Source organism: Cylas formicarius, unplaced genomic scaffold, assembly GCF_029955315.1.
Source record: "Cylas formicarius isolate icCylForm1 unplaced genomic scaffold, icCylForm1.1 PGA_scaffold_6__28_contigs__length_40554024, whole genome shotgun sequence".
In the NCBI taxonomy this organism is placed as follows: domain Eukaryota; kingdom Metazoa; phylum Arthropoda; class Insecta; order Coleoptera; family Brentidae; genus Cylas; species Cylas formicarius.
Window position 1 is genome coordinate 6,887,094 of NW_026844347.1, and position 257,277 is coordinate 7,144,370.

Consider the following 257,277-nt stretch of genomic DNA (forward strand, 5'->3'; position numbering starts at 1 on the left):
ATTTTGGAAATATTTCAGTGAAGTGTAATGACCTCATTGCGCTATATGAAGGGAGTAGTTAGGATAACACTGTACAATTGAAGTTCTCCCTCCCTCCACAGTATTAAACCATTGCTTGTGGTACAAGTGGAGTAACTGCATCAATGCTGAAGTTTTGTAGCCCGTTTATTGATCCCTATATCACTAGTATAATATCCTGTATTCAACCAAACTACTTTCCTCAAAGCTGGAAGACTAGAATCAGAATTCCCATCCCCAAAATACCAATAGTTCTAAACGATTTGCGCATTATAGCCAAATCTTATATTCTCAAATATATACTTGTAGTTTAATTGGAACAAAATTATTTCAGTGGTCCAGAACGGCTTACGGGATGGATTTAGCCTATCTGCAGCCCTTGTTGAATTATGGTGGATAATGTTTTTTCGAAGTCCAGTAATATGCTTACTGGGCTATGCCAAGGCTCTTGGGGTCCTCTATTTTGTATAATCAACACTTCAGACGTTTAAATGTACTACTCTATGCAACGTGCAAGCTTTTGCTTTATTATCAATTTCCTTGCGCTGATTTTAATACTTATGCAGAGGCCTGGATCCCAATTTATTATTTTTTATTTAAATTATTATTCATTTTCTAAGTACCAAAATGAAAGTTACATTGTGGGAGAAATTATACTTTCTCACTTTAATTTCTGTAAACTTTATCTACGATAATATCGAGTAATAACGAACAATATCGCATTCAAACGGTGCAGAATAGTTGCTGTGTCTTGATATTTAATTTAAGAAAATTCAATCATATATCAGATAAAATTAACGAACTTCAGTGGTTAAACATGTTTTATACAACAACTTATGATTTGAGATGTTTTTTTTTTATTTTAGGAAACCTTAAAAATAAATTTAAGCTGAATTCTGATATGCATAATTGACATACCAGAAATAAATCAAAATTGTTAATATCTAATCACAGAACAGCTGCATTCAAATAAAAAGTTTTACCTATAACAGAGTCCAGCTTTATAATCCTTTAGTACATGATTTAATAAATCATAATGTTGAAAAATTCACAGCCAGTTTCAAAATTAATTTATTTAACTAGCAGATAGAGTCTTAACAATTTTATTATTATTTTTATTGCATTGTGTAGGGTAGATAATGTTTTTAGGTATATAATTTATCTTAATTGGTATTTGTATAAGTTTTGGCGGTATCTACATAAAATAGGTTGTAGGAAGGTAGAAGACTATTCGGTTTACCGCCTGGTAAGTTTGAATAGCCCTAAACCAGAATTCGCCGTATATATTTACTTATTTCTTTATTATCGTGAATAAAGTCGATTATGATCATTTTTACTACTGTAATACTTTTTACAAAACTCCTGGATTCCTACTGCGTCGGTTTTTGTTGAATCGAACTTTCTGGCGTTTCGCCAATCATTATGTTGGCTTCTTCAGAGCTTGACTGAAACTGTTTTTCAGTTTAAAAGGATTATTATCATTAATAATAATAATTAAACATTAAAATATTATATATATTAAAACGTTGTTTTATCCTCATTCACCTATATTTGTTATTATGAACGTCATGCAACCAGATGTATCGCGCCCTTAATGTGACGTTGGTGTTGATAAAATCCATATTATTAATATGTGCTGAGTTTAAGAGTCCATCAACAGATGACATATTAGCGGGAATATCATTTCCACACACAAACAACAAAATACATAATAGAAAGAACAATTTTATTGAAACAAAAAATACACTACACTATAGCCAGCGCTTCCAAAGCGATGTGCTTTTTGTTGCGGTCAACGTCCAAAACTTTAGTTTCCACTTTATCGCCGATATTTAAAACCAACCCGTTCATTTTAGTCACGTGTATCAATCCATTACTACCGACTCCGACATCTACGAAAGCGCCGAAATGAGTGACGTTAGTTATCCTCCCTGTAAGGACGAGTCCTAAGGATAAACTTTCGAAACACGTCACTTCTTGTTTAAACAGAGGCGTGGTTCCAATTTTCTGGCGCAGATCGTAATTTAGTCTCTGCGACAGTGAGTCGAGGATCAACTGAACAATATCTTTACTAGTCCCCAACTCCTGAGACAGAGTGTTCGCATCGACACAGCTATATTTTTGTTTGATGGTTTTAATGAAACTTTCGGATCCGATATCGGATTCTTGCAGGCCTATTCTCGAGATGATTCTTTTGGCGACTTCATACGATTCGGGGTGTATGATTGTTCGATCCAATGGGGTGGTTTCCTTGCTTTTGTAGAAATGCTTGTCCTCGCCGTCTGTTGGACCGACGTAGAGGAATCCTGCGCATTGTTGAAAAGTTTTCTCGCCTATGGTCGAAACGTCCCGAAGTTCCGAACGGCTAGTGAACGCCCCGTTTTGCTCGCGATGACGTATTATCAGTTTCGCCTTTTTCTCCGTGAGTCCAGCGACGTGTCTGTAAGACCATTTGGGAAATGAATAGGTATATTATACAGGGTAGCCTTTTATATTTCCACAATCGCTTAGTTAATCAATGAATGCAAACTTAACTAATAAAATAAAAATTAAACAAATGATTCAATAATAAAGTTGTCGATTTTCAAATTTAAATTTACGAATTTCACTCGTAAATGTACTTATTGTATTTATCAGTCTTACTTTAAGACACAGTTTGGTTCAGGAATAATATTGGAGAAGTAAAGACATAACCCAACACTGACATGAACCTAGACCACAATCTATTCTGCGCTACGGAAAAAGTAAAACTTAAAAAGTTAAAAGTGTCGCCGAGCTCAACAAGATTACCCTTCGAATCATTAAAATAAAAAAAAATAAAAGAAATTACAAAAATAAGAAAAAGGAGGGATATCTGAAGATCCATAATAAAATTAAATAGTAAAATTAAAAATAGCACAGGAAGAATGGCTCAGAAAATCATGTAAAGGTTGAGTACTGAGGAAAACATTGATGAGGAGATTTTAACAAGAACGTAAAACATTCACATCCTGGAAACCACTCTTATGTAGTAAGAGTGCTTGTATGCTATATATAGTGGGTTTTGCTCTACGGGTGTGAGAGATGGACAGTGAAAGGTACTGTGATCAATAAGCTGGAGGCTTTTGAACTATGCTGCTACCATCGAATGCTGAAAATAACCTTGAAGTCGCACACTTTGAATGAGGATGTACTTAGAATGATGAACTCAGAAAGAGAACTGTTAAACATTGAAAAAGTAAGAAAACCAAAACACTTTGGCGCATCAGCGCCCATCTGCTCGAAACATACAAAAAAATACTGGTGCGTAAACGAACCACTAGGAAAAAACATTAAATAATGTTTAGGGGCACATCAGATGTAACCTATAATTTATACATAAATATACCAAAGAAAGTTCAAATTCGTCAGAAAACAACTAAAATTAGATTGCTTTCCAAATAGAACCTCATTTGATACAAAATAATACAAAAAATAATAACTAATATTTATTTAAGATTAATTTATCTACTACCAAAATTTTACAACCAATTATATATCCGTAAGTCTGTAAGTGTAAGTGATGTAAAATTTAATTCAACATCTCGTTATTACATATTTTCTACCAAACCCCATTGTTCTTGCTACTGCGCATTGATTTTAAATATTTTTATTTTTGTTTTAATCGAAGGAGAATCTGGAGGTAGTCCCCATTTTTAGCGGTTGATAAACGCTTGTGCCATATATGAAAGTAATAAGAATAGCAATTAACAATTTAGCAATTACGTTGTTTACATTGTCTTCAAAGTTTTTTTTCCTTTTTTTCAGACATCCTGTATATTACATGTGCTCAGATTCAGAATAATTCTGCATTCAATGGCAGAGACTGAAAGATAATTTTGTTTCAAAAGACAAAGACAAGACATTAAAAATACAAAATGAAGGTAAACGAAATCATTACAATAATTCAATAATTGTTTCCTATGACATTTTTGTTCAAAACGTTTAAACTCTGGGATTATTCGTTTAATGAACTTTCCAGGAACGTTTTGATTTAAAGTAGTAAAGTAATCGGTAAACACAATACAAATAGTAGTTATTTTACGTACCTACGTAGTGGAAAATCCAAGGGCTATAAATCGAGTGATCTAGATGTCCATCTCTAGGGTTAAGTAACCCCTTTGACGTAAATAAAACCAAAATCATATCAAACTTTATCAAAATTAATGCTAGCTAGAAATACCTTCCTAGAAACACCTTGGGTATATGAAATAAGAAGATAACTGTTGGAAATAGGTATAGGGAAAGGCAGAGCCAATTTATGTAGAATTAAGTTTTGCATCAAATTTTGGAAAGCTTGTAATAGATAAATGTGAATTTCAAAAGTAAGATTCTTGTGTTTCCGTTTCTCATAAATTTGATAACAGCAATTATTTTAATTGTATACCGCACATCGATACCATGTTTTGCATTTAAAATTTTTCGATAAAACAAATTTAAGGAGATAGCCTGTATAACATATAGGATGTCCAACGAACTTCGCCGATCTGTTATGGGAAAACTATAACTATGAAAAACTTGAAAATTTTGAATTGAACTACTTGGTTTTTTAGATTCCCCGGAAAAATCCAGACATATTTCATGTGCAACACCCGATACCAAAATTTCGCTCTTTCTGAAAGATTTCACATTTTATGACAAAAATGACATTTGCTGACTGAAAAATATCTATACATTTTTCCTATATGGAAGCTTTTAAAAATTTTTCCATTCCCTTACCTTGGAAAATAGTCCGTTAACCAAACTTGGTTAGTAATTTTGTTTACTAATAATACAAAATGTTTAAAAAACTATCAATTAAACCAGATTTGAAAAAAATAGCGAAAATCACTTTTTTCAAATACAAACCATTTATTTTTATAATCCTATCATATTTAATTTTAAAAATTAGGACTACTGCTATACTTATAGTGTTCGAAATATGGCCGTTTAATTTATTTTGCTTGGTCCACTCTTAATGCACAATGTTAATCATAACGACCTGTGGGACTGGGGCGGAATATTAATAACCATTAAAACTGTTGTAACCAGAACATGTACCTTTGCTTAAGATTACCCTGCAAAGGCAGAAACAAACCATCGCCATATGCAGTTAAGAAGATTACAAAAAACACTCAAAAAAGTGAAACTCCAAAATCTACAGCACATGTAGAACATTGTTTGAAATTATTTACGTTATTCACTTTTAAATTTTGAATAAACAATAAATTTAATTCTACTTCAGTGAATGCAATCAATGGACTGTCAAACTTTTATTTCTCCGAATGTCCGTTGAGCAATAATTTACTGCTATAAAAAAATAAATTTTACTTTTCTGAAAAATGATGATATACGCCATCATCCGATACGTCATTTAAATTAAAAAAAAATAAAAAAAATATGGTGCATTTCAAAAAGAAATGAAAATACTGTTAAAAAAAAGTAATTTTAATAATGGACTAATCCTAAGATCATGTTTGGCGTATTTTGGGTTTTATGGACAAAAATAGAAAATCGACATTTTCAGATTATTTTGAATTCTCAGAAATGATTCACGCTGAAATCATTTTGCAGGCAGATTTAAGTTTCACATAAAATTCTTTAAAAATTTCCTTATTTAGCCGAGTCTGTATCTATGTACCCCTATAGTGGACTGACTGTACTTTATATGATACGGTTATTATATTGGAAAAAAAATAGAAAATATATTTTAAAAAAATGTTCTCTTATGTACCCTGTAAGGAGAATCCTAGAAATTTAAAAAAAAAAGTAAATCGGTAAAGAGAAAACAGTGCAAATTATTTTCGAGTTTCTAAAAGTTTAAAACAGTTTCTACAAAAATTTCTATCACTAACAGTTATTTTAATTGCTGCATCCGTGAAGATTAATTCTTACCTTAAGAGGGATACAGAGGTGGTGTTCAAATCGACACCGACGAAGCTTACGCATTCTGAGACCACTTCGCCGAGAGCGGTGGCGAGTTCCTTTTTCTTTAAGTCATGCTGATACATGCCGATTCCCAAATGGGCGGGATCGACTTTCACCAGTTCCGCCATTGGATCTTGCACTCGTCTAGCCAAAGAAACTGAAATAGTAAATGCGATTTATAGGCTACCAGCAAGTCTTTCAAATGAGCAGCCCAATATTGAAGTGTAACCAAATTCGTAGAAGTATGATTTGAGAACACTAAAAAAAAGACATAACTAATATTTTCCGCAGCTTAAGGTTATAGGGCAAGTGCTATTTATAAGGAGTTTATAGAAAACTTTAACTTTTACAACAGTTTTATAGTTTTATAAAAAGTTGCATGTTTTGTAAAACAACCAATAAATATTACTTTTAGGTTTTATAATATTGCATTCAGTATATATCAAACCTGTAGTGTTAGTTACTTGATGCTTTTTAAAAAGATTTTACAGCATTTTTAACAAGCTTATTATAAACATTTTACTCTTGGGGTTTTATAGCTTCCACAAAACCCTTATAAATCTTAAAGCACCTAATAAATATTCTACAGAAGCCTATAGAATGTTATCAGACTTATAGCCTAGTAATAAACCTTTTCATTTATAAGGTTACGATGTTTAATAATTGTTATCTTAACCCATATTATCCCAAACATAAAAAAATAAAAAAAAAACACTTTTTTGCTATGAAATTATTTATTTAGTTGTACTTAACAATACATTACAAGTGTCAAAAAAATAAATAAAAACTGAAATATACAAAAAAATACTGGTGCGTAAATGAATCACTAGGAAAAAACATTAAATAATGTTTTGGGGCACATAAGATGTAACATATAATTTATACATAAATATACAAAAGAAAGTTCAAATTCGTCAGAAAACAACTAAAAGTAGATTGCTTTCCAAGTAGAACCTGATTAGATATAAAAAAACGCATAATATTTTATGGTGCGTGAACGCACCATTACACTTATTACAAACGTAAATTGTGTGGCTGTGGCAGATTCTACAACTCCTTAGGGCTTTATTAACATGAACAATCATGAGGTGCCCTTGACTATCATAACGCACTTCATCTATGGCAGGTGCAAGATTTCTTTGAGTAATTGTTTTATCAGTTTTTAAAAGTCGCAAAGCAATTAAGATTTAAAATCCAATCACTTCGTCATCAAAAAACATAAAAAATATTTCAAGCGGAGTTTTTCCAGAAAACCTATTTTTTAGTTCCTCGCGATCTAAATTCATTGGATATAGGTGTGTGAGTGTACTCAATCTGACCTTTATTCCATTTGAGAGTAGAAGCAAGCCTGTCGTTTGCAGAAAGCATACGTCTTCTTTGGAATTCCAGGGTTTTATCAACTGATGAGTCCCATTCTGGTTCAGTAGTTGATGAATTGCAGGACTGTTGAAGGACAGCTGTATCATTTGGTGTATGTAACTCGAAAGTTCCAACTACATCATATTTTTTCACGTTATTTTTAGCATAAATTTACAAGGAATGGAATGTTACAATATATAAGAATACATAAATCCAAGCAATACTTACGACTTTCATTCTCATCCATCACGATCTCCTCCATAGCCGCCTCTAATTCCTTTTGAGGCAAATACCTCGGAAATGCCATATTTTACGAACTGTAACATTCACTGCACACGGAACAAACTAATACTAAAGAATACGCTAATTGTTGGATGTTTATTCTACAGTGCTGACTTGTCTAGACTTGCAATAACAAAGTTTTGTTTCACAGATAAAACCAGTGATGCATTCACGCATCAGTAAATATTTTCGAAAAATAAAGCATAATCAATATAGTATTTCCAATGTGTGTTTTCTACAAGCTATAGACTTAACAAAAATGGCAATACAAATCCAAAATATTTTTTACTATTTTTTATTTACTTGAAAATGTGATACAAATTTATTTACTGCTTTTGTTAACTTTTGAAGTCATATATAAGATCTTTCCTTTACACATAAATTAGCGATTTCTACGGTTTTATGTCCTTTAGTAGTGATAATAATAAAATTTCGAAATGGATGTGAAAAAATATTTCCTGGATGTGATAAAAAAAATAATAGAATAGGTGGTGCTTTAACACACCACTGGGACAATATGGGTTAAGGACGCTACAAGCTAAAAAAAATTGGCAAAAAATTAACGATAATAGCATCTTTTATACAAAGTGTATCGGCAGTGGATCAATTTGTTCCGTTTTTTAACTCTTTTCGAGGAATAAAACAGTACCCTGGCACTCCGCTTGGTTGCCGTCAAGGGTTGAATAGTTTTAAAAGTCATTTTTAGTATAATTCTAAAGTTTATCTAGATATATATAAAAAAGTAAGCACAATTCGTTCACTAACAAATAAGTAAACTAAAAAGTAAGGTTATGACTGCATAATTGACATTCAACATTTTGGCATAAACTTTTCTGTTGGATTTGCGGGTGCTTCCTTTTTTGTAAATATAAATATTCCAAAATCATCTTAGATTTTATGGTAAGAGTAGTAGACCTATAAAACACCTAGGGAAGTATTATAAAAGTTATTTGAAAGCCCATATAAAAGTATAGTGTTAATAATGTTGAAATGAAAATGTTGAAAAACTGTTTTGAGGAATAATTTTTAGTAGTAACTGCTTGATGTGATCTTACTCTATTTTAGTTATGGATTCTTTTAATTCAATTCTTAATTCCATCTTCCCTCTTGTATTGTATAATAAACTATTTATTTATTATTTCGTTGGATTATACAATATACAGTTTATATATCATTTCAATTGATACTCGAAAACGATAAAAGCTAGAAGGTAGGTCCAATTAGTTGTCTTTTTCGGTGTTTGATCGATTCTGCCTTTTCGATTCATAGTTTAAATTCAAAGGTTTTACAATTTTCTAAACTAAAAAGAATATGGCAACACGGTTAACTAGTGTTGCATCAGGAAAGACAAAAACAAGACTTCTAGAATTTATATTCTTCACTTACTTCGTTTAGGGGTTATTGCATTTATTTCAATTTGTATATTCAGATGTTAATCCTACATGTTTGAGAATTTTCAGCTTGCTATACTTTGGATTTTTTTTAAATGAAAGGTAGGATATTTACAATAATATAAAAAACATAACAGTACTTGCGCTAATAATGTTCGGGTCCATATTTGGAAATTCTTTTGCTGCTTCCGTACTGCAACTATATATCGAAGCACCGTCTTCGCAGATAATAGTGTACCTCACGTTCAAATTACCGAAACTATGTGTTTTTATCAGATCCGAAATGAATATTTCCGCATCTCGACAACCGTGACCGTTTCCTAATGCGATTAATTCACACCTAAAATTATATATAAAATAAAAATAAATAATTTGAAAACTTAACAAGGGTAGGACTAACCAAAACTAACGAAAAGTAAAACAATATAAAACAAGGGCAACGAGATACGGTGTTAAGGAGATGAACGATCCTAGAAATTTGAAACAAAAATTAAGTAAGTGATTGTGCAAAAGAGAAAGTGGTGGAAATTATCTTCGAAGTGTCTGAAATGTCCACCAGGGAGCTTAATTGTCATCTTGAATTTCAAAATTGGGTTTTTAAAATAATTTCTAATGTTAACCATGGCTAAAATGCGTAGTATTTTAAAGCTGAGACAAATTTAAATCTCTGAAAATGGTGGGCGGTGTTCGAATATTTGCTTAAATAAATGTCCATATCGTCCTAAAGGCATTTTAATAAACTCGGAGTGGTTAAAAAGGGCATTTCCCAGGTTATCATTAGTGTTACTTGGCCACCCAGTGGATTTTCCTGAGATAATAGTAAAAAATTAATTTTCAGAAAAAAAGAATAAATGTAAAGATATGAGTTTTTTTATATACTTAAATAGTCATATAAGGCCTAAAAACTGAAAACCGCATCTAAAAATATGAATAAAAGGGTTCAACTCTTTTATTCATATTAAATATTTATGATGATGATAATGATATTTAAAACCAAAATAAAATGTTATTTTTCATATTTATTAGTTTTCTTTTAATTTCTTCGCACACCAAATTACCCCGTAATTTTTTAATATTTTCCCTTAAAAATTAAGCATTATCAATAATTGGGTCCATAATTAATTGTTAGAGACTAACTAATTTTATTAACTATTGATGTACTTAAGTGGAATATGGAGAACCATTCAAAAAATGAGTAAAACATCTCGCTTGATAGGAATAATCCAGTTATAATGTTATCAAGATTCAAATGAAAACAAATTTTGGTGTAATTAACTAAATGTTTGTGAAAGTCTCTGGACTGCCTACCGTTTTAATTAATTTCAATTTGTTAAAAAGAAAAATACTGATGATTTCAATGCACATTTGAGTAATAATTCAATAATTAATAAAATTGGTTTGTCTTTCGCCTGTGGTATGCGGTGGGTGAACCGAGTAACCCAACCATTGCCGGTCCCAAGCCCGGATAAAGGAGCGATCTGGATCTGGCGGAGCTGGTACTTTGCAAAATGAGATTGGGGATCTCCAAGGCCCCAAAACCTAAACGCCTCATAATTAGTAAATTCGACGTCGAATCGATGGAGGACAAGTATACAAAACCTATATGAAAACAGATTAAACCAAAAAATAATACACAAATCGATCAATGTTCAAGATTGTATAGACCAACGATGGACAACAATAAAAAGACGGGTAAATGTCAACACAATCAATAAAACACCCTGGTTTACTCCGGAAGTAAAGGAACTAGCACAACAAAATAAAAAAGAGTACATTAAATATATATGAAACAAAACAGCAGAACACTGGAACAACTATCGAAGAAAACGAAACGAGGTAAATGCAAGAATAAAAGAACTAAAAGAAAATCACTGGGAAAAATTCACAAAAGAAATGGAGGCCAAAGAAAAATATGGGGAAAAAATATATTTTAAAAATCTATATAAGGAAGAGGAAGAGCTAGAACAAACTCAAGTCCCTAAAAAATAGGAAAAGCCCTGGACCAGACGAGATCACCAATAAAATGCTTAAATACGGAGGGAAAAAAACCACAAAATGAAATACTAATCTTATTTAAAAACATCATAGATGAACTGAAGATACCGAACGATTGGAAGAACAGCACAACAATACCCATCTTCAAAAAATTTTCGAAGAATAAGAAATCGAATCCGGAAAACTATCAAAGAATAACACTTCTTAAGAGCATCTTCAAAGCATTCACAAAAATTATACTGGGAGAAGTCACCAAAGCCACAAGTATACGAGAAGAACAACAATGTTTTCGAAGGAACAGATCCACCATTGACGCAATATTTATTGTCAAACAAATATGCGAAAAATCCTTAGAATTCAATAAACCTGGGTATATGTGTTTTGTCGATATGACCAAGGCTTTCGATAGAGTGCGTTTGAAGGATGTCCTAGAAATCATGAGAACGGAAGGTTTAAACTGATTAACCTAATACACGATATAAACACCCATTGCAGAACAACTGCATATACAACTGCATATGACAACTGAAGATATACAAACACAGGAATTAGAAAAGGCGATTTACTCAGCGCATATATATATATATATATATATATATATATATATATATATATATATATACACTGGGTTCGAAGTGTTTTCGGAGCGCGAGCATTGAAGATGCCAAGTGAGATTTTGGCGAAACGTCTGCAGGATTCCAGTCGGATGCAAGATTTGCAGGATTCCAGTCGGATGCAGGATTCCAGTCGGAGTTCAACGAGCGAACGGATGATATCCCGGAATATAGTGTCATCACATTTTTCCATCCGTGAATCAATACGTGAGAATATCATACACCTTTACGGGAAGGAGATCTTTACAGCCACCAGTGTTCGAAGTGTTTTCGGAGCGCGAGCATTGAAGATGCCAAGTGAGATTTTGGCGAAACGTCTGCAGGATTCCAGTCGGATGCAAGATTTGCAGGATTCCAGTCGGATGCAGGATTCCAGTCGGAGTTCAACGAGCGAACGGATGATATCCCGGAATATAGTGTCATCACATTTTTCCATCCGTGAATCAATACGTGAGAATATATATATATATATATATATATATATATATATATATATATATATAAATTTATATTTATATATATATATATATATATATATATATATATATATATATATATATATATATATATATATACAATTTACTGATGGATAAAATAATAGAAAACCTTCCCAGAACAGCTGGATTTAAAATGGGAAACACATTCTTCCATGTTGTCTGCTACGCAGACGATGCTGTTCTTATTACATATTCTGAAGATAATCTCCAAAGACTACTACACTCTTTTAACACTAAAGCAAAAGAATTAAACTGGTGCCTTTCAAATGTATTGTATCATATCATTTGGAACCCTATACAATAAATCAGCGTTTTATTTTATACATTCGGAATATTTACATATTAATAATAATACGTAAAGTGGAACATTTTCCCGTAGTCCAACTTCTTTTTGAGCATGAAGTTCTCCTATTCGTTTTTTAGGTTAGGATAAAGATATTGAGATGTGGCTTTCACTGGATTGTTGGACCCTTATTTGATATTTTGATTCAGAATATTTTTTCACGATTATGGCCGAAAATCCATCTGGTGGCAAGGGAAGCGCGTCAAGTATAGCATGATTTACAGCCTAGGAAAGCCCCTTTTAACGAGTCCAAGTTTATTATTAAGCCTTTTTCGAGACATTTATTTAAGAAAATTCACTTTGCTTGTGGAGATAGAGCATAAAGCACTAAAATTGATTTTTTCTCAGCTTTAATATAGTATCAACTGGAACTATAGTAAAAATTAGATATTTTTGCAGAAACTGAGATACAATTACGTCCCTGATGGCTATTACAGAGAAAATTATTTCGATTATTTTGTCATGGCCGATTTATTTAATTTTTGAACCCGAATTGGGCCTACACGAGAACAGCCATCTAGCGACGAAGAAAGCATTCGACTCAGCATACGATAAAAAAACCGCAAAATATTGGTTAAATACTCGTTCATACGAATGCTTCAAGCCGGATCTTCGAAAATTTCAAAATTCGAATTTTTCTTGGCAGGCAGTATTGAAAACTTTATAGCTCTTGTTGCTCAAAAATTTTCTTTAAACTATAATTTGTTCGACAAAAACGTAGCTATGCATACAAACATCATGAAAATTAAACATTCTCGTATCAATTCGACAGATTTTTAACTCAAAATTAATAAAATGAGTAACAATAGACTTGGAGGACTAATTATAAAATTAGATTAGTTTTTTACAAAGAATTTAAAAATATATAAAAATATAGGTTATTCTCTTTTAGAATTTCAATGTTTGTAGTAGTAGTTCAAAATTGAGACGCCCTGTACAAAACAACTAAATTTTAAACACCTTAACCACCATTATTACAATAGGAAAAAATTGACAATTTAATATTTTCCCATTGCAATAATGGTATACTACGTCTGTTAAGTTGTTCAAAAATCAGCTGTTTTGTACAGGGTGTCTCAATTTTAAACTATTACTAAAAGAAAAACAAACAAAACCAAAACTATAAATCACCGGAATAGACAACTTTATACAAAGTCATCTTAATTTATAAGGCCCATTCGGATAAAACTGTTCATACGTTTTATATAATTTAATTTTTGTCCTATTGTATATCCCCCCCCCTTCTTTAAGGCATCAATCCAAAAATAGAAAACGGTTTAACTTAAATAATAGGACATTATACACAAAAATGAAGTAACACACAAGAAGAAAGCTGGTATTTTCTATTTGACTCCTTTTTCTATTGTTTGTAGCTTCTGAGTTAGGGGCCTAGGGAACCCAATTTCTGACATTCTGTACAGTTAAATTTCTATGTTATTAAACTACTTACTCATATTTTAGGAGCATTTGTTTCAAAATTGTTTCCGCCTCCGACTTATTGCGATGAACGTAGATTACGTTATACTCCAACAGAGTGCCGGTGGCAGATATCAAGGCGAGTTTGCATCCGTTGCGAAAACCGGGATCTACGCCTAAGATAATTTTCCCTTTTAGGGGCGGCGTCAATAGCAACTGTTTTAAGTTAACGCTGAAAACGTCGTAGGACGCTCTATGGGCCTGTCTCGTCAGTTCGGATCGAATGTGCCTCGTAACGTGCGGTTTAACTGAAAATTAAATATAAACAATTTTTGCGCAAATTTTGTTAAAACAATTTAATCAGATTAAAACTCGATCGTATTTATTATTCCTAGTGGCGTTTTTGCACTTCAAGGAGCCTCCCGAAAAGTAACTGTCGTATAAAAAAACTTACAGCCACTCATAGAAAATTGATTATTAAGTTTCTAGGAGGTTAATCCCATCCTTGAATTTTAAATTCCTTTTTTTGAAATATTATTTTATATTACAGATAGATAACAGATAGATTTGCCCTGCTGTAAAACTGGGATAAATTCGATTCTTTTTCGTTAAACGGTTTTTGCTCTATCGTTTAAGAGAAAATAGTTGGCTGAATGCACTTTGTCAAACTTGAGCAGACTGTTAAATTGCTTATATAGCCGCAAGAGGGCGCATTGCAGCATCACTATAAATAAAATTTATTTTCTCAAAATATTAAAAGCAACGATATAACTTTTATTGCAATATAAAATAGCCAATTAACATACACTACACTAAATGCAAATGATCCTTTTTTTAGCAAAAAATATAAAAAAAATTCTGTTAAAATACAAAAAATATGACTGAATATTATATATAAATTAAAAAAAATTATAATCCGCGTGTGCGTGCGAGCGTGAACCTGCAGGAGGTATGTTTCGGGTTTATTTTCAAAACGTTGAAGACATAACTGCTTTTCTAAGATTCTACGCGATGGAGTATTCTGCATTAAAATGCAAAAGTCTTAGTATTTTATCTGTGTTGTATTTCATTATTCTAATATATCAGTAATGTATCAATAATTACGAATATTTCATTCATATAGGGGTGAGTATTAATTATTATTGACACATCAGCTCTATAAATCGATTGAACTGTTAAATGACATTTTGAGAATTGCCTGGGTAAAAGCAAAATATTTCGTCAAGAACTTTATGAAGAAATGCAGCAATTGATTCATAAAATTATTGTCAGTTTAAAAGTATTATAACAAACGTTAAAGTATACACGGCACCTCAAGCTATCATGCTAAACCGATGACTGGTAAAAAATAAAATACGCTATACAATATGACTAGAAAACTGGTTGGAAGTCCCTAGTAATATTTCTTGTTTTTAAAATATTTAATATTTTCTGTACAAATAGACAATCAATTTTTTAAGTTTTGATCCGGTTTTGGTTACCTAAACGCGCTAAATACTTAAGGTAAAGTGGAGTGTCACGTAAACTTACAAAATTTGTTATATGCCTGGTCAATTGCTTTATTGATAATGTTCTGTCGCAAATAATCTGACGAGGACGAATGAAACCATTTTTTTAGACATAAATTTTTGAACTGCTTCGCGAAAAACTCTGGGAACTTCACTTTAACGCTGAGGCACTTTTGCAATTCGCCTCTATTTATAGCCAGAATCTAAAAGAAGTAAGTATTTTAAGATCTAAAGGTGGACCTCAAACTACTCCACAGTTCAAAAACCACATAATCGTTAATAACAATTCCATTATCCACTAACTACTAACTTTTTTTTTACGACGCTTTTATTGGAATTAATGTCAATTAACTCAACCTAACTTCGAAGAGATGTATATTAATGAAAAAGGAATTAACGAATCAGTAGTTAATGTTCTTACATACTTGGTGTGGTTTTAAAAGATCCATCCGAAACTCTTTGCCAATATACAAGTCGTATTTCTTTTCCCCTTTTCCCGCTGCCACTTTTTGAGATTTTTCATTTTTCGTTTCTCTTTTTTGCCTCTCAGATACTTTTAAATAAAAAATTTGCTTTGATCTCCTAAAACCAAGATAAAGCCATAAAAGAAACTTAGGCTAAATGCTCGACAGCAAAACTTTTATTTTAACCACTGAAAAATACCTTAAAGATCTGATTCTCATCGTAGTTGGGTACCTACTTACATTTCCCTAATAAACTTCAAGACATCAGGATCCAACACAATGTCCGTAGAAATAATGTCTACAACTCCCATTTCAATTTCTTCTACTGACTTTAAACCATCTATGGCGCAGTTTACGTAAGAAGTAATGTCGACTGCATTGGAGTTATTAAGTAATTGATGAGCCAGTCCTTCTAAACCCAATTTTCTAGCTTTGTTCGCTTTTGTATCTCTACATTCGGATTTAAATGGAGCACACTAAAACAGTGGAATAAAAAGACGAACTATTTTGTTTTATTATTTTTTTAGAGAAACTTTTATAGGCAACTGTAATACTATTTATTTACAAATCTTCTAGATTTCGCCTGTGTCGGTTGTCGATAAATCAAACTTGCTAACGTTTCGTCAATCATCCTGTTGGCGTCTTCAGAGATAACTGAAACAGGTTTGTATTTTACTCTGTACCTGCTTAGATAGAGAGGGGCGGAGCTAAAGGAGAGACATGAACATTGTCTCTGATGTTGGATTAGTATTGTTTCTCTAATGTGTGCTATAAACTTTTGGTGTTTCAAACGAAATTTTGTCCTTTGGTGAATTGAAGATGAGACATTTGGGTAAATGGTGTTAAAATTATATTTCTTAAAAACTAGAATAAGTGCAGTGTTAAGGGTTGTGGTGAAGTGTATTTTGTGATGGAACACTTAATATCGCTAATGTGGAAATTATTAGAGAGAAGAGTAGATGTTAGATGTTTTAATTTTGGGTTTAGTGATTCAGGGTGGTATATTTTTACGACTCTGTAAACAACATAATTGAAAATCAATAACGCTGGCGACTTTTCGCCAACCGTCCTGTTGACTTCTTCAGTGCTTAACTGAAACTGGTTTGTAAAAACCTGAGTCAGGTCCATGTTACGCCGCTCCATTAGCACCACTTCCCTTCAAACAATATATAAGCAGGTACAGATTAGAATGCAAAGCAGTTTTAGTTAAGCTCAAAACAAGTCAACCGGATGATTGGAGAAGCAAGTTCGACACAGGAGGAATCCAGAAGATTTGTAAATAGCATTTTGCTTTATAAAAAACATATAGACAAAATCAGTCAGAATGAAGAAACAAAAAATATATCGAGAAAGTTTAAGACGTTAATATAAATGGGAGGAGGACTATCATTTTTCTTTTCCTGTTTTTGGTCTGACCTTATTATTGTGTCAAAGCAGCAAAGTATTTATCTAAATACATTTTTGCAGGAATTCTCTGTTAAAAATCTCGGATAGAAAATTTTCATCAGACAAGTCATTTCCAAGAAATCAAGGAAAGCAAAAAGAAAAGAAATAGATAAGAATTAGTCGATATTAACAATATAAGAAACATAAGAAAAAAGAAATAATTTCCATTCGTAAAACACCATAATTGTTATTCTTAAAATTATTTTTACTTATTCTATTGATGATATAATAATTTTCGATGATGCTGAATACCAGCTTGATCCATTGAGGGGAAAAAACTGGATGAGACACGAAATAAACAAGATTGCTTTCGAAAAATCGTCGCTGGGAGATCAGATTCTTATTTTAAAAAGAAGCCAATTGCAGGACTTTGAGGGGCATAATGTTTTTCTATCGTGCTCCTGCGGACCACTATGGAACTTTCACAAAATCGATGTAATTTAATTGTGCACGAACCCTGTATAAAGTGTTTTTCACATCTCGTCGAACTTTGTACTGGTAATTGCGATTTAAAATAATATTTCTTTCAAATATGTCACGCACCCTGTGTTATAGACGAACACTGGATCTTTATTTCGACACAGTTTACGATACTGTTCAAATCAAATTATCCCATCTCTAACAGTTATTCATTAATCGCTAATAATTTAACCGCAAAAACGGAAATTTTTAGGATATTTTAGATTTTTTGTCTACAAACGACATACCCTGTATATAATTCAAACAATGCTCGAATTGGAGGTTATAGCCCTGGATTTCCTACGTTTCCCGGTATATGAATTTTTTCAATAGAGTAAATAGTTTTAGAGAAAATAGTTGTTTTTTAAAACTATGAAGTCGTCGTAACAGTAAATGACGTCATCGCGTCTAAATTGAAGGCGAGAAATGGTGATTTCCGTGTGGATTTTTTCAATTATCTCGAACAGAGGATGTAATAGACAAAAACCGTGCATACAAAAATTGTTGATCTCGATGTGACCTATAGTAGTTCTTAAACCAATTTTTAGAATTTTGATTTACGGCTGCTAATTTACTCTGGAAACGGAAAATTTTCTGGGTCTTTTGAATTTTTGTCCATAACTGAAAAACCCTGAATGCTTAAAATAAAAGTTATAGATCTTCCGCGTCTGTTGGTTAAAGAATTTTAAAGATCGGAATAATGGTTTTGGAGAAAATATTTTTTTTCTGGAAACCAAAATAACTAAAAACAACTTTAAGGTTTAAATGTGGATCTGAACTTCTGCTTCTCTGCTAATCTGAAGTCGATAGCTGTAAATTTAGGGCACCTATTACGTTTTATAATATTGCACGGTATATCGCGAACATCCTGTACAATAGATAAAAACCTCAAATGCAAAAGTCTTAGCTGGCTACACGAGCTATATTTTGGTGTAAAACAAAATTGACTTCTGAATCGCATTCTTTTAGTTATGGTAAATTTTCATCAAAGGAGAAACCCCATTTTTAGTTTTGTCACACCCTGTAAATTTTTAAAAATTGTCAAGAATAAAAGTTTATAGCATTGGATCTTGCGGATCTCTTGATATACAATGATTTTTTTTTAGATTCATGCACACGCGGTTTTAATTGTTTAAAAATACCTCCCGATCCCCCAGTCCCCAATTTCAACGCAAAAATTTCTGATTGCAGTCATTTCCTATGGGCTTATATCTCTCATGGAAAGTTTAAAAGGAGCAAAACTTCACCTCACTCAAATCTGTCGGAAGTTATTCGCGTTTTTATGGAACGTCGACAGAGAACAGAGAACGGAGAACAGACAAAAAATTAAAACGTTTATTTTTTGACGCCGTTTCCGAGATATGAGTTTCATTGCCAAGCGCGTATACGTATACTTTCGAAAAATTGGATTTTATCAATTTTTCGAAAGTAACAAGGATTTTATTTTTTCTTCAAGTTCAATAGTAAATAACTTTTTTTAAAATAACTTTATAAAAAAAATACTAAGAGATCTGTTTTGTAGAGCATTAAATTTTCTTTAAAAATGATTATTGTTTTTTTTTGTATGTTGAATTGTTTGTTAGCTACAAAATTCCAAACTGAAAAAGTGAAATCAAAAAATCTTAATTAAAATTAATGTTTAAGGCTTGATTTCTTGGAAACTGCTTGTCTGATGAAAATTTTCAATCTGACCTATTTTATAGAGAATTCAACTTTCTACAAAAATTTTTAATTCATTAATGAGATCAGAATAAAAAAAAAGAAAATTATAGATCTCTTTCCATTAATATATATATATATATATATATATATATATATATATATATATATATATATATATATATATATATATATATATATATATATATATATATACCTCTGTTCTTCTCTCTAATAATTTCCACATTAAAGATATTAAGCGTTCCATCAAAAAATACACTTCACCACAACCTTCCGATAGCAATGATGCCGAAAACAATCCTACACTTGCCACGGTGGTCCTTCCTTACATTCAAAATATTACTGACCACATATCAAAACTAATCAAAACCAGATTTACCACTTGTCCAAAAATCTCTCAACATCTTCGGTCCGTCAAAGATAAAATTCCATTTGAGATGCCAGGAATTTACAACATTCCATGCATTGGACATTGGAGAAACCGGACGAAAAATATCATCTAGGCTCAAAGAACACAAAAGAGCCTTACGACTAAGACAAATAAATTCATCAGCTGTTGCCGAACACAATCAGGAAACCGGACATAAAATTTTATTCGAATCAAATCAATTCTTCTACCAACGGAAAATCCAAGAGTCTAGTCTATAAACACCTTAACAATCTTAACCGCGACTCAGGTATCTACCTGTCACCAATCATTCAGGAATCAGCCATCAGAGACGGTGTTTATGCCCCTCATTTAGCTCCGTCCCACTCAAACAATATATAAGCAGGTACAGAGTAAACTGCGAACTAGTTTCAGTTAAGCTCTGAAGAAGCTAACAGGATGATTGGCGAAACGTCAGCAACTTCGACTCAGCAAAAACCGACGAAAGAGGAATGCAAAAGTTTTGTAAAAAGTACTTTACAATATCATTGTTTGTAGCAAGTCATACAGAAAAAAGCAAGTAAATGAAAATTAATATTAACACATAATAATTACATAGCATATGAGTATAACATGATAAAAAATTGGCTATGTAGGAAAATAAATGTAGACACACAAATGAATAGAACATCACATTACTTAGTAATCCAAAAGAAAAAAATTGAATCATATGTGCAGTGCGTCTATTTTTGGATAGTTTTACGGGGTATCTCGCAGCGGACAGATCGTCAATAAATTTGGATGCGGCATTTATACGGCAGTATTTTCTCAAAATTTGCCTGGATCTCGTTAAATGTTTTGGATGAACGAGTTGAGTGTATGGAAATCGTTGTTTAGCAATAAAATCTGCACCATTTAGTGGGTTAATCTAGAGACATGCGCGGAAAATCATTACATTATGTACGCCTGCGGCGCATCAATTTTTACCGTAGTAGGGTCACTATATTGTCTAATAGCATTATGGGTTTTCCCAACACCGTGCTTCTTTTTCGAGAAACAACAGATGCCTGAAACGGAATTTTCGTAGCCCTTTTGATTTTTCATATTTGATATTTCTCAAAGCTTTGCATTTAAAAACCAGTCGCAATCTCGTCGCTATGCGACTTTGTATTTCAAAGAAACATCTTCGTAGCTTCTTGTCTTACACATACATCCTAACGAATTGTCGAAGGGCTAAAAAAGCAAAATCAGTATTTTTTTTAAATCCATAACACTGCAATAACGTTTAAAAGTATTTTTTTCCTAAAACTTGAACATCTTGTAGCTCAAAAATTAAATGATTTAGGACATTATATATTGACATTACCTTTACTCCACGGCTTTAGTTATTTGCCCTCAATTAATAAACACCTTGTATTTTGGGAAATCAGCTAGCTAAGGGTTGAATATCAGGGCATCTAAACTAAGCTCAAAATATCAACCAATTTTGAATAGTTTCTAAAACTCCATGGAAAATTTTTTATAATTCAGTTGAATATAAATTTTGCTTTTTCAAAAAAGTTATTTTTTCTTGGCTTGATAACTTTTGTTTTTTCTTTTAGAGCTCCGAATTTTCTTAACTTTTAAAGATAAAAATAATAATAACATAATAACGAATCACAGAGTTGAAGTACTTATGAAGAACTCCGTCTTGGAACCCCTACTTTTTATTATATACATAAATGATATTTGTCTGTATATAATACTGAAATTGTGCTGTGTGCTGAGTAAAAGTGAAAAGGCGCTTTATCTAAAGCTAACGAAGGTTTATTTATTTATTATAGCAACGATGCTTTGAGATGGCGGGCTAAGAAAAAATATTTCAAATACTCTATTTCTCTTGCGACAACCTGGTAGAATGGTGAATTTAGAAGTATAAAAATCTACTTAGTTTGGTTTATTTCATTAGCATACAAGTTACGCTACTATCTTATGGGGTAACTCTCATTATGCCATTAAAATATTTATAATGTAATAAAAGGGAGTACAGATAATCACAAATACGAATTTTAATGAACATTGTAAGTCATTGTTTCTTAAACACATAATGACGGATCCTTGTATATTTCTTTTTCAAACACTTGTTGCGATACATTCCAAGACAACGGGTAAACTGTGTTATGTGCATTATATTTACCAAAATTTGACATGGCTTTGGGGATTAGCGAGCACTTATTTAAAAGATTCCTTATACAGGGTGCAAGCACAATACGATTCAATTTATTTTGCGAATATCAGTAGTGGTCCGCAGGAGCACAATATAAAAAAGTGGGACTTCCAAAGACAAGAAGCTACGAAGATGTTTCTTTGAAATACAAAGTCGCATAGCGACTAGATTGCGACTGGTTTTTAAATGCAAAGCTTTGAGAAATATCAAATATGAAAAATCAAAAGGGCTACGAAAATTCCGTTTCAGGCATCTGTTGTTTCTCGAAAAAGAAGCACGGTGTTGGGAAAACCCATAATGCTATTAGACAATATAGTGACCCTACTACGGTAAAAATTGATGCGCCGCAGGCGTACATAATGTAATGATTTTCCGCGCATGTCTCTAGATTAACCCACTAAATGGTGCAGATTTTATTGCCAAACAACGATTTCCATACACTCAACTCGTTCATCCAAAACATTTAACGAGATCCAGGCAAATTTTGAGAAAATACTGCCGTATAAATGCCGCATCCAAATTTATTGACGATCTGTCCGCTGCGAGATACCCCGTAAAACTATCCAAAAATAGACGCACTGCACATATGATTCAATTTTTTTCTTTTGGATTACTAAGTAATGTGATGTTCTATTCATTTGTGTGTCTACATTTATTTTCCTACATAGCCAATTTTTTATCATGTTATACTCATATGCTATGTAATTATTATGTGTTAATATTAATTTTCATTTACTTACTTTTTTCTGTATGACTTGCTACAAACAATGATATTGTAAAGTACTTTTTACAAAACTTTTGCATTCCTCTTTCGTCGGTTTTTGCTGAGTCGAAGTTGCTGACGTTTCGCCAATCATCCTGTTGGCTTCTTCAGAGCTTAACTGAAACTAGCTCGCATTTTACTCAGTACCTGCTTATATATTGTTTGAGTGGGACGGAGCTAAATGAGGGGCATAAACACCGTCTCTGATGGCTGATTCCTGAATGATTGGTGACAGGTAGATACCTGAGTCGCGGTTAAGATTGTTAAGGTGTTTATAGACTAGACTCTTGGATTTTCCGTTGGTAGAAGAATTGATTTGATGCAAGAATTTTAGTTTTATCGAATAAAATTTTATGTCCGGTTTCCTGATTGTGTTCGGCAACAGCTGATGAATTTATTTGTCTTAGTCGTAAGGCTCTTTTGTGTTCTTTGAGCCTAGATGATATTTTTCGTCCGGTTTCTCCAATGTCCAATGCATGGAATGTTGTAAATTCCTGGCATCTCTGGTTTTGATTAGTTTTGATATGTGGTCAGTAATATTTTGAATGTAAGGAAGGACCACCGTGGCAAGTGTAGGATTGTTTTCGGCATCATTGCTATCGGAAGGTTGTGGTGAAGTGTATTTTTTGATGGAACGCTTAATATCTTTAATGTGGAAATTATTAGAGAGAAGAACAGAGGTAAGGTTTTTAATTCTGGGTTGGGTGACTCGCGCTGAGATAATTTTACGGCTCTGTAAACAAGAGAGTTGATAACCGATTTTTTTTGAGCATCTTCCAATAGCAATGAGGCCGAAAGCAACCTTACAGTTGCCACTGTAGTCCTTCCTTACATTCAAAATATCACTGATCACATATCAAAAGTTCTAAAGAAGTATGACGTAAAACCAGATGCCAAAAATCTCTCAACATCTTCAGTCCGCCAAAGATAAAATTCCATTTGAGATGCTATCAACTAGGTTTAAAGAACACGAAAGAGCCTTACGACTAAGACAAATAAACTCATCAGCTGTTGCCGAACAAAATCACGAAACCGGACATAAAATTTTATTCAATAAAACTAAAATTCTTACATTTTTCTACCAACGAAAACTCCAAGAGTCTATGGAAATCTATAAACAAATTTGACTCATCAACAACCAACGCCGGAGGAATCCAGAAGTGTTGTACAAAGTAATACAGTAGCCTGTGGAAGGTTCTTTGAAAAAAAAGATATTGTAAAATAGTCAATAAACTACCCATGCAATACTACTAAATCTTTCAAGGAGTCATGCGTTCATTATTTCGTAACTTCTAAACAACAAAGATGAAATTAATAATGCAAACATGTAACTCACTATAAACTCCAACTCTTCAAAGTTCTTCACGCGACTGATTTGTTGTCGTATCTGGTCAGTGAACTTTCCTGCTCGTTGAATAGTCTTTGCCGCCGCAGATATCTTGTCCCTCAAATTACTTATATCATCATATGATTTCTTAACCTCCCTCAACGCATCGGGCGACATGTTTTGTGTAACGCTTTTCCTGTATCTCGCAATAAACGGTATGCTGACGCCCTCATCGAACAGTTTAATTAAATTCTTGGCCGTTTGGGGAGATATATCGTTCCGATCGGTCAAAATTTCATAATCTTCCCAAACCGGATTAATTTTCTTGCTTTCGTCAACGTTTTCGTCTACAACTCGTTTTGATGTTTTAGCAGTCAATGGCTTCGATGTCTCAACTCTCTTCCTTGACAAGCACTTCTGCTGCTTGGTTATATTTTTACCAGATTCTGTGATTTTGGATTTCTTTGGTGGTGTTGAGGGTGGGTCGGCATGGCCAAGAGCTCTTTTCTAGAAGTAGAACATATATAACAATAAACAATAAAGAACAATAAATTTAAACTAAAGAGGTTGGCGAAGACAAAATATGCAGATTTATTTTTCTAGATTTTTATTTTTTCTCCGGTGACAGTCCATTAAAAGTTTTAGGAAAAAAAAAATATTCTTGTGAAACTTGGTACATAGTCATAATTGCCACTAACGTACAATTTAAAAATATTTTCCCTCTTGCAATGTTGCCGGTTCTACCAGAAATAGATGTTGTTTTATTGCATTTTCGAATAGGAGATAAAACAATTTCCACTAATTGTACCTATACTTATCTGCCATCTTGTTTGAAAAAAAAAATGTTTTTTTTAACATTTCTTGCATAAATTGTGATATTTTTGGCGTAACACTTGCATAGGTGATAGCTAAATATTTAAACGCACTTTTGAAAGAAATATAGTAATAATGAAGTCTTTTTTTTAATGCATACCTACGTGCATATGCATATGCAGACGACCTTGTGATAATGACACAGGGGAAGGATGCAGGCCCTCCTGAACGGGGCATTAGCAAGATTCTCACAATGGTGCCGGGACAGCAAGTTAGCTGTCAATCCTGGCAAGGTGGAGATGGTCATCTTCACCAGGAAAAGGAAGGTGCAGCGTAACCTTAACCGTACCCTTGGGAGTATGGTTGGACTCCAAGTTGACCTTATAAGATCAAGGATCAGCTCGGCATTGTGGGCGTGCCGGAGAGCGGTAGGGGGCACTTGGGGCCTGGGACTGAAGATCATGCAGTGGACCTACGCAATTATGGTGGTGCCTATGCTCACGCATGGGGCAGTGACATGGTGGCCGGGCAGGCGGCCAGGACGGCTGTCGCGCTAGCGAGCTGCGGTCTCTGGAGAGAGGGAACCTTCAATCGGGGCCCGTACGACATTTTAGAGGGCTGGCCCTGGGATCGCGGTGTCATGGGCATGGCGGGTGACGTCATGATCCCCGAGATGACAAATGGACCTTTCTCTTCCCATCAAGGGAAGAGTGAAGAGAGGGCAGAGTTGGCTCCTGGGATGGACTTGTCTGGTACACGGCCGGTCCCGAATGGGAGATTTGGCCGGAGCTGGAGCGTACTGCAAGACAACAGGATCTAGCTTGTCGGTCCCTCTGGGTCGGTACTGCACGGTGTTTTAGGCGGAAATTTTCGCTATATTGATGGCAGTCAGAGAGGTGCTTCGGCTCAACCACGGAAGCAGGAGAGTATTCTTCTGCTCTGATAGTAGGGCTGCACTTATGGCGCTTTGCGCTCCTTGTTGATAAAGGAGTGCAAAGGGGTACTGAGGAAAGTGACCGAGGCGAGGAATGTCACGTTGGTCTAAGGCCCGGGTCACACCGGGATCCGGGGCAATGAGGCAGCGGACACCTTAGCCAGGGAGGGCTCCTCGCACAGGCCTATGGGACCAGAGCCCCGCTTGGGTGAGAGAACGGGCCGCGATGGGCTGGACGGTTGATTCGGGAATGAGGCAGGCGAGGCTTATGATGGATAGGGCCGTCCTCCCTCGGACCAGGGAACTGCTTAGACTGATCACAACGGAGTGTAGAGCACTGACAGGGGCCTACACAGGACATTGTAGGCTTAGGAGGTATCTTTGCTTGCTACGCATTGGAGATGACCCGGAATGCAGGTGGTGCGTGGAAGGGGAGGAGACCCTGTATCATCTGCTCACCGAGTGCCCTGCTTTGATATGGGCAAGATTTGGAATCTTCGGAACGGCCCTGATCGATCCGAACTCACACGACGGTATGGGGCTAAAGGAGTTGCTGACCTTCTATAGGAATGGACGCCTTCTAGCGCGGTCTAGGGACACAACGGGCCCATCTGGTGACCTAAGTGCTTGAACGCCGGCAGGGGCGCCCCCCGTTAATACCAATATCTACGTGTTTTTCAATTCCATTGACTAGGCCAATAAATTATACGTGTCTCTATACCGTTTTTTTTAAGAAATGAAAAACATTTTTATTGTGTCTTTTAAGGCGCCTACAGATAGTCGCACATGTATTAAGACATGAACGCGCGTCGATGTACGTGCGGTGATGTTCGCCAGTGTGAAGACAAATTTTTGAAGAAAACACCAATGCACATGTTTTCTGTTCTTGCTTGAATTCAAACCTGATCAGGCTTGTACGCGCGTACATGCATGCCTGTGTGTAGACAAACTTTTCTATATTGAAAGACTTTTGCCACTGTCGCGACTATAATTTTTTTTTCTCTTTATTCAAGTATTTTTTGTGAACATTTAAGATTCAAGAAGTTTAACAACAGTTTTTCTCACAGAGTTGAATTGTACAAATCCCATCCCTGTTTATGAAAAATAAAATCCAAGGAATATATAGATAGAAACAAGAAAAATGAATTCTACAATGTGTTAATGGTGAAACTTCAAGAAGTAGAGAAAAAGGCGACTAAAGAAATGGTTAGAACCAAAATTAACAGCCTTCGATCTAGTTTCTGAAGAGAAACAAAAAAAAAGATGGAGTCGAGAAGATCAGGTGCTGAAGCAGAAGAAAAATATGTATCACATTTATGGTATTATGACCTACTTCTATTTGTAAAAGATCAACTCTTAGACAGTCTGTCAGTAACATCAAAGACAATGGAAACAACGGTGAAAATGAGAGCCACAGGTCAATAAGACAAACTGAGGATTACCTAGAATTGGAAGAAAGGTTAAATCTATCTTTTATGTTTTAACGACATTACTAATCTTTATACACATTATAAGTTTGATTAAAAAGTATATTAAAATTATTAAAATATCGGAAAAGTTTCTTTAGCCCATCAACTTTACAAGTGTGATAGAATATTTTTAACAAGACAAAAAGTATGTCACTGACTTCTTAATTAAATTTTAATAATTTTTTTAATTAAGCAACTAAAAATACAAGTTTTCTATCTCCCGAATTATTGTATCTAGCTTTAATAAGTTATTATTATTTTTTAAATTATTTTTACCCAATGTTTAATTTTTTTTCTATATAATAAAATTTTGTTTTTTTTTCTCATAAAACTAAGTATGATACGAAAATCAGTGGCGTTCATGTTTTATGAACAATATAAATTGTAATACCCTGGATCTTGGAAATGATAGATATGCGGACTATGTTTTTTTTAAGTTGACCTAAGGAATCGCCCTGTATAATAATATAAACAACCTTTTTACAGGAAACTAGAAGTGATATATATGAAAGTGACGGCAGTGAGCTTAGTTCAATACAAAGTCCATCAACATCTAGCCGATGTAGCAGTCATGAAGTGCGAGCAAATAAAATACAGTTCATCAAATTCTCGCCCACCTTCCAGTGAAGGAAATAATGCACTGCAGCCTGCAGTTAAAAAACAAAAAAAAAAAGAAACGCAAAACAAATCCGAGGAACAAACAGACGAAGTGTTTGCTCTACTAGGAGAAGGGTTACGTTTCAGTTCCAATAAGGACGATCATTTCACTATTTTTGGAAAAAACATCGCAGCAAAATTGAAAGTACTTCTTAAAGAAACCAGATTATACCCTGAGAAACTCATAAATGACCTACTGTTTGAAGCTGGAATGGGTAACATTACAAAAGATACTAGTATTATTTCATTAGCAGATGATTCATGGAAGCCGAACAATTTCCAGAATCATGACGTTGCCTGTGCTTACTATACTAGCCATCATAACTACAATTTAGGTCATCACCAGCAGCAACGTCAAGAGCAGAATAATTATTTATTAAATTCAAATATATCAGGCAAGAAAATAATGGGGGAAAAAAAGATTATATTTTACTATGTTAATATAGATAATGTAGTACCTTTATATAATCATCCCTTAGCACTTCATAAATAGCACTGCATGTCTGTGGAATTATGTTACACAATGACTGTGGAGAAATGATGATAGAAAATTTCAAATCCTCGTAATTTCTTCCAGAAGCTAAATATCGCAATTGGCCGTACCGTCCTGCTTTTTGATGATTAGTGTAACCAACTCAAGGAATGTTACATAACTATCTTCATCCATGCGGAGATAGTTGCGCCAATCGTCAGGTTGTAACTGTAGCTCTTCAAGTAAATTAATATGAAAATATTGATTTCATTTCAATAGCCAATCTTTAACCCATTTCCTTCGTAGACAGCGTTTTATTTTTTCAGTTGATTTTCCTTTCTCTTTCTAACGCAAACGCATGCCAATGTTACTAAATCACTCATAGAGATAAAAATAGTCAACCTACATCAATGTACGGAACATCGACGCGCGTTCATGTCTTAATACATGTGCGACTCTCTGTAGGTCCCTTTTGACGCGCTTATGAAGATTATAGGAGGTTGGTCATGGCTGGCTTTTATTCCAACCTGACATGCAGAAACGTTTTGTCCGGTGGTAAGGTGAAACAGTTGAAGGTGCTTGATGTGTATTTGTTAGTAACAAAAGTGTAAAACAAACACCTCATTGAAAGTAACAATTAATACAAATGTTTAATATGTGGCAGACATAGACCTTGTAGCCACTCTAATTTAGCTGGATTTAATGAGTCGAAAGTTCTGACAATTCGTCAACATTATTTATGGGAGTTGAAATGGGGCCAATCCCACGGCCCTAGTCGCCTGATCCACTAGTCCTCAAACGTGGCATAAAGATGCTGATCAATTTATAAGTGCAGTGAGGTGAGGCTCCATCTAGCTGGTACCAACAATCTCTAACAATTAGAGGTGAATCATTTAGAAAATTTGCTAACACAGTACACAAAATGTTCCGATACTCCTGTGAATCAAGAGAGTGAGACGTGATATCGAACATGATTGGTCATCATTAAACAAAAACATTTACATAAAAAGTGGTCTGAAAATTTCATTTCTAATTGCTTGAGGATTTTCTGTTGTCCAGAGATGTTGATTGTATCTATTAAAAATACCTTCTTCCGTAAATTTGGACTTATCAGCCCAAATTATTTTACGCAAGAAATCTGGGTCCTCTGCGGTATGAAATATCAAGTTTCACAACAATATCTATTTTGTTTCCTATTAAACTTCTAATGGACGGTAACCTTGGAAAGCTGGCATTTCCAGTAGAGCTGCCATTATTAGAATAAAAATTTTCGTTCTTTTAGCAAAAAATATATAAAATTACTGTTAATTATTTTTCCAAACAACAACTATTATTAAGGGCGTTTGGCCGCCCATACAACCAAACGAACAGATTCCTTCTGGTCTCAGAGTATTGAAAGACGAGTTTTGCTAAACTAAGGATATTTGACTTACTGTGCCTAATTTTGCATTTTTGATATTATCTTCCTCATCGCTGGTTATTATTTCAACTAAATTCTCACATCCTCGATTTTTCCCTTGCTTAGTTAAGTGATCCCTGCTTGTATCTTCATCACTGGAAACTAACGAAATTTCACCCAACCATTTTGATCGTTTAGCCTAAAAAATAAAATTAAACAAAACCAATCTGACTGGATAAATTGACGAACTTTGCGCTTCAGTATTTTTCCAGAGTTTTTGAGGACATTTGTATTCATATCCATTTCGCCAATTGATCGATTGGACTATTTGTAAACAATTGGCGCCATGGCACAGACTATTACAACGTCTATGTACTCTGTGACCATAATATTTATATATATATATATATATATATATATATATATATATATATATATATATATATATATATATATATATATTTTTAATATTTATATAAATTGTTGAGTAGTAAATTATTGAGGTCATTCGCTCATTATATTATATTATGCAACAAGTGTGGTAAACAGCATTTGAGTCACGAGTTTATTTGACACGAGCGGAGCGCAGCGCAGCGAGTTTTTAATAAACGAGTGAGTTAGTGAGTTAAAAAGTTTACCGAACGTTACCGAATGAGTACAGAAGGGGATTGGGATCTTTAATTTGCGATCCTTCATCCATGATTAAAATAGTTGTCTGCAACAACAATGAATCTTTTACGAAGGAATATATTACTTAAGAGGTTTCCTTTTTAAATTTACTGGTTAATTTGGCCCTGCACAGGCAATTTGGCCAGTTTAGAAAAATTGGCAAAGAAAGGGTCTCGACTGTTCCATCATTCGCCAGTTTTATTAACATATTATTAGAGAGAAATAAACTTCTAGATAATTAGTCACAATTCAGATTCATCCTATTTAGTCTGGATACCAGCGTGAATATAAGACATCCGGAAACAAAGCAATACCCCATATAAATCCATAGACACCCACACGAAACAAGAACTAATTCCCAAAACTATAGACACTACGCCTTTAACAATTCAATTAAGAGATGTACTAAACAATTTTTTTTCAAACGACGCCATATTCCAACTGATTTCTAACTTTTTTGGAACCGGACTGGAACAAACGTCCATCATGTGCAATGGTTCCCTTCTGTTCGAACTCAAAAGGTTTTCTTTTTACGCTCATTATGAATCGGATAACAAATACTTGATAAATGTGAACTGTGATTTTAGGAATTTCTATATTCCATCCAAAACGTGTGGGAGATGTCAACTTTAATTTAATCTGTGACTTTTCCATTCTATGGTGGTAATGGGGTAATGTCAGTGTCAGTGCGTCAGTATCTCAAAAAAGAACGAAGAAAAGTTGATACAAATGTTGTGTTTTACACAATTAACAGTTTAATTATTTATTTACTGTGCTGTGAGTTATTTTAATTTAGGAAAAATGTCCGCTGAACGAGAGATACCAGCCGAAGACAGTATTAAAGTAGTGTGTAGATTTCGACCCCTAAACGATTCGGAAGAAAAAGCTGGATCGAAATTTGTTGTGAAATTTCCATCCGGAGGGGAAGATAATTGTATTTCGATAGGGGTGAGCGCGTACTATTCTCGTCTGATTTCATCTTATTGAGTGTACTGTAAAATTCCGTGGGATGTCATATATATTAATTCCCGTTTACGTCACAAAGCCAGGGAGTTGAAGGCGGTCTCGCACCACCGAACTTCCTCCTTGAGCGCTATTTTATGTAGTTTACTTTCATTATTTCGTTCGTTTCTTTCACAATCTTCCGAATAACAATTAAAGGTGTTGCTCGACGGAATTTTAATTGGGTCATTGCCAATAATGCCTCGAATTTGTTATTATTTTTGTAAATTGTGCTACCATTTTTTTGTAAGCGAGTTACAAACCTTTTGCTTGATTCCTGCGGCATTCTTTTAAAATGGTCTCACCCAATCACCCACTCAAAAATATTTAATTTCTATTAATTACTTTTAAGTAGAACTGAGTGATCCATTTTAATGTTCTTCAGAAAAAAAAACAATTTTCCCCTTATGACAACATTGTACTTTGTACTTTCAAATGGAACACCATATATTTTATTGCAGATTACTATGTAAATAAAGTTGAGTTATTTAGGTATAAAAAAATTGGTGAAAATATTATATTTTAAATCCATCATGGTGCTTCTGATATACAAATAGTTAATTCTTTCTTTTAAGAATACCAACTAAAATCTAGATATTTCCCTATATTTCCTCGTATTACCCAAATGTATGTTTCCTAAATATTTCCCTATTTCCTTTGCTATATTTTTGTATGAAGAAACTCACCTATAACATATTTAAACGTTTGATCTAAAATTCTGTTGTTTTTCTTTTCTCAATAATATCTGAATGATTTGCAGAAAAACTTATATATGGCGTAATAATAATACGATAATACCCACACCATTCACAAAACATAAAAATAAAAAAAAAAAAATGAAATTATGGTACACATATTCACGTCTCTATATCTCAATTGGTAAAGACTAGTAGAGTTTTTTGCCGATGGAGGCTTCGTCGTTTATTTGTACAGTTCTATTTTCCGTTTTTTTATAACACCTTTTAAAAATAAATGTATTTAGCTAATCAGTAATATAAATTGAAAAAAATTTTTTTCACTGTATTTTCCATATATTAATACACATTTCCTAATTTTCCCCATATTTCCTTAGTATTTCCCCATTTTTTCTTCGTATTTCTATATAGATATAGATATATAGAAAGCTAAATATTTGTAAATATTCCAACATTACTTGCCATAGTGCCCTATATGTCTTAAGGAGGTGCGTTATGGTGGTAGCGGTGGTAGTTTAATTTTATAGAAATTGTTATTTAGCTTTGAGAAAAGACTAAAATACCAAGTACTTAAGAAAAATTCTGTATTGATTTTGAGGACATTGATAAGATTTTTAACAAAATCAAACCAATTTTTTATTTTTTATCCATACATGTCTTGCGGATTTTGCATTAAAAAAATTAAGCATGTATTTAATTTAACTATAATTTAATTTTTAAAATTCAACTGAAGGAAAAATCTTTTTCACTAAGCAACAACGTACAAAATTCGGGACTTTTCATTGATATGAGGCTGCAATGACACTGGAAAACTCTAATTGCTCACACATGAGCATGTGTTCTGTTCTTCAGCTAATGATTTTTTTTTTAAATTTGTCATATGACTTTTTTGCTAAGATTACCTAAGCAAACATGTAGAGGATTGAGTTAATCTTCCTTATTGCTGAAACATTTTTGCAGGGTAAAGTTTACCTTTTTGACAAAGTATTTAAGCCCAATGCAACTCAAGAAAAGGTCTACAATGAAGCAGCTAAGAGTATTGTGTCTGACGTGCTGGCTGGTTACAATGGTACCATTTTTGCTTATGGTCAAACTTCCTCCGGTAAAACGCATACTATGGAAGGGGTAATAGGTATGTAGAGGTCTGGAGAGGCATGTTAATAGTTAGCTGATAATGATGGTAATTTTTAGGGGATCCACACAAGCAGGGCATCATCCCACGTATAGTGAACGATATTTTTAATCATATTTATGCAATGGAAGAGAACTTAGAATTTCATATCAAAGTCTCATACTTTGAAATTTACATGGACAAAATCAGAGATTTGCTTGATGGTAAGTTTTAGACTCGAAACCCCACTTGTCATTACTTTTAATCTGAGTAACAGACTATACTGATTGGACGTTGCACATAGTTGAAGGGGGTTTACAACATTTTTTTCTCAGAACATGCTATTGTCAAACTTTAATTGAAAAATTAATTCTATCAAGTTCTTCCTAACATGTTAAAACCATGCCACGAGAGGTGTACCTCCCTTGAGTTTGATCTCAATATGTAAACCAAAACACCTCAGTTTCACTCGTCCTATTCCACCATTTTTGAGGTTTGTGAGTGACTTAAGTGATGTCACAAGTTGATCTTTTTAAAAATATACCGGTTGATTAATTGGTAACATTAGTATTTTAAATACCATACCTTATATTTTATTTATTTATTTATCAGTACGTTAAAAATAAAACTAGGTCATATATAAACTAGATTGAATTAAAGAACTAAAACAAAATAAAATTCAGGTCAATAACCCAATTGTAAAAATAAAAATAATAAAAATGAGTTCATTAGACAGGTGATCTGGAAATAAAAGTATTCAACGCATAGTTAGTATGTTGGATTGGGTGGTGAAAACTGCCATTGCTCTAGTACTTCTAGGCGGAACTTGAATGCAGGTTTTTTTGAAAAATGTCTGGAGTTGAAACTCTCCTCTGCAAAATATACAGGAAGAAAATACAGAAGAAATATAAGAAGTAGTTCCGCGTGATTATAATTATCAAGAATATTCGGTTTATAATCTATTAGTATGAAAAACTTGTGTTCAACCCGCTGCAAAGGAACAGTTGTAGTCTGGAGTACTCCTCCTAATGAACCCAAGCATCTGGAATACTTTTTTAACAGCAGTATTTATATGCTTTTTATAAAACTTCTGGATTCCTCCTGCGTCAGTTTTTGGTGAGTCTAAATGAGGTATATAAACGAAAATAGCATAATAAATACGGATCGGAAAGAATACGAAAAGCTGAAAATTACAGCCTTAAACTTCAACTGTAAACTAAAATTTCTCCTAAAAAGAAATTTTGATAATATTGATAATGTAATAAAAAAACATTTATGAAATTCTTAAAACCGATATAACACGAGTTATACAATTTAAAAATCACAACAGATAATTTGAGATTCGACAAATGTATAGAAATCCATAGAATTCGCGACAACAGCACGTAAAGGAGAATCAACAAATCTGTCGTGACAGGTGTTCAAAAATGACAAATTCTAAATTGCTGCAAAGAGAATTAAATAAATCCACTGTAAATATGACTGTCAAGGAAAATCCAATAAAGAAGAAAGAAGTAGATTTAAAGCATTCAGCTGATTCCAGAGGTTGATAAGAATCAAATATACAATTTAAATGAGTAAAACAAAACTAATGAATTGAGCAGAGTAACATATCGAAAAGAAACAATATCAGAACTTGTAAGTAGATGGTGTTAAGTCACTTTAATTTTTAATGCCAAATCAGATAAAATTATAAAAACGTGGAGTTTTTATTTGAAAAAAAAAAAGACTTTATGTTTTCTATAATTTAATTTTGACCTCTTATGATTATATGACCATATGCTTCCTTTCACAACGAATGCAACTAAAATTAAATAATAAATGTTTTTTTTAACATAAAATTCAGGATCTGTGGAAAACAAGTTAGACTTAGGTATAAGATATCCCTAGGAACCCAGAAATGCAATATTATATAGAGCGTTCTATTTAAAATAAGAAGGAACACCGTATATATATATGAAAAAATCTAGATGAAATTATGCAACTTTTATATTTACATTTTTTTCAGTAAATTTAAAATCACAAGTTTCACTCATTGATAGTGGATAATTGTTGCAACTTCTATTATATCTTATATCCTCATACTACTGTTGATGTGTTAAACTAAAAAAATATATTCATTAATGCACTACTGTAAGTACTTTTAATGACTGTGTCATTAAAGTGTCGTCGTTAATTTCTCTTTATTCCATTATAAAGGAATAATCAGGTGACATGGCAAGTGGTAAAAAATGACAACCATGTCCATTTATTTGAAATGGGGCGGAAAAAACCTATAGTTTTAAGTAAATTTTAATATAACATCATTAAAATTGAAACTTTAAATAATAATTCTATTTTTAACCATATGTTATTGCGATTATTTTTAAAATCTCATTTTCAAGCAAATTGTATTTACCTTTAAGAATTTTGCCAAATTTGCAGATTTAAAAAACTGAAAAACATATTTTTTATAATTTTAGACGATCCTGTTTAATAGCCGTTAAAAGGAAATTTTAATAGTCACTTCGTGGAAACAAAAATTATTAAATTTTAAATCATCACTGATCATCAGTGTCCTGTGTATAGGCGGGCTTGCTGATTCTTTAGTGTTGCAATTCACTAAATTTACTTGGAACAATATTATTTATTTTTCTTCAGTTTCGAAGGTGAACTTGAGCGTACACGAAGATAAAAATAGGGTGCCTTACGTGAAAGGAGCAACGGAGAGATTCGTGTCGAGTCCCGAAGAAGTGTTCGAATCCATTGAGGAAGGGAAATCGAATAGGCACATAGCGGTAACAAGTAAGGCGCTTTAATATTTTCGGTACTAGTATAACTATAACTGACGCTCCAATCTAACTCTATTTAGACATGAACGAGCACTCGTCGAGGTCGCATTCAGTGTTCCTCATCAATGTTAAACAAGAAAATTTGGAAAACCAAAAGAAACTGTCGGGAAAACTCTACCTCGTCGATTTGGCCGGCTCAGAAAAAGTTTCTAAAACCGGTGCCGAAGGTAGGTGTCGTTTTACAGTGTTAACGAAACATATCACTGTCTTCCAGTGGGAGAATGAGGTATGGTATAAGGGCAAGACACTAGAGAATCCTAAAAATTTGAAGTAAATCGGCAAGAGAAAATGCTGAAAATTATTTTCGAGTTTATGATAAACCATTAAGTAATGACCAAGTGTAAGAAGCTCAATCCTTTGGATATCAGATATAGCTTGAACCGCCGGTTGTTAAATTGTCCATTGCCAGACATAAAAAATATGTTTTATATTTTTGTGTGGTCCTTTCAGCGGGATCATATTCATTTCTTGCAAGTCCCATGTAATATTTTTTTAAATATTCGCGTAAAGTCACACTATACGTCACTTCATTAGTTTGCTGTTTCGCACATTTACAGGATGATGATGTTTTTTTTTTCTTCATATGATTTGAGATGTAAAAAGAAAGTAAAAGGGTGAATTTATGTTGTACATCAATAAAAACATTTGACTTCAACTAGTTCTTTATTTGGAAAATAAGTTTGTATATTCTCAACACTTCAACTGCGCGCTGTATGATTGAATGATTTTTCTGAAAAGGTACCGTGCTAGACGAGGCGAAAAACATTAACAAGTCCCTGTCGGCTCTCGGCAACGTGATCAGTGCCCTGGCCGACGGAAACAAGACCCACATCCCCTACAGGGATTCGAAATTAACGCGGATCCTTCAGGAGTCCCTTGGAGGAAACGCCCGCACGACCATCGTGATTTGTTGCTCTCCCGCCAGTTTTAATGAATCCGAGACCAAATCCACTTTGGAATTCGGCAAAAGGGCCAAGACGGTGAAGAACGTTGTCACCGTCAATGAGGAATTGACCGCAGAAGAATGGAAGAGGAGGTAAATTATTGATTGGAACGTGATATAGTGCTTTCGCAGATAAACGGTTTTGGCTTATTAAGGGCGACAAAACTTCCTGGGGTAGCGTAATTCACTATGAATAATTTGCTCTGAAAATTGGTTACTTAGGTTTTTGGACTTGTTCAATCGATCTATACATATTTAAAAACCGATATTTTCATTGATTGAGTGACTTTTGAGTTTAAACAGTTAAACCTACCAGCCGATGGAATTTTGCTGGGTCAACTTTTCATAATCTTTTCCTTTGGTTTAACCAGAAGTTAATAAAGCGACAACCCTGAAATTATTTTAGGTCCATAGAGCATGTCAGGAAACAGACCACTTAATTTTCAGAACAATTCTCTGTCCAGCAAAATTTTTATTTTTTTAAAGAAACTTCCACAGGCTACTATAATACTATTTAGAAATCTTCTTGCCATCTTAAGCCAAAACTATAGATATGCTACGTTTGTGATGCTTTTGTTATTTGGTCTCATGGTTCAGAATACATTCTAACATCTGTTTTATCATTAAATTAGAAGCTAATAATAATTCTAGATATTCTTAGATATTCTTATTTATAGAAAATCAGATCTAACATTGGGTCTCATTTAGTTGACAGAAAATCACTGTAAACAACTCTCTTGTTTACAGAGCCGGAAAATTATTCCAACCCGAATCACTGAACCCAGAATTAAAATAAATAACTTCTGCTTTTCTCTCAAATTATTTCCACATTAGAGATATCAAGCGTTCCATCACAAAATACACTTGACCGCAACTCAAAAACAACCCCACACTTGCTAATGTGGTCCTTCCCTTATTCGATTAAACAAAAATTCTTGTAATGATTTCTTCTATCGAGAATCCATACAAATATCTAAACAACTAAAGAATCTCAGGTTTTTACCTTTCACCATTATGGGAATCAGTCATTCGAGACAATGTTATTGGCTCTGGCCAATCAATCTGTATCTGTATATAACAGAGTAGAATGATGATCGACGAAACGTCAGCAATTTCGATTTATCGACGACGATTTATTAACGACGCAAGATGAATCCAGACGATTGGTAAATAGCATATATTTTATTTTATATTTATTAAAAATTATGCAAAGAGCCTTAAAAATGTTATATGTTGTTAACATTCAATTTTTGAAATAAAAATAAAATTTTGATTCCGTTTTCTTCAGAGACATGTTTGTCTTCAAATTAACTTTAAAAAGTAAAACTTTCATATTTTCAAGACTACAAAATGAAAAAAAAACAACAAGGTCGTAAACTTTAACATATGACAAAACTGTTCGTTACTCTGTCAAGTAGACGCAACATACGCGAGAACAAAATCTTGAATTTTGGCAGCTGATTCTGTATTAATCCATTAGATAGATTTATTTATTTAGGCGCTCTCTGGACCAGTGTTCTCATCTCAACTTGATATAGATATAAAGGTAATAAGATACCAATATTCAGTCTAGAAAATTTAAAAATCTCGAGAAATAAATAGCTTGTACACTTTACACTGTTACACTTTCAATACGACAAAAATTGGTTTCATCAATTGGTAAGTTGAAACACACCACAAAGAATGTTATTATGATATAATAATGCCTTATCGTCGCTTTGCAAGTCAAATCGAAGATTAAATTTGCGAATAAACACGCTGTATAAAGCATAGGTTTATTTTCACTCACGCGCTATTTAGGTACTTTCTTTACATATTTGGAGATCTTATGATTGTGTTCGTTTAGTTCGATTATTTTTTATTAATAAACATTAATACATCCCTTACTTTGTCCTCTGTCGAGCAACGTTTTCCCAGTTGTCGTGCGAAGTACCATTTCTGTTTGTAGGAAATTTCAGTTTTTATAAATCAGGCGAGTCATTTCCACGAAATCAAACATTAATACGTTTTTTCTTAAGCTTTTTCATTTTGGATTTTTGTGGCTAACCAAAAACTGCGTATACAAAAAAGAACAATATTTAATATGTTTTTACAAAAAAGGGTTCTCAATATTTTTTTTGAAAAGTTATGCACTTTAACTGTAAGAAATTCTTGTGTTTACATTTTTCGACCCCATTTTTACACTCAATCTGTCAAATCCGTATTTTATTCTATTCTATATTCATTTTACAATATTTTACATCTAGACAGAAATTCGTCTGTTTATAACTTTCCTCATTGGGCGAAAACAATTTATCTATGAAGGCACTATACATTAATATTTCATATTCTGCTTTTGTTTAGAATTAGAATTAGAAGTTACAGAGCTGTTATTCTTAGGATTAAATTATATCTGCGTATAACTGTATGTTAGAATTAGAAGTAATTTATAATGGGGAAAACCTCATGTAAATTACTGCGCTGAAAGGATACACCCGCTGTATATGGGATGCAACAGTGTAATTTTTAATTTCTCAGGTACGAGAAGGAAAAAGAAAAGGTCGCTCGTCTCAAGGGCAAAGTCGAAAAGTTGGAAGAAGAATTGAACAGGTGGAGGGCCGGAGAGACGGTCAAGGCCGAAGAACAAGTCAACCTGAACGATATCAACGAGGTGGTTACTCCGGTGTCGGGCTTGGAGGAAAGTGTGGTGGAACCGACTGGACCCATGCCCGCCACCCCCGCTTTGATGATCGGCTCGACTTTAGGAATTGAAGAAAGACAGAAACTGGAACTTGAAAGGTAGGACTCTATCTTGTTACTCGAAACAAGGTGTTTAAAGTTATTTTTTAGGGAGCGACTTTACCAGCAGTTGGACGAAAAAGACGAAGAAATTAACCAGCAGAGCCAATATGTCGAGAAGCTCAAGGAGCAGATGTTGGAACAGGACGAGCTTATCGCGAGCACTCGTAGAGATTATGAGGCGCTGCAGAGTGAGATGAATAGAATACAGCAAGAAAACGAGAGCGCCAAGGAGGAGGTTAAAGAGGTACGAGCGAATATTTCATGTTAATTTAAAAGAGAGTACCTTAATGCTGACACTTGATGCTTTCATTTAGGTACTTCAAGCTCTGGAAGAGTTGGCGGTTAATTACGATCAGAAATCTCAAGAGGTTGACGCGAAAAACAAAGAAATGGAATCTTTGTCTGAGGAGGTGATGGTAAAACAGACGTTGCTGAACAACACCACGGCGGAATTGCAGCAGACGCGAGATTTGAGTAACCACCAAAAGAAGAGGATTGCCGAAATGTTGACCAACCTGCTGAAGGAATTGGGAGAAATAGGTTTGTAGTTTTCATTCGTCCTTTTTATTACACCATGTACTTTAACCAGAGTTGGAGTTGCTCTCTCTGAGTAGCAAAGCAAAGCAATTTTGTTTCGTGAACGGGTTTTTTCGATCGTTAGTTCAAGTTAATAAAATTTATTTTTGCTCTTGCCATTTAGGTGAAAAGTGACCCACATTTTTGGTGTTGCGTGCTGACGTGAAAATTTGCAGCTTACCAGTATATTGAGCATAGTTCAGTTATTATTTATATGTAGAGATTACTATGAAAGGAGATCGATTGAGCTTGGAGAAAACATGTTCTTAAATCTTTATAATTTTTTGAAATTGATAAAATATTTACTCTCGTAGTTTATTTCTGAAATTCAAATTAGCCTGATGCCTCCCCTATTTTGCTCGACAAGTGCACGAGTATTTAAACACGTCATTTCTCGGACACTGAATTTGTGGAGTGGGGATTATTAGGATGGCGTGCAAGATTTTCAGATATTACTCCATTGGATTTTAAAAATCAAAAGTGTATAAGTAGAAATCGTGGGGGCAAATGTAATCCCATTCTTTTTATTCCAGGTACTATTTTGGGCAGCGAAGGAAGCGAACTAAAAATATCCAATGACTCGGGTAAACTGGAGGAAGAATTCACCGTCGCCCGTCTTTACATTTCTCGTATGAAAAGCGAGGTGACCAACCTGACGCAGCGATTGCAGGACATCGAATGCAAAGAGCAGGACAGCAACAAAAAGGTGACAGAGTACGAGAAAGAGTTGGCGGAATGCAAGTTGCTGATCTCGCAGCACGAAGCGAGAATGAAGAGTCTGCAGGAGTCAATGCGCGAGGCCGAAAACAAGAAGCGGATGTTGGAGGAGAGCATCGACGCTTTAAGGGAGGAGTGCGCGAAACTCAAGGCTGCCGAACAGGTACATAAAGCGGTTTGTGGACAAAATACAAGGTTTTCAAAAAGTTTTACTATTTTGGAAGTGTAAAGCTTTATTGTGGTCTTCTTCTTCTTTTTTAGCGTTTTCTAAGTCCATTTTTGAATGTCAAGGTCCTTCATCTATTTTCTTCTGTTATAGGCTGTTTGTTTCCAATTTTGGCCGGGGATTAGTTTTAAATCATCCATCCATCTCATTCGTGGTCTTCCCCTGGATCTTCAAAATTCATATGGTCTCCAAATCAGGACTGATTTTTGCCATTTGTTAGTTTCTTCACTAGCAACATGTCCTCGTATTCCCATTTTAGTCTTAGGGCTTTGTGCACTATGTTGGTTACCCTTGTTCTTTGTCTTATCCATGGATTTTTAAGAGATATTCCCAGGATTGGTAAGATGCATTCGTCAAAAACTTTAGTTCTTAGATGTAGGTGAATTTGTTGGTTTTTCAGTATATAGCTTAGTTTTCCAAACGCTGAACAAGCTAGTGTTCGGTTTCTTTTTACTTTTGCCATTCGGATATCTCTATTACAAACAATTTTTTGGTCCAGGTTTATACATTCAGTGACCCTATATCCCTGTTGTCTACCTTTGTGACATTTTCTTCCATGTACCTTGGTTAGTTTTGATTAGTTTGTCGGAGTTGGTGTGCAACTCTGTTAGCATTTCTTTCAATTCACTTACATTATTAGCTATTACAATTATTTCTATTGTGGTATCTTTTGAAAATTATTATGCAGGTTGCTAGTTGAGTGTTGAAAGTATGAAAGTTGTATTTTTTGAAGGGAACTTACTGTATACTAAAGCATTCGTTTATTCTGAAAATAAGTGAAAGTTTCAATAACGTTTATGGTTCTTAAATCTTAAATCTCAAATTAATGTCAAACATCAAAATTAATTTGTTATATTAAATAATTGGAATTTTGTCTAAACAAACAAATTAATGTTAAAATGAATTTCTCTAATATATAGAAAGTATTTGAGTTATGCACGCAAAATATACAGTAGAGTGTAACCATAGACTCCATATTTTATAACCATTGACCATATGTTATACATGAATTGTAAAGGCTTCCCATCTTATTTGACTAATTGAAGTAGACACTTATCAGGAAATGTAACTTTTTACTTTAGCATCAATTGGTGTGATAGTATTCTATGGCTAATTCTTCGCATTTTTGTAGAATTTGATAGATAATTGGAAAGTGCATGCCTTAATAAGATAAAAAATATGGTGTTCCATTTAAATTAACCCACTTAAGATACTGAAAGTTGTCATTAGGTTATAAAGGTTTGAACTGGAATATAAAACATGTTTATTTGAGAAAATAAAAGTACATTACATTTTCAGCAAACTCAAGTTATTTGAAAAATCTCCAAATTATTTCAAAAATCACACGTTGAATTTTGATAGTAGAATTCAAAAATACTACAATGTGAATTTTAAAAAATACAACTTTGATACTTGTAACATTTTTGAGAAAATCTATAACCAGTACGAAAGGTATTTTACCATAATATGACATATCCCAAAAGTAATATCTTTTGAAAACCTTTTGGTGACAACATTCCATGCCCCATAGCGTGAATAGCCTTGATAGTAAAACCTGGAGGGCTTGTGGTGTAATTTGTTTAATTTGTTGTTTTTTTTTTTTCAAAGGGTAAGTGAGTAAGAATGATATTCAGATTGCGAGGGTTAGCAATTAATTGGTTTGTCGGTCAATGCGACCCAAAAGCCCCCTCCATGGTTTTGGTTAGTGTCATTCAGTGTTTTCCTCCACTCACATTGTATATCTATTGGTCTTCATTTTATAGCTTAGCGGGTCTGCTACAAAGAGCCCAACAAGGAATATATGGGAATTTAATAAAATTTTAATATGTTATGAATTATAAATTGCTGTATATAAAACTGCTTTATTGTCTCTGTTGCGACAATTGTAGACCATATATTTTTATAAACATCTGACAAAACAAGCAGTTTTCAACATTATTATTATTTTGACATAATTTAAAATACAGGCATAGAATATGTTGATATTTACGTAAATAATAGATCATTTTTATAGAATTCTATTGGTCACATATAATAAAAATTAACTTAGTTATTTTTTATAAATTATAAAAAAAAACGAAACTTTTTTTAATAGCGTGTTTTTTTCAATGCACTTCGTAGTAAAAATAAAATTAACACAAAACAATTACTAGGTTTTATAATTTTTTATTTGAAAAATGAAACAAAACAATCAAAAATGTTTGTAGAAATCATGTAGGTGAGAAAAAATACAAAAGTTAAAAATTCGTACTTGAAAAAGTAGAAACAAAAAACGAACACATTTCGCTTACATCATCTAGAATGGATGAAAACCCACTAAAAACTCGAAAAATTAAAATTATAATTATAACACAAAGTGAAATATACATTATTAAATATTGACAATTCCTTTAACACAGACTCACTTATTTATTTCGCGGTCTGTGCTAAAGTCCTTATTCCCGAAACTCTCAAAATTATTTCAGATATATTAAAATCCTAGAATTGAACAGAGGTGGCTTTTACTTGATTAAATTCTATTTAACAATATAAATAAGAACTAAAAGTTCAGATTTTCATGAAATTATATATTTTCACATGACAATTATTTCGACAACATAGACATTTGATAAAGGCACGGTGTTGTCACTATAATTATCATGTGAAAATATATAATTTCGTGAAAATCTAAAATCCGAGAATCTGGAATAAAATCATATCATCTTAATTGAAAAATGTTTGTCCAGAACATATTTAGATTGTAACAGCCAAATTTCTGAACAAATATCGGGAACACCTATGGGTTCTACATTATCATAATCCCTAATATGTTTGTCAAAAGTATGATTTACCAAAAGTATGGAAATACAGACACAAATCTACTGTTATCAGCTCTGAATTCAGAATTATAACATCTAATATCTGCTCTTCGCTCAAATAATTTCCATATCACAGATCTTAAGCGTTCCATGACAAAATACACTTCAACGCAACCTTCAAGTCCGATCACATATCAAAAGTTCTTATGAAATAAAATGTTAAAACCAGATTTATCACTTGTCCAAAAATCTCTCAACATCGGAGAGACAGACGGACTAATATCATTAATCATCAAAATTGCAGAATCCATAAAAGTATCTAAAGGACTAAACAATTTTAGCTCTGACTCAGTCCTTTACTTGTCACCAATGTGGGAATCAGTCATCCGGGACAATTAACGAGTCCCTCCTTTAACTCCGCCCTTATAAACAGTATATAAACAGGTACCATTTAGCTGCTTGAGATGCCTATGCTGATCATACAGAAACCTTTGAAGCAACCATGTTATTATGTTACCATGTTACTAGAATAACATTGGATATTGCTTTTTTATAAATTCTATAAAAACATAAACATCTGATTCGAAAGTCGATGATACTTCTGACGTCTATGACTCAGAAGATGTTCTTCTTTTATTGATAAAGTCCAAATAGAGTATAAAAGGGAAGTTGAATGCAGTCTAAATCCATAATCGCTGATATGATATGATATCAAATATCTCGCTGCATCAACAAATGTAGAAACTGAAACGTTTTCATATGAAATCATAAAGATGACTGTCGAAATATTCTCTCTACATTTATGTTATCTGCCCGCAGTGGTGGCATTTGCCACGAGTTCCTTGTTTCTTTAAGTGAGTACCAAATTGAAAAAAAATTGTATAAAGCTATCTCGGATACTAATAAACAATATACAATATGTAATTTTTTGGTTTAATCCTCAATTTTTTTTATATCTATAATAATAAAAATTACAAGGTCCATATCCTTTATCATTGCTAAAATTTTCTGCAGGTGTCGGGTGCGAGTGAGAGCGAGAAAAAAGAAGCGAACGACCTGCGTATGGCGCTCGAACAGCAAATGGACCAGCTCAGAGTTGCCCATCAAAAACAAGTCGCCGCGTTGCGCGACGAAATTGCCGAGAAACAACAGCTGATCAACGACATTAAGGAGTGAGTATATTTATGAGTTTTATTAGTCGTACCTAGAGATTGATAAAATTAAGAAGATAAATCCTAATCATAGTGGGCCTGGAATGTATGAGTTCTAAGCTAGATGTAAAATGGAATTGGATTTCGGTATATGAAGGCGCATTTTAGTCACTATAGCTGCGTTTTTGATTTATTATATTTTTTATAAGTGGGGTGATAAACCCGACGCTACACACAACAATTTCAACCTCATAATTGAAACTCTTTTGCCAAAGTCGATAGTTTATCATATTAATTTATTACAACTTATGGTATATTGTATGTTCCATTTAAAATAACCAAGTTTAATACCTTGAGATATCCCCTACAATAACTATTTTCATCGCATGCAGAACATTGAAACAAACAACTTTTGTATTTGAAATTGCTCAATAAAAGAAACTGTTTTGGATATATAAAACTTTCTAGCAATAGTAAGCTATCCTGCAAGTTTAATACCTTGAGATATCCCCTACGATAACTATTTTCATCGCATGCAAAACATTGAAACAAACAAGTTTTTTATTTGAAATTGCTCAATAAAAGAAACTGCTATGGGTATATAAAACCATCTAGCAAAATCCATTAAATTGATTTAAAAATGTTAAACAAACATCTTGTCATAAAACATACGAATGACGTTCTTAAGTCACTAAAAATCTAGCGTCAGATTCTTTGTGGCAATATATTTCCTTATAGTCATTTGGCAACTTCTAATGACGTTTGTCGTTTTGTTCTTGGTTACTAATGTTTTCTATGTTACAATTATCATACTTTTAACTGGCCGAAATATTAATACTTTGATTTTAGTTAATTAATATTGTGATATTTTGATCATCCCTAAGTTTATATTTTAATATATCCAGGATTTGGAATAATTTCTCACAGTGGTTCACGAGAAAGTAAGAATGCGGAAACTATATAGATGATACTCTACCATACTTTACATCTGAAACTGTAATTAGTGCCATTTCTAAAGCAATTAAATTTTTTAGATCATTAGCCCTATTATATGGAACTGAGCGACATATATTTATTCTTTTCAGCACAAATCAGAAATTGACCCTGGCTCAACAGCAACTTCAGAGCGACTACGAGAAGATCAAGTCAGAGGAAACAGACAAGTCTCACAAGCTGCAGGAATTAATGTCAGTATCAGTTGATAATAAGGCTCATTATCGCAAGTCAACCGATCAACATGCCAATATAAACTTGCCTAATAAGAAAAAGTTGTATTTAAATGATTCCCGTTCGAGTTTGTGGGAGGATTTTTTACCGTACAAAGAAAAAACGCGTAACAAACCCAATATTACCAAGGGCGAAAAAAACCTCGTCAACGTAGAAACCAAATTGGGCGCGCACAAAACGCTTTGCAATAAAATCTCGATTTTCCACATTCACACGTTGCATTTGCACCTGATTGTTTCCCTGACGTTGTTGCTCGTCACCCATAGATGTCCTCAGCTATTGTTCGTGTAAAAAGGGTTTGGTTATGTTGTTAATAATGCGAGCACTCGACGCAGTAGGCGATTTTAAATCAGTGAATACTTTTGTCTCAGATTCACACATCAGGATGACCCCCTCGACCTATTGTTAGTACCATTGGTTCTTCAACCAATTATCCGGCAAAATATCTAACTCTAGCTTCTACGTTGATACTCTTTACAACTAAAACCGATAATTTCTTACTGAAAACTATCGACACTATTTCAAATGCATTAAAATCCGAGAGTCTAGAATCAAATCTTCTCATCTTAATTGAAAAATGCTTATCTGAGCATATTTTTCTTATTACTCTCAAATTGATGAACAAATATTAACAGCAGAACAGCTATAGATTCTACATTATCCCCAGTCATTGCAAACCCTACTTTGATAATACTTTTGGCCTCATGATCAAGAAGCTTTCGTAAGATTTTTGTAACCATACATTGCACCATTGAATTAGAAACTAATAATCAGAAAAATCAGACCTAACATTTGGTCATTTAATTTACAGGAAACTTCCCCACATAGGTCGATGTCTTATTGCATTGTCACATCACCATAAAGTATAAAAATCATCGGTTATTGACTCTCTTGTTTACAGATCCATAAAGCTATCTCAACCTGAATCACTGGACTCAAGATTAAAACACCTAACATCTGTTCTCTCAAATAATTTCCACAATAGAGATATTAAGCGTTTTATTACAATTACATTTCACAACAACTTTCTGAAGAAAATAAACCAGAATACAACCCCACACTTGCCATTGTGGTCCTTCCATATATTCAAAACATAGCTGGCCACCACATATCAAAAGATGTTAAGAAATATATTAAAACAATATTTACCACTTGTCCAAAAATATCTCAACTTTGGTCCATCAAAAACAAAATTCCATTTGAGACACTAAAAGTTTATAGCATTCCATGCATATGTGGCCAAAATATCAACTAGGCTAAAACAATATGAAAGAGCTTTAAGACTGCGACAAATAAACTTATCAGTAGTTGCTGAACGTAATCATCTTATTTGACCAAACTAAAATTCTTGCATGTAATCAATTCTTCTACTAAAGAAAAATCTCAGGTCTTTACTTTCCACCAATATAGGATTCAGTCATCCCAGACAATGTTCACGTCCCTGCTTTAACTCCGCCCCCTCTAACAAGTACAGAGTAGAATGCAAACCATTTTCAGTTAAGCTCTGAAAAAGTCAACAAGAGGATTGGTGAAACGTCAGCAAGTTTCGTTTATCAGCAACCAACGCAGGACAACGAAAGACTCATAAAACTGGTATGGGAGGAGTCCCAACGGGCAAAAGACCATTTACAAATTTTTTGGATTCTGCCTACGTCGGTTGTTGATGAATCGAACTTGCTTACATTTCATCAATCATCCTGTTGGCTTCTTCAGAACTTAACTGAAACAGTTTCAGTTTAAGCTCTGAAGAAGCCAACAGGATGATTGGCGAAACGTCAGCAAGTTCAATTGATCAGCAACCGCCGCAGGAGCAATCCAGAAGATTTGTGGAAGCACTATAACTCCAATAATCTCAGATTAATTTGACATTTCTTTACCTTGCCCATACCGAAATGCTTAATCATGAATGGCATGTCTTGTTCAAGACTACGTCTTCTCTGACGTCATTCTTCCTCATTTGGATAGTATTCAGATGTATTCAAGACGAAGTCACTGACTTAAATTCGAATATTATTTGTTTCATTTGATTCAGAGACTCTATTTTTGCACGTATGTTTGTATGTGTGTGAGTATGTTCGTTAGAGTTTTTGTAGAGCAGTGGTTTTGATGGGAACTCAGTTGCTGAGGTTTTTTTTTTGTTGTTTGAACGTTAACTAAAGAGGTGTTGTCGAAACAATTGTCATGTCATAATATATAATTTCGTGAAAATCTGAACTTTTAATTCTTATTTATTTTAAATAGATTTTGTCATGTGGTATTTCAAATAGGAGCGGAACTAATTAAATTAGATGTCAGAGATCAATAATTAGTAATTAAAATGTTAATTCTAATAATAATATTTTTTTTCAATATCGTGGGTGTATTGGGGTAGCCAATTTTTCAATATGATTCTATGGGTAAAGCCATTAAAAGTACAGCCTCCGGTAAAGAGCATAAAAGTTGTATATTTAGATAAAAATGTTCTGAAGCAACCAAAATTAGAAATATTTCAGGGAAAACCCAAAATTTTAGTATTTCCTCCGTAGCATTTCAAACTTTATAAACAAACAAGTTCTACAAAAGTTGTAATGTGGGTTTCTTCAGAATTCACTTATAAACGATTTTGAACAATTTTGAACTATTAGTACCAACATTGAAATTTTAAATAGAATGTATTTTTGTGCGAATTTTTAGATTTTTATAAAACGAAAACTAACGAAATTTTATTAATAGTATTTCATGTCTAATTGATGTAATAACTAAATGGTCCGAAGGAAATGCAGCTATGAAGTACAGGCTGCCCAGCGCCTTTAATTAAGAAACTATTAGGAATAAAAAAAAGTAAATAGAAAAGTTGCATGGTTTCATCTAGGGTAGATAAATAGCTTTCTTATTTTAATTAAAACCCCCTGTATGTTATCGTCCCTGTTAAATTCTTGTGTCCTATACCCGAGTCTAATCGTTTTCGACAAATCTCGAATTTTATGTCAAAAATGACGTTTGCAGACCCTAAAATAATTAACGATTTTTCCTATAAATTGGAAATATTTAAATTTAAGAATTTAGTTTTTATAAAATATTTGTTAGTTTGATGATTTATTTTTGGTAGCTTCAGGACATTATGCATCTAAATTTATACCTTTTAACCCGCTTAACCGACCCCGTATTTTTAAGGGTTAAAATGTTACCCATACGACCATTAAAAAAATGGTCACTCAGTATATTTATCCGTTTATTCTGCGAATTCGATTTACATTTACAATAGTATTATCGAAAAGAATATAACTATTTTTTTATAAAAATATAAGATGATACAAATGATTCACCAGGTAGACAATACTCTTATTATGTAAGTAAGTGATAGAGACACTGGGCAATTAGATATTTTAATGTTTTGGTTGGTCGTAGTACATGTGTCTTGGTTGCCCTATTCCATAGGCGTGATAAGCACTGTGATTGTGTTGTGTTATTTATATTTGAATTTAATTTTTAGAAGATGTAAGATACCATTAAATCGTAGTAAGTTAAAATTATATAGCACTTTAACTAATAATACAAGGCTTTTCACAATTCAATACAAATATTTTAAGTTCATATTTATCAGCAAAAAATAAGTTTTTTTTTAGAAAAAAATCGTTTTCTTTAATTAATTACAAAAACGTTTCAGCTAATTTTAAAAGCTTCCTACGCTTATTTGTCGTCATTTGTCATGTGTAATTAAAATTAAATTATTAATTTTAGTGTCGTCGTATAGGGCGATCTAACTGATATTTAAAGTAAAATCTAGGTAAGCTCCTTGTTCTTTCCTTTTTTTTCGTATCTATCTTTTTCAAGGTAAATTGGACTTTCGGAAAAAGTCTATTTTTTTTTCATGACTCAAAAAAAACTCCCAAAACTGGACGTGCTTATCAATTTTGACACCCTGTATCTTGGAAAACTAAGCAACCTATGTCGAATATGAAAAAACAAACGTGTTCTTGACTGATAAATATACCCTTAAAATTGTCTTATGGAATTCTGCCGTTGAAAAATTCTCCCACAATAGTATGTGTAAAGATTAAATACGACCAAAGTTATCGTTATGATTTTGCTGTGATTTTTTTTTGGATTTTGAGTTTTTATTTATTTATTAATTTATTTATTTGTGTTCTTGACGCGTCGTCACATCACACGCACCGCATCGTTATAATTATTGACCGCGAGCAAGCTATTAAAACGTTTGATTACTGGCAAGCAGTTTCACTTTATGAAGTACGTCACTTATACAAAAGTCCGATCTTCGATAGAACTGCAGTGCACGTTCATGTTTAGTGAACATTTTTTTGAACTGTTATTTGTCCAATGTAAAAGGGCACTTAAAAGTAACATACACTCTGAATGTGGTCAATAAAATTCAGATCCGGGTTCTTGGATATATTCGAAAAAATGTTTTTGCTATTTTTATTTTTTTTATTATTCCAACCTTTTTTAGCTCTAAAACCAATTTTCAATTCCGCGACTGCATTTTTAAGGCATATTGTTAGTCAGTTTTTATAAAGAAGTTAACAATATAGCTCATATACATTTATAGTTTCATTTTTGTTAAGATACTATGTTAGTTTGAAAAAGTTAGGTGGTATCAAAACATTTCAGATATTTTCATTAGGGGACATAAATGAAATAAAAAACGAATTCAATACAAGTATTTATTTAATGCTTTGAGATTGAGTTATAACTACTTAAATATTAGTTACACTGTGGCTTAGTATTATAGTGTGGGGAATTATTCTATATCTGAATAATATAGAGTTAGTTATGTGCAGGGTGACAAAAGAAAGTGGAAAGCTATTAAACAGTTCAAGATGGCGATTTGCAGTTCCAAATTTTAACCGATTATTAAACTTTTCAATCATAAATTGCTACCTGAAACCGAGAAGGACAAGTTCAGCACCCGTCACCGGTATTTGTATGATACAATTTTACAAATTGTAAAATATATAAAACACTCCATATAAATCAAAACTTTTCAAAATATTTGCCACCGTATATTTTACAAGTTGATTACATTAATTCATTCATTTATAATGAAAATTTTCATTTATTAATGAGTGTATACAACCTTGGAGTAGAGCGAAAAAAGTGACAATGGAAAAAAAGTGCCTGTTTTACTTCCCTTTAAATGACTTAAAAAAATATGATACTTTTTCTAGTTTGACCATAATTGACTGCATGTCTGAACACCTCGCATTTTTTTTTTCGTTCCTATTTGTTGAAAAACTGATTGATTCTCATGTTTATAGCTAGCAGTTTAATGAAAGATCGGACTTTTTTTTCATGTACGGCCATTATGAGATTAGAGCACATTCGTTTAGTATTTAAATTCATATCAGGACGGATTCTATATAATTGGTAGATATTTTGCAAATGTTCCTACTGTCAGTATATTTTTCTTGGTGTTTATGAAATTGATGTAACCTTTAATATTTTTATATAATGTTTCGTTGTGGATACGGTATGAAAATTGTAATTGTTTTCCCTTTATTTTGGTCGCTTACCACCCTCGTCTGAAATCAATTTTGGAAAATTCTCACACGTCGTCAACCAAACTTTTGCTTTCCGTGTTTTATTCCAGCAGCACTTTCATTGTTAATGATGTCATTTGGAACAATGAGACAAATAAGATGTGATGTAAATATGGGTGTAAATAATAATAAGCGCATCCGGTTTATTATTTTTTCTATTCGGTTTTCAGTTTTCAGTCTGTTTTAAAATTCAAACCGTGTTGTATTAAAATCGAAAAATATAGTTTAATATAACTAGAAGTCCACAAAAAAGTTAACAAAAAAAAGGTACCTATCAAAAAATACTCTAATTAAGTATTTTTCTCTTTAAACATTTCCTATCAATGCAAAACTAAGCATATTGTATATATGATATTTCGCAAAGTGATGTTATAATACTAGCACAGTTCCCTTAAAGATTTGAATAACATTTTAATACATCTAAGTGGTTAGCGTACTGGGTGACCAATTAAGGACACTCTCGAAAAGTAATTGTCGCAAAGACTGGAAATAATTTTTGTGGTTCTATTTTGTGATTACGCCAGGGGTCGTAATCATATTCATGAATTTAAATTCTCGTTTTTTGAGAAATAATTTTATATTACAGATAGTTAAAATGGACACCGTTTTAAAGATGGGATAAATTGGATTGTTTTTCGTTAAATAGTTTTTGCTCTAAAATAATGTCAATAATGTCAGAATGGCTGAATGGATTTTGGCAAACTTGCTCGCTACCACGAGCGGATTAATTTCGATTGCTTGCATCGCAGCTAAATGGCGTTTTGCGGCATCATTACAATTAGCATTTATTTTCTGAAAAAAAAAGTTCTTTATTTATTGCAACAAAGTATAGTTAAATAATGCCCTAACATTCTATATATATATATATATATATATATATATATATATATATATATATATATATATATATATATATATATATATATATATATATATATATATATATATATATATATATATATATATATATATATATATATATCTTATGAATATTTTCATGATGGCTTACCATTATTAAAACAGTGTTCATTTTAGTAATATATTTTCCAAAAAAACGGGATTTAAAATTCAAGAATGCAGTTACGACCCCCTAGCCCCCATTGGAGAAATTTAAAAATAAATTCTAGCCACTTTAGTCTTAAATTTTTTCACCGCAAGTCTTTACGTCTCTTTTTAATTGATCATCTAGTACATGTTGACGAGTCTCTGCTGGTATTTCCCCTTTGGTTGATGTTAATATGAGTTAAGTAATGGAATAAGCTCGTAAAATGGCAGTAATATTTTTGGTATTGATCTAATCCATACAATTTCGACGAATGAAAGGCTAAATTTCAAAAACCTAACGGATTATTTTGTCTTGCTCGCTTGTGTGGTGTGGCTTCGCAAGTTCATTCTGCCCTTCTGGCCTAAATCAACTGACGAAGATGTTAAATTGTGCAGAGCTACGAACGAAAGAAGAGAGCAAGCTCGAAAAGACCTCAAAGGATTGGAGGATACTGTCGCCAAGGAATTGCAAACCCTGCATAACCTCAGAAAGCTGTTCGTCCAGGATTTACAGGTCAGCATTCGTTTGCTTTTTAGTATTTATTAAGTTTTCGGGTCGTATTATATAAAAAGGGTTTTTTTATTTCGGTATGTTACAGGAAAACACGTTAGGGCTTCATTTGTGAAATACAAGGTGTTGTGAATTCATTTTTACTTCTGTTGTTTCTAAATATATAAGCATTACCTGCAAGTGAATAAAAATGAGTTCATAATATCCAGTAAGTACATTATTTATTTTTATTTTTCTCTCTAAAAATACTTAACGAATTGCCGTGGGAAATATTGGACACTTATTTAAAAAACCCTTTATATTATACGGGGTGACCCAACGAGGTACAGTTTTGAGGAAACGGACGATTCTATAAATTGAGAAAAAAATTACTAAGTGAATCGACCAAAAGTACTGGGAATTATTTTCCAGTTTCTTAAATGGCCATCGGGGGGCGTAATTGTTATCTTGAAATTTTAAACCCTGTTTCTACAAAAATTTTTCGTATTAAGCATAGATAAAGTGAGTAGAATAATGTTTTATAGCAAAGACACATTCAAATGATGTTTGTTTAATGGTGTTTGCTCTATCTCTGAGGGGTGTTCGAACATTTACTTAAATCAATGTCGATATCTCCAAAAAGGCTTTACGCATTTTAACAAATTTGGGCACACGAAAAAGGCTAGATCCTTATATAAGTTACGCGATTGTGATTGTTTACTTTGCCACCGAGTGGCGTTTACTAACAATAAAAAAAATAATAGTGAATACATGTAAAGATATGTGTTATTAAATGGTCAAATAATTGAAAACAGGATTATTACGTCCCCTGGTGGTTATTTCAGAAATTCGAAAATAGTTTCCAGCATTTCATGGTCAATTTACTTTAAAATAATAAGAATAATAATAATACTGAAAACTTGAACAAACAAATGTTACTTTTTTTCATAATTTTTTGTTTTCGTATTTCACTCAATATCTTTATTATCTTATATTTATAGCAAGTCTCGTTAAATTAATTGGAAGTGGTTTATATTAACAACAATAATAATGATAGAATCAATTAATTAATTAGTGTAATGATAAAGTATTATAATTAATTGTAGGAGTCCTCGGCGGATCGATGAAATAATGGACGACTTTTCTCAATTAATGGACAGACATAATACTTAAGAAAACATAACGTATTCTCCATCTCTTCTACTCCAGACGATAGTAATAGCGAGACATAACCATAACATAATCGAAACTTCATAAACAAAGAATAAAGACAGTCTTAACCCTCCCACCAACATAATATTTTTTTAAATCCAACATATTAAATAAATTAATTAATTAATATAATTTAATTGAATTTAGTTATTAATTAATTATTATTGTTATTAATATAGACCACTTTCTTCGGCAATGTGACCCATTGCTCTGATTTTTGAGTCTAGTTTTTCTCTAAATGGTTACCCTGCGTCAATTACTTGGCATTAGTTGATTGCCTTATCTCTAATTAAATTTTTGCAACCAACCCTTGCTTGTTTTGAAATTGCCACGCAAATTAAGCACTTTCTCACATATAGGGGAAGGAATGAAAAAATAAATGAATTTGGAACAAAACAAACGTACAAGGCTTTTTTCATTGCCGCATGTGTACACTGTATTTCGATCTTTTAAAACTACACTTACAAATGAATTATGTTGTACTATTTACAAAATTTCTGGATTCCTCCTACGTCAGTTGTTGTTGAGTCGAACTTGCTAACGTTGGAACAACAACCAACACAGGAGGAATCCAGAAGTTTTGTAAATAGTATTGCAGTAGCCTGTGGGAGTTTCTTTAAAAAATGCATTACGTTGTAAAACGTGCATTTTTCATCTCAAACTCTTTTTTATCATTATTATATTTAATTTTCATTTGTAAGACAAAGTTTTCGTGTATTTTTGTAGGATCTTCCAGGCCATAATTTCCAAATTGAATTATTGTCATTTTGTTGTAGATCAGTGAAGAAGGAATAATATATTTAGAAGCGTCGCCAAATTGTAATCTGGATTTTGTTGCCTGCAAGATCTAATCAAAACTAAAATTTAAAAAAAAAAAAGAAATTGATGAAAGTTTTTCATTAACAGCCTTGTGATGTACGTCGTTTTTTCTTCTAGGCCCGCATGAAAAAAAATATGTTGTCCGAGGACAACGAAGAAGATGGCGGTTCTCTCGCCCAGAAACAAAAGATATCGTTCCTCGAGAATAACTTGGATCAGTTGACTAAAGTGCACAAACAGCTCGTTAGAGATAACGCAGATTTGCGTTGCGAACTTCCGAAATTAGAGAAGAGACTCCGCGTGACGATGGAGAGGGTGAAAGCCCTGGAGACCGCGTTGAGGGAGGCCAAGGAGGGGGCCATGCGGGACCGAAAGAGGTAAAAATGTTGTTAGGAACTTCGTCGATCTATTCAAGGAAAACTATAAGTAGCAAAAATTAAAAAATTTGGAATTAAACCAATGTCATTTCTTCTGGACTATTTAATTCTGGGGAATAAATAGAATTACCTATATTACCTTACAGATAGTAATCTACTCAATCAATATTAAGTTACCTGTGGGACACATTGTATATATAAGTACCCTTTTATTTTCTAATTTTTTGTCTTTTACTGTCCCGTCCATAGATTTGGTATAAAATGCTTGTCGCGCCACTGGACCTTTCGGATCGGTGAAATAATGACGGCGATAAAGCCAGGCAATAAGGTTTACCATGATGCTCGGTTGCCAACTTGTGCAACTCCGTGTTTAATAAGCTCAGATATTAAAAAAAAAACTGTTTTAACGCACATTTTCTTGTGTATTAATACTACAATTTTGTTAATCTCATAAATTTAAACCCCAACAATAATTGGTGTACGCTTTGTTTCTTAATGCGAGAAAATTATGTTATTATTGAACTGTGAAAGGTTATCTTAGCCCTAATCCATAATCCATAGGCGTAGTATTGCACTTGCCGACAAGAAGTTGATCTACCTGTGTCTTAGTGTTTAAATTTAGAATTATAATTACTTTCCCACAAGTTGCTGGAAAAGTTCTTTCTTGAAAATGGGTAGAATTTCTGAGAAATAATTTCTAAAAATAATATACAAAATAATGTTTGAAATGCAAAAGAATGATTTTATTTCACCCATGGGTAAGAAGAAATTCGAAACGAAAATCTCAAAACAGAAAATCACTTTTATTAGAGGAGTAAATGCGTCGAACATTGGAATCGAAGAAATAATGTGGGAAGCTGATAACATTTTTATTATTTCTGGAACACATAATAAAGAATAAGAATTAGCATATCTTGTTTATCGTCCAACCTGATAACCATCCAAGATACCTGATGCTTGTTACTAATAATTTGAAATCGGTACAGTGCGATAAACGGCAAGTTTACCATCGAAGTGAACATGAAATATTTGACGCGAACATCATTGGACCACATTGGGTTGCTTGATAGGTATCGCAATTTGGATTTAACAAAATATCGATTCAGTATCATGGTGGGGTTTGATTTCATAGATTAGATAATTTCATTTCAATAACACCCTGTGTAGCATCTTCTATCCTCTTTTCCTCTCATGTTTACTTCAAATTATAATCACTTTTCAAGTTTCAATTGACATACAATTATATACTATATATTTTCCGAAGGTACCAATATGAGGTGGATCGAATTAAGGAAGCAGTGAGACAGAAAAATCTGGCAAGGCGTGGACCCGCAGCGACCATCGCCAAGCCAATCAGATCCGGACAACATCACGCTATCATTGGCGGGGTCATAAAACCTGGCGGCCTGACGTCCATTCCGATCGACGATGCTCAGAAACGCAAGTCCATCATCGTTGGGGGTAAAGGTGAGAACGAGTGATCTATTATGAATGTCACTCCCCCTCTATCTTTTTTATTTTACATTTTGGAAAAAAAAATTAATACAAAAGTCGTATAATGTTTAGATTTAATATTATATACTTATGTCCACAGATGAAGTAGACAAGAAGACAAATAGACTAAAAAGTCAAAATTTATAAAAGTTTTTGTTTACTCACAGATTTTCAAGCAAAAGTTCTATTTGTCCTCTTTTTTATTCCATCCGTGGACATACTGTATCGGTTTGGAAAATAAAATTAAAGTTACATTTTTTTAATTATTTTTTTTATTCCATAAAAAAGGCTTTTTCTTCGCTGATTTCCAGAGTACATATATAACATGTTTTAGTTATTTTTTACATAAAGGTCAGAATTAGCCGGAAGTAAAATCGTAATTGGCCATGCCACCCCAAACTTACTTATTTTGTTTAATTATGACAATTATTAATTAATTAATTATATCATGAATATTGTTATTGTTAAAAAATGGATAAAAGAATAATGTTTTCAATTTACAAAAAATCTGAATTGTCGTAAATAAAAAAATGACAAAAATGGAAATATATAGAGAATATTTTAGAAAACCCCAAATTTAATGAGTTAGCGGAAGTTATATGGTTATATTCCTTTGAGGGTTCAAAAGTCACTAAATATATGAATCAAATCAGAAAACACAGAGGCTACCAAAATGTTGTGGTATTAGTAACAATATTAAATATTAAAGATTTTGAACCTCATCTATTGGAAAATATCCACTTTTCGTCTAAAAATACCACCTTTGTAAATTCTGATTTTGGTATATCCACTATATTTCTTTTAAAACTAAATACGCTGACATGGCTGTTCACATAAAAAATCAATTCAAGTTCCAAAATACTAGGGTTTTTAAATTTTTTTTCAAAATTGGAAGAGTTGCATTGGTTTTTGAGCTATCAAATCATAAAACCACGATCTTCCATTTTCCCATCTTATCTCAAATCTTCAGTCTTTGGCTTTCTTCGTTCATACTTTTTAGCCTTCTTTGATATTGTACTGTTTTTCTTTCATGCACAATTTTCTGCACAGTCAATCAACTGATTCCCAGTGCTTTCGCTGCTATTTCCTGGACATTCGTTGGCGATTTTCCACTTTTCACAAGTTTGTTACATTAAAATTATCAAATTAAAAACCTGTTTTTGCTTGGGGAAGTAAAAAACTAGGAAATTATTTTGCCACTTAAAATTGTTCTAGTCTCAAAACTGACAGTTGTAAATCGCCACTGTTTAAAACCGTTTAACATTTTTGTTTTTCATGTGAAGGTTGTGAACGTCTGCTTTGTTTGCGAATTTTATTTGGAGAGTACAATTAAACAAGGTAGACGAAAAGCAAACGTGAAAATTTGTTGTTGATATATCGTAAAACCCGCACGATAAGACCAAGACCGGTTTTTGCTATATTCGTAATGTTTTCGGTATGGCAACTGACACCTTCCAAGTATCGATGACACTTTTTTGTTTTTTTAAGCTCGTCCCGTCGGTCGTCATGATTAATTGAAGACCAGAACAAATAAAAAAGAAACTAAACAGCTATATCTCGAAAACCTAATTTTTAATTCTTTATAGAATAGGATTATAAAAATATGTGATTCCATTAAAAAAAATCTACAGTTTTTTCAATTTCATTTCAACTGACATTTTTCATTATTATTATTAATTATTTAATGATTATTAAGTTTGTTGTCTTTTCCATTTACATTTTCTCAGTTTCTATAGAGTAAGTTAATAGAGTAAAATTTGAAAGGATTCCCTATGGAAAAAATGTGCAGATATTGCATTGTTTGGTCTGCAAACGCCATTTTTGACATACATAAATTTAGGTATAGGGTACACGAAATATGTCGATAATTTTCCGGGGAATCGAAAACATGAAATAACATACTCGGTGGCCTACTCGCTGGATGTCAAGGTGAATATTCAGAATTTTGGGATTTGTATACTATATGAGTAGCTGTTAGTGACACCTTTTAAAAATATTTTCAAATATGTCATGTAGCCGTGGTGAATATCAGCTTTGCTGTTCCATTTTTGGATTCCAAATAAAATTCTGAACAACTTTTATTGAAGGTACCCCATATTTAAAACAACAGTTTCTGAGATATTTGATATTTTCTGTAAAAAATGTTTGTTTAAAATGAAATTTTTCAATATGTACAAACAACTTAGAAGCAAGATTTATTGATGAATAACTTCGACCACGGAGCTGTCCAAAAAGCACCAAAAAAAGGTAACTTTTTGATAAGTTTGTTTTAGTAAGTTCGAAATGTAATTCTGAGTAACAAATATTAACTTATCCTATACGCATTTTTAGCCATTTTTTAGATATATGTGCAGAGAATAATCACCGTTTTGATTTAAATTAGTCCAGTAGCCTGGGACGAAACAATGCCAGGCTATTGACGAGTATGCCATAGTAATTCTCTTTGTCAGTCGTGCGACAAAATGGCTGGAATTGAAAATAATTACACTTTTTCGCCAAGTTGTAATTTAATTAAGGCCTGTGCCATAAAATTTGTCGCGAATTTAACAAAAAATATACACGGAAAAAACTGTTAATATTATTATTAATGTTTGAAGTTAGTGTTTTTTTAATTTCTTTACATTAAGAAAAGCCGCTGATATACTTTTGTATTATTTTGAACAGATGTAAAGGAAGTTAAGGTTTGTAACGCTTTTTTTGCGATAAAGGATTTGTGGTTGGAAATAAGTATCGAAACTTTTCATAATTATTCAGTCTTAATTCTAAAGTGTTAATGTTGTGTAAAAACAGTTATTTATCATACTCAGTCGTCATTACTTTTCACCTGATTTTAGACAAAAAAATGATGGTGTATTTAAAATGAGGAAAAAGTTGGTAATTGCACATTTTTTAGATATTTCTAAAAGTGCTGTAACAAAAACATAAAATGATGAAATAAAAAAAAATGAGAATATGAAAACGTGGTTGTTAGGGCTCCTTTAAGTTTTCTGTTTACTCCCTTCTAGGTGTTATTTTTTTTCAATCAGTCACAGGTCATCGACATTTCGATAGCTCGTGAATCGGGTCGCGGACAGGGCCGGACGCAGGCCTTAAAACTTTCGTTTTATTTTTGCAGATTGAACGCGATACGTCACACCGCAATAGGTCAACGCCAGGGGGTGCTGTAATCCTTATATAGAATACAATACGCAAATACAATACCAAAAATATTGCTGTAAACATCCATATCCCAGTACGTGGTGATGTCAAAAAAATATCACCACAAACCAGTTCTATGCTTACCGCTTATTTAATTTTAGACTTAAGATGCACATATTTGAGATTAATGCCCAAAACATTTCCTGCGGCTTTTTATACTGGAAATCTCGTCGCCCGGACCTCTAAATATAATTTAACGCAGGTCGTACTTATAACTTGTGAAATTATATATAGAGTTTTTTCTGACTACGGCTAGTAATAAAATTATTTTTATCGGTGTATGTTTAGCAATTTTAAGACACCTAGAGTTGTGTATTAAAAACTAGTTGCTTTAACTGTTGACTAAACCACGTAATTTATTGCTTCGATATATCTCTAATTTAAAAAAAAAAAACTAGAAAACGTTCCCTTCCCGTTTGGAGTGTACAGAAAAGAGTAAGTTCAGTGCGATAAATTAAATTATTTCCTATTGTTCTGTATAGTTGTATTTTTTGTATTATTGTTTTTTTTTTGGTGTTTTTTTTTTCATTGTTTCCGCATATTCGATTTTTATACACGTAGTTTTATCGTTTGGAGTGCTGGCTTGTCTGGATGCAAGTTCGAAGCTACTCTAGGAAACGAATTGAGAGATCAAGCAAAACGACTATTTAGTTTAAATTGCAGATTTTATAAAATTAATAATATGAGATCAATTTTTTGTATGTACAGGGTAACAGCAAAATATATGAATTAGATAACTAAATGAAATTGTATGTATATCCGCACTGTCGTGAAATATCTTGCTAAATTTATAGCTTCGTCTATTGGGTTTTAACGTTCGTACGATACAATTGCCCTATCCTTACAATAGTTTTTCATGATGTAACAGCAAATAATTAAATATTTTAAAATTAATCCAGGAGTTTCATTGCTTTTCATGTTTCGTATTCCCGTCAAAAAGATTGCAATTCTTAAAGTGTATTGCAAATAGAAATATCTATTTTTTAATTTTAGGCAACAATTATTATTTATTGGCGCCAAATATAGACCGTGTTTACACAAGTCAAAAATAAAATTATCTACGTAATGATTTCCTTTAGTTTTATTTTATTTTGAGCACTAATCCCACAGTATAACCTTATCAGATGTTAAAAAACCCTATTCACTGAAAAATAAGGAAAATAAGCTTTAGATCATTAACTTCATAGAAAACTGAAAAATAAAGTTTACTTGAAAGTGTGTGAATAACCTGACTGATAGTTATCTTGCCATCACTGCATGATTTAATCTCTTACAAATGTATAGTAAAGAATTACCCAAGACTTTTTCCTATTCAAATTCAAAGCCCTTTCAAGTTTGATTCATGACAGCTGAAAATCTACATTTATCTTCTATCCAAAAGCACACTTTGGCAAAAGGTTCCAACTTCGTCCATGCACCACATATCATTCAAAAACAAGAGGTTTTTTTCACCTCAAGCCTTTATGATAATTGGCTTTCGTGATAGGGCCCAAATGCCCCTAATTGCCTACTCGGTGTAAGCAAAGTATTAGTTATAACTATTGGCATTTTTAAAAACTAATAAGTATTAAAAAAGAGGGCTTATATTACTTATCACTTAATTTCAAATCAGCCCATCATACACTTTTGTGAAACAAAAACAATAATCATCAATTTGAATTTTATTTTATCAATTACTACAGAAACAGAATAAAGAGTCACCCAGTCCAACAACCAGGCAAATCTTTTAGAACACCCTTTTAGTACTTAATATTATGTGATACATCGTTTAGTTGTTACGAATTCCCAGTGCCTGTTCCAACTCGGCCCGTTTCTGCTGGACTTTAGTATAAAAGTAACGACACACGGCCTCTTGAGCCCAGGGTTGATAAAAGAAATCAGATCTGCGTTCCTCCTCTGGGTTGCCTACGACATCTGTCATTGTCTGAAATGAATAAAACAAATTCCAATCTAATGGAAATTCACATGTAAACAATTATTAATATGGAATGGGATCATGCTTGTCTCCTTTTTTGAGCGAGGTATATATGTGCCATTTTTTATGATAACCTTATTTCCGACAACATTTTAAGCTCTAAAATTGAATTCACCTGGGAACTAGAGAATAATAACTGTTTTCCTTTTTTTGGATCTGTAATTAATCAGTAATAAGATCAAAATTGAATTCGAAATTTATGGAAAATCTACAATACCCAATGAATTTGACACAAACACTCTTAAGCAATAAATTCGCTAGCTTCCGCCCTCTTCTTCACAGGCTTTTTAATATACCTTTGTCTAGAAAAGCTTATAATACACAATTATTTACCATCAATTTACTGTCGTTAATTTATGAATACTACACTATAACAAAGTGTATTACAGATATAAATTGTCCCATAATGTATTCCATATGAATAGCGTGTTCATTTAAGACAAGATTTGAAAGCTCTCGTTAAGACTAAGGCCAGCTGGTATTGTATTGTATTGCTGCCTTCTGGTAAATAATATAATAATAATAAAATGTGCAGAATGTCCAGCAGTAAAGCAGAAAAATTTAGCAAAGGAACAAAGAACACAAACATCAATTCTTAAAACACAACAGTAACACAGTCAACTTTTGCCAATCACTTACCTTCATACTATTTACAAATCTCATGGACTGCGTCCTGTTGGCTTCGTCAGAGCATTGGCATTCTACCCTGTACTTGCTTTATACTGTTTGAGAGGAGCAAAGATAAAGGAGGGACATGGATGTTGTCCCTGATGACTGATTCCCATATTGGTGAAATGTAAAGGCCTGAGTCGCAGTTAAAATTGTATGATTGTTGAGAAATTTATTACATGTATTAATTTTAGTTTGGTGAAATAAGATTTGATGTTTGGCAGATGAGTTTATTTGTCAAAGTCTTTAAGGGTCTTTGAGCCTAGTTGATATTTTTCGTCCGATCTCACCAATGCATTCTTTACCGCATATGCATGGAATGCTGTAAACTCCTGGAGTCTCAAATGGAATTTTGTCTTTGATGGACAGAAGATGATATGTGGTCAGCAATGTTTTGGAAGGCACACAGTGGCAAGACACGGAAAATTGGAAATTTGTGGTGAAGTGTATTTTGTGATGGAACACTTAATATAATTATTATCAGCTCTTATGTTAGGTGTTCTAATTCTGGGTTCAGTGATTCGGATTCAGATAGTCTTACGGCTCCAATGTTAGGTCTGATTTTCTATTAATAAGAATATCTGAGAATGGGAGATTAGTATTGGTTTCTAATTTAATGGTAAAACGTTTGTTAGGGTGAATAGAGTTTAAATGGTGAATAAAATCTCAGAGAAATTCTTAATCATGAGTTCAAGTATTATCAATGTAGAGCTTCTATAATTTTGGTTTTAGAGGGAGGATGTCGACGGCCTTATTCTCAAAAGCTTGCAGTCTCAGGAACTTGGTGTGATGATAAATTTACCAGTGTTTAGTAGTTGATAAAAAGTTTGATGGTTTTACTTGTTATGAGGTTAGTGTTTCGAACTTTTGAATGTTATTCTTGGTAGAAAATAAACATAGATTTTCCATGAATCATATTTGGAAGGGTGTTGAATACAAATGTGGACAAGATGGAACAAATTTCAAGATGCAGAGGTAGAAGAGTCTTACTGATTTGATCTAGTTTTTATATTATGGGGTATTTTATGAAAACTAGCAATAACGTAATAGAAAAGTCAGTAATTTTACTATTTTCAGTCAGTGATCTTGTAACTTTCTGCTTCGATTCATCAACAACCGACGCCAACCAATAGATTTGTAAATAGTATTACAGTGAAAAAAAAAGCAATCGCCAACCAATAGATTTGTAAATAGTATTACAGTGGAAAAAAAGCAATTACTATCAGAGAACCACTTGTTCCCATCAGATACCATAAGCGTTCTGCAAACATGTGACAAGCTCGATCTTTTACAAACGTTGGAAACCAGTAAAGTGCTGAAAAACCAAGATGCCATATGCTTTAATGACCTGCAACTCCTCAACTCCCATTTTACTTTTAACAATATGAGATAGTTTGCAACATATTTAAATAGATGACTGATCTTTTTTTAAAATTTATAAGTGATTTTTGCTAATTTTTCCCTTTTTCAATATATGTTTATTCCGATTAATTTTGAATAGTTGTTATACATGTGTGTGGTATGATATGGATTTATGGTTGATATTTCATACTTTCATAGATCTGATGATGCCAGGCGAAATGTCACCCTTTTTTTTAAATAAAATTTTTGTTTTGGTTAGTTCAGAATAATACTGTAAATTCTGTTTTTGTTTCTTGTTATATCAATATCTTAGTAATATATTTGGCTCTCTCAACATCGATCTCTAGCCATTTTAAATGCTACACTTTGAAAGATATTCCAAATAATAGGAACAAGATGGCCCTGAAACATTTCAAAGCTAAAAAAATGGTTATTTGGTATTTTAACTTACTGGTGCCACCCTCGGATTCGTTCATTATTGTTCTCGAAAAAATAAAAACGGTTAATTCTCACCTTCAAGTCGCGAGTTTGGGACACGATCCACTTGTGAATAAATTGTTGGGGATCCTTTGCGAAACTAAGGAAGAACTCGCGGTTCGTCTTCAGCTGATTAATGGTGTCCACCGTTTCGTGGATTTTCGAATCCAGACCTTGGATTTCCTGCTGGCTGGCCGTGCTCAACAGGAAATTGTTCATCTGCGTTTTTAGCGTATCATCGACCTAAAAGTGTACGTAATTTATCAAAGAATAATGTTAACTTGTCTTCAATACTGTATTTAAAAGTATCTGTCCTTTTCCTTCTATGATCTAGTTAATAACTGATATGGTATTGCATTACGATAACATCCATTTTTATAACATTTAAAGTGTAATGTCGCAGCCAGTGTTTTTTATTTATTTATTTACTTTTCTAGCAACATTAAAACCTAATTGTTATTTAATATTTCCCGGAATCGCGAACTATACCAAACGAACTATTTTTTTAAAACAATACCAACATAAAAAATACAATGCAATCTCATATAAAAATAACGCAACCATTCCCAATTTTACTTGCAAACTATAGTAATTTTTTTATGTGAAATCACCAATAAAGAATAAAGAAATACAAGGAAAACAGTATCTATGCTAGTATAAAAATAGGCTGTTTCTAAATTTTCTGCTTTTGGCTTTTATATTGAGCAATTTCAAACAGCGGCGTCCATCTTTTTTTCGGGAAAATTTCAAGCTATGGATTTGAAATTTGGGGGAGGGGGGTAAGGGCGCGTTTTTAAAAACGCAAAGCCACATTTATAAAAGTGCAAAGAAAACAATTTCAAAATTTTCCGAGAATGGTTGAACACCGTCACCACTTTCCCTTAAAAGATAAAACACAAAACGAGATTAAAATTCAAGCATGCGATTGCGCCACCTGGCGAACATTCTAGAAACTTAAAATTAGTTTCTAGCATTTTTCTCTTGACCGCTGTAGTAATACATATTTTCACCCCAAGTCTTCACTTTTTAATGACCATTAAAGGGGCGAGAAGATTTTTACACTATAAACTTACATAGCGCGCTAGAGAACATTACCCAACCAATCAATTTATTTGATAAAATTTTACCTGTGGATAGAACAGAAAACAGTGATAATGAAAATGACGATGGACAAGATTGTATTAAACAGGTTAGTAGGTAGTTTATAATTTGTTTATTTTCTAACTCCGTCGAAAGGAATTATTATTGAATTCTTTTATTGTAGAATACCGACGGAAATATTCAACTACATATTGAGCCAAATACTATAGACGATTATTATCTCACCGTAAGTATGTTAAAAATGTTTGTGATGCTAGTCTGTTTTTTTTTTCAATGATATTTAATTACAAGTTAATCTTATAGAATAAGAACTCTGGTGAACTCGGGAAGATTCTTCCAAGTGATATCAATACTAAAAAACTTAAAACTCGAAGTGATAAAACATGAAACGATACAGACAAAGATGCTGCAGATGAAAATGTTGTGGTTCATACCCAAAATGGTGACAATACATTCAATACATCAAACAGAAAGTCACCAGCAGGCAATGAAAAAAATGGACACAAACGCTTGCAAAAAGAAATAAACACAACAAATTATAAAAAAGTAAAGGTAAAAAACATACTTTAACGTTATAAAGAGAAAATTTTAATACAATTTAAAAAAAGTAGGGTCTTTCAGAGCCTAGTTTCATTTTTTATTTTAATTAGGTTTTATAATAAAATTTATTTATTAGGAATTTGATGTTTACTGTTCACCATGGTTGAACAAATATAAAAAAACAACATGCAAATTCTGTGATGCAAATATAGTATCAAAACACTTTGGGCGACACCTCGAGAGAATACATTCCACTGAACGGGAGGTAAAGGAGTTCCTAGAATTAGGTAAAGGAACCTCACAACGAAAACATTTACTTGTTCTGTTGAGAAATCAGTGAAATATTGAATCTTCATTGAGGGGGAATATAAATCCGAAAAAGTGAGTGATAACCAAAAGTAACGCTTTTTTAACAAAATCCTATTTAAGCCGGCATATTAGAAGATGTTTCGCAAATCCTAATCAAGACTCGAAAAAATTTACTCGACATTTGAGTGAATCAATTGCTTATGCTGCTTCCAAAAAAACGTATGGCAAATATTTAACCAAGATGTCAGTAACAAAGGAAATATTTAGCAAAATGATTTCAGACGATATAACAAACACAGCCATTAATGACATTCTGATAGCGCACTATTGAGAAGATCTTCTCAAAAAAAATAGGGGGCGGCGCAGTTTGTATCACATCTCTAATAAACTGCGAGAATGTGCAAGATTTTTGTTAGAAATTAAAAAGCTCGGTGATTATACCGATATGCTTTCAACATTAAAACCAGAAAGCTTCTATGATATAGTTGAAGCAGTCAAAGCCATATCTCGATACGATGCAGATACTAAAACGTTTGGGGCTGCTTCTTTAGCGTTGCATTTTGGAACTACTATTAAAAACATAACCGCTCTTGCTATGAAACTACTGATGCGGAAAAAAAATATGATCCCAACAAAATGCTGTGTTGAAAAAGTTCTGAAGAATTTAGAACGTTTTAAAACTTTGGTTGAGTCGCAATGGACCATCGAAGTTGGAAGTTTGGCAACCAAAAATTTAAACGCATCCACCGCCTTAAAACCAAAACTATTGCCACTAACAGAAAGCGTTATGATTTTGCGTAAGTTTGTAGAGGAAAAAGGTCATGAAGCAGTTGCAAAACTAGAGTTAATAAAAAACCAGGCAGACTACAAAATATTAGCTGAAACAGCGCTCATACAGACAATTCTTCATAATAGGAAGAGAGTAGGTGATATACAATACCTAGATCTAAATTCTAATAGAGAACAAATAGAAAACGAGGTTGATCTGTCAACTCAAAACGAAATGACAATGGCTCTCTCTGAAAATGGAAAATTGCTGACTAGACATTATAAAGGTATTACTGCTATAGGAAAGGGAAGAAGGCCTGTAACTATTATGTTACCGAAAACATTGCAACAGTTTTATCAAACTATTTACAAGATCAGAACAAATATTCCTGAATGGTTTGATTCTCAAAATACATATTTTTTTACATTTCCAAATTCATCAAGATGGATAGATGGGTGTACTGCTATACGAAAATACGGAAACTGAGTGGGGTACAAAACCCCCAACTACTAAAGTCTTCTAGACTAAGAAAACACATCACAAATGTCACACAAGTCCTTAATTTAAGAGGAAATGAAGTAGATCAATTAGCGAAATTTATGGGACACACCACCAAAACTCATGAACAGTTTTATAAGTAAGTTTTCAATCGTACGTTTTTCCAGAACATTAGAGTTTTGTAAAAATAAAACCAATAATGTTATTTTCAGGCTTCTACAAGATGTTTACCAAATTGCCAAAGTAACTAAAATTCTTCAACTAATGGAGCAAAAAAACATGGATAAGTTTAAGAATTACAACTTGGATGAAATTGAAATTGACATGATAGATGTCCCAGACGCCAATTTAGACGCAGACAAGGAGAATGTACCCTCAACATCGGGCACACAAAGTTGCTTTAATGATGAAGGTATGAATGGTTTTCATGTAGGTATTTTCAGTACCCAAAGTTCAACGCAATATTTTGTCCCTTTCTCCATAATAAAGAACATTGACCTCGAAAAAATTATCCTTGTAGTTATCAACTTTCGGATTTATCTGAGATCATTTATTTCTTCATTTCGTCTAAAAAGATTGCCAACATTTTTTTAGAGGAAGTACAAAACTCCGACAATTTCGATAGCACCTATAAGGTGTCGGATACAGAAATTGACTCAGATGAGGAAATAGCTACTGCAAAAATTATTTCTATGAGAAGAAACTTTAAGAAGAATTCTGGTTTGTCAAAAACAATTTGTTAGATGATTTCAGCCTTAAAATAATTTTTAGGAAATAATTGTGTTGTTGGCGATAGTAAAATATCGGATTCAGATACGGAATTGGTGGAGGAAGTGGAGCAAAATAAGAAAGCTGGGTGTAAGTCTAGAAAAGGATCAAAGCTATTCTACTTACTTTATTAAAAAAATCTCTTTTTAGCACAAAGACAAAAAAAATGAAAAAACATTTTAGGAATGCTATTGACAATAAAAAAGCTCCGAGAAAGCAGGAATGCGAAATATTTATTAAAAAACATAATTCTTTCGAAGGTGTTAATTGGGTTCGTGTTAAAACATTCGTATTTAATACTTACCGCTATGTTAAAAAATAGTGTTAGGTAATAGTAACTTTATTTTCATACTTATATGTTGTAATGAAATGCCTGTATTTAAGAGTTTTAAATACCTGTATCTAAAAAATAAGACCTAAATGGAGTGAATATTTACTTTCCCTTTTAGCTAAAACTAAGCCCGATTAAAAAAAGTTAACTGTAAAGAATTTTTATTTCAATCGCTTTGGTGTCAAAATATAACAATTAGGAAACCTAATAATTTATGTCGGTCTCTATCCTCTTAAAAAGTTTGTAAAATAATCACGGAAATGAATTCATTCATTTTCAAAGATACGCTCAGCGACAGAGCGCGAAATTGTGTAAGCTAATACAGAAATTAGCTTGAAATATGGCAATACTGTTGGGTGCTAGAGAAATGTAGTTTTACTGCAAATGTATATGTAAATATATGCCACATAGTCACCATTTGTACAAGTGCCAGAAGGGCAATATATATACACACTTACTTCAACATCGATATCGTAACAGGCGGTTTGCTTGCTCTCTGCCCCTCCTTCCACCGAAATCACGTGATTGATGACTATTGGATCTGGCGGGTGAAGCAACGGATTCAATCTTTGGGGAATTTCGGCGAATTTCATTTTCGAGCAGTTAAAAATTTGCTCCAAGTACTTATCGCACAGGATGTACTCCCTCTCGTGCGTATCTTGCAGTCTGAAAAGTCAAAGTCCGCGCGATATAATCTTTAGCTTAAGGAATGCGACTCACTTATGGGTCTTGATGTATTGCCACAATGCGGAAATTATAACGGGACGAGTTTGAGTGTGTACGCCTAATAAACGGGCCAGCCTGGGATCCAGCTTGAACTGGAGCGGCTGATAGTCGAGAAGAAGCAGTATTGTGCATCGAACGTTTTTATCTCCCGGTCTTTTAACCTGGAATGCACTTTAATTAAAAGTATATTATGCAAAAATTGCGGTAAACGGCATTTGAGTCAGGAGTGTTTAATAAATGGGTCACTGAAAAAGTCACGGAAAAAAAAATATGGATGTGTGTGAGCAGTTTTCTCGAAATTCAATACCTGATTTTTAAATGAATTTGTTTCATATGTTAGCGTTCACTGTGTAAATATAAAAATAGGATTAAACAACGAAGGGATACCCGGATCAGCACCCATACACATACTTCCTTCCATCTGTGAAAAATATAGAAATATATGAATATGATGATTCCATCCAATTAGGAAAATTCTTAATTTGTTTTCATTATTTGTATGACATGATATTCCTTAATTACTGATTTAGTTGTCAAAAAAAAAAATAAATGTACATATTTAAGTAAATATGTGTAATATAAAACTATTTTGAAATAATACTACGGAAAAAATACATACTGCTATTTTCTGATCAATAAATATTTTTAAAACATTAAAAAAAAGAAGATAATACTTAAAGGAAAATATTGTTTAATAATATAACCCTTAATCGCCTAACGGCCTGTCCATTAGCTGTAAATTCCATTGTGGGACGAAAATTACCAGTAGATCGCCCTTAGTCAACTTTGAACACTTAAACGTAAGAAATGTTTGACCCAAGTAAAGCAAGTACAAATCGACTATTTTGTTTTATGACAATTATATCTATAATATCTTTAATATTAATGACAAGAGGTAAATTGCATTTTCAATTTTTTTGTTATGATCTCATTATTGAGTCAAAACTGCCAAACGATTGAGGTAAAAATGTTTATCTGAATATATTTTTGTAGGAAATGGAATCCTCAATTCATAAGCTCTGATCAAAAACTTTCATCAGACGAGCCCTTTCCAAAAAATCATTAAACATTAATAAGCTTTTTGATACGACTTTTTAATTTAGGAATTTTGTAACTAACAACTCAATATACAAAAAAAAACAATATTGGTTTATAAAGAGAATTTAATGATATAGTTGAACTTTAAGAAGAAATAAACTCCATGTTGTTTAAGAGATTATTATATCATTAATACAATCATTAAAATTTTTAAAAATAAGTATTAGGCTGTTTCATTATGGAAAATTTTTTAATTAATTAATTATCTAATTAAAACTTTCCTCCTTTGTAATTTCTATTTTTAAAACAATGCAGAGTGAAAAATAACTAGAGTGGAGATTAACATAAGGACTTTGCTTTTGGCTTAGGTAACTGATTTGTGAAGACTATCAGAACTTTAATGCAATGATACACATAACTCAAGTAGACTGTTTTAGCAAAAACAATAAATTAGAGAATTTTTCCTACAACAAAACTTCTAAACTAAAATTTTGAGTAATTTTGCATTTAAAAAACTATCCAACCTTACCTGAAACCCGTCGGTTTCCTGAGTGGACAGGGTACGATGCCACTCCACAAGGTGATTATCGGGACCATATAATTCCTTATCAAGCTCGATCACTAGAGACTTGAAAAAAGAAGAAAACTTACGCTTCACTTTATTTGGATCATTTTTGGGATCGTCCAAAAGTCGCCCTTCAACTCGAAGTTCCCATGAAGCAACAGACCTAGACAAATTAAGCATTCTGTAACATTTAGTGAGCAAAAATTAATGATTCAGAAGTTATAAAGTGGCAAAATGCATATTTCTTATAATGCAACTAAATATTTACCCCTCTTGCCCTGGCCCATCAGGTCCATCCGCGCAGGGCTCTTTTGCAGGATAAAATGTGTTGGAAATAAAAATCCTTAATTTTCTTTTTTGTTTCATGGGCCTTTTTAAAGCTTCTTGAATGTCAAGACGTTTCCGCATTATAGTAGCGTCTAGCTTTCGTTCAAATGCCAATAGATCCATGTAAGCTTGACTCTCAGGCACTAGATCTCTTACTTTTTGCGGCAAAATTTTGTCGGCAAGCTTCTTCTTTTTCTTGCTTGTGTTATGACCATATTCACTAAAAACAAAATAAATATTGCATTTTGATACTATACCATATAGGTAGGACACCTTTTCTGTTGAACTGAATTTCTGTTGTCTGAAGATCGCTTTGCCGACTGTTGAGAACCAGGAATTTGGTTTCCTTGCATTGGAGAATACGGAGCTCTGGAGCTTCTTTGGATCATAGTTCCTCCGCTAGTGTTCATATTGGGTGGCGGCGTATTATATCCAGTTCGCTATAGTGTTCATTACGATATAAATTAATACGGAAACAACAAAAATCGAACATTACCGGAAAATTGGGCTGCGAATATTGTCGCATTCCAGGATTTTGAGGCTGTTGGTACCTTTGAGGTTGGGGTCCGCTTGGACCAGGGCTTGGACCCGGTCCGGGAAATCGCTGCGCCATATTAATAGCGTTTTTGAAATTTAATCGTTCTAATTTACGGTATACAATTTCAATTTGTCACTAATGTATAAATCAAAAATCACCGGCGTAAACATTTACTCGAATAAGTCCATAGAATACTGAAATTTAATTGTTCTACGGAAAATAAGGTCTTCTTCTTTTCTACTTTTACAGTCCGTTAAGAAAACTATCTGAGGACCCAAGCCCATGACCGACACGAGGAGAAATTGGAACTTTCGTCATACTGATAGGTGAATAATCAACCAAACAAGTCACAAAAAAGCACAAGCATCTAAAAAGCTGAATATCGCACTGGTTATAAGTTCTATATTTGCGAAGGGAAAAAAAGGAAATTGAATCTCAGATTCAGTCTGAGGAAAATCACATCTCTTGCCCACAGACTATGAATGCAATATTCGGTGACATTCATCAAAGTGTGCTTGGAGTGTAACAATTTGCCTTCATCAAATTGTGCTTGGAGTGCAACAATTTGATTTCATCAAAGTGTACTTGGAGTGTAACAATTTGTCAAGTATTGAATTACTTGATGTCACATATCCGGTCAATGATCTGCGAGTGTCCGGCGATTTCTTCTTTTAGAGATACCTACAAATGTGGGATCAAGTTCCGAAGAGTTATATGTTATTCGCGGCTAACGTTGCGAATGCAAGTAATAACTTATACTTTGATTAACTGTTCTTTGGTAAAGCATAATGGCACATATTGCATTTAATAATGATTTTCAATTCAAAATTAAAAGCAATTTACCTGAGGGACCATAGAATTATCTAACGAATTTAATGCGTAATATCGAATCAACGTCAAAGGGATAGGGAAAAATAACATACTCAAAATATTAGTACAATATACAAATATATTTAACAATTAAACGGTTAACGGTTAAATAATAACGGGTTAAAATACTGCGATAATTTGAAAATTTAGACGTTTGAGTAAGGAGCGGGGTATGTTAATTATGATTTGTCCAACTGAATTTGTCTATCCAATATTTTTTCGCTCTCATAATCTGGTTGAGACAGTTCCCTAAACGGTTCATCATCCACAAAGCAAATCTCGTGGTCGTTCGGATCGGCCAAAATAATAACTCGGACGGTGGCTTTGCCGGGAGTATCGAGAGAAATTAATGGCGTCAAAACCGTCTGTTTGTGTTCTTCGATATGTTTAGCCAATTTTTCCTGTTCTCCGTGTGGAATGGAGAACGCGATACGACCGTAGTCCTGTTTTCGCTCCACCGGACCATCTGTCATTAGAAACAAAGTTAATATAGTGATTTCATAATATGGCGAATTCATATATCAAAGTAGGTACAAATCATGACATAAGAAAGTATAACACCCAATGGCTGTTTACCTTGGTCCACCCAAAGTTCTAGAGAAGATATTACATAAATATTAAATGTTAACTTCATAATAGGGTTAATACACAGTCAAAGTAAGAGCAAATTATGAGATAAAAAACATAAAAGTATGATGCAAAACACCAGAAATATTGATATTTATATATTTTCTCCCCTGCAAAATCGCCTATTAGAGATGAATAAGGTCTATAACAGTATTATCAATTTTCATTGAAACATTAATTGCCATTATCAGTTAATGGAAGTGTATTGTATACCCATTTATCTGCTGAGATTTATCTTGCTATTTTAGATTTTTTTAAGATTAGTTTTTGAAATGTCACTAATTATAGAATATTTTTAACGATTACATTAACTTAGAAAAATTCCATAAGAAATTCAATTACACTTACCCGTCTCTTTTAACTCCAATTTTGCTTGATTTTGGTCAAATCCGACTAGTACAGATTTATCAGTCCTATCAAAAATCGTCAACCCCAAAATGCCATTCCAGTAGTTGATTGATTTGGACAGACTGGAAGAAGCGAGTGTAACTTTTTGGACAGGATCTAAACAATATTTGAATGATAAGTAACATTTTTTCTGTAAAAAGAGTGATGAAATTTACCTTCACCGGTGGGCTGAGGCGCGTCAATGATGAAAAACTTATAACCGCCGGGTGCCTCTAAAGTGTTTCCTTCCAAAATTGGCCATTTACGCTCAACAGCTCTCTTAAGAATTTCACTGCTTTTTATTGTGATGCCTAAGAACTCATTGCCTTTTTCATAGTGATGAACACCATAATTATAGGTAAGTTCTAACACAAAATGGTTATCTTCTGGTCCATAACCTACCATCGTTTTACTCCATCTGCCGTCATATTTGCTACAAGGATGGTTTCGAATTTGGAAAAATTTTAGACAAGTGCTTGCCAATATTTAAAAAGCAAACTTGAAGTGATTAAAAGTATGAAGTTGTGAATGATGGTGGAAAACTATATTACTGACACTTTACAACTGTTTATAGAAATGAGATACTTTACCCATTACATTGCGCCTCGCAACCTTCCTTAAATTCCTCGTGCCTTAATACTTTCATACCAAGAATATTTCTGTAAAAATCCATAGTTGCCTTTCTATCCGCAACTTTGAAAACATAGTGTAATGCTCTACCTTTAAGGAACGTCATTGTTTTATAACCTGAAACGATAAAGGATTGGATAGGGGCTAGAAAAGGTTAATCAGCAAAATCTATTAAAAAAGCTTCCAAATTTACCTATTAATTCGTGTTAAAAAAATGCGTTCGTTACTCGTCCTGTAGCACTCCACGCAGAGATTTAACATTCACTTTCATTAAGACCTGGATCACAGATTAGCAAATACAGGCCAGCGCTAATTTAAAATAATATGCGGTTTTAAACAAACCTTTTGCCACAGATAAATGTGTACGAATGATTGATGAGTACTTCAATACTTAGAGTTGAACCTTGTCAGGAGGATAAATTGCGGTGGGAGAACCGCGTATGTGCGCACAATTCATTAAAAAAGATAATTAAACACATTTCGTGACTTGCAAAAGCTTTTCGAATTTTTCGTGCGGATGCTGCGCCGATATAATCCCATTACCGTTATACAAACGAGACCCGACAAGCCGACAATAGCAGTGCAACCAACACCACGTTATAAATGCACATGAATATTTATCGCCATTATAAGTTCTAGTCAATGTTTCAAATTCGACGGGATCTGGGCACATTTTCACGAAGTACCGAAAAAATACTACATCTAAACTGAAATCTGTCGAATAGGCGTACTGTCAGCGGCCATATTGATTATTGGTTAAAAACGAGTTTTGAAATGCCGCGAGCATGTGCATATTAAAGGTTATTTTCTAACAACAATTTCATATTTATCTGTTATAGTATTAACGTATATGGCAAAGAAAAGAACCGCCGTTACTATAATGCCTACCTATCTTCCTCTAGAAAAAATTGCCTCACAAAATCAATATTGGGTGAATTAACGGAACCATTTCAGCCAGGAACGTAATTAAAACCGTGAATAGTTATTGTAGTGCATTTTATTACGTACCTGTTTACATATGGATGATATATACAACACAACTAACCAATAATCCAACTAACAAATAATCTAATGTGTTCTAACAAACCATTTCTTTATATTAGTTTTACATTGAGAATAAATTAATGAATTGATGAAGTTCTTGCCAAAACACACCGCCTATACACTGAGAAAAAAGTATCTAACCTGGTGGCGAACGTCGCTCCAGAATATTTACAAAGGTGCCTTCGTTGGCATGTAAATGTAAATCATTTTAAATTTATGCTCTCAACATGTTTTTGGTTAGTGTTGCTTAGATTTGGTTGCTTTTGGTTTTGATGTGTCTGCTAAAGACAAACGATGTCATTTCGGCTAGGCGTTCAGGGAACGTGCCTCGTCAATTTATTTGACGTCCCAAAAGTTCATTTAACCGTTAAACCATAGAGCCACTAGAGATATAGAGCTCATGCTTATGCTGAGAATGTCCATTCATGCGCGCCATGTAAAATCTCAATGACCTTGCTCCATTCAACAAGCACTATGGCCGCTGATAGTTCGTTATTATGTTTGGATGCGATATTTTTACGGCAGTATTTTCTCAAAATATGTCTAAATCTCGTTAAATGTGAGAAAACGAGTTAATTGTGTGGAAATCGCTGTTTAGAAAAAAATCTACGAAAATATTAATGCCGCACATCAATTTTTATCGTAGTTGGGCAACTATATTATCTAATAGCGGTATGGTTTTAACGGATCTTGAAATTGGGTCGGGAAGTACTACTTTACGATTTTAATTCTATTTTTCCATGATTAGTGTTTACTCCAAATATTCCAAAATTTGAGTAAATTCGTCGCGCATGAACTCCTCATAGGCGCGTACTATCTTCAATTGCAGTTCTCTGATGTTAAATATCACCTTCCTCTTGATGTTGTTTAGGGCTAGCGAGCGTTTGTTTTTATTTCGTAAAATTGCTCGTCGATTTTTAAAGAGCAAAATCTCGCTAGCCAGAATGATACCTAAAGTATAATTCCCGTTTGAATTTGAAAAATGTCAAATTGACAGCGGCGGGAGCTCCATATCTTTTATCCACAGTTCTATGGCTGTGGATAGAAGATCATAGTTGGAGTTGGTAGGTCATACTAGGAAAAACTAGGATTTTGATATAATTGATTATGGTTTGTGTTAGCTATTCCTATTGGGTTTGGTCTCCTATGGGAATCCTGTCTATAGATGGAATCCAACCTTTCTCAAGATCCCAACATGTCAAAGTTGGATTTTTATTAACAACTTGCCAAATTGCATTGGGCACTCCAAGAGTGTTATTTAGACATGACTTCAAGATATTAAGATGTATACCTCATCTTCGGAATATAATTGTCTAATTCTGAGTCTGAATGGTTTAGTGAGACTGAATATATACAAAGTTTCAGATACTAACTTTTATACAGATGAACTATAGCACGACTTTAGTGACTTAAAAAATTTACCAAACGTGTTGCATACTATACTTTTTCTACGACCGCTATTTTTTGGGTATATTTTCGCAAAACAACACGAATAGATTCACTGACATGACTGTCAGAATGTGTAAACGTTAAAATTCAAAGCGTGGAAAATATCTCCGAAAACGTCCGATTGCTCCCAAACCCATCCGGTAAAATCCCGGAAATGTCCGAAGTGGCTCGGATCCGTGGGAAACAAGACTGACGTGGTAAAGTGACGCTTCCAACATCTTAGATCGGTGTGTAATTAGTTATTTTATAGACGGGAGTAGAAAAATGTAATTATTTCTCCCGTGTTGACTAGGAACGATGAGTGGAGTTCAGTTGCTGATCAACTAGAAATTCACTCAGTATTATGAACAAATGATGAACGAAGCCCCAACAATTTTTGGCTTTGTGATCAGAAATGCAAAATACCTCAAAATTACAGAAGTAATTGTTAAGTGTTGTTATATGGGCTCGAGAGTATATATGGGTTAATTTTGGTTTTGACTGTGGAAAAAGTTACCTGCGCACACATTTCCTATAAAAAGTAGGTAAAACGTTCCTTGGAGCATTTTAAGACTGATCGGTTTGAGCTTCTCGTTGTCCTCCGTCGCTTTAGCGGCTCTCTTGGTTTCCGTTTTTGTATTAGGTAAATCGTTTTCCTGGGCTTCAACGTCGACGATATTCTTTTGTTTACCTAGTTTCTCGTACTCATTTTCGGTCATTTTCGTTATGATGCCTGCTTCGAAGATCGTCATAAGTCTGCGATTAGAAAAGTTGTCCAAGGTAGATTCAAAGAAGCAGCAGCCACTCATCAAAATAATAAGGATTTTAGCAAGCCCTCTTCTAGATATTAAGAATGCTTGCAAACCATTGCTGCAAAAATATAATCTCGGCCAGGCAGCATTAACTGAATTATAGTATAAGTTAGTTATTTTTGTAAAGAAACTTCCACAGTCTATTGTACTACTATTTTTAATCTTCTGAATTCCTCCTGCATCGGTTGTTGTTGCTGGCGTTTCTCCAATAATCCAGAGGGTCGCTGAAACTGGTTTGAATTCTACACTGTACAAGCTTATATACTGTCTGAGGGAGGAGGTTAGACTGATTCCTATTTGGTGGCAGGTAAAGTCGCCGTTAAGATTGTTTCGTTGTTTTTCTATCAAATCCAGAATTTTTCTTTGGTAGAAAAACTGATACGTAAAAGAATTTTAGTTTTGAATTAAGACTCTTAAAAGAAGAAAACCCTCGGAACTCTCTATCTAAAACTGAAACTATGAAGGGGATACGTTGATGATACTTTTGTTACGACCTCATGGTCAAGAATTCCTCTGAGATTTGTTAACCAAATCTATCTCAAAGGAATTAAGCGTGGCATTATAAAATACACTTCACCACAACCTCCCAACGAAAATGAGTCGGAAAGTAACCCTACACTTGCCACTGCAATCCTTCCTTAGGTACAAAAAATCAATCAGCACATGTCAGAAAATCCAAAGAAATATAGTGTTACAATCAGATTTATCACTTGTCCAAAAATCTTTCAAAATGTTCGATCCGTCAAAGACCAAATTCCGTTTGCCATATCAGACGTTTACAGTATTCCATGCAGACGCAGCAACGAATACATTGGAGACACAGGACCAAAAACTACTACTAACTAGCCAACAGACCGTGAAGGCACCTTAAGACTACAACAAATAAATTCATCAGCAGTTGCCTAACATAATCATAAAATCGGAAATAAAATCTGAATCGACCTACATTCTTTCTTCTTCTTCTACCAAAGAAATATCCCAGAGTCCATAGAAATCTTCTGCCACTCAGGCCTACCTTTCCCCAATATCGGAATGAGTCATTCGAGATAATGTTCATGTCCCTCTTTTAGCTCCGCCTTCTCAAACGATATATAAGCAGTTAGTTACAGTTAAGCTCCGAAGAACTCAACGGGATGATTGGCGAAATGTCGTGTCAGCAAGTCCGTTTCATCAGCAACCGCTGCAGGAGGAATCCAGAAAATTTGTAAATAATAATAATCTGGGATTGTCATGGAAATAATGTAACAAATAAATTAAATAGTACATTTTATAGTTTTAGTCTGTTGGTTAGGTACATTCCATCACAGACTTAAAAAATGTTTTATCACACAAAGTTTGAGATTAGTATAAGATATTGTGTTATTATGTATGGAATTTGCGTAGACATAGAAAGTATTTTTATTTGCCGAAAGTGAGCCTGCGAATCATACTGCAGTTAAACAAATTTTTTACCCTACCTGCAATCTTGGTATAGAGTATACTGTTTTTTTTAAAAAAAAAACCTTTTAAAATATTGCGAATTTCAAGATTTGTAGGTTAGACGAACCTATACTATACATATTTCAGACACAGCCCGACTCTAACTGAGTAAGGTGCTTGTTAATAACTTGTTAGGTTCTATAATTAGTTCACCGGACAACATAAATACAATTAACGAGTTAAAAACGTTAATTTTTACTAGTTGAACTACAGTTAGTGTAGTAGATTACTATAGATTTATTCAAAACATTTAGCATTACTTACGCAAATAATATTTCAGTCTAGTTATTGCACTTTGAAATAAAGATAATGTATTGTTATTATTTGATTAAGGGCATTAATTTCTTCTATTTTTGTATATCCTATTTTTAAAGTGCCAAAAAAAATCCATTGGCTTGAGATCAGAGCTCCTAGGGAGCTACGTATATGTCCCATTTTTACAGATAGTTTTGTTAGTTATATTGTAATAGTGAACATAGATAACTATGCGCGTTCTACTGATATAATACAATAATATATAGGGGTGATGAAACTTGTACTTTAAAAAATTAATTTTAGACTCGAAAATTATGCTACATTAATTGTTTCTCGGAAGTACAGGTTAAAAATTCACTAAATACTTCACTTTACAATAAAGTCAAGCCAGAAAAAAAACTATTCTTCATCAAATTTACAAATATTGTTAAGAAAACTCTGATAACTGATAACTGTTTCAACACAGCTGCAGAATCCAAGGAGAAATCTCTGTAGATCTGAGGGTATCGAATTAATTGTCATCTGTTCATTTTATATAAAATTTCGTGTTATACGCGTACGTGTGTGATATGCAACAAACTTCACTGTATCGTTGTTAAATAAAGATTATTATTATTAATGAGGTGTTACTCTACCCGGTTCCGAAATAGACTTAGACCATTTCGCGCGGAAACCCAGAGTTATGCGTACTTACAACTTATTTATTTCCTCGATAAAAGGGCAACCGATTTGGAGGGCGATGGCGGAATAGGCCGTGTTGAGTTTCTCGCTGAGATGGAAATTTTTGGGACCTTTAAAATTTTGAGTATAGTCACTCTGTAAAAATCGAGCGGCACGCTTACCAAACCGCTGGACATCGAAAAATAAAGTTTCCCTCCCCGCCATGACCGCGACGTTTCGACAATACTTGACCATCTTCACTCCCGCCTCTACCGACTCAACGACGTACTCTTTTTGTTGCGATTCCATGAGCGTCCACAACGTCTCGTAAATTCCCGTTCCGTTCTAACAATAACATCATCATAGGTTGGAACTGGGGCAAAATTACACGGTTTTCATTTATATTTTGGATGTTCACTTATAGAGGAATAAATGTTGTATGATTTCTTCTCTATTATCTTGCAAAGATATCAATAAAACAGGGTGTTCCACCGGGAAGCCGCAAAAATTTGAACATTTGGAATTAAGCTATAGGCGCGATTCGGTCAAACTATTTTCAAGATGGCGGCACACTCAGATATACCGAATGTGGATGTCAACTTTCTTAATTTAAATATATATTATTACTTTTTTGATTTCTCCGGAAAGTTCTAGGTATATTTCATGTATAATATCCTATACCTAAACTTCTCCGTCTGTGAGATCTTTACCATTTTATATCAAAAATGACGTTTACAGACCGAACAATATACCGTAGCCGTTCTTTAGAAGTTTAGGGTTAGGCTTAAGACATAGTTTCATTTAAAAATATTTGTGAAGGTTATACCACTTCCTGTTCCGGTGGAAGTCGTCATTATTTTAAATGGAACACCCTATATAATACTAGATTTTTGGATTTCTTAGAAACTTTTGTGATAAGTCTTATTAAGTTTCTGACTTCTTTTCAACAGTTTGCTCGATATATTTTTTTTAAAGACCTTAATGATAATAATAAACAACTCACTTCCAGCAAATCTAAATTGGGACTGTGTTTCTCTACGTACAACCTGTAGCCTTTGGAAGTCATGGCGCTTTTCAGTTGGTACAAGTTATTGATCGATTTTTCTGAAACAACGCGAGAATGAAACGCAATCTTTTTGATTTCCTTTTCCCCGAACCAACAAACCATACCTCTTCCAGGTTTCGCTAAAAGGGACGTCAAATTCGCCGAATACATATCCGTTATCACGTAAGTGGCGGAAATTGATAACAAAGCAATGCAAAATCTTGCCTTGTGCGTAGAGCTTAGTTCTCGGCCTGCTGAAATATAAAAGAATAGTATATTATGCAACAAGTGCGGTAAACGGCATTTGACTCACGAGTTTATTTGACACGAGCGGAGCGAGTGTTTAATAAACCAGTGACTTAATAATAATAATAATAATAGATTTTATTGTCCAACAGAAATTACCAATTACAGGACAATAACAAAAATACATAAAACAATTAATTTTATAAAGTTAAAACTGAACAAAAGAAGCAGTATAGAAAACAACAAACAAAAGAAAATAATATTAATACGAGAACAAGACAGCGTGAACTACTTAAACTGTAACTACCTACAGATGGACTTTAACTGTTAGTGATACGGTGCTGGTTGCAAATTCTAATGAGATTTGGTAAACTATCATTAAAAATATCACAATATTTACTAATTAAGTTGAAATGCGAGCACATCTGATACGGCGGGGACCTACGTAATAAATTTGTTCGGGGAATCCCTAAGCTAAACGTAAGAATGTGTCTTGCATTAGCCCGCGGAACACGAAAATCAATTTGCGCAAGTAAACTCATCGAGTCAATATTGCTATGCAATAACTTATGTAAAAATATTACACTGGCCGTAAACCATCCACTCTAAAAGCAAGAAACTTTATAAATCTCCTTTGAACATACTCAAGTGACCGAATATAAGTTGAGTAAATAGGTGCCCATACTACCGACGCACACTCGAGCTTGGACCTAATCAACGAATAATACACTATCTTTAGAGCAAGAACATTAGAAAACGCTGAGCAGTTACGAATAATAAAACCAAGAACCTTAAGGGCAGATCCTATAACTATGAAGTCGAGGTGTTCCGAAAATGAAAGCTGCGAATCGAATATAACGCCCAAATCTTTTATAGAATTACATCTGGACAAGGTAATGTTATTTAGTTTATAAAGAAATAACGATGTTTGAAGATTTCTTGTGTATGAACATACTTTACACTTAGAAAGGTTAAGAGTGAGCTTGTTTTGTACGCACCAATCGGAAATGTTTGATAGCTGATCCTGAATCAACACACAGTCTTCATAGGAAGAAATAGATCTATATATTTTCAAGTCATCTGCAAAGAGCAGAAAGTCACACGAAATTTTGTCCGATAGATCGTTTAGGAATATTGAAAACAATAATGGCCCAAGATTGGAACCCTGGGGTGCTCCGGAAGTTGCAACAAACTGCTTAGAATTGAATCCATTAAAACACTCAGAAAGCACTCTGTTGTGTAGATATGAAGTGAATAGATTCACAAGTGACTCACTAAAACCCAGCATACAAGTTTTCTTTATCAACGTAGAGTGATCAACACGATCGAAAGCCTTGGCTACGTCGGTATACACTACGTCGACTTGAAATCCTTTGTCCAGAGACTCAGCAATATGCTGTGTGAGCTCCACCAAGTTGGAAGTTGTGAATCGTCTTTCAATGAAGCCGTGTTGATTCGGTGAAATAAGGGATTTTATTAGAGGTGAAATACGAACGCCTTGGCAAAGTTAGATAAGATTGCAATGGGTCGGTAATTCCTAACATAATCAGGCTTGGTACCGGATACACCTTAGTCAACTTCCAACAGTCAGGGATAGTACTACATTTGAGAATCCGATTAAATATCTGCAATAAAGGAGAGACAAGTACCTGAGCACAATCTCTGACAATAAAACACGGAACACTGTCGTAACCAGCTGTAAGTTTATTGGGCATAGTTCGCAAAACATCCAGTACCTCCACCTCAGAAAAGCAATCAACATTTAAGTCACTTTTAGGGCTGTAAACGCTACTAAAATAGTTTGCAAAAGCGTCAACTAGTCCAGAATTTTTTTGGGTCATTAATGATGGAAATTTCAACTTGCGCTAAATAATTAACGTAAGCAGTCTTAGTACTAGTCTTAATATGTCTTCTAAGTCTACGAAATTCCTGATAATAATATTGATTATTGGTTTTTCTGAACTTCCTGCAATAAAAAGATTTTAGTTTCAAACCATAGATTATATTCGGCGTATACCAAATAGGATAATCACGCCTTTCATTAGGAAAAATAGGAACTGAACCATCGAACACTAAATGCAACTTATTATAAAAAGATTGACACATACTATTAACATCGGTTAACTCTCCCAAAAAGGCTCAGTCGATTTCTAGTTTACCGAACGTGTTGCATACTATACTTTTTCTACGACCGTTAGTTTTTGACATGACAGTCCAAATTGACAAACGTCAAAATTCAAGGCGTGGGAAATATCTCCGAAAACATTCGATTGCTCCCAAACCCGTGCGGTAAAATCCCGGAAATGTCCGAAGTGGCTCGGATCCGTGTAATTAGGTATTTTACAGACGGGAGTAGAAAAAAATATTTCCTCCATGTAATTGAAGTAAGAAGAAACAATTTCAGTTACAATTGTAGAAGCAAAAAAACGGTACTTCATACTTCAATCTTCAGTCTCACCACATATGCAACTCATTTATTAATGGGTTTTGGTAAATTTTGCGGACAGTAGATTTTAAAACATTAGGTAATTCTTGAAAATATCGAAAAATTTGATGGAAAACAATTGTTTCTTTTTGGGCACATTCAATGCTTTATCAATAATGAAAATGTCAATCTTAACTTGATTAGTTTAAGAAACTATACCTACTTTGTTTTAAAAGAATTGTGACGGTAAACCAGGTACAATCGCAGAACAGTCTGGCTTGCGATTGTACTATAAATTTCGGGTGCCAAGCATTAGGTAAAGCTATGACGGCGTACAGGAACGGTCCAAATACGAGAAAAGTAACTGCGATTGCTGGCCACACCTGAAAGATAGACGATAAAATAAAACCATTTGTTTGGACTTCCATTGCCTTTATTTTAAAATATATCTCAACTTTGTGTGCGTATCTGCCACAGTTATCAAGAGAATAATGTATTCTTTATTTTTATTTCATATTTATTTATTTTTATTTTTTTCTTGATAACGGTTAGAAATTCATGCCGACCGAAACGTAGAGATATAACTTAAACTATCCAAATCTCATGGTTTGGGCTTAAATAGTCGCAGGACAAAATTGTTGGTCTTTGCTATCCATAGACCTCAATAACACAAGTCTATAGTGATTTTGATGTTTGAAAGCTGTTTGCCTATTTGTATATTTTTGGGGGCCCTTTTTTTATTAATATACATACTTATGACATGAATACGTTTGTTCCATTTTCCAATTAAATGTGATTTGGCAACACTGGATAATATTAGATCTCTCTGTAAAGCAACCGAGCTGGCGCAGAAGCGTCAATACTGCGTTGCAATCTGCTAAAGCGCAGTTTCGTTTTATTGGTCGTCGTGCTACAGTGTTCGCGGTTGTTGTCTTCGTTGTTCCGTTTTCTAGTGTTCTAGAACGTATACATATGGAAAGAAGACATTGTGTGAACAATCCAAATAACTTTTGTCATATCTGTGTCAGTTATGTCATAGGAAAGCAAAGGCAAACTATAACTTCTTTTGTGAAAAATGTTTACCAGGCTTATTTTTCTATAAAAATTGGGCTCCTCATACTGTTCGTTCTGTTTGCGTTGAAGTATTTAGAAACTGACAAAAAGGCAGGAAAAAATGTTTAAGCTTTGGTGTTTCTATGGCATGGCGAGAGCCTAGGAATCACAGTGATGATTGTTATTTTCTTTCGTTTAATGTTCAAGGATTCAACAAAAAAAAAGAAACAAATTGTGTATCCCAATCTGGACTCTGCTATTCGACCAGATATACCGATATCTACCGTCAAAAGAACTAGAAAATGAATTAGAGGAATCTAATTCCAACCCAGACGACTCAGATTTCACATCAGATTGCAGAGAGCCCAAAATGATTTAATTAGAGATTTACACCCTCCAAAGGCTGCATCCGAATTGTTAGCGTCCAGACTCCGTGACAAGCATTTACTAGCACCTGGCGTCATAGCAAGCTTTTTCCATCATCGCGAAAAACAGTTAATGTCAATGTCAATATTTGATTCAGGAAGGACCGCAAGTGTATTGCAACAATATTCCTGACTTAGTTTTCAAATTAGGAATTGTGCCGTACAATGCCGCTGTTTAACAAATATATATATATATATATATATATATATATATATATATATATATATATATATATATATATATATATATATATATATATATATATATATATATTCTCACGTATTGATTCACGGATGGAAAAATGTGATGACACTATATTCCGGGATATCATCCGTTCGCTCGTTGAACTCCGACTGGAATCCTGCATCCGACTGGAATCCTGCAAATCTTGCATCCGACTGGAATCCTGCAGACGTTTCGCCAAAATCTCACTTGGCATCTTCAATGCTCGCGCTCCGAAAACACTTCGAACACTCGATTCCAGTCGGAGTTCAACGAGCGAACGGATGATATCCCGGAATATAGTGTCATCACATTTTTCCATCCGTGAATCAATACGTGAGAATATATATATATATATATATATATATATATATATATATATATATATATATATATATATATATATATATATATATATATATATATAGCAGATGTGACCTATTTTCGAGAATTCATTTTGGTTCATATTTGTAAAATTCAGGCGTATCTTTTGACAAAAGTTCGCATTTCAAGCACAGGTGCTGATGTATGATTTTTGCCAGTTGATTGTGCCTTCCTAAATAATCATTATCTGATGTGTTCTATTAATTCTCCAGTATTGGTACATTTTCTACATTTATGCTGTTGATTTTCAATATATATGTTTTTCATAATTTCTAGTTCTAATTACCTTGTCTTGTATTGCGAGCATAAAGCCCTCAGTTTAAAATAAAGATAGCACTTATGAAGCCACTGTAGTGATGATGTTTTGTTGATCAATGTGTCTTCCAGTGTTAGAGGGTATTTACCATGAAGTGCTTTTTCCTTCCAAGTTTGTATTTCCTGATGTAGTGTTGATGTTGTATCGGTTACTATTGGCATACCTAAGTTGAGTGGTGTGAACTTTTTATCAGCATTATAGACTGGATGATGCGGTCTGTGGATCCTAGTAATTTAGCACTAATTTTAGAGAACTGTTTTTTGTAAATTTTGCTTATATCTAGAAACCCCGTGCTTTTCTATAAGGTTGTTCGGAAAGTCATTTCGTTTTTTCCCGTCAGAGGACTTAATTACGTTTTTTCGAAACCAACTTCACACTTAAGCCGCATAACCGTTATATGTCTTGAGAGCTGATATTGCAAGGCTTGTGTGTGAAAAAGTTCTATTAATTCTACGCAGTAGTTTTTGGTTGGTGCCCTTTTAAATATGGAGAGCAATAAGCAGCATTTTCGTCATATTTTACTTTTTCACTTCAGAAAAGGTAAAAATGCTGTCCAAGCGAGAAAAAAATTGACGGATGTGTATGGAGAAGGCGTGTTAACAGTACGCCAGTGCCAGAACTGGTTTGCAAAATTTCGATCCGGCAATTTTGATGTCGAAGATGCACCACGGTCTGGAAGGCCGGTCGAAGCTGACAAAGATGCGATAAAGGCATTAGTTGATGCAAATCGGCGAATAACCACACGAGAGATCGGTGAGAGATTAAATTTGTCGAATTCGACTGTTTAGGGCCATTTGAAAGGCATGGGCTTAACCTCGAAGCTCGATGTGTGGGTGCCCCATGTCCTTACGGAGCGAAATTTGTGTCGTCGCGTTGACGTGTGTGATTCGCTCCTCAAACGTCAAGAAAATGATCCATTTTTGAAGCGGATTATTACTGGGGACGAAAAATGGGTTGTATACAACAATGTTAAACGCAAGAGGTCATGGAGCAGAAAAGATGAACCGGCTCAAAGCGTGTCAAAAGCCAACATTCACCAAAAAAAGGTGATGCTCTCCGTTTGGTGGGATGTCAAAGGAATCGTTTTTTTTGAGCTTTTGCCGGACAATACAACGATTAATTCAAAAGTCTATTGTCATCAACTGGACAAATTGAATGATTCACTTAAAGAGAAGAGGCCCGAATTAATCAACAGGAAGGGTGTAGTGTTCCACCAGGATAATGCGAGACCTCACCCAAGTTTGGTCACTCGCCAAAAACTTTTACAGCTTGAATGGGACGTACTGCAACATTCACCATATTCTCCAGATCTGGCGCCTTCCGACTACTATTTGTTCCGGTCCCTGCAAAATTTTTTGGATGGCAAAACCTTTACCTCAAATGAAGATGTCAAAAACCACCTGAACCAGTTTTTTGCCAGCAAGGACCAAAACTTTTATGAGAGGGGAATTATGTTACTGCCAGAAAGATGGCAAAAGGTGTTGGACCAGAATGGCCAATATATAATTTAATAAAATATTTATTCATTATACGAAAACTGTCTTTCATGTTCCCCAAAAAAAACGAAATGACTTTCCGAACAACCCAATACTGATATAAACCCGTAATGTTGATGAGTTGGGGTGTTGCGTTAACATCTGGCGAGTTGTTCTATCTCCGCCCTCCAAGTCAGTATTGGTTCATTTGACTATTTCAAAGTAATTATTATTATTAATATTGTTTTTGTTGTTGTTGTTGTTGCTGAGTGCTGTTGGAGCGAACCTGTTGAATCTTACCTCCCACTGAAATGGTCTAAGGAGTGCAAGCGCCTCATTCAGTCTACTCGGAGCATGCGTAACGAAGGCACCACTGTCGGCGAGCGTTATAAACGAAAATTCTACGACACTGGACCTTTCGTATGTCAATCCGACATCACCGATAAACAGGTCGGCCTCCTAAAAAAGAAAATTTAAGGAAATGAAATGGTCTTCGGTAGAGAGAAGTCACGTTGTGGTGTAAACTCGAATCACATAATAAAACAACCTTTCATGCTATTTACCAATAATAATAATAATAATTAAGTCCACACTTTTTTTGATTATACAGATCGAAGTTAGGAATAATCTTCTGAAATTCTGCTAAAGGTTTGGTATTATTATTATGTCGAAACACAGTGGATGGGTAAGTACCCGATCAAAATGTGACACAAGATCTAAAGATAATTTACTAGGGAAATGTTTACATTTAAGATATTGCGGTTTATTAGAGAGTAATAGAGTATACTAATTTTCATATCATAGAAAGACTAGGTTGATGGATGAAAGTAATGTGACAGCGGCGTTATTACAGGTACTGTATTAGAATAATAAATATAATAATTATACGTGACTATAATTACAGAGATGAACAGATAATTGAGATATTGATTATTCTAAGATCAAGTAAATAAAAACTTATATAGAAGTAAGAATAATAGAAAACTAGATAAACTGTAATAAATATTATTATTTAGGGTAATCAGATAAACTATAGTCGTTGGAGTAAACAGACATAATAAGGAGGTCTATATAGTTTTATAGCAGCGTTCCACGTTCTCTTAAACACATGTTCGATGTATTATTTATTATGCCTTATTACAAACCATTTTACTTGCGCCCATACTATTTCTATGATGTTTAATTCACACTGATATGGCGGAAGGCGAAGTACCGGTATATTTCGTTTTGAAGGGATTTCAGCGATAACAAGTTTCGTACAAAAAGCTTATTCAAATTTACAATCTCTAGTACCTTCTTTTTAAGCATATATTTCTGAAATTGCTGCAGTATTCATGTCTTCACGATGGTGTCCAGTTCGGTTGTTATTGAAATGTTAATAAGCCACCACCCAAAAAATCTATTTTTACTACCAATGTGAGTAATTATTATTCTTTTACTTTTTTCCGAGGGTGCTTTTATTCAAGTGGACCATCCTGGATCAAGATAATGGAATTCCTGTTTTCCCTTCAAAGCTCTAACCGCTCTCTAATATTGTCGTCGTCAGTAGATAATTTCGTCTTTATCTATTAAAAGTGATTATCAGTTTTGTCGTAATGAAAAATAATTTAATTCAAAGTTTTCCAAAATTTTTTCTTTCCCATGGTTAGAATGAAATCATCAATTTTGGCAAATTTTTCATCCTAATTTATTGCAGTTCCTTTTCTTCCTGTACTTCTCTTTGGTGACCTGCTAGGTCTATATATTGTGGACTGTCCAACTCTATTCCGAATGTTGTATTTGGTGCCAAAGAGCTTGGAAGACATTGAGAAAAATAATTTTCTTATTTTTAGAAAGCACAGTTTTCCTAATCCGTTTTTTAGCAACAAATTCAGAAATACTACCCATTTTCATGAACGAACTGTAACTAAAATTGTAATTTTAAATGCTAAGGTTAACTACATGTCCGTCTATCCGTCACTCTCGGAACTCTTGACAATCAATCAGGTAAAATACTTCGCCTATGGAATACTGCTAAGACCAAGTTTTACAGTTGCATAATGTTATTGTAGGTTGTTGGGTGGTATATGAAAAATGGTGCATTTGATTTTATATAATTTGAGCTACCAGATCTCTGTCCATAACTCTAAGCTTTATAGGTCGCCGACCAAGATCTCTTGTTGAGTAAGCAGGATTTTTCTATTATTAGCAAACTGGCTGGTACTGCAGGATAGAAATTCATTTAGGTTGCTAATGCAAATTGAGCTGCCAACCCTTAGTTTGCCACAGCTGTGCAACTATGCACGAGCACCATGACGATTTTGACTTATTTTATAACCTCTGGATAGACACTTTATCGAACACATTCTCGTAATCTACTTTAGTCATTGCTGCGTTTCTTGTATTTTAACCAAAACTGCTCTTACAAAATGAATTGACATACTTTTGTTTCATGGCTGAAACGTCATTCTTAAAATAAAACTTAGTTTATGCTTACCCTTCGTGATATTAAACCCATGACTCCATTAAAAGCACCATTATCAGACGTCGAGCCTTGAATTCTCTCCGGAGGGTCAAAATATTTATACCTAAAAAATGTAACGTAAAGTATATCTCGACAATCAGTCTTTGTGAACGAATGTGTGGAGTGATACTTAACAGAAAGGGAGCTCAGGGTAAAGGTTGAGAATTTTGTTCTGGTCCGTTTAATGTTGGACTCGGAACCAATATAGCTGACCTCCGAGAATATCTCGATGGCGAAAAGCTATATCAATATTGTGACGATATGACCATTGCAATTCCGTGGAAAACTAGTGACGAATTCAATAGAAAAATTTCATACGGACTTTTCAAAAAAACACCTTATATCAAATCATAAACTAGTTATTCACAAGGCCAATACATAGGTCCTTTAATAATTAAAAATTCGCATACAAAATTTCAGGTATATAACTTAACTGTCAATTATGGTGGTCCAATCAAATAGACTATGTCTCAAAAAACTTAATAGTTCATATTTTGCTATACTAAAATTGTATTTTTATATAAATACCTCTTGTCTCTTAAATGTATACTGACTTTGAAAATAATTTAATTGGTAATCAAATTTTAAACACCCTGTATGCGATAAATCAATTATCAATACGGATTTCAAAAGTATTACGCTATTTTATTTAAACGGTCCAATGTTAAAAATGGGGGTAAATCTGTACAAAAAAAAGATATCAGTTGAAAATCAGTCGGAAACCCAATGAAACGCATTATAAAATTCCAAAAACAAAGTTCAGATTTTCAAAGTTTTAAGTTTTGTCCTAAACCCAAAAACCTCTAACGAACGGCTGCGGCAAGAAATCTGGTACACATAAAAATAAACAAAACTTTTAAACATATGACATTAATTCCTACTCGCAAGAGACAAAAATAACTACTCTACTCTACTCCGGCAGTGAGTGCCAACTAGCTTGCTATATATTATTGATTTTATTGGAGTTCTAACACTTTGTGTTTGGTATTCTCGTTTGGTGGACGTAAAAATAAAAAAAAAACAAATTATTATTGTTAACTTAGAACATCATAAAATTATCTAACCTAAAATTAAGTTTCGCCGATAGAAGCGATAATATTCTATCATCTCTACCTCCTACCACCTCAAACGCCATGTTGCGACTTCCGTTGTAGTACCGAACGAAGTGCCATGGCGGTTTCTGAAACATTAAACATAGGAAGAATATAACAATAACAACTGATGAAAAGAAAGTGCATGTAAAGCATACCTTTTAGTCATCAGAAGAATCGTATACTAATCTATAATCTATATTTTCTTTAAATGATCTATAATTTACTTGTAAGCGTTAAAAAAGAAAAAAAAGACACATAATTATAATGTTTTTTAAAACGGTATTCGATCATTTTATAAATAAATATTTTCATTCAGACTCATATTTTTAATTTTTACGCTATGGAACCTTTCATTATTCTATAGAAATTGTTATCCAAAAATATGATTTTTTTGTGTGTATTTTGTAGCAGCATAGTCTTCTAGGCATAGAATCAACTAACGTATTGAGATTAAAAAAGCTAAAAACTCTAAATGAATAATAATAGTAAAGTTCTAGATCCGTGGGATTGGAGTCCTCAACCCCGACGTGGCGCCTCCCAATGGCTGGTAGGGTAAATATGCAGGACAGATGTGAATAAAGTTAGCCAAATAAATATCTGCGGATCAACTGAGGACATAACATTGCTGCCTTGCAGTTAGGTGGTGCACACCAAAGGCTAAAGGAAGACAATATTTAGCGAAAATCACCTGGTCCTCCGGGTTGGGGGTTGGAGCGTCAGGCTAGTTCCATAAAAATTGTATCATTACTAAACGAAAACGGAATACTCAAGGAATAAACGGAAAATACAACTAAATTGTCTGGGATATCGAAAAATAAACATATATGTTATGGAGTTCACAGAAATTAAACGAAAGTGTAATGGGGTTGAATCTCAGGGAAGCTACATTCAGTGGCGTTCCTATGCACGAAAAAGCGCAAAGAGGAGTATCGTTTATGATAAATAAAAAACAGGAAAACAATATAAAAGACTGGAAAACGGTAATATCATTAGGGTGAATATGACCATCATGCAGAAAAATATTACGGTACTGAGAATATACGCTTTGTTGGATGATGCGCCTTGAGCAAGATGCATTTTTTGAAAAGGAAAACGAGGAAATCGTAAATACGTGAAATAACGGGGAAATATTCCTACTTCGTGACTTTAACGGCAGAATTGGGAAAAGACCAGATTTTGGTACCTTTTGGGGAAGAATCTTATAATAACGGTAAGAGATTAATTGACATCTACCAAAATAACGACTTTAAAATAACGAACGGATTCATCAAACATAAATCAATATACCTGGGAACAAACAACCCGTAATCTTAAATCCATCATGGACTACCTCATAGTTATACAAAAAACAAAGGCAAAGGCAGGGCGTCAGGCTCTTTAGGGTAATTTTAGATGAATCAGTTGCACCATCTCCTTAATGCAAAAATAATTACAAGTACACACAGTAGATCCAGACAACGTCACACAAGACACAATAGAGCAAATAGAATATCGGAAATACAAAAATTAGAGAATGCAAAAGAGAAAACGACGGAGGAAATATGTAATCAGTTGAAAAAATGTGTCCACGAAGCAGCAGTACTGAACCGCAGAAAAAGAAGAGTACTAAACTATGGTGGAACAAAGCCGTAGGAAAGTTAGTAGAAAATAAAAAGAAGCTGTACAAGAAATGGTTTAACAACAAAGACCCAAGACGGCCGCGACAGGTATTTAGAACCACAAAAAACAGCCAGGAGAGTTACATCGGCGAAAAAAGGACATTCTGGGCAAAAAATATAAATAAATTGATTCCAATATAGAAGTCGAAAAGCTACCGAGAAAGTAAGTCCTCTAGTCGAAATTATACCAATGTAAGACTTGGTAGACCATTATAAAAACGTGTTAATAGAGGACAGGAAGGAATATACGGATCAATATACTCATTATAGAGGAGAAGGAATATTGGAAATTACTGAACTTTTTAGCATGTGTATTAGCGGGCATTACCCACAAAAAATATAAGAGACAAGACTGCGCCAACTATAGAGGCATATTTGTAACGAGCACGTTTAGTAGATTCTATGGAAGAGTTATTAGAGACCAGAAAGCAAGTAATTGAGAAATATCTCGGCACTAATAGGGAAATTCACCCAATGTTCATTGATCTTCAAAAGGAGCATGATAACGTACCAATTAACAGGTCAATATCTGTAGCACCAATCAACATCAAGGATTAAGAACGGGAAAAAAGTATCGAGAATCCCACGTTGTTTACAATATATGTAGCAGATGCTTTATGCTCTTAGAAAAGGAAATGTAAGGCTATGGAAATAGAACTAAGAATACACACTTCGCTTCGCGGATGGTCAAGTATTAATAGGCAACGATAAGGACGACATATCATATATGACTGGAAAACTGCAGTCCGAGTACCAGAAATTGAGACTAGTTCTAAACACAGATAAAACCAAATACCTACCGATAGGCGCGGAACCATCTGATTATAGAACTAGAAGATAACAGTGTTATAAGCTCTTGTCAAGAATATAAATACTTGTTTGTTAAGAATATCTCGATCAGAAAGGAAAACAAACAAAGAAGTAAGTGAAATAATGGGGATACACTAACCTCTGACAGATGAAAACTAAATCAAACAAATCATTTGGTATAGACACGTCAAACGTATGGACAACACAAGACTTCCAAAGACCGCTATGAAAAGACCCAAGAAGATCTGTACAGAAGGAGTCAGTAAGGCACTGAGCAATAGAGAGGCAATGGGAAGATGAGAGAAAAAAAGAGCGCATCGGGCAACGTCGCAGGACGTTATAAAATCGATTTTATATATAAAGCTCTAGCTTACCTCAAGCATTAGTAATATAAAAATCATTAAGAACTTCCATATATTTTCTACCAAGTACGATTAAAAAATTGTTACGTGTGTGTGAGACAAGTTTTGATGAAAATACCGTACATGTAGGACCGGAACTTTGAGCGTCTTTCCGTGAAAATCCTTATAGATCGATTTTCTTTGGGGTATTGTGGGGTGATGGAAGAGTCCCTTTTCTTTAGTCCACCAGTTAATCATATCCAAAGTGTGTTCTTTATGGGAGTTTGCTTGATTATAATATATTCTGTATCTGAAAGTAAATGAAAAAATAGTTCCAGATAATCGTATCCAACCACATTTACATAGCAAAAAAATCCGACAAGTTTTTGGTACAAGTTTCGGTTAACCTTTGAAGAAGCCAACGGGATAGGCAAAACGATTCATCAATAAGCGACGAAGGAGGAATCCAGAAGTTTCTTTAAAAAATGAATTCGAAGTAATTTTAATTTAAACAAGGTGCTTAGTAGATGTTGTTTGATAACAAAGTCAATTTGAACTGATTCGGTTTGTGGACTTGTCAGCTCTCCCTGAGATGTAACGTTATGCTGAAATACTCTTACGTGTGCGGCCGCGGATTTGTTATTACAAAAATCCTCATTGCGTAGTGAATATTATTTAAAAACTCTCTTTCGATAAGAGAATTATTTCCCCAATAAAACAAGTAGTTTAGGTTTCTCCGTATGAAGTTCCTTTCGTAAATCTGGAAGTAAAGCAGCCCCGTTCCAAACGTCGTGATGTTTAAAAAAAAGTTTAAAGTGACGTCATGTCTACGCGATTTAAATCCTTAACATAGTACAAAATGAAAGTAGCCATAATTATCATTTTAAACACTAAGACACAACTAAAGTTTCCAGGGTTAAAATATAAGTTGCCGTACTGGACAGCGTGCCGCCGATCGACCGTTGCACACTTTCCCGTTGTGACGTAATTCGTAGTGGAATGTCCTGGCAGTATATTAAACGAGGGACTGTTTTTTTGTTGTCGATTAGGTCAGGTAATACTATTTTAATTGCTTTTGTCTCTACCTTTCCAGGGAAGGCCCAGTATCCCACTTTCTAGAAAAACAGTATTTGGATTTATAGGCACTCATAGATATGCTAATGTAACGTTAGAACAAAGTCACAGTAGAATAAGAATCTGCAGTTTACATTTCAAATGAAAGACGAAATTGCCTTCAGAAATTTGCAATTGCTTCTCTGAAATTAAGTGCCAGGTTCACTTCCGATAGTGACATTCTCCTAGGAAATTAACAAACAGCCGTATTTATTTATCGAGTGGTACATTTATGTAATAAATATCTGTGTTTTTCAGAAGAAAATAAAAATATATTATATTATGCATTCAAACTGAAATTAACACTGCAATCGTTGGTTGCTAGTCAGAATCTTCAAATCAAATAGGTATTTAAATTTGAATAGCTATAGTTGTTCATTTGTGTATGGCTCCGTTCATTCACTTCCAAGATTAATATTGACAATGTCAAAATTATAGGCTAAAGATTGTCAAAAAAAAACTAAAATTTCATAATGTACTTGCGAACTGAAATGCGCTTTCTTTTAGGGACACCCATTATATCAATTACGATTTTAACTGGTACCTCATATGACGGAAGTTTGTCAATAAATTTATATAAAAATAATATAAAAGAAATATTATTATAAAAACAAAATATTAATTTAAATACGGCTAAATGTAATCATGCTCCACTACAAAGCTTAATAAATCCTTTGAAAAAGAACAGAAAAATGTTTGAAAGGTTTGAGAATAGAAATTTTCTATTCTTAACACTAAATCCCAGGGGGTCTTTAAAATTTTATAATCAATAGTGTTCCTATACAAAATAAAAAAATACTAATTTAATGGAATAAATATTTGAAACACTCTCTTATATACTTTATATAAAAGTTCTGGATTCCTCCTGCGTGGGTTTTTGTTGACTCGAACTTGCTAACGTTTCGCCAACAGGATGCTGTTGTTTGAGGGGGTGGAGCTAAATGAGGGGCATAAACACCGGATCGAAGATGTTGAGAGATTTTTGGACAAGTGGTAAATCTGGTATTGACGTAATATTTCTTTAGAACTTTTGATATGTGGTCAGTGATGTTTTGAATATAAGGAAAGGCAACATTGACAAGTGTGGGATTGCTGTCGGCTTCATTGCTATTGGAAGGTTGTGGTGAAGTGTATTTTGTGATGGAACGCTTAATATCTTTAATGTGGAAATTATTAGAGAGAAGAGCAGAGGTAAGGTTTTTGAATTCTGGGTTCAGTGACTTGGACTGAGATAGTTCTACGGCTCTGTAAACAAGAGAGTTGATAACCGATGATTTTTCCGTCCATCAAAGACAAAATTCCATTTGAGATGCCAGGAGTTTACAGTATTCCATGTATATGGGGCAAAGAATACATTGGAGAGATCTGACCTAAAATATCAATTAGGCTCAAAGAACATCAAACAGCCTTAAGACAAATAAACTCATCACCAGTTACGAAACACAATCACGAAAGCGAACATAAAATTTTAGTCGAGAAAACTAAAATTCTTCAATGTGATCAATTCTTCTACCAGCGAAAAATCCCAGAGTCTATAGAAATCTATAAGCAACCTAACAATCTTAAACGCGACTCTTTACCTGTCATCAATATGGGAATCAGTCATCCGAGGCGGTGTTTATGCCCCTCATTTAGCTCATAAGCAGGTACAGAGTAAAATGCGAGTCAGTTTCAGTCAAGCACTGGCGAAGCCAACGACATGATTGGCGAAACGTTAGCAAGTTCGAGTCAACAAAAACCGACGCAGGAGGAATGCAGAAGTTTTATAAAAAGTATTTCAGTAGTCTGTGGAAGTTTTTTTGTAAAATTGATAAGAATATAATTTTTTTGATTATCAGATACCTCAAGCCTTGTTCTTTTTTAATGGTTATTAAACTTTGCGGTAGAACATGATTACGTTAAGTCTTATGAAAATATATTTAGATATTCTATATTTTTGTCCAAGTAGCTATACTCGTATATTTGTTTAAAAATTTTCATTTTAAACTATGTGAAAATAAAAATAACTTTATTAAGTGCGTCATATTATTTATGACGCGTATATAGATATACTACACACGGAACAGATATACAATCAGAGATTCCTCGCAATAGCATAAAATAACGAACGACTGAACGTAGTCGGTAAGCGGCAGCGGCCCGCTAAAATCTTAACACATTAAAGACACATCAAGTCCAACAACAAGAGTGCGGCAACTTATATTTTAATTCTGTAAATTTTGACACCGCTAAGACCATTACGAGAACACTCACGCCTTAAGAAACAGAGCGTAGAAGTTTGGAACGCTCAAGTCAATATTCCCCATGCAATATCCAATCCGTTACATTGGTAATAAAAGGTGTTGTTGATGACGTCACTTTAAACTTATCGTAAATATGCTATAGTACCTCAATTAGTATATATTCGTAAAATGTATGCCGTCCGAGGAACAGGGTGTGGCCGTCCAAGTGATTTTCAATTTTGGAATACATGAATTCGTAGTACTAAAAATCAGATTTAAAGGATATGTGATTTACTAAATTACTTCTAACCTTCTCGTGGATATCGTATAACGTCATATTAAAAAATATGGTGGTAATTGAAGTCCCTTCTAATTTTTTTAAAAGGAGCTGTAGAAAATCTGCATCTATAATAATATTTAAAATACTTATTAATATAACAATAATAATTAAATTCATTGTCAAATTAACATCCAAAACAAAAAATCGTTTTTTGTGGTTACTGTTTTTCGTTTCTTAATGCGAAAGAATAATATAATATTAATTTGCTAGGACAGGATAAATAGCAAGTTCAGATTTTCACGAAATTATATATATTTACATGACAATTGTTTCGACAACACCGTGTCTTTACCAAATCAATCACATCTGATAAAGACACGGTGTTGTCGAAACAATTGTCACAACAAACAATCTGAACTTTTATTATAAATTATAAAATTATAAGATGAAGTAAATAAAAACCTACATAGAAGTGCGTATTCGCACAATACAACTTCATTTGTTAATTTTAGTCATCAACATAGTCATGAACTGTAGTCGTGGGCGTCCAGAGGTGACTCTAGCATGTTGTTAGTTTCTTCTATTTTAATCACATGTAAGATGCTTTTATTCCAGTTTTCATAATCCATTGTTTTATTCCCTTGGATGAACATTCCTCATTTTAAAAGTGCTACAAACCCTTTTACTTGCGTGCATATCAATTCTATGTGGTTTAGTTAATAGTGATATGACGGAAGGCGAATTGTCGTTATATTCCTTTCAAATTTTCAATCTTCAGCGGCTTATTTTTAAGCATATTTAAAGTCGGCCATTTTTTTCCACCCAATTCAGAAACGCTAGGTATTTTTTAGGAACGAATTTTGACAACGACTGCGTATGGAATACAGTTCACACCACTAAGTAGTACAGTTCAATGATGATTTATAACTCTATCGCATTACGAAACAGAGGACAGGACAGGACATCCAAAATTTAGTTGGGTCACCAACTCAGGGCAGTCAACTAACGAGCCTTATAGTTTATGTAAACACTGAAATGCAATTTGTCTCCTACATTTAATAGTGAGAGAACGTTAAACATTTCTAATAGATCACTCTGTGGCAACGTCCTAGCTGGATGGAAACCATTTACATAAAAGTGAAAAAATTTTTGAAACTTCCTTTATGTTTGCAATTTGAGTGATGTACTTGTGTTGAATATATTTTCTAGAATCAATTTTCTACAACCGTTCGTTTTCCTAATACCGTACCTCGATGCCACATTCACTATTTTATTCTTAGCTATATTGACTTGTCGGTTGATTTTCCCCATGAGGTGCTGCAAACGTTAAAATTTTTGTCTCAGATATAACCAGCAATTTTTAAAATTTCGTCAAGTAATAAACTTCTTTCATGAACTTGCTTGCTTGTTATCCAGTGTTGCCTTTGACATATAGTATATAATGATAAATAAATTAATTTGTTCCTTCAATCTTTTAATTGAGCTAACCAAATCCACCAAAACTAACTAAACCAAATTATGCAAGATTTGTGTGGTGCCCTGTGAATTTGTGTCATGCATTTTCATAAACGTTCGTACCTGTTCGATCGTCGTAACAAATGGTAAGCTCGGAAGTGAAAAATCCTTGCACTATGTCAACCACTGCGGATATGACTTCTTCTCCGAACTCTAAAAATTTAAAACTTATTACTCGAATTGAAAATTTGTCTTCTAAAATGTTATCCACTCTCGAATAGTTGTATTTTTGGTAGATATATTCAGTATCAATCCCTGCACAATGAATGCAATTCACAAAAGACATGTACACGGTGAAGATAATCTGCATTTAATTCTACCTTTAAGATGGTGAGTCCTATTTTCTTTTTCTACAAGAAGAATTACGTTGTTTGTTAGAAAATGTAGCCCTGCTTACTAGAAGGAACATCTACTACATGCATGATCGTGTCCCTTTGGATCATTCCATCTAAATTACACAAGCACATCGATGACCTAAGAAATCCAGGGAATAATTTTACGATTTTGTGGATTTTTCGGAGCAATCTATTGGATTATTGACAGTTAATGGACAGTTATTCATGATTTTTTAGGTAGTCTACTTGTTTTTGTGATTCAAATAATATATTGGCATTAAGCTTTAGGCTATGAGCTGAAGATATATCGAACAGAAAATTTAGAGGAATTGAAAAGAATCGCCAGCTTAATTATAAACAGATACGCGTTTCAAAACGGAATGAAAATCAACTCAATCTTAAACGTCGATATTATATAAAGATCTTCAAGTTAGGTTGGTCCTATTTACCTTGAGTGGTAACAATTCCATAAAACATAAAAAGTAACGCGATTCTTATCATACTGCAGGAATTCGCTACTAATAACTCCTGGCTACTGCCTAATGCAGGTTTATTTGTATATTATCGCGTGCCTCAAACACGTCAAGTTGTCTTTCTAACATTTTCCTTTAATAAATGTTAGTGGGTTGATGGCGACGGAGATCGGTATGATAATTGCTAATACATATTTAATAAAGACCAGTGGATTCATATTGCTTTATAATAGTCTTCAGTGTGGTTGATAGCCGAATTAAGGAGAATTCCTCGTACACCGATCTCAGCAAAGCGTTTGATGATGTTAATCACAATATTCTTGTGTCGAAACTTTTTAGAGTCGGGATGAATGGTGAGATTCTTCTACGGCTTTGTTCGTATGTATTTGGGAGAAATCAGAGGATCATCGTTTGTAATTAGTATCTACATCTATCTGCAGGAGTACCTAACTAAAATTTGCCGATTTTTGTAAAATATATAAAGTTTTTCTAAATTTAAAAAAGTGTAACGCTATTTCGTTCAACGAAAATTCGAACGTTTTGAATTTTAATTACTCAGCTGATTTCAAGGGCAAGAAAAGTTGGGAAAATATTTGACAGTAAATTAACATTTAGTTCTCATATCGATTATCTCTCTAAAATATGCTCTCGAATGCTAGAGTTCGTGACCAGAAACTGTAAGAATTTTATTTAGATCGGCGAGAGTTATAAATGCAGTTTATTTTCGATTTACTTTCAGTCTCCATCATTACGCATCTATAATTTGGAATCCCTTAAAGCAAATCTATAATTAAGCTTGAACCCATGCAGAGAAAATTTCTAATGTTTTTAAATTAATTAAATGAATAACATATATAATAATCTTAGTCATTACAGGTTCTCGAAAGAAATTTTGTATGACAACTCTAGAAACCCTTACGGTTAAATTGGATTTGATATTTATCTTTCAAGTAATTAAAAACATATATGATTCTTTTGATTTACTTTCTTTGAGTCCCTTTCACGTTTCATTAAGCAATGTTGCCTTCACTTACTTTCCTGTCTTACTAACTTGGGTAAAAATTATCCTATTTGCAGGATTATTTCCAATAAAAAATAAAAATAAAAATTTTAATACCTCTCTTCTGTCACTTAAAAATTATCTCGATTTAAATTGGGGAGATTAATGAACGGTGATTTGTTCTCCCGGATTTTATAATACAGGGCATGAAAATTTAATAAACAATTAATTAAGAAAGACGCGACAATATTTAAAGGGGTGATTCATCAGATCATTTTATGAAAATAGTTGCCTTAAATACAGGTCCAGAAATGCATTGCTAATTCAATTCAATTTGTTTGACGTGTGGTAGCGTGATTTCTAGTGACCTGGGGCTGATTTGACCCTAACTTTATAAAAATTTATTGATAAAAATGTACCCCACTGACTTTAATATAATTTAGGTACTTCCATAAGATAGAGCGACTAAAACTACTACTTTTTTGTATCTTGAACTTTTCTGACTTAATTTACAAGGTAAAAAATAAAACTATTTTTTTTAAACTTGTTATGCTCCGCTTCTTGATACGAAAGGGTGATGAAATGCAAAATTTTGCAATGACTGGGATCATGAAAACGGTTATATCGTAAAGTTTAGATGAATTGCAATGATAGTTTTTTAAATTTCCTTATTTCAGTTTTTAAGACCTGCACACCCCAAATCGTTCCTAAACTGGAGTCATATTAATTTTCATTCAAAGAAAGATGAATTTGGTGAATGAGAGTAAATTATACATGATTATAATTATAGAGCTGGGCAGATAAGTGAGATATTAAATAGTTAAATAGGGAGTAAATTATATAAGTAGAAGAACGAATACGAAAAATAATAAAGTGTAATAAATATTACTATAAAACCTAGTGTTCACAATACAACTTCATTTGTAAATTTTAATCATCTAGTTCCGAGTAATAATAACTATAGTCATTGAAGTTGAGAGAAACAGGGATTGGCTCGACAGCGTTTTCTAGCACGTTATCAGCTTCCCACATTCTTGTTTTAATTCAATAACATGGTCGACGCACCCCATTTTTCATAATCCACCATTTGCTTAAAAGTGGTGCTATGCTTTGCCTTTTTACTTATGCCCGTACCAGTGGACCATCCTTTTGGGAAAGTTTGCCTCGAGCTTTTTAAATTTCTATCGTGTCATGTATATCTTTCATCTAACCAAGCTTCGTCCAGATAATAGATATTCATATTTTCCCTATTTTAAGAACGAACTTTACCAAAAGTATCTCTCTCGCATTAGGAAACAGAATATAGAATAACAGATTTACCCACAGTGCGACGTTGCCGAGAGTTCGGGATAAATAAAATTTAAAATCGACGTACGCGCCACACCGTGACGTGTGCACGCGATCCGAAAGATAAGGAGGATTTTAATCCGCAATTACAAATATCGTCTCTGTAGTGGGAGATTTTCCTCTACACAAATTACATTAATAACAAAATCGCGTAATTGTTTAGTAGCCACACGGTTCGCGAGGTCGAAGCACGTCCGACGAAATCAGCGGCGGGTTCGCGCGGGTAATATCGGAATTCACGGTCGAACGGGATCACGGAACCGAAATTCGGTGATCGCACGTAATTAGAGGGAGACGTTTTGGACGAATCTTCTGGCGCGATATACCGGGTGTCGCAAAAATTCGATGCACTCGCCCGAATACAGATACCGTTATGGTTTACCGACCGTGACTACGCTTTGTTCTGAAAAAAATTGACGCATTCGATTTTTGGGTTAGTGATTCACGGTGAATAACAGGTTAGATTAGTGGCAAACAAAATGTTCTGAAAAACTGGTTATTTATAGTGCTTTCGCAAATAAATAGTTTGGCACGTTAAATAAGAACACAAATCTGTTGAGATTTTCACGAGATTATGTTTATTTGCAGCTGCTTCGAAAAGACCGTGTCTTTATCAAATGTATCCATTTAACTCTATCTGCAGTATATCCACGACCGACAAGTAGACAAGAGGGCAAATGGACTAAAATGGGAAAAATAGGGAAAAAACATTCTTTATCAAAGTTTTTGCTTGCTTTGCCTGGCAATTGTTTTTTGTTAATGTTAAATACTAATGTGACAAACTTATTAAGGGTGCACAAAATCGCCAATGCAATAGTAGGTAATAATGATTTTATTCAATGAAAAAAACTTTGCATATTGTATGATGCATGTTAAAATATAAAAAAATATAAATGCACATAATTTTATATTTTAAAAACTTCCCCTAAATACTCTACGCATTCTTCTTCTACTGCTTGTACTGTTCTCTGCTTCAAAACTGTTTTGTCATTTGTCGAGGCTCCTGGGCGGTCAGAATGCTATACTGAATGGATGATTCTTGTCTGATCATATGTACAAATAAAAATGTCTGTTGCATGTATTATTCCAGGTGAATTATTTAAATCTGCTTCATCATAGCCTTCAATAATTTGAATTTTCTGCTTTTTGATGCCACTTGCAATATTTCTAAATTGTCCTGAAAATTGTGTTTTTCATATTAAAATGGGTAGCGTAATTAGATACTAAACTTTTATTTTTGTATGCTCTCGTATATTCGTTGATACGTTTTCAAAGAAACCGCTTGTCCAATAAAAATGACAGGATTTGCACTTTAACCCATAGACTCCTAATTTTTAATTTTTTTTTATTTATTTTTTTTTTAATTTTTCAATTGTGTTGTCAGTTTTAAGTGTAATCTTTAGATCACACTTCGGTAGATGCTATGATACTTTCTTACTAGGTTCTGCTCTATATGTAACTGTGCACTTGATTTACAGTAAATGGACTTCAGGGCTATTTGATACTGTTCAAACAGTACTACCGAGAAATTAAGATTATATTTTAAACACCCAAGAAACGGACACATTCCTCTCTAATTATCTTTTCATATAATCATTTTAGCCCAATCCGTATTGTTGATAATGTAAACTTGTGACCGCAGGTAGCACCACTTTTTATGGCAGTGATTGGGCTATTTATCTGTGAAAGCACTATAAATTACCTATAGGACATATTTATGTCCCAAAGATATATTTAATAAAAAAATACTATTGGGATAAGTGTTTAATGTAAAATCTATACATTTTCCTGTTAATGGTTCATGTATGTATGAAAACTTAATATTTGTTACCCAAAAACCAAGGTGTCCCAGTAATGGTAACGACGTATGATTTTAGGGAGACGGATGTTCCTAAAAGTTTGAAAAAAAAATTATGAAGTAAATAGGCCAAGGCAAGATGCTGAAAATTGTTTTGGCGTTTTTAAAATGCTTACCAGGTGGCGTAATTATCTGTAATTTAAAAAAAAATGGTTATATTGATACTATATTAAAGCTGAAAAAAGTGCAAATATTTTTTATTTAATGCTGTTTGCTTTATTTCGTCAAGGAAAGCAGTAGGAAGTATTGGAATTGTTTTTTAAATAAATGTCAATCGTGCTATGAGTACGTTATTGCGATTGCAATTGCTTACTTTGCCACCAGGCGGAGTTTTCTGTCATAATCGCAAAAAAGAAAACATCTGGAGATAGTATATTATACAATAAGTGCGGTAAATGGCATTTAACTCACGAGCTTGTTTACCGAACCGTTAGTTTTTGGTTACATTTTCATGACATGACTGTCAGAATTGACAAACGTCAAAATTCAAAGCGTGGGAAATATCTCCGAAAATCCGTGCGGTAAAATCCCGGGAATGTCCGAAGTGGCTCGCATTCGTGGGAAACGAAACTGACGTGGTAAAGTGACGCTTCCCGCACACTAGATCGGAGTTGTCATTAGATAATCAAATAAGGGCATAACCGCTTAGCAAAAACGGCATCATATTATCTTATTATCTTTATATTATGACAAGGCAAGGATCACAATCGCGTCACTCCTAGCACCGTTGATATCCTGGGAAAAGTCTATTTTAACGACTGCAAGATTATTAAAATGAGTTAAGCCTTTTTGGAAATATGAACATTTATATAAAAAAAATATTCGAACAACTTCACCATTTTCCTTCCAGAAATAGAGCAAACAGCATTTAATAAAAAATATTTGAATTTGTCTCACATTTAAGATTGTACTCATTGTAGCTATGCCGAGTTTTGATTAAATTATTCCAGCATTTTGGTTTGGCCGATTTCTTTAATATATATTTTTTTAAATTTTAGGGTCATCCGTTTTCCTAATATCGCACCTCGTTTGCCTTACTGGGACACCCAGAATATTTGATAAAACGCTTATTTGAAAAAATAGTTTAAAACGTAAGTGTCGTTTACCGATCTCGTAAGAGTAATTATCTAATTATTGCCATGATCGCAGCTTTGCAGAATATTTGGGGTTTACTTCTACAGAGCTTAATTGAAACTGGTTTGCATAGGGGGCGAAACTAAAGGAAGGACATGACCATTGTCTTAGGTATTGGCGAAAGGTAAAGTCCTGAATTGCGGTTAAGATTGTTTCTTTCGTTAAAGGTTTCCATTGTTTTTCGGATTTCTCTATTTTTCTGTGGTAAAAGAATTGATTCCACGCAAGGATTTTAGTTTGGTCGAATAGGATTTGATGTACGACTTCATGATGTTCGGCCGCTTCTGATGAGTTTATTTGTGGCAGTGTTACGGCTCATTCATGTTCTTTTAGCATAGTTGATATTTTTCGCCTTGTCTCTCCAATGCATTCTTTGCTGCGTATGTCTCAAGCTGTCTCAAACGGAATTTTGAGTTTGATGAATCGAAGAGTTTTGGACAAGTGGTAAATCTGGTCTAAATTTTATATTTCTTAATATATGTTATCTTCTGCCTAGAATCATATTCACCAAGGTAAAAAATAATCGAAACACTGTGGTAAATGTATCATCGCACCAACTCTCTAACACTGAAAAATTACAACCATTAAAATTAAAATTGTTGAGCCTATCTTAAACAAAATCTTACTTAAACAGCTAATGAAATTCGACTTGAAATCACAACAATCCTTAAGAACCCCAAACCTCTTAAATCTAATATTCCAAAGCCTGAACGCATAGCACTAAAATCTTTAAAATATAATCCCGACATAGAAAATTTAAAAACAGATAAAAGATCATGAACACAACTGACTACCAAACAAACAAAATACTTTTCGCCATAAGAAAATGAGCGTGAAAGCACCCCCACACTTGGTACCGTGGCAATAGTCACATATCAAAAGTTCTTAAAAAATTTACTACCAAAAGAAAATCCCAGAAACCATCGAAATCTCTAAACAACCAAACAGTGTTAAGCGAGTCTTTAAGCGGTGAGGGAATCAGTCATCCGAGACAATGTTCCTTTTTTAGCTGCGCCTGCATCAAAGAATATATAAGCTGGCACAGAGGAGGGTGCAAACTAGTTTCAGTCAAACTCTCAAGAAGTCAACAGAATGATTGAGGGTTTCTTTGATAACTAACTAAACAAAAGTCGATAGGTCAGTTTTTAGGAACCAGGTACGGTATTCATTTTTACGTATTCTTTACATCAGGGACGAAAAATCGTTTAGAAAAACTTTAACTCAACAATGAATAGTACGGCCGTCCAAATTTCAAGCCCCTCCATTATCAAGTTCAACGCGTCAAAAGACGAAACTCAGAAAGCGAGTGCTAAAAATGAACGAGCTCAGCATTCGATAAAACCTGATCAACATCGGGCGGTACCCAAGCGTGTGATAAAATCGGACGTCGCTACGGTACCAGAAGAAAACCATTGCGATGACGACACCGACGAAGACGAGCCTCTGGAAATGAAACAGATCAGTCCCCAGGATGATTCCCGGACCTCTAAACCTTCCGAATACGTCAGCAGGAATCCCGCTGTAAGACCGACCGACTTGGGAGCGTCGTCTCCGCTGGGATCGGTCAGGAAACTCGTCAGGTCGAGGCAGGATCTCGTTCCGCTTTCTCTGGCTAGCAACGGCGGCACTTTAGCTTCGAGCTTGAGCAGTCCGAATTTTAAAAGGGAACACAGTATGAGATCCCTAAAGAACTATCATCATTTAATGAGCGATATACAGGGCGGACATCCTTCCAGCTTCGATTCGGGGTACAGTCAATCGAAGCCCTTGTCCGACGTCGGATCGGTCAGATCGTGGGCCTCGGTGGGGATGGGGTCGACGGATGGGAAAAAGATGATCGTCCGACGGGTTCCCACGTCACCCGTCGAGCTATTTAACATCGTCAATCCTCCAACGTGAGTAGAAAGCTTATGGTGCCGGTTTTTTGTAGCTTTTTTATCCCCCGAAAGTACGTGCGGTGTGTACTGTATGAAGGTAGGCAAATAATAAGGCAATTTAAAGTATATTTCAGAAAGACGTAGATCGATAAAATCTCATTAGGCATCCAAAGGAGCTACAGAGTGACCCAACTAATTATTATTATTATTATAAAGAATACTGATAGAAAGAATATCTAGAGATAGTGAACCGAAATGCCGTCCACACGACGTTTAAGTATAGACATGTTCGGCGCACAAACACCGTCTTCGGGTAAACTATTCCAACGGTCGAATGTCTTGTCATTTATAAAATGAAGGCGATGTGATGTCTTGAATTGTTCTTTTCTTACCTTAAATGAATAACCACGTGCTTATCAATGCTTGAGACTACCAAAAACTCATCAGATAGAAATTGGTTGTGCCCAAACCTATACATTTAGATAAGATTCTCCCGCAGCCGACATTGATTTAATTTTGGTCAACGCGTAACGGCTCGTTGCACCATCATAGAACATCGCAATAGCGCAACGGCCATATTCTCAGACGGGGAAAACAAATTCCAGAATGGGGCGAATGGAATTGATATAAAGTCGGCAAGCGAGGCAAAGATGGGTCTTTTAAAAGTACTGTTTTAATAAAAATTAAGCGAAATTCGCTTTCTTGGCAGTGTTTGATAAATGTAGAGATGTCGCAAGATCATTAGTTACTGTAACACCAAGGTCCAGTTGAGTGCAAAACGAGATTGTTCACACCACTTGAAAATAGTATTTAAGTATTTCAGCAATGATAAAAAACATTGCATTTTGGGAAAAAATGGAAAAAACACTTTACCAGTTTGTTATGTCAAAGTATTTCGAATTTACCAAATAAAACGCTAATTTATTATTTAGGATGCGAAATGGTATTTGAAATTAACATAAAATTTTGTTTTTTTCTGTTACTTTTTTTACAATACCTTTAGTTCGCACAAGATTCTGCAGTAGCTAACACTACTACTTTTTGATATCTTGATCTTGACAGGCATCAAATAACGACATGAAAGGTGCGTAGCGTTTGGTTAGATTATATAGCTGCTAGATATATAGCCGCCCTGCCTATGCCGATAATACAGGAACTTGTGAAGCAACTATGAAAATAAATTTTGAGAATGTCAATTCAACAAGCGCATGCGCCAGATTTAAAATCTCGTTTTTGACCAATCATCTTGCAGCATTCAATATCCAACATGGCCGGTGACAGATCGTCAATTTGCAATAGGCAATTTTACGACACTATTTTCTCAAAATATGCCTAGATCTCATTAAAACGTTCTGGCGAAACAAATTAAGTATGTAGAAATCGCTGTTTAGAAAGAAAACAGCGCAAAGTACAATGGGTGAAGTATAGAGGCATTCGCGGAATATTGCCTTCTCTACGGAAATATCAATTGGCGTGCGCACATTAATTTTTACCGTAATAGGGCCACTTTATTATCTAATAGCTTTATGAGCCAGATAACCGAATTTGTTTTCATTACGATGTTGATAATTAGAAATAAATCATTTGAATCAAATGGATGTTTCATTAATTTTATAAATGGTTTTTTTCTACATTTTAATACTTAAAAACGTGAATAATTAATAAAATTACGCCAACAACTAATTTTGTATAAAAAAATATGTAGTAATACTATAATACAAAAATAAAAATAATAATAATAGCATGTTAAAATGTATAAATCTCAGCCAAGGGGTAATTTATTAATTTTCAGAGGTGTTGTATAGAAAGTAATAAAGATAAAAATAGTAACACTTAACATTTATTTTAAATATAATATTAAAAAATGGAAATTTTTCCCAAAATCTATTTTTTTTATGTGAGGATAAAGATGTTTTAATTGGCTTGTTAGAACCTTATTTAGCTATCTAACGACAAAAAGTCATACCATTTATCATTCTTCGCAATCGCGTCACTCATAGCATCTTGGAGTAGCTTTATTATTTGAGACGCCTTTGAACCATTCAAGGCCACCAAGTTTTTTTTTATTTTTCAACTCAATCATAGAGCTGCATTATTAATGTGCTGTATTGTGTGAAACCCAAAACACAAATCTGCCCTCCAGAAGGTTCAAAAATCGCAAAGTACGCAAAACCTTTAACCGTAAAAGCGAGAAACAATAACAAGAATCGTGACAATAGCCTGTTTAGAATATAAATAAATATAATAAAGTAAACATAAACTTTTATATCCTTTTTTTTAAACGCTATGTTTCGGCTATAAGACACTATCTTCAGGTTACAATAACAAAGGTTTGTTGGTTGAGTTAAGCCACTGGTTAATTTTATTTTATATTGCTTAAATCAATCTGGCAAGGCACCCTCAAGAGTATATTTAAAATCCTTGTTCTTCGAAAACGGTCATCCTAGCTATAGCAATCAAGTGTACCCTTTTTTATTGCAGAATACAACTTTGCCGATTTTATAAGAAAAATCTGATTCGGCAATTCAAAATTACCAAAGCGCTAAAATGTCAAAATTTCCTCTTAACTAGTTTCGGAAATATTAATCACATATTTTCAGGTTCCTTCCTTTTAGGGTCTTTGGCTTCGTCCATATTTTTATATAGCAAATTGGGGGTTATTTTGGAAGTAGAATATGCTGCTATACTTTAGATCACTAATTTCGTGATACACTGTATATGTTTATTTGATGAAGAAAACCAAGGAAATCTCATATACCTTTAGGAATTTTACGGTCAGGAATAGGATATAGTTTCAAAGTTACCTTCGCAAACACGGGCTTGTGGAGCCCGGAAATCCGCAGTTAAATAAATAAGTTAATCCGAGATAAATTTGCCTTGGCGGGCAAGCAGACTCGCAATAAAAACTTTTAGCAATAAACATATTTGAGAAAGCGAATCGTCTAAGCAAGTAAAAAACGTACTTTTACCGAACTCATGACGAGATAAAATCTGCATTAGTGATACCGCGAATTTATTGCAGACAAGGTTAATTGTTACTCCAATAATTTTATCTGGTCGTAAAATTTCAATCCTCAAACATTTCCAGTGCGTTAGTTTCACCTTATTATAAGAGATATCGACAATGTGCCCGATATTGACTGTTTTTAAATGGAGGTGCCACGCAAAAAAAAACTTTTTTTAAAAATCATAAAATGAACACAAAAGTATTAATAATAGGTTCCCAAAAAGAGAGTAACTTTAGTGAGTCACTTATGGGGAGAAAAAATACAGAAAAGAGATTATAGGTTCAAATTCTTTAAAAAGACTCTCATGACATCGTCTCGCAGGCAGCTAAACATTTTTAATTTTTCAAAGAAACTTCCTGAACCCACTGTAATACTATTTACAAATCTTCTGGATTCATCCTGCGTCGTTCGTTGCCAATCGTCCTGTTTGTTTTGCATTCTACTCTGTACCTGCTGCTGAGGGAAGCTGAAGTGAAGAAGGAGGAAGGATATGAACATTGTCTCTGATGACTGATTCCTATATTTCTAAATGGTAAAAACTTGAGTCGCGGTGAGAATTGAATTGTTTGATTGTTTATTGATTTATTTGGATCCTCGGAGTTTTCTATGGTAGACGATTACATGCAAGAATTTCAGTTTGGTCGAGTAAGATTTTGTGTTCGGTTTCTTGATTATATTCGGCCACTACTGATGAGTTTATTTATAGTAGTCTTAAGGTTCTTTCATCATCTTTTAGCCTAGTTGATATTTTATTAATTATATATATATATATATATATATATATATATATATATATATATATATATATATATATATATATATATATATATATAATTATATTAATTATTATTAAAAAAAAAGAAATAACCTTAACTCAAGTGAAACCATTAAACTCTGACAACTTCAACTACCAAATATTGTAGTAACCGAGACTAAAAAATCAGTTCTTGCAAGGATTATTCCCACGTAAAGACGAAACCATTGCAAATGTCGAGTCTATCCTAAACAAAATGTTTATGTCCTTTTTGCCTAGTTAATATTTTTCGTTCGGTCTCTCATGGTGGCTGAAACGGAATTTTGTCTTCGATGAATCGAAGATGTTGAGAGATTTTTGGACAGGTGGTAACATTATTTAAAATTATATTTCTTAAGATCTTAGATATCTGCAATCAAACCTTCTCATCCTAATTGAAAAGGCTTGTATGGAACATATTTTTCTTGTAACGCTAAAATTTCAAACCAAATCCAACTAATCCCTCCGAAATTTTCTTAACCATTTAAACTCTATACAACCCTAACCCGTTTTACCATTGAATTAAAAAATAGTAATAATCTACCATTGTTATAGATTCTTATCAATAGAAAATCCGATCTAACATTGGGTTGTTTAGTTTACGGAAAACCTACGCCTGCAGACCAATACCTTGCACTCTTTCATGTATGAAATATTCCCAAAGATTCATAAGTGCTTCCATAAGTTGTTGACATTCCAGGCAGTTTCCCAAAGACTCGTCGATTTTAAATTAAACTTTGCACTCTGTACAAAGTGCAATAAACAAAAGTCTTTATGCAACGATTGGATCCACTCAAGCCTTCGTCGCTATCAAGCTTCATGGAGACTTATAATATTTGCGTTAATTTCTATTAGAAGTTTAAATGATTTTTTATTTTGTCAAAGGTAAAAAATCAAAATATACGTATTTTTAATTCTTGTTTTATTAGCATTAATCATTAACATATGAAGTTTGAAATGAAGTTGTTTTTCAAAGACTTATGTAGAACCAATTAATGCAGGACAGTTGTTATAGACTCTAGATTTGAGATAGCCCGATAAAATATCATCACATGGGTCTAAATCTGCCATAAGGAGCGTTTCGCATGCCGGTTTCCGTGAAACAAGGTCACATTCAGAAAGCTGTTGTGCAACTACCATTTAATAGGGATGAATGTGAAGGTTATCGTGAAGAATTCGGTGACATGAACGATCTGGCAACCGCAGCACAGCTGCTCGTTTTGAAGAACAGCGCCTAGGAGATGGCGTCAGTCAAACTGCTTCGATAGTTCTAACGTTCTAACGGTCCCTGTTGCTCTTCATTTCTTGCTGAGTACATTTGCAACTTCCGTAAAAAGCCTCTACCAAGGATAAGATAGATTTTTAAGCCTCTACCAAGGATAAGATGGATTTTTTTGGCAAGAACACAAGAACAGTACAGGTTGACGTAAAGCATGCTACACCGCGACGAACTACTGGCCTCGTAAAAAGTAGATTTCTATTGGTCTCTCACTCAAATCATTTTTACTACTGTGGACAATTAGGAGCACTATCGCGCCACAAATATGTCCAGTTTCGTCTAACGAAAAAAATGAAGGTGCAACACTGCATCTTGTACTTGTTTGACTTTTCATCAATCACTGATAATCACTGAAAATTTCCTATTTCTTGTCCGTATCTGATCACTTAACCGATACAAGCCAAAATATCTCTCCATCAGGAGTCAGTCTTGTTGCAGCAAGCTATTTTTTCTTCTCTTCTCTTAAATTTAACATAACATCAACAAATAGCTTTTCTGGATTATTTGTATTATTTTTTAATTGCTTTGATCTCTTTTTTGCAACTTGCGTATCGCCTACCATTATTAGCATTATTTTTTAAATTTAAATTTCGAAAAATTTAGAAAAATATTAATTAATTAAAATTAATCGAATCATAACTTGTCAACATATTACGATACGATACTTAGACATAGAACTCTGGAATAAAATCTTGTATTTTGTATACTCGCTAATTATATTCGCCTATAAAAGTTATTTAGTTACTTACCAATTGTTGTTGTCTAACTTACCGGGTTGGTTAATAAAGTTCTATTCTGTTATCCCTGTGTAATGTGTATTATTACTTGCAAAATTTTCATGAAACAGTGCCAAATTATTAATTTTTGCGAAATAAAACGCGGCAATAAATTTAAAACGAAGATGGGGCAAATATTTAGAGATGTTGGTTTCTTACCTTCGCCGTTTCCTCAATATACTTGGATTTTTGCTCAGGTAGCTATTTCGCGACAGTAAACCGCTAAATGTGTTTTCGGTTGTTTTAGTATCAAAAAATTGAACCATGGCTTCGAAAAGCAACTGGATTGAAAGTGCAAAAAATTCTCACCAACGCAACTTGTAAGTGTAAGAAGTCTGTAGTAGTTGTAGGTATAGAGGTTCTGAAATTTATAGAAATAATATGATACATAATAAATAACATACAATCAATAAAAAAACGTTTGAGAGGCCACTGCGTTTCCTACAGCACTTCTTTGATTTTGAAATTGACTTTCGGTCCTCGAAAATAAATTTCCTGGTTTTTCTTGCTGGTGATTTACTTTTTTTTTCAAATTTCTGTTGACCTTACCTTGTTGTCCTTACTGGGACAGCCAGTATATTAATGTTATATTTCGCACACTGATTTCATCAAATTAACGGCGATTCATTCATTTCGCATCCATTCAGCATAAAAAACGTCGCTAATGTTGGTCACACACCGTTTGAGCGTGAAAATTGATAAAATTGCATAATTATAAACACACATCATTCATAAGCAAATTGGCGGAATTGCTCTACACCGGCCAATTTGTCAATCCACGAGTCAATTAAGAAATTTGCGTGCGATACGAAAAAAATCAACCGAACTACTTGTGGCACAGCCGGCCAAGGTTAGCTGGGAATTGAGGCATCCTGAGAGGAAGTGGATATTTTAGATTGCACTCCAACCGTGTGCATATGATTTACGAAGCGTACAGGGTGTCTCACAAAAGGTAGCCCGTATAGTTTGTTCAAAACCTGTAATAGTTCAAGAATTTTTAAATACAAAAGTTCTTTGTATTTAAAGGAATTTGTACAGTATTTATTTTTGGATCATATAGGGTCGGTCAAATTCTTTGGTATCGACACCAATTTTGGAATTTTAAATCGAGCACCCTCTATGTTATTGCTGTTTTCCATTTAGTAGTAAAAACTTTCACTAGACCGATCGATTCGATTTCCGCACGGTTTAGGAAATATTCAAGGTTATGTGACTTTGTTATTGAGAAATCAGCATATTAAGAGAAGTTCGCAAAATACATATTATGCTAATTAATCATATTTGCAAAAGGAATATATACACACATTATTTCGATTTTAGAATTATACCGGACCTCTCTTATCGTTGTATAAATTCCTAAATTTGTACAGTTTACATTGTTTTAAAAGAATTGGATAAAATATGGAACAAATTCATTTAAAAATCAGGTATTGGGTGTCAAGGACAATAATCGCACAGTTTCATCACGTTTTGTTTAAATAGTACGGCAAATTTCTTCCATCAAAATCTTAATGGAGTCCGATATTTACAATTTCTTGAAAATCCAAATCAGCCTGATATTCAAGATAGACAGAATTGGTTTCAACAGGATGGTGTTCCGCCTCATCTTGTTTGACAAGTGGTAGAAGGGGATCAATGGAATGGAATGCAAGATCTTCAGATATTAGTCCATAAGATTTTTTCTTCTGGATATTTTCAAAATAATAAGTGTATAAGGAAAAACTAGAACATTTGGATGATTTAAAATTTCGAATTAGATTCGAAATAAGGTAAATTAATGAAAAATATTCTGAATAATATTTTGGAAAGTTTTTAAACCGATTAACATATTGTCCACAAGTTAGTGGTGAGCATTTTCAACACGTAATAAAATAATAATAATAATAAATTTTAACTTAATTTTACTCACTGTCAATATTCTCATGGGTCTTTTTGAATTCCAAACTTCTGGATAAAAACTAAATTTATCTGAGTTAATGTAATTGTAACAATTCAAGAACTATATTCGTTCTAGCTACTTACCTGTTCATTTCAAAATTAAATTTTTAATTGTTTGTATGGGATGGGTATATGTGAAATATAGGGTGTTCTGTTTATTCTATTTAAAGTGTATTATTTACTTTATAATTTTCTGAAATAAGCTTTAGTAGAAAAAAGTAAATCAGAACCGGCTCATTTCGATAAGATTTAAGGCGCGTTAAGTCGAGTTTTAGGGCAAATATGAGATATAATTAGCATGTCTCGCTAAAACAAAGTTACGTAGCTTGACGTATATCTTTTTATAAACAATGCGTTTTAAATATTTACCTATTTCGTTAGGCGTATATTAATTAGCGGGACATTGTACAATTTGACAGCAAATAATAAAATACGTTATAATAGAGCGACACGCTAATTCACGTGAATATATGAAAATTTTCCGCTAACAATGTAGCAAATCGTTGAATCAACATCGTAATAGACATACAGGGTGATCGAGCCTCCTTAAAAATTCGGGAGCACTAAAGGGGGAGACTTTTTGGAACTTAGTTTGTTTTGGAAATGTTTGTAAAAAATCTAATACTTTGCCAGCTGATCGCTGATCTAAATTAAGTGTTCATCATTGGTAACTTTGTTATGAATAGAGATTAATTTTAATAGGGTTCGGAAAAAATGAGAACAATGTACTCTTCTTAAATTGAACACCATTTTTTTACTCTAACTTTTGTAAATCACCAACAACCCATATTAGCTTAAAATTGAAAATGACGGAATTAATTGCACAGACCAGATGGCTATGAGTATAATAACTATAATAATAACACGATTTATTTATTGTAAAAATTTTTCGTCTCTTTGTAGCAAAAGCTTTTTCATTGTGTCCAAAGATTCGATAGAGGCTCAGAAAAAATTGTTCAAAGAATCCTAGGTTCACGAGTTGGTTTCAGCTTTAACGTTTGGTACGGTATAATTGGTTCTCGCATTGGTGGTTCATATTTTACCCATGGCACGCTGACCGGTGAGCGGTACATGGCAATTATAACTGAAATTCTGAATAGTCTTGTAGATAAGCTTGACCTCTTAATTGGGCAGAGTCTCCATTTCCAACAAGATTGTGCTCCAGGCACATATCATATTTTTGACTGTCCTTATCACCAGGTCACCAGATATAATCCTACTTATGATATTATTTAAAGAACGAAATTTATAAGCAAAGATACCGTTGACGTTTCAAAGGCTGCAATAAGAAAAAAAAGAAACCAGATAGATGGTCTAACAATAGTAACGGCTATTCGCTTAATAGTAAAATGTGCTCAAAATTGTATTGAAGTACAAGGTGCTGTTTTTGAACACTTCTTAAAAAATCATTAATAGTTATTCATAAATTAATTAGGTTTTTTTTCTATTTTCTTATTGCCATGTTTCTTACGCTCAAATAAAATAATACAAGAAAAATGGAGTTAGCAACCACTCATAGCCATCTAGTCTAAAAGAGAAATGTGCTGATAATTCGGTTATCTTCAATTTTAGGCTAATATTGCATATGACTTTGTTTGTTCTGTTGGTGATTCACAAAGGTTCGAGTAAAAAATATACCGAATTTTTTCTTGAAAAAGAGTACATTTTCCACATTTTTTCCTATTCCCTACAATTGTTTTTCTGTTTTCACCATCGTAATCAGTGAAACAAATGCTCCTATTTTGCTAATTTAATTACTTAACTACTCATAACAAGGTTTTGGTCAGCCTACTATATGCCATGGAAAAAGTAGCATAAATAGATCATCAGGTATGTTACTATATGTTTCGTTTCGCCACCAGTTTCTGGTTATTTTTGTATAATGCTGTATAATGTATAAACCTATCTTTAGCGGTTTTCGAGATTTTTTTCCCTATTTTTGGTTGAAAACTTAGCTCCAATAAAACTTTTATTGCAGCAGCCGTATTTGAATTCGTAAGGAGCCTAAATTTTGGCTATAGTTTACGAACGTTCAACTTTTTATTACACAGGGGCGCTCAAGGCGTGCGATTATACAGGTGGAAATAAAAATATCGCTTTACGACCTATCCTGGAAGATAATGAATTAATGTAAAAATTGGCATATTTGCCTAAGGTGGTCATAAAATTGGCTATCAATATGGGAATCCCCGAGTCATCCGAGACCCGCCACCCTCAGACACTATATAGGATATAAACAGACAAACCAGTTTCAATTCAGTTCTGAATCACTCAACAGGATGATTGGCGAAACGTTAGCAAGTTCGATTCGATCCGAGCAATTTGTAAATATTAACAGATCGATAATTTCGTGTTTTCTGTAAGATGAAATTGGAGTCTTCTCTATAAATTGTGAATGTTAGCTTGCGTTATTCAAAACTACTATCAACCAGTCTTCAAAAACGTTCGAATGAATTCATCGCCGGTAATCTCCAGTGTGACACGACTGAAAGACCATTATTAGTCTTTTCTCTTGTCCTGAAGGCTTTTTAATACTCGTTGAATTCACCTACACCTATGGCGGACACCGAGCTTTCATTTTGATTTCATTTATTAGCATGTTACAAACATAGAAAATGTATACAATCATTGCAATAAAATAATATTGAAAATCTACAATACATACAACATAAAGCATAATACATAACACATAAAGCGCTCTGTGGGGGGCATCTGGACATACATTGAAGCTGAACGAAGATTATCACAGAAACTTATCATCGAAAGCGGGGGGTCGAAGAGGTGCAATTATCTGGCTAGATATAGTTAATCATATCTTGATAAAAGATAAACTCCTCCAAGCTGTAAATTGATAGCTTTATTAAAAAATCTTGAACCTGTTTATTGGGAGGTGTTAACGGCCATAAGTTTATTAAACAAATGGGTGCAGTAGTAATTTGGGCCTAGCCTACTCGCATTAAGACGGAAGGTTGTCCCTATTCCGAGTTTTGTAGGGATGAACTTTATTCACATGTAAAAAATCTGTTTGATTCTCGTAAGCGTAAGCTAGAAACTTAAGTATATAAGCGCTTCGCAGTTAAAGGATTTTAAGCTCCGAAAATTTTGACCTGTATTTGAGGTTTATAATTATTCTAATTGTCCTACGTTGTAGGCTGCACCGGTAGCCTGGCTCCAGTTTATTAGACCATAAAGCAGGTGGGAGCCAATTAGAGCATGATATTTTCCAAAGAAACTTCCACACGCTACTGTAATACTATTTACAAAACTTTTGGATTTCTTCTGCGTCGGTGTTTGCCGAACTTGCTAAGATTTCGCCAATCATTCTGTTGGCTTCTTCAGAGCTTAACTGAAACCGAACTGAACAGTTTCAGTTAGCAGTTAACAGGAACAGTTTCAGTTAAACTCAGTTTGCTCAACACGATGATTGGCGAAACGTTAGCAAGCTCGACCCAACAAAAACCGACGCAGGACGATTCTAGAAGTTTGGTGAATAGTAAAGCTGTCAATAATATGTTACAATCTACAGTATTAGAAAGATTTTTTGAGATTTTTTTAGCCACTTGGTCTGTGTGGCGACACCAATTTAGTTTAGTTAGCTTCAGCAAGTGTTTCAGTAAGATTCTTTTTATTTATTCAGAAAGCAGTGTCGTCCACAAACAATCGTTCCAAAGGGCTTCAGGAAGGTTGTTGATATAAATGAGAAAGAGGGTACGTCTCATTCCTGAGCACTGCACAACCCCATTTCCCACTGGTAATGTACTTGTGGATCATTGTTATAAACAACGTATTGTTCCCTCTCAGCTAGAACTGAACCAACTAGGCTTCGACTCAAGATGTGAAAATTGTAATATTTCAATTTTTTTTATAGAGTCGAGTGGTCCACGCAGGACGAAATTTCCAGTTGTATTGCTCAACGCTTTTCTGAAATACCTTATCACAGAATATGTGGCTAGATCTATTGAACTGCATTAAAACTAATGAAACCAATTTGTTTTATTTTCAGACCACCCGAAGAGTATATATATGATGACGAAAGTGGTGACGCTACAGATGACGATGAAGATAGTGTTTACATTAAACCTAGACGGCAGCACTGGTCCAATAAACTACAGTTCGTTTTAGCCTGTGTAGGATACAGTGTTGGACTAGGTTCAATATGGAGGTTTCCCTATTTGTGTTACAAAAGTGGGGGAGGTAAATTTCCGATACCGCTAATAGATAAGTAACTATCAGACTACCACAAATCCGGTTTATAAGCATGACATCGGCATAATCGGTATTTCAAACAACATGGCCTACGTGCGCTTAGGCAGAGAGTCGTCATCCAAAAAAATGAAGAAAGTTCATGTAAATATAGGTCCGGGAGTCGAATATACACGTCGGAAATTGAGTAATGTGGACAAAATATCGACCAAAAATGCAGCGCCAATAATTCGAATTCAAAAATTGGTATAATGAAATTAAATGTAGAACTTAAACATACTAAGTTTTAAAATGTTACTTCTGGCGAGACTAAGTCATAAAGCATTTGTTGCCCAACCGCTTTCTGCTGCTGAAGAATCTAACTATTTTTTGGATGGAGTGTTTACATTAAACCTCACGAACGTCAATAATGGAACATTTCTCAGAAGAACATTTTATTGTCTCTCACGCCACTATTTTTATAATGCCCTCTTGTCTAGTTTGTGATATTTGAAGCCCATTGTGGACAAAACGTGCCAAAGCTTATTTGGGCTATCTCGTTAACAAACTGTTGTTTCAGACTTGACACTTGCTCTGTGTAAATGTCGTGAACTCTCCGCTTAAGTGCTTTCCAGAAAATTTTTACGATTCATTTTTCATATTTGGCACTATTCTTTCTACAGAAGCCCTAGCATTCGGTTCTCTGTTAAGTAAAGATTTCTAAACTGTTTTGATATAATGCGTGGCCTAGAGAGATAAATGTTTTTTGAAACACTGTATGAAGCAGTAGAAATGTCTTCCCACTGACGAAATATAAGATGATTCTTAATGCAAAAGAGTAATCTTTTATTTTCTTATGTTTTCAGATAATTCTTTCAGCCCTCCATTTCTGGTATACACCAATAGATTAAAGCACTATATGAAATTTTTCCTAGTCATAAAATTGGATTTGGTGGTTGCTGTGTATATTCTTTGTCCCTTTGTCTTGATTAATTTTAAATCTATGCTAAAACTGTAAGATGTAAGATGTATGTAGATGTTAAGTTAATTTCAAAATGTAGATAATCATCCATTACACTAGTACATCAAAGCCGGAAAAGTCTGATTTCCTAATGCCCCAGACTTTTTACTAACATCCTCAGCAATCGCTTTCAATTACAAATAATGTGTACCTTTTTCTTTGTTTCAGCTGTTTTTTTAATACCTTACGCCATTATAATGATATTTATTGGCGGACCTATGTTGTACATGGAATTAGCAGTAGGTCAATTTACAGGAAGGGGTCCGATAGGAGCGCTGGGACATTTGTGTCCATTATTTAAGGGTAATATTTGGTATAAAGATGACAAAATATTTTATCGCTGGCAAATGTCAACACAAATAGCAAAAATAGCAACGCGAAAGTAAAAAATGTGACAAGTTGGAAGTGCGAAAAAATGTTTTGTTATCTGCATAAATCTTCATATCTAAAACTTCTCTTTATTTAGGCTTAATTATTTGAAACTTCCAAATTGCAAGCGCTTATATGATAAGAAGAAGAAGATAACACCCAGCCCAAATAAGAATTCATATAAAAATAGCACCTGAAAAGTTTTGGGTACTTTTTATTTTTTTTTGAAATAATCAAAATCAATTTTTTATTTTAAATAGAACACGCTGTGTATTATGGCATTTTTGGATTCGCCGAGAATTTCTAGATATACTTCATACCTAGGTCTAACCTTTCTCGACCAATCTTGAATTTCATATCAAAAATGCCGTTTGCAGGCTCTAAAATAATTAACTTTAACCTTAATTATTTAATTTTGTTGTGAAAGAGAGTCTATTTTCATATATTGAGGTGATATTTTGAAGGTGCATGACCCTCATCTTCAGCGATACAAACAGTATATATCATTTTAATTTTCTAACATTCATTCAACAATTGTAGTAAACAATTTCACAATTATTAGATAGATTTTCGGCTTGATAGGTTTATCGGGCCACGAATTTCTCTAAAAAATTTATATCACTATCATTTTTTTCTTCCACTTTTTCTCTTATTGTTCTATCATTTTTAACCAGAAAACAAGTTAAATGTATAACAGTAGTTTATATCTATCAGATATTAAATGATTTTTTGAAAGAAATAAATTAAATCGTATAACACAGGAATGGCGGAAAAGAAATTTGATCGACGTTGCCAGCTTTCGAAATAATGAGGTTGCAATGTATTTCAAAATATGCATAAAAAAAATATCCAGGGTGTTTCAAAACAAATGCGAAAAATTGAAGTAGCTGATGCTTTGTTTCAAATAAAGAGTAATTTGTTATATAAACGTTCTATGTATTGTCGTTTTTGTGACAATAAATAAAAACATTATTTTTAGGCCACATTTTGTAGCCTAATAGCTGACTTTTGAACCAAAGTTTATATTAAGTGTTTGTTTTGTTTTTAAACACCCTGTATAACATTCATTAAAAAATTTAATCATTTTAGTTCAAATGAAATTTTATTGTATATTCCTTTCTCATTTCCCAATTTGTTGCAAACATATTAACATTGAAGAAATCTATCCGATATGGCATTTTCTAAATGTGATTTTTGGAGATTTTTTTTTTTAATTTCAGAATAATCCGTTTCATTTTCGGTTATTAATTACTATTTGAAAGGTGCTCGGATGGTGTAAAAATATTACCGATATTCTTGTGTCTGTGTGTGTTTGAAATAAATATACTCGAATGGAAAATTAAATAAGAAATTCGAATAATATAAACATATTTCAATTTTGATTTCAGGCGCCGGTTTGGGCAGTGTTGTGATTTCCTTCCTTATTTCCACGTACTATAGCGTAATAATCGCTTATGGGGTGTACTATTTTTTCACGTCGTTCCGGTCGAAGGAACCGTGGGACGATTGTTCTCATATCTGGAATACTCCGTACTGTTGGGTACCATCGAAATCGACCCAAAATATCACGAAACCGATGTACAGCCATTCGCCAGCAGAAGAATTTTACGAGTAAGCCACTTAGCATACGTATGCGTCCGAACTAACAATTTTCGCAGCTTAAGGTTTCATATAAGGCGACGGATATTTATAAGGGGTTGATAAGAAATTTTCGGATTTATAAGAGTTTTTGTAGTTTTATGAGAAAATTATTATTGTTGTAAGTTTTTTAAGACCTAAAATAAGTACCCAACCGTTTTCAGTTTTATAATATTTCCGTTACTTTATCTATAAAACCTTTGGTGTTGTTTACTTCAGGTTTTTTTAATAATGTTTCATGGAATTCTTAAAATTTTTATTATAAAATTTTTGTTCTTGAAGATTTATAGCTTACTCCGTAGAACCATTATAAATCTTACATACTACCTATTCTACAGCTAGCTACTATGAAAGCTAAAGAATGTTATACAACTTGTAGCTTAGTAACAAAGTTTTTCGTGTAACAGGAGACCGCTATGATGTCCAATAATTGTTTTCTAAGCAATTTTTAATATAGTGACAGCTTTTATAGAAAGTGTGCTAAAAATTTCACTGCTGTTTCAAGACATAATTTTTTGAAAAGCTCTGTGTTTACTTCGAAGCCAGTGTTTATGCTTCGCCAAATTGTTCGCAAGCTAACTATCAGGTCTTCAGCAGGAGGTATTATTTTTGCAGAAATATCCGAATGAACAAAAAAAGGTCTAGCCATATTGCTGGCAAATCCAGCAAATACATTAATTTTGTACTTGCCCTACTTTTTGCTAGTTTTTCACCACATCGCTAATATAAATCGTCTGAAGAAAGTAGTGACTAACGTACCCTAACAAAAACCGCCATTTTGAAAAAAATCTCCGAGAATTTCTGGGGTTTTGTTTTCTGAAAAATTTAAATATTGTTGAAAAGAAGGAAAAAATAAATACAAAACAATTGCCGAAGAAAAATGCCGATTTTTCAAGCGAAACTGCAAATTATCGCAGGATTTTTTAATCAAATCACTCTTGGAAATAATCGAATAAAAGTATTAATATTTTTTGGAACCTGAAAAACGCGTAACAACTTTTTCTCTACCCCGAAAAGTGAAAATCATTTTTTTTAAATTGTAAAGTAAAATTACCTGTTTCGACACTACTGTACCATATATAGATATAGATTTTTACCACTAGGCACCATTCTTCCAATATTTTTATAAGAAACTAAGCCAGAATAAATTATTACAATAAAATAACGGCATTTTCAAGAAATGCCAACTTTGAACTCACATATTTCTGAAAATGATCACAATAAATCTGTAACTAGGGTAGGGTATAATAGCCAAGTAAATATATAAATAAGGGCTAATGGAGTTAGCCTGAAATCCTTGCTATTTCTGATTTTTGGAGGGGATGTCTGCGAAATTAACCTCTGGTGACCCGATTGAATTCCAAAAATATATATTTCAAAGTAAAAGGGATTATGAAAAATTTCCTATTTTGCTTCTGAAACCGTTCAATCCGGAAGTTTAAAAAAAAAGTTATAGAGCGTGCCCACTTTCTTGTGTTACCCAGTATATTTGTGGACAAATAAAAACTTTCTTATTTTAATATAATAACGTATTTGGTTGTGAATCATATTTGAAGGGGTGAAATGTTCGTCAACGAATTAACCTAATCTTCTTAACTCTAATTATTTTTATTTACAATTTTACCTCTAATTTAAAACTAATCTTTCCGTAAACCTGCCACAAGCTTAATAATACTGGTACGTCATAATTTTCGTGACACATTTGGGAATTTGGTTTGCAAACAAATGTAATTAAAACGAGATTGATGTCAAGGGCTTCTCGACGTCGCTTTGTTTGTTTATATTATGTTAGCAACTTGTTCAATGTTAACCAAATGAACTACTATCTACAAATCTGTAAATAGTGCCTGGTTTGATTAGGTTTTGGCTAAAGCACAATAAAATGAACCTTTTCAAATTAGTAAATTAATTTTAGTAAATAGCTAGTAATTAATAACATGTAATAGTTTTAAATTATGGTGCCTAAACAAGTTGTTAAAAAACACTTTCATTGTTGATTATGTTTTAAAAAACTCGTGAGTTTTCAGAATATGTTTTGACGCTCTTAAACTGTTTATTTTATTGTGATACAACAAGCTTTTTAAATGGTCTTTAACTGTGCCCTTTGAAAATTAAACTAACCAAACATTTTTTACAAAAGTTTTGGATTCCTTCTGCGTCGGTTTTTGCTGACGTTTCGCCAATCATCCTGTTGACTTCTTCAGAGCTTGACTAAAACAGTTTTAGTCAAGCTCTGAAGAAGCCAACAGGATGATTGGCGAAAGATCGGCAATTTCGGCTCAGCAAAAACCGACGCAGGAGGAATCCAGAAGTTTTGTAAAAAGTATTACAGTAGCCTGTGGAAGTTTCTTTGAAAAAAAAATAACCTAACCAAAACTTTAAACAAAAAAGATTAAGGACGTTTTCATAGGATTTTAGGCTTTTAAAACCTATTGGCATTAAGGCTCTAAAAATACATCAATAAATATTGTGCTACAGTTAATCCCAAAATGAGAAATAAAATTGTAGAAGAAAAGTAGAATCTGCCCTTAAATTTGTTGCTCAACATTTCGATATATTTTTTTAAGGACCTAATAAAAGAACCAAGAAATATTTTAGAAAGTAAGTGTTTTAAATTCCTCAAACATAGATTATAATGTGTATCCAGTTCTTTTATACACCATATACCAGGTGCCCAAAAAATATAGTTACTGTGGAATATATGTATAATTACACAATTGGTCAAACAAACAAATAATGTAGAATATAGAATAAAAAACCATTTAATAGCAACAAATCTAACCCCCAAGCAACCCACTGGTGGCGAAGCGGAAGCAATATTGAATGAAAATTCCCGTTTTTTATTACAGATTTAACAGACGTTTTCTTTTGATTTCTCGACACATGACGTTGTATTCGCAAAAAAAAGCATTTATCCTATTTGTAAAGAAATACGTGGATCAATGTTTAGTGTTATGATAAAACTAGTAACTAGTAAATCAAGTTATATCGATTTTTTGCAAATCAGTACAACTAACCAAAACTGAAAAAAAAATCTTTTTCCCATAAAATTTTTCAATTTTTACAAAAATTATGTTATTTTTTAATATATATCAGTTTGAACAGGTAGAGGACAATTTTAAAAAACTTTTGCAAAAATTCATTAATGAAAAATGTAGTAAAACAGAAGTACAGGAAAAAAAGAAACTGTAATAAATGAGCCATCAGATAGATAATACACTTATGGATTTAAATAAATTGTGGAAAACTTTCAAGGTAATGAATTTTCATTCCGAAAAACTCAAAATAAAAAATCCCATTTGATAGAGAGATAAAAATTAGAAAAGCACGAGGTAAGTTTTCATGGAAGAATGTTCCTCTGGAATAAGAGCACGCCATATGATTCCTCCTAGGTCTGTTATACTGTTATAAATAATGCCAACTATCACACAAGAAAAGCCGAAAAAGTATCCACGTCTTCTTAGGAACAAATGACATTCATGACGTTATTTTAAATAAGAAGCAATGTACGAGAGATATGCCGAAAAAAGGGCTACTGCAGATTTTAAAATTGAATAAACCTTTTTGTACGACATTTCTTGTCAACGAAATTGGAATATGACGGTACTTCGCCTTTTGCCATCCCACTGTCAAAAATTTGAAAAAAAAAACTATAGTTCATCTGACTACTCAGAATATGATTATTAAAATTTACAAATGAAGTTGTACGGTAAATAATAAATTTTTTAAAAGTAATAACATTTATTATTCTTTCTTCTATATAGTTTTTATTTACTTGACCTTGGAATATTTAATATAGTAACGCGTTTGTCACATTACTACAACGACTATTACAAATTAGTGTGACCCTAACATAGGAACGATTGAATATTACTATTGACAAATCGTCTGGATTCCTCTAGCGTCTATTATTGATCAATACAACTTGGCTTAACTGAAACTGTAGTTCCAGTTGAGCTCTGAAAAAGCTAATTTGATGAATAGTGAAACCTTAGCAAGTTATATTGATCAAAAATCGACGCAGGAGAAATCCATAAGATTTGTAAATAGTGTGTGAAAGTTCCTTTCAAAAAATAAAATGTTAGTATAAAAAAAAACTTTCCATAATAAAAGTTACAAGGTTTTTTAGAAATGCACATTTTCCAAAAAAACTCTGAAACGGTATCTGGATATCCAAGTGCGGTTTTTACCATTAAGGATTTTATGAAAATTGAGCTCCAGGAACCGACATTACTGTTTATCTGGAGTTTTTTGTCATTTTTTGTCAATCTTAAAGTCATTTCAGGATAAACCGGCCCACCCTGTGCGTATCCTTGCTGTTGTTGCGTCAAACGTCCGGCTATCTTCTAACTGACTAACCAATACTATTTTCATTTCAGTCGTAAAGTCCTTCAGATCGGCAGAGGCATAGAAGATTTCGGGATCATCCGATGGGAGCTGATCACGTGTCTGATCTGCGCGTGGATTCTGATCTATTTCGGCATTTGGAAAAGTATAAAGTCGTCGGCAAAAGTCCGGTATTTCACGGCCACCTTCCCCTTCATCATCATTATCGTGTTATTGATAAAATCGCTCACGCTAGATGGAGCCGACAAAGGCATGAGATACTTTTTCAAACCCAAATTCGAATTGTTGTTGGATGCTAAGGTTAGTACATTTTTAAATAACATAATATTATTTTATTTCGACGCGTTAAGTTTGCTTCTATAATTATGCCACAGCTATTAGGTTATACTCTACTTCGTCATCCACCGTGTCGAGGTCGAAATCAACTATTTGTTGAATTTTCTTTCTTCGTGTTGTGAATTCAGGGTTTCCAATTCTTGCAATTGTTGTTCTTTGTTTTTTTATTTGTTTTTCCTCCCGTCTTAGTTGTCTCTCTTCTTCACCTTATCTGGTTTATTCATGCTGCGTGCATTCCTCGTCATAGTAGGGAGTCCATATCTCCTGTTATTTTTCTGTACTTATGGACTTCGTTAGCCACTTCCTCTATGGCACTACATTTACGCTGGTATTCGTCTGCATTTTCATTGGTTTTATATTTTCCTGCAGTTTCTCTTCTAGAGCTTGTTCAACATTTCTCTCGGTGTACTTTTAACCTGTAGTAGTATCTAACATATCACATCACTAAAGTGCCTTGGATCTTTTGCTACATGGTCGATTTGGTTGATCATATTTTTATTTGGGGCCACCCATGATCCCTTGTGTATATTTTTCCGATCACAACATGTACTGCTTATTACGATGCTCAACGCGGTAGCTAGATGTATGAATCTGTCACCATTATTATTAGATCTACCATGTAGACTACGAGTGCCGATGGTTGGTCTCTTTTTCTATCTTTGCGTCAAGTCGCTCAGAATAGTATATTATGCAACAAGTGCGGCATTTGACTCATAAGTTTGTTTGGCACGAGCGGAGCGAGTGTTTAATAAACGAGCGACTTAAAAAGTTTACCATACTTTTTCTACGACCGTTAGTTTTTGGGTACTTGCGGTAATATCTCCGAAAACATCCGATTGCTCCCAAACCCTTGCAGTAATATCCCGGAAATATTCGAAGTGACTCACATCCGAAGCGAAACTGGGGGAGTAAAATGACACTTTCTTAACGCTAGGTCGGTGTATAATTAGGAATTTTACAGAAGGGAGTAGAAAAATATCTTTATATCATTTCTTGGGCATGTTTTTGTGATTCTTTGTTGAGCCTCATAAAACTGGTCTTTTTCGTCCTCAAGCTTCTCTTCGGTGTTCAGTGGGAGCATGGACATTGATTATTGAGTATATTAAGAATTTACAAAGTATTTTGCGTAGACGTCTTTTGAATGCTACGAAGTCTATGACACGGACTTTACTGCTATAAATTCGGTTCTTAGCCTGTGTTACAAATGATACTACTAGAACATGGAGGGAGGGTTTGCCAGATCGCCAGATCGTCTTTGGTAGACTGCCAGCTTTTAACAGGGGTTTAAATGTGGTTTAAAATTAAGCATTCCTGATTACCCCCGAGGCTGCATATTGCTTTAACCCCAAATAAAAAAATAACCGTCTAACATATTCAATTCAAATATAATTCACGGAAAATTGCCAGTAGTTACAGTCCCATCAGATTTAATATCTTTGCTTTTGCCCACAACACGGCGATATCTAAATGTGCGCTTGGAGCTGTTTCCAAGTATCGTCCGCCACCTTTTAGAGGATTATAAATGTATGTCAAACACCAAATGTACTTCAATTGTATCTAAGCTCTCTTGCGAAATAAAATTATTTTTATAAGCAACATTTCAAGTTTCGATATCAAAATTCGGTTAAAAAATAACAGCAATTTTTATCTGATAAAAATACGTATTGCATCTATTGTAAGCGTCCTTTTTTACATATTTGATAGTCACTTTAACTGTAAATATTTATGACATTTATGCTAAGAGATAATTATTGCTAATAGAGAATTTATTTACAGGTATGGGTTAATGCCGCCAGTCAGACGTTCAACTCCATGGGCTGTGCGTTCGGTTCGATGATTTCATTTGCCAGTTATAATAAATACGACAACAATATAATGTACGATACCATAGCAGTTTGGCTAGTAAACGCGATAACGAGCCTTCTGGTTGGAATATTTGCTTTCGCAACGATTGGCAACATTGCACTCGAACAAGGCACTTCTATAGAAGACGTTATCGATGATGGTAGGTAACAACGCAACGCGCAATAGATTTTATCAGTGACTACATCCGAAGAAGACATACAGAAGACACGGTGTGCTGAATAAACTGATATGATCGTCATGACGTCTTCACAATTTTTAAGTGTACGTTTGTCACATACCTTAGTGTCACAATAGACATGTTGGTTCAAGTTACTTCGTCGACTCTACAGCATCTTCAAAACCCAATAGAGTTGAGTACAATATGGTGTTATAAAAAAGCAGTCTGTTAAGCACATTTAGTAACCTGTGTTTTTATTGTACCTAAGATTTTTTAAGCATTACTTGCACGTATTATAAATAATAAGAATAATTACCAAATTCGATAGAAGCACGCAAAATAATTCTTAACATACAAAAGTATCGCTGATATAAAAAATAACGCCAAGGCCTAATAACAAAGCCGATGAATACGCTATGAGGAATCTCAATGAAATGTAATAGAAATTCTGTTTTTTAAAGTCAAAAATTATCTTTGACAATATTTTCATATAATCTCATGCGGCGTATATAAGGAGAGTTAGAAAAGTTACTAGTTGTGAAAGCTGAGACACTGAAAATTGATCTGTTCCGAAGGATATGAGAGCTAGCATTAATAAGAATGTAGTTCACACAAAACTCCGAATCGATAAAATTATTTTTCTGTTCCCGTCTGTAAAATGCCTAATTACACACCGATCTAGCGTGCGGGAAGCGTCACTTTACCACGTCAGTTCCCACGGATCCGAGCCACTTCGGACATTTCCGGGATTTTACAGCACGGGTTTGGGAGTAATCGGATGTTTTCGGAGATATTTCCCACGCCTTAAATTTTAACGTTTGTCAATTCTGACGGTCATGTCAGTGAATGTATTCGTGTTGTTTTGCGAAAATGTACCCAAAAACTGTCGTAGAAAAAGTATAGTAAACTTTTTAAGCCACTCGTTTATTAAACACCAGATCCGCTCGTGATCAAATGCCGTTTACCGCACTTGTTGCATAATATACTATTACCATCTAATAAATAAAGAAAATGTTAAAACACTGCCTTCCGGTTTCAGTGATTGTAAGCGATAATAGTGAAAATTCTCATTATAACAGTGATAGTATCTTGGTCTACTGAAAGAAAAAGGGCAATAATAAATTTTACTTGGACACTCTTGGTTCGAACCACGTAATTGTGGACTCAGAACTGTTGACGAATACTCCAGAATTCTTCTTACCATACCGCAATAAAATATAATTAAGGAAGCTGGGTGCCTAAAGCCTTTAGTAGTTACATATTTTTTAAACCATCAACGCATACTCGGATTAAAAAACAAAGCAAAAGTTCAGATTCAGATTTCTTACACCCACAAAAGCTTTCATTCCAAATTTAGTAATAATAAATAATAATAATAAAGTCAATTTCTACAATCTACGGTTATTCTATGACCACCATTACGGATCGCCCTGGAATTTTTTTATCTTTCTTCGACGAGCTAATAAGGTACTTCTTGTTGATATTATTTAAAGTGAAACAAATCGATTTATCTATATTTCTGTCTTACAGGTCCCGGGTTGATTTTCGTGGTCTATCCCCAGACGATGGCAAAAATGCCTTCTTCGCAACTCTGGGCAGTGTTTTTCTTCTTCATGTTGATCTGCCTCGCCTTGAACAGTCAAGTAATAACGAATTTCGTAAAAGTGATCCTGTTAGATTACCATCTGATTCAGATTTTTGTAGTTCGCGATCGTCGAAGTTGTGCTGACGTCGATTCAAGATGGTTTTCCGGCGTGGATTAAACGAAACTTGATGTGCCACGAAGTGCTTGCGCTCATCATATGCTTCATTTCGTTCTTGTGCGGGATTCCGAATGTCACGCAAGTAAGTGTCTTGATTTGGATCATCGAAGACGCATTGTTATTCAGGTTCTTTAAAAAAAAAGCGAAAAACTTAAGGGGCTAGTTTCCTGTCTAAAGCCAACCACATAATGTTTTTTTTATTAATCCATTATTTATTATTTATTTAAGTATTTATTTTAGGTATTACTATTATAAAGACACACTTTTTCTATTTTTTTTTAATTTTTAAAAATGGATGGTGTTTATTATTTTATTACTTATTATTTATTTAGGTATTTATTTTAAGTATTGCCATTATAAAAACACACTTTCTTGAATTGAATTAAATCATGCCCATCATTCTTCTGAAGTAAAATTAAGGAAAAACTTACGGACTGTTTATGCTTTATTTAGAAACTTTTTAGTCTCCTGTCAAAAAACTTACAATCAAGATATCTAAGAAAAAACAAAAACTCCATTTATATAATATGTGTTGAAAATGCGATATAATACATGCATTTATCCTATGCATCATTGATTTCCCAATATGTTGAATTTTTTCTTATGACATTACAATACGCAATTATCCGATTTCTTAGATCTTCGACATCCTGTATTGTAGTGATGTATACTTCAGATACAATAAAAAAGATTTAATCCTGGGGACCGAGACGGCCAATGATAAAGCGCACCTTTTCCCATCCAGCAGTTATCAAACATTCGATTTACAAACTGTCGTACGTTTAGGCTGAAATATGCCGTGGCAGCATCATGCTTATAATACATGTTTGTTGTAATTAATTATACATTTTCTATCATAGGACGTAATTAATCTTGAATAAAACTAAAATACGCCTTACCATTTAATGAGTTAAAGGAAGAAAATGTGGATGAATTAAATGATTATGGATAATTCCTAACCAAACCTTAGCGATAAACTGATATTGATCCGAAAAGAGAATTTTTGAATGTAAAAAAGGATCATGGGTATTCATTCGGAGAAACCATTAGGAAAAAATCTTAATATCATGGTAACAGAACTTGAACCCTTGGTGCATGCTATGGATATAACTGTTGTTTTCCTGGTAATTTTGAATCATATTTAGCACAACAACTTCTAATCCAGGTGTTCGAACTTCACGGTATCCGTCGCCATCAAAACTCCTTTTTTCCAAACTTCTTGATTCATGTGGCATGGTAAATAAGATCTGATGAGGCCTGCGATTAGGATACGCTCGAGTATAAAGACGACAAGCTTCCAAGGAACTTCCGTTTCTACGCCTCTATATATAAAATGTCTATCAGCTATTTCTGTATTAGTGACTCTTATTATTGAACAATCAAAGGAATAGATAACAAATTTTTGATTAAATTAGTCGTATTTTGTACTCAAATTAACTGAGCAGTAATAAGAAATGCCTTACAAAGCGGCAGCCGTCTAAATTTTTTGTATCCAATAAACTATTTTCTCACTTTATCCATTGCTTTCGATTTTATTTTTTATTTTAAAGTGGTAAGTCTTAGAAAAGTATGACTTAGAATATGCTGTTATAGCGTGACCCACTATTTTTAAAATGTATTGGCCTGGTTTCTTTACGTAGCTGATCGTTAGTAGTTTTTGAGGTTAGGAAAAACTTCATTTCCTTTCATTTATTTACAGCTGCATAAAAAGGCTTGTTAGGTATTAATGTCTCCCTCATTTTCAGGGCGGTATATATTTTTTCCAATTGATAGATCATTACGCGGCCTCGATATCCATCATGTATCTGGCGTTCTTCGAATGCGTAGCAATAACGTGGTTCTACGGCACGTTCAGGCTGTGCAGGAACGTCAAAACCATGACGGGCAGACATCCCGGCTGGTTCCTCAAGATCTGCTGGTTGGTGATAACGCCGCTAATGATTTTTGCGCTCTGGGTCTTCTTGATCATTGATTACGAACCACCGACTTACAATAATGGAAACTATCATTATCCCGGATGGGCTATAGCGATCGGATGGATCATAGCTTCGTTGTCGATATTGTGCATACCCGCATACATGATTGTGATATTTGTTAGGTCTCCCGGGTCCACGTTTTTAGTGGTAAGTTTTCGAAATCAAAATCGAATTATTGGATCGTAGATGATAGAGCTTAAAGTAATGCACGATACTGAGCGATTTAAAAGGGGAAGGGAATCTAGAAACTATACTGTGGTGACCTATTGTTGATACTTTTACGACGTATAGTCTGTCTCATTCTTCTTCGTGTTGACTTTCGAAGGACCCTCCCCAATCAAAACTTTAGCGATGTTATCACCTATTGTTATTGGGTAAAGCCATTAACAAAAAATGTATTCTTACTTGAGTGACAAGGCAGGGGTGGACCCTACAGGTATATTTGTTTATTTCTGGTATATTTCTTGAGTGTTGGCTATTTGTGGCAGTGTTGAATAATCGTTTTCACTGTGCGTTTGGAAAAAAAACAATTGTCGCTTGATGCAAAACAGGTTGTGAAAAATGTGTATGAAACTTTAATCAGTAGAGGACTTCAACAAGAAGCTTTAAAAAACCTGTCTACTTACAAATACGCATATATAGTCGATAAGGGATATTATTAATAGTGGGGAATTGAAGAAAATGAATAAACGTAGTGATTTTCAAACTCACCGTATACACAGTAGTGATCAGGACATAATAAGAAAGAAAATATAGTGCGTATCAAAGCGAAGTTGTTTCAACTTTGGATAAACTAAAAAAGAAGCTAGAAGAAGATGAAAGCAATATAAATATAACCCGTGCCATCCTTGATAAAATTGTTTGTAAAATGTTATTTAAGTTCCGCAAAATGGACAAACGGCAAGTAGTACTGGAATCACATAGATTATGCACAACAGATCTATAATTTACCTTGATGAAACCTGGTTCGATACACACGGCACTGTATCCAAAGGATGGGTTGACTCCACTCAAAACTGTTAGATAAAAGCACCTCTAAACTGCTTGCTGTTATCTGAACATTAAGGATTCTAGCTCTGATTGTCATAATGTTATAAGTGCCGAACTTTTTAAAAATTGGGATCAAAACAATCTTTTCAAAAATATTTCCAATAACAGTGTTATTATCATGGATAAGGCAAGCTACCACAGCCGTCTGCTACGCAAAGCGCCAGTCTCATCGAGTTCAAAAACTGAAATCCAGGAATATTTAGACATTAGATATTTAGAGAGAATGTTAGATTTAAACATTTAAAAATAAAATGTAATTATGTATAGATATTCCTAGCTATGATTTTATTGTATATATTTATTGTCATTGTTTTTCTTAGTGTAGTTTAATTAGATTATACCCACTTAAATAGACAAAAAAACATATTACCAAAACCTTTGAGAGTCCGTCCCAAATGTTCTGTCTTATACTACCTACGGAACCCGAGTTTTATTGCCGTCGACAGAGGTAACTTCCATAATTGCGGGCAAAAGAGAGCACGCTGAAGCTTGAGACAGACTATACCTCGCTTATCAGTGAAACTAGATTTTATGTCAAAAATCTGTAAACAAAAGGTTTACTATGTTTTCTATGTAAATTTGGACGAGGAAGCCGAATCCATGATTGAGCACGATGATGCCTGTTAAATCTCAGAGATACAACGGCATGTTGGTATGTATATGAACCACTGTAGATTTTTAGAGCTCCCTGAACAGATCTTTGTATTCTGAATTAAAAAATATAAGGTTATGGATACTTTTAAGAATTCATTTGGGATATAAAGGGGGTTTAGTTCGTTAATAGCCAAGAATCATTTAAATTGTCTCTCTCGAAACTGAATCTTTGCAATTTTGCTATTTTCAAATTTTAAAAGACGTTTTCCATGAATATTCTGGTATTCTGAATTCAAAAATATACAAGTTCCTTTGGCTTTGAATTTAAAAATTGGATTTATTATTATTATTATTATTATTACAACATACACAAGAAGCAAATTCGTTTAGAAAAATCATGTTTTGTATAATCACTTATATGGTAATAAATAACTATCGTGAAATTTTTAATTTAATAAGTCTCAGTTTAATAATAAATTATAAATAATAACAAGTTTTATCCAACAGGTGCCGCAAAAAGTTTACCAAACGTGTTGTGTACTCTACTTTTTCTACATCCATTTTTGGGTACATTTTTGCACAAATACATTTACTGACATGACCGCCAGAATTGACAAACGTTAAAATTCAAGTCGCGGGTAATATTTCAGAAAATTGCTCTCAAACCCGTGTGGTAATATTCTGTAAAAGTGCCTGGCAGCCGTGGGTAACGAAACTGACGTCGTAAAATGACACTTTCCCCACGCTAGATCGGTATCTAAATGGCTATTTTACGTTTATTACGAACTCGCTCCACTCCTGCCAGATAAACTCGTGACTTAAACGCCATTTAACAACTTGTCCCGTAATATACTATTATTGCACAAAATTTATCTACGCTTGACACCGAAATCAAATGGAACTGGGTGGAATTTTCAATTTAATTTCTCTGAAATAGGCATGGATCAATGTTTTTAATTCAATCTGATTTCGGCATGATATGTTATTAAAATTTACAACAAAAAGTCTAATTCTATCCTTTCATTAAACATTCAAATTACCTATATTACACAAACAGCACATTTGTTCATTTTGTAGTTTTGTACTGTTTAATTAGCTTTAAATCTTAATCGATCGGCAACCAGAAATCATTCCTTTGCCTTCCAGAAATTAAAAAACTCGTTGAAATCCGACCTGGACGATAAGTGCCCCAAAGGTTGCGAATCGGACTGCGACTGTGCACTGAAAGAGGAAGACTGCAACCCTATGTTGGTAATGCAAGGTCCGGCGGATCTTAGAGACGATAGAAACCTCCAAAGCACTATGTATACCGCTTTAGGGCAGACAGACATCGTTACGAATAACAGAGATAACGGAAGCGGAAATCCCAATGCCGTATCCGGCGTTTCGGATGATGTCAGTGAATACGACAACGTAAATAATCGGCCGAGTAATTACCATTCCAATCACCATTCTGGTGTTAAGTGAACTCGAGTGTCGAAACATTATTTTTCAGCACCTTGTAGGTTGCCGACGTAATGTAACCGAAGACTAGAGATTTAGGCGTTTTGTAGTTCTAAATAATAAATACAAGTTTTCGAAGACTTTGTTTAAATTAGACCATAACCTTTAACCAAACGTGACGTGTATTGAAAAATCCAAGGTGGTAATTTTGCAGCTAATGTTATTGAGTATATTATGCCAGCAGCTATTACGACAATTTTACACTAAATGCTCAATTACCTTTTATTTATTTATTTTGTTAAATATATAGTAACACAAGCGTTATTTTACTGTTTAAACATAGCTCGCTGATATTTTTTGGTAAAACTACCCTGGCATTGCTGCAGTTTTACTTATTTCTTTCAAAAACTAAACAAAATTCAAAAAGTATTTGCGGTATTTGTTTCAAAACCTTGCAAAAATATGCATGGCTATTTAGGACTAATTTTTGATAACAAATATCAACAAGGGCTATTAAGGATTTCTTTAAAAATAAAGTGTCGACGAATTCTTATTCAGGACCACTTAAAACTTAACTATACTAATTCGAAGTTCGAATACAGGGTGCTCGAAATATCGCGGGCGCCTCGCTTAAGCATTACTCCTGTAGAATGTTTGTTTATGAAAGACACTAACCACTTTCTTAAAATGAAATATGATTAGAGAGGATTATATATGAACTAAACAGACTTTACAACGGTGTATTTTTTTAATTAAAAAGGATTTTGCCATGTAGAAGCGAATATTCGACTGTCAAATTCACTAGCTAATTCATATTTTAATTTTGTTTACCTTATACCTCTTGAATAATAATGAGCTTGTTTTAAGATGATATTTAAAAAGAAATGTTCCTTAAAATGTCTTTTTTATTATTATTTTTGAAATTTCTATAATGAAAATTTGGTAAACCTTTATTTTCTTAATACATTAAAAATGTTGGTTGTTGGTATAGTTACTTTTAGGTAGGTAGGTAGTACTTTCTCGATTTTCCGCTTCAAAAAATTGTGTCAATTAGCCATGACTTTAGTCAATGCTATATGAAAAACATTTTCATTTCTCTTTAGTAAGATCTATCCAGTAAGAAATATTTATCAAAAGCTATAAACAATAAATTTCAGGGAAATTAGTATGGTTAGGTTATATGTAGTCCTGAATAAGACTATTATTCTTAAAGAAATCCTTAATAGCCATCTCGATCTTTGACATAAAAAATTAGTACCAGTCGGCCATGACTTTATGTTGATGTAAAAAGAAACATAAGGTTTTAGTGCGTTTAATAAATTAATAATAAAATAAATTATAAATAAAGATTTTATAACGATGTACAGTCTTAAGCGGGACTTAAACGATATTTCAAACACCCATTAGTACCAGTAAAATTTATGTGGGCTGTCTGAATTTTTAAAGCTTATTTGTAAGTGAAATGACTTTCTTTTTTGAAGAGTCCACCTTATCAGATTATGCTCCACTGTCGGGATGACCTTGTAAAATGTAAAACTGTATCATTTCTAGGTTAGCACCCATTGCCTTTGGAAATAATATCCCGAATTCATTTCGATCTATCATTTGCTGCTCTGTTGCCACAAAATACAGTTTGTCCCCATTTTATCATTATCTCGCAAGAATTTGTTGACTCTTCGTTAGTCGTGCCTAGGTCTGGTGGGCATATAAAATATTGGGTTGTAATTTCGACTGTTTCTGAGTCATTACTATGGTAATGGAGCAATTTAGGTCCATCAGACCCATCTGGATCACATGACGGTCTAATTCATAGCACTGTCGAATGTGATAGACTGTTCTGATTTGAACATGAAAGAAACTGATATTTTTGTCTTGCATCCTAGTTCTTCAAAACTTATGCAAGTGTGAGCGTACCACTTTTTGATAATTAAGTTTTTAGTAGTGGACTTTGGCTAATTTTTAATGAAATAATAAAATTCAAGAATGCCGCATAAAAGTTTAACCGCGGCTGAAATGCAAACAAAATTTTATATTCCGCACAGGCCCGCCGGAGAAACAGTTACATTTGAAGAACCTCGAAGACGTGTGTCAACGGGATATATCCACGCGGTCTTTCGAAAAGTATATACGGGCAATTCGAAGAGCGCAAAGTCGGGGAAGAGTTAAGGAAAGGTGGAAGAGAAAAATGAACGATCGTTTTGTGCCACTTTCGTAGCATACTTGATAAAATTAAGTGTTTTATCACTGTCATAATGAATTCGTTTGGTTTGTGTGTGATTTTAGTGATTTATTATATCAATAGTAAGTATTGATTGATATATTCCTTTAGAATCCTACTTAAACATTAAAAGTATAATCCAAGTATATGTTTCTGAGACTATTGGATAATTTGACTGCCCAGTGTAGACATTTAAGAGGTGCTTATAGGGTTGTGTTATATAAGAGTATGTACCGGGTGGGCACGTTTATTATGGAGATAAGACTTTATCTCAGAACCTATAAAAATATTTACACAAAAAGCTGTTTAGATGCACTATAAATATTAATGTAGGCACTTAGAAACAAAGCACTGTAAAAGAATAGAGATAAAAATAAGCCATTTTGTCTCCTCTTGTACATAAACCCATGTATCGAAAATTACCAAAGTAAGTAGCTTTACTAACTTCAGCGAACTGCATTCAATTTTTATTGTTCCGATTCTGTCGAAGATTCTCAAATATAACAGTCCAAATAGTAAAATTTTTAGGGGTGAATAAAATAATTACAGAAGAACGATCTGTTTTTCGTACAGACTACATCTGCGCTATTGCCTTTTTTTGATGAAACAGGCGATATTTTCAAGACTGTAGATAGTAACAGTGCTTGTCCTCTAATATTAGTTTATTTCCCAAAAAGCTTTTGATTTTGTAAATCATACAATTCTTACATCTATATTATAGTACGTTGGTTTCACACACAGCTTAACCTCAACCTTGTTCTATCATTTCTATCGGAGAGAAAACAGACGATGGTTGTTTACGGGCATGCGCCCACTGCTCTTGACGTCGTTTCTGGAGTGCCTCAGAGTAGTGTATGTTCATTTCAACCCATCTGAAACTGAGCGTGCCAGGACTGCATTAACACCGATTTATTTGATTTTCTTCGAGTTACTCAAGACCACCTTTTAAAGGTGGTCCGCCGCTGTAAAATTAAATTAAATTCATTGTAGTTTTATATTTATCGCGACATTTATTATTATTATTATTGTTATTATTATTATTGTGGTAGTATTATTATTACTAATGGATTTAAGATACATTATTATATATACCATATGAACTCGGACAAGTAACAAATTTCCCATTTTAAATAGAACACTCTGCATAATTTAAAATTTATCTCAAAAGTGTTATTTAAAGGTATAAATAAATCTATCGATTTATCGATTCCGACTGAAAATGTTTGTTATATATATGTAGTGGGAAAACTATAAAAAAGGTCTCTGAGATATTTAACATTTTATGTCAAAGATGGCATTCGCAGACCAACAATATCTGTAAATTGTGGCACACGGAAATTCTATTCATTTCCCCTATGAAAAATAGTCTATTGAACAAATTGAATTAGTAATTCAATTATTAGAAACGACGAATAGAGGAACAAAATTATAAAATTTCGTATATACGTAATTTTTGACACTGAACTCCCAATAGATATTTCTGTAGGACGACTTCTCGACCAATGAAATATAACTATTTAATCATCTGCCTCTGCGATATCATTATTCAAAACATTTTCGGTTTTCGAAAAAGTTTGTCAAAAACAGAATTGGACAACTTTATCTCTGATTATTATTCTCGTTGCAGGAGTGGTAATTTCTCAAGTTACGTTGCCCGGTCAGCCTGTGAAGGATGCCCTCTTTCTGCACAATTTCGTACCAAGCAATAATACCCTCAAAGACTGTGTTTTTCGTCCGTCGAACGATAAAGATCTGTGTCCCGATCCCGACGTAAGGTAATCAAGAATTTCAACTATATTACTCCCATATATTTAGGCCCCGTCTGTGCTGATAACGCAAAAATTATTGAAGCGGCGATGAAAAAAAATTAAGATGAGCCATTTAATATGCGCATTAGCGGTTATTTCAAATCTCGACATCGCGCTCTGGCTGGTTATTTGTCTTTAAAGAGTCTCTAAACGGCATCTTGATGATGACGTGATGACTGTGTATTTTTCAGTTAATCGAGAATATGCTTGTTTTTTAAGACACCTCACGAAACTTAAGATAGCACAACTATTATCGTTTTTCAGTACTCAGTTTTGTAATGACTTCATCATTTGAAGGTCCGAATGGAAAATCTTAAGATATTAACGAAAACTAACCAAATACTTATTTCTACAGAATAAAATGCAGAAACCCAACAGCAACAATGGACCACTGTCAAACGCTTAATTGCTTCTCAGTTCAGTTCAATAGATTTCACTTTATCATTTAAAATATGCACGGATCTCGTTAAAGGTGGTGATGAAATTTAGATTCCTAGGCGGCAGATCGATTAAATCTCGAAGCATATCAATTTTTGCCGTACAAGACCATTATATTATTACTTAATAATGGTGTCAAAAAATGCAGTAAATTTCTGGCGTTTGTCAAGATCTACACAAAAATTTTAAAATTTTCGGGTATATTTAAGGTTTGTTTTGTATACCAACGACAAGCGACAACCCGTGGACCAAGGTCAAACCGATTGGTTACGACAAAGTGTGTGGGACCCATTGAAAGAAAATATTCTTTTAATACATGGATACGCTGGTGGAGAAGATACACTTCCCATAAATGTGGTTAGAGACGGTAAGTTGAAGCAAAGTTGATTAATATGGAATACTTTTTTTTTAATCAAAAAAACTATCGAAATGTTTAAGCTTGTTTTTGCAGGCATTTTAAGTAAATCTAGGTTCATAGATTTATAACGTGGAATACCATTGTTATACATATATTTTATTTCAAAAAACAGATATATTTACATTTTACTACAATTAACTTTAAGAGTCACAAACATAAACGTCTTTATCAGGATTACTTCTTTCTAGAAGAAATTCTTCGTCGCCGGAAGATTGGTGGTTAGAAATGCATAATGAAGCTTTCTTCGTGAGGTCACTACTTCTCCCAGCCGAACTAGAGCCTGTATTGTCAAAAATATTTTCTTTTTTACTTCGATATTGTTTTTATTAGCCACTGCCTTTATACCTTTTACTGTAATATAGATTGTTCCAGGTCTGCGTTATTGAGTCGATAAGTAATTATTAATTAATGAAATTGGGTATTGGTGAAACGAGTAGTGAAGTTTCTGTTTTTCTGTTTTCATTTTCTTTTTCTTGCTCAATGACTTCATTTTCGTCTGGAATGGGATTCAGACAAATGGATAATTTATTTTCATGATATTTTTTGATTAGAATTAGGTCTTAATTATTCACATAGTGTGATCTTCAATATACAGGGTGTACTAAATTCAAAGGACTATTGGGATCTCGAACATACGAAGTCGGCAAAGCTGCGTATTTTGGTGCTTAATTCAAAAAGATTTCAAAAAGATTTTTCTATTTTTCTATATACTTTAAATCATTAATTGTAATACATGTTTTTTAGAATGACGAGTTTCTTCTCGTACTTAAAACAATGAAGTAACTTAACATTTTATAATCGCAACTTGTAAAGAAGAAAAGCTTGTAATGAGAAAATGTCATATGTTTTCTTCTTCTTTTTTTTTAGTTAGCGCCGGGAAAAAAATCGCATATTTTTGTTTTTTTTTTCGGATATCTCCAGGATTAATAGGAATTTTCTCGAATATGAAAATGAGCAATTTTGCGTTCCATTTAACCGACTTCGTAGTTCTTACGTTTTTTGCTTATCCTTTCGCAAAGGCTTCAGTGCGCTCATATCAAATTGTCAAGGCCTAAAATTTATGCCATTTCTAGCATATATGAGAAATGGAAGTTACAACATCTGGATGGTCGACTGGGGAGCGTTGGGTGAGCCGCCTTGCTACAGGGCGTCGGTGCACAATATGCGCGCGGTTGCCAGATGTACAGGAGAATTCATATCTTCGCTGAGAATAGCCGGATTACCCACAGAAAAGCTGACCTGCGTCGGACACTCGTTAGGTATGGTTTACGGTCGTTTTCTTTTCTATATTTGTTTTAATTGGGTAAATGATTCGTTTGTTTGAAGGCGCTCACGTCTGCGGTCTTATCTCTCAGTTCGTCCTGTTCAGGATGCACAGAATCGTGGCATTGGATCCGGCAAGACCGTTAATCACGAACAACGTGAGACTGACGAATGGAGCTGCAAATGCGGTTCACGTTCTACATACCAACGCCGGCCATTATGGGGAAAGCGGTAGAACGGGACACGTGGATTTCTGTATAAACGGCGGTCGAATACAGCCTTATTGCGAAGGGGCGGATAGTAAGTAATAGTATATTATGCAACAAGTGCGGTAAACGGCATTTGACTCACGAGTTTATTTGACAGGAGCGGAGCGAGTGTTTAATAAACGAGTGAGTTAAAAAGTTTACCGAACGTGTTAGTTAAGGTTTTCTAACGAAGGATCTCGTTTTTAAAAAACACTTTTTTATTTTACAAATAGAACTACGAGGTTTTCTTTAACCCGCTACAAGGAGAACTGGACGCAAAGCACAAAGTTGTTATATATATAAAGTTTTTATGCAAGCGTCGCGTCGCAGATACTGGGAATACTGAAGCTAGCATTTCATCAGCATATTCTATCACATAATTCCTCCCTCCGAAGTGGAAAACAACAGGGACGAAGGGTTGTTTTCGGAAGACTGGTCGTTCTTGGTTTTCTTGGAATCTTGCAGCAAATGGCTCTTGTAGATTTTCCATGCTATAACTATTAACAAGATTAAAATAAACATCATTCCTGTTGAAGTGGCGAGACTCCAAGTGACTGGATGAATTTCATAACCAATGTCGGGGATCGATGATTTCGCAGCTTCTCGTAGTTTTTTGATCGTATTGGGATCAATCGATTGTAGTTGGAGTGGCTGGTACTTCACATCGTGATGTTCCATATTTTCAATTTTAATGGGTGGCAGTGAGAATGGGTTTGCTTTAAAAATTTCTTCTTTATTCCAAAGCTCGGTATTTTGGGTACTTATACCACAATTATATGGAACATTGATTAGGCAGGCTTCTTCAATAAAAGCTATTTCTTTGTTTTGACAATTCATTTGTAATTTAAGTTTCTGTTCCGATGGTATTATCAAAACAAATCTACTAGTGATTGGTCGTATTATATGCGTTGAAACATTTACATTGACTACGTGGCAATTTTTGTTTTCGGCATATTTAATGAGGGTTGTCACACAATCACCGATGGGCTGGGTAAGTTGATTTTCGCAAACGTAGGTGTCTTCAATGATTGGGCAGATTGATTCTTGATATTGTTGCATGTCAGTGCCCAATATTGGGTAGGGTGAATTAGGTATAATTAAGGAGTGATTCACAGGTACTGGGAACAGGTGGAATATTTCAAAAATATCTTTAAGAAAAATCGGAATATGGACGGCAAAAATTATTTTATCTTTTGTAAATTTAACTTGTAAGTTTGCTAACTGATAATAATTATTTTGATTTTCAAAAATTAGAATTTGATTATCACCATAGAGAACAGTCAATTTAAAAATTATTTGTTCTAATTCGGCCGCCGATATTACTACAGGATGTAATGTATTTAATTTCGCAAATGTAATGGTATTTTCTAAATTATCCAAAAAAGTTATAAAACTTTGGCAATTTAGAATAATTTGCATTAGTGTATTTTGAGCTTTAATGAAAGTAGTTATGTCAGTAATAGTTTTATTTGAATTATATTCAAAAATGTCTATATATTTTTTAATAGCTTCTTGACTTTTCTGTAGAAGTGTTATAGTATCATTATAGTTGTCAATCAGCTGTTGAATCAACGAGGTTTGCTTTTTTAGTTGGATGTCCATCCTCTGAATCGAGAGTGCCAAAAAGCCATTTCGATAATTTACCTACAACATTTATTAAACCTCTTTTTGTACGGTTATTAGGTTTTATGTTACCAAGTTTAAATTTTATTTGAGTAATTAAATATCAAACATTATTAAGTAAATTATTTCCATTAATATAGTGTACATTCTGATAATTATGTTTATTTGTATAGTTTAATGATTTTGAGATTACAGCGTAAGCGTATTCTAAATTACGTAATTGATTAAAAAGTTGAGATGTTTCTACAAAATGCAAAAATGTATGTTGATGTTGAATTATTCGAGCATTTCCTAAGCGGAAGGGGAGAAGTGGTGTTTTAATTGGGATAACTTCAATATCATTATTCGCTATCACTAATAACAGCGTAGCTGCAAGAAGGAACAGGGTTGTCCGGTTCATTAACCTGCGAAGAAGAAAAAGCTTTAGGTTTTTGGATCTGAGATTTATGAATTATTTTTTTATTTTTTGTAATAATTTTATTCCCAATATCTTGATCTATAATAACAGGTTTTCTTCGGGGTTTGTCCTTACTACGTTTTGCTGTTTTGTCAGTAACGTAAATCTTTGTATTTTGTTTCATTTCAGGTGGATTTTCTCGTTTTTCGTTTTGTTTTTCATTTAAACGTATTTTTGTTTCTAACGATGTTTCGTAAATTTGTTGATAGATAGTTTTTAGTCTTTCACGTCTATCTGTGATATAATTATTTACAATGATTTCATCCGTTAAATCAAAGGGATCTAAACCGTTTACTTTTCCATTAATAACGTCAAAAGGTTTTTGTTTTGTTACGCTATGCATTGATGAATTATAACCTATAATGGCGTATTTTATTAAATTTTTAGGGGCTTCTTTAGGTTCTTTTAATTTTAGTACCCTATATAGTTCAACAAGAGTAGAGTGAAATCTCTCTATTGGACTATTACTATTAGAATTGCCGGGAGTTGTAAAATGAATTGCATTGCAATTTTATGCAATTTACAGAAATCTAAAAGCAAAGACGTTTTAAATTCCGTACCATTATCACACGTTATTTGTTGAGGTAGGCCGTGATGACTTATAAAGGTCGCTAAACCGTCTAAGATAGCAATTGCTGTGCAAGCGGGTTCTAACGGATAAGCTTGGGCGTACCGTGAAAATACGTCTATAATTGTAAGAAATTTTACGTTACATATTTGAAAAGTATCCATATGGATGGATTCTAATGGTTCAGAAGGGGTCGGTGTCAACATAAACTTTAATTTTGGTGGATGTCGATCATATTTTGTTTGTTGGCACGTGTCACAATTATTAATATATTCAGTTAGATCAGTTTTCATATTTGGCCAATAATAGAGCCTTTTTAATGCTATTAGGCTTTCATTAATTCCTCGATGACAGGTTTTTTCATGATGATATGCAATTAGGTCTTTTTGTTTTGTCCTGTCAGTGACGTCAGTTAAAAGAGTTTTCGATATTACCAACTTGTAAGCACGGTTTTTAAATGTATTTGGTAACAAAACAGATAGTTCTCGATTTAAATCTATTTCGGTGTTTTGTACATAAAGGCAGTACATTTTTGTTGGATCCAAATAATCTAAAAAGAATTTAATTATTTCATTTTGATAGTTTTGACTTAAATAAACAGAAAATCTAGATTTATTTTGGAATGGGTAACTCCTAATCACGTGATAACGACCGTTTGTTTTTTGGTTAAATATTATTTGATTAGAGTAAGTATTTAAAATATTTTCGGTAATTGGTATATTTAATATTGGATCTTCAGCTGCTGAGTGTACTGTCTTACCAGTATTAGGAATATTTGGCGGTTTAATTTGAATGTCCGAGATGATATTAATTTTTGGAGTGTTTACATTTTCTAGAGGGTTAAACACGTCTTCAATTTGTTCCAATTGTTCAAGGCTTATATTTTGATCTTCTTCATGTATGTATTTATCGATGTCTTCATTAATATCTCCAGGACTTCCAAAAAGTGACTCTTTATCTATCATATTTAGTTCAAAATTTTCTTTATGAAAGTCCGGAAAAGATAAAACTTTTAGAGGTTGTGGGAAATTTAACGTTATATTTTTCTCAGTGTAATTAAAAACTTCTGTTTGCGCAAAACCGTGTTTTGCAGTAGTAAGTGTTTCTGGAAAATAGAGACCTTCAATGACTTGCTCGGGAATAATAACATCATTGTTTTGTGTTACTGTTATTCTTACGTTAACAATTTCGTGTGCATTCACAGTAATACAATATATTTCGTTTTGTGGTTGTCTAAATAAAATTGGTATATTAGTTGTATTATTCCTTAATTGTTTATTGACAAGATCGATAGAAAAATTAAAACGTTTTAGGTCGTTTAATCCTATTATACCGTCAAAGAATTTATGAAAGTCAAAAAGAATAAAAGATAGGTTGGTATTAGATTTTAATTCTGGGAAAGCCGGAATATCTGCTTTAAATAGAGTTTCCTTTTCACCAGTTCCTGTTTTAATAATAGTTGGGGAATGATATATTTTTTCATAATAAAATTTTTCTGCAATGGAAAGTCGAAGAATCGAGTGAAAACAACCAGTATCAATTAAAAGTTTAATTGCGGGTTCTTTAATCTGGATGTACGGTAAACTATTATTAATTTCGGTATACATTTCTAATGTCATTTCGTTGAGTCGCATTGGCTCGTTATTGTAAAATTTTGAGAGATTTGATTTTCAATTTCAGGGTGTTCGTCAAAATTTTGAGTGTCATTAAAGTATTCAGTTTGATTTGAAAATTCAATTTCAGAGTATTCGTCTTGGTGAATATTTTCATTTTGAAATACCGCAGATGTTGCATCTGTTTGTACCGCGTTACTTTCGTCGATTTGGTATAATTCTTGAGAAATAAAATTTCTAGGGCCAGTAGGTTTGAAATGGTTAATTTGATTATTTTGACGTGGTATAGTATAGTTTGTTCTTGTTGACATAGGTTCGGGTTTATTGTTAGGTACCTGACCTGTCGGTTTAAATACGTTTTTAGGTGGGCCAAAAACTTGCCTATTTGTAGGAAAATTTCTTGGAACTTCGCGTGGTTGAGGCATATTAATTGGACCTCTGGGAAAACTATTAGTCTGGGGAGTAAACTGATTTTGATCATGCCTAATTCTAAAATTTTGATTATGGTGATTATTGTTTTGAAAATAATTTGTAGGGCGAATCGGTTGTACATAATTAAAATTTTGGTTACTAAAATAATTTGGATTTTGTGAAAATTGTTTAACGGGTTCGATAGAAGTATTAGGCAAGACTTTTGATTGAATTGGAGTTCTGAAGATATTTTGTGTATATTGAAAATTTTCCTCTTCAATAATTTGGGTCATAGCTAATTCTATACAGCTCGGATTTTTAAGTCTTATAATACTTTGTAATTGTCCTGGTAATCCTCTAATAAACGTCCTTAAACAAATTTGATCGTATTGACGTAAATGAATTACTTTGCTTGCATTATCCATAGTATCGGCAGGAAATGCATTAATTTTTTGAGCAAGGATACTTCTTAAAACTTGTAATCTTTTCCCAAAATCTAAAGAATATTCATTTTTAAACGGGGTGGCCATAAACAAATCCTGTTCTAAACATTCTAGGTTTCGTCTATCGCCAAAACAATTTAACAAAGCTACTTTAATATTGTCCCACGTTACTAACTCCATTCTACAGCCTACTAGAATTTGTGCGCGATCAACAAGTTTCATTCTTATAGTTCTTAACAAATATTGTTTTAAAATTTCGTCGTTTCCTTGACCATATGTATCAAAAAGGAAATCTCCAGCTGATAGAAAACTATTTAAAGTGTTGGAATCACCATTATATGGCAGAATACTATCTATAAACATTTTTAACAAAGTGTAATTTACACCTGAATTCGACGATTGATTAGAATTCATTTTCAAATTGATTTGACTGTTCTCTACTTTCTGTTCCACTAAATTTAACGAAGTAAAAAACGCACTTAAATTGTCGACGTCTTTATCTTCGTTCATAAATTTAATTGATTTTGAAATTTCTTAAAATTGAACTTAAAACTAAGAATCCTTAAAATTATTTCCACCGTCCTAACCAGGGAAGATGAAAGGAGAACAATAGGAATTTTGGGCACTAACCTTGATTTCTCTTAGTCGTCAGCCTGTTCTTCCTATTGGAATTTTCCTTGCGTAGCACTGCTTGCGGGGGTGATTTCTTGCGTTCCTTGCCCTCAGTCGAACTCAATAACGTTGGGTTTGTCAGACACTCTATCACTGGTTCGTTTTGGAGTCTAAGGGTTGAAACCCACGTTTCGCGATCAAATCGTCCCGATGACGTGGCTTTGACCGAAAACTACCCCAAATCCGTCACGACTGCGCCAGTTAAGGTTTTCTAACGAAGGATCTCGTTTTTAAAAAACACTTTTTTATTTTACAAATAGAACTACGAGGTTTTCTTTAACCCGCTACAAGGAGAACTGGACGCAAAGCACAAAGTTGTTATATATATAAAGTTTTTATGCAAGCGTCGAGTCGCAGATACTGGGAATACTGAAGCTAGCATTTCATCAGCATATTCTATCACATAATTTGTTGCATAGTATACTTTTTCTACGACCGTTAGTTTTTGAGTACATTTTCGTAAAACACCACGAGTACATTCACTGACATGCCCGTCAGAATTGACAAACGTCAAAATTCAAAGCATGGGAAATATCTCCGAAAACATCCGATTGCTCCCAAATCCGTGCGGTAATGTCCCGGAAATGTCCGAAGTGGCTCGGATTCGTGGGAAAGGAAACTGACGTGGTAAAGTGACGCGTAATGGTGATACGAGTCATAAGTAACTTTTTTATAGTCGAAATAGCCATAAAACGTTATGGACATTGGACCTATAATGAATATCAAGGGTCCCGATAGTTGCAGGAAGACCGGCTTATGCTTCAGTGTTTAAAATTAGCATTATAAAATGAAAAAAGATCCACCTATGGGTAAGAAGCAATTGTGGAAAGTGGAAAATCTCTTTTAATATATAAAGAGTAGTTAGGGAGATTCGAAGGGAAAACACTAAAATCTGGACATAACTTGGGGAAATATATTATTGGTAAAACATAGAAGCATAAAAATTAAAAAAACGCAAAAATGCATTTCTTGGTAGTGGCTCACTAGTATTTCAACACAGATTGGACACTATCATGAAGATATAAATGCTGACGCTTTTGAATAGTGCTTTCAGCAAATGCTAGATCTTATTTGTTCTGAGTCTATTAAAGACATGGCTAACAAAAAAAAATCTTGGAAGAAAAATGACATCATTCATGGCTTACTTAAAATAAAAACAAAAATGGGATTCTAAATTTAAATAAACCTGTTTATAGGAAACTTGGTGTCGACGAAATCGCTTCAAAACGAAATATAACGGTACTTCGCCTTCCGTCATATAACCGTGAATTGAAGCCCACAGAATGAGTATTGGCGCAAGTAAAAAGCAAGGCCCAACACCATTTTTAAAGTGTGGAAGATTGAAACCCTCTTGCAAAAGTTTGTAAAAAAAAATGGGATGCTGAGAACATTCTAGAAAATACTGTAGGGCCCCCTTATTATTTCTCTCGGCTCCAACGACGATAGTTTATCGGACTATAGGAACATGATGAGTAAAATTTGCAAATAAACTTGTATTGTAAATAGGTATTTGAAAATAATAATATTTATTACAATTTATCTATTTTCATATTATTCTTACTTCTAAATAAATTTTTATTTATTTATTTAAAATCTCTTCAGATTCCCATCATGTTTCCGTCATAATTCGAGAAATAAAAAGAAAAAATCCTTCCATTTATCTAAATAACATAATAAATCTAGCGGCCCCTAGGAGCAATATCCCAATAAATTCGTAAAACCTAAAACTGACAGTATAAAAACTTAAATTAATGAAAAAATTCATAATAAAATGTGATAAAAGTGATATCATTATCATAATATTTTAGTATCTAGTACATGCAGTGTAGAGATTGGCCATTCATTATGAATTACCTTTTGTATGTGATGTTTTGATTCGCAATGTCAGAAATTCTGACTTGTTTTCCAGAAATTTTTATTTTTATTCTTCTGTCTGAAATTCTGACTTATTCTTCAAAACTTTGCCTAATTAAGCTAAAACCATTATTTTATTTGTGGTAGTCTTTCAGCTCTTTTGGCGTTTCCCATTGTTTTAACGTTGTGAACAAAAAGCTTCTAAAAACCTAAAAATAACACTAAGAGCGTTGTTCTCACCGGTACCTACCTTTTCCTTTATAGTTGATGCGCAGTTATGTAGTCACGTGTGGGCAGTTTGTTACATGGCCGAAAGTTTAATGCCATCCTTGCGGAGAAAGGCGGAGCCTTGTTCTAGAAGGTGTCCATCGGCCCCTAGACCTGGAGTTAACAGGGTTGGAATACCAGTTTTAATGGGACAGGGAACTCCGTTAACGTAAGTATCATGTTTTTATTAAATAATGATGAAAGAAGACAGAAATGAAGGTTACTCGAAAACGAGTAACGATTTAGTATACAGGGTGTTGTGGAATTCATATCATTTAATTTAATGGGGGAATTTGGATCATTTCCTGATAGCGACTTAACTTTGAGAGCTTTGAGATCCTTACCATTCCGAATATTTGCGAACTGTTTCAGAGCTTCCGGCTCGTATTGCGTACACGACGATTATCCGCCATATTGTCCGCGTAAACAGGGCGACATCGGCGATCCGAGATGTTGTTTGAAGGCACCGGAAATTGTCCAGCCCGCTATTGAGTCTATGGACCCTCAAGAAAGAACAACTTCAAATGCTGTTTAAGCGTCAATCTCTACTGCATTTTTCTATTTTTGTACTTCGTATTTGTGACATATCAATAAAATGTTAAATTAGTGGACGGACATCAATTTTCTACCAACGACCTTATCTGTGAACTTAACTTAAAAACCAAAGTTGTTTGCATTGTTGGATGTTTTTATTTTTCGTGGTCAAGTCGAATCCAACAAAAGAGAACGACAGTTTTGGCAGCAATACTATATCAGCGGCAGCCAATTTCTCCTCAACAGGGCTGTGAAAACAAATCCGCACAAAACCTGGCTGGCCCGTCACATCTTTAAAGATATAAAAAGGACGCGTTCTTCTACCAACAATCTGTACATAGAAAATTCCATAAACACCATCGAATTCACCTTAGAAAAAGTCCAGGACGCTATCTGGGTCCTAAAAATTACTCATCTACTGGCGACGATGATATTCTACTAGCGTTCTTGAAAAAATGCGTCTATATCTTTTGTAGGTGACTGTCAATAGCAATGACAAAAACACTGTCGACAGGCTATATACGCAATGGCCTGGACCTACTCAGTTGTCACCCCCATGTATAAAAAGAGGGACTGCTGCTAACCTGGAAACTACAGACCCATTGGCTTAATATCGACTCTGCCCAAATGCTTGGAGAAAATAATTGTCAGGGAACTTCTTCGTGTACGCATTCTCTCGTGTTTCAATGACTAGAATACTTTACAGAACGGTGGAAAACCAGTGGATGTCATATATCTTGATTTCGAAAAGGCGTTTAACAGAGTCCCTTTCCAACGACTGCTCCATAAACTCTATCATTATGGTGTTCGAGATCCCCTTCTGTCCTGGATTGGCAGCTTCATCATTAAAGGCAAGGTGAAGAGAAAAGAAATAGCAGAATCTGTTTTTTCGGTAATGTTACTAAGTTGTATTGTAGTAGAGTTTGGTTAAGATCTCTGAATGTCGAAAAGTGCAGAATACTTCACATTGGTTCGAAAAACCCGAAAACTCAATACAAACTTTTGAAAAAGCCTTCAAATTGATTGACCACCAAAAACACCTTGGACTTCTACTATTGACTAGGAAAGTATTCTTGTTTTTCCAGCCTGTCACTGTTGAAGTAACGACAAGGACCAGATGTGTGTCAACATTTATTATTATTATTTATTTTTCCTCTCTTGTTCATATATTTGTTTTGCTATATGGTTTGCATTAGAGTAGGAGCCTAATATATATGGTTGAAAGATCATGTATAGACGATTTCTGTTCAACAATTATGAAGATATATAAAGCATACATAAGATCGATTGTTAGACGATATTCAATCGAATCCAAACTGAAAAACAGAACCAAAAACGCAATAATTTTTCTATTGCTTGTATTTAAGCGAAAAATTTATAATGATCTGACAAAATAACTAGACATAAAATAACCAGGGTGATCAAAAAGTAGCATTAAAAATGTAAATGAAAAATGTGACTTTGTATTATTTTGCCTATTCGAAAAACGTAGATTTCGAAACATTAGCACGTTTTTCTATTGTAAAAATGTTATACTGACATCAACTGGCTAAGAATATAACGTCGAAACAGAATAAAAAGCCTCTACAGTAATGGCGTTTAGGTACCGTCGTTTAATAATTTTTACAGAAATCTTAGTTTACTTTTTAAGAATAGAACAAAATATATTTTAATTTCTTTTATTTACTCTTAGTATTTTATACTTTTTTGTAGAGAAACGTCTAGCATGAGATAATTTTTTTGTAATAAAATAACAATAACAATACAAAATGATCAAAGTTATGTGGCATAGAACTGCTAAATAACAAATACAGCCAAAAAAGCAAAGCAAATTTTAAGGCTGACAATTGGCTTTTAAAAATTTATATTCATATCATATTCATAGTCATAGTCATATTCCTAACGGTAGATATACCGGGTGTGTGAAGATAGAGTTAGGAATAGTTTTCGGAACACTGTGTTATTGTTTCGAGAAACAAAAGATGCAGGATGCATGAACTTTAGCAGCTCTTTTGATATTTGACAGGATGTTTTTGGAAGCTTTTCTTGCGTAAATCGGTAAAGCTTAATAGAAAAGTAAAAAAATCTTTTCATTTTTTTACTCAGAATTCAGTGGCATACTCAGATTTTTTCTATCGTCGATTAATTTCGAGATTTAAACCTGTAATGTTGAAATTTTAAAAAAAACATCATTTATGTTAGTTGACCATGACGGGTTATTTTAAAAACAAAATAACGCAGTAATGTTATATTCATAAATCATTGAGTTTCTGTCTGAATTCTGCGGATTGTATTTTTTTAATTTGTGTTACAAATTTTAATTACAAGGTCAAAACTAGCTATTTTTTTAAAAATTAAAATCAAATTGAATTCAACCTGAATCATTTTATATAATAATAATAAACTTAGAGCCTTTAAAAAGGGCTTTTCATAGGCTATCAATCGTGCTATGAGTGACGCGATTGCGAGTGCTTACTTTGCCACCAGGTGTAACATAAATGCAAAAAAAATGTGAAGGAAGAAAGAATGCAAATATATGATTTTATACGTCAATTTGCCGGTATTTGAATCTCGTCAAACTCAATTGATTGCGTAGGAACGAAGAATAATATTAATTATTTGAATACACATTTTGTTAATATCAATAATTCAATAATTCTTCAACAATTTATTATTAACTAAACCTAATTATTACTGAAAAAATTAGTGATGATAAATTAATTGAAAACGAGCAAGCATATCAAACCGAATTAATATGAGTTAGTGGGTAATTTTGTTATTAATTAATTAACGTTTGATTTGGTAAATTCTGAATAATTAGACATTAATGACAATCTCTGAAGTGGAAAATTTTACCAAAATTCAATTTCTTTTGGACGTTTATTCATATTTTAGGTAGGCAAAGTACGCAAGGTAAGCCAGTTGCGTTACTCATAGCGCGATTGATGAAAAGCCTGCTGAGATAGAGCAAACACCTATAAACAAAAAAGATTTAAATTTGTTAAAGCAATGCTCTCTTTAACTGTGAAGAACTGTTAGAAGTTTCTGCAGAAACCGAGTTTTAAAATTCAAGATAGCAATTACGCCGCTTGGCGGCCATTTCAGAAACTAGAATATAATTTCCAGAATGTACTCTTAGCCGATTTACTTTTTTTTCAAACTTCTAGGACGGCCTCTTTCTCTAACACTGTACCGTAGGTCATCACTCTTACTGGAACACTCTGTATATGATAATACAGAATGTGAATCCAAAAAACAATAACATATAGGGTATATCCGGATGTGTCAAAATATTTTAGCTGTATTGCCTATACCGTTCAATTTAAAATTTTCAAATTCTTGCTATCTATAGTATTTCTATAATAGATACAGGGTGCAATTTGAAATAAAAATTGTCGTCCCCTACACACGAGGGTAATACAAATAACTCTAATGATAGAGTAGAACAAAATAAATATTGCATGACTCCCATTGCATTGGTTCGGGTCAACAAACTCCAAATCAATGCGATTCGTCACGGTTTTTAGGAGCAAGATTGATTTTGGAACTGCGAGAACCGTCTAAATTCATTAAGTATTTCAAAAAAATTACGGTATTCCGAACAAAATTAAAAATATATTTTGTTATTCTCAACGGAGCTCGGATTGACGACTATGTGAAAGAGCGACTTTTCCGTAGATGTTTCGGGAAATAACAGTACAACTAAGACCTGCTTTTATACTCAACCGCATTGAATTTTAATTAAATGTCCGCGTTTTTCTGTCATTAAATATTTAGTAAAACGTGCGTTACTGGCGTAGGGGGTCGCTATCTTTTCGAAAATGAAAACCGGTGTCCATTTCTGAAATTGAAATGCAAAATGCAGAAAATATTTTGTGCGCTTTTTCTTTTAAGCGTAACATGTGAGTATTACGTATTATACAGAGTACTACCAATAAGATGTGGGTGATATTTGATGTAAAATTGGAATAGCTTCAATATGAACTCAATTTGCAAATTTATAACATACAATAGCGAACAATGGGACATTTGTTGTTATACAGGACGACAAGAAAATTAAACTAAAATTTGTCAAAAATCAGAAAATCAATTTTGTTAAAACTCTAGCATTTCAAAACTCTCGACCTGATTCCGAAATATTAATAAAAAAACATTTTCTAAAGTTGATTTTGGACGAACAATATGCTGCTTTAGTTTGGCCCCCTTATTTTGGGACACCCTGTATTTACGCTATGATGATTATTAACTGGCTATTGTTTTAGATTATTCCAGTGGTCAAATCATATCTGCAAATTTTGCAATATCAAGACAGGTAAATAATAAACAATATCTGCTGACTATAGGTTCCTGCAGGATAGTTATAAATCCGTAAGTAATATTTAGTAATCGTTTCAAATCAAATAAAATATAGCAGGAATTATTTTGCCTTCCTATTTATAACTTCCTCTATTTTACAGAAAATTTAATTTTATTGACATCCTTTCTTAACTTACATTGACCCTATATTATAGATGTTTTGAAAAACTTATTGTCTGCATTTTGATACGTCATTATTCTTTTTAGACAATGCCCAGATCCGGATATAAAATTTTTTATGTACTCCAAAATGCATCCAGAAAATCCAGAGGAAATTCGAGTAGCTTCGACATTAAGAGAGACGAATTTAGTGAAAACGGCGTTTGATCCGTTTAAACCGACCAAAATAATTATCCATGGATATAATTCGGATATGTTTTTAAATGCACTGACAGAATTAAGGAAAGGTAAGGCAACTACGCAAAATCGTGTATTGGTTTAAAAGAAATATGATAGGTACGCTATTAAGAAGTCTGAAATTATTATATTATTATATATAGTGACACCTCTCACTTCCCTTCAAAAGGATATTTTTTGGAACGAAATATTTGCCTACCCTTTTACCTGTAAAACAAACTCCTTTAACTGGACACTCCATTAAACTGACGCAAACAACACCGTCTTGACTTAAAAAAAATACCTCTCTTAAACAAACGTGAACCTCCAATAACAGGACAACGCAATGCTAAAATATTGAGGAATTACCTTTTTCCTAATCCTATAGGGGAATTACCTTTTTCATTTTTAATATCATATTGTATTATTCATTACGCCGTGACTTGCAGTTTTATTTTGCAAGCAAATGCCGTAAGTGGATTCCACAATTTTTAAAAACTTCTTACTTTGCGCGAAAAAATTGAAATTATTAACGGAAAAGAAAAATATGTCACTGCGGAAGCTCGCAGAAAAATTTTAAAATCGGGAAAACTCAAGCGGCGGAAATTGATAAAAAAAATTGTGAAAACTGGGGGTTGCGAGGTCAAAACATTCCAATATCGGGGCCAAGGCGCAAGAAATATCCGAAAAATTTAATGTTCGAAATTTTAAAGCCTCCAATGGATGGCTGGATAAGTGGTGCAGGAGATATGCGATAAGTGTATCTCTGGCAGATGTGAGTCAAGAAAATGTAAAACGGTTTAAAGATAAGTTGCCCACACTACTCATCGGATATCAGCCACACGTTGTTTACAATGCCAATGAGATTAGCCTTTTCTTTCGAGTCTTACCTAACAAAAACACTTGCTTTGAAATCCGAAAAATTTAGTGGTGGAAAGCTTTCCAAGGAGAGGCTTACAACTTTATTTTGTGCTAATATAGCAGAACAAAAAAGAGAGTTGCTCCTGATTGGAACGGCTGCCCGACCGCGGGCATTTAAAAATGTAGCAATTAAAAATTTACCGGCAATATGGAAATTTAATAAGAAAGCTTCGATGACATGAGACATTATGCATGAATGTTGGTTACAATTTGATAGAAAAATGACTCAACAAAAGAGAAAATTTTATTATTCTTGGCTAACGCAGCATCGCACACCGTAAGGTAAAATTATAAAACATAAAAATTATCTTCTTGCCTCCAAATACGATATCAGTATGTCAACCTCTAGATCAGGTATCATACAGAATGTTAATTTCTGTTATCCTGAACTCAAAGCACGTTTTATCAAAGATGCCTGGTTTGGAATGGGATCCAGAAGAAAATATCCCAGTATTTACGATACTTGAAATGGAACGATGAACATAACGCAAGAAACTCTTGGAAACATGTTGGAATCGACAATATTAGGGCGACTGAGGAGACTAATTTGAACACAATGCAATGAAGACAAGAAAGAACCTGAACCGAAAGAAGACGACGATCAAGAATATGATAGTGGGGAACCTAGCACAATTAACAGTTATAATTAAGCTTTAAAAATAATTACCGATGTAAAAGTTTTCGCATTTCAACACCTTAAAAATTTAGAAGATCATTTTCAGTCAAGTTTGTTAAGGCAAAAAACCATATATCTTAGAGTATCTTAGAGTTTATAAATAAATAATTACCTACCTACATTTACGATTTATGTTGTATTCTTTCATGCACCTCTAATAAGCGGACAAACCTAGAGGAACCGTGAGTGTCCGGTTATGAAAGTTTTCACTGCATATTATATTATATTATTATATATAAATTCGGTTCAGTTCTGTTCAATTTCGCTATCGGCCATAAGCATAGGTAAACTTTGTTCAATTAAATTAATTTAAATCCCTATTGTAATAATAATAACAATATTAATAATAATAATAATGGTAAAGGTCTTTATCGAACTATCGAAATATGTCAATCTTAAACGTGCCTTTTGAAGCATACAATTTTCTAACAAACATAAAATCAACCATATTTGATACAAGAAATATAAAGCTATGGACAGGTATTTCGTATTTTGTTTGCAAGGGGGGCATTGTGAGATTTACCATTTCAAATTTTTATAGCATTCAAGATTTTAAAATTTCGATCAGTTTTTGAGATATCCGGTTTGACATTAATATTTAAAACTTTTTTTACAAATCCTGGAACACGTCAATTGATTTTTAAATTAATCCACAATTTGGCTATTTTTGTTGATAATTCCCTCTTCAGGAAGTGAGATTCACCCTTAACACTCAATTAGAAAATGTGGGCCAAGTGGCACGGTATACATAAAAACAGTTATTGGGCAAGGATACTTGGCAACCGCAAAATTGGACCAATTTTTATCCCAGATAATCTTAACGGAAAAATGAATTTACAGTTTTTGGAAATGTGAAATAAACAACCTAATAACTGAAACGATTGCGAATGATCCCCAGCATAATATCCATAACCTACATTTCGAGAAAGATGCTGGCTGCTTTTGTGTGAGAATTTAATAGATATCCCCGGCGGTTGATTGGAAGATCGAATGGTTCGCACAATCTCCAGATTTACAACCCATTAGACTTTTTATGGGGATATTTAATAAGTAGTGTTCCTAACTAGACCAAGATCTCTGTCAGAGCTGCGCGAATGAATAGCAGATGAATGCAGCAATGCTCTACGACTTTGATCATTTGATCTTAATTGGTGATTACTTCTGTAAAAAAAGTTAAATTAAATTATTTAAAAAATATATATTTCAGTGAACTTATTTGGAACAAGTATCGAGCTAATTAAAGCAGTGTTCGCCCCACTTTATTTAAAATTATAAATATATCATTTCCCTTTATCAAGAAAAAAATAAAAATCTGGCCCTTTATGCATGTTTTTACATATCACATTTAGTACACAGTAAAAACAAAATGCACACAAAATTTTATTTGGGGGATTTGCCATTTGCATAGTATTGTATTGCAATATATTTTCAGAATATTTAAAAACAAAAGATTACAACATCTTCACCGTTGATTGGAGTCCGTTAAACCAATCGCCGTGTTACGTAGGAGCGGTGTGGAACGCCAGACATGTCGGAGCGTGTACGGCCCAATTAGTTCAACGGATCAGGGATATGGCTGCGGAGGACATTCACGTGATCGGATTCAGCTTGGGTAAATAAAGGATGCGTTATAAAAACAGACTTTATTATTCACAATATAATTCGCAACATGAAAAAATATATTATCTCTTACGAAAATATACATATACATATAGATAGAGTAAAGTCGCCTAATGTGGTATAGGTTCCAAATGTGAAATACTCAGCGATTTGTAGAAATGCAGGCGAGATCTACTTGCAATCCTGCACATCATGCGTCTTTCTTACAACTCTTTCCTATAGAGGTTGATTTTACCTTCCTAGTTGTGCAGTAGTGCATTTTTGGGAACGCAAACTAGAAGTGTTGTAACTTATTTATCTGCAAATTTAAGGTAAGATATTTTATAAGCACAAATGCAAGTGCCAAATAAGACCACTATTTTATGAAGTAAAATTCTCGTATGGTAGGATAGGACAGGGTATCTAAATGTGAGATATTCCACATTAGGAAACCATTTACAAAACATAATTGTTGCTTCCAAAAAACATTAAAGAGCACAAAAGTAAAGAAGATGATATGAAGTCTGTGGTAGCTCTCAAATGGGCAATCTAATAGCACTCACACTTCTCAGGGTGCCTCGTGCAAGGTGCAAAAGAAAAAAACCTTTGAAAACTAATACTTCCTCCAGACGAAGAAACTACCCTTGCGAAGTACATTCTTAGGATGGAGCGATAATTTTTTGATTTGACAGAAAGACACGCGCCATTGCATTTCAGTTGGACATGCGATGCAAAATAATATTCCGAATATTACTTCAATAATCTGCGGGAAAGAAATGGCTGAAGGGATTTTGAGAAGATCGATGGAAATATCAATTCTAAGATGAGACGGATATAATAAGAGAAATATATGTGCATTGTTTGACTTGCTTCAAACTGCTATGGAAGAAAAAAACATTTGCTCACAGGAAAATTTTTAATGTGGACTGATCTGGCATATGCGTAGCATAATCCAAATGCCCGCCAAATTTGGCACAAATAGAGACATTACTATCTTCAAAATAGAGACATTACTATCTTCAGAACTTGGATCGGTAATAACCGTTTACATATGAATGAGCGCAGGAGTATTTGTGCCCCCAATATCATATTCATTTATTTAATGTTTACCAATCAGGATGGATCCAAATGGATCTCGTCACTGCCTGGTTCGCCTGGCACTTCACCTGAACGCAACTCTGTTTCGTTACTCTTTTTGTCTGTACCGCCAAACATTCTGCATAAAATGCAACCGTTTGACAAAATAGTAGGAGCGGCGTTGAAAGCATTTTATAATTAAAAAAAAAGGATTGATGTGTGCGAAATCTTTCGAGCCGTCAATAGATTCACCACGACAGGCAAGATTTTATGGTTGTTGAAAACCAAGCAGGTGGTGATCGCAGATAGTCCCATTCCAGCAAATGAAAACAGAAACTTCACTAGTCGTTTCTACAAAAGGCACCAATACCCTTAACTAATAACTTTATCGGTAAAAAGGAATTCGTTTCTGCAGAAGACACCAATACCCTTAACTAATAACTTTATCAGAAAAAGGGAATTGGAGGAAAAAACCGGGAAGCGCAAAAATAACTACTTCCATACCTAATAAAGAAAAGCTGGAACATTAAAGTAAAGAACATAGAAGTGAAAAATTAAATATTTTCTGACAATCCAGGCTGTAATTCATAGCGAAAACCAAACCACGAAGCAGGAAGGATTCAACTTCATCAATCTCAATTTGTAAAGAAAGGAAAGGGTGTTTCATATTAGGCACATAGATATTCCACATTAGAAATTTAAAAGGCGTTTTTTTAGCATTTTTTTTTCCTCTTTTTTCTTAAGCCATGAACTTTTATCTCTTATAATAAATCTACATTCACTTAAAATATCTACAAAAAAACATACTATGGATCGCTTTTTGATTAAATTAAAGTGATATTCCAGATTAGGCGGTTTTACTCTAATTGTTTAAGATTTACCTACCATACGTTTAAAATATGCGAAGCAGTTTTACAATTTTAGGAGCGCACATATCGAATTATCTTTCGGTTAAACTGCGTCCATATAAATTGCTGAGAATAACGGGTTTGGATCCGGCCTTGCCCGGATATATAACACCGAATATGGATGAGAAATTAGACAAGAGCGACGCCGAATTTGTGGACGTTTATCACACGAACGCGTTTGCGCAGGGAAAGATCGAGGAAAGTGGTCATGTTGACTATTATTTCAACGGTGGCGCCATTCAACCCGGATGTTGGGGAGAGCCAAGTAAGCAAGATGATTGGTTAATTTCAACAAAATATAAATGTGTTGAATTTTCTTTTTTTAAAAAAATCAAAAATGATGCATAAACAAGCGAAGCACCAGCATTAGTTTTCTTTGCTGCATTTTCGATGCACTTTGTGTTCTTAGGTTTATCCGTATAGGAACTACTGTATAAAGGCCCTTACCTATGGTCAATTTTGAAGGTACAAAGAAATAGAATCAAACGACGATAGAATTGACTTCTTTAGTTGTCAATGCATTAGGGGTATTGTAAAATACACAACAAAAAAAACAAAAACTAACTATATTAACGCATTGAGGCTACCCTTTACGAAATTTAATTTTCAGGTTTCATTTCTTGCAATCATCATCGGGCTCCCCTTTATTTCGCGGAAGCGATTAACAGCGAAATAGGCTTCTGGGGCTGGCGGTGTCCCAATTACTTCAGCTATATCCTAGGCCGTTGCCTCCCGGGCGATATTAAAAAAGTTATGGGCGCGCACGTCGCGGAAAGGTTCGAAGGTGTTTTTATCGTTTTGACTGGAGCTACGCCACCATTTGCTATTGGAAGCTATGCCATACCACCTACTGTTAGCAAACTCAAGAGACCTGAAGTGCTGCAAGTGTATGAACAAGCCCTGGCGGAACGATTGGAAAGTCAACTGTTTTATAGCGACAGTGAAGTGACCTTAGAGGATTTTTTATAACAAATAATTTCTGGTGTTAAATAAAAATCTAGCTGGTGTTGTGTGTACTTAAGTTTAAGGTTCGTACATTCCTGAAACTTGATTCAGGGTTTAAAACGTAAACTGAAACCGGTGATTGACCTCATCGTTTTGAGCAAAAATATCTCACTCACTGTTCAATTTGAAATTCGGGCCAGTTAATACTTCTAATAAGATCAACATTTTAACCATTTTAAAGAATTTAAAAATTGTCCATTCTCTTCTATCTAGTCACGGTCTTGTATATGTCGACCTTCCATTGTCTGAAACACAGGAACACAGATGGGAAAGCCGCGACCTTCCCCTTTTTCCATAGTACTGGTTTCCAGTTCCAGAGCTTTAGAGGCCATTATTCATCTGGCGTTCTTCTTAAATATCCAAAACCAATTTAGATATTGACCTTCAATAGTACCATTATATTCACCACGGATATATTGGTTTATCACTGTGTCCATTTTCAAGACGCTACAGCGAAAAATCCATTTTATTTCCCATATTTCTGCAGCATAGAGTATTATACTTTCCACTATTATCCTATATATTCTTTTTTTTACGTTATTTGTGATATTCTTGTTCCACAGTATTCAATGTCGGCCTTTTAAGGCCACACTTTCCTTAGTTATCCTTTGTTGAATGTCTAAGTTGCTTCTACCCTGATTTGAAACGATACTTACAAGTTTGACAAATTGTTACTACAATACTCGTTTTCATATTCTTCGTGCAGCCTTCCCAATATATAGAAAGCGAAGTCTCTATATTCAGCGAAAAGGTTTGGGGCTAGACAACAAATTGCCTTAGACCCTTATTCTTTATAGATCAGATGTGTTTCTAGGTTATGAGAGAGTCTCTTGCCTGGCATCTGTTTAATAATAAGTATATTATCCACAAATGCTCGGAATATACTCTGTTCTTCTGACTCTGTCATATCTCTTTCAAGTCTGTTCTTTATGATATTTGTATTAATTCTTTCAATGGAGCTGAACACTGTTATCAATCGTCAATTGGTCAAATCATGTCTTTTTTCCCTTCTTGTATATGTCACTTATTATATCCTCTTTAAATTGTTCCGCCATCTGATACCCAATAAAACATAAGTTAAAAAGACTCAAATAGTATTCTGGGCGCGGATATCAGCAGTTCAATAGTCAGTCCTGCAGGGCCAGGAGTAATTATTAAAACATAACAAAGCACTTAATCGATCGGGAAGAATGTGCGGCACTCACTCGACTTTATTGATGAAACGACTCCAGATATCTCCATTTATGTAAATTATGGTAGTTTAATACCACAGTTCTGGTAAATATAGCTTCGTCAGCCCACAATACATTTTGTTTTTTAATTATTCGTCATTGATAACCACAAGAAATATAGATAAAATTTTCATAACTAAATTCTAAGTAGCTAAATTAAACAAACTTGACAGAAGATAAGTAAACTACGAAACGAGTCTACGATTTGTCTACATGCATATGAAGTGACAGCGCCGAATTCAAACCGCCAAGTTCATTACAAACTTCAAAATATTGCGGCCGTTTTGGTTTCAGTCTTTGTAACAGCTATATCCAAAAACACCTTTTCATATTCAAAAAGTCACTTTTCTCACGAAAAATAAGCGAATGCAGACGTAGTACATGAAGACCGTGAAATCCAAGCGTAGGCGTTTATTGGTTGTCACATTCAAAAAAAATATTACTTTACGGGTAATTAACAAATTATTGGCAAGAAATTTTGTTGACGTATTTTGACTTAATTCCTAATTTACACATGCTTTTGAATTCGTGAAAATATTTTTTTGTAGTTTATAGTGCGTATGGTTTATTGGTAAAAAACATCGGCGATGTCCAACACTGGCATCATTGCCTTATCCCTTCAGAATATCACGATAAAATGGAAGCAATTCCATCTTCCTGGATTATATATCTATCGCTCATACCAAATAAACTTTCGTCATCGATGACGCGATTCCTAAAAACGAACGTTGCCAACCACGGAAATATTCGGCTGCGGACTGAATTAAATGAAACTTAAATTTCCCGCTTGCGATTGGGTTGGTAGCAGTACTCCAAAAACGTGAAGTTGCCAAATTTATTTGTTGATATACTTAATTGCGTTTGTTGCATTAGTTGAATTACGAGTGTTGGTTTAGGTGAATTTTGTGCTTTTTTAATCCTAACATTATGTACTTAAGTCGAAAATTGTTTTGTTTAAACAACTTGTAGTGGAAATGCCGAAACAACGTAACAGTCATTGCAATGAAAGAAAAAAATTTCAACCTTTGATCTTCATGAGCTATATGCTTATATGCGGTTTGTTCCTTCAAAAAATTTAAAACCAAAAAAAGCCTCTAAGTTGAACGAACCACCCAATTTGGTAAGTGGAAGCTGTCAGAAGCCTCTACGCCAAAAATATAATATTCAAAAATCTTTAACATGCCTCAAATGAGATAGCATTCACGTTTATATAAACTGATTTCGTTAAAATTATGAGATCAATTAACTGTTTCAGTTTGTGCTTTAAATCCCGAATCACTCTGTACAAGCCGGGACGAACACACAACCGACATAAGAGTGAAACGTTTCTGATTGTCAACTAATTTTCAATGCGACAAGGGAAGAGGAATGAGGTCGTTCAATATATCTCGCACCTCAACCATACTAGGTCTTTTCTTTTTTTCTTCAAGGCACTTTTGGGCCAGTTCATACAATTTCTGTCCGTAATTTATATCGTTTTCCTGCCAACTCCCAACGCTGGTGTCCAACAAAGGCGTTATACTCTCGTCACAGTGGTCCTCCACATGCGTCACCTTAAAGGCAATAAACATGTCGAATAATTCGCGTTCTATTGAAATACAGGGTGATTAGCGCTGGATGGCGGGTTAGGCGTTCATGGTAACCGGGACGTTGGTACTATAGTAACTGTCAAATTTTCTAAATTTCTAATCGAATTGACTAGCAGTTACGTGGCTACTTAGGTAAAAGAACGGAACGACCCACGCTTCTTATGCAAAATGGCTATCGCTCAAATTAAAAAAAAAAATAGTATGCTGTCCTCCTTAACGTTCTGAACAAAAGTGTTCATGGGCCCAATTTGATCGTTCGATCGTTTGATCGTAGTTTTCGAGATATTGGTGCTCAAAGTTGCACAAAAGGAAATTTTATTAATTTTCCTATAATTTTAACAATAATAAATGAAATGTCACTTTTTTGACAAAATTGTCATACGAGAATTTTGATTATTGTATGGTCCTTTAAATGTGACATGACCGAAAGCTATTTTGCATAAGAAAAGTGAGAGGTCGTTTTTACACAAAATTGCTTTTATTTCGGGATACTTTATATACTTTTATACTAGAGGTATTAGAGAAGAAGTTTTTAATTGTCTTCCAAAATAGTTGACAAAGTATAGGATTATCAGTATTCAAGGTCAACCAACTATGGTCTATTTCCCAAAGGCAGGGAGCAATAGATCATCGCAAATGCTTGTCGCCATAGACATGCAATGGTCATAATTCTTATAAGGAACTATTTGGTATTCACATATTTTGTAAACTTGTCAAGTAATCTTTAGTTAAAATCTAGAACAAATATCTTTAAAAGATTAAAAGGGAAAACTGAGTTTTAATTGTTATGCAGATATGCTTGTGGTTGGAAAATCAACAATTTATCGGCCGCTAAATGAAGACGAATAAGGAATTGCCCACGGTGGATGAAATTCCCACTTTTAACACACAGTGTAGAGAAACTATGAAAACGGTGGCTCATAAAAGGAAAAAAAAACTACTAGAGGGGTATATAAGAAGCGTCGGCTAATGGTAAGTTACATTGGAAGCGTACATGATTTGATATGTTTTCGTTGTTCTAGTCTGAATTTCAGTTTTGTGACTAAGTATTCTATTTATACGTGAAAAGCCTTAAATTCCACTAATTTAAACACTGTGTTATGAGATTTTACTTCAGAATTGAACACGTTGCAATGAAAACCCTTGCTAAATTGTTTTGGCAAGAGGTCAGGTCTATCGGTGGTTTTCGGCATTTCAGAAGAATGAAGTGAATCAACCCCAAAGCGAATGAACCGATGAAGATGCCGACAGTATCCGAATCTTGTGCGATGAGATCGTCGGTTGACAATCAGTGTAATTGTTCATCAGATTTCAACCAATTATGGAATGAGAAAAATTTGAGGTTCTTTGACATTTTTGAATTCTGGTGAAACTAACTTGACACACTTCAACCTCTCCAAGGCTCAAAAACAATGATAAGGAAGTCGAAGATCAAATGCACACTGATTTGTTTTCTCCATATTCACGGAATCGTTCATAAAGAGTTTCTACCTCAAGAACCTTATCCAGCGCTGTCTGCAATATAATGATAATTATATTCCATTAATTTACATACCTCTTGTTAGAGTGCTATAAGAATATTGTTGAGCTCCCGGTATTGGTTTTGCATAAATAATTGAGCTGTTATTGTTCTCTGCTTTTAAAAAATAGACCAATGAACGGACGTTTATCAAAGCACTTACAATATCGTATCCTTGTCGATTGTAATCGATTGGGGGCAAGGAAGTTAGTAGTTCTAAAAGAACGACCCCGAAACTGAACGTGTCCAATTTAACGGAAATATCGCCTCTGTGAGCTTCAGGGGACATGTACGCTGAGGTTCCATACGCAGCAGTGTGCGTATTCGTTTTTTGACTAGGAAGAAGTTTTACAAGTCCAAAGTCACACAACTGAAAAATTCAGAAAAACACTCTACTTGCGAACAATGTTTGATTTGCTTCGATTGTGTTTTGTTTTAATAAAATGTTCAGATAAGCGGTCAATAAATGGTGCTGATTCTTTATTTACACTTAGTTTACATTAATATTTAATTATTTATATATTTAATTATATATTGAGTTCACAGTGATACTTCTTCAACAACAATTCGATCGACAATCATATCGAACGTTTATGCATTGATATTTAAAATGTAGATAAGCCGTTTCATCAGATTTTTTATTGAACACCCTCTTTTTTCAAAGTTATAACTTTATATAAAAAAGCACTCCAATGTGTTTACTACATATTTTTATTTCTTTTTCAGATTAATCCAATTAACCAAAATCAATTTTAATTTATTTTGAGTTTTAGTCGAACTTAATGGGTTCTTTTTCAAGTTGCAGAGTTTGAAAAGAATATAAATACTTAAACTAGGTTTATTCCACGTTAATGGAATGAATAATTGTATTCTCGGCTCTATAACAACCAAATCTCTCGAGTTTTGTCAAAATGAGCAAATAGGGTTTCTGACGCGGATGAAACTAACCAAAAACCAAAGTATAAATAAAACATGTACAAACCTTAGCATTGTCTTCCGAATCTAGCAGAATGTTGGCGGTTTTAATGTCCCTATGAATCAAAGAAGTCGAAAAACCCGTATGCAGATACGAGACGGCGCTAGCGGTTCCTAATGCAATATTTAACCTTTCCTTCCACATGAGCCTCCAACTGGGATCCTACAGTGACAAAAAGAATGATCCAAAGGCTTAGGAGAGCTATAGAGCAAGCTTTAAAAAAAACTATATTGTTATATGAGCCTTTAGTAACATTAACACACTTTGGAAACGTTTACACTTAGGATTCTTATAGCAATATTGCTCTTGCTGTGCCATATTTTCTTCATCACACCAAAAACGTATTATTATTTTTTCTAATTTATTTTAATTAATTTAGAACAATATATTATGATAATAATTTACAACTGTTTTTCAACACTTTTTTTACCTTGCACTGCTGAAAAGATTTTGTTGGCAATAAAGAAATTTATTTATTTACTATTTAGTATTTTTACTAATGGTGGAAGTGTTACTGTAACCTGCTTTAGTGACTTTTTTTCAACGGTTTGTTGTAATAATAATTGTGAATATTTTAATGTGGCTAAGTCGTTATCTAGAAGTACTTATGATATTAATGACAATGATGTCTACAATGCAGTTTTTAACTTTTAAGACCACTTATCTTCTAGACCTGATGACACATCCGTGATATTTTTGAAATATTGGAAAAAATCTTTTGTAACCAATATATTTAAAGTAGGCGAAAAAAGTGAAAGTTTGTCACTACAAGACACTAAGCAAAATGTATGTAATAGAAAAACTGTTTGAGATTATTATAGATTCTACAGCCAACATGGTTTCATTGCTAGAACATTGTCACTGTTTATCAAGAATTTTTAAACAGTTCTGTACAGAATGGTAAGCAAATAAATTCTATCTGCATGAACTTTTCAAACGCTTTCGACAAGGTTAAAAACGCCGTGCTTTTGAAGAAGTTTGGGAATCATGTTCTAATTGTAAATCTCTTGCAATGGTTTCATAGTTTGTGACCAAGAGAAAAAGCAGGTAAAACCTTTATTTCTAAAGAGAGGTGTTCAGCGAGATCCACATTTAGGTCCACTTTTAATTAATATTTTTATCAATGTAATGTAATGTAACATAGTGCTTGAGATATTACAAATAACTTTTGTGGAGATCTAAAGATTTTACGAATCAATAAAAATTTGAGTGATTGTTTCAAAATCCAAGAAGAACACAGAAAAAATTTGGCATTTTGAAATATTGCCTAGATAATACTTCACTTAAAAGTAACTTAACTTCAACTTTCATATTAATTATATAACTAATAAAGCACTATAATGACTAAGTTTGGATAAAAGAACTTTAAAAGGTTTTAATAATATTGATTGGTTTAAAAGGCTCTTATATAAGGTGGGGAATAGTCTTGTCAGATTTGATCTTTTTACTATAGTCAGAATCTTCAACCGGTTGAAAGAGTTCATAACTTTGTGAAATTCGTCAGGTTTAACATTGGTATAAAAAATGTGGATATTGTATATGAAGAACTACTCCATCCCCTTAATCTGACAACTCTTATCAAAAGGAGAAAACATGTGGATATAGATAAATTAATTAATATTTTTTTTAGAATTGTTGTCTTTGATAGAACCTGATATGCCACAGCTCCCAGAAGGGTTAACCACAGAACAAATTATGTTATATTTTCATCTCTCATCTCTGACCCGCTTTATGGATAGTGCAAATAAATTGCTTACCAACAGTAATGTAGACATCTTTGATGATTCTTTTAATGTGTTTAGCCCATAAATAAAAAATGTCGTGTGATATAAACTAAGTTTATTCTTGTATCTTGCATTTCTTGTCTTCAACTTTGGAAAGAATCTTAGTTATGTTGTGGATTGTAACAATTTTTTATACTGAGTTTACTATATGTCTGGATGCTATTGTATGATTCTTATATTTAGTATTAATCCAATCTCTGTAAATCGTTGGTCAGTTAAAAGAACATTATTGTAATTATTATTACTAGCTGTTAAGCTATAATTTACTCGCCTTTTATAAATCACCTAGACTAAACAATGTCAGAAATTTTGTTAACATTCTACGAGAGTATGAAAAACTTACAGCATTAACGAAACTTGTCATTCATTTCTTATAAATGAACGCCTTATAATTAAAGCCGAAATTGAGCACATACCTGAAGTCTGTCTTTGAGTGCGCCGCCAGACACATACTCGTACACCAGACAATAGGTGCAGCCGTCGCACGAGTACCCCAATAGCGACACCAAGTTCTCGTGCTTGTATTTGCATAGGACCTCGACCTCGTTACGGAACTGTTTGGTCACGGCATCGTCCTCGTTCACGGATTCCGCGTTCTCCAAGAAGATTTTCTTCACGGCGACGGGCCGATCGATCAACTTGGGGGCCAAGAAAACTGACCCGAACGCGCCGGAACCCAAAAACCGACCCGCGTTGTCCACGTTCGTGTAGGCCTCTTCGTTGAAGTTATTTGTAGCGGCCGCTAGCTCGCCGTAGGTGAAATGAGGTAGCTCGGTGTTGAGGTACAAATTTGGCAGAGGCGACGAGCACTTGGAAGTCAAAAAATCTACGGGCGACGACAACATACCTGCTTTCATGCTTACGACTCTTGTATATGGTGTCCGAAATAAGGTTCCCTATCCGTTTAACTCAGAAACTACAAACGATAGGAAAAAAAAGTTAAATAGAAAAGCTTCATCACCTATTTGTGTTCCGTTCACCTAAGGCAAAAACCAACTTTCTTTTTTTTTCTTTTTTCTTTCTACTATTACATTTTTGAATATTATAAATATATTTCATGTACATTGTCCTATACGTGAGTCTAACCATTTTCGACAAATCTTGAATTTGATGTCAAAAATAACGTTTGAAGGGCCTAAAATAATTAACAATTTTTCCTATAAGAGAACCTTAATTATTTAATGTTGGAAACATTCCTTGTCATAGTCGTTGTCAGTGAACATTTTGGATGTACATTAATACAGCAAAAATGAAGTACAAGAAAGAATTAATTAAAAAAAGGTAGTCAGTTTTTAGAAATGGAAACCCTCTATTTTTATAACTTTTGTTCGATTTGGAATTAAAATTTAAGGTGACTTTGATAGTTTCCAATTCAGGAAATTTATAGTTTCTGAAATAATTGACAATTTATAGTATATTATGCAAGAAGTGCGGTAAACGGCATTTGACTTATGAGTTTATTTGACACGAGCGGAGCGAGTGTTTAATAAACGAGTGAGTTAAAAAATTTACCGAACGTGTTGGTAAAACAAATACAGTTATACAGTTATAATACTATAATGCGGTTGTTAAGTTTTGTTATTAGTTGACCATGATACTGATACTGAAAAAAAAATTGGAACAAAGATCACTTTCTAAATCAAAGTGGAAGGAATAGGAAAAAGGAACAGTTATAGATTCTACGCAAGAAACGTAGGTTTTGTTCAGTTTTCTCTACTATCTATGTCATACTGTCATCGAAATAAAAAATAACTTCTTGGATTATTAAGTAATTCAGTACTTTAAAACACGTTCAATTCTTTCAAAAATTGCTTTAACAGAAATTCTTATTTGTCGATATTTTGTCTGATATTTAGTTGCAGTAAAAGCGATACTTTTGTTGTTCTTAATATAACAATTATATAGATCCAATTTTTTAGTTTCTGAATACATTTTAATGGAAAAAATCAAGCAATTAATTAATGACAGGGAACTCGTGTGTGTTTTATACAGTAACATATCTATGCTGCCCGATTGTCTACTTTTCTAATAGCAACTAATAACCAAACTTAACAGCATTATTACAATAAGAAAATGTTAAATTTTCAATTATTTCAGAAACTATAAGTTTGAGGAATAGAGAACCTTATACAAAGTCACCTTAATTTTTAATGCCAACCCGCATAAAATTATAAAAATAGAGTTTTCATTTGAAAAATATATTAATCAATCTAGAATTGATGGAATTGGAAAAATTGTTAACTATATTATTTTCGACATAAAATTCAAAACGGAAAATTTTAAAAAACAGCAATTACCCCAGATGAACGAAATATCCTGTAAATATGGACAATTAAAATTTAAGAAATCTAGATGAAACTAAGCAACTTTTCAATTTAATTTTTTTTCATGGTTCGTAGTTTCTTAGTTAGAGGGTAGGGAAACCAAAATAGATAATTATCACTCAGAATTATCGCAGTTTTTTGGGGAATAAATCAACAACAACAAATCTTGTTTTCTCTGAGTACGCTTCTGACGCAATTATTGTGACTGTGAGAAGTTTTTAACAAAAGTTAGTCGATCTTTTTCTGAAAGTGTTGTTAGTGTTGTAGTTTATGAGCTCTTACTTGAGGCTAAGGAAGTTAAAATAGGAAAGGGTGTCTGTTCTGTCTGCTGGTTATATGTGGAACGCATACTTCATGTTGTGGTCCTAATCGTCGGCGTTTTGGGGGGAATGAGAGACACATTCTTGAGGGATTAAAGAGAATACCGGCATGTCGTGAACCCTGAAGAAAGTGTAAGGAACCAGTAAAGAATGGGAAACGAAATACTAACAGCTGTTCATAAACCGACAACTAGTAACACATACCCAAGTTTGATAGATAATCAAGGCGACAGCAGCCGCAACTCGATGATCTGATCAGAACTCGCAACTTTCAAGCAACAATTCAAAAGCACAAGCACCTAGAGTCATGCAAGACATGCAAAATTTGTGTAAGACCCCAAATGATAATGGATGAATATCATCGAGTTCGTAAGTTTGTTGTTGGGGGTAACAACCAGCAGCCTAATATAGTAACAGTACCAAAATTCGTCTTGTTCCATGTTACAAGAACGGGTCATCTACTTAAGGACTTAAGACTATAAAAGTGCCTGATATGAAGTGTAAAGAGTTTGAATCAATAAGGCTTTACTAACGAGAATTTGAAATGGTTAATCATAAAATCTTAAAACGTAACCTTATTAAATGTGAAGTGCGGGGGGCCATGAGTCGCGTGTAGTTGAAAGAGATGTACCATATGGCCTGGGGCAGCTCCTTTTTCTAATCTTTATTAATGATATGAAAAATAGTCCATTCAATATATTGGCCAAGACACTTGTGAAAAGTTCTGATATTCATCAGTTGAGTGGCTCCGCATCTGATTGTGATAGGAAGATGCGGTCCTTTAGTGATGAGAGTAACCTACCTTTGAATTTTACTAAAACAGAGTCAGAAAACCGGAAAGAAGTAAGAAGGGGTCTATTCAGCAGAGTAAAGTAGTAAAATTCTTGGACATAAACTTAGATTTTAGCCTACCTTGGAAAAGCCATATCAACAATCACTTACTAAGAAAATAAGTACTCTTTTATGTTGTGGAAATTGAGAAATTCTGTAAATAGAGAGATTAAGTTATCCTTCTATTATACAAATGTTAATTCCACACTATTACATGGTATGGTCACCTGGGTTGTGCGCATTGTTGAAGTAATGACTGCCAAATAAAAAATTATTAGAGCAATAACATCTACAAAGAGTACCTTTTCCTGTGTAGGCCGTTTTAGGGAGCTACTGTGCTTTCATTATATTTATAGTATGTGCTACTTATGTATGAAAAAAGAATTGAAACTTTTTAACATCTGCTAAAGTTCACAGTTATATTACTATTATTACTATTACTACCTAATTATTTGCGAATTGCACAGCATGGTTTGAGTCGTACAATGAGAAGCAGCTATGTGATGCCTAGTAATTGACAGACTCTATTAAATGAAACCACCTACCAATGAAAGAAGATTTAAAAGTTAAATAAAAAAATTATTATTGCAGGACTTTTTTGGGATCAACTGGGAGAATGGGTAATTGATTGCTGAGGAAATATGGTGAAGGAATTTCCACAGATTACTACAATCTCCTGGATTCCTCCTACGTCGGTTGTTGATAAATCATCTAGCTCTAGAGAAGCCAACAGGCTTCTCTAGAGCTTAATTAAAACTGCTTCGCCCATCAGCCTGTTGGCTTCATCAGAGCAGTTAAGCTCTGAAGAAGCAGTTGGATTTATCAACAACCGAGGCAGAAGAATTGTAAATAGTATTGTTCTGTATTATATTGGTTTGCAGGTCTTTTTTGACTGGGTGCCAATGTTGGTGTGAAGCTGAATAAAAAATAAATTTCAATGAATAAAATAAATAAATAAATAACATTTCAAAAAACTTCAGGATTGAACTTGAACTTGCTAAAGTTTCGCCAATCATCCTGTTGGCTTTTGCAGTTTCACTCAAGCTCTGAAGAAGCCAACAGGATGATTGGCGAAATGTTAGTAAATTCGACTCAACAAAAACTGACGCGGGAGGAATCCATAACTTTTGTAAACAGTATTACAGTAGCCTGTGGAAATTTCTTTCAAAAATAAATAACTGTTTGTTAATACCTTCACTCAACAAAATGATGAATAAGTGTAATATTGTTGTACAAAAACATAATGTGGACTTGGTTTTTTACGAATATACAATGTTTTGACTTCTTTTCGTCTCGGTAGCATGTAAGTTTTAGTGTGTAACTGTTACATTAATATTTAATTACCCATTGTTGGTGTTTGCGAAGAGAAATCAAATAAATAAATATATACGAACCCGTTCCGTTCGATACGTTGAAAGAGCTTCTTGATTGCAGAGACGAGTTCGAAGAATGCATTTGCTCTTCGCTCGCTTGCAGCATTTCGAAGTTCGGTATGCCTTCGGATACAGGATTAAGGGCGCTCAAGGCCGGGATGAAGTTTAAGTCACTTTCACTACATTCGGGTGCCAACAAATCGGCGATAGGGGGCGCGAACGAACCTGTTAGGCCCTTGAAAGAAGACGAACTTAATTCGTTACTTTCCGAGCTATCTACGGTGGATTCGGAAGCCTCTTTTGGTCCTGGCGACTCTAGTAGCGACGAAATCTCGGGAATTATCCCGCTTTCTAGCTCGTTGGTGACATCTTCAGATGCGGAAGAAGAAAACTTCATCATGTCAGATACGGGTTTCGATTTTACTTTAACGATGGGCACCTCGATTATATCAGATGGAGTGACATCAATCACTTCGCTTATCACTATATCTGGGATTACATTTTTCGAAGGTTGGTGATTCGTGAAGTGATGATGTAGAGCAACGTTACTGGGTACTATTGATGCCGCAGGTTCTACTGGCCCAATTTTATCAAAACCGCTGTTTTTTTTAATTTCCGTCAAATCTGTAGTGACCAAAGCGGCAGGGCCGAAGCTCGGTCTTTCCGGAGGTTCCTCGCGCAATAATTCCACGGCCACATAGTCAGCCGCTCTGAAAAGTTCAGCCTTCGCTAGCAAATATTTCAAGTGTCCCAGGGTGGGCCTTATCTTGCCGGACGTTCCCCATTCGTCGAATAATATCTCAGTGCAGGACCGTTTATATTTTAGGGATGCGTTTTCGATTATCCTAAAAATAATATCCGGTTGTGACGTCCCTACGAGTCATAGGGGGAACCAGGTAGCCATTAAATTATATCACATAGCTATCGATCATATATGCCGATAATATAGGAACTTGTAAAGCAACAATGAAAAACATTTTTAGAAAGTACATGAGCATGTGCTAGATTTTAAATCTTAAATAAGAAATTTCTGTTGTAAAAATTTTCATTGATTGAATGGACCGTCTCAAGATTTTTGTTCATAGCGGCTTCATAAGTTCTCGTGTTATAAATATTAGGCAAAGCCTCTATATGTCTAGTAGCTATATGGGGGAAGGCAATGAGTCATTCTTAAATACGACATACGGTTATTAAACTAAATAGATGTGAAATGGTTTTTGCTTCATTACATAGAAAGGATAAAATTGAGATTTCAAAATCTTCATAAGATCACTACTTTTAATGACGTTCACGACTAGTCAATGTTTTAAAATGTCTCAACTACGATAAATTCATTTTATTTTGCAAAATGTAACCATTGTTTAGCACACGGGTCAAATTCAAGATCACATCTTTATATTAACCAGTTAAAATGTACAATATCTGTTAAAATTAGGTTTATTCCAAAGTTTTTAGTTTCACCTGGTTAGTTAGTAGAAAGTTTACAATCGCTATCTAGGAATAACCTCTGAATATTTACAACAAAATATTTCCCATTTTCACATATTATATTTGCTGCCACAAAATGAGAAAAATGTTGACTTTAGCACAGAGAATATTTAGAATCCAAAATGACAGACTCGTAGGACTTGCATAAAATGCAAATGTAATATTAGATAATAATGGTTGTATTCAACAAAAAACATTTTGTTTAATGAATGATTGATATATTGATGCCTATTGAAATAGAAAAAGATAAGTGGAAATAATTTTACATTTCAAAAATTTCCCTTGCATAGTCTTGAGGATATTTGCTAAGACTCTATATTTCTTTCAGCGAAATAGATTCTACTGCTTCCACTATTCTCTCTGCTTTAAAATTTCTTGATCATTTTTAACTTTGATATGTGAGTTGTTTAAGGCGTCCAAATCGGGGTTGCCAGATGGTCACAAAAATTGCTCATTTGCGGCCAATCCATCGATTTTAAAATTTGAAATTGAATAATTCTTGCATATCTGCAGTACAATCAGCCAGACAAACGTCATGGTGAAAATACATATTTTGGCGAAAATAAAGGAACAAAGGGACAACTCTTTTAAATTGTTTATATATAAATAAATATGATTGCAGCAAGTTTACATTTCTATTTAGAATTTCTTTCCGATCCCCATATATCCAAGTGCTTGCTAGTGCCCTCATCTTCCAAGGTGTGGGTAGTTTTGGTTAGTAATTTGTTCAGTCTGTGAACATCACTTTTGAGACAAAATGTTAAATATCTCAGAGACGATGAAAATTAGGTATAATATATCCTACACAAAATATGGTTAAGAATTACCCAGGCAATCCAAACAAGCAATGATATATAGAGTCTCATCCACTTCAGGTATAACCAGAAACATGACATGAAAATATGACCTGATTATTCTACTAAAAAAAAAAAATAATATTATGTATACAAGGTGTTTCTACAGATTGCCTGATAGCATCCAAAATTATCTTCATATTTAAAAAGGGCTGACATATTATCAGATCGACTTTAGAAAACTTAGGCCAACAGTGTAAAGCTACCTGCAGTCTTACGGAGGGCCTTGAAGAGAAAGTGTTCGTAGGGATGACACTAATCATGGATTACCCAGGGGTCAATGCTTTCATCCTTGTTGTTCTTAATATATCTTGGTATGACCATGTTCTGTTACAACAAACTTGTCTAATAGGAATAGTATTGAAAGGCAAATAATGGATGGTATTGTTTGAATACGAAGGCTTAATGAAGTTATGTTATAGTTAGTTGATGCAAGTTCAACTTTGTATTTGAATTCCAATAGCTTTTGCATTTACCTCTCCTATCGAAACATGAAACAATAAATGTAACAATTCCCTACAACAATCACACGTTCTCATACTTACTTAAAGTGTTCCGAATTATACTTTGGCAAGTTGTCTATCTTTATATCGCAGACGAATGTGTTTGATCCTAAATGATTGGGGATTATGGCCATTAAACGTTTCCAGGATTCAGCGTACTCTAAAATTTGAGCCAGTTCTCTTACATAACCTGGCTGTAGCTTTCTAATTTCTAATGATGAATTCATTTGGGTGAACATAAATCAAATTGTGAGAAAAAACAAATTAAAACATAACAAACCGAAACTTAACCTAATTATCACATAATCTTCTACTTTTTTTGACTGTGATTAAGGGTCAACTGCCAGCTTAATACACTGTCCGTTGGGCACCAAACATATTAAACGAATTTCAACAGTTAATCTCTATAATCTGGGTATTTAGACGATCATAGATAAACAATTTTGTTTTTAACCCCTATTTAGCTTTAATAGCGTTATCCATCCCAGTATGATCGGTAAACTAGTAACAAACAACTAGTAACATGGCGGTGACATCACGCATCCTCATCAACAGCGCATTAGATCATTTGAAAAAATTGTCAGATTACATTTCACATTTTAATTTTCAATAATTCCTCTGCATTTTTAAAAGAAATAAATCTTTGTCTTTCCGGTTTGCGGTTCCAACACATTGAAATTTGTTTGACAAATGTAAACAAATGAAACTTTTGGATATCTCTAAAATGGTTAAATGAAAAATAAATAAGATAGAAATATAGAGATCCAAGAAATATAAACACACCCCAAAATATCATACCTAGAGCCCCTTAAATAACCCTGTGGATACTTTTAGTAACAGTGGATCATTATCGTAGGAATTATTATAGTAATTATCTAATGTCCTCATTATTTCCCCTAAAACACCTATGTGAGTGCTCTTATTTAGATTGAATCCATGAGGTATAACCGGGATTGCTGGCCTATACAGCACAGAAAGTTCGATGGGTGCTTTTTGTCTACTTTAAGTATATATGTAATGCCAATCCTATTAGAAAAACACCTTCCACTGTTCGTACTTTTGAGACTAAATTATTTCCAATTTAATAAATTAAATTAGATATTTTTTTATAAATGCTAAAATTTACTTTTTTAATCGATTTTTATTTATTCATTTAAATTAAACGTAATATGGGCATCCATATATACATTGTATGCAATTTAATGTCGCTTCGACGCCCGTAAATGTATTGATGTTTTGAATGTATTGAATAAACTAAATTGTTCACTCCAATATCGACATACGATTAGAGGAACACCTTGTAGATTGGCACTAATCGGCTGCGGCCGTTTGTTTGATGCAAAAAATGAATTCTCTCAACAACTAATAAGTTAGAATTATAATACGTAGTTTATTGTTTATTATGTTTTTAAATTTTCATGTGTTTCGAACATCTGTTCCTTAGTGCGATGTAGGTATAGTATGGCAATATTCTTGACCAATAACAGAGAGAGTGCGTGTATAAGTTCTGCACGCTACATCCGGTTTTAGCTTCGAGTCGAAGGCACAGCAAACGTAATGGTCTGCGTCGAATTTGGGTCAATTTAAAAATAAAAGAGTTTCTAATGGAATTTTGGTGTAAGAAGTTCGAACCCTCGGCAAACTTTCGATAAGTAAAACTAAGGAAGAATTCGAATTGCGAAAGTTTACTTCACTAGTTATGTAAAGAGGCTACAGAGTGACCCACCTTTGGCCTTGATTTTATTGCAGTACCACTCGGTTTTGGGTAATGGTGGGATACCCCTATGAAGAAACGAATTTAGATTTTTTAGATTTTGAAAATTTTACATTTACCTTTGCAGGTCAGTTATGTGTAAACTTATCAATAATCTGAAAACTGACCTGGATAGCCTTTTTTACGTAGGTTCCAGTGCCGCAATCAGATAAATTTGGGTATATAAATTAAACCTCTATGAATGTTAATAATTTTATTAGGTCTCTGATTAGGTTTTTTAAAATATATAAAACATAACAAAATTTATTTTGCTTATAAATACGTCAAGTACAATAGAGTTTTATTTAAATAAATTACTATTATTATAAAAATTAAATTTTTACACTCCACGCTTTAAGGTAGGACGCGGTATGGTTCACATTAGAAATTATTGTAGAAAACCGACTTTTAAAATTCAAGATAATAATTCCGAATTCTGGTGGCTATTTACAGCTTTTTGTCTTGGCTAATTCATTCAGTAAATTTATTTTCAAATTTACAGAACCGTCCGATTTCCAAATAGTAAAGACTTTATGCAAAAAACGGTCAGAAAATATTATGAATGCTCATCATTTTGATTACATGAGCGAATATTTGCCACTTGACGAGACTTGCGAGTTATGTACCATGATTTCCACATAAAAAGGATAGGACACCGTGAGATCTACGATGTCAGCATTTGACCACGATGGTACTATGAAGAGACCGTGAGATTCACATTGTCAGCTTTTCGGATACGAACCCATAAAGTCTTAGTTTTAAGCAATATGAAGGATTCTTGTTGTAAGTGCTGCTGCAGAAACTCTTAATTTTCGATTGTATTTTGAAAATAAAATTTTTTAAAAAGTCATCTCTTTCTTATCTTCTGTAAATGTATTATTACAATAAAAACACTCATCTGTACTGCTTTTTTTTTAGTCATTTTCTTGAATTTTATTCATTTTTTTTTTATCTTGCGAGACAGTGATCAAACCATTCGTCATGTACATTTAACCTATTTTTTGTGCAATGGTTAATGTTCCAGGTTGCGAGCCTTCCAGAAATTGAGACTTCATGCACGCTATAAGTAACGAATAAGTAACATGGAAAGTACAAAAATACCACTTGCACCTGCTGCCACGCTCTGCATCTGTTCAGAGTGTCCACTTTTTTTCGGCCGCTTGCAGCAGTGACTGTCGATGGAAGACCTTGCACAGTGGTTATTCCCGTTTCGCCAACGTTATATATCCTTGAAAAATTAACTCGTCGTGCACAGGTTACAAAATCTCAAAAAATGCTGTTACTGTTGTCAGATGACGCTTCAGTTAAGCGAAAACATAAATTATTAAGTTTTAAAAAGGAATGAAACCAATCCCAACCAGCCATTTCCTGTTCTCTGTTGAAGTAGGCCTTTTAAATATCCGTTTTGTACATTGACTCTTCCGTCCGGTCCGGTAGAACTTTTATATTGTTTATGCATCTGCACAAAGTATAAACTATTACTATTACTCAAAAAACAACTGTTGCGGTAAAAAAAAACCTTTGTATTTGTTTCACATTTTCTTTACATAGTAATAAATATTTATTATAAATTAAAGTCAAAAATGTAAGTTAATATAAATACTTGACACAAGGTTAATAATGATCAAAGGTATACAAATATATCAAATCATTACAAAAAGTTAATATTTACTTTTGAGTATATAGATTTGATCGCTACTAATAACTGACAGCAAGAATTGCAGCGACATAATGGAAAAATAAAAATCCTAAACTCATAGTGAAAATTCAGGAAACATATATACAGTGTGCGATAAAACAAGGCTTGTTAATGTTACAGAGGAATAAGTCCCGTTTTAACCAAGTATCCCAAAATAATATCTTTTACCATGAACTTTATTTATAAAAATGATTTTTTTATCGCGTACTCTAAACAGCGAAAAGAATCGGGGTGACTTTTCTTCCCCTTAAATTACCACAGTCACGGACGTTAATTCGAAGTATAAATCGGTTAAGGGAAAGTTTGGAGGGGAAGCCTTTCTTATTGGCCAAGATTTCTGCAATTTTCCGCCACCCGCTTCTTGGAACAGATTTTCCGTTTCAACTTCCCAGTTACGTACGTGCTGCGGCCCATTATGCGGGGAACCGGATTTTGTTGTTTGCGCGCGTTTGTTAAAAACAAAGCAACTGAGTTTTATTAGACAAAAATGTAAACTAATTTAAAAATCGGCTGCGGGGATGTGGACTTAGCCGGTCCTGGTTGAGTTTAAAAAATTATATATATCGAAATAATTTATATCAAATAACGCGAACATGTCTCAACCGGGGGGCAAAAGGGGAGGTGGGAAAGGACCACCCAAAGACAAGAACGAAGACTCTAAAGATAATCAACAAGGTAAATATAAATTTGCAAATAAAAATAACAACAAAGTATTGATAATATTTTTCGAAACGCTGTTTGTTATTAACATTAATATCATCATTATTATTATTATTATTATTATTATTATTATTATTATTATTATTACTATTATTATTATTATATTATAATAGATATTTCAGAGTACAATATGAATTCAAAAACTACTCATTTATTTTATTTATTTGCTGTGCTTACAATTTACCAAAAATTTGAATTCTTAATACCTACATATGAAATGTAAATAATTGTTTATTAATAATTTAAGTTTCCATCGAAAATACTTAATGTTTATTTATTTATTTTTTAATTCCTAAAACCCAATCGAAACAACATTAAAAATTACTAATAAGGAAACTGAAAAAGAAAAACTAAATGTAATATTTTAGTTTTCAAAGAAATAATATAAAGATTAGCTTAATCACTTTTTTTCTTTTAAATGTCATTTTAATTTTTTTAGTTTTAGTCTTCATTTGTTATAAAAAAATCACTTTTTCTTTGAAACAATAAATATATGGATTTCTGATTTATTAATAATTCATTGCGAATTTTGTTAATATGAAAAAATTTTGGATAGTATGCGTTATTGCCAATTCTATAAATATGATGGCGAATTTCTTCTTATTTCTAAAATTACTTAGAAAATTAGAGCAATCGATACTAAGAACGAGTCATTTATAAACAGTGACTCAAATCTAACTTTGCATTCTTTTCAAGAAGTTCATGGTTCAATTGGAAAATTTTATGTGACAGTCTATAAATCAATAAGGCAAAGCAGTGAATGCATTGGAAAGAAACTAAGTATAAAAGGAGTTGAACTTACTTATTTAAAAAATAATTTGGAGTTTGGTCATAAATAATAATATTTTGCAGAACTTTATCACTTCATCTATATCGCGTATGAATCGAAACTTTATCGAACTCTGGCACATTGATATTAAATTCAATTCAATTCAAAACACATTTTAGGGGATATACCATATAGCAAATAAATACTGTTTATATCACATATTAATAGAATTACAATTCAACAATTAAAAAAATATGTTATAACAAAAACCAACAATTCAGTTTCTAGGACAAAGCAGGTCTCCCATATATCGATATAAATTTTTCAAAAATTGAACTGAGGTGGCTTTTACTTGATGAAAATCCATTTATCAAAATAAATGAGAACTAAAAGTTCAGATTTTGACGAAATTATATGTTTTAACACGACAATTGTTTCGACAACACCGCGTCTTTATCAAATGTACACATTTGTAAAAATCTGAACTTTTAGTTCTTATTCATTTTGATATTTTTTTCGGATTATTCCTAAAAGATTTAGCAGACGGACATGCTGCTGTAGATCTTATTATACACTCAAATAGCTTTATTTGTGAATCATCTCTAAAACGTAGTTGTATGGTGCTTAGGAATCTGATTCATGTACCATGTATCACGTTGATGGATGTTGAATCCGTTTATTAATTTGGTAAATAACTACGAAGTTTTTGCGCATTATTAAATTTTATAAACTACAGTTGCAAGGTAACTTAGATTGTTTCAGAGAGTAAGAAATGTGATCATAGTTTCCAGATATGATCAGTTTTTTTGCAGAGATACTTTATTTTTTAAAGTAAGACATTGATAACTCAAGTTTGACAATATTAGACTACCACATGATTTTAGTCTAATCTCTGCCGTAATAATGTTCTAGAACATATACGGGATAACCAGCAATTAGTATAATAGCATATTCTAGGTCCAAAATAAGCGCTACTTTTCTATATAGCACCCGAACGGAGGCACATGCTATAAAATGAATGGACCAGAAAATAGTGTTAATATTTCCGAAACAGGCTGAGAGAAAGTTTTTAAATCTTAGCAATTTGGTAATAATGCTGAATATAAAAATTCTGAAATTAAAAAATAGGCTTTGAAGCAGAATTGATAGGATTGTTGTTTTGTTGCCAGTTTGACATTGTTTCAGACGTTTTTTTTATTTGATTTTGAAGTATGGAGATCGGAGGGGATTTTATAACATACAAAAAAATCTAGCACAACGTGTATGGTTTAGTCGATCTCGGAGGCAAGAAAGGCCTATGGGAAATTATAATTACAAGGGACCGCACCAAGCAGAATTGAGGAAAATCTTGAAATAGCATTAAGATTGTAAATTTGCTGATATGAGGTTTCAATCTCTTCACGTCGATATTTTTCTATAAATTCTATGAAAAGCAAAACTTTTCCCGCTATTTTCTCGTTTGAATGAATTAATCTTTACTTTGGAAGAATGGCCCAAATAAAAGGATTACATTCCATCCTAAAAATTTAAGTATTTTCCAATCTTCTGGATCGGTTGTTGATGAATCGAACTGGTGACGTTCCATTAATTACTCGGTTGGCTTTTTCAGAGCTTAACTGAAACTGGCTCGCATTCTACTTTGTTTATTATTCAAAAAGCTAAAAGAGGGGTATGAACATTGTGTCGGATGACTGATACCTATATTGGAGAAAAGTAAAGACCTGAGTCGCAGTTAAGATTATTTTGTTGCTTTTATTCTATATAAAACTCGGATTTTTCTCTGGTAGATTAATTCATTAAATTCAAGAATTTTAGTTTCATCGAATAAAATTATATGTCCGGTTTCGTGATTATGTTCGACAACTGCTGATTAGTTTATTAGTGTTAAGGCTGTTTCATATTCTTTGAGCATAGTTGATATTTTTCTTCCATTGTCTCCAATGTATTCTTTGTCTCATATGCATAGAATGCTGTAAACTCCTGGTATTTCAAATTGAATTTTGTCTTTGACGGGTCGAAGAAGTTGAGATATTTTTGGACAAGTGGTTTTGACGTTAAAATCTGGAACTAAACCTTCTCATCATTTTTGAAGAAACATCGGGAACAGCTATGGGTTCTCCATTATCACGAGAGATCGTGAATATATTTAAAAGAGAAGAAAGAGCTCTAGACCATCTATAATAATATTAATCTATAACCAAAATAATATGTAATCTATAACCAAAATTATGAAAACGCTACGTTGATGATACTTTTGTTATTTGACCTCGTGGTCAAGAATCCCTCCAACGTTTTACCATTGAATTAGAAACTAATAATAATTTCTCATTATTAGATATTATTAATAGAAAATCAGACCTAACATATGTCATTCTGTTTGCAGTCCCTTAAGTCCACCTAAATTCAGAATATGACAATTTTAAACAAACCAAAGACTGATAAATATAAGAAAAAGAAAAAAAGGAAAAACATAGACACTGGAAAAAAGCAAGGACAATATTCAAAAACGACTAAAAGAAAAACAATAAGAAAAAAAAGGAGTTCAGCCTCTCCTTAATCTCACCAGATCTTTTGATTTCATTTTAAATGTAATGAACAAGTAGTAAATGTGAAAGAGCTCTAAAACGTACAATGCTTGGGAACATAGAATTACGGTTACGGTGACGAGTTGCCCTATTGTATATATATATATATATATATATATATATATATATATATATATATATATATATATATATATATATATATATATATATATATCACTATAAATGCCATTTACCCCAATCTAACGTAAACAGATGCACAAAATACCTTTCAGACAGATTTAACTACTCAGAATCCTTGAGTACCGGCGTTATATGACCAAATTTACGGAAACTATAGCTGTATCTCAGGCAGACACTTAGAGCCGGCTAGTATACAAAGAACGCACATCTTAATAGAGAAAGTATAAGAGGGTCACACAATTTAAGTCTAATCTCAGTAGATAAGTAGTCTTTATACATGTAAAGTACCCTCAGTTTACCGTAGGACTTCTGCAGTAAATAAGACAAGTGAGAATTAAAAAGCTCCTAAGTTTTTACATTTCTCGACAAATTCAAGCGGAATACCATTCAAGGAAAGTTTCAGATTATTGTACTGGATAATTTCCTCTTTTTCATTGCCAAACAGAAAAACCTGAGTCTTGGAATCGTTTAATTTCAGACCATGGGCTTTGGAGATTCTAGAAATCACTTCAAGATCAAGACAAAGCGACATGGTTGACCGAGAAAGATAAATATATTTGCCTATCATCAGCATACTGATGAGAATAACATTTATTTAGCTGCCTAAGGAGTCAGTGGTGTAAATAAAGAACAATAAAGATTCCAAAATGCTGCCTTGCGGAATTGCCGACGACCTGTCAAGTAACTTTTCATAAAAGTAGTAACGGTGTCGGTTAAACTGAAGAACTTTAATTTTAAAATAAGAAGATTATGATTTAAGGTATCGAAGGCAATCCAAAAAAACAAGCAAGTATTTCTTTACATATTCTGAGCCCTAAAAAGGTCATCAGTGACATTAAGCAGTGCTGTGGTCGTACTGTACCCGGACCTAAACCCAGATTGGGAGGCAGGCCAAATATTCGAATGAAAAACATGAACAATGAACACAGAGCAAGCTAATAGGGCGAAAATATGAGATTTCAGATGGTGAATTTATCTTAGGAAGAGGTATTATATTAGCCTTCTTCCAAAATGAGGGAAATTTGCTGGTAGCAATACATTGTTACAGTTGCAAAGTTAAGGACGTACTAGTTATTCTAGTAGGCTGTGTTACTAATTAATAGAGGTAGTATTTGTCCAGAAAACGGCTAAGATGCTTATAACTATTACTAGCTACATTAATAAAATCAACATTAAAGTCTGCCCCAAAACATAAACAATCAAACTGCGGCATCAAAATTGGTATATATGGTATAAGCAAGTACATTAATAAAATCAACATTCAAGTCTGCCCCAAAACATAAAAAATCAAACTGCGGCATCAAAATGGTCATATATGTTATAAGCAAGTACAGCGTAGAACGCGAGCCAGTTTCAGTAAAGCTCTAAAAAAGCCAACAGGATGATTGGCGAAATGTCAGCAAGTTCGATTCGTCAACGCAAGAGGAGTCCAGAAGAGTTTTAAATAGTATTATAGTAGCCTGTGGAACTTTCTTTGAAAAATATACAGAATTTAAGACCCGAAGACTTTCCAAATTGTTTAGAATTTTGGCAGTGGATTCTCAACCATTACGATATTTTGGACAAAATTATGTGGTCTTACGAGGCAATATGTGACAACATTTTTCTCTAAAATTAGGTATATCATTCAAGTGTACGTTTCGGAAATATTGATAAAAACAAAAACATTTTCAGGGCCATGATTGAAGCCTATATTCTGTGCGTATTAAATCAAAGCTTTTAGAAAATAAAAACAATAACTAAAGTTTCCCGTCTCACTTTTCCGCACTACTTAAGAGCGCCTCGTATTAAGAGTGTGTCAAAAAGCATGGGCCTACCATTCCAGGCTTATACCGTATTACTTCAGCCTAGATATCTATAATCTGCCTCGAATCTTCTAGTGTTAATAAAAGTTTTGTACACTAGATTTTAAACTCGGCTCATAAAACAATATGAACAATTTGAGATTAGTGGATTTTGCAAGCCGTTGTTGCAGTCCTCATTGAATTATCCTAAATGATTTCGTACAAATACACTGAAATAAGTAGTCGTGCTATTGTACATTGTACATACATATGCAATGCAATTGGCACACATGATTATCATTGCAAATTGGAATGGCATTCTTAGAAAAAATTGCTACATATCTGAACACAATTTGACAACTCGAGGCCTATCTTTATTGAATTCTCATTTTCGGTAAGGCATCGGTATTAGAAGAAAAATATTCATGAAGAAAAAAATTAATTCAACCCAACATTAAAAATCAAATAAACATCAAGTTAAGACGATTTTAAAGTTATTTTAAATCAATAAAGATTTACTGAATATGTGTCTTGAAAAATTAGTCGAATTATCTGACAAAGAGACGCAATTAGATTAGAATATCCCAAGAAATTATTTACATAAAAAAATGTCAGTGACGTACTATATGTTCTACACCTGACAATTCATCTTGATGCATATACCAATTTTCACAAACAATATTATATAAATAAATATTAACAAAAATATATATAAAAAAGATTTATTTTCCTGAAAACTTTATCTCTTTTCAATTTCCCGTGTGACAGACTAATTCCGTTGATAACTAGAAGACTTTTACGGACCAGTTTAAAAAATATGAAAAGCGATGACGTTGTTTGCTGGCGAAGCAGTACACTAGAGAGTCTCGATAAGACTAGTAAAGAAACATAGTGAAAGTGTACTGAATACACCGCCCGCCATATCATTACGAACTAAATCCTAAAGAACTTTTACGGCGCAATTATATCTCTTTTCTTTGTTGTTATTATTTTACTTTATTGCAATATATTATAATGTTACAATATTTCAATTTTAAAGCATTAGCATATTATTTATCAGTTTGTAACAATTTAATCTCAAATAAAATTAGAATACTAAAAAATTAGATAACATTAAAAAATAATCATACTTACCAAGAAGTGTGATTGTTATGGTTGATTAGTAGTTGAATGTATTCATGATAAACAATGTACTAACATTGCAAATGTGCGTACAACAAAGTAACGCAGTAGAATAAAACTTTTAAACATAATTTTAAATATTACATTTTATATTGTGCCAATGATTGGGGTAGTTCACTATATCATTTTAAAAAAACCAAAAAATATGTGGAAAGTGTGTTTTGTAATAGTAATATTTCCATAATATTTTATTGTTCTACCTATTTTGTCTTGCTTATATAAGAAACTACGCATTATTTTAAACAAAGAATCGCCTCCTTAAGCTTTTCGCATTTGTTTTGTAACATCCTGTATATAAATTAAGCAATAAATGCTGTAATACAGTTCTCTGTGCCATGCACATATTCACAAAACTTTGGTCATTCAAAAAGTCACTATTTTCGTATATTGAGTCCTGTCTGTTAGACAGTGTCTAAAAAAATCACCAACAACGCCCCGGATTCCATATTTTACAAGAATTTCTGCTAAGCGTGCGAACGTAGAAGTTTAAAACTAGACTCAAATATCATTCCAATTATATGACATATAGGATCAACAATATCTAAGTGTAAAAATCTTAACATTTGGTAATTAATTTTATCATTTCCTGAAGCTCAATGGATTTTGAAAGTATTTATGTGTTTGATTGTCTTAATTTGCAGTAACTTAAATTGAAAATATCGACCGTACACTTTTTTGTTTTATCATGACTGGAGAGATGGGCAATACTATCTTAGCAGCCAAGATCTTAGCCATTTCTTTTTTATTATTTGTTAAAATATCATGTCTTTTTTAAGGATGTGTTTCCATTAAGTCAGTTTTTGTTTTCACTGGTGGATTCATTAATTAGTATCTGAAATATACTAGAATAGCTTCATGATTAAGACTGATAAATCTTGTGGAGTTAAAGCTGAAGCTTGATTCGGCCGCTGCGTCATTAAAATGCAACTATCTTAAAAATCTCGAGTAATTACGAATATTTTTAATAGGATCAAAAGAGAAGGATGAGACCGGAAGTAATCCCGAAGGTGACGACACGCCAAGTTCGAAGCCTCAAAGTGCGGGCGCGAATGTCAGAGACGCGGCTCAAAGGATATTGACGCTCTGCCAAAAGGGCGAATGGGGTCCTGTTGATCAAGTCCTAAAATCAATGGAGAAAGCAATGGCCAGTGCGGGAGAGGACGCCAATACGATACCGTTGGCGGGAGTAGCGGACTTGGTAAGAATTGCCATTTTCTTGTTGAACGGATCCAACTAAAAAGTCAATTTACATTTTTTAAATGTAAGTGCCAACCTTTTTGTGAGAAACCATCTTCATCTTTATCATTGGTTAGCTTGAAAAAAGAAAATACGAATGGCGGAAGGCAATACATTTTTGAAATGTTTTATAAAAAAATATAAAAAAGTTATAAAATATGGTTCGTCGCCGTTTAATATCTTGAGAACAGTTGGAAAAAGAGAAAAAATAGTAGCTGCATGAGACACATGTATGTACAGGATGTCCGATAAATGTGTAAGAAAGTAAAGTTATGTTAGATGTTTGTTCACATTTGAATTCGATAGATAACTTGAAACAAATTTTGTATAAGATATGCTATGCTAATTGCTTAAATATTTGTGATTTTTCAAAAACTATAAGAAGTGCGAGGCCTTTTATTCGTGAATTTTATGAGTATCGCTGACTCTGAAATGTAATTGCTTAAATTAACAGAGCTACTCAGCCCTATGAGGAATGTCTCGATCAGTGGGGAGAAACATCATATTTGAATTTGTTTAAATGGAAAACTAATGTTTTTGCCTTTTATCTTAAAAACCAAAATACTTACAACAATAAAATATTAGGGCAGTATTACTATTATGAAAACACTCGATAGAAATAGACTACCCTATCATTCCTAGCTAAATTACAAAAAAAAACATAAACAATAGACGCCTTTATTAAAAATTCCTTCAATTTTTCCAGAAAAATCAATCCCGCCAGTTTCCAATTAAAAATAATAAAACGTAAATAATTTATATGGGTGCTACCAAATAGTTGTATTTTGGATCGATATTTATCAACCCTATTTTAAAAATAATTTATTAATAATCATTTCTGGAAGACGCATAAGGCAAAATAAAAACAAAATTTTTGAAGTAAGTGTTAAAAGGCCTCCCTTGCGATATAATTCGTGCATTTTTTCTACGCATCATTCAGTCCCTGCATTGCAAAAATGCAAATATTTAATTATTTATTGAAGTAGTGCAAACTTATTCTTTTAGATACCCCCAGATACAATAATCCAAGGAATTTAAATATGAGACAGTCCACCTCTTCCTATCCAGCAGTTTTCACAAATAATATTTCTAGTTAGCATGGGTCTATTTTCTGAAAAAGAACGTTATTCTTCTTATACTTAAAAAATGTGGCACAATTAAATGATAGATAATTAATTAATAAATTACTAACACTAGAATCAGTTTTTATAGGTTGAATTTTTAAGGGCCGGTATCTCAGCTCTTTTTACGAAAAAGTGTTTTAATACAAGTAGCAGTAATGGCCAGTTCTTCCTGCGATAACTATAAAACAAAATAAATTAAATTATCTTAGTCCTTATAATCGGTGTTCTTATCGTTCAAACTTTAAAACTGACCAGTGACCAGTGACAGGTTATAGTTATTTTCTAAATTAAGAACAAATCAATGTCACTTCTTTCGTTTAATTATGATTGGGGCATAACTTTAATATTATTATTGTCAACAATGTATAAAGGAATAATGTTTTCAGTTAAAAAATTCTAATTATCGTTGTATATAAAAAAATGATAAAAATGCAAATATATTATAAAAACAATATATAGATAATAAAAATATACTATACCACACTAACTGATTGAATATGAATGTTGCTCTGAACGTTGAAAATGTCCGGCATTTTCCTAAAAATACAGGTCGATTCTTAACTTATCCAAAGCTTTAATTATACAGTCAGCATAAAAACACTAATTATTTGTTTCGTTCATAATTAATTTTTCTATACTGTCGTCTATATTGCGCAAAATAAATTTCACTGTTGGAATATCGCTACAAGAAGTTACTTGGAAGAGTAAGATCCAAGTTACTGACTTATCATAATATTGTATTTTTTTTTTGTATATTGTGTATTATTGAAATATTTTGTCACTGAAGCAACATTATGAAAAGGACACGATTTTAATATTTTCTAAAATCTCTTGAATGTTATTTTGCATTTTTATCATTTATTATATACAAAGACAATATTTTGAATTATTCGGAAAGTGAAAATATTCTTTTATGGTATTTTGATCAATAGTAATTTTCAAGGTGTCTGTCATGAGCGTGTCGATTTTATTTTCGGCAAATTCCAGCCTAGTAAAATATTTTTGATATCAGCGCAAAATTACCTTTCTTTTTATGAAAGGTTATACAGGGCTTCCGATTTTCTAAAAAATATTAGTTTGATATACTCTGTTTTTGCTGTATTTGCTGCCTTGCGTGTACGGCCAGATAACCTTTTCTTAATCTTATACGTCATCTTATTTATTTTTTTTAGGCAACCGGAATGACCCCTTTAATGTACGCGGTCAAGGATAACAAAACAGCCTTGGTAGATAAGTTGATAGATTTGGGATCTGATGTTTGCGCAAGAAACAATGTAAGTACTGTGATTTTATTTTGCTTACAAATACACTGAGAGAAATAAATTTTGCCCAAAAATTAAGTTCCGTTGTTTATGCCTAATTAAACGTTGTATACTAAACACTTGAACTTATTGCATTACAGAGCACCAGGGAGGGCATTTTAATGTGTTTTAAACAAGTTAAAAATACGAAAATTATTCGTTATGTTATATTTATTTAGGTATAATAAAGTCAACTATTCGTTAGAAGTTTTTCGGCTTACGAAAAACTTTGATGTTTCAAATTTTCCGACTTACACCGGAAGTAACCATTAACAGCCATATTTTAAATGGAAGACAGTGTATATTATTTTACTTTTGGATTTCTGAGGAAAGTGTCTGAGTTTCATTAAGTTTCCTATTTATTTTAAACTGTTTCTCAAATATTTTGTTTTTTTTTTAACATTCTTACAGTTTTATCCCTATTTTTAACGGTGATTTTTTTATCAATTTTTGATTGGTGCTTCTGCAACAATGTATTTCGTGTTTTATGCGTTTTAATTTCAACTTGACAAGGTGTCAATGCTATTTAAAACAGTTTATTATTTTCGTTTTCAGTTCACTTTATTGTCTTCGCTTTTGTAACAAATAACTGCTATTTGAAAAATGGTGTTTAGCAAAACATTTCGCCTCCTGGAAAAGTGTGATTTGTGGCTTCTTTTACCAGATATGTTTACTTAATTGAATTAGAGAACACTAGAGACCTATATGATTTAGCAATTTTACCAATCATCATCTATTAAAAATCAAAAATTGTAGACGAAGTTTGTCGTTTGATCAAGATTTCTCTTAAGCAAATTTGAGTTATCCACTTTTTTTGGTTAGTTTTGGTTAGTGAGTGTGTTTTGGGTGATAATCCTGAGTCAGGCGTTCTCTCCCTAATTGAAGAAACTAACTGAACTAAAGATTCACCAAAACCTAGTAATGAAATATGGCAAGCACAAGTTGGCAATTAATGTGGATATTAATAAATATGCATTTTAAAAATCGTCTTTCCATTATTTTAGCCAATTTAATATTTGGGTAACGGATTAATCACTTTTTTTTAATGCCCAATATATTTCTGACCATCATCTCGAATCAATAGTAGTGATTGGTGTTTCGGCAAAATTTTTGAAATGTTTCGGTGTGCATTTACAATAAATAATGAATTCTTGTCTAAATATTTATAATATATAAGTATTCGCCGAGAATCATATGTATCATATAATGCGCGCTAATGGTCGAAAACCTCATCAAGTTGCATTTGCGAGGTTTATCGATCACCCGTTGGTTGCTATTAACGGGGGAATTTGAAATAAGATCGTTTACATGCTGAATATTTAGGAACTCGTTGCTTTTTACTGGGGCTGGTTGGGGCCAGAAACGTAGAATTTGCATATCAATAAGGGAAAGAAATCGTAAATAAGAGTAAATATATAACTAAATGTCTCCTTGCAATGTTTAGAGTCGATGTTCCCGCAATACATAAATCTTCCTCACGAATTTAGATTTTAAATCTGCAATTGTTCAAAATCATATTTGGGGCCCAGATAAAGAAACACTAAAGCTTTATTACATTCGACGAAGCTTAAACCGAATACTGTACATTTCTTAAATTACATGTTAAACTGTGATGTCTTTTTGATTATATCGATTCGAGTTGTTTCAATGAAAACTTTAACCCAGAATCCCCATTTTTAACACTTTGACGTGCTATCCCACTCACCTCTAAAGATAGGGTTTTCGCAATAGTTTGCTAAACTATCTTTCCTAACGCGAGAGAGTGATAAACTTTAAATTAAAAAAAAACAGGAATCATTAAAGAAAGTGCACAATTTAAACCTTATATTGTAAAGATTATGATATAGAAAATTCACATCCCGAAATTTTATGTTATATTTTCATTTAACAGCTTATGTTCGATAAATATGAATATAATCCAAATTTGAAAATGTAAAACTTCCTTGTATTTTAATTTTTGTATCAAATCAAAATAAGTCACTTCACGGCAAAAATTTAGTAATTTAGAAAAACACATAAAACAATAATTAAAAATGTACATTTACCATCAAATAGGTTTCATCATCTCTCTTGTGAATCGATCAACTTCCTCTCGAGTTAATAGCTTAGATTTCCTAAGATGATTTCCAAAAGACGATGGTAAAGATCATTCCAAAGTGAACAGCGATTGAGAATTTCTAGGAATCATCAAGAATTGCTGGACAAGTTATTTCGGACATGTATTCAGAGGCACAAGATACGAGTTTTTAAGATAAGTTATAAAGGGCAAGAATGAGGTACACGAATTAAATAATTATATTATTTATGCTTGAAAAATGCCGACGAAGTCTAACCGTCTATTAGAAAGCGGCACCTCAAGAAAATGAAAAAGAAGTGAATTAAACTGCCTCAGTATAATGTTTTGAAGTTTACTGTGCCATATTTTTTAATCTCCCATTGTTTACATTCTAAAACATTTGTTAATGTGTTTTGTGACGATTATCTTAATGCGACAAATAAAAATTTTCTACTCCCATTTGCAAAATACCTCATTACCTGCCGACCTAGCGTGCGGAAAGCGTCAGTTTATCACTTGAGTTTTATTTCCCGCGGATCCGAGCAACTTCGGACATTTCCGGGATTTTATCGCACGGGTTTGGGAGCAACCGGATGATTTCGTAGAAATTTCCCACTCCTTGAATTTCGACGTTTGTCAATTCTGTGAATGTATTCGTGTTGTTTGGTGAAAATGTACCCAAAAACTAACGGTCGCAGAAAAAGTATAGTATACAACACGTTCGGTAAACTTTTTAACTCACTCGTTTATTAAACACCCGCTCCGCAGTGCCGCTAGTGCCAAATAAACTCGTGAGTCAAATGCAGTTTACCGCACTTGTTGCATAATTTTGGCAATATAAAATTTTTTCAATAGTTTAATGTGTTTAATATATTATCATTGTTATGGATTAATATATCTTTTGTTAATCTGAGGATTACCAATAATAAAGACTATAAAATGTAGCTATCAGGAGCTACCTACTCATTTCCTATGACTTTTTCTAATTCGTGAGGCTATAATTTGGACATACTTTTTTTATACGTAATGGCCGTGTCATATACAGGGTGGATTTTAGATTAGTCGTGAAAATAATGATGTTATGCCAAATACGCTTTAGTAAAATGGCGCCCTTTAGAGAGATACAGCGTGGTAAGTTCTCGAAATTGTTATATTTTTATAGCTCAAACTGTTTTTAAGATATCGACATTAACTTTTACTCGAGGTTTATAGAGATGAGGAATATGATTACTTACTATTTTTTCCCATAGTACGTATTGGGTGCCAGAAACATTCTATAATCTCCCTATTTTATTCCATAACTTTTTTTTAATTGTTTTTGCAAAAAAATATGATGTAAGTAAAAAAGATCTACGTTTCGAGACGTTTGCAATGCAATACACTGATCCCTACAAAAAACTGACCACTGATACTGCTTCCAATTTTAAAGTTATATATGTAAATTCAGTTTTGCCACACTGTATAATAATGGTAATATAATAACTTGCCTATTAGATGAGACTTAAAAATATGCTTGCATTTAATTTTCTTTTCCTTTTTCTTTAGTTACTTTTCCCTATAAGATAATACATGTATTAGTGGAGTGTGTGTACTCTTTTAGTTTTATTAGCGCCTAGCGGAATATTTTTTAATGCACTGTTCTAACGACATTAGCTTCTTTTTACTGGATAGTCTGCAGAAGAACACGTTATTCTGGTTGGCTCTTTTATATTTATAATTATCTGCATTTTATTTTACTTTTAAAGCTAAAACCGACAAACAATCTTCTTATCAAACACTGATTGCATTTTCTGAATATAAAAATTGCCGCACCCATTTTAGTAAACAGCAGAAAAATCAGATGGACACATCTGCTATTTACAAATATGCAATGCGGTCGGTACTTCTTTCGGCAGAACGTTTGACACCTTTCCGCAGTTTATGCAGACCGCAATACATCTACATCGATAAATTTTAATCAAATTTAGTGGCACGCCCCGCTAAGTTTATCAAACTTGCACCCCGGCTTTAATCGTAACGATGCAGAAGGGTAGCACGTGATTAATATTTCGAACTACTTTAAAAAATTGATCCGGTTCTATTTTCGGACTAAATGGATCAAAAATAATACCGGTAAATGATGGAAGTTTGTTTACGATAATTACGTCGGCGAGAATAGTAAAACGCTCTGAGCCAGGGGAAATTTCGGAACGAATGATTAAGTCACTTTCATTGTTTGGCATTCATTTCATTGCAAAATTTTTTCTTGCTGATGCTTGTAAAAAGAAAAAGATATTATTATATACTTTTTGAGAGAATTGAAGGTAAAATCCTTTACGGACGCCCTGCGTGGCAAGGCGTGGGACTCTCTGGTGAGATGTGCACTCCAGATTTAGCCACTAAAACACCCCAATCTACAGCATCGACTGCTAGGGTCCTTAGCTGTCAATTTCTATTGCATTCACACATATGTCCCTCGTCTAATTATAATATTTTCTATATATTATTACATATGTTAATGTCTTTGAAATATAACAGCGTGTGTTTCATCTGTTCCTTCTTCAAAAAGGTGTTAAATCCAGTTTTGACTGATTTTTCGCTAACCAATTGTCTGAACTATTTTCTCCTTGCTACCAAGTTATTTGCAATTGCGATGTCATCGTCATCTATCAATTTCCTTGCTAGATTAACCCCAATTTCTTCTACTGGAGTAACCATGTACATCGGAGAATACGAATTCATTGTTTGAGTTTTTTGGATATGTTTTTATAGTCATTTGATGGCATTAATTGAGATTCACAGTTCTTGGAAAGGCATCCAAGCGAAGCCTAATTCGCATATTTTGAACGCGATCTAGTAAACCAAGTAAGCTTTTTCTCGCAGATGAATATACGATACTGCCAAAGTCAATTTTTGAGAGAATGAGGGCCTTGTATATTTGTATTGGGCGAGATTTTTAATTTAGCTAATAAATCTAAATTGATATCAAAACCTACTGATACCAAGTGTTCTCTTTTTTTGTAGGCTTTCTGCATGTTCAAGTAATACTAGATAATCTATAGTGGATCGTTTCTTTCCATACCCTACTTGGTAACAGACAAAGATGTTGTTACTTTCTAGGTAGCTCTGAAGTCTGTTGTTCACCATTTTCCAGGTGAACCTAATTGGGGATATTATTACAACAGAAACGAGCAAGCGAAAATGTTGGAAAGTATTGTTCAATTCTTCACTTAATATTCTTGTTTTCTGAGAAAAAAAACTATATTACACATAGCTAAAATCGAGAACATTGTAATAATTTGATTCCTTTTCGTTGAATAGTTTTTCCCTATCTTTTAAGGGAACGTCATCTGAATGCTCGAACCTTTTCGGAAATAATGCTAAACTTGGGGTCGTTGAAAAGAGCTCTTCTTAGGTCCTTAGTGGATTAATGTCGATTACTTGTATCACCACTAGAAGGCGTTTTGCTAAAAAAAATCAATACAAAGAATATCTACCATTAATAATTCCTAAAATTTTCTTCTATTAACAAAATTACTGTTAAAACTTTAGAATATAAATATTGCAATATTGCAATATTGAAAAACAATAACACAGATACAACATGCGTTTTGATGTGGGATATTCCATCGCATAAATTCAGAAACAGATACATGTATTTTCAATGTTCTGAAAATAAACGCGAAATATATCAAGCTCTTCTGCAGGTATATAAAACTTTTTTTTACAGTTACAGGCACCCAAAATACACTATGTATATACACCATTATAATTTTTGCTCTTTTGTTTTCCAAAATACGCAATTTAGAATTTAGTGTAGACAGATGGGCAATATTCATTTTTTTTTTTTTTTGAAAGAAACTTGTACAAGCGTCGGTTATTGATGAATCGAACTGGCTCACGTTTCACTAATCATAATGTTGGCTTCTTCAGAGCTTATCTGAAACCAGAAAGAACCAACCCGTTTCAGTTAAGCTTTGACCAAAGCGAGAGGATGATTGGGGAAACGTCATCAAGTTCAATTCATCAACAACTGAAGCAGGAGGACTCCAGAAAATTTGTAAATCATATTCAATCATAATGAGCAAATGTTAATTATTAATAACATTTTAATTATAACTTTTGCATTTTAGCAGTAAATTTGTACATATTTTGCTGACAATATTCCAAAATCTCATCTGATTATAACACTCTGAATCGTGAAATTGCTTACATCTTGTCCCGAGTTCAGTTTTTCAAACATGATTTATGACAAAACTGAAAATTTACGTTTATTTTTTTCCTAGAATCAATCAAAAATGTTAAAAACTAACCTGAACCTCAAAATTATGAAAATTCTTCTCAATTAGTCAAACACTGTGGTAAATGTAGCATCGCGCCAACTTTCTGAGACGCAAAAATCAATTCTTGCAAAAGGTTCCAACTTCGTCTCTGCTTCACGTAGTACCCCTAAAGAGGAAATCCTAAGCAAAGTGCCATCTCAAACAGCTCTAAAATCTCTAAAATGTATTCTCAACATAGCAATTGTAAAAGCAGATAAACGAAATGCTACGTTAATCATGATCAGGACTATCTGGAAACTACTAAAGCTTTTATTAGAATCCGCGAAAGAATCTGTTACCCTTCATGACTCCAAAATTCTACTTACTCCCTAATATTCGTAATCCAAGATTGCCCCTTCGACTTATCTTTGGTTTGGATAATTTTGTGCCATCCACACTTTCGATCTAAACTAACCAAAATTATGGAACGGCTATATTGATGATACTTCTGTTATTGGGCCTTCGAGATTTTCTTAACCACTTAAACTTTATACACCCTAGCATACGTTTAACCATTTAATTATCGGTTTTCAACTCTGTTATTTACAGAGCTTTAAAACTGTCTTCACCCGAATCACTGAATCCAGAATTAAAACACTTAATATCTGCAAAAAATACATTGGGGAAACAAGACTAATAACTAGTCTAAAAGAACAAGAAACTTAATATAACGACAAATAAAATCATCAGCAGTTGCCAAACATAATCATGAAACGGGGCATCAAACCTAATTCGACCAAACTAACATTCTTCCTTGTAACAAGTTCTTCTATCAAAGAAAAATACGAGAATTCATAAAAAAATCTAGACAGCCAAACAATATTAACCGCAGCCCAGGTCTTTACTTTTCACCAATAAATCAATCATCCGGGACAATATTCATGTCCCTCCTTTAGCTCCGCCCCTCTTAAACAGTATATAAGCAGGACCGGAGTAGAATGCATGCCAGTTTCAGTTAAACTTGGAAGAAGCCAAGGCAAAACGTCAGCAACTTTGTTTTATCAACATAAGGCGCAAAAATAATCCAGAATATTTGTAGATAGTAATATACCTCTGATCTAGAAATATAGTCGTAATCATCTTTAACTTTTATTAGAATTTGCTTCAGTATAATATTTATTATAAACGCTCTAGATAAATTCCTACTTTTCAACGACTTAGCCAATTATAATGGAAATCTCCATTTTGGGGGTTTTGATTTTATTATATGATGTGACAATTTGGTTTTGTTGGCGAATTTGTAATTGTGTAATTGTATTGATAGGACGAAGTGAATGCAATTTGTCTAATCGTAACCAATTAAATGTTTCCTTTGAAAGCGAAATGTTAAAAAACTTATAGAACAAATACTAAAGCGAGTCAAATTTATGAGAATGGGGACACTTCTAGATGTGGACTTTCTAGAATCTAGATCGAGAAACGGTGCATAAATTTTCTCACGTATAGGATTGATAAACGCGTCTCTTGGATGTTATTCCAGACAATGCAGATACCTATTATTTATGTGGATAATTGACTGTCCATAATTTTTTCTCATAAATATTTCAAAGGCAATAGGTATAAAAAATAGTAGCGACTTTACAACTTTTGCCAAAGTTGGCAATAAAAAACTAGGTAAATCAATGGACTGTGCTACACTCAGGAAGTTTTTGACCTAGAATCAACAGAGCGTTGCCTGGAATTGGCAATATTCTCGAAGTAATTAGTCAAATGAATTTTTGGTAGAATAAATGGATTGAAAGCAAATTCTACGTCTAAGAAGTATGTTAAGCCATGAAGCTAGGTTATAACAAATATCACTGTGGGTCGAGTGTATATTACTGAGTCCACATAATTTTTGAAGTTGTCAAGCTTTACCTAACTTCTTTATATTTTTTATATATATAAAAAAGAGTTACTAGCATCCTTGTTAATCTGGTGAAAATTATTCCCAAAAAGCCCATAAACATATCCACTTATGTCGTCCTCTCCATTTTAACCTGATAAGAGCCCTTGGTAACCAGATATCTTTAATTTTACTCAACAACGATGTCAAGTGAGCGCGTTTGCAACGAGCAGAGGTAAAATTGTTATGTATGGTTGAATTAAGCAAACTGATTATTTCAGAGCTCAAGATATTTTTATCAGAAATATCTGTAGACCGCATAATATTTTTAGCCTCTATGACAAAAGTCTCTTCAATGTGGTGACGATTATTGTATAAAAAATTATATTTCAGTGAACGATAGTTGGCGTTATTTATAATTACTACTGGCATATTATCATTAAAGCCTATTTCTTAGTTCAATGAATAGTGATATTTTTTCAGGACAACTACAATGTTCTACATATAGCATCGATGCATTCCAGAGAAGACGTGGTGAAATTACTACTTGGAAAAAAGGGCGTAGATCCTTATTCGACCGGCGGTGTAAGTATGTGGATTTCAATTAATTGTTTTAAAGAAATTTCGCAATCGGGCTGACGTGACTTTTACAGGTAACTCTGAACTCTATCTATCCAATATTAAACACCAAACCCAAAATTTATAACAATAAAATACGTAGGAGAACCTAGCAATATCGAAACATCCATCTAAATTTGGTCTTAATATTGCTTTTAAAACTGAAAACACCATAGGGTACTTAGAAAAAAAAACAATAACACTAAATTACGAAAATCTGAAAAATTCGGAGTCCACAAATTGAAATGTGGATCGTGTTCCAAAAGTTATATCGTACAAACAGGTAGAACATTTATGAAACGCATTAACGAACATAAAGGGGCGTATAAAATTAAAAGTTCGGATTCTAACTATGCAATTCATTTAAATTCATAAATGTACAGCTTTGCCGATAAATTTGATATTTTACATAATCAATCAAAATGCAAAAAACTAAATTTGTTGGAAGCTATGGAGATTAACAACATGAGATATTCGAATCTATTACTTAATGATCAAATGGATTTAAATTCTTCTCCCTTGTTAAATTTAAATTTATAACCCTATGCCGGTAATTTATTGTCATATTTTGTATTGATAAAGGCCGAAACAGCTGTCATATATCATTAAAAACTGTGAAAATCTGAACATTTTTTGTTCTAATTTAATTGTGAACTATCGCGATAATAACGCAAAGTTCACGTTCTCTAAACGAGAAAAGAACAATTATTTAAAATTGAAATGTAATTTTTGTTTTTTCTATTCTGTTTTCATTAATAATTAAACAAATAATCCCAATTAATTCTTGCTAGTTTTAGTTCTGTTTTTCAATTTTCAAAGTTTTTTTAGCTTGGCAAATCAATCAAATCAAAATATTAACGTCAATTTATTTTAAACGGTTTGGTGTAAATTTCCATTATTTTAGCTAAGGGCTAAAGGTATATAACATGACACCAATATATCTGATACTGTAGATTAAGTTTTTTTTTCGTATTTCATGGATTGTGTTAAATTGTGTCCCCCATACGTACATATATTTTAGTTTTTTATTTTTTAAAATTTGGTCCTATCATTTTAAATTAAAGTAATTAAAGGCAGATGAGATTTATATTCCAAAAGGATAGCACAAGAAATGAAAAAGTAGCAAAATAATACCGACAAAATATGAAGGCTAACAAACCCCGCAAGTCGGGTTTACCAATCTGTAAATTAAAAAAAACATTGCTTTTGGCTTTATATACCTGGTCCACCAGTTGTTTTAAACTTCAGAAGCAGATAGGTTTTCAATTGATTTACTTTTTGATGAAAATACATAAAGTTTAGTTAATCTATAGACAAATCTAACAAAATAATTTTTTATTTTGTTTAAATTTTAGAGCAGGAACCAAACAGCAGTGCATTTAGTAGCATCTAGACAGACGGGCACTGCCACTGCGATATTGCGAGCACTACTTCAAGGGGCTGGCAAAGATATCCGGTTGAAAACTGACGGTGTGAGTATTTGCATATAGGAATGAAATAGAAAAAATGCTGCCGATTTTTGAGTATCATATTTCTTAGTAAATCGGTAGTCCGCTTTGTCTGTAATACTCTTTAATCCTTCTAAGTCTACTTAGCAATTCATCATAACGAAATTTCTTTATAATTTCGGAATTATTCGTCTTGCCCTGAAACTTGTTCATTAACTGGTTAATGAACTCATCTTTAAGGGTTTCCGAAATTTTAATAAGTTGTCCAGTTAAAAAAATGAAGTAAGTACCTATATTAAAGTTTTGCAAAAAATATTAAAAACATTTTATAACAGAACTTACCTGACATATTTTTTTAGTTAGTTTGCAAATGTATAAAAATAATTATAAATGACCCATCTTGGTCATTGATCATTAATTATTATATTATTATATATTAGCTTGTAATTATAAAGTTTAAAGGAAAGGAAAGAAAAACTTTGTTAACCGTTTAACAGAGATTAGTTTTGGTTAATTCGTTTCATTAACATTTACCCTTGTCTATATCCTTCAATCATTTACATTTTAGTTATAATTAAAATGATAATGTTAATAATATTTATTTAACTCCACTTTTCAAAATATTAAAATAAATAAAAAAACAATAGAGTATATTAAGAACATTTTATTTATTATTATTATTTATTTATTATTAAAGTGTTAAACTTAGTCATCTTCTATATCAGACTACATTAAATAGGAAGCAATCTCAGATAAATGTGCTGAAAAAAGAGCTACTGGAGATTGTAAATTTGAATAAACTTCTTTAAACGGAATTGGTTTTCGACGAAATCGCTTCAAATTGAAATATTTCGCCTTCCGCCATGTATTGTAAATTAAACGGCATAGGATTGGTATTGACCCAAGACGTTGAAACCCGCTTGCAATAGAGAGTAAAGACAGTGGATTATGAAAAACTGAATAAGTGCGTCGAACATATGATTGAAATAGAAGAAAGAATGTGGGAAGTTGATAATATGCTAGAAAACACTGTGCAGACTCTTTTGATGATAATATAAATAATAGTTTTTTTAATAATAATATTTATTTCAATTTATCCATTTTCGTATTGTTGTTACTTCTATACAAGTTTTTATTTACCTAATAAATATCTCAATTATCGGCCCAACTCTACAATTATAATCATGTAAAGTAATTATTATATTTGTTATGCTAATAACTGCTTTCATTAACCAAACTCGTCGTTCTATTGTATGAAACTTAGTGTGAAATTAATTTAGGAATGTTTCGGGGCAGAAGTTTGAAAAATTTACGATATAACCTATAAGTTGTTCACTCTGTTTAGTGTTCCCTATCATTGAAATCTTACATTTTATAACTCTCTTGCATTAAGAAACAGAGTATAGCAATTTGTCAGACCACTTCACAAGCCACAATATTTTATTGATGGATGGATGGATGGATGGATGGATTAAATTTGAAAATTTGGAATATACAAGATCATAGGAAAATATTTTTCTTAGAAATATTTTATATTTTTCCTATTATAAATTTTTCCCATTATAAATAGGCAAATATATAACGCGTTTCATTTAAAAGTATGTATTTTGTTATTGCCAGTTTTTTTTATAATACACAATGCAGTTGAGAATATTTTCAAAATATTTATCTGTTAATTATTAAAGTATATTTTTTTAAATAGTTATAAATAAAGGAGTGCTTTGCCTCCTTATACCACCCTGTATGCAATGAAAATAGGTCCGAACATAACAACTGGCGAACTTAAAGTCCATGTTTTGGATTATATATATATAATTCTTATTTTAACCTTTTAAATAGAAAATTTAGGAGATACGGCTTACCATTGTCGAAATATCCGGATCTCGACACCCTGTATAACCCAATTAGACTAGTTATTTCATAAAACTTAATCCACTGCTGTGCCTTTTCACGAACTGTAAGGTCCTAAAAATTTGCGTGTCATTCGAGCGCGCCTGGCACGGCCCTATAAAGCACCTACGATTTTCTCAATGGAACTTTTCCGAAATATGATTTGTATATTTATCGAACCAACTCGGCCGCACATGAAACTTAACCTCGATCACTATTTATACACGAGACGATCTTGTTTGATGGGATGAAAAAGTCGGGTCTTAAGCAAAACACTATTGAACCTTAACTCAAATTATGGATTATTTTACTGGGTATTTTACTTATGTTTAAATTAACCGTAGTATTCTTCTAATTGTATGCGAAACAAAAGCTTGTATGAATGGAATTTTAAATTTTAGACACCAAACTAACCAAAACTGTTGCTGATAGACTAACAGCAATAAGTGCAACTACAATTCAAAATAAGAAAAAAATGTAAAATGTTATCCTTTAAAGTTAAAGTAGATTTTCAAAAAATTATAATAAAAAGGTAAGGTAAAAAGGCGAAGGTAATTGTTAAATTAGTTTCTTTAATAAACAATCTAAAAATTGTGCATATTTAGTAATATAGTCTATTATTAAATTAGTAAGGTAAAAATAATAATTATTGTGCAAGTTTAATGATAACCGCTTCAAGTAACTTTCACATTGATTATTTTACAATGATTACTTTTTTATTTTAAGTTAATTTTACTTTCAGTTACTTATTCAGGATTATTACTAGTATCAATTAGTCGTTTTCAAAAATACTGTTATTTTGAGCAATATTTACCTTTCATGTTTGCGTACATTTGTCATATAGGGTTAATAAAACAAATCTAAACATCTAAGAAATTTATACGTTGTTGAACATAGGAAACTTTAGAAGTGAAAAGCGACCAGTATTATAAATATCTTCGCACAATCTGACACCATTGCATTTTTGAAATCTGCATGTCCAAAACCCCCAGATATTGAACTTTATGATTCCAGCTTTGGCAATCTTGGAGATATTGAAGCGTTAGAGGCTTCTCCTATGCCTGGTGAGCGATAACTTGCGTTATGCATAACTGCTGCTGACTCTACCGAAAGGCATTTTATCATTTCATTATATTAGCCTTCAAAAAATAATCTTTTAAACATCGCCCTTCACTTCCAATATTCAATTCATTCATTTCGGTACTGCTTCATACTTTAGTATTTTTGTCGCTAGCAAACAATTTCATCACTTGAAGTTTACGTACGCCTATTACACAGAAATTGAGCGGAACTGGACGAAATTTCCAATTTTTTTGCTACACACCTTTCTGTGTGTGATTTTCAAAACAGTAAAGCTTTTGAATAAAATACATAAAGAAAATGCAGATGCGAGTGACAATATTTTCTTTCTTCCAGAGGGAAAAAATTCCACTTCTTTTAGCAGTCGAAGCCGGAAACCAGTCGATGTGTAGAGAGCTGCTAAGCGCCCTCACTTCCGAACAATTAAAAGCATGCGCAGCAAACGGCGATACTGCGCTCCATCTCGCCGTTAGAAGAAAAGACATTGATATGGTAAGCACGGCATTTTTCTGTCATTCATTCATTGGGTAAATCTTAAGATGGTTTTTCATTTTTTGTAACACAATAACACAACACCAAGCATTTTAAAAAGTTACATAATATATAATTACAAGCAAACAGTAAGAAAAGAGAAATGACACATGAACTGAGGTTAAGGTAAAATGAGATATATTCTTGGTCAAGTTATAGATAATTAGATAAATAGATAATTATTATCTTGTAGCTAACAACAGCAACATTTATAAATCGTCTGGTTTCCTCCTGCGTAGATCGTTTATAAATCAAACTATCGGACGTTTTGCTAATCATCCTGATGGCTTCATCAGACCCTAATCGAAACTAGGTTGCATTCTACTCTTTGCTGGTTATATGCCGTTTGAACGGCGCGGAGCTAAAAGATTAACATGAAAATTATCTCGAATGACACCATGTTGGTGAAAGGTTGGAGCTGGGTCGCGATTAATGTGGTTTGGTTGTTTGGAGATTTCTACGGATTCTAGGATTTTTCTATGGCAGAAGAATCGATTGCTTGCAAGAATTTTAGTTTTATTTGCATTTTTTTATTTTATTTGCCGAAGTATTAAGAGTAAATACAGCATTTTAGCACGGATTTTCTGCGAAGGTTCGGATATTGGTCGACTATGGTACCAACGTTGACATCCGCAACGGCGAGGGACAAACACCGCTTCACATCGCAGCCGCAGAAGGCGACGAAGTATTGGTGAAATACTTCTACGGAGTACGAGCGTCCGCTAGCATCACCGACAACCAAGATCGCACACCGATGCACCTGGCGGCCGAAAATGGCCACGCCAATATTATCGAGCTGCTGGCGGACAAATTCAAAGCCAGTATTTTCGAACGGACGAAAGACGGATCGACTTTGATGCATATCGCGTCCTTAAACGGACATGCCGATTGTGCGATGATGCTCTTTAAGAAGGGAGTTTATCTGCACATGCCCAATAAGGTTAGTGAAATGTAATGCTGAATTTCCTTCTTCGGTTGGCCCGGCAAATTATTTAAAGCGCATTCAATTTTATTCAGAATAATATTATTCACGTGTGCTATAAGTAGCTATAGCCTATCGCAGAACGGCATAGAATAATAAACCTTAGTAGGTGTGCCAATGAACTACAGAGCAACCCAATGAATACTTAAGCCACTTTCATTGTTTGGCGTCGATTTCATTGCGAAATTTTTTCTTTTTATAGAGTGCTGGTGGTACCACCCAGGTTTGGCTCAATTTATGAATTTTACCTATTATCATATATTTACCGAATTCAACGATAGTGGAAATGGCGTCCCGGGAAAATGCAATGGAAATAATTTTATTCTTCTTATTATTAACCGGATAAAAATTAGGGTTAGTTGCCATAGTATTAGGTATAGCCAAAACCAGTCTTAACGTTCAGGACTTGCGATTTGTCAACGACAAACTTTCATTTTTGTTTTTCTTTTAACTTTTGCCTTTTATAATATACTATACTATATTCTGTACCACGATATGTATACTATACGTATCGAAATTTGAAATTTTCGCAGTTTAATTAGATGTTTTGTATTTTTTATTGCGTAACAAGTTAATTTTCTTATAAGCTGCTAGGCTAAGTGCCAAAAAATAGTTTGAACTTGTTTATGAGAAAAAACAGAATATCCCAAAATACCAAAATAAAACCAGTATTTTTTAATTTAGGAATTTCATCTGTTCATAAATTTGGTGCATTTTTTCTCAGACACATTAATTTTAAGAATATATACATTATATCTGTATCTGTCAAACATAACAAAGAGTAATATGTCTTTAAGAAGATGTGCTATACTGTGTACAATCCTGATTTTCAATCAGTTCCTCTGTTAGTAGTTCATTTGGTGCAGTGGCTTTCCAAGTTTTTATGTCCTTGATGGTGTGCTCTATTTCGCCCCTAGTTATCTTTAGTCCCGTGTACATACCAATTATTTCCTTATTCTTTTTGGTAATCAAACAGCCTAGCCACACATTTTTTTTGTTAATTTCAGCTTTTCTATATATATTGTTTCCATTTTCATTCATCAGTATGCTATGATTGTTGTTCTCTAGCTAATTATTTTATTATTAATTATTTAATTCCCTTGTGTCCATTAAAATTATCATACTTACTTTGCAAATTTTCAATTTCCTCGCACTTGTCCTTATACCAGTTCTCTTTGGATTCTGGATTTTCTTTTGTAAATCACGGTATTTTTGTTTATACGCTTTCATATGAGTTTTAACATTTCAGTTTTCATCCATTTCTTTTTGGCTCCTTGTTTAGTTGCTCTTTACATGGTCTTAGTATTGTCCTTTTAAGACGGATCCAGTTGTTGTTTATATTTCCTTCGGTGTTTTCTTCTAGACATTCCATGCCTCATTCACTTCATTTTTCACTTTCTCTTATTTCTGGGTTGCACAACTTGATGGTGTCAATTGTATCTTTCTTTGTTTTATGGTTAATCCTTCTAATTTTATTCTTGCCTTGGCACTATCTTTCATTGATCATCAGGTTATCTTGTGAGATATCCTGGAGGATATGTAATGTAGCAGGTTTTCCTTGCCTTCTACATTCCAATGCCGTTGACTGTTTTGGTTAGTTTCTTCCGCTATGCACAAATTATTTCCTTAACAAAGCATTTTGAAAGCTTGAATAAACTAAATTATACACAAAATTGAATCAATCTCTTTTTTGGAGATTGTTGTCGTCTTGCATTTATAATAAAATAACACACAACACTCCAATTGAACCTTTCAAAATCAACGCGCTAGGGGGTAGTTTCGCGCGTGATTTATCACGCACAAAAATAAATCCAGAAGTAATATGACTCACAAGGTGATACGCAGTGCGGCACTGAATAATCTGAAATCGTTTGAAGTTCAAAATTTAGCACGATCACGGTTCAGCAGGAAACAAGTTCTTTAATATTCATGTGCGACCGTTATCACTCTGTTCGTTGCAAACGATGACATTTATTTTAATAAATATTTATATTCACTGCGGGGAGTGCTCCATGTTAATTCACTTGATGGTGCAATTTTAAGGAATGAAGAAAAAGTTATTATTATAAATGTGACGCCGTAAGACAATTTTTTTATGTGTTTAGAAATGTAGCAGGGATTGCTCACTTGTGTAAAAGTAAAAGCCTTAAATAAAAAGGAAACTCAAACTATTTGCCCCTCTAAAGACTAGACTTTTAGCTGTTGTTATTTACTTGTTGATTTTCAATTCAAGAGTGGAAAAAAATCATCAATTAGAAACAAACAATATGGAATCTTTATGAAAAATCCAATCAAGACAAAGAGGTCTCTTTTATAAGCAGAGAAGAGGGCCGAGAACTACAAAATCGAAACTGCCCTAATACTAACTACATTTTTAATTTGTCAGCGGAAGATGCCTTAATTGTTAAGTCCATGTTTAAAAGTTGACGAAAACATTAGCTTAATAATAGAAACCAATTTGTCACCCTTTTGTTTTTGAATAAAAAAGTTTGGCTTTTTAAATGAGAGTAAACCATGTCTGTGGTGTTTCTAGACATTGGGAAAACGATTGATTGAGCAAATAAAAGTTATTTGGAAGACGGCCTTTAGTTGGTTAAGGTTGGCAATATCCAACAACCGTAGAACTTGGCGTTTCCCAGGGACTATTTTAAAGGTCACTAGTGTTCGTGATCTGTTTAAAAGTCTTATTCGAAATTATGGTAGATTTTCCAATTGCGATGATCTAGCTCAAAACTGTATCTCCATGCGGGATTTCCAGTATTAGCTAGCTAGTTTCTTCAAGTATAACAACGCTGAAAACTGTGGTGCCATTTCTATGGTGAATTCTCGCCTGGCATATAATTTAATTAAATGAATTTTGGATTTAATTTTATTAATTAAATTCCTTTAACACAAGAAAGACCTAAATTTCATATAGAATCGCATGTAGTATAAATAGAAAACGCAACTCCAAATGTAGACAACAAATCCTCTAAAATATGGTATATGAATACCTAGGACCCAAAATATCCGAAATGTGCAGAATCATCATAAAAGATGTAGGTCGCAATTCAATTTTTTTTAATTTAGTCCGGCAAAAAAGTAAGTTTATAGTATTTTCTACCTTTCTACCACAAACAGGAGAAACAAATTACAGATTAAAGCTCTGCGGACTACAGATTGCGTATAGAGTCTGCTTATGAAAAAAAAATGCATTTTTCAGGATGGCGCGAGAAGTATCCATACGGCGGCAAGATATGGACACGTGGGGATTATCAATACATTGTTGCAAAAGGGAGAGAAAGTAGACGTTACGACAAACGTAAGTAAACAACTTTGAATTGTTTTTTTTGCACAGAAACTTCCACAGGCTGTGGCTTGTTGTTGCACTTCTTCTGGATTTCTCCTGCGTCGGGTATTAACTCGTTGACAGAGCGGTCTCTGAAACTGAAGAAACCAGCAGCATATTTGGCGAAATATCAGCAAGACCGAGTCCATACGCAACAGCCATTTTGGTGCATACGATTTTTCAACTGTTCCCGTGTAATTTTTGGACGCAGAATCTAAAGGAACCCTCAGATTTTGCCTATCAGATCTAGCTTTTGAGATAGGTTAAAAACATGCAGATTTAAGTAATTATTACAAAAAATGCATTTACATTGATCAAGTTGCAATCCTATCGTGCTTGATAACGGTCTTCAATGGTTCTATTGTCCTGATTGCATTTTTAACCCTGTTCTTTACTTCTATCAGTTACGTTTTTTTCATATCAATTTAAGTGCCTGTGGAGATATATCATCATATTATGTTGCAAACGAGAATATGAAAATTTCCCATAATTTATGATTACCAACAAAAGTTTATGCCACTTGAACAAATGAACACCAAGCGCTTATTGATGTCTGGATGATAAACAAATGGTCGTTTTATTATTCCTTGTTTTAAGTGACAAGTACTCAAAACAATGTCCCCTTCAATTTAAATCCCACATGAATTGCTTCATCAGCCTCAGCATGATATGACGGAAGTAAGATTTTTTTCTCAAAATCAAAGGTCAATTTTTGTTGTTCATTTTTGCTATTCCAAAGGCACAAAAACAAGGATATTTTGTATAGGTCCTCTACTGTCCAAATGCCCATTAATTTTTTTCTTATTAATTTTTTTTTAAAACTGGTAAGGCCGATATATTTAGTAGGTAGATTGGGCCATGTACAATTGCAGGTATATATTTGACTAATTAAATCTAATTTTAAGTAATCAATTTCTATTTTGATCACTAAGTATATATTCAGTTCTTAATTTTTTTCAGCGCAAATATAATATTATCTGCATCTCAAAACTGGGACTGAAAGAAAAAAATTGGTGACACTTTTGGAATCAGCGCAATAAAATCAATTAAAATCAGTTGTATTTTTGATATCAGTTTTTTGTTTTTTTATTTTCTTACTCTGTGTACTTGACGCAGGAGCAATCCAGACTAAGTGTACCTACAACTTTCAACATTTCACCCAGTCCTTAAAAACGATTTCAACATATAGGAAAACTACACCGCTCTGCACATTGCGGTTGAATCTTGCAAACCGCTAGTGGTGGAAACGCTCTTGGGTTTTGGGGCCGATGTCCATATTAGAGGTAAATTATGTAGTAATAGAAATATAAGCATTTATTTATTATTTATTATTCTCAGACAAAATCATCCTCAAAGGTGTATTTATGGCACTGTGTATAAATATTTTTTATTTCATTTATTCTAATATTATTTTATATTATATATTACACCACATACAACATAATATTTTTTTGCTATTTTTGCTATTTTCTGTAAAAAACAAAAATTATTGCTGATTGCCATTTTTGCAACAGACATTATTCGGGAGGTAGGAATCTTCTAGAAGCTTCTAAAGAAAAAAAGCATATGCGCTACTTTATTCGTCCAGTTTCCCACAAAAAAAAAAACAATTACTGCCCTTCTAAATTTCTCATTGTTATCAATTATTTGAATATCGGATCTCTGGTAAGCTTATAAGTTTCTACTAAGGAGCCAGTTTGTTATTTTAGGCAGGCGTCACAAAATTCTGAGTATTTACTTTAAAATTCGTTCGTCATTTAAATATTATCTTCGATGGCTTTCGCTACTAAGCCTCAAACTTTTCACAAGAGGCTAGAGCAAATAATTGTGTTGCCTAGAGTGACGTGAAGGGAGCTAACGTGCTAAGCAATGGGAATAGAACAGTTATTTAGTTTTATGTAGTGAGTTTCAGATTTGCATTAAGGTTAAGCTCATTAATTGCTTGAAAACCATATGGATTTACTTGCGTTGGAGAACAATCACCGTTGTTCTAGGAACTACAAATATCCTTTAATATAATATACGATCCAGGTTAGGTTTGAGTAGCCGAGACGAGACTGTACAACTCATTCCCTGCGAATGTAACAATCTCTCATTTAGGCGTGAAGATATTAATTAAGGGGCTGGAGCTGTCACCGCCTACGTGAAGTCACTTGGCTTGATGTAAAGCTTACTCTCCGTTCAGGAGGAAGTACAGTGGGGCTGCTGTAGCCTAAGCCTATCCTCCTTAGAGAAATAATTAGATAACATTAGTTTACTTTGTTATGATCCTCTATGTGATTTCAAAAAAAGAGCAGCACGTTCCTGAAGAGGCTAAACCCTGTAAAGGCCTAGATAGTGACTTTATAAGCTGATATCTTCAGACAATGAAAAAATTATAATTTCGTTTAAATGTCATCATATGTGCGATCAGTTAAGAGCAAATGAAAGAAAAATTGATTATGATAACCGGATTATAAACCGTAGAATTTCCAACTTAATTTGTGTTTTCTATTAGGTGGAAAACTTAAGGAAACCGCGTTACATATCGCGGCGAGAGTGAAGGATGGCGAGAAGTGTGCCTTAATGCTTCTCAAGTCCGGAGCGGGACCTAACCTCGCTACTCACGACGGCAACACACCGGTTCACGTTGCGGCAAAATACGGAAACCTGCAAACACTGTTGTTACTGTTAGCAGATGGTGGTGATCCTGTGTACAAAAATAAGGTGAATGATGGAATGCCTTGTTTCATTATACCTGGCGTTCGATCCTGTACGCCCTGGATTTTAAAAATATTCATAAACAACAATTATAAATAATATTGCTTTATGAAGCATTTTTTGAGGAGGTTTCAAGTATACTGGATTCAAGACTTATATGGACAATAATGAATTTATAGTCTTGCTCCCAGATACCCAAACTTTGCAATTTTAAATGAAAAAGGTACGTTTTTATTTAACAAATTTGAAATGGAAAATTGACCTCAAAAAATAAACTATAGGCTTGGCAATATTGCTCATATTAAATTTAGAAAAATGTCCTAAATGTAACAAAATATTGATAAAGTATGCTGTAGTATAAATAATAAAATAAATAATAAATAAAAAAATAAGGTAATGTAAGCCACGAAAGAAACATATTAATTAACTAAACACTAGCAATAATATGCAATTTGCAATTGTATTTTCATGAAGAAATTTATTTTGTTTTTGTGACTTATAATTTAGTCCCAGTCTGAGGCAGATGCGTCTTATTCTGAATTGCTAAGATTACATAAATTTTATAACTTTGCGAACTTCAATAGAGTTTCTCAAATTTCTTTGATCATAAAATTTGTTTCTCTAAAAGAACAGCTCACATGAAGGAAAGAGGAAGAAGGAAAGAGAGAAAAAATATGAAATACTTGTTGAAACTTCGAAGATATTGGACCAAATATTTTCTATTCTGACCAGAGAGGAACAGAAAGTAGCAGTTCATTTTATTACTATAAAAAGAACAGGTTTAATGAGTGATAAGTATTTTGTTTGAACTTATCTGAATTAGGGAAAATAGTTTAAAATTCTCTGTTAAAGTCATATTTCATGTTTTCTACGTTATTTTAAACTTCTCCAATACTAAATCAAAACAGCTATTTCTGGTCCTTCATCTTAAGTCAAGACCCAGTTTGTATATAAAAGAGACACCGTATCGAATATAAATAATAAATAAAGTAATATCTTTAACGTACTACAACTAGTTACTAATATATTGTTTCGACGTGTTAGTTACGTCTATTTTTAAAATCCACTTTTATCCACAGTTTTATGGTGTTAAGGCCCTACGAAAACTATTTTTTCACTTCAGAGCGCCCTTGAATGCATATCGGTAACGTTGTGGTCATTTTAATTTTCAGAAAGGCGAAACTCCTTTACATTTGGCCAGTAGAAACTGCAAACCTGACGTAGTAAACCATTTAATAAATTACGTGAAAGAACATAAGGGTGAAGATAAAGCTTCCGCTTACGTGAACGAGACCACTGAAAACGATGAAAGTGCCTTACATTACGTCTGCATTGTAACAAAAGATGAAGTAGCCACGCCTCATTCGGACAGGTAGTTAATTTTAAAATGTTCGGCTTAATCGTCATACATATGCTAAACTGTTCCTTTCGTTTAATCACCCAACTTATCGCGATTATACCTCAACTAATAAATGTTTTTTTCTACTCCCGTCTGTAAAATGCCTAATTAACCACCGATCTAGCGTGCGGGAAGCGTCACTTTACCACGTCAGTTTCGTTTCCCATGAATCCGGTCCACTTCCGATACTTGCAGGATTTTACCGCACGGATTTGGGAGCAATCGAATGTTTTCGGAGATATTTCCCACGCTTTGAATTTTGACGTATGTCAATTCTGACGGTCATGTCAGTGAATGTATTCGTGTTGTTTTGCGAAAATGTACCCAAAAACTAACAGTCGTGGAAAAAGTATAGCATTCAACACGTTCGATAAACTTTTTAACTCACTCGTTTATTAAAAACTCGCTCTGCTGCGCTCCGCTCGTGTCAAATAAACTCATAAGTTAAATGCCGTTTACCGCACTTGTTGCATAATATACTATTGTTTCAGAGAAGTGGTGAAATTACTTCTTGAAAATGGCGCAGATATAAGACTCCAAACGAAGCAATACGAGACTGCGTTCCACCGGGTTGCCTCGGCCGGTAACAACGAAGTTCTCATGGAAATGATTGCCCATATGACGCCTACTGACGCTCAAAAGGCCCTCAACAGGCAAAACGCGAACGGATGGACCCCTTTACTAATCGCGTCACACAAAGGTCGGTTTTCGTTAGTTAAGATCACGGCTCGTGATATTAATTCTTCATTTTTTTTTAACAAAAGCGACGTTTACGGGCCCTAAAATCATTAAAAATGTTTCTTGTAAGGCAGGTTTAATTATTTAATTTAGTTAGTTAATTATTGAAGAGCGCATTGTCATATATTGAGTGCATATTTTGGTTGTAAATTAATGCAGAGGAGACAAAAATGATGTACTAATACAAAAATTTGAAAAATAAAAAGTAATGTATGAGGTTGTCTATTCCGGACATTTATAGTTGCCGAAATAATTTAAGTATTGCAAAACTGCTTTAATACGGCTGTAAATTTTTTTACTAGTTGTCCATGTGGGATGCGCGCGAAAAGTAGAAAATCGAGTAGCACAGAAACGTCACTTTTCAAAATATATCAGTTATCTGTCATTGATTTATTATTTCAGTTAAATAATCTGATTTTTTTAATATCTTTCCATATACTCTGCTAATTGAACTTGTTGACTTGATGGACCATATGTATGCCACCTTCCATTGACTAGGAACTTCCTGAACATTCAGGCACTTTTTAAAGATCTGTGTTAACGCTGTCATTAATTTCTCAGTGCCACGTTGTAATAATTCTGAGTATATTCCCTCTGGACTCTCCATGTTTCAGTTTCGTAACCGCAATTAGTGTTTATTCTTCTATTTGTACTTTTCTCCTTCAATATTAACTGGCATCTCATCTTTTTTGTTTCTGCCAACTGCTAACTTTATAGTGTTGTATCCACTGTTGTTCTGATATATTCTGAAAGGACACTTTTTTTGTACCTGATGATTGACTCTATTAATGAATCGCCCTGCTTCTGTGTACCTTTTTCCATCAATGTATCTATCTATTTCGTAACATTTTCTATCCCACATTTCATTTTTTTAGTGATTTATTTTATTCGTGCTTCTCGGTCAGCTCTTTGTCTTCTATGGATTTAGTATTTCACCAATTCAGGTACAGTTTCTATTTCTATTTCTATTTTCAGCTGTTGTTGTTTCATGCCCATTGCTTCCTGTGCCGCTTTATGCATCAATCATTCATTCAGACGTCTTTGGTTAGTGGTGCATGCTGAGGAGACTGTCCAATTTATATTTCAGATAATTTATGAGACCATCTCCGCCCTCACAATGATTATTTTGATTTTTTAAGGTCGTAGTCCATCTTGGAATATATATTTTAGCTCGTAACAAGTAATGATCGGTTCCACATATGACTGCTCTCTGAACTCTAACCCCCTGTAGGTGTGTTGATTGCGTTGTAATAATTATCGACTTTACTTTTCTAGTTTGTTGTTCCCAGGTATATTTATGGATCAATTTTTGCTTGAATCGTCATTCGTGCCCCATTATCTTTTATCTTCATAGTAGTAACCGAATACATCATCATCGAGTTTCTTACCTCTCCGACTGTTGAAATCGCCGAGAATTATGATTTCTCTTGTGTCTATTTTTAGTTTGTCCACTTCTGGCACTATCTCTGGTATTTTCCCTGGGCTTCCTTGAACATTCCATATACTTCAAATCATATTCCTTTCCTTAGATTTTTTCGTATTCCATTTAATCCGTCCGAGGTTCCCAGGCATCGCCTAGATTTTTTGGTGATTTGGATTTTTTCCGAATGATGAAGGACCAGTCCATCGCTTTAACCTCCAACCTAGAGAACCAGGTAATTTGTGATCCGAATTGTCTTCTCCTAGCCTTTAATAACCCAACATCGATAGCTATAAGGCAGTAGGTTCGCCTGTACCCAGGGCCAGATGAACACTGGTTTTTTAGCGAGGTATTACTCTTCGATCACTCCTCCTTCCTTACCTCCTGAATGGTAAGGCTCAGGCTTGTGACTGGCATATCGGAGTCATGAACAACTAATAACAAAACTTAGCAGCCCTATTATGACATAATCATTACAGAAAAATGTTAGATTATCCATTATTTCCATAGACAACCTTGTAGCGGGTCATTAAAAATTGAAATGCCGAATCGGATAAAATTATTAAAAAAGGAGGTTTCCATTTCAAAAAAATCTCTTTTTACGTTTTTTATAATCTAATTTTTGGTACCTCATTTTCCCATTTATAAGGATTCCATCCAAAATTAAATATTAAAGGTTTCCTTATATGAGCGCCACGGCTGGCGCAAATATAGTGTAATCTGAACGTCCAATTTTCGATGACTTTTTCCAACATTTGTGGCCGTATATCGGCAATAACACGGCGAATGTTGTCTTTCGAATGGTCAAGCGTTTGTGGCTTATCCGCATAGACCAATGGCTTTACATAGCCCGACAGAAAGTAGTCTAGCCGTGTTAAATCACAAGATCTTGGAGGCCAATTCAAAGGTCCAAAACGTGAAATTAGGCGGTCACCAAACGTGTCTTTCAATAAATCGATTGTGGCAGGAGCTGTGTGACATGTTGCGCCGTCTGGTTGAAACCACATCTCCTGGAAATAATGGTTATTCAATTCAGGAATGAAAGAGTTAGTAATCATAGCAATGATTCCACCAGACCATAAAGCGCACCAAACAGTCAGTTTTTCTGGATGTAACGGTGTTTCGACATACACTTGAGGATTAGCTTCGCTCCAAATGCGGCATTTTTGTTTGTTGACGTAGCCATTCAACCAGAAGTGCTAAACAAAATTCGCTTATGAAAATCGGGAACAACGGCAATCTCGTTTTGGGCCCATTCGACGAATCTACACCTTACTTGATGAACGTTTGGCTTCAATTCTTGCACGAGTTGGATTTTGTAAGCACGTAAACCAAGATCCTTCCGCAAAATCTTCCATAAAGTGGATGGACACAGATCCAATTCCTGTGCTCGATGGCGGATGGACTCATTCGGGTCTTCCTCAATATTACGCTCTACAGCAGCAATAGCTTCTTCTGTACGCACCGTACGGCGTCTCTGGGGATGCGAGTTATCAATAAGAGTAAACGTGGTGCGAAAACGTTCCATGGTTAATCGAATTAACTGCTCTGATGGACGATTTTGTCGACGATAAAATGGACGTATTGCGCGATACGTATTGCAGTATTTGCAAGCGTTGTTCGGGCGTGAGTCTATTCATGATGAATTGCCAAACCAAATTGAGAATAAATCACTTGACAGCTGTTAAATCGGTCGCCATATTGAACAGTAATGCCAACTTAAAGTTCTATACATCGAAAATAATAACCCTATATATAGAGTATTCTAAAAATGAAAGGTGATATTTCCCGCGCCCTATATATATATATATGAAAATTAGAAACTATAAAATCTAAATGAAATTATCGAAGATTTTCTTTTATTCCTAGATTCTGAGTTAGGACTATAGGGAACATTATTTCAGCCACCCTATACATAGTGTTAATTGTATGAGAAACCTAATGAAGAAACATTCCGCGCAATTGCAGAATTAGAGGAATTAGAACCACCATATTTTAAATTTTAGCACCCCTTGTCTCATATAGTAGGATTGACCTATACAAGATTTTTTTCTATTCTGATAAGCGTAGCAAAAACAACTTAACAGTAAAAAAGGAAACCTACAGTGGGTAAAATAATTACTGAAATGGAAATGTATTATTTCATTGCACCCATGGCTAAGAAAAAATTGCGGAAATCATCAAAGGAAATGATTTTTCGTTATGAAAAGCTAAAACATTAATAATTACATACATTGGATTTTTCATCGACTTAATTTCAATGAATTCTTGGAAAAAAACATTATTTTATAAATTATTAAAGATTTCATATCACTGTGCTTTAGAATTTGCATGGAAGCAAGTAAATGCGTTGGTAACATGGCATTAAACACTACCTTTAAAATGAGGAACCGACTTGCAAGAGAAAATAAAGACAATGGTTTGTAAAAAATGAAGTAAACGCAACGAACATGTGATTGAAATAGAAGAAAGAAATTTATAAATGAAGTAGTAACGTAAATTGTAGAATTTTTTGAATAATAATTCTTATAATTGATATATTTTTATATTATTCTTAATTCTATATAACTTTTTATTTACTTGATCTTAGAATAAATATTATCTCAATTATCTGCCCAACTCTATAATTATAATCATGTACTGTCATTGTTATATTTATGCTGCTAATAAACTACCTGTTCCAGCGCCGCAGTCATATTGCGTTCATTCGCCAAAATCGCCTTTCTATTGCGTGCAAATTAGTATGACACCTTTAAGTTGTCCGCCCTGTTTAATGATCCCTGTCATTGAATACGTACATTTATGACTCTCTCGCATTAAGTTAGTAGTTCTTTTTAATAAAGTACTATTTTATTTTGTCTAATTTAGTTGTCTAAAATTCTTGAGAAGATTGTTCCAGTGCTCTTAGTTTTATGTTTTGAACAAGGCAATAAACCGAAAACGCCAACCACATCAGAATTTGATTTTCAGGGCCAACTAACCAAAACCCATCAATTGTTTAATATTATCATTTTGATATAAGTAATATGTATAATATTATATTTCGCTATTTTAGGCCACATAGATTTGGTGAACAACCTATTAGCGAACCACGCGAGGGTTGACGTATTCGATTTGGAGGGTCGCTCGGCGCTCCACCTGGCTGCCGAACACGGTTTCCTCCACGTCTGCGATTCCCTGTTGACCAACAAGGCGTTCATCAATTCGAAATCGCGCAATGGAAGAACGGCGTTGCATTTGGCAGCCATGAACGGTTACGTTCACTTAGTGGAGTTTTTAATAAAAGACCATAACGCCGTAATAGATATCTTGACACTCAAGAAACAAACCCCTCTACATTTGGCAGCCGCTGCGGGTCAAATAGAGGTAACGTCTTTAAAGATAGGAACATACGGTTTTCGCAATGCAAAGTGCTTCCTTTTTTAACCAAAATGGCAACAATAGAATTTCCTTAACCTTTTTCTCACCCGCATTCGTTAATTGGTGATTTCATGGTAAAAAAAATGGGGTATACTTTAAATGTCCCACCTACCGGCATTTACGGAAATACCTAACTTTAGAATAAAGCCAAAAAGAAGTTTTTCAAAGCTACTGTTGAAAATTGCGTTCTCGCTCTTATTCGTAGCCTGTAATCTATTAAAATTAAATACACCTAAATAAGTATTTTAAAAAAATTATAAAATATAAGTAAATGAAATGAAGTTTCTGAAACGGTCATAATCATAGTTACAGTTACTATCTTAGAGCTGAGAAAAATTCAGATCTTTTTAGATCATGTTTACTTAAGAAGTTGGACATTTTTCCCCCGGAGTAACTTTTTATCTGTTGAATTAGAGCCATAAATCCAACATTAGCTGAGATTTTCGTGGATTCTTTACAGCAAAAATATCTAAAGATCAATTTTCGATGACATTTCAACTTGCTTCACTGGTAAAATTTACAATAGAAGAAAAAGTTAGTAATGCAATTAACTCTCCAGGTCTGACCATTAAAATGAAAATAGTTTTCACACGTTTTCATTTTTCATAAATCCTCCACTATTTTTACAACTATTCCAATTTTTTCTTGGCTTCCATAGTATAATACTTAATACCTTAAGTGCGACAGATTTTACAACTGAATTGGATACCATCAAACAAATACCTCGCAACAACAGGTATTTGCCAAAAATCATAGATAGAATTGTAAAGAATAAACGATACTCTAATTGTTTAAAAATGATAATCTTCTATATAATATAAAAATAATATATAATAATATAATATTTTATCATATTTCGAAGACTCCAGTGAGAAAAGAAAAAAGAGGAAATATCATAATTGTTAAAAAAAAACTCACAATACTTTAGGAACATTAATTAAAAATAATTCAATTCTACCAAATAAAATCAAAATATCAGAGAAAATAAAAATTAATTTTCATGATTTTTAAGTAATATCAACCTTGAACACCGTCATTTCAAAGGAACTTTCTCACGTGGACAGAATATTCTTCATTAAACGTCATTTTTGTTTAATTTTAATTCTGTACAACTATTTCGCAGTTGTTTCGGCATCCGGTTTAATTATAATAATCTAATCTTAGGTTTTACTAAGTCCATTCTGTCTATGTACGCAAGTTTCTTTAAAAATCATGAGAATTAACTTTCATTTCAAAGACGGTAATAAATAGGTATAGGTAAATTTAAACAAAATTTGGGTTAGTTCCTTTCCTAGAATTTGAAACTGAAAGAATATACATCTTCCAAGACAATATTTATGTCCATCACATTAACGTTGTTAGGTTTTTGACTTATGACTTAAAAAGAAAGTGTTATCGTTACATTAATTTTTTTTGTCAGATTTTTTTTTTTGGAAAATGCCACCTGGTAGTACAGTAAAAAATCGCCATCGCGTAACTCATAGCAAGAATGATAGTTAGCCTCGGAAAATCCCCTTTTAACAACTTCTAAACTAGACATTAGTAAAAGAAATAAAAGATAGAGGAAACACCATTAAAAAAAATGAATTTTCATCGGCTCTATTTTGGCCAACTCATAAACTCAAAAATAATTGTCAGCAGTTTCTCTTGACCCATTAACTTCTCTTTCTGTAAATTCTAGGACGGTCCGTTGTCTAATATCATTTTCCTTACTGGGCCGCACGGTAAATAAAATGAAAAATAATTTTAAAAATTAAGTTTTCGAAATCCTACTACTGTTGTTGAATAATAATACCTCACGCCATCTTGGTGAACCCATCGGATATTCAGGTCGATGTTTCCTCCAAAGGTATGCAAGCTGCTACTAGAGCTGGGAGCCGACATAGACGCTACCGACGAAGACGGCCAGAAACCCATTCACGCCGCTTGTCAAAACAACTTCTCGGAAGTCGCCAAATTGTTCCTCCAACACCACCCGAGTCTCGTCATGGCAACGACCAAAGACGGAAACACGTGCGCCCACATCGCCGCCGCTCAAGGCAGCGTCACCGTCATCGAAGAACTCATGAAATTCGACAAGCAAGGGGTCATAAGCGCCCGCAACAAAATAACCGACGCGACCCCTTTGCAAATGGCGGCGGAAGGCGGTCACGCTGAAGTCGTGAAAGCTTTGGTGCGCGCTGGAGCTTCCGTGGTCGAAGAAAATAAAGGCGGGTTTACGGCGGTTCATTTGGCAGCCCAACACGGTCACCTGCAGGTGCTGGAAGTGCTCAGGTCGTCAAACAACTTGAGGGTCATCAGTAAAAAGCTGGGTGTCACTCCTCTACATGTGGCCGCTTATTTCGGACAAGCGGACACCGTGAGGGAGTTGTTGACTCACGTCCCCGGCACAGTCAAGTCGGAACAGCCCAACGGGGCCTCTCTGGTGCCGGCATTGGGCAACGAATCTGGCATGACGCCGTTGCATTTAGCGTCGTTTTCGGGGAACGAGAATGTCGTCAGACTGTTGCTGAACTCGGCAGGAGTACAAGTAGACGCAGCTACCCACGAGAACGTAAGTGTGTCGAAGGAAATTCGAATAATAATAATATTAACAATAATAATAATAATACCAATAATAATAATAATAATAATAAAGTGTCCTTATTGAAAATCAAAATATTAAAAAATAAGTAATAATACAAGAGTGGCGACATTGCTAAATTGCTCTCTTCCATGTAACCAGAAGAACAGCACCAACACCATAATTGTCACCAAAATACATGCCCGTATATACATCGTAAATACAAGAAATAGAGGCACATCATAAACTTATACGCTCTTGCTATATACTGGCGGGCCTAATAAACAATAATAACGCTTTTTTGAAGGACTTTATAGCTAAAAGATCTCTGGAAAGTTACCGACGTGTGTCTAGGAAGGCGATATCTTAAACAGTGGCGGGTGTCTCGATTGTGAATATAATTTTCTCTACAAAGTTTATCTAAGAAGTACGATAGGGTAGAATTTAGTAAAAAAACAAAAGTGGCTAACTGAAATCCCGAATCAGAGAGGCACTGTGAAATATGGTCATACTTTCTGAGATTGTAACCAAAACGAATACAAGCATTCTGAAATCGTTGGAGTCTCTCCTTATCTCGATTAAGTATAGCTGGCCAATAGACAATACTGCAATAAGCTACATGGGATAAAACACACACACACACAAAAGAATTATTTTTATACCAATATTGTCCGAGCAAGAGGCGTTAATTTTAATACTAATCAAAGTTTTATTAACTTCCTCAGGGTAAACTTTAGCAAAACGGAATGAATTAGGACCAAATTGTTTATTACTATAATTTTCAGACACAAACCCCGGATCAATGCCACCAATAGCTCCAAAAGAAGCAAAAGCAACATTAAAACTATTAGGTTGGCCTAAATTGTTTTCAAACGTTAAAGTAAGATTTCTGTGTGCTTAAAGTCTCCTCAAAGTACGCCAAAATTTTTTATAATCAGCCTTAATTGCAAATATGACCTTTTCTCGTAATTCTCTATACTCGTTTAAAGCAATATCTGACTTAAGTCGTTTGTATCTTAAACGTGAGCTATTTTTAAGTTTTATTAAGTAAGTAAGTAAGCCAAGGGGCTGAGGGTCTCTTAATTCTAACTGTTTTTGAAGGAGCGTGAATATCAAATAAATAATTCATATTTTTCGTAAAAAAGTCAACTTGTACGTTTATATCATCAAAAGAGTATTAAAGATCCCAGTTAATTGCTCTAAGACAAACAATATAAACAATTCATTATCAAATTGTTTATATCGTTTCATATCGAATGCCAAAAAATCCAAGAAGGTTCGCAAAAGGGTTGGATGACGGTCTTTCTGCAGATTGAGATTACATGAGATATACCCATGGATACAACTTGTAAATATATAGTGATGTGCAACAGAAATACAGTTTCTTTACTGTACTGCCGATATGATTTTTAGTGTGAACTAAATTTTACCGCCAAAACATGAATTCGCAGGATAACTTAAGCTATACCTATGAAGATGTATTTTATTAACAAATTTTACATAATTTTTTAGGATTTTAGGAAACTCTCTTTTCAAAAATACCTATCTACCTATCTCTAAGCCTTGGAATAAAGGTAACAAGTCAATACATGATTTTCTTTTCTATTCCCATTTTGAGCAAGTTTCTGCCTGCCTCTGCCTACTCTTGAACGCCACTCTTACGTCTGTAATATGGGCCTCTCTTGTTAACCTACGTGTAGCGTCGTTTTGTTTCTTGGGAAGTTTAAGTAAATCTCAATAATAATATTTTTGCGGAAGAAATATGAAATTATTTAAAATAAAGCAGCAAATATTTGTTTTGAAATACGCTTCGTCACAGCATAGGATTAGGAAATTGGGGTCCATGTCGCTCCATCAACGGTAATTCTGGGAACATACCGAATGTTACCTCGTCACTTAATAAAATTCTCCTGGAAAACAAAATGTAACCTTCTCGTTGAAGCCGAGCACAGTACACGAAACACGATTCCATATCTCATGGTTTGAACTTGTGCACAAATGTTGGCTTATACGGATAAAATTTGTTTGTTCTAAACACCTTACTGGCAGAAGCTCTTGACCCGTTACATTAAAAACTGTATTCTTTATTCCCTCCAATGAAATGTTTTGATTTTCTTCAGTAAGTCAATTTAGTGACGACGCGACGTTGTGGACAGTAACCTAGCTAATATGTTTACAGACAGCGTTTTTTTGATTCGGTCGTATAATGGTGTATCCAAGTTTTATCTACAGTAATTATTCGGCTTCAAAACTCGGATTTATTGCACCTAAACTGCGCTAACGGAGTGTTGGAATCGTTCATTCGAAAACGTTTTTGGTTTAACGTGAGTAAACGGGCACCCAACGCGCGGACAGCTTTCTCATGCCTAAATCTTTATTTAAATTGTAACAAGCACTTTCTTTGGATATTTTAATAAACTCGGCTATTTCTCTCAGTTTAATTCAATGGTCGTTTAACATCATTTGATAAACTTTAGCAAAATTTTCATCGATAGTAAACAGTTTTTGTACCTCCTGAACGTTCATCATCTCCTAAGCTCTTACGGTCACGTTTAAATTCAGCTGCTCAAAATTTCACTGTTGTAAATGACAGTGCAGAGTCCCCATGCACAGAATCCAACTCAACTATAATTTCGGTATGTGTATTGCCTTTCAAAAACAAAAATTTTATAACAGCTCTATACCATTTTCACGAAAACACTCAAACTACTCTCAACTAAAAACCAAAATGGCTGAAAGTTCGGTAGGTATTTATCAAGAAGTGCACAACTACGGCCACTAACTTTTAATAACTACTGCCGCCATCTTCAGGGTGAACTCGGAAACTCTTCAAGTGACCCTTGTATATCTAAGGTATTCATTACGAAAATGGTAGTAGAGTTTATTAAGTATAAGGAGTAAGCGTATTTTTGAAAAAAAGTTGTAATAGGAGATTCAATTAAATGTCGTTTTTAACTAATAAGATCTAGTGGCGTTGAACATCCAAGATGACAGTTCGTCAATTAAAAAGGTTTCAGTTTAGATGTAGCTTCTTTACCGCACCTTTTTCTTTAAAAATGTTCTAGGAAAAGGAGTTAAGTATGTGGATATTGCTTTTTAGAACGTTGACGTTCCTCCAATCATCCTGTTGGCTTCTTCAGAGCTTAACTGAAACTGGTACTGTTAAAAAAAGGCAAAACTGGTAAAACGGTACAAAATTTTTTAAAAACTACCACCCGAAAAAAATTTAAATTGCTATGCAAACTTATTACGCTAGTTTGTTGTGTTAACCTATTGAAAAGCTGTGCAGCCTTCATCTGCCGTTGCTGCTTGTCGTATTCAATAGTTGAAAATATGCAAATAACTCCTGCAGGGGTACAATCCTATCCACTTGGCGTGTTATGGAGGGCACGTGACAGTCGTCGGTCTTTTGCTAAGTAGATCGGCCGAGCTCTTGGAAAGCAAAGACAAGCATGGTAAAACGGGTCTTCATATAGCAGCGACGCACGGCCACTACCAAATGGTCGAAGTGCTGTTGGGTAAGCGAGTGTCTCTTAAGTTTACACGAGTACTGAGAGTGAGGACGTCGTTATTTTGCAGGTCAGGGCGCGGAAATCAACGCCCCCGACAAAAACGGCTGGACACCGCTGCACTGCGCGTCAAGAGCGGGATGTTTCGAAGTGGTAAAATTACTGGTCGAATCGGGGGCCTCTCCTAAATCGGAAACTAACCTGGGAGCGGTTCCCATTTGGTTTGCCGCGTCGGAAGGACATTATGGAGTACTCGAATACCTTATGACTAAGGAACACGACACCTACACTCTAATGGAAGATAGAAGGTTTGTATTAATAACAGGTAATATGAAACTGGTGCGGAAGATAGGGAAACACATTTATACCCACCATCCATGGGGGAAGCTGTAAAAATGGTGATTCACGGAGGATAGACAAATTGCTGCCGCTGTGCTGCCAACGTGATTAGAGTGTGGGAAAACTTTAGCGCAAAATGGACCGTTAACGCAATATATGTATAAAAATAAGTAACATTTTCGTCATTTGTATGAGTATGAGAAGATATTGTTTAGATTTATTTATTTCAATAATTGAATAACACAGTTTCAACTAGCGTTGTGTAATTGAACTGTCAATTTTTTTTTGTGTCAATTGATCAGTCAATTGACCGAATTTTTTTTGAAAATACAATGAAATGTATACTTATTTATTTATATTTAGTGCGTTACGTCGCCGTTGCGTCGTTCTGAGAACTAAATGGAGTTGATATTTTTATTGGGACTCCCCGAATCGCCAAGTATCCTATTCGGCTATACCCTTGAGAGTGTTAGAGGCAAATTCGATATAACAGAAGCATAATAATTTATTATAAAATACATATTATTATAGCAGAATGGTAAATAGATAACACTCTATAATTGCAAGATATTATTTAAAACATTTTGATCGAATTTGACTAGTCAATTAAAAAATAGTAAATTGACGGTCAATTGACCAGCCCCAACACGGGTGTTAATGAGTTATTTACTATTTAATAGTTAAAATTTCGGTATAGGTGATTATATACAAAATATGTCAGGTAATTCAAAAATGCCATAATATCCAGGGTGTTTCTGTTTAAATTAAGAAAGGTGTCACTTGTTCAGGAAAATCGAAATACACACGCAGAGTGTCGCGAAGCCATGCTTTCCCCTAACAATAAATGGATTTTTATTAATATTTCCGAAATGGGTGGGGAGAAAATTCTGAAATTTTAGGGTTTTAGTCATTTTGGCATGCTGAATCTGAATCTATAATTATAAGTGTAAAATTTTTGCCAGGGGCGTAACTTTTGAGTAGTAGATGTAACAAAAACTGCAATAAATTTATCAAAATAAATAAGAATTAAAAGTTCAGATTTCCACGAAATTATATATTTTTACATGAAAATTGCTTCGACAACACCGTGTCTTTATCAAATCAGAAAACTTTTAGTTCTTATTTATTTTGATAAATGGATTTTCATCAGTTCAATGCAATAAATTGTCTGTTTTTTAAACGTTTTTCTTATTAACTCAGAAAAGTTGTGTTCTGTTACGAGTTACGAGATATCGCTACTATGGATTTAAGGATAAACGGGAAAATGGATTTCAAAAATACGTTATTTAGCATGCCCATCTTATTTATCTTTTTTGTTATTTGTTAATTTTCATTTAACGACTCACTAGCCGTACATTTTTTTGGAAAATAAAATGACATTAACCAGTAAGATTAGTTCATAATTTCGGATTGAATGGCTAACAACGAAAAATCACTAATTTACATTAAGTTCGCAAATAAATTTCCATTACTTTAAATACATAACCGCGATCTTATTCGAATATTTTCAGATGTACAGATACCTATTATTACATCACAGATAATATTCCAGTAAGTTAAGTTAGTCGAGGGAGCTGGCCAATTTACTGGACCAGATCGACCTATCCATTGGTAGGTAAAATTTCCAACCCTTGAAAAAGTGATTGCAGTTTTTGTAGTCACTATCTCTGAAAAGTTACGCCCTTATTAAAATTTTTTTTAATAATTTTAATTTTTTCATTTTAATTCAAACGTATGTTAGGAGGCGTATATTTTTATATAGAAAACTAGGCCTTATTTTAGACATAGTTTATAGTTTGGCCCACTAATTGCGAGACACCCCAGCATAAGAAAATACCCAGTACACTTTTAGGTTTGTCTACAATTTAATGGTTTGTTCGAAAAATCACAACAACCGGCCGATAGAGGAATTCGTGTTGGTATCGCCGGCTCCGGTCGACACGGCTGCCAAACTGTCAAATATTTTGATTGTGCTGTCGAACAAAGAGAAAGAGAGGGCGAAGGATTTGATTGCGGCGGGCAAATTTTGCGAGGCTATGGCCACCGAGCTTCTCGCTTTGGCTGCGGGGGCGGACTCTGCGGGGAAAATACTAACCGCCACCGATAGAAGAAGCGTGGAATTTCTCGACGTCCTCATCGAGAACGAGCAAAAGGAAGTCATAGCTCATACGGTGGTGCAGCGATATCTCCAGGTAATTACAATTCATAGTTATCCTAAATTTCATTTGGGTTAGTCTTACTCCAATAATTGCTTTATTTTATTTATGCCGAATTGTTCAAGGATAAAATTTTGTTTGAATAATCGCAGAGTTATAATTATTTCACGGTTTAAACGGTTTTTGTATGTTGAATGCAAGAAAACGACATGGATTGCGCACAACCAGTTCAGGTTCGGTGTTCAGATAGAGAGGTTAGTGCTCTTAATTCTCTCTCTCCCACTAACACGTGTTCCTATTTTACGGGTGAGTTATATTAACTAACTAATCAGCATACAAATTACAATCCATTAAAGAGAATTGTCCAAATGGACGTCTTTGGTGAGGATATCACCCCCCAACAAATTAAAATAATTATAGGAGATGGCTCTCAAATTAATGAACTAGTTGAAAAGGAAATTATTTTGTATGAAAACGAAGATAGTCTATATTGAATCCGCGGAGAAATCTGATCGTAATATAGGTAGATTTAACAATCTTAAAATAGCAAGAGAAATTTTTAACCTTCATCTCAAGGACTTTAAAAAAATTCACACCAAAGGTAAAAACCGTATAGCGATAGAGTTTTTTAGATATGAAGCAGCCAACAATCTCCTAAAAAACCAACATATTTTAGACAAAGGTTTTAAGGTCTTCATTCCATTTAATTTTGTCACAAGTAAAGGTGTTGTAAGGAACGTAGATATAGATGAAGATATCGAAAAAAATTTTGAAAATATATGCAAATCTTCAGCAAAGATAATTCAAGCCAAAAGACTTAATCGTAAAATAATTGTAGATAACAAGATAACAAATTGCAAAGGAAGGGAAAAATGTTTTAATTGCGCAGACAATCCACATCAAGAAACCGACAGCTCAGACTTCCCCACTCAATACTCGTGTACCCAGAAATGTCATTTTTGCAGAAATGAACACAGAACTACTTTGAAAAGCTGCCCCGAATTCAAACGACATCAAAACATTAAACGGATTATGACGTACGAAAACTTAACCTTCTATGATGCCAACAAACTATGCGCTAAAACCTACAATAATAATAATGAAGTATTTTCATACCAACCAAACGAATTCCCTTCTTTAAGAAATAATACGGTTAACAAGAATGAGAATTACCCATACAGGAACACTATATCCCCTTCCCAAAGACGGCTAGCAGACTTCACCAACAAAACTAAGAGAACCTACCAACAAACGGTCTCAGGGGAACCCAACAAAAAAAGACTGATCCACAAAAGCTATGACAGACAGTCCCATGACGACAATATTTACTTTCCTAATTCTAGACCGGAAAGAACACACGCTACAAATTCCCCTATATTTGACGACCCAATCTACAATCAACATTCCAGAACTACCAAAGAAATTAATGCCTCAAGTAAAGACATCAAGACACCCCTCTGAACTTACCCTCGACCAGTACATCTAATTTAAAACGATATGATGATAACGCTACTTATAGATCTATTAAGGAACTAGTCCTAAATTTACCAGAAGAAAAACAGCATGAAATTAAAAACTTTATCCTTAACTATATGAACCTAAGTAATTATACGGATCTTGACGACCCTTGTTTTAATTAAATTTTAATATAACTAAATAAAATTCAATTCAAAAAAAAATACTTCAGTGGAACCTAAGAAGTATCAATTCAAACAGAACGGAACTAATCTCATTAATCAGTTGCCCTATAAATGAGATACCCGATCTTGATATCTACAATTCTTTTATAAATTCTTTTATAAAAAGATTACAGATATCATAATTTCCTTTTTAAACTTTAATAAAATTAAACTGTAACGTTATATCTATCATTAATATTTTCAGAATCCATTATCTCCAACAAATCCAACCTCTATGCCCTCTTCCCCCCATATGTTTGTATTACTAACAGATACCTCCCTTACCGAGTAATTTACTCTTTATTGAGCAAAGTAAATAATATAAAACATCTAAGGGTAAAAGTAGATAGGAGTTCCCAGGAACTCTGCTCGTCAAGCTGAGGACTCCCCTAATGAGCTGGCAGACTGCCTAGTTGCAAAGCCAAAATATTGACAAGAAGAAAAAGAAGAAGAAGAAGATTGCGCACAATGGTCCGGAATGTGGGAATAAAGGAAAAAACCCCTTATGTTGAAAAATGATCAACGTATCAAGTCGGGACCGGTATTATTTATACGAGATTTTTCTTAAAATATATTAGACTAAGTTTAAATAAATGGGCTTCCATCTTAATCTTGGAGACAAAGTTGGTTGGATCAACCATAAGAAATGTTGAGTTTTAAGATAATTCAACATATTATAACTGTGTTGTCTACACCGTCATACTATTATGAACTAAATCCTATAGAACTTATAAGGGCATATACGAAAAGATTTGAGCTATTTGATCAAGCTGTTGTGAGAAGTAAGATCAAACAAACTAGTGAAAATCAGTTCAGTATTAATTGATTCCTTTTATGTCAGTTGTTGGTAAAACGAAGTTGCTGACGTATTGCTTTATCGGAGCTTAACAGGTTTGCATTTTACTCTGCACCTGGCTTGAAGGGGGCGGATGTACAGGAGGGACATGATTGTCTCGGATTACCGATTCCCACATTGGAACCTAAGTCACGTTTAAGATTGGTTGTTTAGAGATTTCTATTGTTTCTCAGATTTTTCTTTGTTAGAACAATTGATTAATAATATTTGATAATGAACCTGCAAAAATTCATAAAATATCCAAACTTCCGAAATCTAATATTCCAAAGCCTGAGCGCATAACTCTAAAACTCTAAAATATAATCCCGATATGCTAACTTTGAAAACAGATACTGATGAACACAATTGACTAACAAAAAAATATTCATGATATTCTTACAGACGGATCCTATAGTCACCTTAAAAAAGATGTTAAGTTAACGCAACCTTAATTCTGCTAATAAAACTTGCTCCCTATTAGAATCCCGGAAAAAATCACCCCACGCGACTCTAAATTCGGTATCGCCGACGTCATATCATAGATCGCTAAGCTATAGCGGCACTGGGCTGGTCATGGTGTCAATTGGATGTAGAGCGCTCATGACAGGAGACAGTGGGGAGGCCTACATCCAGCAATGATGATGACTAACTTTTATTCTGTTACAATAAACCCAAACCCGGGTGACACTGCCTGCGCTAGATAAAAAGAACGATTAATTATTCGTTGATGAAATAGATTTAAAAACCCCAATATAATTAAACTCTTCCTTTTCAACACTGACCCTTTGGTTTCAGGAACTTTGGAGGGGAGCCCTCAACTGGACGGCCTGGCGGATCTTACTCCTTTTCGTTCTGTTTATCATTTGTCCCCCAGTGTGGATCGCGTTCACCCTGCCATTAGGACACAAATACTACAAAGTGCCTATTATAAAGTTTATGTCGTATCTAACTTCGCATATCTACCTTATGATTTTACTATTATTTGTCGGTATCACACCCCCCAACCCAAGCATATACAGAACTAGCATGTTCCCCCAGTGGTACGAGTGGATTTTGCTGATATGGCTGAGTGGTCTTTTGCTATTCGAACTCACGAATCCCAGCGACAAGTCGGGATTGGGTTGGATCAAAATTTCGGTACTTTTGTTTAGCATATTTGGCGTTGGGGTTCACATGCTCGGATTCGCCAGAATAGTTGCGCAGCCATATTGGCCGACGTTGATGTACTGCCGGAACCAATTGTTTGCTTTGAGTTTTCTATTAGCGTGCGTGCAGATACTGGACTTTCTGTCGTTTCACCATTTGTTCGGTCCGTGGGCCATTATCATCGGAAACTTGATGAAAGACCTAGCGAGGTTCCTCGCCGTGTTGGCGATATTCGTGTTCGGGTTCTCGATGATGTTCGTGGCATTGAACCAGCCGTTTGAAAATAACCCACCGAGGAGCAAATCGAAGCAAGTTTTGTTTGTTGATGGTAAGTCCTTTCTAGAGAGATTTTTCCCGTAGTAAGTAGGGCGTTCTGGGTCATGTAAGCTGTAGTTATCTCGCCTATTCTTTTTCTACCGCTTCAAACATGTTAATTTGATCGATTTAATATACTGAGGAGCGCGCCGAACCCAATTTCACTTCACCTCGCATTAAAGTTATATCAAGCTTAAAATTTTAAACACGAGATTCTCTCCAAATAATGTAAGAAAATAAGACTTTTTAGAAGAAGTAAGCTATAAAGTTTTGAAATGTTAGTACTCAACTCGCATGGATTTTGAATATCTCCACAGATTTGAGAATTTCTATTCAACATTATAACGTTCAACCGGAAGTAGTATCAAGACTCTAAATATTTAAAAAAGCAAACAAACGTGTTTAAAGCTGTAAAAAAAGATAAGAGATATCTACATCTGGTATCACCCTGTACATAATTATTTTCGTTTCCCTCAAAAAGAGGTTAACCACAAAAACGTGCTTTTACCAAGAAATCAGGTTGCATTTGTTTTTTATTTTCTCAAATATTTTTTGAGTTTGCGCTAACCAATGGCAAGAATTTCAAGAAAAAAAGTTTTGTCCTTGATTTTCCTTTCTATAAATAATAGATAAATGATCATACGTTTTTTTCAAACTCCGCCTGGCGCGTTGTATTGGAAAAAATATTCAAAATGTTTTTTAATAAGATTCATCAAATGGTTACTCCATTTTTTTCTAATTTGCAAAATGGTGTTTTTTATAAATAAGTATGAATACTAGTTTTTACTGCTGTGAACAGGGTGTTTTAAGATTCAAGACAAAGATTTGAATGTTATTTTTATAAGTCAAAAAGCGTCTGTTTAATTTCTTATTAATCACTCACTCGGATGTTTTGAAGGTTTAGTAATTTCGTTAAATCGAAACTTTTCTTTGTTTGTACGGATATAACAGATTTAACTAATAATTTGCGGATTCTTATGTATTACGGATTTACAAATTGATGTAATAAAAGTGTCTTACCAAGATTCCGGAAAAATATCACTGGTAGGAGAGGGAAGAAAGAATTTTCGTAAGTTTTCCTTATCCCTATGGGCCGTTTAGATTCGTTGGTTCAATTGGCAAACTAAACTAATTTCAAAGAACTCACTTTTCTAATAAAAAATAAAATAGCTTTCGGACAATTTTTTAAAAAGTGCTTGTCTTTACCTATGACCAGTTTTAGTAATAATTTAGGTGATCCAACACAATCCTTTATCAGTTTTGTCAAAATATACAGAATACGCTATGTGCAAATTATTTTTAATGATTAACGTTGCTAAAATATATTTTGTGCCATCCTATAGGTCAATAATTAAAAAATTATATTCTACTAAAATATGAAAAATTAGTATGCTTTCAAAATCGTCTCAAAATGAAGTGCGATAATAACCTATATATAAATATTTTGGTTCAAAAATAAGGTTTTTACTTATAATGAGCAATTGTTAAAATTATTGTTTTTTTTTTCAATTTCAGTTCTGTAGCATAATTACAAAACATTCTGCTTTGTTATTGAGTTTTTTATATGGCTGTATTTACTGATATCTCCAGATATAAAACTTGATGTGATATAAATATCTCTAAGATTCCAGAAAAATATCATTGTCAAGAGAAAGAACAGAGCAAATCGCTGAAACACTATCCAGACTGGGATTTTGCAGTTATTGACAACCACAATAGTCGACTTTACATTTCTGTAATTTTTTGTTTTATCGTTATGCAAAACAAATAGGGAGGTAATTTAGACTGTTATAATCACTACTAGCTAAGTGGTGTGACGCATAGTTGCGTTTCTTGGTGAAATCACGTATCCACTCATCTATCAAATTTTCATTGAATTTTTTCTTTAAGTTAATGAAAACCATCAATGCGGTGTTGTTTGCAGTGTCTTTACTACTTTTGATACGCTAAAAAAAGTGCATGTCGTATTTTTAAAATAAATTTAGAAATTGCGTCATTAAACGAAGATACAGAGTGGATTACGCCACATTCCGCTGCGAACGAGCGAAAGGCCGGAGTAAGAAAAAAACGCCCCCCTCTAGAAATTGATACACCCGAAGGGAGTAAGTCTCGCAGTTTTGTGTGAGGCTTTATATATATGATATTTGAGGCCAAGAATATTTGAGAGATTTAGGGGAGTTCCCTCTCCTAGTCGCTTACAGTGTTGCCAGTATTCGAAGGTGTCATCAACCCTCATAACGAGTCACACTAGAATGTGAGAACACCCTGTAAAGTATAAACGGTTTGAGGTGGCGATTTCAATTCACCCGGTATATAGCTGGTGCCTTAAACTGCGTCGAAGCAAGTTATTTACGGTGTTCTCAAATTGTGGTTGGTTATTGAAAGGTGAATTATCTTGATAATGAAGATTTGTGACCTTCGATTTCTCATTTTACGAAAGACAAGTTCTTATATACCTCCTGAATCATAGTTACTTTCAAATTTCAAGGATTCATACAATTCATAGACATCTGTCCTAAGCTTGTCAAATGCCTTAGTTCCGTCTGAGTATTTAAAGCATTTATCGTAATAGAATTTCTCCATTTTTCAAAGAAATTTCTGCAGGCTGTGGAAGTTGTACACATCTTCTCGGTCGTTTGTTGACTCTACCTAGCTGACGTTTTGCCAAACATGGCAGACAGGAAGAAACCTTTGTCGTGTTTACATTATTTGGGGGTTTGATTATTTGGTTAGTATGTGTTGCGTCGTGACAATGGTCGCATTCAGCGGACGTAGCAAAGTGCTCCCGATACGTGGCGGTAGCGATTGGGAACGTGTCAAGTCATTTGCCGTTTGTGTGTTAATTAAGTGGAAACGTCTTTGTACCTACTAACGAAACCAAACGAAATGACAGAGCACAATTTGGTCAGGGTGGTAGGTGTCCAATACCAAAAAATCAGAAGTATTACGAAAAGTGTAAGGAGCTATGAAGGGAACTTATTCCTAGAATATTTTCGAGGCCTATGTTTGTAAACTTATTATAAGAAGTTTATTTTAAAATTTACCACCACATCTAGCACGTTTCGGAGCAGCGAGATATTTGCTATGTTTACACCGAGAAGTAGATATTGCAGATGAGGGTGGAAATGAGGAAAGGAACCAAATAGCAAATATGCTTTTAAATTGTCGCTTTTTGTTTTTGTAACTCACATAATAAGTGCAAAATTTGATTTCTTTCCTCCTGGATTTTCTTGCTTCTTTCAATGGTGTTTCGTAAGAGGTTAATTTCTTGTACTCAAGCTTCCTCGATATTTGTCACCCTTCTTCGTAGATAAAACATTCCACGCTTTGACTCCCTAGTCTTGGTACTTCTAAAATGAAAACATGTTATAAGCATTTAACTTGAAACTTAACCTACACGGTGCATACTGAAAAAATTGTTTTTGTATATTTTATAAATACTAACAATAATATAAATAATAAAAATTAAAATGTATTTATGATGCAGGAATTTCATACTCGCCATCACTATCCAATACACCTTGATCAAATTCACCTCTTTCAAGACCAAATTCTGCCATTACCGATCGCTTCGTTACCACTACCTAGCACAAAATAAACTAGCTACTAAAAATGGCGTCCGCCCCACAACATGTTGGCTTTATAAGTTCAAGTGTCCAACACTCTGAATGCAACCAATGTTCAGAACCGCTGATGTAGGTATTTGTTGAAATCTCACTCATCTCTGGTATTCTTTTAGTTCTTTAGTCTATTTCCCCGATGCCACAGCTGCACAGTGTGTTGCACACCTGCTGTCTCTAGAGGAATTTTATCCTTTACCGTTCGTAGATGTTGGGAAGTTTTCGGACAAGCAGAGAATTTTAGTTTTGGTTATTTTATCAAATAATTTAAATATAATCATTTTTATATTGTGATACTTATTTATATCAAAAATTCTGAAAACCAAAACATCAAAACTTCTCAAAATTCTCTGCTTGTCCTAAAATCTCCAAAAATTAGAAGATGTCAAATGTAATCAATAAGATTAGAGCTATCGAATTTGATTTACCGCCTTTTTCACAAATCGCCATATCTCTGAGCAACTAATCAAAATTTGACAACACCGCTAAAAAATATTCAATGCCCCCCGTTTAAACTGACTCACAATGTCGTCGCTATTGAAAACACCCTGTAGATATAACAACAGAACAAGGGCTTGAATTTAAAGTATCATCGACGTAACCTTCGGAAGCGAATAAATTATTCTTGGCCACTAAATGTTGCCTTAGAAAAATGTGTTTAGCGGTTTGTGCTGGCCATGAAAGTGTTGTCGTCTATAGACCTTTATAACCTGTGTTTTTTGTCTGTTTACATTGTCTTTTCTGTGTGGATTTGGCGTTAATATGTGTCTGCATTGTCTTCGCTATTCTTGGACGTCCGACCGCGTTTTGTCTTCGTTTGTAAATGTCCCACTATTATTTAGACTAAGTATAGAGTGTTTCTGCAAATGAAGCAACGACGCGACATATAGTATTTACAAAAAATTTTAAAGCATGTTGCATGTTAGGAAAACTTAGGACAAGAGTAGTTTAAAATATTATTATATGTACAGGGTGTGTTTTCGCAAACCAAATAAGAACTTACTCATTTTAAATAAAACAAACTGTATTTTAGTGGTCTGTATTGTTATTTAAAAAACAAATAAATACAAGGTGATCGAAAACTATCATTTAAAATTTAAATAAAAAATTCCTAAGAATTTTTTATAAGTTTATCTTAATTAGTAGTTTAAAAAAATGGTAACTTTCCATTGTGAAAACATAATAGAAAGGTTTGGCTTGCTGTGAGTTTGGAAATCAATGTTTTATACCCCTTCACTAATCTCCATTAATCATTTTTATTTTTACTTTATTTTATTGTAAAAAAAATATCGCATGCCTTTACAACGGTTAAAAAAAAGCGATATTACTAATATTCAATAAAACCAATTAAAAGGATAGTTTATTATTTTCAAAATTTAAAAAAATATATACAGTTTCAAATAAAAAAAGAAAATGTAAATCTGTCGGAAAAAAATTGAAAAATAATTGAGTTGGATTCTGTAAAACAGTTCTATTTTGTACCAATATTTATCAGTTACCAGTACCAATCTTTGTCAATTATCTATCTAGATTTTAAAAATAATTTATTAATAAACTTTATAAAGACCACAAGCTTCCAAGGAAACTTGATTTTCAAGTCCATGCTTAAAATGCATATCTGCATTAGTGTAATTCACTATTATTGAATTAAAAATCTTATTATTGAACAAATAAAATTAAATATTTTTGATTAAATTAATGGTACTGGTAATGTATTCGAACTATCTATAATATAAAAACCTTTCCCATCGGATATTGAAACTATGAATAATAAAATCAAAGAAGCCTTAAAAGTTACACAAGAACAGTATTGTGTTAAGGCTGGCATGACAGAAGAAAAACTAGGTGAAAAAACTCTACAGCTAATAAAAGAAAGAAAAATTAAGGAGACTCAGTTGAACTTAGACGCATTACTAGAGAAATCTCGAAAGCAATACATGAAGATCAAAGTGGTAATTGTAATAGCTTTTAAGATTAAAAAAACATTGTTTCTCCACTAAATAGTTAGCTTTTAAAACGTTTATATCACAGCCTATTTTTTTTTATTTTAAATAATATTTATTTTGAAACACCCTGTATATAACGTTTTCCTTTAAAAAATAAGTGAATAAATTACTAATAGTAAATGCAACTAATTAAAACCAATTAAGAAGATAATTTATTATTCGCAACATTCAGAGAAATAGCATAAAAATGAGATTTTTAATATAATAATAACTGCCTAACTTTAAAACTTTAAAAATTTTCTGTTGTTCGTTTAAAATTGTTTTGTTTAGTTTTTTGTCCGTGTAATCTATCCATTTTTAATAAAATATTCTTAGAAACTAAACAAATTTAAAGAATTTTTGCTGAATTTTAGTTGAAAAATTGAAGTTTTTTCTTCAACCTTGAGGCACACCTAATTAGACAATGATTCGTCAGACATTCGTGCAGACCATGTATCTAATTTATCTTATAATTTGCCACTTCTTAGTTCAAGAGCAAAATTAACAAAGGATTAGAATTTTATCCAAAATTATACTGACGCCACTCCTGAAACAATAAGCGAAACACCCTATAATATTATCTTTGTCGTTTGAACAGATTATTTATTTAAGATGGACATGCTTTAACATTTTTTGACGAAAACTATTTTGCTTGACTGAAAAGCATCCCGCTGTTATAGTCTGGTACCGAAACAATTCCTTGTGTTCGGGGGTATAAATTTGCATTCTCATTTTTGAATCAATATCTTCAAGACATGAATTCTTTCAAAAAAAAAAGATATGGAAAAAGGTTGAATTCACAGAAAAATGTTTTATTTGACTATATTTTATTCTATTTTCCAAATTGTTCCAAGTTAAAAAGTTCACTACTTAGTACTACAGTAAATTGAAAATATTGTTCTCCAAAATTGGTTCTGTTAAGTTTTCCCAAGAGCACAAAAATGTCATTAATACATTCAGGTTCGATATTTCGATGTATTCAAAGTGTGACTAAGTTAATATCTAAATTAGAAAAACCTTATGTTAAGATCTGTCGAGGCAAATATTGATAACATCATAGTGATGACCATTTCAGTGATTGATACAATATACCGAAGTCTCAATGGCAAATACAAATTAATACACAATATACATTGCATTGCATTTAAAATATTAAAGTTAGCTGTCGTGGGTCTTATAAGATATCCAGTATACTGAAAATTGAGCGCATTTAAAATTTTAGTTTTTACTTGAATTTTTTGTGGTAAAATTTACAACTTACTTACTAAATTACTTATGGAGATATATTTGTCTATTTGTATATATATATATATATATATATATATATATATATATATATATATATATATATATATATATATATATATATATATATATATATATATATATATATTCAAACGTATTGATTCACGGATGGAAAAATGTGATGACACTATATTCCGGGATATCATCCGTTCGCTCGTTGAACTCCGACTGGAATCCTGCATCTCGTCGAACACTTCGAAGTGTTTTCGGAGCGCGAGCATTGAAGATGCCAAGTGAGATTTTGGCGAAACGTCTGCAGGATTCCAGTCGGATGCAGGATTTGCAGGATTCCAGTCGGAGTTCAACGAACGAACGGATGATATCCCGGAATATAGTGTCATCATTATATATATATATATATATATATATATATATATATATATATATATATATATATATATATATATATATATATATATATATATATATATATATATATATTCTCACGTATTGATTCACGGATGGAAAAATGTGATGACACTATATTCCGGGATATCATCCGTTCGCTCGTTGAACTCCGACTGGAATCCTGCATCCGACTGGAATCCTGCAAATCCTGCATCCGACTGGAATCCTGCAGACGTTTCGCCAAAATCTCACTTGGCATCTTCAATGCTCGCGCTCCGAAAACACTTCGAACACTCGATGCCAAGTGAGATTTTGGCGAAACGTCTGCAGGATTCCAGTCGGATGCAGGATTTGCAGGATTCCAGTCGGAGTTCAACGAGCGAACGGATGATATCCCGGAATATAGTGTCATCATATATATATATATATATATATATATATATATATATATATATATATATATATATATATATATATATATATATATATATATATATATATATATATATATATATATATATATATATATATATATTTCTTGTTGACAAATTTACATCGATCAGATATTCATTACTCATTGATGTCGTTTTAGGAGCTTTGGAAGGTGAAAGTTCAAAATATCTTCCATTTTGTGATTTATTTAAGTCCGGTTCCTGCCGAAAAAGAATTATTCCTTAATAAAATTGAATTTATTCATTACTTTATGGCAGTTGTTTCGACAACACCGTGCCTTTGCGTCAAGTGCAAAAAATGATTTTATGTTTTATCAAATAGAAATATAATATTCAAATCAAATAGAAAATTAATATTTTAATAATACTTTATTTTGTACGGGTTCTGAGGTGATTTGTACTCCCATAATAAACGGTTCATTCGGTACAAATTTACAAAATTTCTTCACGTATTTATAGACGTAGGCTGGTAAAACAAATAAAACAATTTCTTTTACAAATTTCATCCAGCAGACAATTTGAATAAAAAGCTTATTTTAGAAAATTTACCTGCATTGCTAAAGAGTTAAAACTAGAAAACAAATTGTAGTGATTTTCATAACCTTTCCAGATTTGCAGTTTTGATTTTTTTATTTTACATTTTTTGACTGTTAAATTATTTGTTTACAATTTTCATTAAATGTAAGTGTTTTCGAATCAAAACTTATTCATGACAACTACTTTGAATTAATTTGTCATAGTCTCTATCAAGACGAAACAAAGTAATAAATAACTGTGAACATCTGAACCCATTTTGTTCTAATTTAGTTGTTAATAATCTACTATTGCTATTCAGAGCCTTCTACTTTGTATACGACGTGCAGTCAAATAATTTTTCAATTTTTTTGGGTACCACTTAACTTCTAAAGAGACCTACCCGTACATCGCTTTTGTCCAAACCTAACATCCATAATTTCAGAAACTAGACATAGAAAGCACCAAATCGGACATTTCAAAAAATTTATTAGGAGGTTGCTTGAAATGGCCAACCAGACAACAAAACCTTTAAATTTGTGCAAATTTCAAAATTCAAATTTGTCACAAAAAAAGTGCCCCTATTATTTAAAAAAAATCATATGTTAATATCAATCAGAATTATCTACAGATTCCTATTATCCTATGATTTTGATAATAGCTAATTGCTTCCAAAAAATATATTGTTAAAGTAAAAAAAAAAAAGTTAAAAAAAAGCGCCTTCAAGACTTTTTCTCAGTTCGTCAACTCACAACCCTGGATTTCTTAACGAACCAATTTCGGATACACCCCGTATATACACGTTTCGGTACGAGAAGTGTCCGCGCGTCGATTAGTGCATGCGCGACTGTCCAGTGTCCCGTCCGGTAGCGCGAGCCCGCAGCCCTCCGTCCACTGACCACCGCAATAATTTCCCCTGCAGTTATCATGAATCCCCTGTATGCGTTCGAACTACTGTTTTTCGCCGTCTTCGGCCAAACGACCTACGACGAGCTTACAGTCAAAGCGAGACCGGGACAGCCGCTCTTCCGACCCAAATGGACCGATAATCTATTCAAGATACTTTTCGGGATATACATGCTTGTTTCCGTGGTGGTACTCATCAATCTACTGATTGCCATGATGTCGGATACATATCAACGCATCCAGGTAATGAGCGTTTACTCGTTTTCTTTCCAGTCCATAAGAATCCGATCAGTGCTTTCGAGCTGCTGTTTTTCGCGGTGTTCGGCCAGACCACGACTGACCTCCTCAAAATACCCGGATACAATAAAAACAATCACAATAACCAGCCCGAATGGACCGAGGTGCTTTTTAAGGTTGTGTTCGGAGTGTACATGTTAGTGTCAGTCGTCGTCCTGATCAACCTGCTCATCGCTATGATGACAGACACGTATCAGCGCATTCAGGTAACGGTCGATAGAGGGCCGCCTCGTTTTGAGGCTGCGTTGCTGCCGCGTGCCGTTGAGGTTGCTGCTATATATCATCCGTTTAGAAGCTTTAGACACGACGCGGACGGTTGATTTTTCGGTTTCCCTTTCGATCGGGTCTTTGGCTTTTTACTGCGGTCGCGATGTAGTTACTAGATTTATCTTAATGATATGTTACCTATAGAGCTAGTCAAGCCACATAGCACAGGATTTTGTAGCCAAAATATACGATTTTTGCAAATTTTTACTTTTGGAATATACGAAAGCCTGTTATGTACAAACTTTACAATTTACCAAGTACATATAAATAATCTATTACCATTGCTACGAAATCATTGAAATAAAACTTTAATGAACTATTAACCAAATAAGTAAAAAAAGAACAGGAAATGAAAGTATGATTAATTATTATTTGTGAAATATGTCTATGTGACTGAGGTAGTTATTGTAGTTCTTTTGCATTTGATTGATTGGAAGAGGAATTATGTTCTGACTATAAAAGCGACTTTAATCCCAAAGTTGGGCAGAGAACTTGATAATGGATGTTGGCTTGGCAGATCGTAATGAAAGGGGAGATACTTTAAAACAATTTTTGCAGGAAGAAAATCCGTTTGTAGCAAACACATAAACCAGATCACGCCCTGAGAAGCGGAGTAATAATATTAAACTGAGCAGAATATTTAAGAAGAAAATGTAAATAATTTGAAGACCTACCAAGAGACAAGAGTGGATGCAAAAGAGAAAATAAATGAAGCAGTCATCAACTTAAGGAATTCATCTGGGTAACCAGTTGGTGTAGAAAAATGCTGGAATTCTTTAAGAATCACTATACCCGCTGGTTGACATCCTAAGACGCATTGAGAAAGAGAAGGAATTGTTGCAAACATAAAAAGAAGTTAGGTCACATATTCAGAAATATTAAATACCAATTCCTGAAATTTATCATGAAAGGACAAATTGAAGGGAAGCCAGGCATCGGGAGGAAAAAACAATACCCATACGCTATTTAGAGCCGCGCAAACCTCGACAATGGAGGAATTTACTGCATGATTGGTATTAAAGTCAAAATGAGATGAAATTGAGTTTTCTAAAAATACAACGTAATGTTTAAGAATATGCAATTATTAGAAAATAATTTGTATACAAATAGATGGTTTGAATTCGATCTCACATTTATTAATTGAAGGCGCTTTCTTCGTCCTGAACGTAATTTGGGTTTGAATAGAATTTAAATACAAGATATAACGTATAAAATTGTTTTCAATGTTTCCTATTTTGTTTGTGTATTTAAAATACGTTGGATTCAACGCGTATTTCAAGTTTGACCTGAGATGTGTGTTATATAAAATAATATCTAATATATTTTAAGTTTCATTATGTTTCGCAAACAATAATATGGAGTGTAACATTACCCTGAAATCTTTGGCATAGGACGTTTTATCAAGAAACACATTATTTAAGATGTGACTAAAATCAATATTATCATCAATCAAATAATCAATATCAATATTGTATTTTTTTTTTTTTTTCACAGTATTTGATAAAACTACTTGAGTCTGATTCTAGCAGTATTTTAAAAAAAATTTTTTAATTATTTTCACAAGAACATTGTTCCAAAAACGTTAAAAGTATCAAAGTTATCCTTTTTTTTAAATAGAACTAGGTTCATATTATAGCATTGTTGGGCTCTACGATCAAAATAAAAGTCCGTTTCAGGTTTATCAAAATGTAATCTAATTTTAGTTTCTCAATACACTGAGGTATCGAAATTACCAGCCGTATTTTATAATTGAATTATAAAAAGTTTCTTGTCTTATATAATCTGGCCAAAAAATTATCTAATCTAATAATCTAATAATAACTTTAACTGGATTAATTTAAATGGATCGCATATTTTATAACTTGCCAGGGAATGTTAATTAAACAATGATTTATCGACTTATCGTATATGGGTATTACTTTTTGTTATTGTTGTTATTATTTATCTTATGGCTGTACAAGTGCTATATAATAGGTTACAAACAAAATTCTTATGAAAGGTAGGTATAAATGACAATTAATACAAGTAATGTAAAACACAGTAATACACATTAAATATGACACACACAGTACATATAACAGGTGCATGCGAGCAACCTAGCGGTATGGGAAAATCAAATCTACAGGTCCAAATCCAGTTCGGATAACCATGCAATGGCAGCGGGGCTTGCATCAGTAAAGTCTTTCCATTGTCCAGTAAATCTTCTCAGTGGGCAGTCTTGGACTATATGTGTTAATGTTTGCTCTTCAGCTCCACAGTCACATGCTGGATTGTCGGCAATTCCCCATTTGTGCATCGCTGATCTCGTTTTTGCATGTCCAGTTCTAACTCTATTTAATAGGGACCATGTTTTACGAGGTAGTTACATCCCTGGGAGCTGTTTATTAGGATCTTCTATGTTGTGTTGATTGACATTGCTGTTATTCCATACGGATGTCCATGATTCAGAAGCGTCGTAGGTTTTTCCTGGAGCAAGTGCTTCCAAGTTCCATATTGGGGCCCTTGATTTCAGTCGATTCACACAGGGTTCATCGATTACCTTGTGAATAGGCCACGTTCTTGGCTGGTCTGGGTGATTTATCTTTTGCCATTCTTGGAATGTAGCCTGTTGTCTTCGGATTCCTGGGAGAGCGATATTTGATAGTACGTGGAGCCATGGTAAAGGAGTCGACTTCAGTGTCCCTGTTACTACTCTCATGGCTTCATTAAGTTGGGTGTCAATCTTATTTACATGAGAGCTTCTGCCCCATACAGGAGCGCAATACTCCGCTACAGAGTACACAAGTGATTGTGATTGTGTTGCAGTGCGTTTGCTCCCCATGTGGTGCCTGCCAATTTACGTATGATGTTGTTTCGGGTTTTAAGTTTCTGGCATGTCAATTCAAGGTGCTTTTTAAAGGTGAGAGACCTATCGAGGACTACGCCTAGATATTTGGGGTGTTTGTTGTGTTTGACTGGTTCTCCACAAAACGTGACATTTAGTTCTCTGTGCGCCATCCTGTTATTTAAGTGGAAGGCACATGTCTCTGTTTTATTTGGGTTCGGGCGCAGTCTCCATTTTTGGAAGTATTGGTTTAAGGTTTCTAAGTTGGCTGTTATGGTTGTTTTTCCTTCTTCAAGGTGTTTATTTTGAGTGGCTATAGCCAGTCTGCGTAACAAAACTTACGTGACGTAGTATTTGGGGTGTCACTTATGTAAACATTAAAAAGTAGTGGAGCCAGTACTGAGCCTTGGGGGAGACCGTTTTTAATGTTTCTTGATTTGCTACTTGATGTGCCTAAAGTGACCTTGAAATAGCGACCTTTCAGCATTCTTTCCAGTAATCTGGTTAGTTTCATGCAAGGGATCATTTTCATGAGTTTCAGGATCAGCCCATCTATCCACACTGTGTCGTATGCTGCGCTAAGATCGACAAAGGCCACTGATGTTTTTAGGCCTTTCTGAAACCCTGCTTCTATGTAAGAGGTGAGGGCCAGTACTTGTTCGCAGCAACTACGGTTTGGTCTGAATCCTGCTTGCTCATGCGGTAGATGTTCATTTATGATAGGGCATATTCTGTTGTAGATCATCCGTTCCAATAGTTTATAACAGATGCACAGCAAGGCTATAGGGCGGTAGTTTGCTGGGTTTTCAGGACTTTTTCCCGGTTTGAGGATAGCGAGAGTGTGAGACATTTTAAATTCATTTGGAAGCCGTGCTGTATTCAGTATGTCGATAAAGAAGTTTTTAATCCATGTTCTTGCTTTTGGGCCTAGGTGTTTAATAAATTCAGGGAAAATGTTGTCGACGCCAGCTGCTTTCCTTAATTTAAGGCTTTTTATAGCAGTGTTCACCTCGTCGTTAGTAAAAGGGGTTGAAAACTGTGCGTCTTATTGTAATGTATTCCTCTTCTGATCTAGTTCGTTTTGTACTGATGTCATGTCCTCTTTGGTTATGGTTACGCACTCGGCTCTTTCTTTGATGTGTATCGCAATCTCATTTGGCGATACTGCTGGTTTGGGGATTGGTATGTGGGTTGCAGCCCCCAGTCGTCTCAATAGGGACCAGCTTTTTCGACTTGAGTGGGTAAAATTCAGGTTTTCTGTAGTTTCTTCCCATCTTTTCCTTCTTTGTTGATTTAGAGATTCCAGCAGTCGACTCCCCACTTGAGGATTATTTGTTTCCTTGTACTCTTGATATAAGTTTTCTGTATCGGAATTCCAGCATGGTATGTAGTGTTTTCTATGTCCCCTGGGAATATTTCTCTTGGCCGACGCAATCATGAGGCCAACAAACCTGGTGTAGTTTCCGACTTTAGGTTGAACAAACCGTATATTTGATTTCATTTCTCTTTTGTATGTAGGCCAGTCCGCTTTCCTGAAGTTCCATCTTGGCTTTTGGACTGATTCTATCAGTGGGACCTGTATACCGGCACTGGACGGTGTTGAGTACGAGGGAAACTAGGAAGCACCCTCCTCATATGTGGCAAGGGGGTTCGTTCCTCATCAGTGGAGACAATACATAAGTCAGGGTTGGTATCTGTCTGCCATCGTGCTGAGCGGAAGGTTTTCAGGTCTTTAGCGTCATAAATGAGATATAGATCTTGTTCTTCAATCCATTACATCAAGGTTTCTCCATTGTCGTCATTAGTATTGTATCCCCAGCTGGTGTGGTGGCTATTGAAATCCCCGAGAAAAATTGTTGGGGTGTTTTCATTTAGGAGTGGAGGATTTGGCCATCTTATGTGAGGTGGTTTATATATTTGGGGAAGTTCGATTGTTATTGTTTCTATGTCATTTGCATTGGTCTTCTTTCCCACAGTAAAGTTGTCAAGGTCACTGCGCAGGTACATGATAGATCCGTACGTTTCCGAAAGGATTGCTTCCACTGCTTTGTAACCGGGGACCTTAGCTCTAGTTGAAATTTCGGTTTCATTTGCTAGATGTGTTTCCTGCAGTGCAATAACATCAATTTGGCTTTCCCTGGCCACTCTGCCAAGGTGCTCGCATTTGTCACGGCTTATACCCTCTATGTTCAACTGCAAAATTCGGACTGAGGGTCCGATATTTATTGTCTTCTTACTCTGAGAAGAGCGTTTTTCTCGTTTTGGTTGCACTTGTTCGTGTTGGCCGTGAGAGACTCGTTGTCTAGTTCGGCCGCCATTTGTGTAAACTTTTTGCCGCTCTGCTGGCGCAGTGCGTTGCCCAGGGTACACCATCTTGGAGGTTGTTTACACGTCGTACCCCATTATTGTTGTATTGCGGATTGTATGGATGTGTCGTTTAGTCCAAATAAAGATTTATACACAAGAAAACAAAAAAAAACGTATTGATATGATGTTTATCCGAGTTTTGGATGGAAAATGTTGCATTGTTGTTGTTTATCGTCTTCTCGAGTTTATGCTTAAAGGTTTACTGAAATAACTCAACATTACAACACAGGTATTTCTAAAATATTAAACCAGTTCAAGGAAAGTGTAAATGTTAGTTTTGGTCAGTTAGATTAAAGCTAGAATATCCAAATAGTAGTCAACATCAAATTGCTGAAAACAAATAAGTGTTCCAAGAATTCTCGAGAATTACAAATACAGCGTGGGCAAAATCTATATGGAAATGATTTTGACAACCGCATTGAATTTTGTACGTGAATGAGAACTGTTTTGATCAATTGCAATAAGATGCAATGAAACAATTGAAAAGTATATGTTGAAAGTTGAAAAATGTATTGTTAAATTACAGCCACTTAAAATTTTTAGAATAGGATAAATTTGTAGACGGGAATCTTTTAATAACTGAGATATAAAATACAATTTAAATACTTCCTATGTATTTGAGAAATTAAAATTTGTATAAATTTTGAAAAAATTCAAATTGTTTTTAAAAACCAAAAAAACTATGTTTATGTGTTATAAGCATTTTTAAAACATATACTTTAAAAAATGCAACTTTGATAATCCTAATACTTTTGGGACGGCCCGTATAGTATGAAAGTTGCCATAACTGGACTTTTGACATCCCAATAGTGAAACTTTTGAAAACCTATTTTGGCCACAATATTCCGTGCCGTACAACGGGGACAACCCTGTATAGCTACTACACGTATAGAGGCCCTGCTGATAATACAAGAATCTTTGACCGACAAAGGAAAAATATAGAGATAGTATGCGTAATTATTTGAAATCTCGTTTTCAACCCATATAACCTAGCGACATACAACAACCAATATTGCCGTTGAAAATATGTCGGAATAAATGTGTATGGAATGAAAAAATAAAGCAAATTTATTTAGGTTCTTTGAAACACATACGAAACGCACTTAGTTTTAAAGGAATGCAAAATTTAGAAAAACCTGTAAATAAAAAAAAAACACATTTTATGGACCAATAAAAGTCCCTTTGCTATAAGAAAGAACAGCATGAAACTGAATTTGAGGGGTACAGGGAAAAAAGGTGAACCATAAATATTACAATTTTAAATCAAAATCAAAACTGATATAAAGGTAAGAATAATATAATTTTCCATTAGTTTATTCAAATCTACAAGCTCCAGTAGCTCCCCTTTCAACATATATTTCTAAAATTGCTTGTTATTTAAATTGTACCAATGAATGATTTTTTTTAGAGAAGAAATGAGTATTTTATCGGATTTTCTTGAGTGGTAGTTAGAATTATCCATGACTATAACAAACCCAGAAGGATAAGATCTAGAATTTGCTGGGCGTAGTAGTCTACAAAAATATTAGCATTCATGATAGTCTCTAGTCCGTTTTGATTGATATCCTGGTAAGTTACCCGCAACAAATCCATTTTGCTATCAATCTGAATAATTATTAATGTTTTACATTTTTCCGAGAGTGCCTTTATTCCAGTTTGCCTGGCGCTTTTTAAATTTTTATCCTGCCATTATTTTCCTACTGTATATCCTTCATTTACCCAAGTTTCTCGTGGGTGGAATGAAATCATCCATTTCCATTTCCAACATTATTTTGTCCAAGGTAGGTATTTCTTTTTCTAAGTAAAGTGCTTCTCTTTGGTGACTTGATGAGGTCGCGTTTATCCTTGTGCACAAGTCGGTATATTGTTCACTGTCTAACTCCAATGATATTCGACCTTAACTTTGTACTAAGTAAAGTAACTATTATTTTAATAATTATAAATTTTAACACTAAGGCAGACAGGTATTTTAACTACTTGTCTACGGCTACGACCACTAAACTTTACAATTTAATATTGATTTATAACTCTCTCGCATTAGGAAACCGAGCATAATCAAAAATGCACTGTATATTTTTTTCATGACAATTCCACAATTTTCGTTGTTAAGTACCCCACTTTTATCCTTAAAATTAAAGTTCTATCCTCCTTCATTTGAATAAGAGCTATTTCTAGCACATAGTTTATGTTGAAAAAAAAACCTTCAGAATCAACAATCGCTGACAAAGTAATCCATACTAGGTATTGAAAAAATAGGCAAATATAAACTTGAAATCCTAAAAAACAAAAAAGTTATAGCCAATGCAAAAATGAAGTGAACGATACAGGTCTCAAAACTACAATTGTTGGAAAAACAATGAGGAGAACAAAGATTTTCCAATATTTTCGAACAAACTATTATAATGCGCAGTGTAAAAATGAGTGGATTAAGAAATCTACAAAGCCAAGAAGAGTTTTACACTTGGCTGCGTGATTTACAGCTGTTTCCATATATTATTATGAATTATATTAACAATTTTTAAGTCATCCTTGGTATTTGTTCGGCAGAAAATGTTAATTTATGTAAAACAAGCTTTCTTGCTCTCTGCTCTGCGAACCGTAGTAAAAGGCCTCCCGTTCTACCAGAACTTAAGCTAGAAAACTGATCGAATTCGATCTGTCGTCGTGCACACAGCACACGCTACTGCTCACTAGTTCTTCTGGGCTGGAAGAAGGTAGAAATGTCGTAATCCGAACACTAGAACTAGTTGTTGAAACCACCAGTTCTGAAAAGTAACGTTAAAGTTCGTAGTTATTTAGGAATATGCATAATCTGTTCGAAAATGTTTTATAAATTGGGCGCTCTTCGTATCTTTCCGCAGGTTGGCAAGAATCTCGGGATTATCAGGTAAATCTCGAAACGGCAGAGAGATGTCGAAAATTTATTGTCTTGCCATTGCTATCTTGTTAAGTTGGAAATTGGTGATCACTGGGTGACAAGAATATTGTGCGTTACGATTTCATTTAAATATATCACTTCTCAAGATTTTGGACCTCACTTTATAATGAGTTTAAGTATATTAACTTTGTCAAACTACACATAACAATAGTAATGCGACAGCGTTGGATTTGGTGAAGATAGAACTACAGCAGTCAAGATAAAATGCAAAAAGTCTCTAACGACCCTATGTGCGTTAATAAAGGTATTTAAATTTTTATCGAAAATGGTGCAGCACTGCAACAGAAGTTACATTCTGAAATGAAGTGTATTTTTGATTTCTGTAAACAACTTAATACCTTCAAACTAATGTCTTCTTCAATTTCTTCTTCCTGTTTCTCTGGCTGGCTGTATATATACTGTTCCAATGGAGGCATTTCATCTGTCTATTCACCGGTATTGCATGATTCTGACCTTGACATGTTTAATACACGCCCGTGAATACGGCAACCATAGTCTTTCACTCAGCGTAATAGTTTCTCATTGAATGAAAAGTTTACTGCAAACGAAGCATAATTGTGACTCTGTGAAAATCATAGACAATAATAAATGAGATATTTTGCACTTCCATCGTCTTTAATATTTACATCCTCAGCGTTTTAACTGGTCAGTGGTTTTTCAGTAGTCTCTAGGTGACACAAGAGCAGACATTAGAGTCTATTTCTAAAAGGGCGGAGAGTAATAGAATCTCCTTAAGTATACCAGCGACTATAGAGTGAGCCAATGATTACTTAAGCTGCTTTCATTCATTTTCTATCGAGTGCAGGTAGTACCACCCGGGTTTGATTATGATTTATGAGTTTTTCCAATTGTTATGCTTTCACCAACCTTAAAAATGATGCGCCAAAGGCGTGCCGGTAGGATACTGTTAAAAAAGAAAGAATTTTATGTTAACAGAATCTAAATTAAGTATAATTTACAAGGTGTCCCACTAAGAACGACCCTGGGCTGTATACAAGAAAGTATTAGCCGTATGGATTATGAAAAAAAAAGGACATCAGAAATTGCTGGAAATTTTTTTCAAGTTGGCGATTAACAAAAATGTGATTTTTACAAAGTTTTGCCCTATATGTGTGGGGGATCGTTCTCTGTTTTTATTTAATTGCCTTTACCAAGCTAGGTCTCTTCTAAAAGAGAGTTCTTTACCCTATCTACCGTATAAACAATTTTAGTTCACTTTAGACATTTCACAGTAGGCGCCAGGACACCTTACATTGCGTGTTTTTTCAAAAATTTCGAATGAAACAGTATGTATAATTTTATCGGAAACCGCATCTTGATAACCGAATATATTGGCTAAAATATTTGTAAATGCGAAAAATTAAAGCCTTAGCTACTTTTCTGAACATAGTCACGAAACAGAACACCAGATTTGGTTCGATAAAACTTGCTGAAGTTTCGCCAGTTCGAACTGTTTACCTGCTTATATACTGTTTGAGGGAGGCGGAGCTAAAGGATGGATGGATGAATATTGTCTCAGATGACTGGTTCCCATATTGGTGAAAGGTAAAGATCTGAGTAGAGGTTGTTTGGTTGTTTAGAGATATCTAAAAAATCTTAGAATGAGATATTATTATTAGTTTAATTCAGGGTATGTTACGGCGTATAGAGATTAAATGGTTAGAAAATCTCTGAGGGATTCTTGAGGTCAACTAACGAAAGTATCCTCAAAGTAGCGTTTGCATAGTTTTTTTTTTAGTTAGAGCTTCTTAAAAGCTTCTACAAATATATTTGCGATGACTGGTGGTAATAGAAAACCCATAGATATTCCTGATGTTTGTTCAAAAATTTGGCAAAAATATTTTCGTCAGTTAGTTTTCCCAAATAATTCACAGTGGGACACCTTGTGTAAACCGCTACCCTGCAAAGTCTAAAAAAAAACAACATTTTTTTACTACAAAAACATGTCGATATTCTTGCGTCACCCACACCAGAACGTAAAGGCAGTTTATTGTTTGTACATCTCCTTTGTATTGCTATATAATGTTTTTAACAAACATAATTATTTTCTCGTATACTCGTATATTTTGAAAGCGTTAGTGCCCGTAGGTAGATGTACGATTCACTAATTTGTTGAACTTCTAGTAAACCACATTAAGTTAATATTAAGTAGGAGTTTAGCATAAAATGAAATAACTTAAAAGATAGATATTTAGATAGTTCCATTTGGTTTATTTTTGAGGAGGTAAAAACTTTTTGCCAAATAATTCGCCACTGTTCGTATCGTACCTCGCTAGATAATGCCAAGTTAATATTATTTAGCACAAGAGTAATTCATAGTGCATGATCCGTTGTATTTTGCATGTTCGTAAAATCTGCAGCGAAAAGTTGCTGCAAAAACATTTTAGGAAACAAATTCACTCCGCCCATAAAAGAAATAGTTGACATGAGATAATAACTTTGATTGTCGTTAGAAGGTGGTAGACAATGATTCGGTAGGAATACTGAGAGATTGTCGAACTTCCAGTGTCTTTATCTTTCAACTCACACAATGTTTGGGGCATCGACTGTAGACAAATTTTAATTCGCAGACTAAGGAGCTTTATATACTGACCCGAAAATCGAGACATCCTCATTTAAAGTAGAGGATACAGACCAATATCTGTGCAAGAGCTGCGCATAAGACAACTAGATTAGTGTCGGAACTGTTGGAAAATGAGAGAAGAGTCTTTGAACATTGCATAGCTGCGACGCTGAATATTTAATTTAAATTTTAGAATTTTAATTTAGTTATAAAGGTATAAACCGCTTTCGCTATCCAAATTGTAAGGATAAATGTCACTCCTTAAAAAGGGAGCCATTTAGGACCATTTGAAAATAACAAAAATGGGTGCTGTGTATCTGCGACTGGAGTTGTGATGTCAATCGTAAATAAGATGAATCCCAACATGCTGTAGGTTTATGTCTCTTTTAGTTAAACATTTTATTTTATTTTTTTATGTCTTTTCTCTTCAGCATCAACAATCAGCTCAGGATCGTAAAATATTACACAATTTTGATAACATTAATAGTTGGTCCTACATTCCTTTTAATTGTGTGGTAAACCACTCGTTAGCTGCTATTTACACAAACGTTGCTTCTGGAAAGCGGGTATTTATTTGTTCTCACAGTAAGCTAACACACTTAAATCTACTCTACAGAGTTACCATTATATCCTCTATGAAGTTCAAATTTACGTTGTCTAACGCATTATAGTACAAAAACGATCCCTGTTCAGCAATCGGCATTGCGTATTTTGGATTGAGGTCACAATTCAGATCATATTTATATAGCGTCTGTAATTACAGAGTAAGAATTTTCTTTCCTACCGTCTATTCATTCAATATATTCAGATAAATATTTTGACCTCAATCATTTTGCTGTTTTGACCCAATAATGAAATCAATAATGAAATATAATATTTTGTCATTGTGAATGATTTTACAACTTCTATATTCTCTAAACGGAATGGACATGAAAATTGAAAAACCTGAAAAACAGAATATTTCCGGAACAGGTTTATATAGAAAACTGGGGCTTATTTTGGACGTAGGATATGCTGTTAGAGTGCACACTAATTTCGGAACACCCTATAGCTCTGTAGTCTTAGAATTAAAATTTCCCGACATCTGATAACGATACAACTTCCCGAAACATTGCGTAAGTTACAGAATAAAGGCAATGGAAGTCCGATAATCTCCTGGTATCGTTTATATTCGTGATCATTGCTAAATGCTAATATAAAACTTCTCTTTCGTAGGCCCAATCCGACATTGAATGGAAATTCGGGTTGAGCAAGTTGATTCGTAACATGCACAGAACCACCACCGCCCCGTCCCCGATCAATCTAATCACTACGTGGTTGTTTTACTTGGTAGACATCTGCAAAAAGCGCGGTAATACATATTACCAAATAGCGTAGCGTCAAATTTAAATTTACGCGACACAATTAGATTTTGTTTTAGTGAGGGCGAAAAAGCGTCAGAGTTTGGTGCATCTCATGGGCAGTTTCCAGAAACAAGCTCAGCTGAGTCCGAGATCGAAGGCCGGCGCCAAATGGCTGTCTAAGGTTAAGAAGGGCAGACAAATTGCTCCCAAGGAATCGATAGCCGTGGGTCAGATGACTCCGCTCGGGTCTCAGTTGAGCTTCACGGTTCATCACACGAGGATCGAACACGTCACGGACTGGGAATCGATCGCGAAGAAATATAGAGCCCTCATGGGACAAGTCGATGAGGTTAAGGAGTCTTCGAATGAAGAAGACGACGTGGAAGATGAAGATAACGGCGCTTCAAATGCGATGCCGCAAATGATACCGTCGTCGTCACTGGGATAAATGGGATAAAACTTTAAAGATGTCAGGTCGGAAGAAACCTTCGTGAAGCGACAACGTTGTAATTGATATAACGCCATCAATATTTACTGAACTGGTAAATGTTTGGCGATAATTTGATACAAATTTTGATACAAAATTAAATTTCAATAGTTTGTAAAAACTGTCTAGGGAAAAATTAGTGCAAACGTTTACACCAAATACTAATTTTAACTGGAACTGTCGGATTCTTATGGTTAGCTGTTTTTTTTTATATAAAATTCGCTAAGTTTTTTCGTTTTGCTGATAAATTGTTCCGGTAGTAAGAAAACGAAAGTTTTATTACACTTCTTTTAAGTTTTCAGGTAATTTCGAGAAAATTTCTTTCAAAATTAAATGTTATATCTTTCTTGTATGGGGTGTCGCACATTATTTATTAATTTATTTACTCCGACAAGCGAAGACGCTGTCCAAACATATGTTAATACTTACATAGTCGAAAATACAAAAATAAACTTAAGTAGCCATTTCTAAGTTACGTTACACATTAAACAAATTTAGATTTAAGTAAAATGAATCAATATCTTCGCTGTTCAGTAAAACAAGGTTGTGATACGTACGAGCATATCTAATAATTGAAGAGTTTGAACTGTAACGTAAGTAATTTGTAGCATCGGATGACCAATTAAGAAGGTCATTCGGTTTTTCCCAGAAAAGTTATCGTCGTAAACACTTGGGGTGAAAAAATTGTGACTGAAACTTCCAAGAGAAAATGTTGAAATTTTTTTTAAAGTATCTAGAATAGCACCACGACGCGCAATCGCAAACTAACTAAAGCTTTTCAAGTTGGAAAAAATGCGATTTTATCTTTTAAATGGTTTTTGCGCCATCAGTTAAGGAAAAGATTGGGGAGGGGGGTGAGGGGTATTCGAACATTTTCTGAAAACAGTTTCTGAACTACTGAACGCATTTGGACAAACTTGGAATTGTTAAAAAGGACTCTTCTTAGGCTATTAACGTTAATCTAAGCAGATTAATTTGACTGTTTGAATCGCCGTTAAAGAGCGTTTTATGACATTCCTATCTGTAAAGTTAATTTTCTCAAAAACATGCGGCGATAACACTTTTGTTGCAACAAAATATGAAAAGAAGAAGAAATAATGTCGCATCTTTGGAAATATTTTGAGTATCTCTCTTTGGCTGTTAACTCTCGAAAGACATTAAGTTTAAGTGGTTAATTTTTGCTTAGATTTAGTTAAAAAAATAAAAAAAATTGTAGAAAGTGTATTTTTATAATAGCAATACTTCTGTACAATATATTATATTTCCGTTTTTAAGATAATAAATAAAAACATTATTATTCAGCCATACTTTTAGCACGACATGTTTATATGACAAATTTTTATATACGAAACTGCCCTGTATTTTAAACAAGAAATCATCCCCTGAAGTTGTCGCATCTGTTTTGAAACAGCCTTTTATTGGACAAAATTGAACAGATTTAGTATTAAATCGATATATAATAGATATGCCAAAAAAACTTGTTGAATGAAAAAAGAATAATGAAGAAGAGCAATAATTGAGCAAAATAATAACAATGAATGAAAAAAGAATAATGGAGAAGAACAATAATTGAGCAAAATAATAACAAATAATAACAAAAATTGTAAAAAAATACATCAAATTTACAAACAAAAATTTTAAATATAAATATAACACTATTTTACGTAGATGTTCAGTCCTTGTTGTCAAGTTGGTTTGATAAAAAGGTTAAGACAGGATTAGCTAAACCGATACTAATAATCGAAATAACCCTAAAAATTATTAAAAAGTGGACACCCTGTGCGATTCACTAAACCGAACGACATTGTAACCCGATATCGATTCTGAAATTTAATTAGATATCTTCAACAGACTGATGTCATCCTGCTAAATGTAACTTTCCAGATTACTTTTGTTTAAAAAACGTATTAAATAAAATCATTTCACTAAAAATTATTAAAAAGTGGACACCCTGTGCGATTCACTAAACCGAACGACATTGTAACCCGATATCGATTCTGAAATTTAATTAGATATCTTCAACAGACTGATGTCATCCTGCTAAATGTAACTTTCCAGATTACTTTTGTTTAAAAAACGTATTAAATAAAATCATTTCACTTTGTGTTTATTATTAAATTCCAACCAGGCGTTCCCGAAATCAAGCTAACTTTGTAATTCATTTTGACTTTGCCCATCTACCTAATTTCAGAAGTTAGAGAATGAATTTCTCTATTCACAATTAGCATCACATCCTATAGAGCATATAATCCAACTTAACTATAATTTGCAGTGATTTTTTTATCTTCTCTAAAGCCAACACAACATGGAATCTCGAAAATGAAAAACAAGATCTTTTAACCTGCTGTTTGAACCATTGATTTTTGATTGCGCCATTAAGGAAGTGGCACCTGAGAACTGTCGAAAAGGAATCCAGCATAAAAATAAATCGCAAACAATATTCACATAGACTGCAAAGTAAGCAACAAGATTTAACTGATTTCTATTATACTAAGATCCGCATGAACATGCAAGTTACGCCGCGCCAGCCCCATCAGTCGCTACGGTTGACGTTAAGAGCAGACCAAATAAAAAAAATAAACGGCTATATCTCGAAAACTAATACAAAGTAGTCCCAATTTTGTATTTTAAATAAGACAGGATCCTTGATAGAATTATAAACCAAGTGGTTTCCATTTGAAAAATAATATTTTCGCCAGTTTTTATATTTTTTTCAACATTCTGTATTATCATTTATCGAAATATACTAAAGCTTAATTTTATTGGCAAACGTAAGTTTTGATATAAATTGTTAAATAGTTCATAAACGGTGAAATTTAAGTATTTGAATGAACTATACCCAGAATTTTCCGGGAAACACCTACAATATAGAAGGTGTTTAAAATAGTAGTATTTAAAATAAGAAACACACATTTTTGGTAGCAATTGTTTTACCATAACAGTTCGACGAATTTCCCGAAACCCTATTTTTATTACATGTTTAAATTCTTGCTCCCACCTCAATATTTTTTTTAATACCACCATTTTTTTCTGCAAAATTGGACCAATAGGAAGCCAAAACTTTGGTTGTAGTTTGCGAATGTCCTGTAATTTAGTTCATATTCTACAAAAACATTGTTTTTCGTATGAAACACCATGCATATTACCAAAGCTTTCAAAAGGTTTTTAAAAGGTGTAGAATAATTAAATGGGAAATTCTATTCATTTTCGTTCAATTTCGATCATAATTATATTTAATCCTAATTGCAATCCATACTAATAAATATACAAAAATATAATTAGGGTTCGCCAAATCATCATTGAAAAAATAATTGCTAAGTCGTGCTCTAAGGGATGCTATCGCGAAGGCATCAATATATTACCAAAGCTTCTAAAAGGTTTTAAAAAAGTGTAGTATAATTAAATG

The 257,277-nt window shown here is 33.7% G+C and overlaps 10 protein-coding genes across 23 annotated transcripts; 5 read left to right on the forward strand and 5 right to left on the reverse strand.

Annotated features, from left to right (window-relative positions):
• Nucleotides 1–1,764: 1,764 nt before the first annotated feature.
• Nucleotides 1,765–30,181, reverse strand: LOC132703672 (S1 RNA-binding domain-containing protein 1). The gene is made up of 10 exons (XM_060673074.1): nucleotides 30,054–30,181; nucleotides 29,839–30,003; nucleotides 24,070–24,567; nucleotides 16,053–16,288; nucleotides 15,774–15,930; nucleotides 15,371–15,551; nucleotides 13,875–14,148; nucleotides 9,116–9,315; nucleotides 5,911–6,100; nucleotides 1,765–2,458 (listed from the first exon to the last, which is right to left on the reverse strand). Exons 1-10 carry the CDS (start codon nucleotides 30,105–30,107, stop codon nucleotides 1,765–1,767), a joined length of 2,649 nt encoding a protein of 882 aa, XP_060529057.1. The 5' UTR covers nucleotides 30,108–30,181.
• A 958-nt stretch (nucleotides 30,182–31,139) lies between these two features.
• LOC132702915 (kinesin heavy chain) lies at nucleotides 31,140–61,599 on the forward strand. The gene is made up of 16 exons (XM_060671773.1): nucleotides 31,140–31,421; nucleotides 33,131–33,302; nucleotides 33,362–33,505; nucleotides 35,922–36,065; nucleotides 36,133–36,279; nucleotides 36,851–37,148; nucleotides 39,573–39,833; nucleotides 39,885–40,080; nucleotides 40,151–40,376; nucleotides 40,946–41,292; nucleotides 45,168–45,325; nucleotides 46,390–46,491; nucleotides 53,512–53,629; nucleotides 55,754–56,013; nucleotides 57,278–57,480; nucleotides 60,623–61,599. The coding sequence occupies exons 1-16, from the start codon at nucleotides 31,275–31,277 to the stop codon at nucleotides 60,625–60,627; spliced, it is 2,928 nt and encodes a 975-aa protein (XP_060527756.1). The 5' UTR covers nucleotides 31,140–31,274; the 3' UTR covers nucleotides 60,628–61,599.
• A 755-nt stretch (nucleotides 61,600–62,354) lies between these two features.
• On the reverse strand, nucleotides 62,355–72,876 carry LOC132703113 (brahma-associated protein of 60 kDa). The gene is made up of 8 exons (XM_060672184.1): nucleotides 72,657–72,876; nucleotides 72,434–72,600; nucleotides 72,102–72,380; nucleotides 71,798–71,996; nucleotides 70,225–70,391; nucleotides 69,963–70,170; nucleotides 65,225–65,431; nucleotides 62,355–62,629 (listed from the first exon to the last, which is right to left on the reverse strand). The coding sequence occupies exons 1-8, from the start codon at nucleotides 72,771–72,773 to the stop codon at nucleotides 62,474–62,476; spliced, it is 1,500 nt and encodes a 499-aa protein (XP_060528167.1). The 5' UTR covers nucleotides 72,774–72,876; the 3' UTR covers nucleotides 62,355–62,473.
• A 753-nt stretch (nucleotides 72,877–73,629) lies between these two features.
• On the reverse strand, nucleotides 73,630–114,713 carry LOC132702945 (ionotropic receptor 40a-like). Its single transcript, XM_060671864.1, has 15 exons — nucleotides 114,058–114,713; nucleotides 95,033–95,198; nucleotides 92,050–92,165; nucleotides 90,959–91,049; nucleotides 88,783–88,941; nucleotides 84,830–84,989; nucleotides 82,061–82,189; nucleotides 81,894–81,994; nucleotides 81,073–81,235; nucleotides 80,925–81,021; nucleotides 78,202–78,440; nucleotides 75,173–75,329; nucleotides 74,759–75,015; nucleotides 74,544–74,699; nucleotides 73,630–74,034 (listed from the first exon to the last, which is right to left on the reverse strand). The coding sequence occupies exons 1-15, from the start codon at nucleotides 114,162–114,164 to the stop codon at nucleotides 73,748–73,750; spliced, it is 2,385 nt and encodes a 794-aa protein (XP_060527847.1). The 5' UTR covers nucleotides 114,165–114,713; the 3' UTR covers nucleotides 73,630–73,747.
• LOC132702948 (uncharacterized) lies at nucleotides 95,553–100,870 on the reverse strand. The gene is made up of 5 exons (XM_060671867.1): nucleotides 100,803–100,870; nucleotides 100,082–100,171; nucleotides 98,534–98,628; nucleotides 98,390–98,485; nucleotides 95,553–95,637 (listed from the first exon to the last, which is right to left on the reverse strand). Exons 1-5 carry the CDS (start codon nucleotides 100,852–100,854, stop codon nucleotides 95,590–95,592), a joined length of 381 nt encoding a protein of 126 aa, XP_060527850.1. The 5' UTR covers nucleotides 100,855–100,870; the 3' UTR covers nucleotides 95,553–95,589.
• Nucleotides 103,312–136,702, forward strand: LOC132702944 (sodium- and chloride-dependent GABA transporter ine-like). Of its 9 annotated transcripts, none has more exons than XM_060671857.1 (11): nucleotides 103,312–103,631; nucleotides 107,303–108,060; nucleotides 119,840–120,030; nucleotides 121,208–121,342; nucleotides 122,797–123,019; nucleotides 127,426–127,693; nucleotides 129,506–129,734; nucleotides 131,283–131,395; nucleotides 131,457–131,597; nucleotides 133,261–133,638; nucleotides 136,282–136,702. In XM_060671857.1, the coding sequence occupies exons 2-11, from the start codon at nucleotides 107,393–107,395 to the stop codon at nucleotides 136,600–136,602; spliced, it is 2,667 nt and encodes an 888-aa protein (XP_060527840.1). In that variant the 5' UTR covers nucleotides 103,312–103,631; nucleotides 107,303–107,392; the 3' UTR covers nucleotides 136,603–136,702. The 9 variants fall into 9 exon arrangements, with proteins under 9 accessions (XP_060527840.1, XP_060527837.1, XP_060527842.1 ...); XM_060671854.1 differs by having other exon boundaries at nucleotides 107,357–108,060; XM_060671859.1 differs by having other exon boundaries at nucleotides 103,312–103,620.
• Nucleotides 136,703–138,683: 1,981 nt separating this feature from the next.
• LOC132702947 (phospholipase A1 member A-like) lies at nucleotides 138,684–151,455 on the forward strand. Its single transcript, XM_060671866.1, has 7 exons — nucleotides 138,684–138,879; nucleotides 140,424–140,571; nucleotides 141,252–141,409; nucleotides 142,534–142,719; nucleotides 142,787–143,023; nucleotides 150,877–151,048; nucleotides 151,252–151,455. The coding sequence occupies exons 1-7, from the start codon at nucleotides 138,831–138,833 to the stop codon at nucleotides 151,412–151,414; spliced, it is 1,113 nt and encodes a 370-aa protein (XP_060527849.1). The 5' UTR covers nucleotides 138,684–138,830; the 3' UTR covers nucleotides 151,415–151,455.
• A 4,226-nt stretch (nucleotides 151,456–155,681) lies between these two features.
• On the forward strand, nucleotides 155,682–162,270 carry LOC132702949 (pancreatic triacylglycerol lipase). The gene is made up of 5 exons (XM_060671869.1): nucleotides 155,682–155,781; nucleotides 155,977–156,176; nucleotides 159,135–159,314; nucleotides 161,303–161,551; nucleotides 161,897–162,270. Exons 2-5 carry the CDS (start codon nucleotides 156,008–156,010, stop codon nucleotides 162,253–162,255), a joined length of 957 nt encoding a protein of 318 aa, XP_060527852.1. The 5' UTR covers nucleotides 155,682–155,781; nucleotides 155,977–156,007; the 3' UTR covers nucleotides 162,256–162,270.
• Nucleotides 162,271–164,869: 2,599 nt separating this feature from the next.
• Nucleotides 164,870–177,448, reverse strand: LOC132702946 (interleukin-1 receptor-associated kinase 4-like). The gene is made up of 6 exons (XM_060671865.1): nucleotides 177,127–177,448; nucleotides 174,261–175,084; nucleotides 169,808–170,217; nucleotides 167,614–167,769; nucleotides 166,795–167,001; nucleotides 164,870–165,076 (listed from the first exon to the last, which is right to left on the reverse strand). The coding sequence occupies exons 1-6, from the start codon at nucleotides 177,321–177,323 to the stop codon at nucleotides 164,870–164,872; spliced, it is 2,001 nt and encodes a 666-aa protein (XP_060527848.1). The 5' UTR covers nucleotides 177,324–177,448.
• Nucleotides 177,449–180,961: 3,513 nt separating this feature from the next.
• Nucleotides 180,962–255,944, forward strand: LOC132703039 (serine/threonine-protein phosphatase 6 regulatory ankyrin repeat subunit A). 6 transcript variants are annotated; one of them, XM_060672063.1, is made up of 22 exons: nucleotides 180,962–181,211; nucleotides 188,686–188,915; nucleotides 191,250–191,351; nucleotides 200,044–200,145; nucleotides 201,534–201,650; nucleotides 204,933–205,088; nucleotides 205,720–206,067; nucleotides 209,312–209,410; nucleotides 210,627–210,720; nucleotides 211,935–212,143; nucleotides 213,310–213,509; nucleotides 214,028–214,236; nucleotides 218,750–219,060; nucleotides 220,964–221,668; nucleotides 225,030–225,195; nucleotides 225,257–225,494; nucleotides 227,378–227,717; nucleotides 230,991–231,669; nucleotides 233,642–233,758; nucleotides 240,802–241,028; nucleotides 253,257–253,392; nucleotides 253,450–255,944. In XM_060672063.1, the coding sequence occupies exons 1-22, from the start codon at nucleotides 181,130–181,132 to the stop codon at nucleotides 253,830–253,832; spliced, it is 5,250 nt and encodes a 1,749-aa protein (XP_060528046.1). In that variant the 5' UTR covers nucleotides 180,962–181,129; the 3' UTR covers nucleotides 253,833–255,944. The 6 variants fall into 6 exon arrangements, with proteins under 6 accessions (XP_060528046.1, XP_060528047.1, XP_060528050.1 ...); XM_060672064.1 differs by having other exon boundaries at nucleotides 253,462–255,944; XM_060672067.1 differs by lacking the exon at nucleotides 233,642–233,758.
• The last annotated feature ends 1,333 nt before the right edge of the window (nucleotides 255,945–257,277 follow it).

Excerpts from the sequence above, each read along its gene's own strand:
- LOC132702947 (XM_060671866.1), top strand. The coding sequence starts at position 138,831 with ATGAATTCGTTTGGTTTGTGTGTGATTTTAGTGATTTATTATATCAAT. Across the intron at positions 143,024-150,876 it reads TTATTGCGAAGGGGCGGATA|TTGATGCGCAGTTATGTAGT; the intron begins GTAAGTAATAGT and ends TTTCCTTTATAG. Across the intron at positions 151,049-151,251 it reads GGACAGGGAACTCCGTTAAC|AGCTTCCGGCTCGTATTGCG; the intron begins GTAAGTATCATG and ends GAACTGTTTCAG.
- LOC132702949 (XM_060671869.1), top strand. The coding sequence starts at position 156,008 with ATGTACTCCAAAATGCATCCAGAAAATCCAGAGGAAATTCGAGTAGCT. Across the intron at positions 156,177-159,134 it reads ACTGACAGAATTAAGGAAAG|AATATTTAAAAACAAAAGAT; the intron begins GTAAGGCAACTA and ends ATATATTTTCAG. Across the intron at positions 161,552-161,896 it reads CGGATGTTGGGGAGAGCCAA|GTTTCATTTCTTGCAATCAT; the intron begins GTAAGCAAGATG and ends TTTAATTTTCAG.
- LOC132702915 (XM_060671773.1), top strand. The coding sequence starts at position 31,275 with ATGTCCGCTGAACGAGAGATACCAGCCGAAGACAGTATTAAAGTAGTG. Across the intron at positions 40,377-40,945 it reads GAAGGAATTGGGAGAAATAG|GTACTATTTTGGGCAGCGAA; the intron begins GTTTGTAGTTTT and ends TTTTTATTCCAG. Across the intron at positions 56,014-57,277 it reads GCCATGCGGGACCGAAAGAG|GTACCAATATGAGGTGGATC; the intron begins GTAAAAATGTTG and ends TATTTTCCGAAG.
- LOC132703039 (XM_060672063.1), top strand. The coding sequence starts at position 181,130 with ATGTCTCAACCGGGGGGCAAAAGGGGAGGTGGGAAAGGACCACCCAAA. Across the intron at positions 201,651-204,932 it reads TCCGGTTGAAAACTGACGGT|AGGGAAAAAATTCCACTTCT; the intron begins GTGAGTATTTGC and ends TCTTTCTTCCAG. Across the intron at positions 233,759-240,801 it reads AATTGATACACCCGAAGGGA|TTATCATGAATCCCCTGTAT; the intron begins GTAAGTCTCGCA and ends TTTCCCCTGCAG.
- LOC132702944 (XM_060671857.1), top strand. The coding sequence starts at position 107,393 with ATGAATAGTACGGCCGTCCAAATTTCAAGCCCCTCCATTATCAAGTTC. Across the intron at positions 121,343-122,796 it reads TTTGTGTCCATTATTTAAGG|GCGCCGGTTTGGGCAGTGTT; the intron begins GTAATATTTGGT and ends TTTTGATTTCAG. Across the intron at positions 131,396-131,456 it reads GCCTCGCCTTGAACAGTCAA|TTCGCGATCGTCGAAGTTGT; the intron begins GTAATAACGAAT and ends AGATTTTTGTAG.
- LOC132703113 (XM_060672184.1), bottom strand. The coding sequence starts at position 72,773 with ATGGCGCAGCGATTTCCCGGACCGGGTCCAAGCCCTGGTCCAAGCGGA. Across the intron at positions 72,601-72,656 it reads ATTCGCAGCCCAATTTTCCG|CGAACTGGATATAATACGCC; the intron begins GTAATGTTCGAT and ends TGAACACTATAG. Across the intron at positions 70,392-71,797 it reads AGGAAACCGACGGGTTTCAG|GTTAAAAGACCGGGAGATAA; the intron begins GTAAGGTTGGAT and ends AGTGCATTCCAG.
- LOC132703672 (XM_060673074.1), bottom strand. The coding sequence starts at position 30,107 with ATGGATATGAATACAAATGTCCTCAAAAACTCTGGAAAAATACTGAAG. Across the intron at positions 30,004-30,053 it reads GAAAAATACTGAAGCGCAAA|GCTAAACGATCAAAATGGTT; the intron begins GTTCGTCAATTT and ends TTTATTTTTTAG. Across the intron at positions 6,101-9,115 it reads CCCGAACATTATTAGCGCAA|TTTCTTTGGCTAGACGAGTG; the intron begins GTACTGTTATGT and ends TTACTATTTCAG.
- LOC132702945 (XM_060671864.1), bottom strand. The coding sequence starts at position 114,164 with ATGGTTCAATTTTTTGATACTAAAACAACCGAAAACACATTTAGCGGT. Across the intron at positions 81,236-81,893 it reads CCAATTTAGATTTGCTGGAA|AACGGAACGGGAATTTACGA; the intron begins GTGAGTTGTTTA and ends TGTTATTGTTAG. Across the intron at positions 81,022-81,072 it reads TTTCGATGTCCAGCGGTTTG|GTCCCAAAAATTTCCATCTC; the intron begins GTAAGCGTGCCG and ends AAAATTTTAAAG.
- LOC132702946 (XM_060671865.1), bottom strand. The coding sequence starts at position 177,323 with ATGTTCACCCAAATGAATTCATCATTAGAAATTAGAAAGCTACAGCCA. Across the intron at positions 170,218-174,260 it reads CAACGTATCGAACGGAACGG|ATTTTTTGACTTCCAAGTGC; the intron begins GTTCGTATATAT and ends CGTCGCCCGTAG. Across the intron at positions 167,002-167,613 it reads ATTCGGAAGACAATGCTAAG|TTGTGTGACTTTGGACTTGT; the intron begins GTTTGTACATGT and ends TGAATTTTTCAG.
- LOC132702948 (XM_060671867.1), bottom strand. The coding sequence starts at position 100,854 with ATGATAAGAATCGCGTTACTTTTTATGTTTTATGGAATTGTTACCACT. Across the intron at positions 98,486-98,533 it reads TATACGATATCCACGAGAAG|TACTACGAATTCATGTATTC; the intron begins GTTAGAAGTAAT and ends TCTGATTTTTAG. Across the intron at positions 95,638-98,389 it reads ACGAATATATACTAATTGAG|GAACTTCATACGGAGAAACC; the intron begins GTACTATAGCAT and ends GATTTACGAAAG.